The 288,358-nt window shown below is 37.7% G+C and overlaps 1 protein-coding gene across 4 annotated transcripts; it reads right to left on the bottom strand.

Moving 5' to 3' along the window:
- Nucleotides 1-116,140: 116,140 nt before the first annotated feature.
- On the bottom strand, nucleotides 116,141-272,980 carry PCDH17 (protocadherin 17). 4 transcript variants are annotated; one of them, XM_075199792.1, is made up of 6 exons: nucleotides 272,552-272,980; nucleotides 268,868-271,409; nucleotides 214,981-215,039; nucleotides 214,691-214,863; nucleotides 198,390-198,452; nucleotides 116,141-120,385 (listed from the first exon to the last, which is right to left on the bottom strand). In XM_075199792.1, the coding sequence occupies exons 2-6, from the start codon at nucleotides 271,343-271,345 to the stop codon at nucleotides 119,703-119,705; spliced, it is 3,456 nt and encodes a 1,151-aa protein (XP_075055893.1). In that variant the 5' UTR covers nucleotides 271,346-271,409; nucleotides 272,552-272,980; the 3' UTR covers nucleotides 116,141-119,702. The 4 variants fall into 4 exon arrangements, with proteins under 4 accessions (XP_075055893.1, XP_075055892.1, XP_075055896.1 ...); XM_075199791.1 differs by lacking the exons at nucleotides 268,868-271,409; nucleotides 272,552-272,980 and adding an exon at nucleotides 259,334-263,185; XM_075199795.1 differs by lacking the exons at nucleotides 116,141-120,385; nucleotides 268,868-271,409; nucleotides 272,552-272,980 and adding exons at nucleotides 149,867-149,935; nucleotides 259,334-263,185.
- Between the last annotated feature and the right edge of the window lie 15,378 nt (nucleotides 272,981-288,358).

Genomic DNA, 288,358 nt, shown 5'->3' with positions numbered 1-288,358 from the left:
AATTGGCAGACATCTGGAAGAACCTGGATCTTATAGGTTGATTTATTTATTAAATGTTGATTATAAAAGTTTCACTACGATTTTGGCTGATAGCTTTAAGCTAATTTTGCCCACAGTAATTCACAAAGACCACTCTGGTATTGATTAGGGTTAGAATTCTGTCACTAACATACGTAAAATATTGTCAGTCATGTCTTGCTTGGAATCCTCTGGGACTCAGAACCTAATCTGCTTTTATCGTTAGATGCAGAAAAAGCATTTTATTTGGTGACTTGAGTCCATATTTTTTTATCCCTTAGGAGGTTTGTGATTCCTGGATGAATTAGTGTTAATCTTTTAGACTTTATTCTACAATCCTCAAACTCAGATAGTCTCGAATGGACTTATCTCCCTACCCTTTACCATTGAACTGGTCACTCCTCAGGCTGTCCCTTATCCCCTCTCCTATTTGCATTAGCTGTAGACCCACTGGCTATTGCCCTTAGAACTGACATTGATTACTCTGCAATCATAATTGTCAACTGGCCTTGTTTGTGGATGATATGATGTTGATGGTCTCCCACCCCGAGAAATCAATCCGTTATTGATTTGATTTCAGCTTATGGCATCTTTTCGGGATATGAAATTTACTTTCATAAATCTGATGTACTATCTATAGCTGGGAAGGCACTTACTCCAATGCAGGTTCAAGCCTTGTCTCAATTTCAGTGTGTACCCCAGAAGTTAAAATACCTGGGCATTTACATTTCCTTATCTCTTAGTAATGTATACAAATGTAATTACTCTCTAATCATCCAAAAAATTTAGTCTATATTAGAGAATTGGAAGAAACTTCCCCTATCAATATTGGGTAGGAATTCTGGGATAAAATCTGGGATTTTCCCCAAGTTATCATACCCAGTGAAAATGCTCCCCATCTGTCTCACTAGACATGATGCATATAAATGCATGAAACTGTTTTCAACATTTTTGTGGGAAGGCAAATGACAGAGGATTCAAAATAGTAAACTCAGAAATAATAGTAGGTAGGGTGGGATTGGCTTTCTTGATCTATTTGCTTTCATTTTCTCATTGCTTTTTAGATATGCTACTGGCTGGTTGCTGAGACAAGAATACTTTGTTAATCTAGATTTTACCCCCACTCACCCGCTGCTCTTATCCATATCCCAAAAACTCAACTTGCCAATTGGGTTCTGAATAACATCTTTTTTTTACAGATACACATAAAGCTTGGTTGACTATTGCAAAACAATTGGAACACCACTGCTACTAACTATAGTACTATATGGGGTAAGTCTGGATTTGTCCCAGGTTTGAAAAACAAATTATTTTCCTTATGGAGAGCTAAGTATATTGCCCCGATTCAGGATGTATTTTCCTTCCAACAACTAAGGAGAAATTTCACCTTAGTAATGCACACAATTTATGTACCTACAACTAAGTCATTACCTCATGTTAAACATATATGGTAAATTTTCTCTTCCTGCTCCCAGTGCCGTGAATAACTTACTACAGATTTCGAAAAGCCAGAAACTAGGAATTAGATTCCTATGTAATGATTTAATGTGACAGGATGGACTTCCTATGTCACCTTGTCTGTTGATGCTGGGGACCGGCTGGGCTTGCCTTTCCACCGTCTCCATAACCACAGTAGGAGGGGCCTGCGGCCACCACTAGAATCCTTCACCGCCATCTAGTAACGCTTTCTTCCGGGTAACTCTTGCTGCTAGGGTACCGCCCATGCTGAGCAACTGGACTGGATTACCTGATTTCTAGCCTTCAGATCAGGGTTTCTGTGGATGTTTATTCTTGGCCTATCACACTGGCCAGAGCTGCAAGCAATGAGCAAAGAGTTGGCACTGTATGCATGGTTCCAACCTCAAAACAGCTGGATAACAGGTTAGATTGGTCTAATCTGTAGGTCATAGGAATTGCAGCACATGTAAGTAGTCGGTAAAGCAGGATCTTGAAGCAGTGATGTTTTATTAGCTGAAGTAGCCCTTATAAGGACAGTTTTACTCGTTTGTGGTACTAGTGATCTCCAGAAACGTACAGATGGAATAATACTACTACATGGTCAAACAGTGCTCCTTTTATACACATTCTGACACACATGTTAGCAGGCGGTAACACCGCCTCCTGATCCTAGATGGCTCCGGAAAAGACTGAGATATTACATCAGATATTCAGTAGTCAGGATGCAATATGTTCTCCAAACTTGGATTTAGATGCAATACAAAGTTAACAAAATTTACACTAGTGTGCTATTTCTTAAAACTTACTAGTTGCATTTTTCAGACAGGTTCTACGATACAAGATGAAAACTACACATGAAAGGAAGGTAACGACCTCCTGCATTGCATTCAGGCTAAAGCAAATGTTTGTCACTTCACATGAAATAGGTCTAATTAGCCTTAATGAGGATTTCCTCTTGAAGCTACACAACAGATTTCCTCAAACAAATGCCTACTGCATCAGAAATATCAATTCCTCAGAATTCAGTACATTTCTAATACACAGTATAAAAAAATCAGTACATTTGCATTGATATATATTGATACCTGTGCCACTAATTGAAATAAGTTCTACAATAAATTATTTCTATGTGGTCCAGCCACATTCACTTTCCCCAGATATTTCAGCTCTTTGGAAATCCACGAATATTGCCTAGACTAAATATTCTTTATCACTCCCCTCACTGGTTGATTTCATTCAATATCATGACAATATACTGAAATGGTTACACTTAACCAGCTTGCAGGAAGTTCACCTAAAAATACTAAACAGAGCCTTTCCTGGGCCCAGAGGAATGCGTATTATTAGATGGGGATGTGTCCCAAGTGCAAGTACATACTGTCCCTTTTTTCTTTAATATATGGTCATGCAAGAAGATTCAGAAATTCTGGAACATTTTCTAAACCCTTCTTTAGGCATCTCCTTACCTATTAACCTGATTGAGATCCTACTCTGTAATTACAACAACTGGATCTCGATAATTCCCCCAAGAAGGACCCAAGATGTTAAACCATTTATTCCTCTTGTTCTCACCATTGCTACATTAATAATTCTTCATCACTGGTGTAAAGAAACGGGCATGGTGTATAAAACCAGTGTTACAACCCTTTATTCTAATCCATACTTGGACTGCACTTTTTAGCTATGTTGCTATCAGGAAGTATCAGTGATGGAACTGTATTATCTCCTTGGAAAAGTACTTTTGGGGTTAAATTCCAACTCCACAGGGAAAACTCAAAAGTTGAGTGAATTAAGCTACCATTGTTATTTCTGTTTGCTCCCTATTGTCCACTAGTGAGCTTTACAGACAGCCAAAAGCCAGACCCAGCAGGGGTTACCTGAGGGAGGACATCCAGGGAGGTAGGGGAGGGTGCTGTATAGTGTGAGAAGCCCACCAATCAAGACCCTTTGCAACTCCCCTGTGTAGGTAGTTCCTAAGGTGGGATTATGAGGTGATAAAAGAGGCTACCCTGGGATCTGGAGATGTGTGTTACTGACTTTGGCCAAGAGGTGATGCTCTGCCATAGATGTGCTGTGGAACATATCTCACTGGATATATTTGAAATGATTTCCTCACTTGTTGGACCAGTTATTGTTAAGGGGGCTGTGCTGTACATATCTCACTGGATTTATTTGAACTGATTTCCACACTTGTTGGACCTACTATTGTTAAGGGGGCCGTGCTGTACATATCTCACTGGATTTATTTGAACTGATTTCCTCACTTGTTGGACCTACTATTGTTAAGGGGGCCGTGCTGTACATATCTCACTGGATTTATTTGAACTGATTTCCTCACTTGTTGGACCTACTATTGTTAAGGGGGCCATGCTGTACATATCTCACTGGATTTATTTGAACTGATTTCCTCACTTGTTGGACCTACTATCGTTAAGGGGGCCGTGATGTATTTAATACTGTTCTGCAGAATAAATCATCCTTCTATTTTTTCTCTAATACCATGTCTGAGTGATTTGGGAACCACATATCTTCACAATTGGACTACCCCTTCTCCCCCTTTTCTCTCGGAGGGTAAGGCTGAACTTCTGTACACACTTTATTTTGACAGAAGAGAGACCCTTCTGGATATTGAGAAACAGGTAATAAAATTCTATGATAAATGGGACCAATACATAAAATCTTTGCATAGTGATTTAACAAAAGTTTGACATCACTTGGTTTATGTATTGGACCCTAGGGAAAGATTGATTTATATCCTCTTCTCTTCTTTCTATGCCTTTTATTGTGATGCAATTCTGGGGAGGATACCCTGTACTCCCCTCCCACAAGCCTCCCTTAACCATCTCTCCATATTACACTCTTAAGGAAAACCTTGGTTTTTCCAGGTTCTTTCTGGAGCATGCATTGCTGGTCTAGCATGCTTCAGTACCTCTTTTAGCATCGTAGTCGGGTCAATTGCTAGAAAGCCACTTGATATTAGGATATGTATTTTGTTTGATTTTATGATTTGCAGTCTTTATTCCTTTCAATAAAACTGTGCAGCCATATTTTTACAAATACCTATTCCCATATATATTTTTTTCTTCTATATAGATGCTTTGTATGCTGTCATTACATGCATACTGCTTTTTTATCATAACATTCCTGTGATGAGTCTTTCCTGCTGATGTCATATTACTTCAAAAACTGTCTTTTGGACGGTTTACTCCTATCTTATATACAATGCTTTGAAAAATTCAATAAAACAGATGTCCAAGAAAAAAAACCAAGAAAAATTCATATTGAAACACTTGGGATTTTAAAAGCAAGAAATATATTTGGGGGGGGGTGGAGTATGCAGTTCACAGTCAAAGAGCACCTTGTTGTCAGAGATCTGCTGGGATGAATCCATCTTGTATCAGCTGGAATTGGCAGTACTCCACCCAGAGGTACGGAGTCTAGCAAGGCGGAAGGTGAACACCAGGTATTCCCGCAAGTTAATATAGAGAGGAAGTGATGATCTGCGGCAGTTACCAATAATGAGTGGATCAGGTAAACGATGAACTGTGACAGTACACTTGAGGATCTGTAGTAGTTTCCACTACTGAGTGGATCAGGTGAACGATGATCTGTGACAGAACACTTGGAGAGACAGTGAGCGATGATCTGTGGCAGTTACCACTGAAGAGTGGAGCAGGTAAGCGATGATCTGCGGCAGTACCCTTGGAGAAGTAGAGAGCGATGATCTGTGGCAGTTACCAATAATGAGTGGAGCAGGTAAGCGATGATCTGCGGCAGTACACTTGAAGAGATAGAGAGCGATGATCTGCGGCAGTACACTTGGAGAGGTAGAGAGCGATGATCTGAGGCAGTCACCACCAATTAGTGGAGCAGGTAAGTGATGATCTGCGGCAGTACACTTGGAGAGGTAGAGAGCGATGATCTGAGGCAGTTACCACCAATTAGTGGAGCAGGTAAGTGATGATCTGCGGCAGTACACTTGGAGAGGTAGTGTTCCAAACAGAGACACAAGAGCTGCTTTCATGCCAGGAGACTGACGAGAAGAACCAGCACTGAGCACCTTATGAAAGAGAGCATGAAAACCAGACCAACGCAGAGCGCTCTGTCTCATCCAGACAACAACCACCAACCCCAGAAAGGAAGAAGTATCTTCCTCCAAATGATAAAAAGCAGCCTATGCACAAAAGAATGGCCAATCATCCAGATTTTCTTTAGCTAGTCCCGAGCATATACCTGTATAATAGTAACAAGTCAAATCAAAACATTCCCGTGAGGAGACTGGATATCCCATCTCCCCATGCCCAATAAGTTCATCTAAGACCCCTGGACATTACAGATGACAGGGGAGTCAGAAACAGCTATGTGTTGGAAAGCATTCCAAAGGATGGGGCCAACTTGGAGGAGACTATAAGCTCACTAACCCTGAAAGTACCAAAAAAAACATAACAAATGCAGTGCGAAACAACAAACTCTCAAAACCATCATTAGTAACATATTTAAAAGCCCCCAGCCTTGACTCCAGCATAGCATGACTAGTAGGTCTTCTTTGATTCAACTGGACAGGACACATGCAGGACCACCCTTTCAATGCCTCTTAGAAACATCAACCTGGCCATACAACTTGGTAAAAAAGGATATGCCTACCAAGGAAACATACATTGCCACAATATTTAAACAATGAGAGCATGCATAGATGCATCCCTTTACCTTTGCTCGGCATATGCATCCTGAAACAAGAACCACTCCTTCCAGGAAGCTCTATACCTCTTCAACATGTGGGAAATGAGAGGCAGTTCTGTGAGGCCTTCTATGCCACCTTGACAATCTGGCTGACAGAAAAAGGACAAGGTGTGTCAATGAGGGACTAATGCGGTGCCAGGCACCTTGGGACAGAGTGTCAGCTAATACATTGTCAACCCTCTGGGCATTCAGAGCCCGAAAATAAAAATCAAACTGCAGGCAACGTAAAACAAACTGCCACAAGAGGCCGATAGCAGGCAGAAAAGACACACACTGCTTGCTAATGGCCTGCACCACATCCAAGTTTGCACCAAAACTCAGCCAGCTTCCCTTGGAAGCAAAGAGCCCAATGTTCCAATTCCACTACAACAGGAAACAATTTGAGCAGGACTAAGTTAAAGGTCCAACCTGCAGCAACCCACTGCCTCAGCCAAGGTGCTGCTTACCAAACACCATCAAAATACACGCCAAAACCCACTGCACCCATGGTGTCAGTGAAAATCTCTCATTGCTAGACAGAGGGAATTTAGGTCATAAGAGCACGCCATCAAACTTTCGAAGAAAAACCTTGCACACTACCAAGTCCTCATGAATTTCCACAGACATAGAAATACGGCATAGAGGTTTTGGTACAACCAGCGGTAGCCCTTTCAAGCTCCTGAATTTTTTTTACAGAGACCCAAAATCGATTGCGCTTCCACAAATTCACCCTGGTGGATCCCCATACCTCCATAATCAGCATCTGAAGCTTACCAACCTTATCATCAGGGAGCCAACAATATCCCAGACCAGTGTCAATTTTAATGCTGAAATAAGACAAAAAGGAATTAGAACCTATCGCTGGACATGGGAATGCCCAAGGCATGAAAAAGCACAATCATCAAGAAAAGGGCATCAACACAGGAGGCAGACTTGTAGTCCTCGACCATGAGGAAATCATCTAAGTTATGGGCGATTCTTCAAAACACCATTGAAGAAAATAAATAAAACCTTAAAAAATGTGCAGGAAAGAACGCAATACATAGGGAGGTATTTATCCACATACAAATCGTTGACAGAAACCCATGAAAGGAAACAAAGCTGGGTGTAAGGTAAGAAAGAGGAAAGTGGATTCAACATCCACCTTAGGCAAAAACCTTGAAGAATCTCCAATGCCGAATCGACTGATAACCACCCGACACAAATTATCATCGATTGTTAACTAACCCCCCTGGTGGAAAAGAAAGGTGCTGATTTAAATGTACCTTCCCACGTGTCTTCTTATGGACCACCCGGACAGGGGAGATCATTAAATCCACAAACGGAGGCTACACGAATGAGCTAGCTATTCAGCCCAAAAGAACCTGCTTACAGACCTTGTTCTCCAACACATATAGTAAAGGCATCGCCAAGGGCTGAACAGTCCCCATGATAGGCATAACGGAAGCCAAACTAAAAACCTGCTCATAAAATTCAGCCTTGTCCCTAGCAAGATATCGGTCAGCCACCAACACAGGTATTCCAAAACAATCGGGGAATAGGCCATATTTTGAAGCACTAACTCTTAGCCCCAGCACTCGCTGTGTATGGGCAAAACCGCAATGCAGACAGTGTACAAAAAGTGACACACTGCCCCCTAGACACATTTGATGTTGTTGAAAGCATTGCACTTTGTACTGAAAGTGATCAGTAGACAACCTCCCTTCCTTGGAAACATTAAATCACACTTTGACATGTTTAAACCCAAATAGGAAGCTCGGGTGGCTGTCATACTTAGCCCTGAACTCTTAATCCTAAGCCAGCCAAGCACTGGGTTTAGAAGACAGGTACTTGTCATGTGTCATATGCATCATAAACTTACCTGTCCTCGATCCAGCGCTAACCGCTCTCTGCTATCGGAAGCCGCACTTCCGGGTATCGGCAGTCACATTATCGCAAAGCTATTAGCGGGGATTTTGAACTGCTGGTTACTTAAACCTCACTCTGACACTTGGGGGTAAATGTATTAATGTCCGGATTCTTCAACTCCGGCGTGTTCAGCGCCTTCGGCGATTAAATTTAAAGCGGCGCTGCATTGTAAAGGGAAGTTTCCCTTTACAATGCAGCGCCGCTTTAAATTTAATCACCGAAGACGCTGAACACGCCGGAGTTGAAGAATCCGGATATTAATACATTTACCCCTTGGTGAGTGTCAGAGCAACTTGTATGCTTACTGGCTCAGATTCCTCATAGATCCCTGTCTTATTCTGTTCCTGATCTGATTCCCTTGTACAAGTGCTGCCTGGTTGACTTCTCTGATTCCTCTGCGTTTGTGTACCGACCTGACTTGCTGACTATCTGCTGCTGATATCTTGTGCTCTCAACCTGGTGTGTCTGTCTGTGCTTCTGCCTACAGTTTTGCACTTCTGCTGCCCGATCGTGCTGCCCAATCGTGTACCAAACCTAGGAAGTCCCTCACACTGAAACTGCCTTCTGATTCTGTACCCTGCCGCCCAATTGTGTACCACATCTGGTTGTCTGACTACGTGTGCTTACCTTATCTCATCGGCTAGTGCTACATGCAGAGGCAGACCAGAGGACCGCGACCTGCAAGCTCCCGGCAGCTAAGCCCATCCTGCCTTGTGGCGGTTCTTGGTGAACAACGGGGAGTTTGTTAGACTCCGCACCTCTGGTAGACCAGAGGTGCAAAATTAGCACTAAGATCCAACCTAATCCATTTGCTCTGATCAAGCGGACAATCCCTTTCCAAGGGATCTTTTTAGAACATCTAGTAGGAAGGGTGGAGAAGCAAGAAGCAAATCAAGAGCAGCTTCTAAAATTTCTCTATCCATTCGTATGGATGCAATCCAGAATACCTTAGCAGCTTCCGGATCATCACCTGTGGCCTCTGCTCCTGACCCTCCTCCTACAGCTGATGCAACTACCTCCCAGTTGCGTATACCAACCCCCCCTAAGTTTGATGGGGATCCCAAGCTCTGTAGAGGCTTCTTGAATCAATGTTCCATACAGTTCGAACTTCTGCTGGGAAATTTTCTTTCTGAGAAGGCTAAGGTAGCCTATGGGATTTCACTATTGTCGGGTCAAGCCTTGGCCTGGCCTTCACCCTTGGGTAAAAGGAATAATCCCATCTTACACAATTGCGCTATATCCTGCCTACATTCAAAAAGATATACAATGAACCCCAGGGCGGTCTCCAATGCAGCAATCCGGTATTCTACAACTACACCAGGGAACCATGTCTGTGGGTCAGTATACTGTTCAATTTAGAACAATGGCATCAGAACTCCATTGGAATAACGAGGCCCTCGTGGCTAACTTCTGGGGTCTGTCAGACATCTGTCAATATTGATCTACGTTTCAAGGAATGCAATTCTGAGAAAGAGCAGCCCCGTCTGATTTGTCTGTCCCCCAATTTTCAGGTGCCCGTACTCCCTCCTGAAGAACCTATGCATTTTTGCCTGATGGCTGAAGAAAGGGAGAGGAGCTTTCGGAACTGACTGTGTCTATATTGTGGAGAGAGCGATCACATCTTAGGGACCTGTCCTAAGCGTCTGGGAAACTACAAGGCCTAACGAGTTCGGGAGAGGCATCATTGGGCCTTCTTGGTTAGACGCTCTCTACTTACCAAAATAAAGACAGCCTTAGTCTTCCCATTCTTTAGCGGATAGAATCCTCTACTATTTTTCAATAGGCGTTTCTCGATTCTGGAGCAGCGGGTAATTTTATCTCGGCCGCTTTGGTGAAACAATTCGCCATTTCCACCCAACCTCTGGAGCAACCTGTCTCTCTTATGGCTATAGATGGGAGCAAGATTTCTGAGTAACCCATCCTAGTTCGGACAGTTCCCATTACCCTACAGACTGGTGTACTACACCAGGAGGCTATTTCCTTTCTAGTGATCCAGAGGACTACCAACCTGGTCATTCTAGGGCTTCCCTGGTTACGCCTCCACTCCCCCACTTTGGACTGGCAATCTGCCCATTTATTGTCCGGGGGCAACATTGCCATTCTCACTGTCTTCAGAAAATGGTTCCCAGACTCTCAATGCAGCATTCCAGTGTAATTCCCCTTCCTCATCAACCCGCTCCATATCATGCTTTCGCTGATGTCTTTTGTGAACAGGAAGCCACAAGATTTCCTCCTCATAGAATTTGGGATTGCAATATTGACCTCATATCTGGCAAACCCATTCCCCGAGATCGTGTATACCCTCTATTCATTCCTAAATCCAATGCTATGGAGGAGTATATTCAAGAGAACTTAAAGAGGGGCTTTATTCGTAAATCTTCCTCTCCTGCTGGTGCAGGCTTCTTTTTGTGAAAAAGAAAGATGGGGCCTTTGTCCTTGCATAGACTACAGAGGACTCAATGACATCACGGTGAAAAACCAATACCCCCTACCCTTGATTTTCAAATTATTCGACCACATTAAAGGAGCTAGCATCTTCTTCAAGCTTGATCTCAGAGGAGTGTATAATCTCATATGAATAAAGGAGGGGGATGCGTGGAAAACAGCCTTTAACACTCGAGATGGCCATTTTGAGTACCTGGTCATGCCCTTTTTGCTATGTAACGCTCCGGCAGTATTTTAAGGCTGATGAATAAGCTCTTCTGAAAACGTCTTAATCAATTTGTGGTCATTTATTTAGACGATATTCTCATCTTCTTCAAAGACTTGTTAACCCATCGTAAACAGGTGGCAGAGGTTCTGTCTCGTCTTAGGGAGAATCGTTTATTTTGTAAATTGGAGAAATGCATGTGTGAGCAAAAGCAGTAACCTGTTTTGGAGTATATTATTTCTGGGGCCGGACTCCAGATGGACCCAACCAAGTTGAAAGCCATACTTGATTGGCCCCAACCATCAGGTCTTAAAGCCAGTCAACATTTTCTGGGATTCTCCAATTTTTATCGCCAGTTTTTAAAATGATACTCTACTCTGGTAGCACCCATCAAGGCATTAACTCGTAAAACTGCCAGTGCCAAGGTATAGCCCCCTGAGGCTGTTGAGGCTTTCAAGACACTTAAGTCTCTTTTCTCCTCGGCGCCCATTCTCCAACAGTATGATTGTCTACACATTTTCTTCCTTGAAGTGGATGCGTCATCTATTGGTACTGGAGCTGGTCTATCACAATGAGATTCCTCTGGTAAACTCCATATTTGTGGGTTCTTCTCTCGTCGTCTGTTGCCAACCAAAAAGAATTATGGAATAGGTAATAAGGAACTCCTGGCCAATAAATTGTCTCTTTTCTGAATGGAGATATCTCTTGGAGGGTGCACAATTTCTTATAACTATTTATATAGATCATAAAAATCCGTTTTATCTACTTTCAGCCCGTTGTTTAAATCCACCGCAAGCAAGATGGTCCTTATTCTTCTTTGACTTTAACATCACTTTCCATTCTGGATCCAAGGATATCAAGGCGAATGTTCTGTCTTGCTCATTTGATCCAGCTAATTCGGAACCTTCTGAGGATAATAGATCTATTCTGGACCTTAGCCGTATTATAGCGGTTATACACATTGTTAACAGAGGATGCCCTTCAGGCAAGACCTTCATTTCATGTCATCTCCATACCAGGCTTCAACACTGGGCCCATCGTTCTCTCTTTTCCATCCATGCAGGCATTCGTAAAACCTGGGAGTTGTTATCTCGAAATTATTGGTGGCCTTCCTTATGTGATGACGTTAAAAAAAATTGTCTCAGCCTGTCCTGAGTGTGCACAACATAAATCTTCTTGTAGAAAAACTTATGAACATTTAATTCCATTACCAGTTTCTGAGTTGGTCTCAAATTTCTATGGATTTTATCACTGACCTCCCTCCTTCCAGATCTTGTACAGTTATTTGGGTCATCACTGATCGCTTCTCTAGAGCAGCCCATTTTATTCCTCTCAAGAACCTTCCGTCTTCCTCATCATTAGCCAATATTTTGATTAAGGAGATTTTTTCGTCTCTATGGCTGTCCATTACACATTGTTTCCAATCGAGGATCCCAGTTCATATCCCCAAGTTTTAGGGGGCTTTTTGTAGCAAGTCTGGAATTAAACTTGATATTTCCTCCGCATACCACCCTCAGTCCAATGGGTTGACCGAGAGAACAAATCAAGAGTTTGAGAAGATTTTAAGGATGTATGTATTGGCTAATCAAGATAACAGGGTCGATCTTCTTTCATGGACTGAGTTCTCCTACAATAATCATTACCACAAGGTTATTTCCAATTCACCCTTCTTTGTTCTTTATGGCTGTCACCACAGATTACCCACCTTCTCTCAGATACCCTCTTCCAAGGTTCCTACCGTGGATTCTTTGTTTCGCAACTTTTCGCACATCTGGGAACAAGTCAAGATTAATCTGAAGAGATCTGCCAGTCGCTCTAAAGAATCATATGACAAGAGGAGAAGAGCTGGTCCAAAATTGGCTATCGGAGATAAGGTATGGCTATCCACCCAAAACATCCGTTTGAAAGTTTCAAGTAAAAAATTAGCTCCCAGGTTCATTTGGGCCTTTTGTAATCTTGGAGGTTATCAATCCTGTGGCCTTCAGGTTGAGACTTTCCCGCTCCCTGCATGTACCCAATGTTTTTCACATCTCCTTGCTGAAGCCAGTGGTCACTAATAAGTTCTCCACATCCTCCAGAACGCCACCACCAATTGTTGATCAGGATCAGGTGGAATATGAAGTAAAACAGATTCTAGACTCTTGCATATCCAGACGTTCCTTACAATTCCTTGTGGACTGGGTTATGGGCCTGAGGAACGTTCCTGGGTTAGAGCCTCTGATTTTCACGCTCCCCGTCTACTCAAACAATTTCATAAAAAAATTCCCAAAATGCCCTTTTAGGATGCTCGGAGTCCACCCTTATGGCAGGGTGTATTGTCATAAACTTACCTGTCAGCAATCCAGCGCTGTCTGCTCTGTACTTCCGGGTAGTGCTACCTGTTTGACTTCTCTGATTCCTCTGCGGTTGTGTACCGACCCGGCTTGCTGACTATCCGCTGCTGATATCCTGTGCTCTCGACCCAGCTTGTCTGTCCTTGCTTCTGCCTGCTGTTTTGCACTTCTGCTGCCTGATCGTGTATCAAACCTAGGAATTCCCTCACGCTGAGACTGCCTTCCAGTTGTCTGACTACGTGTGCTTATCTGTTCATCTCATCCATTAGTGCTACATCCAGAGGCCGACCAGAGGACTGCGACCTGCTAGCTCCCAGCAGCTAATCCCATCCTGCCTTGCAGTGGTTCTTGGTGAACACCGGGAAGTTTGTTAGACTCTGCATCTCTGATAGACCAGCATCAATCGAGATTAACCTAATCCGTTACAATATGCATGCATTTAAACATGTCAAGGAACTTGTAAGGCCTAGTGTCCAAGTAACAGGCAGCAAAAACATAAATCACCCAATTATGCTAGGTCTTAAAACGATTCGTGATTGTGAACATGTCCACATTACAGCCCTTATTGATCCTGTCCTAGAGAGACAGAAGCACCCCACTAAAAACTGTAGTATTGGTGCAATGCACTATCTGAGCACCTGTAATCCCTGATATGCTACAAGGGACCCCACCTCACTTCCCACCCTCTGGGGTACCCTTACTGACAAAATGCTGGCGCAGAACATTAAGCAGCTTATTCGGGCAAACCTAAGACCCTGAGGAATACCAACTAGAGCTTGCAGAGTCAGAAAATTCAGGCAAAATAACTTCATCAGAAGTCATATCATCCTCACCTAGGACACCACCAGAAATGTCAACCAGAACCAGATCCGTGTCGGTATACTGCTACCAGACAGACACAGCTCTCCAGGTCCTGTAGGCAAGAGGCTTCAGGCACCTGGATCACTGAAGCACCTGCAGTAGAAGGACAAGGGGCCTTGGCCAGAGCCAGTAAGTGAGGGCAGGAATAGGGCTGCTGAAGTCCCGACAGAAGCCAGTGATAGGAATAGGGAAGAAAACACCCAAGCTCAACTGCAGGAGAGTAAAGGGCAACACAGGAATAGGTTTAGCAAGGGTAAGTGGGCAACCAAGTTCCTGCAAGGGTCATGAAGGCAGCCGTGGGGTATTCCCAAGCATTGGCCATGGAACCCTGTGACCCGGCCCCCTATCGGACTGCCAGGAGATGTCCACCCTGGGCCCAGGAGACCCTCTGTATAAAAGAGGTGGGATGCTGAAGCCCAGAAGTGCCGGACTGGAGGATGCCCCACCAGGGCCCATAGGCAGAAGCATAGCGGGAGGCGCACCACAGGCTGAATAAGGACAATAAGGCAGGAAACAGTCAGTGCCAGGGCAGAAGAGGGGGAACTGAAACCCCCCAAACCCCTCCCCCCAACATGCCACTATGCAACAGGGGGGATTAATGGAGTAAGCCAGGTAACACAGGTCCATCAGACTCAAAAGGTCATGCTTTTATAGGAGAAATCGCTGGGGGAGCAGGGATACACAGGCTTTTGCCCCCAGCAGAAATGTCTAAGGTAGCAGGAACAGGGAGGGGGGGGAGGGGAGGGAGTGTTCCGACCACAAAATGTACGCATGCATAGATAGATAAATAGGATCGATACATTTATTCCTTCTTATTTTTTTTATATTTTACCAATTGATAGCTTTTACCTTTGACAGATGCTTTACGTAGACTATGTGTAGGGGGTTCTTTAGTAAATCAGAGAAAACTTGAATTGGTGTTTAACTTTTCTAGCATAGACAGATTATTATGTTACAAGGCGGACCACGGAGGCGCAGAGTCTATTGAGGTGAAGATGTTTGCCATGGACCCCGGCAAGGAGGTTTGGCCACTTCAAACACACAGGCCGTTGTTCTCCAGGTGGGCACCAAGTGAGATCGACTGGAGTAGTTGTTAGAAGCTATAGTACCAGGATACCAGGCAGGATCAGAGATCTGCAGGTACAGGATATTAGGATTACCAGGATTAGCTGAGAAGAAAGAATTGCTGGACACCTGTTACATTTAGAGAACTGCAGGTAGAGAATACCAGAATCTCCAGGCTTAGCTGAGAAGCAGGAGTTTACTTGATACCAGGGACGGTTAAAGAAATGCAGGTGCAGGATACTGGGATCTCCAGGTTTAGCTGAGAAACTGGAGATTCTGAATAGGATAAATGTGGATACAGGATACCAGAATAACCAGGTTTAGCTTGGAAGCTATTTCATGGAAAAAACACTTTTTTTTTCTTTAACTGTTTTATCATTAATTCCTATATTAATAACAGGTGATATTAATTCAATATTATTTTTCTGGTGCATTATTTTGCTAATTCATAATCCACGTGTATTGGATGTATCTTGCAGCATCATCCGATTTCAACAGCACTCATGTCTTGAGATCCATGTCTTGACGAATTCAGGAGTGCACAAAACATAAACGCAGGTTGCCCTCGGTACATGTGCCCTGTTGAATCATGCCTGTAAAGTTCACATACCTTTTGTTTCTAAGGTAATTAATGAGATCCCAACATGTGGCATTATACAACTTCCAGAGATCCGCTGTATATTGTTGGCACCACCCTTAATCAGAGCAGACAAACCCAAGGCTAATCTGTGGGACTATTTACTGTTAACAACATGGGACACAAAAAAAAAACACTTCTAGAAGCAATAGGATAATGCACGGAAAAACATAACGGATCTTCATCCCTACATTGTCACCCATGAGTTGAGTTTGACTAGGATAATTCATTAAAATTCACAGATGTCCAGAACAACTGTTGTGACTCCAGTTTTCTGGAATGTTCCCTATTGGAGCAAATAAATCTATCCAGGATTGCTGTTTCATGGAACAAAGCTCCTGAAGATCTCCTACTCATTACATAGCCAATCCTGCATTAACCAACCTGAGCAGCCTACCATGGCTTTGGGGCAACCCACATCATTATTATTATTATTATCGTTTATTTGTAAGGCGCCGCAAGGTTTCCGCAGCGCCGTACACAGTACAAACAGTAGACCATACAGGGTAAAACAGTACAGAACATTAAACATAAAATACCAATACTTCAGAAACTCCGGGCAGGCAAATACAGTGGAGACGGAGCGGATGAACAGGTATGGAGACAGAAGGAAAGAGGTCCCTGCTCATACGAGCTTACATCCTAAGGGAGGGTGAACAAAATCAGGCACAGAATGGAGCCAGTGAAGCAAGGGGAGAGAAGAAATGGGGCCAGGGGAGAAACAGAAGAGATGAGAGGTTAAGTGGATGGTTGGTAGGCCTTAAGGAACAGGTGAGTTTTAAGTGCCCGTTTGAAGGAGCACAGGTTGGGTGAGAGACGGATGGAGCGAGGGAGGTCGTTCCAGTGAAGTGGGGCAGCGTGGGAGAATTCTTGGATTCTAGAGTGGGAAGAGGTAATCAGAGTGGAGGAGAGTCGGCGATCATTGGCTGAGCGCAGGGAGCGGGCAGGAGTGTGAATGGAGAGGAGGTTAGAGATATAAGGGGCAGTAGAGTTGGAGAGAGCCTTGTAAGTGGTGGTGAGGAGTTTGAAAAGGATTCTGTAGGGGAAGGGGAGCAATCATTGGATTCCTTCCATGATAGTGGGCAGCCCCAAAGCTACTCAGTGCTGGGCAGATTACTTCAAGTAGTGAGGGCCAAACAAAAGAGGGTGGCAACATATATTAATTACAGTTAGCACTGGCACTGTAAAACACACTGTCCATTATTTATTTAATTATTATTTTTTTACACAGTGCACTGAGTATGGGAAGTTTTATTACAGGTGGTGGTGCCTGTAAATTCACTTCTCTGCTGGATTTAAAAATGCTTTTATTACTGTAAAACAACTGCATAAATCAGAACTAGCACTGAGATCAGGGGTGATCATTTTGCTTTTATTCATTCCCTATGACTGTGACTTTTGAGGTAAACTTTGCCCAGAGTTTCTCAGGATTTACAGCAACCATACTTATAACTCACACTTTACTATTCCAAAGTTAATTACATCTCTAAATAGGGGGTTAAAATAAAAGGATTAGTTAAAACTTAACTATATTCAGGCCAGACTGACAATATGGCAATCCTTGCATTTTCCAGATGGGCACTGTGCCTGAGTATATTAGTGGGCTGGCTCAAAACTTCAATGTTCAAATTTTCTGGAGCAAGGAAGGTAACATAAGGATTTATTTAATATTCAGTAAGGGTAATAGATGTTGCCTATAGCAACCAGATTCTACAAAATGACAGCTATAATACGATTGGTTGCTATAGGCAACTTCTCCACTTTGTCAAACCAGCAGTTTAGTAAATATACCCCATAGTGGGGATCCATGCAGTAATAAATTGTAAAATGTTTGAGACAACCATATGGCTATTGTTTTGAGATTAATGAGGGAAGCAAGACAACAAACATCCTAAAAAAACTGACAAAAAAGGGCTGACTAAATAGTGATATCTGTCATAATAATGTGTAACGTATTGGAGCTAAGTTTTTTTTGAGAGAAACACTTCCAAACTTTGCTATGGGGCCCAGCAAGTTCTGTTAAGCACTTGCCCTTGGCCTAAGTCAGTGGTTCCCAAACTTTTGCAGTTCGCGGCACCCTTAGAGTCACCATAATTTTTTCAAGGCACCCCTCCAAAATAATTACTGAGCAGTCCCCTTTTATAAGTAGTTGGGTCAAGAAACGTATTAAGTATTTAGGTCAGGACAGAAATACTTATTTAGTTGTATGCAAAAATATTACAAATAAATCCAAGGGATAACAATATTTTATATATTTTTTTCAATTATATTTCTGTCAAAGAGTAATTTAGACCTAACTCACACTGAGCCCTTCATCCACACACTGTGCCTCCTTCATCCACACACTGTGCCCTCCTTCATCTCCACCCCTCACTCTGTGCCCTCCTTCATCTCCACCTCTCACTCTGTGCCCTCCTTCATCTCCAGTCATCACACTCTGTGCCCGCCATCATCTCCAGTCATCACACTCTGTGCCCACCATCGTCTCCAGTCATCACACTCTGTGCCCGCCATCATCTCCAGTCATCACACTCTGCCCCTGTCATCTTCTGTCATCACATTTTGCCCCTGCCATCTTCTGTCATTACACTCTGCCCCTGCCATCTTCTGTCATCACACTCTGCCCCTGTCATCTTCTGTCATCACACTCTGTGCCTGTCATCTTCTGTCATCACACTCTGCCCCTGCCATCTTCTGTCATTACACTCTGCCCCTGTCATCTTCTGTCATCACACTCTGCCCCTGCCATCTTGTCATTACACTCTGCCCCTGCCATCTTCTGTCATCACACTCTGCCGCTGTCATCTTCTGTCATCACACTCTGCCCCTGCCATCTACTGTCATCACACTCTGCTCCTGCCATCTACTGTCATCACACTCTGCCCCTGCCATCTACTGTCATCACACTCTGTGCCTGTCATCTAATGTCATCACACTCTGCCCCTGTCATCTTCTGTCATCACACTCTGCCCCCCCTGTGTCCCGCGGCCAGGTAGCGAAAAAAAATAATTAAAAAAAAAATACATACCAATCTGGAGGCACCCGGGACCCAGCATCCTCCTCTCTCCTGCTTGTCACAGACTGTTGGGTCGTGATGACGTCATCACGCCCGACGTTCAATGAGAAGTGAGGAGGGAGGATGCCGGGTCCCGGGTGCCTCCTGATTGGTATGTATTTTTTTTTCTTTTCCTTTTTTCGCTACCTGGCCGCGGCACCCCTGGGAGCCGCGGCGCAGTTTGGGAACCGCTGGAAGTGATCTGCTGAGAACAATATATTGTATTTGCTATGTGAGTTCACATTACTCTATCTTGAATTTTCACTATTATCATAATTGACTTTATTTACCCTGGAGAAATTTATAAAAAAAACATTGATACAATTGCAACCTGCTTTATATTTATTCAGATTAAACTATACTAAAAATACAAATAAACATAGCAAATCTGCAGATTAAAATGGCTTTTTAATATAACACGTGAACCCAGGCTATTCAGTGGGTAGTTACAAGTAGCTCCTTAATTTGACAACCAAGAGCTGTCTTTGTATGATTAATGTAAGTTATACGTTCATGAAATTTCTTCAAATGAGATAACCGTTTCCTGCAAGAAGCCTGTCATCATGTACAAAGTCTTTTCTAATATGTGTTAGCATATCCACTTGACAGATTTTGATATATTTTTTATTTTTTTTAAGATTCGAGAAGGAATCATGCTGATTGCTCCAAATATCCTGTTTAGCTTTTTATGACATATTTTTGTTAAAATATAACTGATTATATTATATGCATTTATCATCATTTGGGAGTTAGTATACAGCAAGGCCAAAACAGTAAACACGGTTGCAGTATGTAGTAATTGAACACAACAGTAAATTACATTTTAAGTGATCATCAAGGTGAAAATAGGGCACTCAAATGCCTCCTTTATAGTGCTAGTTAGGAATCTTGGCAACACAGATGAAATAGATATATTTAATTAGCTTTCTCTTAACGTCTATCATCCATCTAGGAGTAATTATTAGTACCAGAAATAAATTGCCCTCTGATTTTAAAAGAAAATTTACATTCTTCTACATTTTGCAATAAAAGCAACAATATACGTGACAAATACAAAAACTGATTTACTGTTTCAACAGAAAGGGTAATGGATATAGTTTATTTGATATAAATTTTAGTGGGAAAATAATTAATTACCTTTATTGAATGATATAGTGTATATCAAAAATAGAGAACTTTGTCCAAAGAAGAATATATTTGTGTGACTTATTTTTCATTATAGAAGCATGTTCATATTCACATTCAGAATCCTATAGCATCTAATTATCTAGCATTTTTGTTTTTGGTGTCGCAGCTGGAGTAGATATTTATAGATATAAGTGTTGAATATTCAGTGAGAGAAAATTCTAAGCTCTGATTTCCTGCTGTGTCAGTTTTAAAATGAATTCCATAGATTATTTGTATAGAGGCAACCTGTGTAGATTTTAAAGAAATGTTAAATCATGTTTATGTAATAAAAACTTGTTTTTTAGTGTCTGATTTAAGGGATAATAGAAGTATCATCAAATGGGATGCCGTACTTGGTTACACGAAGGGATGCATTTGGGCCTAAAGAGAAGCTCTAATCAAATTAGAGTTCCCCCCGTTAGTGAGCTTCCTCCTAGGTAGCAGTGGGGACACCTCCCATAGAATCTCTGGGGGAGGTGCTATCTCCTGAGTTCTGCAGTTGCTGGAGAGGGGGTGTTCTGTAGAGAAAGGCTTCAAATGCTGTCAATAAGGAGTGTTTTCTGAAATTGCTACATCATTTAATCAGAAAACATCCAATTGGAGAGCATTCACTTTGCACAAGTTTTGAATTTCTATTCAGTAGTTCCGTCTCAATAAAAACTGTGCTCACAATATAGAGGCTCTTTCTGCCTCTCATGCAGCAAATGTAAGATAAGGATTCCTCATTAGACATTTACTAGATGAGGCTCCCTACTGGGGGAAGCTAAAGTGGTGGTGGGAAAGGATTCTGATTTATAACACAAGGGTAAGATTGATATTCTTTAAGATGGCAGGAACATACAATATACCTATGGTGACTAAGATGTAATGCAATAGAAGAGCACATAGTGTAATATAGCAAAAAAAACACATGGCAAGATAATTTAAAATTGCCCATTGATAAAGAAAGTGAATTAACCAGAAAACAATAATATAACAATACTAATATATACAAAGAATGATGGGACATGGGGGTATATTTACTAAACTGTGGGTTTGAAAATGTGGAGATATAGCAACCAATAACATTCTAGCTATCATTTTGTAGAATGTACTAAATAAATGATAGCTAGAATCTGATTGGTTGCTATAGGCAACATCTCCACTTTTTCAAACCCGCAGTTTAGTAAATATACCTCATTGTCTGAGAAAGTAAGTTACTATGAAGACATTATACAAATATGGCCCCAATCTAAGATTACATTCTTTATGCTTAATTTCATCCTTTCTTTTATTGCATGTTGCATAGTGTTTATGAAGCAAGAGGGAAAGAAGATGAGTGGACTTAAGGAATACCCACATAGCAGTGCAAAATTGCCAGGGCAAAAATTTCAGGTGCTCTTGCATAGTATTTCATTAAGGGTTCCAATGCATTGGGACATCATTGAATGTCAAAAAATGTTTTTGGTTAGTTCAATTGTACAATTTGGTCCATAATTTTGGAAACATCCTTTTAATATTAGTCCAGTGTCTACACATATGATCTGGGAGTGGTGTGTGGTTGAAAACTTTTTAGTGTATGTGGCCAGTATGGTGGCCATCTTGAAGTTAGGTAACTCTAATTTTTTAAATGGGAAGGTAATCATGTGACATATCAAACAAATGCTAAATTTCATAAGAAAAGCAATGGTGTCTTTTGTTCTAACGTAACTTTATTCATTCTTGAATATTAACTGAGTTTTATTTTGCAGTTAGTGATATTGATGACAATGGCACTAACAAAAAAGAACCTATTGAGATTGTCTTGATTTCTGGAGAATTTAGCACACGTGCTATAGCAAATGATTTCAAATAACATCACCAAAGTTTTCCACCACATCCAGATCATATGTGTAGACAATGAATTAATATTTCCTTACTAATTTCCATTTTAAAGGGGTGTTTTCACACTTATTGACCATCTTATATATTCAGCTCCTGAGTCAAACCAAAGGAAATCTAAACCAATAAAACAATATAGAAAAAAACACTGTTTCCCACCTAATTAACTAAACATATAATGAAACTTGAAAATGTGTATCTGCCACTTTCAAAGAGGGGACTTTAAAAAATTGGAATTTTAATATACTCATTAAATCCCAAAAGAACACTTAAACATTAAGAATGATAATAATTAATCACGTTCCCAGGAAAATTCTTAGAAAATAGACCTCCTATTTATTACATTATGCATTGTCAATGCATAAACCACTATAAAATTTAGATGTTAAAGTCATGACCAAAAACCAGAATACACAAAAGTGATCCCACTTCGGAAATAATTTTTACATTTATTTTATAGTGCTCAATAAACTGGCACTGGTTGAAAATAGTACAGATAGAGACTGGAGAGCAAGATCAGAGTTCTTGAGCTATCTTGCCTGCCACTGTCAGTAGCCCTTGCTACTCAGTACTCCCTGTGGGAGGGTCCGAACAAATGATTGTGCCCCCCACACCTACAGGTGTAGGCCTAATGCTAAGTACCACTGGGCCCCACATTTTACCCCTGGCTGGTGGGCAGCAGGGCAACATTTTTAAATATAGTAGCTATTCTTGTGGCACTGCAAATCTTTTGTCACTTGTAGTAGCACAAGAGTGGTGACTACAAGTGTTGGCCCCATTAGGAGATAAAAAAACTAATTGTGCCACTTTAGTGTATAGAAACTGTTCCCTGAAATTAAAAAGCTATAACTGTACTCCTTTAATTATAGAACAATATAACTTTGTCCCTTCAGTAACTGCAATATGTAATGAAGTTGGCCTATTTATTGTTGATATTAATATTATAACCCATAATATTTTCTGTAGTGCAGTGGGCATACTAAATACTAGATACTTGCCTTGAAACTTCTTCTTGTCTTGAGCCTAGATAATTCATATCGGAAACAAAAGGAAAAACCCTTATACATAAATCACACTGCTCACGATGAGCTCTCAACGAGAAATGAGTTAATGTCCTCTAAGATGGGCAATCAATCAGGATTGACCTCTCATCCATGGGGGAATAATAAGGGAGCACAACTTTAGATTTAATACATGAAGCCCAATACGTTTTTTTTCCTCTTAAGGTGACCAACACTTGCAGTGGCCATCTTTGTGCCACTACAAGTGACAGTATACAGTGTTGTACCAGCATGGGATTTAGGGGTTACCGCCACTCATTGCTAGAGGTATGGATTTTCACACTCCAAACCACAGGTCTGTGGTTTGACTATGACAACCACTGGCAATGTGTGGTGATTTCAATAAAGCACCAAGAAACTCAGTTTTTAGTAATTCTCCCCTAAGACTATACACCACCTGGCAATTGCAATACTTTCTTAATACATTTTTTTTTGTGAACACTTTAAAATGAGACATGTAGTATTTATGAACTCTACACTGTTTAAGCTATTACTTTTTGTAGCTATTTTGAGTGTTGCATGTTGTCTGCATGAATGGTGTAAATGCAAGCCATGTGTTTTGTGTAAATCTTATAAAATATGCATTTTAGCATGCAAATTGCAATTTCAAATTGCATGAAAAAAACAGTCAGTATTTAACTTATGTGCAAAACAGAAAACTAGTTTGCACCCCTTGCATTGTAACATGGTTTTATCCAGGAGACTGAAATAAGATACCTCTTCATTTAAGATCCTTAAAGAATCAGGCCCAACGTTTCTAAATTATAAGTATATTGTGGAGCAGTGCCAAGACTTTAGAATTGTAAGATAACATTCCCTCATTTCCCTATATCATTGGGTGTTCCACTGGCATGGTGGCAGGCAGCTAAAAGTGTAGCTCCAACTTGTTAAAGTACATTACTTCTTTCAACAACCATGGATCCCTGTGCAGATCATGAGCATGCCAGTATTAGTACTGAAAATTGTAGTAGCACTTTTAATGTTACAACCTCTACTAGTAAAAAAGTAATGTGGGAAAACAATTAAAAAGCGTCTTCAAAATCCAAACACTATTTGCCAAATTAAGTCTCAGAGACAACATCAGCTCTTGAAGTAAGAAGCAGGAGAAAGAGAGATGTTTCTGATGAATGTGGTGATTTGTTTCAAAAAAGAAAATATTTAACATTCAATACACCACCCACAGTGGCAAGACAAGGCTCAGACTCTGTTCACTTTTTGTTAGTAGGGGTCCTGTTACTGCTGATACTCATATACGTACTAGAATGGCCATTCCAAAACTTAGTGCCCAACACGTTCTTGCATTTTCCTTAATTTCATATGCACCACCTTGATGCTCAGAGTGTAGGTCTGTCACTGTCACGGCCAAAACAGTAAAATCAGTGCCTGAAAAAAAACACTGAGCATGAAGAACAACTTTGACAGTTACAGAATCCCAAGGAGAGTCTAAGGAGGTTATACATGAGTGTTATATGTGAGTCTGAGGTTTCAGATTCAGACAATATCAGTATAGAGCAACCTTCTTTGAAAAGTCCTCAACCATTTGGAAATGTGAGGCTGTGTAGTAGTATTAGTACTGATGATGATTTACAACTAGAAGTTGAGAAGGTTTCTGTGAAAGTTGCAAATGTGCAAGAGGATGAGGTGGATAATTATGGATATGAAAATAATGTGTTTAACTTGGATGAGATAATTAGGAGGAAGAGGATGATTGTGTTGAACTAAGGCAGTGACCAATATTATCACCAGCTCATGCCCATGATAAGCGTATTATCATGTCAGGACATTAGATGAAAAAAACACCTTTTCTATGTGGAGATATTTTTATCCAAACACAGACAATATTTGTCAAGGCATCTGTAGCCTTTGTCAGATCAAAATAAGTAGAGGTATGGATGTTGGTCATCTAGACACCTCTTCCCTGTTACAGCATTTGCAGTGAGTTCATTCAAGTTGTGTTTCCAAACAAGGCAAATTGAGTACAGTAGCAAGCAGCCCAGCATCAGCTACCAGCCAAATGGATAGAAAGTTGCAATCTTCATCATCTTCAAAACCTTCATCATCAACCTCCTCATTATTAGTATGTAGTCTAGCATCCAATTTACAAATTCCAAATGACTCCTCTAATACATTCCATGATTCCCAAGAGACAGCCTTGCATGTTACAGCTGCTGCTGCTGGTGAGGGATACATCTATAAAGAAGGGGATTAAGATAACTAGGCATATTTTTACACAATTGTATGTAAAGCAAGCGTTTGCAAAAGGAAACAAGAATGACAGTTAGCATCCTGTTGCACAACAAATCACTAAAGCCTTGAAAGCTATGTTAGCATTGAGTGTACATCCAGTTTCCACTATCAATACATCACATTTTAGATGATTAGTTGAGGTCCAAGCTATCAAATACTATCTCAATTCCATTTCTGCAGAACATCAATTAATCAAGTGTACTGTGAGGTTAAGCAAAAAGTCATTCAGTCCCTTGAAAATGCCATTGTACTGACTCTCCACTTAACTACAGATGTGTGGACAAGTAGTCCTGGTCAAAACAAAGACTATATGACCGTGACAGGCCACTGGGTAGGTGTATCGCCAGCAGTAGCAGCAGCATTGGTAGCATCACCATCACCCTCCTAATCCTTTCTACGTAGTAGAGCTAACACTGAAAGCCAGGTCATTCACTCTTTGCATCGCTGGTTTCACATTCTGGTATCAGTCTGTTGGAAAAACTCAGGAATGTCATAGCAAAATGGCTTACCACACTAAGACTCTCCTCAGGATTCCTCATGGCCGATAATGCAGTAAACATGATGTGTACATTATGACTTGAGGAATTTCAGTACGTACCATGCTGTGTACACACAATAAACTTGGTGGTGCAGACTTTCATAAAAAAAATAAAGGTCAGTGCAGGAGATGCTGTTCATGGCCTGTAAAATTTCTCAGCATTTCGAACATTCAGCGACAGCACGTAGAACACTTAACAAGAGGTAGTAAGAGGTAGTAGCAAGATGTAATTCTATACTTTATATGATTCAATAACTAAAGGAACACCAAAAAACCATCAAGACCTACACATCAAACCATGAGATAGAAGGGAGACAGGTTACCTTATTCCAGTACATTGGAGAACCCTTACAGTTTTATGCAAGTTTCTGAAACCCTTTGAAATTGTAATAAATTAATTGATTTCAAACACTGGCAGCCTGTGTCAAGCCATACCACTAATCAAACTACTGGAAAAGCAGCTGGAGAAGCTAAAGGAAGAGATGTGATTCAGCAAATAATGTCAGCCTTGTAGATCAAGTTCTTTATTCACTTCACCAGAACCCAAGGATTTGCAGCATCTTGATTTTGAACTACTATATTTGGCAGCCATGCTTGACCATAGGTTTAAGTCATGATGTAATGACTTTCTTTACAAATGACACAAATCTTCACAGATATTAAATGGAAACAATAATATACCTCACAGCGCTAAGTGGATGAAACCCACATGAATTCGCCAGCACCATGATCACATGGGATACTGTAACAAACAGGTGGGTTTTCTCTTATATATCTCAGGCAGCTTTGGGGAATCCATTAGCGCCCATTCCTGATATTATTTCTGCTTCTAAATCTTCACAGATGTATTCAGCTCCTTGTGAACAAGCTGTCAGCTCAATTCGAATGTGATTCATTCCCTGCTTCAGCTTCTCTGCTAAATGCTACTGCCAGAAAAAAACTTCCCTTTTCTGATAGTCACAATGATTATGAGTCAACAACACAGCAGCACACCAAAGTGATCGGTCATGACATCTGGTAAGGCTTAAAAGAAATGCCCAAATGTATTGATACCTCTACCTTGTATCAATCTGATCACCTTGTCTTAGTAGAATAGTGGAGGTGGGTGGGCTCAAGGACAATTCCATCTTGCACTGGTTTACATTTTGGCCTTGGTCTATCAGTGTAACGATACTGGTGGTATTTTCTGAAGCCCAATAAGTGAGTAGATATCCAGAGAGTAGTCAGACGTTTGCTGGGCCGGTACACAAGTGGGTAGTCAGACGTTTGCCGGGTCAGTACACTAGCAGGTAGTCAGACGTTTGCCGGGTCGGTACACAAGCGGGTAGTCAGATGTTTGCCGGGTCGGTACACTAGAAGTAATCACAGATGCAAGGTGGTGTAAAAGGTAGCAGGAGATGAGCAAGCAGAATACTCAAGCACATGTCTGAACTAGGAAGTGCCATTTATAGGCCGAAACAGGAAACAGGATCCAAGATGGTTCCTCTTCGATGCCAAACTGGCCATCTTGGATAAGGGCAAATCTAAGGGCAAGTTTGCAAATACAGACCACCTCTATTGGTCAGAGGTGCATATGTCAAAGTAATTCCTTACAATCAGTTTGTGTAACAGTAAATGTGTTCAACAGCTAGGCATTCATCTATTCGACATCCATAAAGTCAACAACATTAGTCGACAGTTCAGGTGTCAACAGTATTATTAAGTTGCCAATTAACATGATGGACAGTATGATTAAGTGGATAATTCAAATGTTGACAGGATTAAGGATAGGGCTAGGGATATGGTTAAGGACAGGGTTAGTGTCAGGCTTAGGGGCAGGGTTATGGACAGCGCTAGGGATAGGGGCAGGGCTAAGAATATGCTTAGAGACAGGAATAGGGGCAGGGATAGGGATAAGGTCAGGGTTAGAGACAGGGCTAGGGGCAAGGTTAGGGATAGTGACAGGGCTAAGGATATTGACATGGGTAAGAATAGGGGCAAATGTTAGGGACAAGGACATAGGACATAGCTAGGGATAGGGGCTAGGGTTAAGGATAATACTGTCTACATTTGAATTATCTACCTAATAAATACTGTCTACTTTTCAATTGTCGTCCTAATAATACTAATGATGTCATGACTGTCAACTTTCCTACCTTGTCTATTATTGTGCCCACCATATTTATCCCAATCATTTAGCTGTCAAACAAATAATCACACCCAGTTGGGCTCAAGGACAATGCCATCTTGCATCATTTAGCACCCTTGAACATTTCCTTGGACTATAAACTAATAATTATGAAGAATACAATTTGCTAATAGAACCCAAACTCAGTGAACTCTTCAGTGGTCATGCTCTAATAAAAACAAAATCTTTGCTTTATAAGGACGTTCTTCATTAAAGGTAGGACCCAATGTCAGAACTGTTTATTTAACATCTTTTTAATGACTTTCTCTATTTCTCTGTTATATGCGGTATTAAAACAATAACTTAATATAAGTTTATAAAATGTATTGGACATTTCCACAATAATGTATTATTTGATTTTCTTTTATACAGTGCTATATCTATATCAATATATCATTTTTAAGGATATTTTCTCCCAACTCTGGGAGAGTTGCAGAGTTGGCCACAATTATGCCCCAAAACACAGGCGTAAATTGTACTCACTAAACAAAAAAGGCGCAATTGCGGGCATCTGCAATACTGCAAGACATATGCGTCCGTGTTACTTCCGGCATATAGCACATATACCCATATTTATAATAATTTGTTTAGTTTGCAAATACATATTTGCTATTAGACAAGAAATATAGGTTTTTGAATCAATAATTATTCAAAAACCTCTCTAATACAAGAGAAACAAGTCCCTGTCAATGGCAAGTCAAGACTAGCCCAAGGACGGTAAGGGCATGCTAACATACTTTTGACTCCAGTAGACCTGGATGCAGATACACCTTTTCAGAGATGTATCTCTAGTGGGTGCTGGAGGGTTGCTGCAATAATATCCAATGATGACAATCAGCAGTACTAGCTAGCCCCTTCTAACTGGCTGATTGTGGTTTGAACCCTCTAGCTTACAGTATTTAAATCATTAGTGTGGCTGATATATTAAATTAAATCCTGGTTTCCATTACTTAATTAATATTTCCATTTAGACTGCAAGAGGAAAACAGATTCCCATTTTATTTTTTTAAAGGGGAAAACAAAAGATGTTTGTAGTTAATTAAAATACTTTTGTATTTTGTATTTGTATTTGTATTTAATTAGATTTGACATTGAAAATGCGACTTTCACATTTATTAATAACTATCAAGATACTATTATCTCTTGTGTAGATGACACTTCATTACAGTATTATATTGTGTACAAAGAGGGTAATACAAAGCTTTTACTAACACTGTTAAGCCACATTTATATACCATTGTGGGGCATATGCAGTGGCCAAAGTGGGCCGGTGTGTTAAGTGCGTATTCTCGCTAACCAATAATGATTGTCGAATCTCGATTTTGTGTTTCCAACACACTAAGATTTATTCTCTTAAAGTAGCAGTAGATATTCAAGCGAAAATTATAATAAGTACAGCCGTTACTTATCGCAGGCGCTCTGGATCCAGTGTGCAGTCATTCAATCCTGAAGTCTGGGGACAAGATGTCTGAACACTAGATGAGGAGCTGCTGCTTATATGCACACAGAAATACAGTAAAACAATGTAGATGGTATAGCTTGCTTCTTTTGGTCCAGGTTTCAGAAAGGTCCAAGGGGTTGTCAATCATTGGCTAGTTTAAGCTCAGGAATCCAAAGGAGGGGGTCATCTCTCCAGGGGATGAGCTCTGATCTTCCCGCCAAGATTACTCAGTCATAATAGTCCATAATTCCTTAACATTAATAGCTTGCATATGGACTCTGCGATTCCTTCGCAGAGTGAACCGGACAGTCGCAAATGCGAAGAGGATTAGTATGATACCACACATGACTAGATTCCTTCAACGTGTACCATATGTTTTACTGATATGCATATAATTTATATTATTACATATAAATACTACTATATTTCGACATAAATGACTGTGTTGCAATTACCTTTAATGTGTACTATTTTACAAGTGTGAGTGTTTGTGCGAATGTATGTAAAAGACTAAATACTGTTGTTGCCACGTGTTGCAGCTGCGTACGCCCTTCCACAGCGTAGCGTGCCCTTTTACGCCGTACCGTACGCATCTTTTCAGACAAAGACAACCAAGTTTGCTCGATTTTAATTGAAATGACTTTATCCAATATGCTGACTTCGACAGGTGTCAGGATAACAGGGTGTTAAATCAAGAGCTCACTGGGTAACCCTTTTATCTAGGGGTTCATTATAACATAGGCAAAGAAAAAGAGAGATGATACAACTGTATCTTTATACATACAGATGACAGAAACAACTGTAAACAAAAGCCACAATAAGTTGTCAACATGTACACTTAAGTGACCACCTCACAACTCAACTCATAACAACCCCCAACAGCAATCCAGTTTCTTTATTCCTCAACCACTATATTCCAATTCAGTGTATTATCTAACTAAGCCAAGCTGTATAAATGCATTCTCTAGCCAAACTGAAGTTTTGCTAGTGGTCCTGAGGAAGTTGCTGAGACAATTGCCAGGAGGGTACACCAAAACGCAGGGAGTACTGCGAAACCCAGCCAAACTGTTAGTTGATACAGATTGCTATGAGGACTCACTATATTTTAGTGACTATTAACATTACCAGACCAAGATGTTGCTGCACTGCTTTGATCTTGCAGATTCCGGCTTCTGGACCAAAACTCTCTACCAAGGTGATAGGGACCTGAACTCCAGTCACCCTACTGCTGTAGACAAACCAGTTTGAGCAGCTCCTGATAGAGTAGGGTTTCTCTTTCAGTCAGATGATTCACAGACGATGTGTCTGAGTTGCAGAAGCTCAATTGGGCACGATGATCGAGCTGGTAAGAGGCAACACTTTAACACCAGGCTCAATAGAATCCCCAAAACCTGTGGGTCCTCCATGCAGGCCTTTTTAAACTGTTCAAATTTCCACAACATATGGTTATTTCCAGGTTATATGCATTGGGATTGGTCAGGATGAGTTTAGGCACTGGAGATAGACAGAGATCAGGATCTTCCCAACTTGCAGAGTTGGTGCCTAATGTCTGTCAAAGTCCAGGGTGGAAAAATAGTGGTTTAAACCAGTTAAAGAGATTCTCGATGCCAGGTGATTAAGAGACGTTGCAAGGACTTCAGAGGCTTTAGGATTCCTATTTGTCTGAAGTGAACGGGGATGGATAGCTGGAAATTAAGTCACCATTTTATAAGTCAAAGTAAATAAACTGTAATAAATTTACGTAATATACCTGCTATTATTTAAGAACCAGATGGGATTAAGTCCAAGTAATGTTCCAGGCAGATGGAAACCAGCAACAAGTAGATCAGTCCAGCAATGAAATAATGTCCATTGCTTATAATGAAACAACAGCTCTCCACATACTCCAGATGATGACTAACTGATATCTGGGTGATGCCTTCTCTGAAACCCATTTACTCATAGCTGGTATCCGGTTTTATGCCTTACCACCACTTCTCCCACTGACTTCATTGTAAAACTATCAAATTCCATTTACTTACATTTTCTATACCATCACCTCTAAATTTACACTTTGTGCACGGGGCATGAGTATATACACTTGTTGCTACTAATGTTAATCTGACACAAATTCTACTGATGTACAGCTGGACTCATCTTGAGATGCATCCAACTGAACATATGCATTTCATTTTTTTATGTCTGTATCTTTTTCTGCATATAGTTGGGAAGCAAATGTGTCCAACTCTACATGAGCCTCACTAGTTTTAAATTTACACTAAATCATTTACTTTTAGGAGAAAGTAAACATTATGATTAGTTAATATTGCAGTGATTAATAAAAAAAAATCTATCTCACAACAACGAATCCTCAACAATCTAATTTTATAACACATTTATTTGCTTACTGTATCTCTAACATAATGGTGTACAAATAGGCATAATGGGCCTGACTCATTAAAGAAAGATAAGCAAGAGATTGTTTTCTTGCTTAAGTTTTCTGGACAAAACCATGTAACAATGCAAGGGGTGCAAATTAGTTTATTGTTTTGCACATAAGGAAAATACTGCCGTTTTTTCATGTAACACACAATTACTTGATAGCTTATTTGTACATTGAAATTTAAAATTGATCTAGGAAAAAAGCCAATATTTTATTATGTGCAAAATAATAAACTAATATGCGCCCCTTGCATTGTAACATGGTTTTGCCCAGGAGAAAACTTAAGTAAAAAAAATGAGTACTATCCCTAATGAATCAGGCCCAATATCTTCACATCTTTAAAATATCCATACAGGGAGTTTCACGCCAGATTAATGAGTGTCTTTAACCTGCAGGATGAAAGCTAACATGAATCTAACATGTGAAATATATGTTCCCCATGTGATGCTCTCTTCAGTTACCATGACAACTGGCCAATCACTTTAAATAATGCAGTTCAGCTGGTGGTAGTCATTATGGGTCTGATTCCAATCGGAAAACGCAACTTTCATGAAAGTTGTGGTACAAAAAAGAACATAGAACTTGAGCATATTCAAATCCAAGAGGATGTCAAGATGATTTTCGATTTGAATCTGGGTGTAAGTATGGCTAAACAATATTTGCCTTTGACAGACAGAACAGAGTGGCGAATATGCACAAGCCTATGTGCAAGATAAGGTCACATCAGAAAGCATACAAAAATTGTACAATAAATGAACTCTAAACAGTATATTCAGTAATAAAAAATATTGTTGGTTTACAAAAATATACTGTATATATTTTTATAATTTTGTTTTACATTAAATACAAAACTCAAGATGTTGTTAATAAGTACTGTATATACAATGCATTTTTATTATCTATCTTATTTGCATACACATGCCAGGCCAGTCATCACTATCAGTCAGCACTTACACCTGTCCTGTGGCTGGTGGAAATTATACATCTGACCAGCCTCGGACTGGCCCGCCGGACAGCCGCAGGTCAATCCACCGGTAGGCCCAGCGGGGTTGAAGCTCCGCCCCCTCCGTTGTTAGGGCGGAGCTTGATGTTGAACTTTGTTTAGATGGCGGCGGCGGTCACATCTCCTGTAACCACACTACCGCGCAGATGCAGAGAGCCCAGGCGCGGTAGTGTGTTTTTCAGCAGTTTGAGCAGGGGAGGAGGACGTCCTGATATCAACATACTGATCCAAGGTCAGTTTGGTCATCATAGGTTCATGCAACACTGGACGCAATAGACCACGCCCCCTCTGACGCTGCAGAGTTTCCCCGGGTTATCTGAAGCCCAGCCAGTTTGATCGTGGCTGGGATACAGAAGCTGGATACTGCCGTTTGATCGAGGAAACATATGGACTGAAAGATACCTTTTTAACATACAAAATGTGAGTGTTTTTAACCCCATGTTTTAACTTAATAAATAGAGAACGTAAAACACCATGAGATCTTTCTCTGTTCTCTCCCTGGTCTCCCATATGTGCACTCTGGTGAGGAGAAGAAACAGGTTTAGAGGGGAGTAAAAGTACATCGTGGTGGTGCTTTTTGAAGCAAGAGGACACATTATTCAAATACTGTATGGAATAGAAAAGGTCACATTGATGTAAGTTTACCATCTGGGACATCGGTATAGGTGGAACTAGAAGACCAACATCCTTTAATGACTTTGGGACCGTTTTCCCCTTGACTTATTCATTGACCCAATCCTTGTGTTTCTTTACCCTTCCCCCATTTGCGCCCGTCCTTTGATATTTATATTCTCTTTCATACAACACTGGCAGCATACCAGCATATATGGAATAAATGTGACAGGCTTTGGATGGGCTGTATTCTGTTCATTTTTTTGTTTTTTAAAATTTCCCTTCTCAACAAGCATTCATTGGTGAAGTACGCAACCGTAGTAGCACTGATGCTGTGTGTATGGTCTTTGACGAGTGGCATATTCTGTAAGAGTCCTTAAAAAATAATTATAACAAAGAGTCATTTTAATAATCAGACTGTGTATACAAGATCTGGCAAATGAAGGGTGCTTTTCATGTAGTCTAGTATTCCAATTGCATCCAGTTGAAAATATAATCATTCAGGGTTGTATAATATGTTGGTCTATATTGTATGTTAGTGTAGAAAGGCACATGCATAGGAGAACATAATTATATTTATATATTTTTCCTTTTGCCTATTGTGCATTCTTTTTGATGGTTGTCCTGTTTAGAATTTAGGGGTGATATAGTGAAAGTATTATAGGCATATATCAACCGTATTTAAAATGAAATTAGATGGATTTCACTGAGATTAGTTGAGAATTACAATCACTTGTTTTTTTATGAATTGACTTTTATTCCAGGACATGTCACAGCAACAACAGGTTGGTAACCATTGTACTAAAAAATTAATTGTGCAGTTTATGTCTTCTAATTGATGATGTTATTATTTGGTTTGTGTAGCCCTTGTAATGGCTTTTAATAAGCTCAATACATGATGGGCAATAACAACATATGAGGCGAGGGTTGGAGGTAACCAAATGATGCACTTATCATAAGTAACTGTCTTGGTGTATTAGGAGACGACAGGAGCTGGTACTGGAGTTTCTTCCAAACCACAAGTGTTTTATTAATGGGTCCCATGTAGTTCCCTACCAGTAGAATGGGCAGGGTCTAATGCAAAAGGTGCACATTTAAAATAGTGCTATAAGTTGTCCTCCATAGCCTGACCACACCCCCTTTACTGGCCACACCCACTCCTAAAGTTGGCCACACCCCAATATAGTGGGCCCCTATCACTGAATTCCCCCGGTGGGCCCTTCATGCCCCAGTCCGACACTGCATCTGACACCAAGCGTACTTAAGATAAACCCAATACTTGAATCAGCTGCATCTGTGCCAGCCTACATCTGTCCGCCCCTTTCCACACCCATTCCTCCCATAAAGTCGTAGGCAGTTGTAAATGTCATTTACGTTCGGACTTGAATTGCATGCAATTATGTTCATTAGAATAAGGTCCATTTCTGAACATGAGCAGAGCTATTTCACATATATACACACACAAAAGGACTTACGTCCAAACATGAATCAGGCCCTAATTGTGCATTTGTTTTTCATGCCGGTTGGTTATCTTAGCTCTAGATTATAGCATGTCAATGCAAGCAATACACATGTAGATCAATGGCGTGCATACTTGGTGCCTAGTCCTGCCTTGGGTTTCATTTATAGTGTGAACAAATCGTGCATTTTACACTCAATTGCAATACGACAATAGAACAAACTTGCCTTGCATGGAAAAAAATAATCTTCAAAACAATCACTGTATATTTTTGAAAAACTACTTGATACAATTTTGTTATAAAGCAGCCTCCACGTGACTAATTAAGCATATCCAAGTTTTAGCAATTTGTAGATGATACCACAGAAGTGTCCAAAGATTGTCCCAAGTGGTCGTTTATCACGCAAAGTTAGCAAACCTGAGCTGAGGGTATGTCTTCTACTTATACCAAGTTGCATGAATAAAAGAACTATACAATTTGATTTAGATTTATTCCTATGTCCATGTTGTTAAATGTCTTCATTAATATGCTGTAATTTACATGGTTATAGTGTTCCTTCTTCAAATAGATAAGAAATTGCAAACTGTATTACGATTTTAAATACAGTTGGATTGTTTACATGGCAGCAGAATAGCATTCCAGAAAGGACAGATGTCCCAAGATTGAATGTGAATGTCAAATTAATGGCTTACATGCTTTGCTTTAGTACAGTATGCCTCTATTTTTTACCCCCATATTTACTAGCCTATTCTTGCAAGTATATGGAATGTATGTTCTATACTAAAAGCGGCTTATTAGCATTATACTCAGTCAAAAATTAGTAGACTGTCCCCTGGCCACTGGTGATTACACTATTATATTTCAACTGTATCTCACAAAATACTATTGCATATACCAAGGTAAGCAAAAATAAATAACATTAACTTTTCTTGTGATGTATTACCTTTTAATTTTTATGAAATATAAAATATAAAAATATATATCAAACATAAAAGCACTGACAGTAATAGGTATTTTACCATTTTGCCCTGCTAATGAAGTCGTGGGTAATAACTTCAAACTTTCAATTGCAGGTCACTGACAGGAGCATGGTACATTTGGTGCAATAATTTTGCCCTCAATTAATTAAAACTTAATAAACATTCCATAGTGCCACAGAACATTGTTAATTCTGCCATTTATTTAGGCCAGATTAATTTTATGTCCTTTTCCAATTATGTTAATAAGTGCTAAGTGTCTAATTCCCTCCTCCGTGGCACTCAATATTTGCCCCTGACCTAGCTTAGCTCATTAGGATATTTTCCTCAATATTTTTGTCAATTTTAATTGCTTGGTTTTCCGATAACTCTTAAAGAAAGCCAGATAATTATAATACAGTAGTCAGTTGGTGCTGGCTAATTTATATACTGATTCATGACTGCAGATTCGTCCTGAAAAATTAAGGCAATATCATCATGCAAAGTATTTTGATGGTACTTATGCATAGCTTTTGAATTTTCTCTATTGAAATCTGTCTATATATACGTAGTGCTCAAATATTTTTCAGTCCTACATTTCAATTTTGTTATTGTGCATTCTTCTATGCAGCTAAACGGCATTAAGGAAAATTATTCAGAAAAAAAATATGTTTTTCCCACAGCCATTACTAGGTATGTGACTTAAGTAATTCTATCTTCACAAATATGAAGTCTCTTCTAGGAATATTTTCTCACAAAGCAGAAAATAATGTCTTCTTTTATCCGAAAAAAAATCAACTCAATTATAGTTATTTTATTAATTAATTTTCATGTATAATTCATGAAGTGCATTAATGTAATTAAGTAAAATGTCAGCATTTCACACAAAGTGTATTTGCATCATTATAAAGAAGGTCATGTTTATACTCTCCTCTCTAAATCAGACATTATATTAACACCTTAAATTTAAAGATAAATAAAGCATCAACAAAAAGTAAAACATATTAGTAAAGGTATATATGTGTTGAACTATAAGAATGGAAATTACATTAATGAACAAATAAGTATATTGTATATGTAATGCTATTTATCTGTCATATTTTGTTTGTGGAGAAAGAGAAGGTGCTGGAATATGATGCTGTCAGGAAGATCTATGACAAAACTGAAGTAAGAATCGGCGTTTCAGTCAGGAGGGCTAGCAGTCCGGCAGAGAAGTATGAAGAAAGGAACCGTAGCAACAGTGCTAGTGAATGCAAGCACACTTAAAAGGATGTCATCAACCATTGGTTCATTATCTACATCAAAGGGAAATTTAAGGACAACTCTACATGGTTAAAACTACAAGACAGCTGACACATGCCATATAGATTGAGCTGAAACAGATAAGTGGTAACACATATGCCAAATACCGATGGTAGTCTTCATATCGAAGCAGATTAACCCGACACTGCATACCCAGGCACGATCACACCAATGGTGTGTTCCCCAACAGGCTCTTGACAACGACTGCTTGTAACACACACTACAAAGGATTCCGATGAATCAACATGCTGGGCGCCTAGAATTACGTCTCTTTCATAGGCGAATGTATTAATCTTGCTGTTAAGGTGTTAAGGCGGAGTGCTGGTTGAAGAAATGTGACATATTTGTCTTTGATTAAATTTTATCTCTCTCTCATACATAGATATAATGGAGCACCAGGACCCAAGTATTGGTCCATGATGCTTGTCAGCGCATGGAGCAAAATTTTCGCAAAGTTGTCATGTTTAGAAGTGAATGAAACTTTACACCATTCACCTCACTGATTAGCTCTCATGCCATGTTGGCGTAGCTACATAAGTCGCAGGTCCTTCCCATACCATATCTAAAATGGTGGATTTCTTTTCACATGTCCTTAATGGAGTATCTGTCATTCAATCACAATAGTAGGACACAACAAGGCAAACTAGGGCCATTCCAACGTCTGGGTGTTCTGACACAAACAATGGTGGAAGAATAAATAGGCATAATATAAACCTGGAGAGACAATCATAGTGCCTTGCCATTTTGTGATTCGGGCTTATATATATATATATATATATATATATATATATATACATATATATATATATATATATATATATATATATATTGTCACAAGATCATATTGGGGTAACTATCTCCTGGTGTAGACATTTGAACTTCATACACTTCAGCCAGATATATCACACCAGTCCAGTGTCTTAGTTGAACTAGCCTCAGCTAGATATATTAATCATGCATTAAAATAAAGCAAGCCATAAACAAAACTCGTAGCCTGTCTGGTTTCTAACTAATACACAGTAACACTTTCAAGTGAAGGATCTTGTGTCCCACAACAGAGACACAGGGACACAAGATCTGGCATCTGGCCTACTCCCCAGGCTGAAAGAGTGAGGAAACTGCCTAGCAGATTTTTATCAGCACCTTGTAGGTGCAACCATCAATCAGTCTGCTGTTAAATTGAAAGAACTGAAGACCCGGACTGTGTCTACTGAATGGAGCCTATCCTGTCTCTCCATTCATAACCCTAGGGACCCTTATTATCTTTCCTCACAGCTGAAGACACTCTATTGGAAGTTGTTCCCCAAACACAAGCAATCTTCCTGGGGATTAAAAGCATATAAGAATATAAGACTGACTGCATACCCACCATGGCTGGGCAAAGCCAACCCCCCTTCTTTTCTTCACAAAGCATAGGCAAACTAACTTTGGCCACTGAGAGGTAGAAATTCTTATGTAGCTACTGGTGGACAGGCTGCACCATACCAAACAGCATCTATCTGCCCCAGCAAAGCACTGCATTTGGGCGAACATCATACACCAGGTTATGCCGTGGCTCCTATTTGGAGGTCTGTGACTGAGGTCTAGAAATGGTAAGCAAATGAACATTTTTTAGAATTAAATTGTGCTCTGAATAGATAAATAATATATCCACAATCTTTCAATATTGTCAAACACACAAATGTTGTGCAAAGCATGGGAATACCAAACCCAAAACCTTTTCAAAATATAATAATTTAAATATTTGCAAGCTTACACTGCAACCTGTTTTAAGTTTTAAAAAAAAATTATGGCAGTGTAGCCATCTGTGATTATTCTGTGACCTTTAGGGCCCCAAAAAAATACATTTATGTCTTTATGGTTATCTATATGGTTGTCTGCAGTATTTTTAATTTGTTTTTGCCAGTATACATTGTAACATTTCACTGTGAAAATTTCCCACAGGTGACAGTACTTTAAGGGGTATATTTACTAAGCTGCGGGTTTGAAAAAGTGGAGATGTTGCCTATAGCAACCATTTAGATCAGGCCTGTCCAACCTGCGGCCCTCCAGATGTTGTGAAACTACAAACCCCAGCATGCTTTGCCAGTAGACAACCTGTTGATAGCTGGAAGGGCATGCTGGGACTTGTAGTTTCACAACATCTGAAAGGGCCACAGGTTGGACAGGCCTGATTTAGATTCTAGTTATAATTTATTTAGTACATTCTACAAAATGACAGCTGTAATCTGATTGATTGCTATAGGCAACATTTCCACTTTTTCAAACCCGCAGTTTAGTAAATGTGCCCCTAAGTGTGGTTTAAAACACAAACTTAGAGACCACCACAGTCATGCCAGGGGAACAGGCGGTGGTCCCATGGCATTCTTAGAACTCAGTCGTCTGGACTGCACAGCATTGGCCTGCATAGATGACCAATTTTTGCATGGCATGGGACCCATCTATACTGGTGATAGCGCTCCCCCCAACCGCACAACAATACCCTTCAAGCAAATTTCATGTCAGAATACATACCTTAACTTTTCAAATGACTGTAATGTTGTGACTAAATAAATCTTACCACTCTCACCAGCTATGTAATTATTTCTGTGTTTTATAAATTAATTCCCACTTGCCTTTTTACAAATGAAATTGTCAATTTTTTAATACCACCAAGTGCTAGCTCCCTAGACTGCAACCTAACCAGCCTATGGGATAATCTGGCCATGTAATTAAGATTACTTTGTTTTTTTTGTGATGATCCCTTGAAAAATAATTACGTTATAGATGGATACATAGGTAAAATTGCCATTAAACCAAGGATATAAAGTTTGCACATGCACTATGCACTATGTATATTGTCAAATAATTTGATGTAGTATTTTCTCAGCATGACCCACATATGCACAAATGGGAATAAAAATAAATTTAACATGTGATATTACAAATGTGTGTTATTAAATCTACTGATATGACGCAAAAACTTGGATGTTATGGATAAAACATACATGGTTATGATATGTTATTTTTTCTTCCATTATGTTAGCTGGAGATGCAAAGCAGCCAAATGACTTGGAAAAGGACCCCACAGGTGATGACACTCGTGACGGGGTGTAGGAACAGAAGCCACAGGTAGAACTTTGATCAATCTACCAAGTTTTATGTCAGAAAATGAATGCAAGCAACACATCATTGAAAAAACAAATTGTAAACACAGCATGATCCATACAACCTTGGAGAGATTGACCGATGCCATTATTTATTATATTCAGCATCCACCAGTTTACCCTCCTTCCCTGTGCCACATATTGCAAATCCTTCCCCTGTGCAACATGCTTACCCTGTGGCATCTACTGCTCGGGTGACATGGAGGAAACTAAGAAATAAGATCAAGCAGCAATAGCGAATATTGGGCCAGTGGGCAAGCGAGGAAGCAAATTAATTTGTTTATTTTCATTTGTGTCACTATTTCTGCTGTTTGATCCACTGAACACACAATTTTGTAAAAAAAAAAAAAATTTATTCTTATTTATTTGTGTATTTATTGTAAGCATTACCTTTTAAGCCAAGTCTACATTACATGTAATGTAAGATTAAATCACATATGCCTTGAAGGCCAAACAACTTTGTGAATCTGGAGGACTAGGATGAATTATCTTCCTCCACCAATCGAACCCCACTCCTGGCAATATTATGAGATATCTCACTCAAAGCTATGATGTCGCATACAATATCCAGCGCCTACATAAGTATTCCACCAGACTGGTCAAGGCAATGGAATCCGGCCTATAAAAGTCCAAAAGTCCACACTATAACCGACCTTGCAGATGTATGCACGGAATTGTATGCAACCTCTTGCTCTGTGTGGGAATTTAAAATGGGAGTGAGGAGCTAAGGGAAGCAGGGGCGCACGGAGGATTGTCGGGGGGGGTTCCCCCCCCCGACCCAAAAAAACCCCAAATAACCCAACCCACGCGAGAGCTACTGTGCATGCACCAGCTCCGCTTAGGCAGTATACACTACAGCACCGCCGCAGACGCTTCTTTGACAGCGCCGTGGCTGCTGTATAAGACAGTGCCGCTATAGTGGCCATTTAGTTAGCGCAGGGGGGGGTTTCTGGAGACATGCGTCACTGGGTAGAAAGGATAAGAATTGTCTCGTTTAAAGAGAAAAATATAAAAATATAAGTAATGTTAACCAAATCATACAAACAATTAGGGATGTATTTTTACAGGATATGGTGCTATTATAATGCTACAATTTTCCACAACATAAGTACACCATAATGCAAAGAGTGTTACAATTTTGCAGATACTAGACCTACCATTTATTACGACAATGTATACCAATCTATATATGACAACAAAGGCCTATTTCTTAATAATGATGTGATTGAAAACAGTAGCTAATAGCTATGCATCTCCGTGTGCCTGGCACCTCTTTGCCTCTGCTGTAATCTGCACAACAGTCAAATAATATTGCTCCCTGAATTTCATTATAAAATAGTATTGTCCCCTTAATTTTATTGTAATATAATATTGCCACCTTAGAAACCACTGCGCTTTGGGGTTTGTTGTTAAAATCAATGATTCCAAATAATAAACACTTATGAATCTCAAAGAGTTTACTATAATACCTTCTACTCCTACTGCATAAAACATACAAATACAACTTCTATGTATCTGCATATACAATACAAAACGTTTATTTCACTCATCAAATGCAAAATGCAATAGAGCTAAGACACTCTCAGTATTTTAAAAAATATCAATAATTCTAAAGACAAATTAAAAACAAACTACTGCCAGACTACTGTATATCTTATGTTATGAAAATGGATGTTTACTTCTTCTACAATGAAACCCCTTTGGTAGTTCCATATCATTAATGTGTATCCTTGTGTATTCTAGAGATGGTCACTGACCCCCGTGTTTTGGTTTTGGATTCGGTTTTGGATCTGGATTACCGTCGTGTTTTAGTTTTGGTTTTGGTTTTGTTTGGTTTTGTTTTGCTATTTTTTTGGAAAATCCATGTTTTTGGGCCTAAATTAACCCAATTTAGTGCTCCAACTGTTTTAGAGACAAGTAATCTAATTGTTGAGGTAATAAATCATCCAAAAAAACAGTTTAATTCTTCGTTGGTAGGCCTATTCTACACACAAAACAGATTGTCTTCCTCTCCATCTATGCATATTGGCAATGCAGCCATCGTCTTTGAATGTATATTACACCCTACACTTATAGTTAAATATGTAAAGAAATGGAAAAAGCCAGTTTGGTTTCTGTCTCTCAAGGCCCCCCTCCACTTGTATAAAATACCAAAAAATTCAGCCATTATAGACTGTACAATATTAATTGACATGGAGAAAGCCAGTTTGGTTTCTGTCTCTCTAGGCCCCCCTCCACTTGTATAAAATACTAAAAAATTCAGCCATTATAGACTGTACAATATTAATTGACATGGAGAAAGACAGTTTGGGGTCACTCTGTCTCTCTAGGCCCCCTCCACTTGTATAAAATACCAAAAAATTCAGCCATTATAGACTGTACAATATTAATTGACATGGAAAAAGCCAGTTTGGTTTCTGTCTCTCTAGGCCCCCCTCCACTTGTATAAAATACCCAAAAATTCAGCCATTATAGACTGTACAATATTATGAAAAATGGATAAAGCCAGTTTAGGGTCACTCTGTCTATGACACCCTACCCTTAAGGATAAATTGCCCTAACAGCAGCCTTTCAAGATCGTATGTGATATGGAAATGCCACAAGTCCCTTTCCTCTTTGGGGGTAGATTGCACCCTACACTTACATAGAAAGTTTTAAAAAGATGTTATCGGCATCATCTTCAGCTTAATCCTCACCCTCATCAGTGTGTACGTCATCATCACAGACTATCAATTCATCGCCGCTTGAATCCGCCATTAGAGAACAGTCAGTGCTTGGATGTCTTGGATGGTGAAGGCCTTCCTCGTGGAAGATGTAGTTCATTTTTATAAACATCATTTTCTCCACATTTTTGGGAAGTAACCTTCTACGGAGATCACTGACTAAGTTCCCTGCTGTGCTGAACACTCGTTCAGAGTACACACTGGAGGGTGGGCAGCTTAGGTATTGCAAAGCAAGTTTGTACATGGGTTTCCAAATGGCCTGCTTTTCTTCCCAGTAAGGAAAGGGACTGTCTGACATTTCCATATCAACTACCTCTTGAAAGTAATCCTCCACCATCCTTTGCATGTTTATACTCATATTGGATGGAGTTATGGGCAAAGTGACACATTTTTTTGAAAAATCCTTCAAACCAGCCCAGATGTTAAATTGTTCTGGTCTGCCCCCTGTGTCTTCCCTGCTTCTTTTTTGGAAATTTAATTTTTTACGAGCAACAGCTTGAGAAAGTGAAGGAGGACACGTCGTCAAGCCGAGGCCCAGTTCAGCGGCCAACTTGCTGAGCAATAGCTCCTTGCAAAAGTTCACATCTCGCTCATTTACAAGTAAAGACTCAATGTAGGTTTTAAACCTTGGATCAAGCACAGTGGCCAAAACGTACTGATCCGAGTTCAAGATCTTAATAACTCGAGGATCATTGTGAAGCGAATTAAGTACTTGATCGACAAGGCCAATATACTTTGCTGAATTGCTTGCTTTCAGCTCCTCCTTCATTTTCTCAAGCTGCTTTTCCAATAGTCTAATTAAAGGAATGACTTGGCTCAAACTAGCAGAGTCTGCACTGACCTCACATGTCACAACTTCAAATGGTTTCAGCACCTTGCACAGCACTGAAAGGATTCCCCACTGTGCAACAGTGAAAAACATCCCCCCTCTTTTCCCAATGTCATGACTTGTGCAATATGCTTGGATGGCTTTGCGCTGTTCCTCCATCCTCTGAAGCATGTACAGGGTGGAATTCCACCGAGTTACCACCACTTGCTTAAGTTGGTGGCAGGGCAAGTTAAACTGCTCTTGGAGCTGCTGTAATCTCCTACATGCTGTGGCTGAATGCCTGAAATGGCCTGAAATTTTACGGGCCACCGAAAGCATCTCCTGCACCTCACGGTTATTTCGTAGGAAGCTCTGCACCACCAAGTTGATGGTGTGAGCAAAACAGGGAATATGTTGGAAATCACCCAGCTGTAATGCTCGCACTATATTGTTGGCGTTATCTGAAATGACATACCCTGGGGAGAGTCCGAGTGGTATAAGCCATGCATCAATCACATCTCTCAGTTTGCGTAACAAATTGTCAGCCGTATGCCTGTTAGTGAAGCCGGTGATACAAAGAGTGGCCTGCCTGTGACAAATGTTACGTAGTGGTGTACATGCTGCTGCTGTTCCTGCTGGTGAAGGTGAATGACCAACCCAGTGGGCTGTCACAGTCATATAGTCTTTGGTTTGGCCACTTCCACTTGTCCACATATCTGTGGTTAAGTGAACAGTGGGCAGAATGGCATTTTTCAGCGCAATCTCTACATTTTTACACACTTTTTGGTATAGTTGTGGAATAGCTTTACGGGAGAAATGGTGTCGCGATGGAATTCTGTAACGCGGACACAAAACCTCAATTAACTGTGAAAAACCAGCTGCGTTTATTGTGGAGATTGGACGCAGATCTAACACTAACATTGCAGCCATGGCGTCTGTGATTCGCTTGGCGACTGGGTGACTGCTGTCATATTTGCTTCCCCTCGCAAATGATTGTTTCACAGTTAATTGCTGAAATGTAGGACTGCTCATTTTATTAACCTGCCTCTGGGATGACGATTCACCCCTAGCAGCAGCAACAGCAGCAGCAGGACTAACGCTTTCTTCAGAGGAATCAAATATAGTGCCGGAGTCATCCAGCCTTAAGTGGGATGCCGGGCTAACTCCGAGCGCTACTGAGGATATTGATGAGGATGGTGTGGTGGGTGTATTTTGTAGCCGTCGGTATGTCAGTGAGCGGAGGGTCTTAGCTGATGAGGGAGTGCTTGTATTCTTTTGGGAAGAACTTTCAGCTTTTCCCAACACTTTGCCATGAACTCTCGTTTAATGGCGTAACATAGACGAGGTTCCAAGATGGTTAAGGTCCCTCCCTCGACTGACTGTGGCTTCACATACACTATAAATGGCTATACAATTGTTGTCTGGATTTGGGTAGAAATAATTCCACACATAAGAAGTGGATTTTTTTGTTTTATGCCCAGGCATGACAATGGCCTTTTTCTTGTCACGTGCCAGAACTGCTGCCACTGGTGCAGGACTTACACAAACAACCTCATCCTCATCAACATCTTCATTAGCGCCCTCGTCGCCTACACAAATCTCCCCCTCATCCTCTTCTAATTCCAAAGTGGCATCCTCAATTTGGGTATCAGCGGCTACACTCGGGCTATTAAGGCACACATCAGCAGAATGCTCACGATTAGACATCCCACTGTTGGATAAACTCTCCACAGGGATTGTTGTCATTTGTGAATCAGAGCAAATATTCTCCTGTAATGCCTCACTGTTATCTTGCAGCTCGGCTTTGACGCGTAACAGTAGTTGTGCACCAATTGTAGGCTGGGTAACTTTTTGGGATCTGCCACTAATAGCCAAAGGTGAAGGCCTCATTCTCTCTTTGCCACTGCGTGTGTAGAATGGCATGCTTGCAATTTTTTTTTTATCGTCACTTAACTTTTGCTCAGTTACACTTCTTTTTCGCTTCAATACAGTAAAAATTTTTTTGGTTTTTGTTTTTTGCACTAATTTGAAAACACTCTGTTGTTTGACATCGCCTTGGCCAGATGACGTACTGGGAACACTAACATCAGGACTGGTGACAGAACCTGGTTGCTCATTCAGATCATATGTGGACTGCTTTGAATCCATTCTGAGCGCAAACCACTGGGGAGTGCTAAAAATTATTTAGTAGATACTGCTGACAAATATGACTTTTGACAGCCAGAAATATTAATGCACAATTAGGGAGGACACCCCAAAAGCACTGAGGAGTGCTAAAAATTATTTAGTAGATACTGCTGACAGATATGACTTTTGACAGCCAGAAATATTAATGCACAATTAGGGAGGACACCCAAAAAGCACTGAGGTGTGCTAAAAATTATTTAGTAGATACTGCTGACAGAAATGACTTTTGACAGCCAGAAATATTAATGCACAATTAAGGAGGACACCCCAAAAGCACTGAGGAGTGCTAAAAATTATTTAGTAGATACTGCTGACAGATATGACTTTTGACAGCCAGAAATATTAATGCACAATTAGGGAGGACACCCCAAAAGCACTGAGGAGTGCTAAAAATTATTTAGTAGATACTGCTGACAGATATGACTTTTGACAGCCAGAAATATTAATGCACAATTAGGGAGGACACCCCAAAAGCACTGAGGAGTGCTAAAAATTATTTAGTAGATACTGCTGACAGATATGACTTTTGACAGCCAGAAATATTAATGCACAATTAGGGAGGACACCCCAAAAGCACTGAGGAGTGCTAAAAATTATTTAGTAGATACTGCTGACAGATATGACTTTTGACAGCCAGAAATATTAATGCACAATTAGGGAGGACACCCCAAAAGCACTGAGGAGTGCTAAAAATTATTTAGTAGATATTGCTGACAGATATGACTTTTGACAGCCAGAAATATTAATGCACAATTAGGGAGGACACCCCAAAAGCACTGAGGAGTGCTAAAAATTATTTAGTAGATACTGCTGACAGAAATGACTTTTGACAGCCAGAAATATTAATGCACAATTAGGGAGGACACCCCAAATGCACTGAGGAGTGCTAAAAATTATTTAGTAGATACTGCTGACAGATATGACTTTTGACAGCCAGAAATATTAATGCACAATTAGGGAGGACACCCCAAAAGCACTGAGGAGTGCTAAAAATTATTTAGTAGATACTGCTGACAGAAATGACTTTTGACAGCCAGAAATATTAATGCACAATTAGGGAGGACACCCCAAATGCACTGAGGAGTGCTAAAAATTATTTAGTAGATACTGCTGACAGATATGACTTTTGACAGCCAGAAATATTAATGCACAATTAGGGAGGACACCCCAAAAGCACTGAGGAGTGCTAAAAATTATTTAGTAGATACTGCTGACAGAAATGACTTTTGACAGCCAGAAATATTAATGCACAATTAGGGAGGACACCCCAAATGCACTGAGGAGTGCTAAAAATTATTTAGTAGATACTGCTGACAGATATGACTTTTGACAGCCAGAAATATTAATGCACAATTAGGGAGGACACCCCAAAAGCACTGAGGAGTGCTAAAAATTATTTAGTAGATACTGCTGACAGATATGACTTTTGACAGCCAGAAATATTAATGCACAATTAGGGAGGACACCCCAAAAGCACTGAGGAGTGCTAAAAATTATTTAGTAGATATTGCTGACAGATATGACTTTTGACAGCCAGAAATATTAATGCACAATTAGGGAGGACACCCCAAAAGCACTGAGGAGTGCTAAAAATTATTTAGTAGATACTGCTGACAGAAATGACTTTTGACAGCCAGAAATATTAATGCACAATTAGGGAGGACACCCCAAATGCACTGAGGAGTGCTAAAAATTATTTAGTAGATACTGCTGACAGATATGACTTTTGACAGCCAGAAATATTAATGCACAATTAGGGAGGACACCCCAAAAGCACTGAGGAGTGCTAAAAATTATTTAGTAGATACTGCTGACAGATATGACTTTTGACAGCCAGAAATATTTATGCACAATTATGCGGGACACCCCAAAAGCGCTGGGGAGTGCCAAATATGAAGAAAAAATAATAAACCTCTATCCTCCTCTCTGCACTAGCGATTTTGGTTAGAGCAATTGCAAGAACAATATTGTATTCTCTGTCCCTGCTCTAATTAGCCTATGACTACACCCTGCTCTCTCCCTCTGTCAAATGGCGATGGATTGCTGTGGAGTCGTGTATTTATAAAGTTGAAGTATAGCGAGAACCGAGCCCCGAGATCCGACGACGTCACAATGACGTTCGGCCTCGATTTGGATTCGGAATGGGCGGGAGAGTACCGAGCTGCTCAGCTCGGTACTCAGATACCCAAAGTTCGGGTGGGTTCGGTTCTCGGAGAACCGGACCCGCCCATCTCTAGTGTATTCAGCTTGAATAGGTAAGTAGCAACTTAGGACCTGATACATTAAGGAACATAAATGATGATACATGCCATATTTTGCATAAAGTTGCTCTGCGCATGCTAAGAAACGGACTATACACCATCAAAAACAAGTGTATACAATTCGTCTTCCAACACACTGGACACTTCGGACAGCCTACAATATCAAGGGCAAAAATGATATCACGGAGTCCATGTACAGTAAGTGCCTGCCAAGGTTGAGCACACACACATTTTAATTCACGTTTAATTCAAGCAGAACATGTGTTTACCATTAAGAGAAACTGTAAAAATGCATTTTATAGATACAGCAGGAATTAATAGCATAATGACAAAGGAAGACATGTATGGGGAAGAATGAAAACTAAACAATGGGCTCTTATTAACAGCAATACACTTACCCGTACTTTTCATCAAGTAGTAGCATCCAATGCGATTTCAATGGGTGAGGCAATCCAGTCTTGATATAGGAATTTAGGCAGGAAGTCTTTCCTCTTTCGTTTTGGATTGCCAGATGGTAAAGGTGATTTCACACTCCAGAGAACGCATTTTCACTGCTCCAGAGTCCAATGGCAATGTGCTTTACACCACTTCAGGTGACTTTGACATTGTGCATGGTAATCTGAGGCTTGAGAACAGCTACTTGACCAATGAAACCCAATCAATGAAGCTCCTAACCAACAGTTATTGTGCTGATTGTCACAGACAGTGGGGACTACAGCAGTGGCATGTCCATCCCCACTTCAGACATGCCGCACCTTACTTGTCAGGGCAAGCCTCTTCACACTGCTTGCACGCTGCTGCCTCTCTTCTGTCTTCACCTGTCTTGCTCAGGCTCTCTCTTGAAAGTCACACTCAGCTTACGACATTGCCTAGCAACCTTTGACAGCAATTCTGCGCATGTACAAAACTTCTAATTCATTCTGAAAGTTTCCTGCTGATGTCGTCAAGGTGCACCTGCAGGTACTATAAAAGGGACCCACTGTCATGCAAACATTGGCAAGTAATTGTGTTATATTTGTTATATTCTTCTGTGCATTTACTTATTTTTGGACTTTCTCGACTTGCCATTATTCAACCATTGGAACCCTGCTTACTGACTTTTACTACGCTGTATACTGACTTGGCTCTGGAAAATTGGACTCACTACCATTTAGCCCCCTGGAAACTCTGCTTACTGACTTTTTGCTACAATGTGTACTGACCTGGCTCTGGGCTTCTGGACAGTTTAACTCCTTGGAACTCTGTTTACTTACTTATGTTACACCATGTACCATCTTGGCTCTGGGCTATTGGATCCCCTATCATTTGAAACTCGGCTTACTGACTTTTGCTATACTGTGTACTAGAGATGAGCGGGCTCGGATTTTGCTAATCCGAGCCCACCCGAACAGTGCGGAGCCGACGGGATCCGAGCACTGTTCGTATACTTCCGGCCACCCAAGGACTCGAAAACGAGTCTATGACATCCAAGTCTCGCATCGGATCTCGCGAGTTTTGGATGTCATAAATGCCCCGCTCGCGGCCGCCATCTTCATTCTCCCTGTGGTTAGTGGAAGAGGGAGGTTGTTTCTGATCCTGTGCTCTGTCCTGCTGATTAGTTTATTAGTCAAGTGGTGCTTTGTCCTGCTGAGTCCAGTAGTCCTTTGTCCAGTGCTCTGTCCTGCTGATTACTTTAGTCAAGTGGTGCTCTGTTCTGCTGAGTCCAGTAGTACTTTGTCCAGTGCTCTATCCTGCTGATTCCAGTGGTGCTTTGGCCAGTGTCTGTCCTGCTGAGTCCAGTGGTGCTTTAGTCCTGTATTTTTTTCTGCTAAGTCCATAGTAATTTGATAATTATCCAAAACTCTTAAAAAAAAATTAAAAAAATAAATACCAAATTTTTTTTTTTTAAAAAAACTATAAAAAATATTATAGAGCAATATATTCTTGCAGTCCCAAAAAATAGGAACTGTAATCAATATTACTACATTCACTGTTTCAGCAGTCCAAAAAATAGGAACTGCAATCAATATTACTACGTTCACTGTTTCTGCAGTCCCAAAAAGTAGGAACTGCAATCTATATTACTACGTTCACTGTATCTGCAGTCCAAAAAATAGGAACTGCAATCAATATTACTACGTTCACTGTTTCTGCAGTCCCAAAAAATAGGAACTGCAATCTATATTACTACGTTCACTGTTTCTGCAGTCCAAAAAAATAGGAACTGCAATCTATATTACTACGTTCACTGTTTCTGCAGTCCAAAAAATAGGAATTGCAATCAATATTACTACGTTCACTGTTTCAGCAGTCCAAAAAAATAGGAACTGCAATCAATATTACTACGTTCACTGCTTCTGCAGTCCAAAAAAATAGGAACTGCAATCTATATTACTACGTTCACTGTTTCAGCAGTCCAAAAAATAGGAACTGCAATCAATATTACTACGTTCACTGTTTCTACAGTCCCAAAAAATAGGAACTGCAATCTATATTACTACGTTCACTGTTTCTGCAGTCCAAAAAATAGGAATTGCAATCAATATTACTACGTTCTCTGTTTCAGCAGTCCAAAAAAATAGGAACTGCAATCTATATTACTACGTTTACTGTTTCTGCAGTCCAAAAAATATGAACTGCAATCTATATTACTACGTTCACTGTTTCTGCAGTCCCAACGTGTGTGTGGTTTAGGGGTACGCTCTCTTGTGCTGCATATAATGGAGTACAAAAATTTGGAGGATAAAGTAGGGAAAGATCAAGACCCACTTCCTCCTAATGCTGAAGCTGCTGCCACTAGTCATGACATAGATGATAAAATGCCATCAACGTCATCTGGCAAGGGCAATGCCCAATCTCCTAGTAGAGGGCATGTAAAATCCAAAAACCCAAAGTTCACTAAAATTAGCAAAAAAAGAAAATTGAAAACATCTGAGGAGAAACTTAACTTGCCAATATGCCATTTTCGACACGGAGTGGCAAGGAACTGCTTAGGCCCTGGCCCGTGTTCAGGACTAGTGGTTCAGATTCACCCAAGGATCTAAGCCCTCCTCCTCCCCCCACTCAAAAAAATTTAAAAGAGTTATGCTGTCAGCAACAACACAGCAAACAACTCTGCCTTCTAAACAGATGACATCACAAATCCCCAAGGCGAGTCCAAGGGCGTTGGTGGTTGCGAAGCCTGACCTTCCCATCACTGTACGGGAAGAGGTGGCTCCTTCCACCATTTGCAGCACGCCCTCTGCATATGCTGGAAGGATCATCCACAGTGTAGATTCAGATTTGGATAATCAAGGTGTCAATGTTGTACACCAGGAGGAGGCTATTGATGTAGCTGGCGCTGAGGAGGAACTTGACGAGGAGGATGCTGATGTGGTTATTTTAAATGAGGCACCAGGGGGGGAAAAAGTTGATGTCCATGGGATGCCTGGTCAGAAAACCAAGAAATGCACATCTTCGATCTGGAGTTATTTTTATCCCAATCCGTCAACAAATGTATGGCCATATGTAGCTTATGTAAAGCTCAAATAAGAAGGGGTAAGGATCTTGGCCACCAAGGAACATCCTCCCTAATACGTCACCTGAATAACCTTCATAGTTCAGTGATTAGTTCAGGAACTGGGGCTAGGACCGTCATCAGTCCAGGGACACCTAAATCCCTTGGTCCTGTTGGATACACACCACCAACATCCTCCTCATCAACTTCCTCCACAATCTCCATCAGATTTAGTCCTGAAGGCCATGTCACCAGCCAGACTGAGTCCTCTTCAATCCGGGATTCATCCGAGGAATCCTGCAGCGGTACGCCTACTACTGCCGCTGCTGCTGTTGCTGCTGGTTGTCGGTCATCTTCCCAGAGGGGAAGTCGTAAAAACGCTACGTCTTTCACCTAACAGTTGACCGTCCAACAGTCGTTTGCCATGAGCACAAAGTACGACAGTAGTCACCCTATTGCAAAGCGGATAACTGCGGCTGTAACTGCTATGTTGGTGTTAGACGTGCATCCGGTGTCCGCCATCAGTGGAGTGGGATTTAGACGGTTGATGGAGGTATTGTGTCCCCGGTACCAAATCCCGTTGAGATTCCACTTCACTAGGCAGGCGATACCAAAGATGTACAGAGAAGTACGAACAAGTGTCCTCAGTGCTCTGAAAAATGTGGTTGTACCCACTGTCCACTTAACCACGGACATGTGGACAAGTGGTTCAGGGCAAACGAAGGACTATATGACTATGACAGCCCACTGGGTAGATGCATCGCCTTCCGCAGCAACAGCAGCAGCTGCATAAGTAGCAGCATCTCCACAACGGCTGCTCGTGCCAAGGCAGGCAACATTGTGTATCACAGGTTTTAATAAGAGGCACAACGCTGACAACCTCTTAGAGAAACTGAGGGAAATCATCTCACAGTGGCTTACCCCACTTAGACTCTCCTGGGGATTTGTGGTGTCAGACAACACCAGTAACATTGTGCGGGCATTACATATGGGCAATTTCGAGCACGTTCCATGTTTTGCCCACACCGTTAATTTGGTGGTGCAGCATTACCTGAAGAGTGACAGGGGTGTGCAGGAGATGCTTGCGATCGCCCGCAAAATTGCTGGACACTTTCGGCATTCTGCCAGTGCCTACCGCAGACTCGAGCAACATCAAAAAAGTCTGAACCTTCCCTGCCATCACCTCAAACAAGAGGTTGTGATGTGCTGGAACTCCACCCTCTATATGCTGCAGAGGATGGAGGAGCAGCAAAAGGCCATTCAAGCCTACACAGCCACCTACGACATAAGAAAAGGAGTGGGGATGCGCCTGAGTCAAGCGCACTGGAGACGGATTTCCGTGTTGTGCAAGGTTCTGCAGCCATTTGAACTTGCCACACGAGAAGTCAGTTCCGACACTGCCAGCTTCAGTCAGGTGATTCCCCTGATCAGGCTGTTGCAGAAGCAGCTGGAGAAAGTGAGGGAGGAGCTGGTAAACCATTGCGATTCAACAAAGCATGTAGCGCTTGTGGATGAAGCCCTTCGTACGCTTTGCCAGGATCCAAGGGTGGTCACTCTTTTAAAGTCAGAGGAATACATTCTGGCCACCGTGCTCGATCCTCGGTTTAAAGCGTATGTTGTGTCTCTGTTTCCGGCGGACACAAGTCTACAGCGGTGCAAAGATCTGCTGGTCAGGAGATTGTCCTCTGAAGAGGACTGTGACATGCCAACAGCTCCTCCTTCATTTTCTTCAACACCTGTGGCTGCAAGGAAAAAGCTCAGTTTTCCTAAAAGACCCGCTGGCGGGGATGCTGAGAACATCTGGTCTGGACTGAAGGACCTGCCAACCCTTGCAGACATGTCTACTGCAGCTGCATTGGATGCTGTCACAATTGAAAAAATGGTGGAGGATTACTTTGCTGACACCATCCAAGTAGACATGTCAGACAGTCCATATTCTTACTGGCAGGAAAAAAAGCCAGTTTGGAAGCCCCTGTATAAACTAGCTCTATTTTACCTGAGTTGTCCGCCCTCCAGTGTGTACTCGGAAAGAGTTTTTAGCGCAGCGGGGAACTTGTCAGTGAGCGGCGAAGGAGGTTGCTTCCGCAAAACGTAGAAAAAATGATGTTCATAAAAATGAATTATCAATTCCTCAATCAAGTACAGCACTGGCCTCCAGATACTACAGAGGGACCTGAGGTTGTGGAGTCCAGCGGGGACGAATTGATAATGTGGAAGTACACACTGAAGGGGGCCAGGAATCAGAGGATGAGGATGAGGATGACATCTTGCCTCAGTAGAGCCAGTTTAGTTTGTACAAGGAGAGATGAATAGCTTTTTTTGTGTGGGGGCCCAAACAAATCAATCATTTCAGCCACAGTAGTTTGGTAGGCCCTGTCGCTGAAATGATTGGTTTGTTAAAGTGCGCATGTTTTATTTCAACAACATCAGGGTGGGTGGGAGGGCCCAAGGACAATTCCATCTTGCAACTCTTTTTTTAGCATTATGTGACCGTCCAACAGTCGTTTGCCATGAGCACGAAGTACGACAGTAGTCACCCTATTGCAAAGCGGATAACTGCTGCTGTAACAGCTATGTTGGTGTTAGATGTGCATCCGGTGTCCGCCATCTGTGCAGTGGAATTCAGAACAGTTGGAGGAGGTATTGTGGCCCCGGTACCAAATTGGGTACCGGGGCCACTCCACTACACAGTCCAGATAGCTGCGTCTCAGATATTAAACTACGTTCACTGTTGCTGGCAAATAAAAAAATAATGAAAATGCCCTGTCATCATCGAAAACAAGAGGTAGTGACGCGCTAGAACTCCACCCTCTATTTGCTGCAGAGGATGGAGGAGCAGCAAAAGGCCATTCAAGCCTACACAGCCACCTACCATGGGCCACGTGTTTGTGCCACCCACTTGTGTCGCTTAGCTTAGACATCCAGCTACCTTGGTGCAACATTTTGGACTAAAAACAATATTGTGAGGTGTGAGGTGTTCTGAATAGACTGGAAATTAGTGGAAATGATTGTTATTGAATGTTATTGAGGTTAATAATAGCGTAGGAGTGAAAAAAAAACAAAAACTGTATTTTAGCACTTTTTATGCTTTTTTAGAAATAAATCAGAACCCAAAACCCTAAATCAGAAGCAAAACCTTTTGTCACGTGTTTTGGCAAAACAAATCAAAACCCAAAACCTCAAGCTAATCAGAACACAAAACACAAAACACTAAAAGTGGCCGGTGCACACCCCTACTGTGTACCGACTTTGGCTCTGGACTATTGGACTTGCTACTGCTTAACTCATTGAAACCATGCTTTCTCCATACTGCTACATAGTGTGCCAACCTGGCCGGATACCTGAACTGTATCTCTATAACCATCAAGCTTAATTTTCTTTATTGTCTCCCTATCTGTTATCCGGTGTTCATAAGAAACAACACTTCTGGACCTCCTCATCTTGGCACCATTTCGAACCCATCTTCCCACCCAGTTTCATCAGGAATTACACTTCTGGACCCCTTCTTTCCAACTCATCACCACTCTCCTTTTAGGATCCTCCTGCTACCAGCCATCGGCATCAAACCGCCAAAGACAGGTAACTAAGTTTCTTTTCTTACTGTTACCGTGACACTGATGTTGTTTCCAGAGGCAATTTGGAACTTGGTAGTGAGTGCTGCAACCGAGGACAGACAATTTTTATGCACTATGCACTTCAGCAATAAGTGGTACTGTTTTGTGGCCTAATTCTTCTTAGGTGAGGTGTTGTTGCTCCTACATATTTCCACTTCACATTAACAGCACTTACACTTGACAAAGGCAGCTACAGCATGGCAGAAATTTGATAAACTGACTTGTTGCAAGTGGCATCCTATGGCAAAGCTATGTTGAGTCACTAAGCTCTTTGGTACGACACATTCTTCTGCTAATGTTTGACTATGGAGATTACATGGCTGTATGTGTGATTTTATGCACCTGTTAGCAATGGGTGTGGCTGAAATGACCAAACATACTAGTTACAAACTCACGCTACAGTATTCCCATTATGGCCAATCCTACACATTCTGCATTTTGACATGATAATTTCTATGATTTCTGAGCTGAGCCTAAACTGCATATTATATAAAGGAAAGTACTCTCCAAGCAATAGAAGTTTTAAAACATTTAGGAAATCACAAAGTTGGATGGGAATGGGAGCTCAATAGGGTTTGCTCACAAAACACATTTTTAACAAAAAAAGCTAAAACTTACAAGTATTAAATACCGTAAATGTGAACTGTAAACTTAGTTGTAGCCACATTGTGTAAACCAAAAAACATTCGATCCTCTGCACTCTCCAAAAAAGTATGAAATATGTTGCAAAATCATGCGCAATAATTGTTTCAGCATTTTAAACTTTCCTCAAGGGCTATTATAAGGTCCTCAAATAATCGTTGGGCATGATTTTGTAACATATTTCATACTTTAAAATTCTTTTTTCTAAGTCTATGGCCTATGGTAGTCTGTTCATAACAACTGAACAAATGTTAATTTATACTTATTTAATATGGACCATGCACTGTAATTACTGTCCAGATTGAGTGACTCCACTCTTGAAATTTTGTATATATACATAGATAGATAGATAGATAGATAGATAGATAGATGGATAGATTAATACACAGTGATGAAAGTGGACATTTGGAAGTGTGGTATGGAAAATTTGCTAATACTACAATGAAAACAGGAGAAAAGTAGGATAAATGAGGGTATGGCCTACCACTGTATTATATGTGTGTATATATATATATATATATATATATATATATATCTATCTATATCTTCCCTTTAGCATTTGTGTTGTGAACGCTTGTATTATTCAATGAATGTTTATTATGTTAGGGTGACAGCATTCCTTGCATACATTTTATTTTTCTGATGTTTATATCCAAAGACTTTAGAAAATGTACTTTTATAGACATCACCACAAGAAAACCCAATAAATAATGCTTGCGTGCTTTTTATGAATTTGATTTCACTTTTAAGCACTATGCTAGATGTCATTTAGTTGAACACATTAAAATTCTGTGAAGGAGGTCTGGGAAGGATGGTGGGAGGACGGATAGTCATGTAAGGGGCATGTGGGGAGGTATGAGAACATATAGGGAGGTATGAGTAAGAATGTTACACTTATCGGGTATGCATGGTTCATCAAATCCACCAGGGCCCTCAATGCAGCACATGTGCTTTTGTACCAAGGAGGATGGGGAGCGGCTTATCAGGTGCTGTGTGTCTGGATGCCATTTCTCCTTGCTACACTGCTGCCACCAGTGTAGGACCATTTGAGGAATTGGGGATTCTTGCAGATCCAGCTGCATACTGAATTCAACACCTGCAAATAAACTTAGCATGTTACCTTAGAACCTGAATGTTCAAAATTTTCACAAAAAATCTTTACAAGATAAAAAATACAAATTCTTACATTTTCAATAGGTTTAACTTGTGTTTTAATTTATCTACTTAATCTCCTGGTTTAGTGGTTATGTTCTGCCTCACAGCACTGTGGTCATGAGTTCAGTTCCCGACCATGGCATTATCTGTGTGGAGTTTGTATGTTCTCCCCGTGTTTTTGTGGGTTTCCTCCGGGTGCTCCGGTTATCTCCCATGCTCCAAAAACATACTATTAGGTTCTTGGGCTGCTATTAAATTGATGTGTGTGTGTGTGTGTGTGTGTGTTAGGTAATTTAGACTGTGAGCTTCAGAGACTGATGCAAGTAAGTTTTCTATACAGCGCTGTGAAATTAGTGGCGCTATATAAATAGCTGCTGCTGCTGATGATGATGATGATGAATATATAATGTTTAGTCTTTGGTGCAGTTGTATGTAAAGTTCAGATGGAGAACTGTTAACTGAGGACTGGCACAGCCTGCCACTTTCACATAACACATACCATGTGCTGGGTCCATCCTGGAGCATCTAAGGAACATATAGATTTTACTAATTTTCTATGGCGTTGTGCACCACTTTTCTCCATTGTTTTCAATTAAAAGCACTCCATCCGTTAATATCCTCCTAGCTGACTTAGGGCCTAATTATTTAAGGCACATAAATGCCGAAATGTGCCGTATTTTACGTAAAATCGCACTGAGTATGCCCAGAAGCGAACCATACGCCAGAGAATGCAGCAACATCCAATTCATGTTCAAGTGCAAATGCACATAGTCAATGTACAGTAAGGGTGTGCCAAGCTTAAGTGCATGCAGCAGTGTCTGATTCAAGCTTTGGGCATCTCAAAGGTACGTATTTCTTCAGTCGTAGCACTTGCACTAGCTACTGGTCTGGTGTAAGTGTTGATTACTAGTGATACAATCATGCTAGAACATGTGTTTGCAATCAGAAGCAACTGTTAAAATGCATTCTATGTACAGTAGTCATTCATAACATCATCAGAAATGTTCTTTATGAGGAAAAAATGGGGAAATTTTTATTTTTTTATTTTTAAATGTTTTGTCATTAATAAAAAGTGTAATAGCTTATTTTGTGCTTTTTTTTGTGACTTTATATTCCACATATGTATCGGTCGTATTCTCAAGTGTCTTTTCTGTCAGTTTAGAGCAGACCTAGATCTGTATTCATCAACAGACGTACCTTTATATCTGCTCCTTGCTGAATACGGACATGCAAATGTTTATTGTGAGAGAAGATTTTATTTTCTTTGAAAGAAAGTGACTGTTAAGTCTTAGATACATTATTATTATAAAATATTTATTAGAAAGGGATTTCACAAAGCTTTTACTTAATAACAGTAAAAGTTATTTACACATGGTTCTCAGTTTTCTCCATTTAAATTATTATCATATTTATTATAATAATTAGTTGTTTTTAGTTGCCACAACTTTACATGTTAATTTGTGGAAAAATAGCTAATAATGGCACAAGATGTTTAAAAGTAATTTGCTAGATAATATTTTTTTACTTTTTTTAGTGCTAGCATTCTAAAATTCAAGGACAGATCAAGATTTAGAACGTTGCTCTTAATTTCTCTCATGCTGCCTGGAGTAAAAGAGCAAATTAAATTCAGTGAAACAAAATCAGAGCTAAATTTTTGGCACAAGACTCAGCAAGCTCTTAGAGTGCCAGCGGTGATGCCTAAAGGCAGAAGCCAGTGTTTTTCCCTTAAAACAAAAAGCCATTGTCACCTTGAAGGGGGATTCTTTTGAAAGGAAATGTCAGGGCTGATGCAGGAGTGAATTTAATTGATACATTATTCATTTTCTTTCTTGCCTATTTGAAACAAAAAAAAAAGTTTAGTGGTCCTCTGTTTAAAACACAGTTGTGCTGTAATGTTTTATGTGGAGTAAAGAAATAAACATTAGAGAACATTAAAACTTTTGAGAACACAAGACATAAAGGACCCGCTGTTACCACAAACTATCATAGCAGTGCACAACAAAAATCAAATAAGTACTGGTAAGAATACAGTTAACAGCATATGACAATTTAATAAACACATCTGAACAAATAATTTGCAACTTTTGAGGAAAATGCGCATATTTCTTTCTTTGAAGGTGTATAAATAATAGAAATACAATTACTGAAAATCTATCTGAGAAGCAGGAAGCTCATACTTTTTTTTAGCTTGAACGCTTGTAGCAATGAATTGGTCCTCTACTATGATTGAATTTGTTAGCTGCATACTGAATGCAAGACCTGCAAATAAAGTTGGCATGTTGCCTTAGAACCTGAATGTTCAAAATTTTCACAAAAAATCTTTACAAGATAAAAAATGCCAATTTTTTAATTTTTTGGTTTCCAAATGTAAACCCTGTGAATTCAGGTTTACAGATAGGATTTTCCCATTATGGACCTCATTTAGAGTCGGACGCAATGTCCGTCTAAGAAGTGTAGGAAAGTGAGTGTGCCGCAGCTTGGTAGGGTATTACGAGTGGCATGAAACCCCAGTCGCGTCCCACTTGTAATATCCTACTGAGCTGCGAGCAGTTCCTGCAGCTAGCTAACGCTTGCGCAACCTAATTCCTGCCGTACAGTTTTAGCTCTTTTTTGATGTGTGTTGAGTCTGCGCCTCACTGCAACTAGGATTTACTTACATGGTCACGCCTTCACAGTTCCGCATTCCGCCCATTCTCTCGTAGTGAGCCACAAGGTGTCGCAAGTGTTAATTGCGTCAAAGATGCAGGACGGATATGGTGCCTGCTGCACATGCATGATAGTGATTTTTTGTTCGATGCGCCTAAAACGGACTTTGCGTCTGACTCTAAATGAGGTCCTATATGGAGCAATATTCCTAAACTATACTTTATTACATTTTAAAAGTACTAAAGTACTCCTGTATTTCTATATATTGTCTATGGGCCTGAGTCATTAAGGAGAGCAAAGCATAAAAAAGAAGTAACTTTGCACCTGGGCAATTGGAGGGGGAGGTAAATTTAAAAAGCGGCGACAGATGTATAGTTGAGATAGGGCATGTCCTAGATCAACTTTACATTTCAGTGTAAAAATAAAGCTATCAAGTATTTGTGTGCTAGGTGAAAAAACACCCAGTATTTAACTTATGTGAAAAATAATAAACCAATTGGTACCCCTTGCATGTAACATGGTTTGTCCCGGAGAACATTTACTCCATTTTTTGCCTTACTTTCCTTAATGACTCAGGCCCTATGGCATTAACTTCCTTATTAAATGGTTTAGCAGTGCTCTTCACAATAACAAGGAGGACCAACCGGTTGACCAAATATATGGACAGGACACTAATATCGAAAAGCTACAATAGCGTTTTTCTTTCTGGTTTTTAGAACTTTGGATAATGGGTTTCATGATAACATATCCTATATGTCAGGTCCCTTGTTGATACAGAAGCTGACTTACTGCCCCCAACTGATAAATTCCTATCCAGGACATTTTTATGTTCTGAAGGCCTCACTATAGGCACGCAGGTGCCACATCTGGAAATCATAAATCTTTTTCAAAATGTCATGGTCACTTTGTTACAACAAATACATCTGTCATTCTATGTTATATCAGGCCACAAATGCATTCTACTTCTGCATCTGTGCAGTGTCTGCAAATATGAAGTTCCCTCATTCCCAGGTATAGAAGTAGAATTTCCCTGCATAGTCTGGCCACCAAACATCCCTTATACAGAAGCAGGTTGATCACTAGCAAATCACCAGTTTGTTGAATTGGATTCTCTAGACCAGCGTTCTTGACACTGATTGATTACCCATGTTTGACCCCTTGACTTTGGATAATTTTCACTGAGAGGATCATGACATAAACAAATTGCATATAATGGCATGAAAGAAGAAGGTAAAGCTGGCCCTGCCTTAATCAGCTTACAAGCTAAGAGGTTTCGGGAATACTTCAGGAAAGTGCATGTGGATAAGGCAGCAGCATTATCAGCCACCATTTGTAAGCATTTATTGGTGACTGGCATTTCTGTGCAGCTAATGGTGGTGCTTCATGGCTGGAATGAGGAGAGAAGGTACAAAACATGAACCAGAACTATATAAATCTTAAAAGAGCCAACGCTATCAAATATAATTGTATTTCAACATTTATTTAAACTGAACCTCATCCCTTCCCTGGCTCTGAATGATGCATTTGTGCTGTATTTAAACTCCTGTGGTTATATGCCAGCATTGATTAGCTTTGGGTAGCCTAGATTTAGTATCATGCTCACTGCTGTAAACAGAGCCAGGTCTTATGTTCCCCATGTTTCCCATGATCAGCAGCAGCTGCCACCAAGAAAGAAGCCGAGATCACTAAAGGAGGAATTGAGAAGACAACAGCAATGATTGTTGACTGTAGTGACAGTTGAACTCACCGACTCCAACAGGTGAACTGTGATGATATTCAGTAGACCTAAACAACCTAGCCCTCTCCAATGCTATGTTTCCCTCTCTATTCAAGTTCAAATTCAGAAAACATGATAACCATACCAGCCATCATTGACTTGATGTCTATGGGAAACTTCCTGTACAAATATTGTATTAAACAAAACAAAATTCCCATTGTCTGGAACACCTCTCCTATCTCACTGCTACCATTGATCAGTCCCCCATTGCTTATAGACCTATTAATTTTACTTAATTTTGCTTGTATTGGTCAGGGCGCCCTGACCAATACAAGCCATAAGTATTTCCTGGTTCTCAACCTGGTCCACTCCTCACATTTTCCTGCTGTTTTTTAAATTCGAAGGGCGGCTCTTTATAATCCCAGTATAAATTAGGGAACCATAACAATAAAGTTCTTGCTCAGAACAATGCATGCAGAAGTTCATGCTTCCTGCAAAACTGCCTTTTTTTTCTGCTGTCATTACTCCTGTTACACCAGAGCTTCCAGAGGCATGCCATTTCTTTGTAGACATTTCTTATGTACATCAGGCAGAATAATTACCACCTCACAAGACATATAACAGTCCCATTGACCTCCTACCCCAGCTAAAATTCCATTTGACCTGATTTATTCACTATAAAAACCAGAACAATAAGTATGAGAGAATAACCGGAGGATACCATTAAATGGAGGTTCAAATGGCATGTTGCCTTACCTACTGTGCCCATATCTTTTTCACTGGGAGAAAGGATGGGTCATTGTGTCCTTGCATTGACTACCAGTATGACAAACAACATCTGTCTAACCCCTGCCACCCACAATCAAATGGACAAACAGAGTGAGCCAACCAAACATTAGATTAGTATGTAATAGTAGTAATGTTTGTAGTAGGCTCAATGTCCAAGAGGACAAGATTCTGTCTGTTTCATAACCATATCAAGTAGCATAACAGGTATAACTATCTAGTTAAATCTTTGTCTAGGATGTCCTTAGCATTAATTAGCAGAACAATATATTGGTCCTTTTAAATTATAACCATTGTAAATGGTTGACAAATTCTATGTGATGTATCCATCTGGTATATCACGTGTCCTTATTAAAATCAGCACATTTTTCTCCAAGCCTTCAAAAGATCCTCCTGTTCATGTTCAATAGCATCTAGACTGCATTGTGGAGGATATCTTTGTCACCTGCAAATTAAAAGACAACTTCAATACATTAAATGGAAAGGTTATAGTCTGGCTACATTTTCCTGGGAACCTACATTTGATATTCATACACCATGACATATTAATTCCTTGCAGACTTGTCACTCAGGTAACTGTGAGGCCTGATAGATGTCTTGTCAGAAACCCAACTAATAGTTCTCCAAAGCAATGCTCGCTAATTTTATTCAAGCATCCTGATGTCCTGAAGGCCTCACTATATGCATGCTAGCGCTGCAACTTCACTGCCGTAGATGCATATGTTCTCCTATGTCATAGCAGACCACAGAAGCATTTTACTTCTGCGCCTCCACAGTGTCTCCATTAACAAAGTTCTCAAATTTCCACGTATAAATGCAATTTTTCCCATGCATCTTTCTTCACATACATCATAGACCGGTGACCAAACATTCCCTATAAAAGAGCTGGATGATGCCCAATAGGTCACCAGTTTCCAGCAAAAGATCAGCATTCCTCTACTTTCTAATTCTAATTTATTACCAGTGTGACCACTTGGCTTTGGACAACTATCTCTCCAGGGTAGACAGGGCTCTTGATCCCTCTATACAATTTGAACCATTCTATTGTCTGAGTTTCAATCTCCATTCCTGGGATAATTCTTGCATTTAGAGTGGGCATTGAAGTTATTTATAAATTATTGAGACTGATATTCTCTCCTCCTGCTATTGGAATTTACCAGTTAATAGTTTTATTTCACAAACTTTTCAGTAATTTACACTATACCTGTACAAAATACAGATGCACTTTACATTGATCACATTCTATCATCAACATCAGTCATAAAATAGATATTCTATGGAATAACATGAAGGTACTTCTGAGTTTTTGAAGCCAGTATGGGGATACCAGGGGCGAATGGAGGATTGTCGGGGGGGGGGCTCCGTTTCTTCAGCGCTGTCCTATACAGCAGCCGCGGCGCTGTCTAAGAAGCACCCGCGGCGGTGCTGTATACACTACAGCACCGCCGCGGACGCTTCTTTGACAGCGCCGCGGCTGCTGTATAGGACAGTGCAGCTATAGCGGCCACTTAGTTAGCGCAGGGGGGTTCTGGAGACTCAGAAACCCCCCCTGTGTGCGCCACTGGATACCTAGGGTAGGGAGTTATTGTCTGGAGCCAGGATGTGGAGATTGGGCACTTTTATGCTCTCTACTTTTCTCTTGGCTCTTCAAATATTTCTGTAGTGTAGTGGCAGAGCACCAGCACGCTCTGTGATGTCATCAAACATTGTAATAATTTTTTCAAAAAAATAAGTAAATACCTTTTTCATGCAATATACCGCAATTAGAGAGATCACTGAGAAATATAGTTTTAATAATTTTTACGTTACAGCAAAATGTCCCTCTTAGTAACATATTTCCCATCATTCACCTCTCTCCACACCTCCTTTACTTTATATCCATTCCCACTTGTCAGAATGATGTTTGTCATCTTTAAACAGAAATATAATTCTTTTTCACAGAAAACATTTTACACTGATATATTTTGTGCAATTATTTTACACATTGTTGATTTGCAAAATGTAATAATTTTGTAAATCAACAAAGTGGAGAGTAGAGAGACATATTAGTCAGCAATGTGGAGAGTAGAGAGACATATTAGTCAGCAATGTGGAGAGTAGAGAGACATATTAGTCAGCAATGTGGAGAGTAGAGAGACATTTTAGTCAGCAATGTGGAGAGTAGAGAGACATATTAGTCAGCAATGTGGAGAGTAGAGAGACATATTAGTCAGCAATGTGGAGAGTAGAGAGACATGTTAGTCAACAATGTGGAGAGTAGAGAGACATGTTAGTCAGCAATGTGGAGAGTAGAGAGACATGTTAGTCAACAATGTGGAGAGTAGAGAGACATGTTAGTCAACAATGTGGAGAGTAGAGAGACATGTTAGTCAACTTGCATCACTTTAAAGGAAATATGACATAAACTAGGGATAACAGAGTCCTTGCAAATGCAAAAATGCATATAAAAGGCTAAATAGACAATTAACTGCAGAACAATATCCATGATCCATACATCTACAGAAGCCCTTGTTGCTCATACTTGGTGTCTCTTGCGATGAAGAAGAAACAGTTTTCTAGCTATATTTTAATTATTACAACTTTCCATTTACAAAAAAACTTCTGTTACACAAGAGTAATACCATCTTTCATTTTTACACACATATATAAAAAGTTATAATATTGTAATTTCGTATCTGCTGCAAGGTCTAATCCAAATTAAAAAATGATGAAACTGGTTATGCCATACTCTTAATTTATTCATTGTACCAGTATAATACCAGCCACCTCCTGTTTTCATTATACCAATCTACTGCCAGTCATTTCCTGTTTTCATTAGAGCAATGTAATGCTTTCCTCCTACTGTTTTCATTAGTGCAGGACTGTGTAATGGCAACCACCTCATGTTTTCATTATAGCAGAGCTGTGTGGTGCCAGCTGCCACTTCTCTTACTTTGCAGTATAACATTTGACCACAGAAACGTTTGAGTTCTTGGGGGGAAATTGGAAAGATTTTGAACAGTCTTCTTATTTGTGATGATACATTTTCCTATTTCATCACACGTGCTGAAAATCAAAAAGATATATTATCACAAATTATGGCCAAAACATTTTCAGTCTAGAAAAGAGATTGGTTTCCTGTCAAGAGATTGTGAAATATTGTTCCACATCATATTTTGCTTGAAAAATAATATATTTGCAAAGCATATTTGTTCTGCATTCAAGAATTTGATGGAAAGTTCAGCCTTCCATGAACAATGCAATTCCTTATTATTTTCTAATTAGTAAGTTATTAACATCATTGAACAGGGTAAGTGGCAGATGTGTGTACGTTTTGCAAAAATGATTAAAAGGTATTAAAACTTGAAACATATCACTGTTTTCCAAGAAATAGCAAAGTATATGTTTGTAGGTCTGACACAGAGGCCAAACTCACTTTGAAAATGACAGCTGTCTCTGCCGTAGAAATAAGAAACGAAATCCTCTACATATGTTTGGGATATTTTACTGCAGAAAAATAAGCTTTTTAAATGATGATATTGTATAGCTGGAAGTTATCTTTACCATGGTTTAATAATGACAATATTGTCGTAGACGGCTTGCATAAACAGAGCTTAAGGTAGGTGCATGGTTTAATGCACCACAATGCTATTGAAAGGGCAGGAAAATTGTGCCTCTTTTTTAATAGGAAGAGCTGAATGGACATGGGTGGATCAGAGCTTTCCATGGAGAATACGGGCTATCAACTGCATCTGATTCTGTGCAAAAATGGAAGAATGTTTTTGACCCAGCTTATCTAGTGCGATGAAATATTCTAATTATTCAGAATTCCCATTATGGGGTTCACACCTATAGTTGATGTCTGCAGAGCCTTTTCAGAAGAACAAAACTTTACCTGATTTTACAGAACTTGCTAAGTGGTGGTAATTAGTCTCAGTCACTATTTTATTAATTAATTAAGCAGGTGGTTCAAAATTCATAATCAAACATAGTTTGAAGTAATCATTTTACTTTTGCTAACTTGCTCTTTCCTGTTATGGACTGCAAGGCCGCACAAACAGAGTAAAGTATTTGTGCAGATGAACATTAAAATACAGGAATGAGGACACACACCACTGTAACCATGGGGAGGATACATTGGTCATTAAAATTGCACTACACCTCTGCTTTTTTCAATGTTTAAATAAAGTATGGTAAGTAGACCAGGATGGATAAAACTAACGTACTTTGCACTTATAACATAACTTAAACATCATAAAAGTACAGATTTAACCAATACCAACTAGAAACTGTAAATAGCCTGAATAAAGAGTGGTTATGCTAATATTCCCTATCTGAGTAAATGTTACCATAAGCTGTTGATCCTGAGCAATAAGATGTTACACTAAACATATATGGATATGTGCCTTTGATTTACCTTCAAACTAATCATATATCATTGTTTAATTATCTCTCATAGGGCCCTAATATAATTTTATATATTCAAAAGATATTTTTTTTTACATGACATCAGTGGTGCTGCTGTTAGGACTCTGTACTTATTGTGAATTAGGCCTGTAGTACCTCTGTGCTACTCTCAACATGTGATCTGAATTGTGTTGGCCTTTGGCTGGGCTTTTTAAGACTGTCTTTTCCAACAGACTGGTGCCAGCTTGTTTGTCTTTGCTGCTGTTGGTCTCTCTGTGAAACTCCTGTTTGGATCAGGACTTCTTGGCATTTGATGTCTGCTTTGCTCCTATGTTTGACACCTCCTCTTACAATCCAGACCCTAGCTTTGCTTGAGCTTGCGCCTGCTTACTTCCTGGTATATTGAGGATCTTCCATCTTCTAACCACTGGCTTGTCTGACCCTCTTTTTGCCTGATTCTCCCTTGGATAATCCAGTGCCTTGTGCCTCCTGGCTAACCTAGTAATCCAGTCTCCTTGTGCCTGCACTTCATTTGTCATACCTGGACACCAGTATTTCCTGCTCCTGTGGCTAAACCTGGTAACTCAGTCTCCTTTTTCCTGCACTTCATCTATTATATCTAGGCATCAGTCTTTCCTGCTCCAGCTTCTCAGCTAGCCTGTTATCCTGGCACCTGTATCTGCATGGATAGCTAACATCTGCAGTTTCCTAGCTAACACTGGTAATCCTGCTGTCTTGTAACTGCTGCTTCTATGGATTATGCTTACTGTTAACCATTGACTGCACCTATTTATTATCTGTATGATCCGTGTTCAACAATAAAGACATTCCGTTATCACTAAAAATAACTTTCTGTAGTATTCATACTGGGCATCCCTAATAGCTGCTAATCTGTGTCAGCCGCTTCCTTACATAGGACACCATTTAATAAGCACAGTAAGAGTTATGTGCAAATTTTGGGGAATTTGAAATCATTTTATGCATCCAGGGCAATACTCTTGCACGCTGCACACATATCTCTATTTTTATACTGCATTTTAGTGTTACACTAGGCCTCAACTCTCTACTTACTTAGATCATGCATTCTACTTTCCTTCTTGTAGCATAAAATCTTTTTTCCAGGTGCCAATTTCACAAAAAACTGACATATGACACATATAATGTAGACAGTCCCACTGCTATCTTACTCCCATGATTTATATAACATGGCGTGAATAGTGGAAAAGTTGAAGGCAATGAAGGGGATGCTCTGAAGGTGATAGTGGGCAGGAGTTACTCCTTTTAGAATACACATACCCATTCCTGCTATCAAAAAATAATTGTCAGAATTGCACCAATGTATGTACAAGAAGGACAATCAGGACTCTGTCTGCTTATGGATCATGTGAAATTATCAATTTTTTACTCTTTTTGCTTTAATATTAATAAATTGTACTTTACCTATTTGTAGAAATTTACTTAATTGCTACAAACTAAGGATTATTTACAAAAGTGCAAACTTACAGCGCAAATGAACATTTGTGATATCACATACCTACTTTTGAGACAATGCACACGATTTTACTAAGGACATGGATTTGAACTCTTAAATAGGAGGAGTTTAGCAGATCGGTGTTGTTCCTCATACCACAAAGTGTGGATTAGGCAAATGAGTGCACCTACTCTTGCACCCGCATATAAAAATAAAAATTCTTTTGAAGGAACAGAATTATTTAAAATAGCTAAAATGATGGAAAGGGCATATGCACAAAGGTATTCCCTGCTTTGCGTGAGGGCACAACCCTTTTCTCTCCACTACAAATCTTGATGTTTCCATGATATCTGAAGTGCCTGAGATCTTGGGGTAAATGTATCAAGCTGAGAGTTTTTCGGCGGGTTTGAATCACCAATCAGATTCTAGCTATCATTTCTTTAGTATATTCTACAAAATGCTAGCTAGAATCTGATTGGTTGCTATAGGCAACATCTCCACTTTTCAAACCCGCCAGAAATCTCTCATCTTGATAATATTTACCCCCTTGTCTTATACTTTAGATGAGAAGCATTTGCACCTTCCAGTTCCACTTTCTAGGTGCGCATGGATCAATGCAATAACATAATTTCAGCACACAAAAGTGACACATGTAATCAAGACAGTCTCAAAGACCCCTCGCTTTCATGACTTATTTTTAAGACATAAAATAAGCTAATCAGAGCAGCATTTTAGACAATAAACAGAATAATTCACATGAATTCACATGAATAAAGGGGATGGTGCTAAAGCATTGGTAGATTGACCAATTCATTGTTTTTACCAAGAACAATTTCAGGTAAATCCACAAAGGTAGGTGCAGATTGGCAGTGCAAGGACTGATATGGGGACGTGTGTCTTGAAATGAGCTAGACATAGAAATAGACACACACATACACATAAAGAAAGTTTGCAGGTCTGTCTTTTGCAGTTCATGAGTGAGTCTTATTGATCAACAGTAAAAATGAATGAGAAATTTAGTAATTTACATAATTTATCAGGTTTTTGTTGATGAAGGGTATTTGTGTGGTGGTAGTTTAAAGCAAATTTGTCTAAAAGGCACCAGCACCATTTCTCATTGAAATGCAAATAGCCAACCATGGGCCATTGTTGTCAGTTACTAAGCACATTCACAGTTACTACTATAACGTTAAGATATCAGTCTTGGTATAATTAGTGAATTATCCCAGTTTTGGATTGACGTTAACTAGGATCTCATAAGTTATATGCTTTAGAAAATGAACCCCTTAGTGTTATTGCTTTTTAAAAAAGTTTTTTTTTTTCCATTTTGTTCTTTTAAAGTCTATGTTTTTTATTCTTCACAATGTTATCAGTTGTCTACAACTTATTGTTCCGAGAAAACTGAGTCTACAAAATCAAGTTACTATTTACAAAGAAAAAACCTTTTTTCTTAATTATTTATAGTGATAAACAAGCAATGCACTTTTGACACTCCATTTACTACTGACCTTGATGTTGTTCTGTAGATATCTCATTCAACCTTCTCATTTTCATAGGGCTAAGACCCATAAATGTTTTAGGAAGCCTTTACAGGCATTTACAAGATAAAAGGAGAGTTACAACTAAGAAATATTTCCAGCAACATAATGCTTATTGTAGTGTAAGCAGGCTGTATCATGTATTAAGTTACCTTGCAATTTACCGAATGGAAATAGGTCCTCAGGGTGTATCACTTTACATTTCAAAACGTTCCAGTCAGTATTTAAATATTTTTCTCAGATGGACATTAAATTACCCTTAACCAAAAGATATATAATTAAAAAGTATTATGCATCCATTTATGCTGTGTAGTATTCCGCTTATGTATTTAACAATTTACACAAAAATTAACTTGTTTATTTTTAATATTTTCCATTCCTTTATATTGCTATGGTGGTGGAGAAACCATACACTGAAAATAAAATTAACCTAGATTTACTTCTCTGACAAGGCATGTCACAAATAGTAGTATTTTTCATGAACACAAAGTTTTGTAAAGTTTCAATATAAAAGTAATCAATAAATCATACATAGAAAGAAAACAACAATGAATAAGATTTTAAGGGACCCTTGGGCCTGATTAAGCATCAGCATAAAGCATACTTGCCAACTCTCCCGGAAAGTCCGGGAGACTCACGAAATTTGGGTCAGTCTCCTGGGCTCCCGGGGGAGCTTGCATTTCTCCCGGATCCAAGATTTCACCAAGAATCGCATCATTTGACGCGATTCTCGGTGAATCACGCCATTTTGGAGGGTGGGAGGGGGCGGGGCGAGACAAATCGCGTCATTTTGGCCCCGCCCCCCGCAACGCACAGTACGTTTTTCGCGAGGGCGATTGGTCTCGCCCCGCCCCCTCCCACCCTCCAGTCACGCCCCCAACTCCCGGAAGCAAGTTTCCGGGAGTTGGCAAGTGTGGCATAAAGGGAGCATAACTGGATTAAAATCTCTGTCAGCAGATTCTACTTTGCAGTCCTTGTACTTTTACTCTACTTTTTATTACAATAAGGTCCTGTACCTTATGTATTTAACAAAAAACAGGGTTCCTCAGTACCACTATTCACCTATGTAAGAGAACTTAACATACAGTGCTCTCAATGCGTGAACTAGAAAGTCGACTGAGAGAGAGCATAGTTTATGCTGACAGCTCACCTGAGAATCCATGTTCAGATTGCAACTGAGACTGTTCACTATTAGGTGCTCTCTCCCAGATGAACCCTGTTTAATTCCCTCTTAAAAATATATCAGCAAACATCCACTGTAGAACATTCTGACAGTTATTGCATCATGCAAAGTTTATATGTGAAACTGATTAAGGTGAATTGACTAGAAAGTGATGGATTTAGCCTAGTTCAGCTTTTTAAAGCTAGCATTAATTCAATTTGGTTTTCAAACATACATGTATTTATTTAAGACTCTGGTTTTACAATATTTTAACATGTATCATGTAAAAAGCAGTCACAACAACACAACGTTTGGAAACCACTGGTCTAGTTTGTTTACAATAGCAGGTGTTATTTTTATATAGTATATGTTGTCTACTAAATACATTATCTAAAGACAACATATTGTGGCAGGTAACACAAGTAATTTTATATACTCTCAATTACTTTTGTTAACTGGTTGCACAAAATTTAGAGTTGGGCCACAAATTAAGTTTATAGCACAACATTCATTTTGTTACATAAAGTGATCCAAAAATGTAACTGGCTGTTTTGGCAAGCTGTTTTAACAAAATGATAACACATAATTTGGTAATAAAAAAAATGTAGCTGCAAAATCATTTGTGTCAAATAATATACTACATAAATGAAAAAGAATTATTTTTCTTTTTTCACAAGACAAATTTTCTAAGATAAAATAATCAGTTGTTTTTACAAAGTAAGACATATCCACAAGTTTCTGCCTAACATCTATATATATAAAAGGTTAACGCTGCTCCTCACCTTTATAAATACGCACACACACATAAACAAATTTGGTAAAATGTTTGCAAATGACTCATGCATACTTGACTATTCCTACTGACTAGTTTTTTCTCATTGTGCTTTTTCTGTTTGGTTTATTTAGGATTTTTGTGTGGCAGTTACCATTTATAACAATCTTCGCTATTTCAAATTGACTTGATTTTCTATCCATTCATTTTATTTGCACTTAGTTTTAAATTAATAGGAATATACTAATTAATTTAAGCAACAATGTATAAGATGCGATAACACCTAAAAAGGCAAATGTCTGCTGTGGAAGTAACTGCACAGCAAGAAACAGCGAAAAGACAAAGGGCGGAGCGGGATAAAGCCTGACGACAAACTATGACTGATAACTAAAGAAGACGCACATGTGATCGTCATCACCATGCAAATATCACTCATCAGCAAATTGTCAATCACAAAGAAAACAATCAAAAAACAAACAGGACAGAGGTAATATAATGTCAACGCCTACAAAGTCAGTGAACAAGATGCCACGCCATTCTTGATGTCGGTAACTTTGATTAAATAAATATTAATGCTCATAACTGTGGTCCTATGAACAGTATTTGTGACTTTTGCCACTCTTAGCATTCTGGTCTTAGCCCTGTTTGCACCACTCGGCTGCACCATATTACCATACATCTTTCTCCTGGTCGTATGCAGCATGTTATACTGGGACAAGCATGACTTCTGTCTGCTGCACTGGAGGTTGCCATCTTGGGTGAGACATTTGATAGGCTTCCTGCTGAGTCTGAACACCTGATTCCATTCCCCAGTTGGTTACCTCTGCAGACTATAAGAGTCCCCTCCTACACTCAGCATGTTGCCAGTGCAACACTTTCTAGTTCCTGGTTACAGATCTGCAGTTTCTGTTTTGGCTACTCCAGCCTACCTGCTGTATACAGAGCTCTACCCTTCGTGTGTATTCAGCCACATCCTCATTACTGCTTCTCCTCCTGCTGTGTACAGATCTCCATCATTACCTCTGAGTGTATTCAGCCTCAACCTGCTGTTATGTTATGGACATCTCTCAGTGAGTTCAACTTCATCTGTTTCTATTACATGAACTGCAAACCTTTAACCATTCGTGTGAATTCAACTTCATCTGCTGCCGTTATATGAACTGCAAACATTACCCATTTGTGTGAATTCATCTTCATCTGCTGCCGTTATATGAACTGCAAACATTAACCATTTATATGAATTCAATTTCTTCTGCTGCCATTATATGAGCTGCAAACATTAACCATTTGTGTGAATTCAACTTCATCTGTTGTTTTCTGAATTACAACTATTAACCATTTGTGTGAATTCAGCTTCATTCTACCGCTGAAATAAATACCTTGGTTTGTTATTCCTCATGTGGATTCACCTTCTTTGTACCTGCAAGCAAGCTTTATGAGCAAGAGATTGATCCAGCCCCTCAGTTTCCACTACACTCCTGCCCCAGCTAGTCCCTGGGGTCCCGAGACGGATCCCAGAAAATCTATTGCCATGACACTGAGCACCAATCTAACAAAATATTCAATCAATGCTTCCACAAGGGTAAAGTCAAATTGGCTGCAATAAGGTCTGCCCCTGTTATTGAGCACTTAATGAAAGGACAGAATGAACATCCAAAAAATGTCTTCGACAACATAAGATCGATTAATAGTGCTTTAGCATTTGCGTTTCTGGGTGCTAATATTGCCCCGCCACCTGGCTACGGTCCCTATTGTTTCCAAACTAATGGTCAAATTTTCCATTGAGTAGGAACTTTGCATCCAGCAAATGAGGACCAATGAAAATTTGCTCAACTGTATATATTAGACTCGGATGAGACAGCAAATCAAAGAATGAGGATCACATCAAATGCAATCAGAGTGCAATGCTGATTTGATGCAAGAATTAAGTACTTTCAGGTCTCAATTTAATCCATTTGCTGAGTCATGCAACATGCTTTATGAGGTTGAACAAGAAAGCATCAATAATGCAACACTCCATGGCGTTGAACCAGAAAAGGTGAGCAAGGCAATTGTTCAAGACCGCAAATCGACATAAAGCAGTAGAAGGCTCAAGAGTCTAATAAGGTAGTTGCCATTTTAAAAAATACTGATGGCGTACCACCTTTTGAGAGGGACTTGCTGATCCATTGTCCACCATATGACAATAATCCAAATAACCGAATAACTGAGAGGATTAACATATTAGATGAAAAATATTTATGAAATAGAAATTGTGTTAAGTTCTTCTTTTTTATTTTTGAACCAGTAGTTGATTCCACATTCATGGGTAAATGATGTACGGAATATAACTGTTACCAAAAAAGGGATCAAAATAATCTTACTCTCATTTTTTTCCGTCATTTTGACAGGCATCTAACTAGTCATCACATAATCATTTATGTCAATCTATTTAAGAAGCTAATAAAAAGTTTAATTTGTAGTAGCTTAGAAAGTGTAAATCCCACTGTTTTTCTACCATTAATTCCTGACCATATGTCACAGAACTACTCTTCCAGTCTCTGAGAAATTACATCAGTATATTCACAACATCTTGCTACATTGTTTACTTCTTGTATCAACTGGGGGAAATATATGGAAGTCAACAGAAGAACTAAGTGGAGTTCAGAGTAGTGATATTTAAGAATCCTATAATCACACTCATATAATCCTCTCATAACGCCTTTCGATTTTTCTTTAACTTCATAATGCTAGTTGCAGGTTCAGTTTACAAGTCAAACTGACAGATCAGCCATATAAAACATGACATATGTAATACATAAGTTGCCTGACTTTGTCCATAAATATGCACATATACATATTGTATATATCCAGCATTACCCTAAAGTGATATTTAAGGAAAACCTAGATAAAAGATTGTGAAATAATTTATTAAGCTGCAATATTAGGTTAAATTAGAGTATACAAATATGTTGGAAAAATAATAGCTACATCTGTAAGTAATTGGGTAAAATAATTTCTTTTTTACATAATAATGGCTTCATCGGTATATATTAGTCAGTAGATCAGTCATGTAAATCGGCACTAAAAGTACAAATTGCATGGTTGCTTTGCAACTAGTTTACATGCATGTGTGATTTACAGCTAATCTCTCCAAACATAAGGTGTGCACTTAAAACAATGTATGCACAGCATTCACATTACATGCATTTCAGATTTCAAATACCATATACTGAATAAGTGCCATATAATTTTTTTCACTTATATCATGAAATAATGATTTCTTTATTATTCTGGCAGCCATATAGAAGAAAAAAAGAGGGGTAAACCAATCCGCTCCAAGGTAAGGACAAACCTCACTTCAATGTAATTGATTATGAAATATGATGTGAGGGGGTGCTCTCAGAACTAGATACATCTAGAAAATGGGAAAGTGCAGTTGAGGAGTATCGGCTGAACCTAGTAGTATGTGAGGCACTCCTGTCCATATCATTAGTAAATATAAAATCAACTTTATTAATAATTACGTCTTAAAACAGTTAGATAACCAAGTGTCATTGAGGTCGGCGAATTAAAAAATATAGAAGTGAAAAAGATAGAAATAAAGTGTTAAGAAATAAAAACTTAACCCATAGGGAAACCGGTTGCAATCATTGAGTATTAAATCAATATTAAAGCTTGATGATATGATCAGTGGTCCAGTTTCTAATTGAAATATTTTAATGATTGCTAGGTCATAAGACCAATATTAATAGGTATAATGTGTCTTCACCAAGATAATACTTAATCATATACGCAAACAATGTTGAAGCCATATATGTAGACTTGCTAAAATTTGATGGTTCTTAGAAATTCTATTTTTTATGCAAATTTCAAATCTGCAGTATAAAACCATTATTTTATAAAACGACTTTGATTTTGTGGCAAAAAATTATTTAACCTACACAAGATCAGTTGTGTGATACATAGACAAATTTATAATGCACAAAATTAATGCTGTGGCGCAAATTATTTTTAACTCTTAAAAACTATATTGTGGCATATAATTGCTTTTTCTTTTGCAATATTGCTATTATTGGCACAGTATTTTTTCAGCATGTTTTTAACACAGAGGGCTATATTTACTAAGAATCGAGTTTGGTGATGGTTTAAAAGCACCACCCATCGCTGGCGGCTTAGTGGTCCAAACTGCTGCATTTACTAATGGGGCGGTTTGAGGCTTCCATTTAAAATGAATGGCGATGTGTAGCGGATTGAAAAAGCTAAATCACCAGCAGTTTTGTCCAAACCGCCGACGGTTTGGTTAAAACCGCCATCAGAACCGCCATCCATAAGACAGGACTGGACAGTTTTAATACCTGCTTCAAAATGGCATAATTACTCAAACATGCTTTTTGAACTATTTTGCCATTCAAAACATAAGAGAAAGCATTATTGACATTTAAATTATTTTGGCAATCATTATTTATTGATTAAGGGGCAAAATGAATTTAATAACTTATGAGTGGAAAAAAAAAATCATTATATTAAGGGGACAAAATTATTTAATTATTATATTATTCGGACACTATGTAATTGTAACGGATTTACTGGATAATACTACTAATCTTGATTAGCGCTGGCTTACCTGAGGTGCGGAGTCTAACGATCTCCCCGCTGTTCACCAAGAACCACTGCAAGACGGGATGGGCTTCGCAGCCAGGAGTCACAGGTCCCGGTCCTCAGGTTCTCCTCAAGATGTAGTACAGCGGGAGTAGGAGCAGGAGAAGCGTAGTCAAACAGGCCGGTTCAAAACACAGGAAGGCAATGTAGACAGAATCAGCAGGCAGGCTCAGAGTCAACAGGCCGGGTCGGTACACGGGTCACCAGAATAGAGGAGTAGTCAACAAGCCGGGTTGGTACACAGGGGCTGGAGAGGCAGAATAGTCAAACAGACAGAATCGATATACAGGAAGCAAACAGGAGGCTTGGAAGCACAGGAATCCACAAGGAAAACAGGAGCCAGGAACAGGTAAGGTTGCTCTGACAATCACTGAGTGTCAGAGTGAAAGTTATATACAGACGGGGATTCAAAATCCCCGCCTCCGGGTTGCAGTCATGTGACCGCCGAACCCGGAAGTGCGGCTTCCCGACGGAGCGGGGAACAGGTAAGTTTGTAACAGTAATGACAAATTCTGCAACATAAATAATTATATACACCATTAACAATCAGTTAATAATATTATATATTCACATTTCCCCATAATATAGTGCTATAATAATGTCCCTTAAAAAAAATATTTTTTTAAAAATTCCCTCATATAATATTAAATAATATTAAATTTATTTTGCCCCTTAATCAAAAAATAATGAGTGCCCAAACAATTTAAAATGTCAGTGGTGCTGCCTCTTATTTTCTGAATGGCAAAATAGCTCAAACAGTATGCTGTTTGGTCAATCTCGCCATTTACAACCACCTCTTTTATTTTGGACATTTGAATAGCTGTTTGGCGGCGATTTTGAAAACCCCAGCTTAGTAAACCCGGCTATTTGTATATTCATCATTATTAAAATCGGGATGGTAAGTTGTAAAGTGGTGGTTTTGAAAAATGTCAACTCTGGCCGTTTGAGCAAACCACCCTTTAGTAAATCTAGCCCAATGTCTTCTTTTGGCAGTGCTCAGAAGCTGTTTTGTGACATATAATATTAGTTTTTTTGAAACTTTTTTTTTTAAGGTTTTTCAATTATAATACAGTAAAACAGAGAAAGGGTTATAAACAAGCAAGTATACAATTTGAGTGAGGATAGAAAGTGGTAACAATGCATGTTAAGGACAAGGAAAACAATCAAAGGATCAAAATACCAGTCATAAGTGCTGCTATACCTATATTTAATAAAATAAAGAGAAATATATATAAAAGTTATTTCAATATCCATACATAAAATAAGGATTATTAGAACAATTTCTAACAAGTTACAACCGGTAATGTTTTTACCGGGTGTTGTGGAGGGGGTTAGGTAAGGGAAGGGAATGTAGGACCAGAGAAGGAGGCGCTGCTGTGTATCTGAAATGAAATGTTGAGGAGAGAGTTTCAGATGGTAGTCAATGGGGGATCGGCCAGGGGCTGGTTGGGCTGGGGGGCAGGGGTGCATATGCACCCCGGGCCGGACCAAAAACATCTATTTTGGGCAGGTGTGATCTCTATTACTTGGTGGCTGGCCCCTCCTCCGGGACCAGCCAATTTTTCCCTATAGCCGCAGATCGTCAGCGGACCGCCCTCCTTCCCTCCCTTCCTCTAATTGTAACCGGCTATTGCTGTCACATGGGACGTGCAACACGTGATAGGTGCTGTCCCATGTCAGAAGACTGCAGAGCGGACGGTGCAGATGGAACAAGGTAAGTGCGGGGTGTGGTATATTAATAATGAGTGTGTGTATGTGTGTTTCAGTATAGTGTGTGGGTCTCTCAGTCTAGTGTGTGTGTGTCTTAGTATAGTATGTGTCTCAGTATAGTGTGTGTGTGTCTCAGTTTAGTGTGTGTCTCAGTATAGTGTGTGTGTCTCAGTCTAGTGTATGTCTCAGTATAGTGTGTGTAGCTCAGTATAGTGTGTGCCTCAGTATATTGTGTGTGAGTGAGGTGACAGTATATTGCGTGGGTGAGTGAGAGGCCAATATATTGTGTGTGTGAGTGAGTGAAGGGCCAGTATATTGTGTGTGTGTGTGTGTGTGTGTGTGAGTGAGGGGCCAGTATATTGTGTGTGTGTGTGTGTGTGTGTGTGAGTGAGGGGCCAGTATATTGTGTGTGTGAGTGAGGGGCCAGTATATTGTGTGTGTGAGTGAGGGGCCAGTATATTGTGTGTGTGAGTAAGAGGCCAGTATATTGTGTGTGTGAGTGAGGGGCCAGTATATTGTGTGTGTGAGAAAATGAGGGGCCAGTATATTGAGTGAGCGAGGGGCTAGTATATTGTCTGTGTGAGTGAGTGAGTGAGGGGCCAGTATATTGTGTGTGTGAGTGGGTGAGGGGCCAGTATATCGTGTGTGTGAGTGAGGGGCCCATATATTGAGTGAGTGAGGGGCCAGTATATTGTGTGTGTGAGTGAGGGGCCAGTATATTGTGTGTGTGAGTGAGGGGCCAGTATATTGTGTGTGTGAGTGGGTGAGGGGCCAGTATATCGTGTGTGTGAGTGAGGGGCCCATATATTGAGTGAGTGAGAGGCCAGTATATTTTGTGTGTGTGTATGTGAGTGAGGGGCCAGTATATTGTTTGTGTGTGTGTGTGTGTGTGTGTGTGTGAGTGAGAGTTAGGGGCCAGTATATTGTGTGTGTGTGAGTGAGGGGCCAGTATATTGTGTGTGTGAGTGAGGGGCCAGTAAATTGTGTGAGTGACGGGCCAGTATAATGTGTGCGAGTGAGGAGCCAGTATATTGTGTGCGTGTGAGTGAGGGGCCAGTATATTGTGTGAGTGAGGGGCCAGTATATTGTGTGTTTGTGTGTGTGTGTGTGTGTGTGTGTGTGTGTGTGTGTGTGAGTGAGGGGGCCAGTATATTAATATAAAGTGTATGTGAGGGGGCCAGGATATTAATATAATGTGTGAGGGAAGGGTGTCTTAATTTAATGGAGTGTAGGTGGGGGCTAATTATGGCTGCTGTTTTACTTGTGCGGTGATGGTGGGTCAATTTAATTAGAGATGCTCACTGACCCCCGTGAAGTGGTTTTGGTTTTGGATCTGGATTAGCTCCGTGTTTTGGTTTTGGATTTGGCAAAACCGCCGTTGTGTGTTTTGGGTTTGGTTTTGGATCTGCGTTTTTTTTAGAAAAATTGCTAAAAAATATGCTAAAATTACATATTTTTACTCTTTTTTTTATTCTACATTATTATTAACCTCAATAACACTAATTTCAAGTCATTTGCAGTCAATTTTGACCACTTCACAGGTCACAATATTATTTTCATACACTTTCGGACAAAGACTGCAGCGTCCTGGCTGTATGCTAAGCGACAGAGCAATGACTCAAACACACTGCAGTTCCTTGTACATCTAGGACACATTGGCAAACAGCAGTGGCAGAAAAAAAAGTGATGCAATTAGCAATGGAGCAATGTGACTGCAAATTTATAGTTTTACACCAAGCCTGCCAGCCCAAGTATTTGTATTTCAGCAATGATAATTAGCGATTGAGCAATGGAGCTCTCAAAAATGGCACTGTAGATTTTGTTGAACAATGCTAGCCCCTCCTCTTTCTATTCTATCTAGCTTGCTGCCCAACTGCTCTACAGACTGTGCTACCCCTTCTGTGTCCCTCTGTGAAATGGCGCTAGATCGCTGTGGAGGGCGGTACTTATAGAATTCAAAACTTGCAAGATCCGAGATCCAACGACATAACGATAACATTTTGCCTAATTTTAGATTCCAAAAAAGTGCGAAAGTACAGAGCCAGCTTGGATAATTTCGAATGTGTTCGGTTCTCGGGGAACCGAGCCTGAGCATCTCTAAATATAATTTAATAGTGGGGCCTATGAAGTTAAGATGGGGTGATTGGACCTTTACTTTAATGCTGGGGTGGTTTGGGGCTTATTAATTGAATGTTGTGCTGTTTGGGGAAAATTAGATTAATTTATTAAATATGATTATGAATTATTTAATGCCTGGGTTGGTTGTGTTAAATGGTTATATTTATTAAATGTAAATGCTATTTAGTTTATTGCTGGGGCTAATTGGAGGGAGGGAAAACTAAATTTCATATACCCATTTTTTTTCCAAATAGGGCCCCCAACATTCCAGGATCCAGAAAAGCAGCAAGTGATCTAAAGACCCTAGCAGCCACAGTTGGTGAAAGTGACAAGAACAGGTAGGAGAGAGCAAGGCAGTCTACCAACTGTCCTGAATCTGGTGGGACAGTCCTGAATTTGGTTGACTGTCTCGCTTTGTCAGGATTTGGTCCGACTGCAAGGACAGTTGGGAGGTATGTCCCACTTCACACTGTACTGTTCATGAACACAGAGCTGCGTGCAACTAACAGTAGTGCATACAGTTTTGCCTGTGGATTTGTCTAAAATGATAACCATGTTACATCATAGGGGCCCCTCTGTCTAAAGCCCCCCAGAGCCTTAATCCAGCTCTGGGCCAGGGTGTCAGATTGACACATAGCGCTCTGCTTCTCCTTCCAGTACCATCCCTCATATTATCTGTTTAAGGTTAAACCTAAAACAAATAATAACCTTATTAGTATATAGGACGAAGCAAACAGAAGTCCTTTTGCAGGCAAACACATCAGGTTTTTAAAGAAAAAGGGCTTTTTGCATTTTGATAAATCAGCCCCTGTGTTCAATTCTGTAATAGAACATTATTATATGATTGATTGCTATAAGATGATTTTTTCCACATTATAATCAGCTAGGTATGTGTAAAAAAATAAAAGAGAAAAAAGTGCTGTAGGGAGAAGGAACATACAAAATAAACTGCAATATCAAGTGAGGTTTGTTTTTTGTTGCATTTTTTGTTACCATTATTTAAGATTTTTCATTTATAGTAATAAACTATCTTTGGGTTAAGCAACACTAAAATAGCCTCTTTTTATATTGATAAATATATATTGTACCGAAAGCCACCCTTTAAGGTTGGGCTGCTACTTATGGGCCAGTGCTATGTGCTTGCCCCCCGGGCTAAAGTCTGCAGCCAGCCCCTGGGTTCAGCCTCTAAATACTCAGTCCAGGGAGACCAGGTTTTCATAAAATTAATCAGAGTATTATGTAGTGTTGCCATAATGCATGTCAAAAGGTAAGTCGACCAGATGCCATTGATTGTGGAGGCAAGAGAGAGGGAATCTGTGGATTTTTTTCAGTTTGAAGCAATTAGGCACTTAGCCGTGTTCAAGATATGTCTTGTAAGTTTCTTGATATGATGTGGAGAGTGTGGAAATGACCTGGGCAGGAAATAGTATAGAGAGGAGTCAGGGATTTGAATATTAGCTATGGACTGAATGAGACTATGAACCTTATTCCATATTTTTTCATTTTAGAACAGAATACCAAATTTTCAACAGGGCACCCTTTGGCCGCATGATCTCCAACAAATATCTGTGGGGCTCGGAATAATAGAATGAAGGTCTGTTGTGACCCAATAGCATCTAATGAACAGTTATCATCATCATCATCATCATTTATTTATATAGCGCCACTGATTCCGCAGCACTGTACAGAGAACTCATTCACATCAGGTCCTGCCCCATTGGAGCTTACAGTCTAAATTCCCTAACATACACATACAGACAGAGAGACTAGGGTCAATTTTGATAGCAGCCAATTAACCTACTAGTATGTTTTTTTTGGGATTGTGGGAGGAAACCGGAGCACCCTGAGGAAACCCACGCAAACACAGGGAGAACATACAAATTCCACACAGATAAGGCCATGGTCGGGAATTGAACTCATGAACCCAGTGCTGTGAGGCAAAAGTGCTAACCATTTAGCCACCGTGCTGCCCAGTTTATATACATTTGTTTATATACATTTTGTTTATATATAATGTTTATATACATTTTCTTTCACTGATATTGACCCTTTGGCTAAATTAGCTCTAATCTTAGACCATTCTTTTGGGTCTAGTGTCTCTCCGGTGTGCCTCTCCCAGGAAAGTTCATGCAAGACTTTTTGTTGTTGATTGTGTTTTAGGATTAAATGATAAACTATAGAGATCAAACTTGACACCACAATTTTTTTTATAATACATAATCTATTCTAACAACTGGCAATTGTGACTTTGGAGAACATTTTCTTTTATAAAATACATTTGTAGCATAGAAAAAAAATATATATTTTGTTGCACAAATATTTATTTACCGCAGCAAAAGCCTCAAGAATGTTTGCATTAACTTTTTTAATACATTTTGCATTAAAAAATATACATAGAGATTCTTTTGTTGGCAAAGAAAAACAATAATGTGTGTTCAAGAGAAATATCTCCTTATACCAATGTACCTTTATTGTGAGTATAAAATAAAATTCTGTATAGTATAAGTAAGTGCTAAACATCATACATCTTGGTTACATATTTTTCTGTTAATTAATGTATGCATGACAATCAGTCATACTCTCCAACATAGCATTTGGCTACACATTCGCTTTACAAAGTATTGTAGCTGCCTGGCTTGTCATCTCTTAGTATGTGTTATACATTCTCAAACATATATGTAAAGTATTCATGCTATGAAAAAACATGAGTTATTGTTATTGTATTTTAATTTGTTATGCAACTAAGTGCAAGCTATTATTCATTGTAATCAGGAAGGACTCATGGCATGTGTCTTTTATCTTCTATCAGGATGTCTATCTGTGAAAAAACGTCTTCACATAAGATCAATTTACTTTAACCCCCTTGTGTCCAGGGGTATCTTAGTGTGTAGATCGAACTTTAAAATTTGGTAATATGTAAGTTACACTGAGAAAGAAATAACAAAAATATACTTATTTTCTAATAATATTCTTAAAGGTAATTTTACACAATTAGTTCAACCCCAGTCAGTAACCCCAAAAAAGAAACCAGCTAGTTCACCCAAAAATCTCCAAACCGAAGGTAATCCCTGATTATGCAAATGTTGTGACATAAAATGATTTATTTTATCAATATAGAATTCCAGGTATCCACATTGATCTGTACAATGCACTCATTTGGAACATTTTGTACTGCAATTGTGTTGCCAGATACCTTAAGCAACTGTAAGGGGGTGCTAATGGAGAGAAAGCCACACAGACTACAGTCCCCTCCCCTACACCCCAATGACTCACCCGATCCCGAGGGAACACGATTAAGCATACCGCTCTGTCCGCGACCTGTTCTAGCCGAAGATCAATTCTACGTCCTCTCTCTGGCATGACCGTCCGCACTGAGGTATGGGGGAGAAACCAGAAGTGAGGATCTGCTTGCACCAGGTGACAATATGTCCGAGACCACGACAAAGGGGCAGAGACACTCACTCTACCCCACCTGCCGACACCTTGTTTTACTCTGGGCCAGAAACCGGGGCTACAAATACTTGGGATTAGAAACCGTTCCGCAAAAGTACTCTACTCGCCAGTAGGCAAAAGGGAAGGGAAACCTAGTAGCTATACTCAATGAGTTGCTCCCACTTCTGACTCCTGCTCCCTCTCATTCCCCCGTCACCTGCAACAACAACACACAGCCTCCCACCTACACTAACCATGGGACTATAGTGTACCACCCATAAGATTCTACTAGCTAAACAACAGACGCCCTGATCCTACAACAACTAATGACAAGTCAGCGCAACTCTGCTAGCAGCTGTATGTGGTGTACTGCCTAAGTACCCCACCCTCTTTCTGGGGAAGCTCTAGCCGGTACTTACCCTCTACTTCGAGATATAGACTAAACCCAAATTCCAGGACTTACCAAAGAGACTGTCTCCTCTCTAGGGGCACTTACAGAGTACCAAAGACAAGTTGAAGATGTTGGACAGGGGCCCACTGGAGCAGCGCTCCACCTGGCAAGACACCTCTGCCTGGAACCGTCAGTGGCCACTGCCGGAACTCAGACCTGACCTGCCCTACCCTGTGGTAGCACCGCCTGCACTGGAACCGCAAGGCGGACCTGCCGGAATTCAGAGTCAGTCAGTGAAATTGAAGGAAGAACCCCTAGAACTCAAATGGGCCGTGCTGCACTGCCAAATGGGTACCCTATCACTGACTAGGTAACTCTGCGTGACCAGGGGAACTACGGGTCAGGAAAACTACCATATATCCTACACCTAACTGTATGTGATGCGATTTAACTCTCTTTATTCCCATAAAGGAAAGGATAAACACAAGGGAGAGGATAGGAAACAAGAGCCTACCTTTAATGGCGGCCTGATGTCTTGCACCTGTGAAGAAACTTCCAAACACCATACGCAATGCTATATCACCACACTAGTTCAATAACTCGTTACTAATGTCTGGGAAAGTCTGAGAATGGCAAGCACTTGCGCCGACTAGCTGATAAGCCTAGTGTACACCACAACAATAGGAGCCTTCTACTCAAACTGATGTCCCAGGCCTATTGCCTGACATTAACCCTTCGGTCTCACACTTCCACGTCATCTTCTCTGCCATCTTCGCACGGCAGGGTAGCTCCTAGCCCTTATCAAGGAGCTGGTAAGGGCCCCCGGCTCCTTCCTCTTCTGTACTGGATGCTCCACGACTTCCTCTTCCGTCTGCTCTGCCGGCAAACTAACTGAAAAATGTTGGCGTTCCGCAGCTTAAATAGCCGCCGGCACGCAGTGGTGCCAATAATTCAAACGGCCGGTGGTGAGACAGGATTGACCCACCTATCTGACCGCCGACTGGCCAGCAGGGGAAGGTGAGCCCTGATTTGCTCACTCGCCCTCTGCAGCCGGAACCTGCGGAAGAAGAGGAAGACTTACCAGCACTGAAACGCAGGTCTGGTGAGTTGTCTTCTTTTTTCTGGAGTACCAGCCTCACCCTCTTCCTGGGCACGGCAGCGGGGCACACCTCAATACAACCATTCCTGGTACTTCACCGGAACCTGAAACCTTCATAAATAGCTGAGTTCTAGGTATTGGAAGTAGACATTATATTAAGCAGGCATAATTCAATGTCTAAAAAAAGAAGTAGAAAAGTAACTTCAGAATACGTGTAATTTTTCCTATATATTTTAATCCGCATGTACTCTGTGAAAAGTAGAACATTGAGCTTGTAGTACAGTTCATAAATTCTTTGATCTCAAAACTTTTTGTATTATCTGAGTCGTTAAATTTCTTTTTTACTGAATCAGTGTATTTACAAATATTACAATGCCCACATTTATAAAAGCCAGTACACTTAGTGTCCCATGATACAATATTCTCTTTCCTATTTTCTTTTCTCTGACTCAGTGTACTAGGCGCTACAATTTTCTTCATATTCCTTGCTTTTTAAAAATAACAAGATTTTTCTGGATGAAATTTATCTAAAATGGGATCCATTTTTAGTATGTTCCAATGTTTTCTTAAAATGTTCCTAACTGATCCTTCTGCACTATTAAATTGTGTTTTAAAAGGAATTAGCTCCTTCTTTTCCTTCTTCATATTATATTTCAGAAGTTCTTTTCTGTGTATCGAATTAGTTTTACCAACTTAGCAACATTAATCATTATGTCTAGCAGGGGCTGGCTGGTAGACTTTAGCTCGGGGAGCAAGCACATAGCACTGACCCATAAGTAGTGGCCCAACCTTAAAGGGTGGTTTTCGGTACAATATATATGTATCAATATGAAAAGAGGCTATTTTAGTGTTACTTAACCCAGCGATACTTTATTACTATAAATGATAAATCTTAAATAATGGAAACAAATAATGCAACAAAAAACAAACCTCACTTTATATTGCCTTTTATATTGTATGTTCCCTCTCCATACAGTATTTTTTTTTGTACACATACCTAGCTGATTATAATGGGGCATAAATCATATTATAGCAATCAATCATATATACATATATTACAATATTCATATCAATCATATATACATATATTACAGTATTGAACACAGGGGCTAATTTATCAAAATGCAAAAGGCCCTTTTGTTTTAAAAACCTGATGTGTTTGCCAGCAAAACAGCTTGTATTTGCTTCGCCCTATACACTAATAGGGTTATTATTTGTTTTAGGTGTGGTGGGGGCTTGGGTTATATTTACAAGAGGAGAATATTGTCACATATGTACCCCGCCTTTCTGACTTCACATATGAGGGGGACAAGCAATTCTCTTGCACACAATCCCAAGCCTCTGTTGCTAAAACTAATATATAAGTTACCTTGTATAAGGCAATCATAAGTAATATTCACATGCATGAAAACACTTTAGGAGGAAGAACTGGAAATATTTTTTTTTCATTGAGTTTTAAAATTCCCCTTATGACTATTTAGGCTGTGCAAATGTTCCATCTAGTGATGGATTATTGTGTAAATGTCAGTTTTTATTATAAAGCACATGGATTTCCTAGTCAAAATGGTGGCATATACAGCAAAATGTCAGTTTTAGAAATCAGGATGGGACAGGACCACCTCATGATGGGTCATTATGGGGTTATGAATGTGCCACTATAGACACATGGCCACACCTTCCAGGGGAGTTTCTAGCCCCTCTGAAGAACTAGGCCATTAGGGACTGATGTAAATGATTACATACTCTCTATAGAATGCTGTATAATGTGATTGGCGCTACATATAAACAATAATAATGAATAATAATAATGAATCTTACAATCACTTCTATTTTCAGCTTCAGGGAGCTAGTGCCATCAATGTAGCTAGCACACCATAGCTAGCAGAAATAGTGCCCAAAAGAAAGAGGCACAAGCAATTCACACCATTCACAACAACAATGTGATTCAGGCATGTGTACCTACTCCCAGACACCCTAATGTCCATAAAATAAAAATATATCTATTCCAATATGTAAACCAAAAAAATACAATCTAAAAAAAAAAAAATTTACAATTCTATAGGATAGACTAAGAAGCTTAAACCCAGTGTAAATAATACATTCCTAAAACATGCAAATGTTTGTGGACATTAAGCCACTTTGGAGACGCCTTAAAAAATATTAAAACATTTTGTGCAACAAATACATATTGGCAAATTTTCCAACTATAATTAATTTTAGACATTACCTTACCTGTATTCCATGATTTTGGTATGAGAGATTGATAGTGTTTGAAATAAGAATTTTGAGAAAAAAAATAGTAAATGATGATGTCAGATAAGGATAATAATTATAACAATATTATAATAACATGGTAAAAGCAAGCAGTGAAAGAATTGTATGAAAACAGGTATTATTTTATTTATTATTTATTAACATTTATTTATATAGAGTTGACATATTCCACAGTCTGGAGCTGCTAGGCATGATGATCTTTCTAACACAGCTAAAAGCCAATTCCCTCCACAGCTAATAATGTACCATACTAAAAATACCAATGTTACTTACCTGCACTCCCTCAAATCAGTGAGCAGGTGGGTCAACCCATTAGTCACCAGTATTGCCAAGTCACCTCTACCATTACATTTCCATTCATGAGAATCACAATTAAGAGGGAAGGAGTTTGACACCCATGAACAAAGTTCACTCAAACACCAGAGAGTCACTGGATCGTCAGAGCCCAGGTAATATTTTGCATTTTATTTTATTTTATTTCAATTAATTCCACCTAAAATTTAGCGTTTTACCATTATTCATACAATTTTCAAATTAATGAAAGTCGTTTCCAACTTCTATCATGCATATCCACTTTTATTGCATCTAAATTTTTAATACTAAGATTTGAAGGCCATAAACTCTAGAATAACTCATATAAGCCTAGGAAACTTTCTCAAGTGTAAGACTTTCAGAAAAAATACATTTACGCAATGACAATATAACCATTCAGCTACGCATTACTATCTGTACAATACCAAAAAATGTATTGAAGATAGATAGATAGATAGATAGATAGATAGATAGATAGATAGTTAGCCTTATATGAACATTCAGAACAACTGCCTACATAAATTGCATACAGTATACAAAACAAAAGCTTCACATTATGTAGCCACAATACAAGGAATCACTCATTTTTGAAGGTGTATGTGTTGGAGTCTTTTATCTGTTTCTGATAGACTTGATGACAATAAAATAAGCTCTTGTCTAACAAGGCCTTCAGCAGCATAAGGCACATTCTGGCAACGCATTGGATAGTTGGAATGCAGCCGATAGGACTAGTCTGCAGTTTGAGAATAGATGAAAGCCTAGGGCAGACTGAATGGCCTTGTCTTTTTTTAAGGAAACAATTTCAGCTGAAAAAAAAGGCTTACTTATAATGCATTCACCATGCACATAATATGCAAAAATGTATTAGAAATATTTGCTAACATTATTCTTCCATTATACAAGGGAAAAGAATCAGATATTAAAGTAAAACTATACATACAAAATATGTCATAACCAGAAAAGAAACAGAAATTTGTATTCGTTACAATCTCTTCTTAAAGAGCAATTTTATTCATTTCTTTTTTCAATTGTTCTTGCAGAATGATAATAGGACAATTTACAAATTCTAGTTATGCATGCTGTCTTATAGTGGAAATAAAGCAATATTTAGTGTTATTTAAGTATGTCTACAGATCTGAAACTGGCTCTAACTGAACGCCAAAAGTAAATAACAATGATTTGCAAATCATCTTATTATGAAATGGAGGATACACATTTAGCATAGGATTGCAGATTTCCTTTAAACCTATTATTTATTCATTTATTTATTTATTGTTTATTATTCCCTATTTATGATGTATTTTTATTATTATTATTATTATTAATAATAATAATAAAGCACTGTAAGATGGTGGTGCTATATAAATAAAATAATAATAATAATAATAATAATAATGCTTGTTATAACTTCAATTTGTAAACTTGAAGGTTCTAAAACTGCAAAATGTTTGTTTCCTTAATTGTGCTATGTCACAGGTATTATCTTGACATGGCTGTATGTCAACACTGTGTGTAGTCTATGAGAGCAAACTAATCATCACCATGTATTTATATAGCGCCACTAATTCCGCAGCGTTGTACAGAGAACTCATTCACATCATTTAAAAAGCACATAAATCATAGATTTCAGTTCTATATAAAATACAGAATAGGGGGAATCTAGTAAAGGGTGATTCATTACATCACCACTGACATCTCTAAAAATCAATTCACTGGTCTCAGACACTGAAGATGAAAACCAGGGAGATATGTGAGTATCCCCATGCATCTTAAAGGTTTATGCATTTGAATGGGCACAGAAAATCCATTGAAATGAATGGGAAAGAAACTCTGGTGAATATATATATATATATATATATATATATATATATATATATATATATATATATATATATATATATATATATATATATATATATATATATATATATATATATGTGTGTGTATATGTATATATATATATTTTTATATATATATATATATATATATATATATTTTTTTTTTTTTTTTAAATGAGCATGTCTTCCCCAATCAGCTTCAGGATAGACAGACCGGGCTCGTACCCACTAAGGCAGGAAAGATGGAGTCTCCAAGCCTAAGTGGCAACCAGCCCCTGAATTGAAAGTTTGGGCTAGTCACACTATAACATGATGTGCAGCATGGGGCCCAATATTACAATGTGATCCACACCCAGTCTGTTTAGCACAGGATTGAAGCCTCTAGGGCCCCAAAAACATGAACATACATGCCATTCCTCATAGAGACAACCAGCCTTGTGGTGAATAGCACTAGGACTCCTCTTAGCACACCTTACTTAAGTGCCGAGTTAATAGTTACTAGTAAAATTTTTAGATTACTAACACTTGTGGAGCTACAAGTGCCAGCATATCCATGGCTGGAGGGCTTGCTAGGGCTTGTGGAATTACAAGCTCTTGAATGCCAGGTCCTGCTGGGACATGTAGTTCTGCAATAGCTGTAACAGAAAAAAAACACAGAAGATTATAAAAATGTATTTAAACAACACACCCTCTCGCCTCTTATTTAACTTTCTATTAGACTAATAAATTCATAGAGAATCTTCAAACCTTTAAATCTGATTTGTGCAAACTATGGGTTGGAAAACCAAGTGGAGGTCATAAAATGAGGTCCCATAATTGTCATATATGCAATACATTGTATTAGGAACCACTTCATTTATGACCCCAGAAGATTTGCACATTGACACTTGGGTTCAAGAAAGCTGGCACCATCATACTTGGGGTCCCAGCTAGAAAAGGATGAGCACCACTTGCCTTAGTGAATGTCTAAAAGTTGCACAGATAAAATGCAATTAATAAGGAAGTTCTTATTGCAGTCACATGCCTGCACGACTCACATCTCTCTAGATTCTCAAGAGGTACTGACTTCAATTAGGCCATGTGAAATCCATTGGTTCCTTTGTCATGATCATATACCTGTTTTACCAAATACACTTTGAAAAGCTTTAAAGTTTGAGGGTTTCAGAGGCATTAGCTAAACCTCCAGATCTTCAAAAATCCTAGTAGTCACTTGGAACCAATTTAAAGGGAACCGTCCTGGCACCATTATCCCAACTACTTATCAGGCTTGTTGACATTGACGGAAATGCATCAAGCTGCAGATTTTAAAAATCAACAATTATGGAATGCAGTTTTAAAACCACAGATGTAGGAAACGGCAAACTGATGGAAAACTGATGGAAAATTGTTGTTTTTAAAAGTAGCACTTTACATATCACTGTCCCGACTTGGCCATCATTAGAAAACCAAGCGTGAAATATATAAAGCAGCAGTTTTGTAAACTCTTGTAAAATTGCAGGAACAATTGCCAGACAAATAGAGGTGGTTCAAGATTACCAAAAACTCCAGCCACTAGTCAGAAATGTTATTGCATATGTCTTCTTTTTTATTATTTATTATATGGATTATCAACGGAGGGATTGTCTTGTCTAAATAACTGGAGGTTTAATTGGCTTTTCTGATTTACAGAGCACTTGGGTCTTACTGCTTTGAGTGAGTACGGGCAGCATCCAATCACGGTGCCCGTTGCGTCTGTAAACTTGTGCTTCTATATGCCCCTACAAATAGATGGATATCATGTTGACTTGCTGTCTGCTGCATAATTTGGGTCTTAATCAAAATAAAGCCATAGCAAATGCAGTAGACAGAAAGGATGCAGGGGTGGTCTTACTAGCAGCTGATGTGCAGAATACAGAGAGGAGAGGCAGATCAGAGAAACACTTGTTCAAAATTACTTCACATGTTACCACCTGAGTCATTAAGGAGAGCAAGGCAAAAGAGAGGAGTAAATGTTTTTTGGGACAAACCATGTTACAATGCAAAGGGTGCAAATCGGTTGATTATTTTGTACATATATTTTAATACCGGCTGTTTTTCCATCTAGCACACAAATACTTGATAGCTTTATTTTTACACTGAAATTTAAAGTTGATTTAGGACATGCCCTATCCAAACTATAAACCTGTCTGCACATTTTAAATTTACCTCCCCCCTCCAATGCAACATGGTTTTGCATAGGTGCAAAGTTATTCCTTTTTTATGCTTTGCTCTCCTTAATGACTCAGGGCCTAAGTGTTTAGCTTAAGAAGTGTTAGTAACAGGTTTCTTTATTTTAGAGCAGTGCAGAAGACAAAATAAATGCAGACATGAAAACAAAGGGTGTGAAGGACCCTGCTCAGTAGAGAGCTTACATTCTAAGTGAAAGAGGGTAAAGCTGAAAGAAAAGAAGTGAGTGAGGCTTACAGTGAAGATTGGGACAGCTCTGAGGGTGTATGAGTGTGAATAGTATCATCAGGGATAAGGTAAGCTTGAAAAAAGGGATGGGTTTTTAGTAGAGATGCTCACTGGCCCCCGTGAAGTGGTTTTGGTTTTGGATCTGGATTAGCTTCGTGTTTTGGTTTTGGCAAAACCATCCTCGTGTGTTTAGGTTTTGGCTTTGGATCTATATTTATTTTATTTTTTTTAGAAAAAATGCTAAAATATGCTAAAATCACATCATTTTGCTCATTTTTTGATCCTACATTATTATTAACCTCAATAACACTAATTTCAAGTCATTTTCAGTCAATTTTGACCACCTCACAGGTCACATTATTATTTTCATACACTTTCGGACAAACACTGCAGCGACCTGGCTGGATGCTAAGCGACAGAGAAATGACTCAAACACACAGCAGTTCCTAGCACATCTAGGTCACATTGGCACACAGCAGTGGCAGAATAGAAAAGTGGTGCAAGATGGAATTGTCCTTGGGCCCTCCCAGTCACCCTTATGTTGGATCTTTAAAAGAACATGCGCACTTTAACAAACCAAGCACTTCAGCCACAAAAGTGCCACTCCTTGTGGCTGAAGAGCTTGGTTTGTTTGGGCCCCCACAAAGCAAGGTAACAATGGCCTTAAGGCACCTAAGGTAAAAGTGCTGTTAATGAACTCTACTGTGTCTACTTTTGTTGTCATCATCCTCAGCCTCAACATCTTCATTAGCGCCCTCGTCTGCTACACAAATATCCCCCTCATCCTGTTGCAATTCCAAAGTGGCATCCTCAATTGGTGTATCACCGGCTACACTCGGGCTGTTCAGGCACACATCTGCAGAAAGGCTGAAAGGGGCCTTCTTTATGGGTACACTATCAGAATGGTCATGATTACACATAGCACTCGTGGATGGACTCTACCCAGGGATTTGTGCCATTTCTGAATCTGAACATACAATTTCCTCTAATGCCTTACTGTTTTCTTCCAGCTCGGTTTTTACACGTAAAAGTATTTGTGCACCACTTTTGGAGTCTGAATGACAAGGTCTTGCCTGGTCATGACTGACCTTACAAGAAGATGCCTCAGTAGCAGTTACAGAACTTGCACTCATAGAGAAAGACAAAGGCCTCATTCTTTCTTTGCCACTGCGTGTGTAGAATGGCATGTTGACAATTCTATTTTTTTCTGCAGACAATTTTGCCTGGATTACAGCTCTTTTTTTCTTGACCAAGGTAAAAAAGGTGTTTTTCTACTTTTTTGTTTCCCTGACTTAAAAACACTATGTACTTTTACATAGGCTTTACCAGATAACGTACAGGGATTACTATCATCATGACTGGTGGCAGCAGCTGCTTGGTGCTCCTGGTCTTCTGTGTATTGCTGTGAATCCATTTTGATAACACTGTGCACTTTGACTGCAAATTCAGAAGAAAAGCCTGCAAGGCCTAGTATTTGTATTTCAGCAATGACAATTAGCAATGGAGCTCTTCTTTTTTGTGTGTGTTACCTATATAACACAGTAGAATTTGACTGCAGAATTACACTAACCTTGACAGCACTAGTATTTGTATTTTTCTGCAATGAGAATTAGCAATGAAGCTCTCTTTTTTGTATGTTACCTATATGACACAGTAGAATTTGACCACAGAATTACACCAACCCTGACAGCACTAGTATTTGTATTTTTCTGCAATGAGTAAATAGCAATGAAGCTCTTATTTATGACACTATAGACTTTCTTCAACCCTGCTACCCCCTCCTCTTTCAATTGTATCTATTTGGCTGACCAACTGCTCTACACAGCGTGCTACCCTGTGTCTCTCTTTCAAATGGTGCTAGATCACCGTGGAGGGCGATATTTATAGATTTCAAAACTCGCGATATGCGAGATCCGACGACATAATGATGACATTTTGTCTCATTTTCGATTCAGAAAAGCGCGAAAGTACCGAGCTGGCCCGGCTTGTTACTCGGATCCCCTAAGTTCGGGTGTGATCGTTTCTTGAGGAACCGAGCCTGAGCATCTCTAGTTTTTAGAGAACTTCTAAAGATTTAAAGCCTATGGGAAAGCCTGATTGGGTGTGGTAGGGAATTCCATAATTGGGGACCAGCATGGGAGAAGTTTTGTAGGTGGGAGTGAGAGGTGATTACCAGAGACAAGACAAGGTGCAAGTCAGAGACAGATATAAGAAGGCGAGAGGGAGAGTATTTTGATATTGGAATTGAGATGTATGAAGGGGTGGTGTTGAGGGCTTTGTAGGTAAGGGTGAGAAATTTGAATTGGATTCTAGAGGACACAGGGAGCCAATATAGAAATTTGCAAAGTGGTGCAGAAGATGTGGAGCGGTGAGAGAGGAAGATCAGTCTTGCAGCAGCATTTAGGATGAATTGAAGTGTAGATATATAGGTGTAAGGATTACCAGATACCAGGAGTTTTCAGTAATCAAGATGGGAGATGATGAGAGAATGGATAAGAGTTTTGGTTGCATGTTCATTTATGTTTATTATCTTTGATTTGTAAGGTGCCACATTGCTCTGCAGTGCCATGCAGTGTGGAAAAATTATCATACAAAAAGCAGGGACATACAAGGTAGAAAAAATAAATGAAGATCTGAGAACAAAGAGTAATATGGGTCCTGCTCATGACAAACCTTACAATTTAATTGGAAGAGGGCATAGCTGAATAAGAGGAGTATGGCTCAGAGTGGATATTGGGACAGTTGGGATGGTGCAGTAGTGTGGGTAATACAGGTGTGAGTAGAGTAAGTTCTAATAAACAGATGTATTTTCATAGAGTGTTTAAATATTTGAAATATGAGGCATTGTCTGATAGAGTATGGTAGTGCATAGAAAAGTCTTGTAGGAAGGAGTGAGAGGTGGTTACTAGAGGTGAAGTTCAGGTCAAATTAAGATCTGGGATTTAAAGGAACGATCTAATGTGGCTAACTTTCCTGGTCATTCTGGTCCTGTATCTTGTGTGTTGTTCTCAGAAAGTGGTTACTATTTGGCAACTGCGCCTGATGACTCCAGTGTGAAATTGTGGGATTTGTGGAAACTAAAGAACTAAATCCAATGAGGCTGATGAGATGAGCTTGGAGGTGTATAAAAGAGTGGTGTTGTTGAGGGCTTTCTGAGTGAGGGTGAGTAATTTTAATTGGATTCTGAAATGCACAGTGAACCTGTGTATCTCTAAGTGTTGTAAGTCATAAAGAAACTAAACACTGGTAAAGCTAAATGTCCACATGGAGTAACCTGTGCCTTCTATAGAACACTTCATATATGGGTTATTCATATAGCCTCCACTTGGAATGCTGTGCTCAGTAAAATAATTCTGGAGGGAACTGATCTCACTTCTAGTAATCTTGCCTTCACCAATTTACTACACAAACAGGCAAAGGATTCTTACATCATTGTTCATTTTCGTACAATTACCTAAGATCCCAAGATTTAAAGATAATAGAAGATTGGATTAGTAATCCTATCTACTACCTATTTGTCAATACAACATGGTACTCTGATCCTTAGTTCTTGTGGAATAATATTGTTTAGTTTGATTGCTCCCATGAACATATACTGCAATGCAGACCTAAGATTCTCTGGGCCAGCACTTCCCACTACCTTCTCTGCAACTGTTGGCTCTGAGCAGAGCAGTATTAAACACTAGCTAATCCAACAATTGACACCTTATTTCATGTGATCAAGCAAGAGAAAGCTCCAAACTCAGTTTGATATATTTTCAGAGAGATATTCCTAGTGGAGCGTTTCACCTGATTGGCCGGTGCTGCAAATAAAAGGTCTAAATTATTAAAAGATTTTATTTCCTATCAAGACCTACTAAAGAAGCATCTTTGCAGACTGATTTTTTCAGATACCATGTAAGAGAACATTTTTAAATGAACTGGAATGCCTAATATACAAAACCACAAAGTCCTGGCATCTCCGATAACTGCAATGTATTACCTACATACAATCGTAGTCCTGAGTACAGTGAGAAGAACCTTTTAAGGACATGGCTGTAAAGAAATGTACTTACATTCGGAAACATGTGGTAATAGTTGTAATAGCAATGATTTTAGACAGGAGTATTTTTCAAGTGTTCAGGAAAGTATGTGGTCCAAATACCTAGCATGCCTGCCAGACACAGAAAGTGCAAGCAAGTATAACATCTATGGCACAAGTCACATTGCCAAGTAACAAATACTAAATGAACCTGGACCTCTAGGTCAGTGATGAGCAACAGCCAGACCTCTGAGCCTTCACCTGTGGACTCCAGATTTGTTTGTTATAGTTTGTAACACTTGTTTAAAATGCCTGCTTTAAAATGTATGTTTTTACAGATAGGTGTTCTACTTCTTTGATTAAATGTATTGCTTTAACTTATTACTGAGAATAAGGGTAATGTGAGACCCTTTTGAAGATCAGAGGGCTGCACCATGCAACCTTCAAAGTTTTTCAGGTTGCCCATCACTGCTCTAGGTTATATTTGATTAAAATGAATGTTGAACATCTAATAATGGTTCTGGAAGTACCTAATGGCCGTGAGATTGTTTTTGACGATATCCTAGGTTTACATGTTCAGAAAAGAGCATACCAAAATATGTGACTATATATTTAAAATAAAGGGAATTGCCATCTATAGATCAGCCTCGGAATCAGATATAGAAAATATCTATAAGCTCGTAGCACATAAATTAACAAATGAAATAGCCATATTATTATTTGCTTCCATTACATGACTATGTTGACACATTTGGAAACTTTCCATGCACCAATGCCTAAGGAATACGGACTTACTTGTTGTAGAAATTATGTCAATTAATGGTGTAGTTGGTTTATGCAGGAAAAATAGAAAAGACCTAGAAGTGGTCAGTTTCACTATATTTTAGTGGATACATAATAATGTTTCTTTTCTTAAGTACATAAATTTACTGCCTTTTCTCCTCAGATGATAGACATGCACACCCCAGCTCCACATCACCTGCCTGACATCAGTGGGTTTGAATAAAATATTGAAAATTGAGTTTTTCTTTCTATTAATTTAATGCTGGGCTGGTTAGGGTAAGGAGGTCTAATTATTAAACATGTGTAATATTTATTTAATGTTGGGCTTGTTGGGGGAGGGAGTCCCCCAACCTGTAGTGTTTCTTGGCTCTCCAGGAAGTCAATAATAACTATCTTTATTCCAAACAGAACCCAGCATACAGATATCCAACCACTCAGCCAAGAGCAGAACAGTCTGCCAACTGTTTGAATCCTGATTTTGCTGGACTATACCAAGCTGTTAGGACTTTGCCCCACTTCATGCTGTCCTGCTTGGAAAGGGGGAGCCGCATGCATCTAACAGTGGTGGGCGCTGTATTTCAGTTGTGCGTGAAGGGGAAGACACTCCCTTTCATAGTGACACAAAGATCAATAAGAAGCCCTAATGTGTAAAATAGATAGATTCCAGGAATTGGATTGAACAGCAGGGTAGCTATTTTAAATGTCTAGGCATGACACCACCACCCCATGGAAGCAACATCTATTATAACTCCAACCAAGATGGGGTTGGCATCAGTATTCTCTCTCACCCAGGGCACTAAAATGTCCTGCTATGGCTGTACAGACACATTTATAAAAAAAAACATAAATTTCTTCCTGTGAACTTTCATCCTCTCATCTGATCACTCTGGGTCTGATTCATACTGAGACGTTCGCCTGTTGTGTAGCATATCTTTGCATATTTTCACAGTGCGTATGCTCAAAAGTGAATTATGCAACCATGGTTATTCATAGGCGCGACTTTTTGCCACTTACAACTCCTGACACCTGAAGAGGAATGCTGGGGTAGGATAGGGGTGTTCTAAAGTACTCTTAGTAGAGTAAGGTTATACAGATCCAGATCTCCAGCTTAGAGCAATTGCAATCAGTTTCAGCTGTATCATTTGTACCAGCTACAGGGCTGATGTAAGTGCAAGATGATGATGATGATAATGATGGAGCTACCAATATCCCCACAGCTCCGATTGGGTGATTAATATAATCAGGCACACCTATGTAGGTTGATTGAACACGCACTGGTTTTTGCAATTTTGCTACAATTACAAAACACTATTTTTGCTCTACTGGAGGAATGTTAATATATTTTTGTTTGTTTACATTTTAGTATGCATGTGTCTCATTGAATCCCTTTGAGAACGCATAGAACATTACTGTAATCAACTGTACATTACTATACATTTTATTTGTCTGAACCTTGTATTTATTTGAAAAAAATATGGATTATATGAAGTTTACTCAGTTACTTAAAAATAACATCAGAAATGTTTGGTTAGTTCTCTATTATGTAGAAACATTCACTAGGTGACAATATAGCAATTGAACGTATATGTTTTACAATATCACAGACGCTAATAAAAATATGTCAAATGCACATGTCTTCATTTTTCCCCCTATCCATCAAAATCAACATTCTATTAAATTTTTTGTGCTACATTTTTTATTTACTCATTTTTTTTTATCCCCCTCTACCTCAAATGACCCATAGGAACATTTATCCCATCAAGTTGCTGAAGACCTGCGACTCCCGTAAAACTGGCGTCGCCTATGAAGGAAACCATTTCACACCATCACCAGCATAGGGAGCGTGTCTTAAGGCGTGTCTTAGCACCTATGGAGGTTGAATGTTGAGTTGCTACACCTCTATAGCCTCCCACCTCATGTCATCCTGGACACTCTTGCTATTTTGCTATCTGGAGAAATGGTCAACATACGAAAATCAATCCCACCAGTGACTAAATTGGAGGTGTCACATTTTTGTGCCTCTGGCTCATTCAAAAGCACAGTTGGTGATGCAGGATTGTCCCAGCCACCCTTCAGTGGTGCTGCATATCTTTCTGTCGCCCGTCCCTCAGCTTATTATATCTGCCCAAGCCATGTGGCGTCCCATATGTGAATCAATCAATTTGCACTCAGATATCTCTGGGTGGAACTCCAACAAGAGATATCTGCACATAAATTTGCAAATACAGTCTTACAAAGATACAATATGTATATTATGTGTAACATGTAGTGTTCTCTTTGTAGGGTATAAAATATGAGAAAGAGGTATGTAGTTTACAATACCAGCACACTTCAAGGACACGAGCCAACACATGTTTTGCTATTGGAATGTGTAATTATTAAGCCTACACGTGTAAAGAACCTTTACTGTTAACTTTAATGACGGCAACATTAGGATTGATAATAGTGTCATCTTCTCTGTGTAATCCTTGGGAATTGGTCCTTGAGGGAGATGATAATTGCTTTGATATGTTATACACATGCAGCATGGTAGCACTGGATGTAAACATATATTGAGATCTTAATGTCCTGAAATGTGAATACATAACAGAATAATTGAAAACAAATATTGTGTTGCACAGATATGCTTTTATGTGTTAGCTTAAAAAAAAAATCACTATTTGTCACATTCATTGTTTTTTGGGTTTAATTTATTTACAGCACACAGAACCTGCAATCAACAACATCACTGAGCTCATGAGGTCCCTGTAGAGAAGGCAGCCACACAGGAGGAGGCAGAAGAACAACAACAGGAGGAGGGTACGGAGAAGGATGCCCTGGATGAAGAGGGGGATATGGTGGAGGCCAAAGAGGAAGAAGAGGGGCCTAGTAGCAGGCCAGATCCCACTGCTGAACAATGTACATACATTTCCATTTTTTTAATGTTGTTTGTTTTTCTGCGCTTTTAAGATTTAAAAATGTTTCTCTAGCACTGTATGTATTGTTCTCATTCCATATTGACTTAGTCAAGTGATGGTAGTACGTTGATGTTTGCATTAATAGCATTCAGTGTATAGATATAATCATATACCCACCACCCCACAATCTGTATATGCCAAACATAAATTGAAGAACAAAGGCTTCAATTTAGTAAAATATATTATGATTACTCTAAAATTATATTGAGGCTGCATACTTTGTAGAGGTTGACAGATGTCTACAGCCAAGTTAGTAACTCAGATATCGTAAGCTGTCTTAAAAAGCATGGCTTACCAACCTATGCATCGAACTGTAAGATGTAATGATGTCTTGAGAAGTAATTAGGGTTCTAATTCGTTTTAACTTTATTTACATCTATTGTTGCACAAGAAATGCCTGGAGCCAAGCAACAATATGTATCTTGAATAAAAACAGAAATGTTCTTGATGATGGACTACTTTGTCTAAACATTGACAATTTGCTTTTAGTTATTTTCTGCTAACAATTTTATCTATTTATATTTTCAAAATCCATATAACAAATATAAAGTTGTTCACATAAAAATATTGGGCTTGAGCCATTAAGGAGAGCAAAGCATAAAAAAGGAGTAACTTTGCAACTGGGGAAAACTATGTTGCATATGTTGCATTGGAGGGGGAGGTAAATTTAAAATGTGGGGACAGATTTATAGTTGGGATAGGGCATGGTCTATATCTACTTTCGATTTCAGTGTAAAATAAAGCTATCACGTATTTGTGCGCTAGATGAAAAAACAGCCAGTATTTAACTTATGTGCAAAAGAATAAACTAATCTGCACCCCTTACATTGTAACATGGTTTGTCCAGGAGCAAACTTACTCCTTTTTTGCTTTGCTCTCCTTAATGACTCAGGCCCATTGTGTGTATTTCTTTACATATATTTTATAGTTTTATAATGTTAAGTATTTGGGAGAAATGTGTGATATATTTGGTTACATTTTATAGTAAAAGGTGAAAGGTTTCTGCAGTTAGAGGGTTCAAAAGAGTTAATTGCTAAGAACCATCAGTGAGGATTGACTAATGGTAATTGGCCAGATATGCATATATCCATTCTGCTGTGATTTTAGGGTAAATACGCTGATAGTAAAAGTGATGTATTTACTTTGATTTGGACTTCGGTCTGCATGTGTGTCTGAATATGCCCAGAAGTATGATCTGTTTACACTGAACACAACTTTTGCATATTGCGCCCTTACAGCCAAATGTATGTTCAGATTCGTTGTGGTCTGAATATAAATGGATATAGATATTTTTTATCTGCGTTCTTTTTTTAACGTAAGTTTCATTTTTTTTGCCTTCCATTCTGAATCAGGTCCAATGTCTCCAAGCTGTCTCTTATATGTAACTTAACTTAAGACTGAAATTCTTGAGTCTGTACCTTCCAATTGCAGGGCATATCAGAATCTACACTTAAGTAAATAACTATCTTACCTTTCCACATTACAAGCCCATAGTCTTTGGTCAAATTTGACTCTACCTTGACTTTCACTCCTCATATTCAAGCCCTTGCACAATTATGCCACTTCCACCTCAAAATAACCCTCTCCTTACTACTAACACTACTAAAATACTAAAACATACATTATCATTTTCAGCCTTAATATTAAAGCTTTATTAAACTTATAATCTAGCTAAACTGCCACCATGTCTATCTATTTTAATTCTTGATAACTTTTTTTATCAGCCATTTTAATGATGCCATAAATAGCAGTACATTCATTGCTTGTTTTCTCCAGGATACATTTGAAAATATAGTTCTTACCAACCTGACTTGTGCAGTATCTCTGTTATTTGGTATGCTGTCATACTCAGTAGACAGCTGCTATCAAGCTGATTAGTGGATGGTGCTGGCCATTCACCAATCAGAGTGATAAGAGAAGTGACACTTCAACACTATTGCTATTGTAACATCATCTGATGATATCTTCTCCCCACTGCACTTTACATCAGTGCTTGCAAAAAAAAAGTTTGGCAGGTTCATATAGAAGTATTTATAACTTGACTAACATCTTTCTTGGCAATTTCTATGAGGTTTGTGCCTTTTATTTTAATACCCATATTTCCTATACTGTAAGCCAAAGTGTGCAGGGTCTTTTCATATTTTGTTCTAAAAATTGTTCATCAGTTGTTATAATGGTACTTTATGTTTTATCTGTCTGTCTTAAACATGTTGGCTTTACATAACTAAAGAATTTTAAAAATAATAATAATATGTTTTGTTCACTGTTTATTCTTGCCCTTTTAATATAGGACACATTCCCAAAATGAATCATATCTTTAAATTAGACTGGTCTCATTATTAAAGCATACCTGCCAATTCTTTGGTTTTTTTAAACAAATACCTCATTCACCCTAAGCAAGGATTGGAAAACTAATTAATTTTTTTTAAGAAGGAAAAAGCCACTATTACCTGTTTGTCCACATACTCCCAGGTGGCATATTTCTGCAACATCCCATTTCTTACGTAGCAGGTAGGTGAGTGACCGATGTACAAAATTAACTTTTTGCCATGCATTTATGGCTCTGCCTCCCAGCAGTTAATCTTGCTCAGGTCAGTGACGTAACACGCAGCTTTTCGGCTGTCTCTCAGTAATATTGTGCAGTAAAGGAGCATATTAGCATTATTTATTAACAGATGGGAAAGTCTTCTGAGTAAAGGATGAACGTCATGTCATGCTTTACTCAGTCCAGACTACGCAGAAATACAAAAATTCATGTTTTATCAAAAACTTTAAATAAAAAAATAATGTCTCTTTTGTTACGGTGACAGGTGAATCTAATATAAGCAAGTGAAATATGTGTGGCCCTCTCATTTGTGAAAATACTAAAGTATAAACTGCCTCAATGTTTGCTGGCACTGCCTTTACCCAGTAAATAGGAGTAAAAATATAAAATTTTATTGAATTTTACCTTTGCATCACATACATACTGCTCATAATCATACAGCCTCCCCCCAAAACTTTTGGGCTGAAAAGTATTATGATTTCTGTGTGCAGCATGCATGATTCTAGACTTTATGCTTCCAATATGTGCAGAATTACTTATACAAAAGGAATGCTTGATTTTTTTCCCTGTAAATACTTTAATACTTTGGTGCTCAAAGAGACTGGTGTAGCATGTATTGTGTATAGGAAAATAAATGTTGAAACATCTGGCATATAATTTGCTTAGCTATTATATTTCCAGCAGAAAAATATATTGAATTTATATTTGTGTACTATACATTGTATTTGAGATTAAAGCGAGTGTTGTATTCCACAATAGATCTCAGCTTAACACACATTACTTCCTCTTACTAAACAATTATGTCATTCTGATTCAGCAGGAAGGTAAGCTAATATCCCTTGTGATTATGATGAAATTAAAACCCAACTTTATTAAGTTGTAATATACACGTTTCATGAACAATAGTGGGACAATGCAGCCAAAAGTTGAGCAACAAAACTACTGTAGTTTCATTGCTTTTTATGTTTGTACCATTTCAAAGATCGCTCTAACCCCCTGACCCAGTAAAACCAATCAAGTCATCAACCTGAACTTGGGCAGGGGGCCTAACCCAACTAATCCTGGTGCATAGTCGCCAATTGTCCATAATTTATAGCAACAGTCCCAGGTTTTAACAATTTATCCCTACAAGTTTTTGTTCATGGTAAGGTTGTTATTTTTTAATACTGACTAATCACGAAACAAAATAATTTTTTCCCTTGCATGTTAAATGACATTGTTACCAACTGTCTTCATTCTCTTGGCAGCATAGTGGCACAGTGTTTAGTATTGCTGTCTCACAGCATTTTGGCCATTGGCATCTGCGTATAGTTTGTATGCTTTCTCCATGATTGCATGAGTTTTCTCCAGATGCTCCAATTTCCTACCACAGTCCATAAACCTACTAACAGGTCAATTGATTGCTTCCAAAATGAACCCTAGTGTGTTTGAGTGTGAGGTTGAGGGTGCGTTGCTCATCATTTAGACTGTAAGCTCAAATGGACCAAGGAATGATGTGAATGATTACATAGTCTCTTTAAAGTTCTGCATAATGTGACACTATATAAATAAACAATAATAATAATTCTCTGGACTTTATAAGTAATGATTTGTGGAAGAAGAGTATGCCAAAACTACATTACAAAACACATTCAGTAAATTTGGGATTGGAATGCTCCAAAGTCCACAGAGACAGTTTTCAATCTAATGTGTTTAGATGCAACAGCAAAGTGTCCCAGGAAACTATTTTAGAATGTTAGCTGCTATACTGATGCAGTCTGGTGCTGTTGTAATTATATCATTTTACCCACATCTAGGTTGTTCCAGATACCACCTGCTGCAGTATGAGACCAAGGTAAATAAAACAAACTTACCACTGTTGGGGAAATCTCTCTCTGACCCTGCCAGAAGCTACATGGGGGAGGATTAATGACCTAGCTGCCCTTGGTGTGCTGGAGGCCTGAATAAAATAATAGGCCTCAGCCCTAGACATAATAGTCTATTATTTATGGCTTATGTTTTTGCTAGTGAACATAAAATTAACTGCAGAGTGTAAGTGAGTAACCTTTGACTGTCCAACTGTTGAACTAAATTTCCTAGCATGTTTTATCAGCCACTGGTTGAAAAAAATGTACTGGGAGGTCTAGGTTAACAGTAGCGATGTATCCACCCGTAGCATAAGCCTGAGTCAGTTCTTGCATAAAAAATGTGTGTGCATATGTGTGTATGTATATATATATATATATATATATGAACAGGGATACTCTGCACTCTCCAAACACATGATTACTGCTGTACTAACATATTGCAATATACGTTAAGTTGTCCAAATGGGAAGACTTTGGCGTGAGTTGGTCAGCTTAACATATTTTGCATAATATGTGGGACTAACATTCCCTGCTTTTAATGTAGAGCAGTAGTTAGTATAGCATTAATTATGTGCTTGGAGAGTGCAGAATATACCGGTATTTTGTCTATATAATGTGGCAACCTCCTCTTGCACCCCAGTCTGTACATGGAGAGTGCAGAGGATCAATGTATTATATATATATATATATATATATATATATATATATATTACTTTATCTTCCTACTGTACATTCCTGTGTGATGGGTTGACAATTTATAAATAAAAAATAATGCAGTAATAATAATTTATGCACTTATACACATATGCATGCACTTATTTATTTCTACATGTATTATAATAATGCATTTTTTCATTGACATTGGGTTATGTTTTCAGTTGTAAACATTGATATGTGCAATACCCAACACTTTTAATTTTTTTACTTCAAATATAATATTGATTTCTAAATGCTGTCTTTTTTCCTATAAACTCAATCAATTAAAATTACTGCTTATATAGGGCCTGATTCATCTTCGAAAGTACTGTGAACGTAACTTGAGTTTTTTAAAAATGCACTTAACTTGTACACACATACGTCCATATTCAAATACAAGTAGATCGCAATAAATGTATCCTATTGAATCTGGTACACAACGCAGTGCAATGTAGGCACATGTGCAATACAAAGTGCTTAAGAACGCATGCAAACAAAAAAATTTAGAAAATAAATTTACAACACATAAAATATGTTTTTAATTTTATTTTTTGTAATTACATAATTATATATTTTTTTTACATGAAATACATAAATTAGAATGTTTTTAATGCATACTATACAAAAAATGCATTTTTACTTTTCTTTTACTTGTAATCAAATGTTCTGGCACTAATAAGAGTAGTCATCGCTATCAGTCTGCATTTACACCTGCCTTGTAGCTGGTGCAAGTGATACGGCTAAAAAACACTCCCTTAATATATATTGCCTATGTTATCTGCCCCACTTCACCCTTCAAGTCATAGGCAGTGGGAAGAGTCAGTTACGTGTGCACATGCAATTTCATTCACTGCTTTAAGTCCCATTCTATTGCATGTGCAGAGCAATTTTGCACAAGGTACAGCACATAAATGGACTTGTGTTCGAGGATGAATCAGGCCTATAATGTATACCTACCGGGAGGCAATATGGAACCGTAGGAGGAGATATACATTTGGGTTACCACCAAAAAGCTGAGGTCTGATTTTACTTATGAAACTTTAGGGTCTTTATAGTCAAGCCATCGTAGGTCTTAGTAAAAACCGCAGATATTAGTGGTGCTGCATTATAAAATCAATAGACATTTGGGGGCAGCATTGTGAAGCCGTCAGTGATTTTGGAAACCTTCATTGTAAAACCAACTGAGATTTGAGGGTTTGCTGCCAGAGGTCACTAGAATGAGAAATAATTAACTCATTGTATTTTACAATCCAGCAACCTTTGTTGATACATTACCCAAATTACTTAAATACTTGTACAATGTTCTACTTATCTGTTAGAAAGCATTACCCATATCCGTCAGATACCTCCAAAAGCTCTATCCATCAACTGCTGGTAGTTGGGTTTTAGGGAGACAGATGGGTTCTAGGGGAGGCGACTTAATGGTAAGCTGTCTTGACAAAAGAAGTATGGCTTGGTATTCAGTGTTACCTGTATGTGTGCAACACTCAGAAGCTTATAGGGAACCAGACGTTATATTCAGGTAACAATGATATTGACCTAGTGCCAATGTGGGTATTAATTAAACCTGAAGGTTGATTTGTTCTGACTATGATCCCTGATTTCTAATTTGATACTTGCTTAGCCAGACATAGTGCTCAGGATTTGTTGGAGCCATTTGCAGTTTGCTCTTGCACATAGTAAGGTCAATAGGACTATGTCCAAGTTTGCGTCATACAAAGTGGACGTTTGATTAGGCACATGCAGCTGGAAGGAGTTTTTGCATAACATAGAATTGATAGGATGCATCTCATGAATTGGATTAGATATATGGGATATATTGTGGCATTTAGTATGGAGTGAAGAAAGCAATTTGTTTTACTGTGCAGGAAACCAAAAGAATAATTGGTAAAGGTCGATACTTCTTTTGGCATGACATCAGGGTGCCCTGGCAGTATTACCTGCTCCGAAAAGGTACCCTCCAACTTATCAAGATCAGCAAGCATTCCAACATTTAAGAGGTGGAGACTGGCTGAATTTGAAGGCAAGAATTTGGAAGAGATGAACACTGATCCAGACAGTAGGTTTGAAGTCTCATATGGAATTATTTTTTACCTTCTAAATCAGTCATTTATATATCTGTTCTTCTTTAGAACTGGTCCAGCTACAGAGTGATGAGTCAGACAATGAGTAATCCCCTGAACCAGAGAGACAAGCACACTAACCATCAGTCAACACTTTCCTTTTAAGGGGGGATGATATAAGGATTTGGTAACATGGGGCTAAAGCTAAGCCAAGGCTTCCAAAGGTTGGTGTAGCATACTGTTTTGTTGTTTAAAGCATGTTGTTATCTCTGTGTTTTGCAGATTCAGAGAAAAACCCAGGACAGAGAGGAAGTCAAAGCTGTGGAATAGCACATGGTGAATTTTATTCAGACTTGCAGGGTGGCCAGAAAGCATGATTGCGCTGCATGCATCATGGCTGAGCCATCTGCACTGAGAGATCGAAACTGGTTAGCTATGAAATTCTATATAAAAAACTGCATAACAGCTATAAAGAAAAAGAAAACTAGTTGAATTGATACTCAGTGAATGTGTGAAACTAAGAAAGATAGCAAAAATCAATAACAATATTGCAAAACAACAGAGGGAGTCCAAAGTCCAGTTCAGAGGGTGCCCAAAAGCTTTACTATTTAATTGCGTCCATTTGTCCGATTAGCACATTCATAGGTGAATTCCCTCATCCTAGTCTTGGGAAATGCTGGAAAATACATCTGCATCTATTTTGTGGTATTGTAGGACCACCCTTTAATAAATTTAATCTTTATCAATCTTAAAATACTGCTCTATTTGGCCTGACATGTGTCTTAAATTACTTATAAATGTGAGGCTGTCGAATAGCATGTCTTTTTATAACATTCTTTAAAATAAAAAATTACTGATATTTTTTAAATTGTTCTGTAAAGTATTTGACTACCGAGAATTACTACACAGAATTAACTGACCTAACTCTATTCATTATACAAAATGAGAATTTTCAAAAACTGCTCTGAATGGCAAAGCACGACTCAAAAGGGTAGATGTACTAAAAATTGATTTGTGCAGTGGTTTAAATCCGCCGCAGATTGCATATTTACTGTGCAGCACTTAGGAATTCAATCCGCTGGTAATGTGCAGCAGTTTAAAATCACCTAAATCACATGCGGTTTAAAGCACGGGTCATACTTTGGGGGAAAGGGGATAATAAACATTCAAGCCCCACACCTAGTGATGCATATGGCCAGTGGGTGCCAAGGAAAATGCTGAAAAAAGGTGTCCTCTTTTCCTCTAGCATTAAATATACTGTGCCCTGTTCAAACTAGTTATAAATCTAGTGTGCCCCATTCTTAATTTAAATAATTGTGGTGTGCCCTGCTATTTAAATAAATGTAGTGTACCCCGCTCTTATCTTTACTAAACCTAATTTTTTCTGTTTCCTCCATAAAGAAATAATTATTCACAATGAAAGACTGTTCATAATTGGCTATCCAATTAGCTACTTAGCATTGGCCCAGGCATCCCTTGAGCTATCTTGCCTCTCACAATCACCTCTTTAGTTTGGTGGTTTTCCTGGCGTATTTGAAAAACCCAGCTTAGTAAATCTGACTGTTTGCATTGTGATCATTTTAGAAATCAGGATGGCGGAGGATGTGGCTTGGCAGCTCATTAAGTAGCATGCACTGCTACTTCCTCTTTGGTTTCAAGATCTGTCTCTCTGTAAACAGTGATTTACCTATGTGGGTTTCTCCTGCAGTGCTGGTTTGGTTCTGGTGCCTCTGACAGTGCCCCTTCCAGGTTCCTATGTCAATTCAAAATGACTCCCAAGGCAGATATTTCTTTCTTGTGACCTTGCTGTACTGTGGATCCCACTTACTTATCTTGGTCCTTTGCTGTCTCACTGGGGGGAGGTGTCACATCATAGACCTCGCTGATTTACCATATGTCATCCTGAGTGCTGGATCGGAGGAAGACTGCTGTGCTGCAACGTTCACCTGTCTGACTTCTTGCCTGGGGTCTACAGGACTTCTTTCTGCTGTTAAGGGTTCCAGTTGTCATTTTAGAGCTTGTGGCAGTAATCTCTCTCATCTACTGGATCCCCGGTAAGTGTGTCTTTCATCCTCCATCTTCTCTAGCCGGGAAGTGCTCCTGCACATTCATCCAGTTTGCTCAGTGTTATCTGGAGCAGGCACTGTAACATTATGTGACTTTCTACAGCTACCAGTTACTAACTCTCCACTTGCCTCCTGCATCCAATTTCTAAGGACACCTCTGTCCATACACCTCCTATGGTGTTCATCAGTATCTCATACATATGTATTTTGCTATAGTATCTTGATTCTGGCTGCTGTCCGATATTGTATTCTGACTGAGTACTCCATTACCTAGCTCTCAGTAGCTATCCAGCATAACATAGCTTGTGACCCAGCTTGCTGACAGCTTACCAATCATTATGGGCAAAAATTCCCATGGCACTGCCTCTGTCAAATTGGAACATTTTGCTAGATCATCCTCTGCATCTGAGCCTGCTGAGATGCCGCAGTCTACCACTCAAGGAGCCCACTTGAGGTGGAGTCTCGGACTGTTGATGTTCCTACTATTACTTTTCTGGAGGTGCCACACGCTAATTCCTCTGAAAAGTAGACTTGCCCTTATTATGCCAAGATAAGCAATAAATAAGGGAGAGAGTTGGTGAGGCAGAGATCCACTCTGGAGGATACTACTGTACCTTTGAAAGAGCAACTTAAAAAATTGGAGTCACAAATGGTCCCTTGTAAACAAAAGATATCGGACATTGAAGGGGTTTACACCACAATAATCTTTTTGTAGGCCTTCCTGAAAGGGCAGAGGGGGATCACCAAGAAACCTTCTTGGAGAATTAGCCTATACAACTGTTTGCTAGAGAATACTTCACTACACAATTTACTATTGAAAGAGCACACATTTCTAATCAGAAACCATCGCCAAGTGTACCTTCGCGTACCTTTACTGCAAAAATTTCCCATTTTAAGGACAGAGATGTTATTCTACATCTCACCTGGATCAAAGGTTCACTGATGTACCAAAACCAAAGGGTGGCTGTCTTCCCGGAATTTTTTCAATTGATGTTCAGAAGACTAGTGCTCAGTTCCTACAGGTCAAGAGAAGATTGCAGTATCTTCAATTACCATGCAGTCAAGTCCATAAATATTGGGACATCGACACAATTCTCATATTTTGGGCTCTATACACCACCACAATGGATTTGAAATGAAACAAACAGGATGTGCTTTAACTGCAGACTTTCAGCTTTAATTTGAGGGAATTTACATCCAAATCAGGTGAACAGTGTAGGAATTACAACGGTTTCTATATGTGCCTCCCACTTTTTAAGGGACCAAAAGTAAATGGGACAATCGACTCAAAACCTATTTCATGGACATGTGTGGGCTATTCCCTCATTATTTCATCATCGATTAAGCAGAAAACATGCAATATCAGGATCTTATTGCTTAACATACCTAAACACCAGTGAATGCTTTATTTTGTTATTCAACCCTCTAACATTCCATGATACAATTCAAAAGTCTTTGGTCACAGAGCATTCAGGTACCAAAAATTATTGAGGTGTTATGAGGTCCCCGCTAGGGCAAAGCAGCCGACAGCAGCCAATATACACTAGTGAATATTCACAGATAATAACTGAGATGTGAGAAACAATGTGAGAGAAAAGCACAAATATTTAAACATGGGACATAAGCATATGATACCACCAGTGTCCAGCTATGAAGAAAGAAAATAAGAAATGTCCATATGCAGGAGATTACAAGTTTCACAGTCATGATCAGGCTCAATGAGGAGGTGAATGCCACTTAATACAGCCTTCAGCCAGGTGACCGCAGCCCGTGTAGAGTCAAAGAAGTTGATGTACCATACGCCGCCTCCCGCATCAAGTCATAAATATTGGGACATTTCTGGAGATGCATTTGGAAGGGAGTATTATACTTGCACTTAAAAAGCCCTGGATTGGTCAAGCTTATTATGCCACTCGCATTTCCAACTCCAGAGGCATATCTGTTCTTGAACATCTCACTTATCTAATGGACAGAGTTCAAAATGACTCCAAAGGCAGATCTTTCTTTTCAAAAGATTTAATTAATTCTTCCCCACTTCTGCTTTTAGCTTTATATATACCTCCCCCATATAGTAACGATGTCCTAAAACGCTGTGCTTTTTCCTGACTCCTTTATTATCTACATTGGAAACTTCAATAATGTGAAGACCCTGACAGGTGGTGGAAGGAGCAAACCACTTACCCTACTGGAAATTTGAGCTTTAAAAACCTGATCACTGAGATAGGCCCTGCTGAGATAGGCCTTCTAGATGTGTGGTATTTGAAGCACCTTAGTTCTACCCAATTTTCCTGTTTCTCGCCCTCTCACAATGTGTACCCCAGAATCAATTTAGCACTTATATCTACTTTATTGGTGCCTGCTGAGCGTGAGGTACAATATAGGTATTTGTGATAACTTCCCTCTTTTGCTACATATTCACTATAATATCACCAGGGGTCAAGGCCTCTGGAAATTTAAAACAATTTGGTTTCCTCTAATGGGGGCAAGTTCTGAGTCGGTTGCTCAATGGGAAGGTCTGTTTGTCATATATACTCAAACTGCAGGACTCTTTTAAAGCCTACTTCTGGGGCAGCTTGATAAATAGTCTGGCAGCGCTCAAATTTATTTCTAGAGGTAAAGAACAGGACTTAGAGTAAACTTGTATGGTACTGTAGTCTGTCTATATTGTAACTCATTCTCCCTACACCCCATCTCAGATGGCTTTCTGCACAAAAAGTGTGGCCTGATTACCTGCTAGACAAAGCATTAATTGTTCTTCAGCAAAAATCCACTCTGTGGAGTAGGATAGGGCTGGAAGCTTCTTGACATATTTGGCACACATGGAGAATGACAGTACTGCTGTTTCTGTGATTGTAGATGACATCTAAGTTAAACACTTTCTGGTGCCTATTACAGCTGAGGTTTATCATAATTTCTATTTTTATACAACTCGGGCACATTATAGCGAGAATGACCTTTCTCTGTACTTAGACACGTTCTGTCTTCCCAAACTGTGGACTGACAGTAGACTCTACTTGGACTTTCTGATTACACTGGAAGAGGTGGATGATGCTAATAATATAATAATATCCTTCCCGAATCGTAAGGCCCCAGGTGTAAATGGCATACCCATACAGCTTTACAAGCAACACAGAGTGTTTTATGTTACTAAGTTACTTGAAACCTTTAGTACTCTATTTTAATCTGGTGTCTTATCTGACTCTATGGTTGACACCACAGGCTCCTCTCCACTGATATAAAAAAAAATAGCTAAAATGTTAGCCCTTAACACTTAACAGAGTGATTTTGGAATTGATTTATCAAGATCAAATGGATTTTTATGCCAGAAAAGTCCACCTGCCTGAATTTGAGGTGCTAATTTACTATCATGCAGGTGAGCAGTTTGAGTCCCCTGGAAGCGGTGATCGTTTCCCTTAATGCTACTAGGATATTAAATTCCATTGAGTAGTCATACTTTTGGGAGGTAATGAAAAGATTTAATATGGGTCCCATATATGTTAATTGGGCTAAGGTCCTCTATTCTGTGCCCGTGGTATGACTGAGTATTAAGGCTATGTTTCCTGTTCTTCCTGTTTCCTGTTCTTTCAAACTAGGCAGAGGCACATGGCAAAGGTGTCCTCTCTCACCTATCCTACTTGCTTTGATCATTAAGCCTCTTGCCTGTTTATTCCACAATACTCCAACAATTAGGGGCCTTAGGACTACAAATAGAGAGGACAAGGTGGCCCTTTATGCATATGATATGTAGCTATTTCTATCAGATGCACAGGGCTTTATGGATAACCTTCTCCTGGTAGTGAATGAATTGATTTATATTCCAGTAAAAAAATCAAAATGAAGTATCTTTCCCATAGGGCATCAATGCTCTCCATAACTCTTCATTAGTCTGTTCCACCTTAAATGGACTCTTGCTTTAAATATTTAGGTATATGGATTTCTAATGATGTATGTGAATATATGCCACTGAACATTCAACCCCAAGCTGATTTTCTTAAATCTAAAATTCACACATGACAGAGACTACCTCTTTTAGAATACATCTTATTAAAATGATAATACGGCCCAAGTTCCTTTATGTCTTGCAACAGACGTCGGTTTCCCTACCCTCCTCTCTGTTTTGTAAATTTGACCAGTTCATTTCGGGGTGGGAAAAGGGCAAAAATAAAATTATAAAATTGCAAAAGTGCTTTATGTAATACAAGGAATTCTGGTGGTTTCACTTTGTCAAACCTAACACTCTACTTTTATGCCTCCCAAATGGCTCATTTAAAAATGTGGGTGTCAGATACAGACCACAATAATCTTCATTGGGAATTATTGTGTCATGCAGCCAGCAGTCACAATCCCCTTCAGTTCTTATTGTCTGGGGATTACACCACCTGCTTATACACCTGCTCATACAAGCTGTAAAAAATTGGAATGGTGCTCATGACATGCTACAGTCATGGCCAAAAGTTTTGCAAATGACACAAATATTATTTTTCACAAAGTCTGCTGCCTCAGTTTTTATGATGACAATTTGCATATACTCCAGAATGTCATGAAGAGTGATCAGATGAATTGCAATTAACTTCAAAGTCCCTCTTTGCCATGACAATGAACTTTATCCTAAAAACATTTACACTGCATTTCAGCCCTGCCATATAAGGACCAGCTGACATAAGGCCAGTGATTCTCTCTTTAACACAGATGAAAGTGTTGATGAGGACAAGGCTGGAGATTACTCTGTCATGCTGATTAAGAATAACAGACTGGAAGCTTTAAAAGGAAGGTGGTGCTTGAAATCATTGTTCTTCCTCTGTTAACCATGGTTATCTGCAAGGAAACACATGCAGTTATCATTGCTGCTAGTAAGATTGCACCTAAATCAACCACTTATTGTATCATCAAGAACTTCAAGGAGAGAGTTTCAAAAGTTGTGAAGAAGGCTTCAGGGCGCCCAAGAACATCCAGCAAGCATCAGCATGGTCTCCTAAAGTTGACTCATCTGCGCGATCGGGGCACAACCAGAGAGGTGTGGGCCATAATATTGGGTGCATAACACAGTGTGCAAATGACCTGCGCAGAGATAACAGAAAACTATGTTTAGCATAAGACAGGTCAGGATATATATATATTAGAGGTGCTCAGGCTCGGTTTTCTGAAAACCGAGCCCACCCAAAAATTAGGGTATCAGAGTAGGCACGCGAGCCGTTTCGTTACTTTCGCACGTCCTCGGATCTGAATCGAGGCAAAATGACATAATTGCGTTGTTGGTTTTTGCGGGCTTTGGATTCCATAAGTACCTCCCTCCCCAGGAGATCCAGCGCCATTGCTCACACAGAAACAGGGGTAGCAGTGTTCTTGACACCCTCCAGTCTCCAATGTCATTGCTCAGTGCCATTGCTCATATAGAAATAGCAGTATCAGTGTTATTGTCACTTGACAAAAATTGACTGGGAATGATTGGAAACTAATGTTATTGAGGCTAATAAGAATGTAGTGATAAAAAAAGAGCAAAATTATGTGATTTTAGCAGAATAAAATAGGGATTTTAGAGGGCGGTTTTGCCAAAACCATAACCAAAACACGAAGTTAATCCAGATCCAAAACCAAAACACAGGGGTCAGTGGACATCTCTGACTATATATATATATATATATATATATATATATATATATACACATACATACACACACACACACACACAGGAGCTAGATAGTGCATCAACGGGACCCATTATAAAATTTAGGTAGGGGATCAAAGAAGCCATTCTCGCCTCCAGGTCCCCCTCTCTTTGCTCTCAATAGAGCCATGTGCATTTTCCAGTCAGAAGGAGCCTCTGTTCTACTCTTTCAGAGAAGGGCCTTATGGGGAAAGTGGGGACCTCAGGGGTGGGAAAAACCTGGAATTGCTGGGCCGCCATGTCTTCCCGGCTCTGTAGCCACCAAAACCCCAGCGTCCACTATAGTTCCAATAATTAACATATAACTTACATTATATACGTTTGCTAGAAGAATCAGAAATAAACTTGTCTTACTATTTAAATGTGTCTGATAATGTTATGTAGATAACTTTCCAGATGCTATGAATCTGATTATGATTTTATATTTAGTTTGATCTTAACTGTACCTGGGTCTAATAACCGAATGCATAATAAACATTTCCGGAATTCTGATTTAATACTTACCATCTGGTTGTACACTGATGTTGCCTTTTGACAGCACCTGTAATACTGTAGTTCAATGGTTCTTCAAACCTGGTTTTAGAATGACTGCATCACCTCCTGAAATAGTGCATGGACTTCTGACCAGAAGGGTTCAATGAAATATAATCATGGAGCATTTAATTTCCACAAATCGAGTGATTTCTCCACAAGTGTCAAAAAGATACAAGTGTAGCACTTGTGATATTATACTTACATAAGATAAACATATTGTACAGTGTCTTTTTCTTAGGTTAATTGCTTCTTTTTTTTTTTACACACAATTTTAGCTACAGATTGATTCTGTATATCCATTCCCTGCAATCTGATGATTGTACAATTACATAATCAGTAATATGTGTACTTTCTTTGAATGATGTATTATTTCATAAACAGCAAGAGCACTTTAACATAAAAGTTTTCAAGCAAGCATTAAGCTGTATTTTAAAGCAGCCATTTGTGGTGAAATGGCTGGTACTGAAACTGATGTGCATACACTGAAGACATATAAACAAATGAAAGATTTCATCATTATTACTTTATGCAGAATACTTCCCAAGATGGAAAACATATATATATATATATATATATATATATATATATATATATATATATATAAATATATATATATATATATATATATATATATATATATATATATACTATAAGAGTTATATGTCCTGCAAGATATGTGGAAAGTTCCCCCCACTGAGGTTCCAGATGTGTTCTTCAACTCGGCTGTGATGAGGAGCAGTTGTCGTACTTCTATTCTTAAAGTGGGAAGTCTTTTTTTACAAGTGTTTACGTATAACAGTGTTTTAAATTATTTTACACACTGAACTGTTCTGCAGTTATATTTTACAATGTGAATAAAATGATGTCTATGCACGCTCCCCTCTGTCAGCTACTGTCATGCTACTGGTTTCTATGGTAACGTTACAGCCTAGCCAATCCATTGTATGCTGCTGTGACATTGAGATAGCGGCGTTGTAGTGTCTTGCCAGTTGCTCCTCAGTCAATATTGAACTGTGTACTTCTATCCAATATAAAGCAGATGTGGCCAAATGTGCATTTTGGGCAAATATGGAAGGCAGGAAGGTTATATTGAAACATTTTTTAAAATGTGTATTTGTTTTTGTTTTGTCTTTTAGCATTATTTTAGTTTCTGGTGTGTAAGTCTTAAATACCTTGTACACTGTAGCCCAGTTAGACCTCGGGTTAATGCGGCCCTGCTTTTGGGCTGCGCATGTAATGATATCAGGTCAACTGGGCAATATCAATATTAATTATTATAACTGGTGAAAAATTAAAAAATATTTTTTTTTGTCTTTCCAAAATATCTTACAGATTAAACACATTTGAATGGGACAGTTGGCATATTCTGGGTCCCCCACACTGCTAAAGATAGGTTTATCATCCCTTACTAACTGCACCAACAACAGGTATAACAAATGTTGAGTGTCATAGCTAGAGGTAAACAGTGCTAACGACTCATGTCTACATTATCACTATATAAATACTATAAATATAAACATGTGAAATGTAATAGTGGTAGAAATATGCCATTTTTGCAATGAGATAATCTGCAAGAGTGTCTTACTACAGATAGATTAGTCTTATTGCAGCATTTGGCTCATACTGTGCGCCAATTAGATAGATCAATATCTCATTTTTTACTGAAGTGAGTGGGTGAGGCGTGAAGGTGATATGTTTAGCCTTACTATGGTAATAAAAATGACAAAATTGCCTAACCAACATAAATTAATTGTGGTCCTTTCAAATTAAAGTATTAATATAGTGTTTGGTAATTTAATCAAAATGTCAATGATGAATTGAATGTTAACAAAAAATCACTATCCTTTCATTTAAACTTGTTTTTTAATAGATTATTTATGTTAGACTCTGTTATTAGGATTATTTGATCCATTTTGCTATAGCCATGGATAAGTAAAGCAGTGTTATACCCATTTGAAGCAAACCACAAACGATTTCCAAAATACCATTACATTTTAGTTTCCAGTCAGATAAAATATAAACATACAATGCCAAAAAATACAAAGATGAGTTGTAAACATGACATGGTCTTTCTTAGTATATCTAACTGCTCAGCATGGTTGTGTTGAATAGTTAAACAACTGATTTTGTATAGTTCAGTAGAGACACAGTTTGGAGTATTAAATCCATTGACTTTTAGATTTTCTCAAATCAGCTTATTAAGCATGAAAAACATACTGCAGCTAATTCCATTATCTATCATTGCCTACTGAAATAATTATGTAGAGGCGAGAAATTAATTTAATTTTTCTATGGAGTTTCAGCTATCAAGCAAAATCAAGCTTTACCCTCCTGGCGCATCGGAACATTGCAGAACACAGAGACAACACATTTAGGTACATAAATTGTCAAAAACATGTCGAGCGGTGCAGCATTTGTACACAGTCAGTTGTTTACGGTACTCTTCGTACCATCAAAATGAGAGACAATTAACAATGTGATGCAGCCAGTAGGCCACTGACAATGAACCGCTGTCACAAGACATTTCCTGGAGGAATGAAAAGACATGATATTCTCAACCACAGATCCACAAGTACATGTTTTGACTTTTAATTAGGACAAAGAAATGGTTTGACATAGAACTATGGTAATGCTAGTTTAAACCTGTCTGCAAGCTTATATGGTCACTGTGTCACTTTCTTGTCTTAAGTTTACATTCTGTTTTCTGCCCTGGAGTGATGTTTTACAAAGTATACAGAATTTATGAAGGGGAATGTTTGATCAGCTCAACATGTGTCAGTGCATATCGTTTGTATACATTTTTCTTTATTTTCTATGCCTTTGTTTTTATCTTAGAAAGCTGTATTAAGAAGATACACATGCCCTTATTAAAATGATACCATATATATATATATATATATATATATATATATATATATATATATATATATTATGGCACATATTTGCTAAATGTGGCTTTTTCGTAAGACAGCTTTCAATCCCAAATTATTTCATCCTGAAGTCTTATATATGGAATATGTACTGTTTAATAAACGTGATACTTTGTGACCTTAAGATGTGTGTTTGGGGCAAATCTTGAGCAAAACTACGACTAAAGACTGCCCTATATAGTAAAATATATAACTTAGAGGGGAGGTTCATTTTGTACTACAATAAAAAGAATTTGGAGTATTTTTGGTTAAGTCTTGTTGCGTCCTTTTAAAAAAAAAAAGACTATTTAGTTAAGCATCAACTCCGTATCAAAGACACTTTATTCGATAATGTAAACTGTTTTTCTTTCATGTGTACAGTTGAAACCGTTTTAGACATATTTTATTTGTAGTTTTGTTACTAATGACTTTAAAATTGGTGCTATTAATATAATTGGTCATTGGTGCCAGTTAGGAAGGAAAATATGATTGCTAAGGCTTTATTTTTTTTTTTTTGTTATATATATATATATATACATACATATACATATATATACATACATATACATATATATATATATATATATATATATATATATATATATATATATATATATATATATATATCTTTTTTATTTTATTTGGTCTCCTTATATGGACTTATTTGTAAATGTTTACAATGGCATGGTTAAAGAACATGGATGATTCTTCTTCTTTGCTCTGACAGTCCACTTGAACGCATTTTGAACAGATTATGTACTACTGCAGTTTTAAGACTATACATGTAACAAGAGACTTAGCTCTGAGGCGCAGATTCCCATACTCCACAGGGGAAGAGGGAACAAGAAAACAAAAACTCATAGAGTTCGACAACTACTGAGGCAACACTTGCCATTTACAATATAAGCCCAAATTATTATTTTTTTGCAACACAACTATATATTAATTTAATAAAATACACAATATAGCTCTTATACACTCAACAATTTGGCTCATATGCACTAAAATTGCAAATAAATCATAAAAATATGTCATTTTGATGTAAACACATTTAAATTTTCTTACATTTGCACATTTAAATGGTGATGTTATATTTGCTTTAATGAATAGGACATTTTACTTTCCTGAGCAAATTTTAGTGTCCACAAATTAATAAAAAACATCTTCAATGGTGTTGTTAACTAAGAAATTTTACCTTCAAATGGCAAAAGATTTTAAGAACCCCTTTAATAGAGGTTTAAAAACATAATTTTCTAGATAAGTAAATATCTGGGTGTATATTTTTTTGTAGGACACTAAAATTCTTATTTTTCAACACTTTTCATTTGACATAAAGTGAATTAGCGTATGCTAGTGCAGGACACAATAAATCGACTATATCATTTTTTATATAATACTATGTGTGGCATGGAGATACACTACATGACATTGACATGTTGTACTGAAAATGTTTTGGAATGTTGTTCATTTATATAGAAATGTTTACCACAAATGGGCGTTGATGTTTGGTGCAGCTAGGACTACAGCAAAATTAGTTAGGACTTTAATTAGAAGCTAGTGATACTTGTTTAAAATCCACACAAATTAGTTAACCCTGTTAATCAATGGGTTTTTTCCTCAGCAAATGAAAGTCACATCAACTACAGTCGGAAGTTGTACAACTTCACAAGTAGTTCCAGTTCTGGTTTCTTATACAGATTGTCAAATTTCACTAAAACATGTTTTTTTCTCGATTGTGTCCAAGAGAATTTTTGTCAAAATAAATCCAGTGTAATTTGAGTAACAGAAAAAAAACAGTGACAAGATTTTGGGGGCACTTTAAATGTTCACTTATAGCCACAAAGCAACATCCATCTCCTGTCTCCCCTGCAAATGTGCTGTACCAAGGGAAAACTGTATTTTACTTGAAAAAAAGGCAACAGTAGCCTCTCTGTCCTTTTCACTTTCTTACAGCCACAGGTTCACTTCCTCGACAGTCTTGTAAAAGCTTATCAATTTCTCTCACAACTTCATCGGCATCTACGGACTCTCGACCCAAATCACGATTCGAATGCTCCAGGTGGTCTAAGACAGCGTCCATTTCACTTGAGTCTCGGCTCACTCTGGAATGCACATCAGCAAACACGTGAGCCATTAGGTCTGACGCAATATACTGTGGGTCCTTTGTCTGTTTACTAGGTGATATGTACTGATTATCAGAAGACAGGTATTGATTGGTTGTTTCTGCCAAAATTCCTGATTTTATTTCACAGCCATTCAATGGTCCCTTAGTTGAGGCACAAGGCTCAATGCATGTCTTGGTTGGGCTGCTAGATGCAGAGGGACCCTCTTGCAGCAGAGGACTCAGGGCACGCTTGGCTTTTAAATATGGTTTTACATTGGCAATGAGAATGGTGTGCTCTCTTTTGTCTTTTCCAAATGTACAAAAAGTCTTTTTTCCAGTGGGGTTCACAGTTTCATAAGTCTCAGTCTCAACGTGAGCTTCAACAGTTGGAACAAAGAGATTTGTGCGATAATCAGCATTTTCAACCTGGTTTGCTGTGGGAAATTGTGGCATCCAACACCTGTCAGAATGACCAAGTACTCTGCATTCATCTGTACAATTGACACACTCCTCTTGCTCTGTAAAACAAAACAAAAAAATACTTGTGTCTTTAAAGAGCCAATATATTTCCCTGCACATTGTTGACTTGACAACATAGACTGTAACAGAATACTTAAATAAAAGCCTTGAATCAATGTAATTATAAGTCCACTTTTATGATTTGAATTGAATAAATATGTAATTATGTACAATAGACTGAAAATATCTGTTTTGCAAATATAACCCCTTTTCTATATTTAATTATTGGATAGGTACACTACCAAATAAGTACATAGCGATGAACTTATCCAAAACTTAACACTGTACTTACACATGTTCACTGATTTCCAGTACGCTGTAACATGTGAAATTTATTGTATGCGATTCTAAACACAAATGTGCATTTCTATATGGGTTTTTGTAGATGTCATAACTATTAAAGTTTAGCACCAATATGACCCCCCAAAAATACCTACCTTAAAGCTGTATTACTAACTAGGAAAATATACCTAAGGTGGACCCTAGTTCTAGCCGGAGCCCTGGCGCTGCTCCATGGAGTCGTTTTTTCTGGTGCTCCGCTTTCCTCGAAGCTCTGTCCATAAACCAAAGAGGAAGTGAACAGGAGATTGAGGCTAGAAATTGGTGCTCCTGCTCACATTCATTTCCACAGCCATTTAATGCTGTTAAATAAAATGAATATACTGGTTCTGGCTATGAACTGGAAGACCCCCAGGAAAAAAGCTGCATTACCCCAAAGAAAAACGTCTCCATCCGGGTCTCTGGATGGGGTGAGAGGTCACCTTAGAAAACTATTTTGCAAGGTGGTAATGTAGCTTTAAGAGAGGTATATTAATAATAAAAAGGGATACATAATATTTCACACAGGGATCTTTAAAAGTTTTTCATATTTAAAATAAGTTATTTTAATTGTAAACTTTGTCAGAACATCCATAATATTTAAGCAGTTATATTAAAAAAAATATATAATCCTACTACAGGGCCACCATCAGGTGGGTATGGGGGGTACTACACTAAGTGGGTCGGACACACCAGGAGGTCCGCCAACGCTGATACTGGCAGCACAGAACTGCTCAGTGTTCTGTCTGAATAATAAGGCTGGCTTGGGAAAGCCGCTCCGCGGACAGAGAGAGTTTCATCCAATCAAGCTCTGCCACCTCACCAAACCTACAAACCAATTGGATCTCCCATACACTTCCACCAATCAGCGATTTCTATTCTCTCCTTTCAATTCATCCAGCCAGCTGTGGACGTGTTCAGTTACCAATCTTCTTAACACAAAATATAAACAAATCTCCCTCTATCCAGTGCTCTCCACCGCTCTGTAAGTTATTATGGATAATCTTTCTCCCAGTCTCCCTCATCTCCCGATGTATCCTTATCCCGATGTGCATTTGTTAAAGTCCAATTATGCAGTTCTGCAGTAGTGTGCATATTATGTTTATTTGATGAAGAATTAATTGGGCATGTGATGACGTTTCAGAGGCTGGCATTTTGGGGGCATTTGAAGACTGATGGGCATGTAAATTGCTTGTGGAAATGTATGATGGGCATATAATGGTCATCTGAGTATATATGTAGGGTGGTCTGTTGGCATGTAATGGTCATGTGTGGTGGTCTGAATGGCATATGGGTAGGTCAGATGGTATGTAAAGGACATGTGTGGAGGTTTGGTTGGACTGTGGGCAAGTCCGATGGCCAATGAAGATCATGTGGGGGCTCTGATGGCATATGTGGAGGTCTGACAGGCATGTAAGGGGAATGTGGAAAGACATGAGTGGCATGCAGGAAGGTCATGGCAAGTAAAGGGAGTGTTTAGAGGACAGGTAGGAGTTATGTGGGGAGGTGTGATGGGCATGTAAAGGTTATGTGGGAACAACTGATGAGCAAGTAAAGGGAATGTGGGAGGTCTGTGGGGCATGTGTTAGAGTTTTGGAGTACATGAGGGATCTGAGAGCTTGTGGGAGAATAAGTGCATGTGGCAAGTAGGGTCTTCGGGCATCTGGGGCTCTTTTGGACCATATGGTAGGTCTGAGTGGCATGTGGTATATTTTTGGAGCAAGGCAGGGGCATGTTGGAGCACTTTAGAATGAGTGATGTGCAGGGGCGCATGCAGGGGGGGTTTCTGGGTCTCCAGAAACCCCTCCCCTCCGCTAAAGAAGTGCCCCTACACAGCGGCACTGTACTATACAGCAGCCGCGGCGTTGTCAAAGAAGCGTCTGCGGCGGTGCTGTATTGTATACCGCATGCGCAGCAGCTCGCTTTTTTTTTGGGGGGGTGGGGAGGAAACCCCCTTTAAAATCCTGCGTGCGCCCCTGATGTGGGTGTGCCAAGGTCATATTTTGGGGTTTCCATAACTCATGTACCTATACATTTTTCAAACAGGTCTCAACATTCCTGGGTCCAGACAAGAAACCAGCAGGTTGTGAATGCTGCAATAACAGGTAGAAGATATTAACATAGATAACCAATGTACTATGCACTCTCTGGGGCACTGATCCTTAGGTTTTGGTTTGACTATGTCTGGAAGGCTTTACTATGGAAAGAGGATTCGGTCAAACTAAAAAAAAAATGTTTTAATAAAATGGAACAAGTACACAAACTAGCCTATATATACATCCACTAATTTACATAATGAAATAGCAATGATGGCAATCATTCATCATTGTAGTGTTCTGGAGCATTACAGAGAATATTTCTTTACAATGAAATTAAAATCATAGAATGTTCTAGGATCAGGTAATAACGTTAATTTTTTACAGACTTTAGTTCACATTCTGCGTTGTATCAAACTACTTTTGTCCTAAAATGTAACAGTTACAACACATTTAATGGAAAAGGTGAGATCAAAAAACTCTCTAATTGGTGCTAATTGAGCCAGGTGAGCTAAATGCTTCAATACAGACAGCTTAATTTGTACAATGATTTAATGAATTAGGGACATATGAATAAACAGTATATTGTGACCTGAATTTCTTATCTGCTTGAACAAACAAGATTATCCAGTAATCCCTTTATAAATAAATAAGTAAATAAATGATTTATTATATCCTGAATTCTTTAGAAAGAGAATACTTTTTATTTTGTATTCAACACTAAATAGTAGAACTGGTTTATTTTCTTTATGCATATTATAGGTTAATATAAATATGAATAATATAGAAACTATTACATTTTTAATATAAAAAATAAATTATATATAACATTATACAGTTTTATATTCAATTATCTTCTGTGTACTGTGTGAATAGCACTGTGGAATATATTGCAATGTCTTTAAGCAAAAATAAATGAACGGTACACTATGGTCTGTTTTTCTTCTTGAATATTCCTTGAGCATTGGGTGAGTAATTGGTATGCTTTGCAGTATCACAATCCGCCTTGTTAACATTTTTAAATCACATTGAACACTATACTCCAACGCCATTTATTTTTCACAATTAAATAAATAGCTGCAACTAGCTTTTGTTGAAGAGCTTAGGGAATATCTTAAATTTGCTTCATTATGTATAAGCTATAACCATTCCAACATAAGCCTGCTGAAGTTCAATTCGCTTTTTCGTTCATAATAAAGCACAAAGCAATTTTGAAGGTGTCCACGACCACACCCTGTGTAACATTGTTAATTAGAACATATGTTTGGTAGCACCTCATCAATAGCACTAAGAGATTCTCCATCTAAATTGGTATTTAAAAGCCAACTGGATACAGCTATAAATCAAAAAGACTCGTTATGCTATCATTTGAAAAGCTCTGTCCAAATCTATTTTACATTTACTGAAAGGTGAAACACCTAAATCATTAGAGAAGTCTGCTATTGTATGTCACAGTCTTCTAACTTGGGCTATCCACTCTAATTTTTTTTCACAAAGGCAAGTTAAAGTCTTACTTAAAAACAAACATTGCAAGTTATGTGTAAATCTTTACTTCTTTTAGACATTTTCCTTGGCAATTCCTTTATTAAAAGTAACATAAGAAAAAAACACAGTAATAGATAGTCCCATGATGTGTAAGAACACAGAAAATCTATAAACATCACCACCAGATTACTATTTGTTGCACATAATATGGGGAAGTTCTGTTTATCAAGCTTATTGGATACCTGATATTTGTCCTCATCTTGATCAGTATTGTGTTAATCTTGACGGATATATAAATTACCTTCACTTAATAAAATATCTTCCTCTCCTTAAAATAAAGTCTAAGAAAGTCAATATATTCATTGACTGAATGCCAATTTACTTGTGTATTGGAAGAAATGCCATACTGGTAATATAAACTGGAATAAAAAGACCATATTGCCCTTAAAAATAAGGACAAAAAATTCTCTGAAACATCACCATGCACACCTCAGCCTTCCATGATTTACATAATATATATATATATATATATATATATATATATATATATATATATATATATATATATATATACTATATATATATACAATTATTTTTTTCTTCTTGCTAAAGCTAAAACAAGGTGTACAATAATATACATGGCGTGCCCATATATATATATATATATATATATATATATGCTACATATGTTACGTGGATATATATTTCTAAATATATGTAAATATGTGTGAGAAACAAACAAACAGACACTCAACATTGACAGGTTATATCAAATGTTTTTTCTTTTTATACTCATTTGTATGTTAATTGATGAGAAACATTCTAAAGAAAATCACTGTTGTATAGTAACTCCATGGGAACACTAAACTATGCAAGTATAATGGGATTTATGCATAACAAGCATGCAGGTTATCACTAGGTCACAGATGGCAGCAAAACTTGAAAATGAAAGTGACACGTTAAGCATTACTGATTCTTATTACACCTCCTGTCTACTTTGTTATTCCATCACAAATAACAGAACACACTTTAAATTTATAGAGGGCACATTTCATTAGTATGGAGACATGCAGTGTTACTGGAGGACGCCTTACACATGATACGCATATATGTCACCTTTTAACCCTAATCCCACCCAACCTAGTAGGTGATATAAGTAAACAAAAGGGAAAGGAGTTAGTTTGGTAAGAAGCTAAAATAACCAACTGCTTTGGTACATGAGTTTGAAAGTAATGCTTTTTGTCTACAGTCCTCATCATGACAAGTTAAGTGAAATTTATTATATCATCTGTTTTTTTTTATAACATGCTCCTCTTCAATAAATATCAACTTAACAAGTACATAGAATAAGAGTGCATGGTTACAGGGCACCTTGTGTGAGTTTTGGGAGCAATAAGCAAACAATCTCGTGCTGCACCACCCCACACTTCATCATCATCATCAACATTTATTTTTATATAGCGCCAGCAAATTCTGCGCTTTACAATTGGGAACAAACATTAATAAGACAATACTGGGTAATACATACAGACAGAGAGGTAAGAGAACCCTGCTCGCAAGCTTACAATCTATAGGACAATGGGAGTTTGAAACACAAGAGCACGTGCTACATCATATTGCACAATGGACCAGCTAGAATGCAAAGGTAAAAGTATTGAGTGTGCTGTGTGTGTTGCAATGTTGGTCAGATGGTTGTTGTCTTGCGTTAGCAGTGTAGAGGATGGTAATAGAGTAATCTAGGGAAATTGAGATGGTGGTTGAGGAATATCATAACCTTGTCTGAAGATGTGGGTTTTCAGTGAACGCTTGAAGGTTTGAAGATTAGAGGAAAGTCTTACTGTGCGTGGCAGGGAATTCCACAAAGTGGGTGCAGCCCGGAAAAAAATCCTGTAACCGAGAATGGGAGGATGTGATGAGAGTGGAAGAGAGACGTAGATCTTGTGCAGAACGAAGGTGTCGAGTTGAGAGATAGTTTGAGACAAGTGAGGAAATGTATGTCGGTGCAATTTTGTTGATGGCCTTATATGTTAGTAGAAGAGTTTTATATTGGATTCGTTGAAATACAGGCAGCCAATGTAGAAACTGACAGAGTGGCTCCGCAGAGAAATAATAATAAAAAATCAATCTAGCCGCTGCGTGCAAATTAGATTGTAGGGGTTCAAGTCTGACTTTGGGAAGACCAGTAAGGAGGGAATTGCAATAGTTGATGCGGGAGATGATGAGCGCATGAATTAATGTTTTTGCGGTGTCTTGTGTCAGATATGTGTGTATTATGGAAATGTTCTTTAGGTGTATTTAACATGATTTAGATATAGAGTTGATGTGGGGAATAAACGACAGTTGTGAATCAAGGATTACACCTAGGCAATGAGCTTGCGGGGTGGGATTTATGGACATGTTATCAACAGAAATAGAAATGTCAGGCAGGAAGCTTCTGTTTTTGGGTGGGAATATTATTAATTCAGTTTTTGAAAGATTGAGTTTGAGTTGGCGAGAAGACATCCAAGATGAAATGGCAGAAAGACAGTCAGTAACACGAGACATAACAGATGGTGAAAGATCAGGAGAGGATAGATAGATTTGTGTATCATCCGCATAGAGATGATACTGAAATCCAAAGGAGCTTATTAGTTTTCCAAGAGTGTAGATAGAGAATAGCAGAGGAGCTAGGACTGAGCCTTGTGGTACTCCAACTGATATTGGAAGCGGAGCAGAGGTGGATCCAGAGAAATTAACACTGAAAGAGCGATTAGATAGGTAGGATGAGAACCAGGATAGGATAGTGCCTTCAAGACCTAGGGATTGTAGCGTTTGTATGAGGAGAGAGTGGTCAACAGTCTCAAAGGCAGCAGAGAGATCCAGGAGAATTAGAAGAGAGTAATGGTTATTATTTTTTGCTGTGATCAAATCATTGACAACCTTGGTCAGCGCAGTCTCTGTGGAATGTTGAGAGCGAAAGCCTGACTGAAGAGGATCCAATAGGTTGTTTGCTGTAAGAAAGTGTGTGAGGCGAGTGTAGACAATTCTCTCGAGAAGCTTGGAGGGGCATGGGAGCTGGGCAATGGGGCGGTAATTTAGAAGAGAGTTAGGGTCAGAATTCTGTTTCTTTAAAATGGGAGTAATCACTGCATGCTTGAATAGTGATGGAAAAATACCAGTAGAAAGAGATAGATTACAGATTTTAGTTAGAGGGGGAATGAGCACAGGAGACAGGGACCTACCAATTTGTGAGGGAATGGGATCAAGAGGACAGGAGGTAGAGTAGGAAGATGAGAAGAGAGTAGAAACTTCCTCTTCATTTGTGGGATCAAAAGAAGAGAGAGTGTCAGAGGGTGCTACAAAGGAATTGAGCTGATTGCTTGTCAAGGGAGATGATATCATTTCAAGTCTGATCTTATCAATTTTGTCCTTGAAATAGGAAACACTTCATTCATACCTAGTGTTGAGGGGTGGGTGGCATCTTCTATTCTTGGAGTGTGGTGCTGGGCTGTGACATCATAGCCAAGTCAGCCAATTATATATTATTATTCTATGTAATAGTGTACACAAAGCATATTTGTTCAAGAAATACATAACAGTGCATTGAAAAAGTATAGACATATTTTGTTTATAAATGTCTTGTAAGGCAAAAGCTTCAACTGTTTTGTTAAATGATTGTATCCATGTTATCTGGGAGATAGATATATTCTGTTATGTTAAAAAATTAATTGTAGACAAAGGAATATTAAATGTATTATTACTTTTCTGGACTTGTGATTACATTATCATATTTTTTTATGCACAAATATGTTGACAGACTGAAAAATAATATCAATATTAAAATATGCTCAGTTTTAAATGGACACAGATATAATTATGAGATACTACTTGGTTGCCTATGGAAAATGATAGTACAGGTTTACATAGCCCGAAAGCTATATGTTTGTATATAATGTTTTGGCTGAATCTTTCAAGAATTATTTTAACAAAATTTCTTACTTATGCCATGAAAACATGTAAATTGATTCAATTAGTGACAGATTTTGTGATTGTTATGTGGCTAATTAAACCTAAATAGAATACAGACCAAATTAAATTACTTCAAGAATATGTACAGCCATGGCCAAAAGTTTTGAGAATGATACAAATATTATTTTAGTCTGCTGCCTCAGTTTTTACGATGGCAATTTGCAAATATTCCAGAATGTTATGACAACATTTCCATTACATTTCAGCCCTGCCACAAAATGACTAGCTGACATCAGGTCAGTGATTCTCTCGTTAACACAGGTGAGAGTGTTGACGAGGATAAGGCTGGAGATCACTCTGTCATGCTGATTGAGTTAGAATAACCGACTGGAAGCTTTAAAGGAGGGTGGTGCTTAAAATCATTGTTTTTCCTCTGTTAACCATGATTATCTGCAAGGAAACACGTGCATTGCTTTGCACAAAAAGGGCTTCACAGGACGAGGATATTGCTGCTAGTAAGATTGCACCTAAATCAACCATTTATTGGATCATCAAGAACTTCAAGGTACAATAGTTTTGAAGAAGACTTCAGGGCACCCAAGAACATCCAGCAAGTGCCAGGACCACCTCCTAAAGCTGATTCAGCTGCGGGATCAGGGCACCACCAGTGCAGAGCTTGCTCAGGAATGGCAGCAGGGAGGTGTGAGTGCATCTGCACGCACAGTGAGGTGAAGCCTTTTGGAGGATGGTCTGGTGTTAAGAAGTCCAGCAAAGAAGCCACTTCTCTTCAGGAAAAACATCAGGGACAGACTGATAATCTGCTAAAGGCAGGGGTGCACGCAGTGAGGTTTCTGGTTCTCCAGAAACCCCCACCCTCCACGAACGAATGGGCGCTAAACACTGCCCCTATGAGCAGCACTGTACTGTACAGCAGCCGCGGCGCTGTCAAAGAAGCATTCGCAGCGGTGCAGTATTGTACAGCACTGCCGCGGACGCTTCTTTGACAGCGCCACGGCTGCTGTACAGTACAGCATCACCAAAATGGAGCTTTCTCTCTCTATATATTTTTTTTTGGGAGGAGGAAACCCCACTTAAAAATCTTGCATTTGCCCCTGAATGGTACAGTGATTGGACTGCTGAGGACTGGGGTAAAGTCATTTTCTCTGATGAATCCCCTTTCAGATTGTTTGGGGCATCTGGAAAAAAGTTGTTCGGAGAGGGAAAGGTAAATGCTACCATCAGTCCTGTGTCATGCCAACAGTAAAGCATTCTGAGACCATTCATCCTCAGCCAGGGGAGTGGGCTCACTCACAATTTTGCCTAAGAACACAGCCATGAATAAAGGATGGTACCAAAACATTCTCCAAGAGCAACTTCTCCCAACCATCCAAAAGCAGTTTGTTGATGAACAATGCCTTTTCCAGCATGATGGAGCACCTTGCCATAAGGCAAAAATGATAATTAAGTGGCTCGGGGATCAAAACATCAAAATTTTGGGTCCATGGCAGGAAACTCCCCAGACCTTAATCCCATTCAGAACTTGTGGTCAATCCTTAAGAGGCAGGTAGACAAACAAAAACCCATAAATTCTGACAAACTCCAAGCATTGAATAAGCATATATGGGTGGCCATCAATCAGCATGTGGTCCATAAGTTGATTGACAGCATGCCAGGGCGAATTGCAGAGGTCTTCAAAAAGAAGGGGCAACACTGCAAATGTTGACTATTTGCATAAACTTAATGTAATTGTCAATGCTTGTAATTTTACTTTAGTATACCATAGCAACATCTGACAAAAAGGTGTAAAAACACTGAAGCAGCAAACTTTGTGAAAACCAATACTTGTGTCATTCTCAAAACATTTGGCTGTTGACTGTACTACCTATCTGTATCAGTGATAATTCACGGCTCTAGGGCTGAGATATTAATTCCGGTGAGGCGTTTGTATGTTTTCCCCAAGTCTGTGTGGGTTTCTCTGGGTGCTCCGATTTACTCCCATACTCCAAAGACATACTAATAGGTTAACTGGCTTCTGACAAAATTAACTAGTGTGTGTGCTGTAAACTCCACTGGGGCAGGGACTGGGATTAAATATTCTCTGAAAAGACTCAAAGCTACATGATATGTAGGCTCTGTACAAATAAAGGTTAATAAATAGAGATGAGTGGACATGCTGAAAATGGGTGGTAGGGGCAGATATATATTAATGCCCCTGAATGAGCAGAAAATCCATATAGAAGCACCCATCAATATTCTAAAATGCTAAACACAAACAAAATATTTTGTTTAGCTATTAGGTGATCCAATATACTCATATACTAATTTTATCAACAAAAAGTAAAATAATTAGGGCCTGATTCATTAAGAAATGTAAATGCTGTATTTTGTGTAAAATCATTATGCACATGCCCAGAAATGGACCATACAACCATACACCAGTGAACAGGGACTGGGCATAAGCACGTAATCAATGTACAGTAATGGACTGCCAAGCTTGAGCACACACAGCAACGTCAGATTTAAGCTTTGGCCAAATAAAAGTTATGTGTTTTTCTGTTGAAGTTGAATAACTTGCACCAGCTACAGGTGTAAGTGCCGATTACTAGTGATGACAGTCACATATGCATGCTGGAACATGTGTTTGCAATTAGGAGCAAATGTAAAAATGCATGTTATGTACAGTAGACATTCATAACATCTTAATAAATGTATTTTATAGCAAAAAAGAAAAAAATATTTTTTTAATGTCATTAACAACTATATTATAAACAGGTGACATTAATAGAATAATTTTTTACTGTTGGGACTTTATTTTCTACATATGTATGTTTCCTGCATTGTATTTTCTGTTAAAGAGGAGCACAACTAGACCCTCGTTCATCAACAGATGTATTTTCAGATCCGCTCCTAATTAAATATGAACGTGCGTAAACCCGATTTACATGCATTTTTAAAAAAACGCACAATATGTTCGTTATGCTTGCCGTAATTATTCAAGCCTTTAAACAGCAATAGTTTTAACATGTGACCTAAGACTGAGGTATGTACTGTGAATGTGGGAGTGAAAGCTGACTTACCTACGGACAGTGCAAAATCCCCAAAGTCCCTTATTTTCTGAAGTGGATAGGCTATTTGGGAAAGGGGCATCACCAGATCTGGTTAAGTGGCTTGGACAGAGTAGGGTGTGGTTTGGGCACATCTGGTCCATAATTTTTTGCAGTGGAGTGTTGGGAGGTATGATTCAGGCTCCTGTGCATCCCCACCTTCTCAGGACAATCCTATTTTTTCCAACTAAAAACAATGAACACCATATAGGTATCTTGGTTTTTCATTTCAAAATTATGGGAGCCCTAGGTGTTAAAGTGAAGTGTTAATCCCAATTGGTTCTAATGCCTTTTAATGTCAGATGAGGTTTATACATTGGTAGCTAAAAATATCATGCGCTTGTTGGCTACTGTACCTTAATTAACAGACTGCTCAAATATCACAAAAATATTACTAGTTCTGTTACTGCAGATTGATCAGAAATGGATAGGGAGCACATATTTGAAGGGATTTGATTTTTCAGGCAATGAGAATAAAGCTCTAATCCAGGGTATAAAGTAGAGATGGGCGGGCTCGGTTCCCCGAGATCCGAACCCACCTGAACTTCGCGTATCCGAGTACCGAGCCTGCTCGGCTCGGTACTCTCCCGCCCATTCGGAATCGAAAACGAGGCAAAACGTCATCGTGACGTAGTTGGATCTCGTGGCTCGGTTCTCGCGATATTTAAAATGCAGACATATCTGCCTACACAGCAATCCATCGCCATTTGACAGAGGGAGAGAGCAGGGTTAGGTCACAGGCTGTATTAGAGCAGGGACAGAGCAATAATTGTATACTTTATTCTTATAATTTTTATTGAAATTCTGCTAGCAATTCTATTAGCAATTGTTAGAGGAGGATAGAGGAGGCTTTTTTTTCAATATTTTGCACTACAAGTGCTTTGGGGTGTTCCGTATTCCCCAGTGTGAAACAATAATTTTTCTGGCTGCCAAAAGTCATATTTAGCAGCAGTATCTAATACAATATTTTGCACTACAAGTGGTTTGGGCTCATTAAAATGGATTCAAAGCAGTCCACATATTAGCAGAATCAGCAAGCAGTTGCTGGCACCAGTCCTGATGGTAGTGTTCCCAGTACGTCATCTGGTAAAGCCTATGTAAAAGTACATAGTCTTTTTAAGTCAGGGAAAAAAACGCACAAAAAAAAAATGTAACCGTGTTGAAGAGAAAAAGAACTGTAACTCATGAAAAGTTAAATGGCGAGAAAAATAAAATTGCCAACATGCCATTCTACACACGCAGTGGCAAAGAAAGAATGATGCCTTCGCCTTTCTCTATTACTGCCAGATCTAAAAATGTTACTGAGCCTTCTTCTTGTAAGGTCACTCGTGAGCAAGCAAGACCAAGTAATTTGGAGTCTAATAGTGGTGCACAACTACTGTTATGCGTGAAAGGCGAGCTGCAAGAAAACAGTAAGGCATTAGAGGATAATGTATGCTCAGAATCAGAAATGACACCAATCCCTGTGGAGAGTCCATCCACCAGTTGTATGTGTAATCGTGAACACTCTGTTAGTGTACCCATAAAGAAGGGCCCTTTCAGCAGTTCTGCTGATGTGTGCCTTAACAGCCCGAGTGTAGCCGGTGATACACCAATTGAGGATGCCACTTTGGAATTAGAAGAGGATGAGGGGGAGATTTGTGTAGGCGACGAGGGCGCTAATGATGTTGATGAGGATGATGCAGACAGATACCAAATTGGCTTTCTCAATTTCTATTTATATTCTAATTCTACAGTCTATGCAGGCTGCTTTTTTCTATTTAACTACAAGTGGAGAGCAGGGAGGGGGGGGGGGGTCATAGACAGCCACCAAACTACCTTGGTCCATTTATTTTTTTATATTGTACAGTCTATGCGGGCTGCTTTTTTTCTATTTAACTACAAGTGGAGGGGGGGTATAGAGACTGACACCAAACTGCCTTTGTCCATTTCTATTTATATTCTACAGTCTATAACAGCTGAATAGTTTTCTATTGTATTCCTAGTGGAAAAGGGGCCTGATGCAGACAGATAGCAAACTACCTTTGTCTATTTATTTTTATATTCTAATTCTACAGTCTGTGCAGGCTGCTTTTTTTCTATTTAACTACAAGTGGAGACTGGGGGGGGGGGGGGTGGGGGTCATAGACAGCCACCAAACTACTTTGGTCCATTTATTTTTTATATTGTACAGTCTATGCGGGCTGCTTTTTTTCTATTTAACTACAAGTGGAGGGGGGGGGGTTTAGAGACTGACACCAAACTGCCTTTGTCCATTTCTATTTATATTCTACAGTCTATAATGGCTGAATAGTTTTCTATTTTACTAGTAGTGGAGAGGGGGTCTGATGCAGACAGATACCAAACTGCCTTTGTCCGTTTCTATTTAATGTACGGACAATGCAGGCTAATTTGTTTTCTACTTATCTACAAGTGGAGGGTGTAATATACACCCAAAGACGATGGCTACATTGCCAATAGTCAAAGATGGAGGGGGAAGACAACCAGGTTTGTCTGTATAATTTGCAGGCAAGTGTTAGAAATAAGGACAGCCTACCAGGGATTAAACTGTTTTTTCATAATTTATTAGCTTTAGAATTACTATCACTTATCCAAGAAACTGGTGGAGCACTAAATGAGGTTATTTTAGACCAAAAAAATTGTATTTTTTAAAAAAATAGCAAAACAAAATCAAACAAAACCAAAACCAAAACATGCAAGGACGGTTTTGCCAAAACCAAAACACGAAGGTAATCCAGATCCAAAACCAAAACACTGGGTTCAGTGAGCATCTTTGTATAAAGTCAGTTCATGAAATGGAGACAGCTGATCACAGGAGAGGCTATGTTCCCATTCGCGATTACAGGAATGTTTATGGGCTCACCCGCTCAATGGAATTTCCTCCATCGTGTTTTATTACAGTGTTCGTCCCCAGTTGTAAAGCACTACAGAGTATGCTGGCGCTATATAGAGAAATGTTAATAAATAAATGCTAATAAATAACTGCACCTCACTTCCATAGTGACAACAGGTAATTGGCAGGGATAGTGCAGAATGATCTGACATAGTCTGTCCACTTTAGTATACGCCAGAATGTCTTAAATAAATTGTCTTAAATAATTATAAGTAAATTTGCTCTACCTGTACACAAATTGGTGCATGGTTGCTTAGCTAAGGAGAATTCAATGTTTTAACAGTGATAAATTAAAATTATATAAATTCCACAACATTTTCACAATATAAATAACAGAAGCCAATGCAATCTACATTTTTGTTACATATTTACCAGTAAAACGTATACTACACTTCTTAACTGCCTCAGAGAACAAAGCCTTTAATGTGCCTATTCATTGACTGGCTCAGACAATTTATAGCACAATTGTCTTCCTGCTTTGTATTACATGTGCCCACCTCAAAATGAGCAGAATAAAGATACATGTCAAATCTTCCACCAGAAATGTTTAAATATTTGTCCAAAATAAAATAAAAGACATTAAAATAATTTGCTTCAAAGTCACAACTAATATTTAAGAAATTGAAAATATTGTTTAAAAAAAAAAATAGAATCCCGGTTTGCACAAATTCTAAGATTTTTCTCTACATATTTTCATACTTCACATGTGCATCAAAAATGCTTATACATACAAGCATATATAGATTTTACACATAGTTGTCTTGGATCCCCTTACGTTTATAGAGGCGGAGCAGGAGAGGCAGCGAAGGCTGAGTACAGTAAGGGCGTATTCACAGCCAAGACATAATTAGAGATGGGCATGTCAGCAGACGTGCCTCTTAGGAGGCATAATCGCTTCCGATTGGATGATTGTGGCTTGACCCTCTCACTAATTGTACTTAATTCATTAGTGTGGCTGATATATAATATGATGAGGCTGTTTATTCAAATTACTTAAATTAATTTCCAGCTGGACTGTGGCAGGAATGAAGATTCCCATTTGTTTTCTTTAAGTGAAAAACAGTAGATGTTTGTACTCAATTATACTTAAAATTGAATAAGGGACTTTCATTTTTATTAGTAACACAGTTCAGATACTATTCTCTCTTGTATACGTCACTTAATTACATTGCTATAATGTGTACAAATAGGTTAATGCAACTAGAGCATTTGCAATGAACACTGTAAAGCCACATCTATGCTATCTCTATACTTTCTTTGAGCTACCATACGCTATCATATGCGTGTTAATACATTATTTTTACATGCAACTTTTCCTATGTATGTTAAAAGTGCAAACACATCCAAGGCTAATTGAGCCATATATACTCCAGCAAAGAAAGAAAAAAAAAAGTTCTTATTTTGTGATAAGCTAGTATTTATCATAATTTTCTATAGCACCATTTGAAGATCTTCACTCTTTATTTTAATCTACTCCCTTCTAAAATTTTTACCACTTCACTAATGGTTTCCCATCATTTACCTTGATACCGATAAAATACTTCTCATTAACTTTAAAGCAATCCATTTAGCTGCACCATCCAACATATCATCACTCATATTTTCATAGGACCCAAGACATTTCCTTCTCTCCTTACACCTTTAACATTTCACTCTAACTCCTCTTTATCTCAACAATCCAATGATTTTTAAATTAAATCAAACTTTTGTATGTATACAGGAACAGAAATAGACCTCAAAAATATGATAAGACACTGAAGAATTTATAGCAAAATTAACAATGCAAGAAACTCTTTATGATGCTGAACTTCTCTTTCTGGAAATATAGGGCCTGATTCATTAAATACCAATGTATTCCATATTTTACGTAAAAATCATTCTGCGCATGTCAAGAATCCGACCATACGCCAGTGAACGCAGAAACGTCCAATTCATCTTGGAGTGCAAAGTACACTTACTACAGCCTACGATTTCATGGGTACAATGGGGAGGCAACTGGACATATGCACATAATCATCATCAACATTTATTTATCTAGCGTCAGCAAATTCCGTAGCGCTTTACAATTGGGGTCAAACACAGTAACCAATACTGGGTAAAACAGACAAATTGGTAAGAGGGCCCTGTTCGCAAGATTACAATCTGTAGGTCAACGGGAGTCGGATATATGAGGTTATATCTACAGATTGGCATATTGGATATATGAGGTTATATCTACAGATTGCATATTGGTCGAGCCAGATTGCAATCAATGTACAGTAAGGGCATGCCAAGCTCGAGCGCACGCAGTGATGTCTGATTCAAGTTCTGGTCTTTGCAATCAAGACCAACAGTAGAAATGTAAATGTTTGTTATTAATGAGCATATAAACAACAGGTGACATTAACTGAATAGTTTATTTTATTCTGTTTGTGCATTCTTTTGTGACTTTATGTTTCACATATGTATTTAACTTTTCCTGTAGTGTGTTGTCTCTTAGAGCAGAGCAAACCGAGACCTGCATTCATCAACAGACGTGTCTTTACATCCGCTCCTCATTGAATATAGATGTGTGCATGCCTGATATAAGTGCGCTTTTAAAAGAACGCATGTTTGTTTTCCATGCCTTAATGAATCATGCCTATTATGTCTACCATACTCTTTCCTCTACACATGTCCATTTCTCTTGTTTCTTTTTTAGCTTTTCCTCATGCCCCTACGTGAGTTGCACAAGTATTCAGCTTTCCTCTACCTTGTATATCTCTTTAAGCCTACACACTTTTTCATCAGAGATCTCTTAAACTAGCTTAAACCGCACATCAATAAGCACAAATAAAAGATCATAGATGGGGCTCAATGGTACTACATGATGAAATCTTTGCCTCTGTTTCTTCTAACCTTTTACAAGAGTACAAACTTGCGCAAATAAGACCATTGTCTTCTATTACATCTATGTTCAATTGTATTTTTCATTAACATCCGCCTATATAATTCCCTTTGTACCAACCTAAAATATATGTTGCTTGATATATTTGAATAGAGTACAATAATTGACGAAATAAAGAATAAAGACACGTTATCTGTCACTTTCTTTTTATAATGCTACAAATGCTGTGTGTTGGATATGGCTAATCTAACAAAGACATCTTATGACTGCTATTTTAGCATAAAACATCAGCATACATCTAAAAGCCACATATGGTATTTGTAAAGAAAATAGTGATACTTTAAAATGTTAGTCACAACAATGTATTTTCATGTATGCGAACAATGTAGAAATGCTTAATTGGGTTTTGATGGCAGGATGTGTAGTCTTCCTGCAAAACAGATTTATTTTCCATTTTGCCCTATATACAGATTGTAAACAATAGAGTAACTTTAGCTGCAGCACTCAGGAGGTAAAATTCTCAGGAGCTAAAATTGCAGCAACAATTGGTTTAGCCAGATGGTATCACTGATAGAGCCATTATATTATTCTGTCTCTTACAGACAGGGGAAGTCACAATTTTCAAAATGAATTACTGTACATCTTGCACATTTCTTTCCAGTTACAATTTAAGTGAGTTTATGTGTATATCGAATACATTATGCTCATGCTGATATTTTGTGGATTGATGGCTTTGCCTTTTGCTTATTTTAGTCATACACTATTTTATGCTCTCTACCTCTGAATCTACTAATCCCAAGTACACGCAGATATTTTAAAATGCTTTGGTGTTTGTCAGCACAAGGAGACGTCTTACTACTGTATTCAAATGATATAACGATCCTGTTCATGCCTAATTAATCTGATATTATACAGATTTAAATGTGTAAACAATAATTAAAACACATATTTGGGTTTTCTTATTACATAATGGGGTATTACAATTTATTACCACTATGGAGTCTATTTACAAAACGGCGATGAGCTGAAAATCTAGAGAAAACAGCTGTTCTCTTACCTTATTAATGGAGTCCCTATGCCGCTGGAGAAGCCTCTTTTCGTCCAGCACCAAGTGCAATCACAAAGCGCAGTAGAACGGGGTCAGGTCCTCCATTCGCAAGCAGCGTTAGGCTGCCGCTGAAGGAGGTCTTAGTTAGATTAGATGGAGGAGGAGTTTGCCAGCCTGGCATGGTAAATTCAAGCGGCAGTACACTATGTATTGCTGCAATATGCAGTGGTATTCAAAATGAATATAACTGCTTCCCAGTGAGCACCAATGTTAAATAGACCCCCATGTCTTGGTTACAGAAAAACAGTTAATTGTAAATAAGGGCCCTGCAATGTTGTTTTACAGATTCTGTTCAGTATTCACACTAAACCCAATTTCAATCCACACTGAAAATCATTACACTAGGTGATTCGCCACATTCACCTGAACAGAACTCAGTGTGGGGACTAAATAGTCGCCTGATTTATACCAAATTCTTCAGACTACACTAGAGGGAAAATAGAATAACATAAGTAAAAGCCATTTTGAGGTTCTTTTGACTACAATCTGAGCATATTCATCTCCTTGCTTGTCTAAATGTCCCCAGCTTTGAAGTGGTAGGGAACAGAACCACCTGTAGTGAATGAGACAATCTGGTTTCATTGAAAACATCAAAGAAGGTGAGTTAGGCCTAAGATATAGATTATCATAAATAATAATGACTTCATTTCACCACTAGTTATTCATTTTCATGAGTACATCTACACAGTGAAAAAAAATCAAACCAACACATTTTCCCTAAAAGCAGAAACAATAAAAAATAAATCAGCTATTAACGCTTCCAGACAAGGAAGTGTGAAATGTGAATCAATGTAAAGATAAGTCCACACTTTGAGTGTAGAGAATAAGGTGATGGCAGGATACACACTATTAGATTTTATGACTGCTCTGCACAGAATAATCTTCCCGTTTAGCATTTACCACCAAACATCTTGATTCATAAGGCCAAACAAAAGCTAGAACACAGTTTTAGACAATTACCTTCAGTCTTTGGTAATTTATACCACTAGGTCTATTAAAAAGGCCTTTGCTCAATACCCCTGTATCTCCAGAAAGAAAATAATTTAGAGTTATTTTAAATGCTGGATTAATATTTCACCTACAAATGATCAAATTAGCAAATATAACAGTTATTTTAGAGAAATATGAATATTTAGAAACATAACATATAAAAAGACCAATTTACCCATCTGGTTTGTCAGTTTAAATGTAGTCTATGTGAGCAAACATTTGTTCAACACTGGAGTGAGATTTAAAAGGAATGATTTGGTTTAAAACCAATTTTCCGGTGTGTTACGCAGGGAGTTGTTGCTATTGTATTTATTTTGAGGTCACTGATGCCTGTGTGCCCTTAATTTTGAACTGTACATGCTTAGGGATGTGTGCTTTTCATGCGCAGGACTCCTTTCAAATATTGTTCATTGCATCAGACATGTATATGTGTATTTGAAGAAAGTCCTGCTAAATGCATAAAAAGCAAAGCTGAAAACACATGTGCAGTTTCCATGCTCTTGTCATGCACTAAGCAAGATACATCAGTGTCCGTGTCCAACTCTCTTTACTTTGAACCTAAGGGCTAGATTTACTAAGCTGCGGGTTTGAAAAAGTGGGGATGTTACCTACAGCAACCAATCAGATTCTAGCTTTCATTTTGTAGAAGGTACTAAATAAATGAAAGCTAGAATCTGATTGGTTGCTATAGGCAACATCCCCACTTTTTCAAACCCGCAGCTTAGTAAATCTAGCCCTAAATGTTGTTGCACACACATGAACAGCTGTGCATCACGCCTCTCTCTATATGTAACAAAGTTGTAGCAAAACCTCAAAGGCTACTAGTAGCAAGAAAATTCTAATTACGGTACAATAAATTTTCCAGTTCTCGCTAAAATTCAAAACTTGAGACTTTAAACTGAAATTTGACTTGTTCACTGAAGGAATACACTTTGTATTGAGTCATTATTTCCTATTTTGCAGGCAGAGAAATTTGTATTATAAGACTAAGATGCATGAAGGAAGTGCTCAAAGCTATAAGTAGCACAGACAGCATTATCGAATAATGTGGGAACATTTTCAGATATATTTATGACTGCTACAATATGATCTTTCTTATTGGACCTACAGTTGCTTTTTTCTTTTTTTTTTTTTTTACAAGTTCATGTATTTAATGCCATGCTTTACACTAGAAACATGTTGGTGAGTCACAACTGGCACTAGGAAATGCAAGTTATTTTTTTAAGGCCAAATCAATATGCTAACCTTCACATTAATGTATCATTTTGAAAATGCCACAAATAAATTTGCCAAAATGACAGACAGCCATCTAAAGTCAAGGTTATTATAAACAACATTCTTTCGCAGCAGCGTGAAGTCAAACAGCCGGTAAACCTACACTGATAAATTATTTGGCAGATGGGTCTGGATAATGGACAAGGCTTTTTGTCATAATGAGCGCACTTATGGCTAAATGCATTACAAATAAAATTAGATGGATATATCTAATTTATCAACCACACAAGATAAAATTTGAGTAAAACATTTACAATGCAGCAGATGTCTATTAAAAAGACTTTTGCATTAATGTATTGGGAATCAAAGACTAAAATCACATTATGTGAATATAATATATATATATATATATATATATATATATATATATATATATATATATATATACACATATATATATATATATATATATATATATATATATATATATACACACAAACATACACACACACACTGATCAGCCACAACATTAAAAGTATTGACAAGTGAAGTGAATAGCATTGATTATCTGGTTACGATTACCACCTATTATCAAGGAGTGGGACATATTAGACAGCAAGTGAACAGTCAGTTCTTGAAGTTGAGGTATTGGAAGCAGGAAAAATGGGCAAGCGTAATGATCTGAGTGACTTTCACTAGGCCCAAATTGTGATAGCTAGACAACTGGGTCAGACCATCTCCAAAACGGTAGGTCTTGTGGGATGTTCTCGGTATGCAGCGGTTAGTACTTACCAAAAGTGATCCAAGGAAGGACAACCAGTGAGCCGGTGAAAGGGTCATTTGTGCACATGTGGAACGAAGAGATATGACAGTTGGGGATTTCAGTGAGTGGAAAGAGGAGTGATGGAAGGGAGTTATCTAGGTGGCTGTCTGGAGACCTAGGTATTTGTAAAACAGTGATAGTTTTGGGACTGAGTATTCTGTATGAGAAGGTGTACTAAAGACCAGTCTGCCAATACAATAACCCAGCTGATTCACTATAGAAGACATCCATCTGTGGCACGGTTAAACAACATATATGTCAATATCCCTACTGACAGTTGATCAGGAAATACAGATAAGTAAGACTGTATACTGAGGAGAATATCTGTCCAATAGCATTGACAGAGCAGATCTGTTGTGTTAACGTACAGACATCACATGCAGATAAGTGTAATACTCATTGCTGAAATTATATTAAGCACAAAGAAAAGGGAAGTTGTTTCAAATCCATAGGAAAGTGGGCATATGTATGTCTTATACTGTATTGCAATCCTGCTTGAGTGAAGTTAGGAAGTTATTAATATGCTGAAAGACAATACATTCAGTAATATATTTAGTAGCTGTTCAAAGAATATGTTATTCTATATACCAATAGAAATATCTCTATTTAGACATGAAGTTATTAATCATATCAAATTGCATTAATACCAGAAGATACTTGTGCTGATTACTTATGTTCAATAGTCAGGCTATAGAGACTTGTACTGCTTTGACTAAGGACATTTCTTCATTTAATACAAAGTCATAGAAGACCGCCATAGCATCTATATCCAGCTTTAACTTGATATTGTGGACAATTTTCCTGTTTCAACTACACTAATAATTCTCTGGATCTGATTGCCTTAGTGAAGAAATAAACACATTAAATAGCCAGCTGTATCAATAAATTAAAGCATCTTAGCATTTCAGATAATCAATTCATTTGTTTGGCTATGCAAGACAACTGTCAACTTAATACAGTGGAAGAGGGCATGATAGAAATTTGGTGCATACAAAGTATAAAATGATGGGATAGACCGAGTATATATATTTTCATGTGCAACAGCGATCAATCGGCCGCACCAGTTGTGTTATATACAAACAGTATATTTTCCTTTATGAATTTATACATTTATGGAGGGGAATATTACAGGTGAAAATGTAATAGTTCAGTTTTAGAACTGAAGAAGATACACGGTTCGGAAGGGTGCTAACGGTATTGGTTTATACAGCTATAAGTTAATGTAACTATTTCTGTTATTTTTCCCAACATGTTCTATTACCTTACAAAAAAGGGTAAGAAATTACTCTGAGCAAGTTAGTAGTCTTCTTTAACATGACAAATAGGCATATTATTATGTGACTCACATTGTATTGTTGCATTACTTACTATATTTTGGTATTTATTTAATTTACAAAACCCAAGAATTGTATTCTGGTCTTGAATTATCCTATCCATCCCTGTAATAAATATTTACCATACTTGCCTAAAGATTATCTTAAGTGTTTTGGGATTTGGAGTAAATAGCTATCAGGATAAAGCTTAGTGTCAGGCAGAGGTTTTCTGGGTCAATCTCTGGTATATCAGCTTTAGAACACTCACCCATAAAGACCAAAGATTCTGGTGGAGGCACCAATTCCAATCAGCTGGAGGAAGTATTGCTCCACTCAGTTGAGCAACACCTTAGTTTACTTTGCTCAGTATTAGGGGGCAGCCAAATATACACTTACACATACTGATGTTATCACTTCATCAAATATTGCATTTAAACAATACTACTCCTTTGCTTCATTCCTCACTCCTCCCCTCAGTTCATGCAGTTTACAATGGTATTTGTGAATGTAGCCCACCTGTGGCAAGTTGTTGTTTGGTTTTGCCTTTTTCCCTGCAGGTGTCTGCCCATGGGTCATTTCTGCTAGCAAGAGACATAATGTAGCTAGACTAAGTCTGTTGTGTTCAGGCCCTTGGAGTAAGAAAGTGAATGCATTACTCTGATTCCCAACATAGAAATTGGGCAGGAGGACATCTGTGGAGTGCTTAGGTCAGTAGCCAGCGCAGATCAAAAGATATAATGTGGGCTTTGATGCTAGGTACCTTCATTTGCTATTGGTCTGACCAGAAGATATGAAAGAGCCTATCTTTAATGCCTTTTACCAGCTGTAACTTGGACTTTCTTTCTTTCTACTCTAACACAACAATATTAAATTTTCAACAAAAAACTGTAGATCATTAATGCCCAATCTCTGTTCTCTATTACATAACACCAACACCAAAAGCTAAGAGTTTCTCCACTTGAAGTTGTCTTGAACTGAAAGAGGTAGAAATGACTACAACATTGGTTTGCGAGAATATTTATTTTCTATATAGTGAAAATTTACAAAAAGTTATTCAACACTTATTTATGTCCAGTTAGTACTTTTCTAATTAACTATTGTGATCAGTATCCCTTCTTGTAAATGAAAGATATTAAATGTAAGCTCATCCATTAGGAGAAAAATATCATGTAACATTCTGAAATAGACCGTACAAGAAGAAAGCCTGATGGATAGAGAAAAAATACCTTCTCCATAACTACAGACTTATCTGAGATACTTTCATTTCTGATTCGCGCCTTAGAGATGTACACATATACTTGTGTTTTAGGATTAGTAACCCTTTGAGACTGCAAACTCTCATGTACATCAGAACGCTTTATCAAAAGAGAGGAAGAAGGTGGTGGGGTCTGTGTTTAAATGCCATTGTTTTGCAGATTCTTGCAGCGATACCAGTCTTGGTTGAAAATTGTAAATATCTTACACCATGACAGTTAGGCTGAGAAAACTTTTTCAAAATTTGACTATCAATTAAAAGGGTGGAGATATAAACCAAGTAATTTGGACTCTTGTGCATTCATTGCTATGAATCACACAGTGTATGGTACATCATATTGCAATTCAAATTGCTATATTTAATTGCTATTTACAGTGTATACTATATAATTACTATTTATGGTATGGACAGATAATTACTATTTACACTTATGTATGTATATCTGCTGTTTACATTAGACAAAGCAGACATGTCAGAAAACAGGTACTGTTATGCATTAAAGCAACTTATAATAGTTATTTAATGAAATATGAGCAGTGAAAATCAGATGCAGAACTACAATGTAAAATGTTCTCTCTCTCTCTCAAATTAAGTTTGCCAATTGTAATAAAAAGCACCATTTAGTATGACTACAAAATATTTAACTCTAGATGTGTTTTTATTTAAACATTTCAATTGTTATTTGCCTTTCAGATTTTAGCAGTTATAATTTTTCAAGCTAAATTAGACAATGGAACATAATGCATTAGGTAACTTGATGTGGTTCCGTGGCTTAAAGTGAAAGCTACAAACATTTTGGTTCATTCCAAAGACTTAGGGCCTGATTTAGAGTTGGACACAAGTCCTTCTGTTCAGCGCAAAAAGCACATTTGGCCAAAGATTCGTCTCAGTTTGCACTCTGACTGGGACGGATCTCCCCTTTGCACCCAGAGCCGTAACTTAGAATTCTAGCACCTGGGGCGAGAAAGACACATGCCGCCCCCCTAGCCCTCAATTTTAACCTAATGAACCTAAAATACTCCTAAATTGCACTCCCCCCTTCAGTGTTGCGCCCTGGGCGGCCGCTCCTGTTGCACAGCCCTAGCTACGACCCTGTTTGCACCTGTCTGCACTCAAAGAGGTGGAACGGGGGAGGTAGTGGGCAATGTAAAGGTGTGCTCACACTCTTTACATGCTCTTTTGAGTTGAAAGTAACCACAGAAACGTCTCTAGGAGACGTATCTTATGTGGGTGCAAGATACTTTTATGTATTAAAAAGGAAAAAAAAAAAAGGTGTGCACCCCCTCCCAACCAGCATAACCAACTCTTGTGCTGTTGGGGAGGGGGACAATTTTTTTTTTTTTTTACTTTTTTTAATTGAATTATCTGCTTTACAGGGCACTGTGCATGATACACTTACACGCCGGCCCATAATTCAGATAAAAAGGAGTGTGTGCAATTTGCACAGTATTCTATGGTGCAAGTGCATGGATCTGAAGATCTGTGCCACTCTAAATACTGTGTAAATTACGGGATGCAATTTAAACTTACGATTTCAGTGTAAATTGCATCCGACTCTAAATTGCATCCGACTCTTAGTTGTTAATTATCCAGAAAAACACTCTACACTAAATTATACCTTTGTGTAAAAAGCACTCTGAACTTATTCTTCCATATGCATATTCTATAAACTGTACACTACGCACAATATGGTGTACTTAACATATTTTAATACTAGATATTATAGGATGAGTTAAAAGTTGTGGATAACTTTTGGGGGACAGCTAAGTAATTAAAACCACTTTACTGACTGTACAGTACATATTATAAAGAATTTATACAAATATCATCCAAGGTAACAAAGAATTAGGTTGGTAACAGACTTATTACACCCTTGAAAGAAAGCATGTACTGTTGAACAATATATAGTTTCTCAGTAAAAATAACTTGTTGACCGGACACTTGACATTGACCAGTAGTCCAGCACTATAAGGTGGAGTAGTACTTTACAGCTTTTTTATATTATGTTTTTTAGACAACTGAAGAGTCATTTGTGATTCTTAGCGTCAGCATATTGGGACTGAACAATCTGCCCTTTGTCTTCGATCAATATGTGTCAGCGGGTAGATCATCTGGCATCTTATCAATCCTTTGCCTTCCTGAGTAACTCTGTGTATAACGACTGTGCACCTCCACACTCCCTCTCCCCTTGCTTATAAACAGACTGTAAAACATTTATATTAAGGTGTTGTTTCTAATATGAAAAAAAAAAAATGCCAAAAAAAAGCCATATTGAAAAATGTTCTGGAATGAAAAGTGCATTTATCAGTGGATTTCTAAAATAGACTAAACTAATAGCTTTTCTGCCTTGTTGTAAACATTAGGGGTTATGTGACACCTCTGATGGGAACAATAAACTAAAGCAGTGCTTCTGATTGCAGGTACCTATTTAATTACTATTGATTTGACATAAATAAATCGGGAGTAAATAAATAGTTCTCGGCACTTGTTTGCATTTATTGCACTGAGACATCTGAAATATGCACAGTATTGGCTTGTCTATTTATTGTCTTTAATTCAGTTTGTCAACTCTTTAAATTGCTTGCATTAGCATACTGATTGGCAGTAAAACAAAATGAACCTCTGCATGTTAAGACTTTATATAGGATACATTTCATGTTTGCCTGCCATTGTCATAAACAAAATACTCATAAAACCTTCTATTGGACAAAATCATTCTAAATCATTCTCTGCTCCAAAAGCCTACGATGAATATAGTCAAACTAAGTTACTCATTACTCTGACCTGGCGGCAGTACAGGTTCAAGGTTACACAAAGTGATTTTTTTGTACTTATTTTACTGCCATATCATCTATTTTAATATAATAAAATCTCATGGGCATAAAAGGGCAGTAACATCACTTTCTCTTGGTAAGGTTCTCTCCATATTCCCACAATGGGGGGAGTAACTACTATTGACATTATAACCTTAAGCATAATGAATATATAAAAAAGAAAAGGTTAACTTGCACACATGGGAGCTATATTTCCAGGAATGATATAAATGTTCAAAAATATTGTAGAACATTAAACTGAATGCAAAATGACTAAGTACATTCTAAAACCAGTACACTAAGGACAACATGGTCGTATTCGTGACAATTTGACATTTTTGTAGTTAGAAGGTTGTTTTTGCATTTTACAATTAATTCCTTCTTAACTGTGATACTTGGTTCTTTCTATTCACAGTACTGTATCCAATTTGAACAAAGGGATAAGAAAGAACAGCTTTTTATTTGAACAATGATTTTTTTTTTTCTTTGCCGCTCGGCAGGAAGATAGATCCAAGACAGTTAATTTGTTGTTTCAGAGAGAAAATGTGAAACATAAAAAGATTCACTCCCCAAAGCTTTACATTTTCTACCACCAAGGGAACCAGATGTATTTGTAAAACTAATGCCTTGGGTATGTTTCCAGAGTTACTACTGAATAAATATCTGCCTCTGTTAAACATCCGTAATTGTTCTGGTGCAGAGTTGAATCTCTGTGGTGTGTATATTAACAACATATGAAAAAATGAACCCCATAATATGCCTTTTTAAAAAATCTCTATGAAATTATTTTCTAAAAATGTGATCAGAAAAATATGTTATGTATGCACATTTATTGTTACTCCAAAATAGACATGACAGAGTGAATATAATTATTGTATTTAGAATGTTGCAATATAATGTCAAGCCAAGTATTTACATAAGTATTCATATGAAATACTGAAGGAATAACAAATAATATACTGTAGGAATAACAAACAATAAATAGGAGGCTGGATAACCTCAGGCCTTCTACTGGACATTCATTTTAGGCATTTAACATGTATTCTTAAGCCTGGTAAAATACAGTTTAAATCATATATTGCTAAAAATAATGTAGGGGTATGGCCCTGTACACATACATTTGTGTGTACAACAAATGACACCACTGAGCTCAACTATATCTGTGCTCAATAAATACAATTCAAAAGTATAGCAATATTGTTATTACTTAAAAACACATCACTATAAACAATTAAGACAATTAGATAAATTGGGAATATTTTTGAGAATTGAGCTGAAACTGAGGGCATGAAAATTAATTTAATTCTAAATTGCTTTTCGATCTACATGCCCTTTTATTTATTATTTGTTAACATGTATTTATAGAGCAACAGCTTACTTTATATACTTTATGGGAACAAAGAGCAATAAAACAATACTGGATTAAAAGACAAAGAGCTAAGAAGGACCTGCCCGCAAGCTTAAAATCTATATCTTGTTGTTTGTGATTACATTATGTGATTGATGTATATGACTCAAGTATGTGATAAAATGCTTTTGTCTCTCATCACCTATCTGTTGTCAATTTTCCATTACAATGCTATAAAGTATCCCTTTGGCATCCATAGTTCTATATTATCTTTTGCTGGATATCTTGCAGAATAGTTGAAATGTACTTCCATTGTGACTTTGAGAAGTAGCAGCAAATTGTTATATACCTTCATGTTACAAGTGTTCTGTATCATTTCATTACTGGGGTAAGGACACATGTGTTCATTGCACTTTAATAAGGAAGTGTATTTAGTTATATTCATTCATCTACTTTTCATAGTGTTAGAAGAAGCAATTATAGTGTTAAAAGCAGAGGTACGATAAATACATTATTTCACACATAAAAAAAAAAAAGTTTGGTCCAATTGAGACATAATATAGAAAGTTTTTACTATGCCAAATCTAATTAATATAACTTATGATAAAGTGATAATTGTCATTTAATATTGCTACTTTTAAAATTGTTGGTAGCAGCACTTACTCTCCTGGGAGTCCCCATTTATATGTAAGATAAGATTTTGCCTGGAGGCTTCTCTGTCAAACTCCATCTCTGCACTGGTGCAGAATATTAACAGCTCTAAGTAAAGCATTGCAGCATTTTTGGTTATATACTTTCAAAAAAAGGATGTGTTGTACAGTATACAATGGCTTAGGAAAATCTGCAAATACTTATTTCTTGGGTCTAAAAAATTGTGATTGTAGACATGGTACCAAAAGAGTTTTTAATGTAAATGATATATATATCATATAAACATGTATCATATTATTCCATATACAGTGGCATGGTATTTACACCCCACAAGTGCTATTATTATTGGGTTGGAATGGTAAATGACTTTAGTTATTCAGTTGACATCATTCGGACAAGATTGGATAAGTACTAAACCCCACTGACCAATTGCTCAATGCTTGATATTTCTTCAAATGAAAATCACCATAAAATATTATTTAAGTGACTTGGTTAAAGTCAACATTATCAACATTCCTTACATCTATTTAAATATGAAGACCTAGATTATCAACTATTGATTACTGTAGAATGTAAGCAAAATGTACACTATTTTCCCAGCAATCTGTCTGGTTACTCTTTTGTATAAGAAAACACATTATGTTTATTACTCTACATCTTGTTTACGGCATGTATGGTGTATGATATACTGCAATGTTTATGTGTTTATGACAAAAGCAATACTAAAGCAGAACGTAAGTGAGCCTACTGATACTGCAAAATTACTTACTTTATGACCTTTAAATGCCAGCACATAGTCATGTTTATGTTCATTTATGTTGATACAATCTCTATTTTTAAGCTTTTTGGCACTTAAGGGCGGCATTTTCTATTTTTATGTGTTAAGTCATAACATAATATTGATATATTTGAACAAACAAAAATAGATGCAGTACATGAAATGCACAGACTTTATGACAGAATTTAGACAGGTCTACATTAAAAGTAAAAGACAGGGTAAACATACTGACATAATATAACTGTACATTAAAACATAATGGAAACAAACACATGCTTAATATTGATGGCAATGGGTAAACCCGAATGAGTCATTTCAACGGTTGTAGTTTGTTCACGGACTGTTTAGAATGAAAATTCCTCACTACACATTTTGTTATTTGAAAGAAGAAAATTACAACAATAGAAATGAATCTAAAAAATTGCAGTACATGCTGATAAATAAATGCACATAAACTATAACACTGCTAGCTACTGACACATGTAGGATCTGCCAGGCACAGGTAAAGTATAAAGTAACCGACCTGGAAATTTTGTCCTGTATGATGATCCAGGAAGTAGATCCAGAGAGTAGTATAGCTGAATACACTAGCTGAGGTCAGGACACTGGAGAAATTAGAATAATTGAGATTACAAGCCAAGTTTGAGGGTCACAGAAAGTGATCAGGTGGGCAAAAGTTTAACAACAGAATAATAAGAGGCAGTGGGGTTCTCAAACATAATACCTTACTCAGGCAAGCAGTACAGAGAACAGGCGCTTAAATAAGAGAAATGCATGCACAGGCACTAATGAGCTGTGATGTCATAATCCCATGCACAATATATAAAAAAAAATCTCACTGGAAGTTACAGCAATAAACGTATGACATCACGTACTGAAGTAATGCATACCCGAAACATATATGCTGCGACTAAGCGAAAATGACATGGCTGTGTTCAAGACGGGGGGCATAAATGTGCACCCTCAATACCAGAGTCCATTAAGTTAGATATTGGTACATTAGGATCAATCTCCAGGTGACCTCTAGATGGACTGGCAGCCTTGTGATAAGCCTAAAATTTCTCCAACAGATTTAAGAGTCAAGCATATGCTGAACTTCATACTCCAGATGATATTCCAGTAGAACAGGAGATGGAAAGGTAGTTGTAGGGCAATATAAGGAATTGGTAACGTATGGCTTGAGGATGGACACCTTGAATGTAGGATACATTTTGAATGATGGGAGGAGTTCCTGATATCCCATAAGAGGCGATGTGCCTCTCTAGGACTTTGTAGAGACCAATTATGGTCCTAACCTAACTGATAGAAATTATAATTTGAGTTTACTGGTCTGTAGGTGGTAGGATGAAGATAAGCAAAGGGAGATTTCCTAAAATAGGGGACCTCTGTCAAAAACAACAACAGAAGGGAATACTTGGATGTGAAACAACTTTCTAATAAATATTTTTGTTAACTGTAAAGTTGATTGGACTTTTTTTTAAGGAGAACCAGATGAGAGTGCTTGGAGAATCAATCCAGTCCATCCAGGATAACAGTCAACATTATCAGGGAACAAGCTCAACAATAAAATCTATTGCAATGTAAGACCATGATTTGGGAGGAACAGGTAAGAGCTGCAAAAATCCACAGAGCATGGGATACCTTCCTCCTGACACAATTGTTGCTAAACAGAGACCTTGGAAGAGTCCATTTGAAATTCGTCTTCATTAAGATAACATCACTTTATTAGATTTGGAATTTTCACGTTTAAAAAAATTCAATGTTTCCATTATTTCTGTAGAACGTCTCTGACCTGCTCTTGATATTGTAGCTAATTTTGAGGATATCCTAAATTAGGATACTGTCAAAGTAGGTAAGCCAGGATCTTAAATATGTAAATAAATCCAAAATCATTACACACTTTGGTAATAGAACCTTGGAAAACTGTTGAAGTGTTTGATAGCGCAAGGGGAAATGGCAAGATACTATAATCCAGTGCAGTTCCAAGCCAATTTTAGTTGGTTATGTTGTGTTTCATAACCCAATAGGCATTATAGTATTCTCATGGTACCCACTGCTGATGTTGAAAGCGGTTTCCAGTAATCACTCTCTTTAATTCAGATGATTTCATAAGCTTCCAAAAAAAATCCAGTTTAGAAAAGAGTTTAACTTCTTGTGAAGCATCCATAATAATGAGCAGGGGAGACATGTACAGACATGTTGTCTGTAATCCTTCAATACTTTGTTCTCTGGCACAATGGGTAGGTTATGGAGGAAACACCCTGGCAATACAGCAACAACAATTTCACAATTGTGTGAGGTGATAAAACTTGTTTGTTGGTGAAAACATCAGTTTAGGCCAAATGTTAAGAAGGAAGAATATGGCTGGAAGCAATAGAAGAGGACAGGGACAAGAAAATCTCTGTAAGAACTGTTCCAGGAGGTAATCTTCACACATAAAATAATTGTGCTTGTGGAGCCATGGTTACTGAATGAGGACTCATCTATTATAATCTTCATGTGCACGGTTTTAGATGCCAGGAAGACTGGAACTAAAGGCCTAACACCAATGGCTTTAATGGCTGTAGCTGTTTGGCAAGCTTTCCTAGCTGTGAATCTGCAAATTAGGTAGGTTGTGATGAGGTGGCCACTAGTCCCACAGAATAAACAAAGCCCAAGGGAGTGTCTGTATTGTTTTTCTTCATTAGAAAGGTGCTTGTCTCTTAACTGCTACTATCAGCTTCCTCATCATAGGAAGATGTGGAAATAGGAACTTGGGGACCAAAAGGATATTAGATTTTCTCCCAAGTTTATCTCTAATTTTTGCTCCCTTATGTAAAGACTCAACTTGTTACAAAAAGCAATAAGCTCTCCCAGTTGCATATATATATTTTGGCAGGTTATTAAATCTTTAAGGCTGTCAGAAGGTTCTTGCCAAAAATCAGCCAATAAAGCCTAGTTGTTTAAGTCGGTTTCAGCAGTAAGGGTTCAAAACTCATTAGCATAATTCCCAGCAGTCTGGTCACCTTGAGAGATGCACAGGAGCTGAGCAGAAGCTGAATAGTTGCGGCCTTGAGCAACAAAGTTCAGAAAGACAGATGGGCAGATACAGATTCGGTAAAGTTATTGATCAGAGGTCAGTCTTCCTCCTACAAAGAGGAAGCCAATGCAACTGGTTCCAAGAAGAGGATCAATATTATGTATGCCATGCAGGAATGGTGAGCAGTGATTAAGGATGTGAGAATTAATCTCTTGCAGAAAATCTGTACCAGCTGGAGACAATGCTCTGAGAGGCGTGCCCAATGGATACTGAGTTGTCCTTGGGAAGAGAGAGCCTTTCCTGCCTGTGCAGGACGCATGTGTAGCAAGAGTAACATATAATGCTTTTAATTACAGACAGGAGTAGGGCCTACCAGGCACACGTAGTGAATAAATCAAACTGAGCTGGAAAATATGTCCTGTCCAATGGCAGCAAATAACTGAACACACTACCCAAAGTCAGGAAACTTGAGCAACAGAGTAACAGGTAATAGAGTTCTCTCAGCTAAAGTACAGTACAAGGTGTGCTGATAACAGGTGTCTTAAGTAAGAGAAAGGCAGATGCAGGAAATAATGAGCCATAATGTCATAAACCCATGCCAAATCCACAGAAATCTCAGTGTGATTGTTGCAACTACTGCATTGTTGCAATGTCACCGCATACAAATGTCACACGCACCCAATACGCATGCCAGGATATAGAGATGCTAATGTGACTGTGTTGAAGAGGTTGGCTTCTGATGCAAACGCTGGGGATCCGCTGAGTTAGATATTGTTATGGTAAGATATGTTACATAATGCTTCATGAAGATTTGTTTCCCAAGTACACATATGAGTGGACTTTTCTCTCGTATAGCCTACTGTCATACATGGTGTATTTATTACAAGGACCAGTATGTTCAAATAATAATTTTGATCCTGTATTGTTTTCCATGTTCCTTCCTGAAAGAGATGATTAAGACCAAATGCATGACATTTCAGACAATTAGGAGTCTAATATAATACAGCTCATTTATTTATTAATGTCACTCGTCATCTAATGCATTTCAGTTGTTGTTTCTTTATTGTCATTGCTACTTGCTGTAATTGTAATCTGAAATCTGTACTTTACATTTCATTTTCACCATCTGTCATATTATATTTTTGTCTTGACATTAGGCATGACAAGAAAATTCACCATTAAGGGCTCATGCACTCAAAGAGAAAAAAAGACATTTTGCCTGCAGTCCTTTGCAGTTCTTTTATCTTTGTTAATTTGTAAAACATTTCCTCAGCAATCACTTAGAGCCTGGTGCTGACCTGGATGTACGCTCATTTGTGTAACATAAATGACAAAAAATTGGACTACACATGCTCACAAAGAGCATGCAGAGTTGTGTGCATCTGACACTTATGGCTGTTTACGTTGGGAAAGGGGCTGCATAGAATAGGCCAAGTACATTAAGGACTTGTTCACGTAAATACGGCTGATGCAGACCAGCATGGCTGCATATATACACCTGTAAGTATGTTTTGCACTTGATAGAGGGCAGGTGCAAATAAAAGATGATGATGATGACGTACACCAGCACTAACTAGTTAGCTGCTTTTGGCTGATTGCAAATTCACCTCTGATACTGATCTGCATTGGTCATGTATATGTTTTTTTGGTCTTTTTTTTTTCTTTTAAATAATAATATTTTGCTACTTCCATTTTTACGCTAGAAGGAGTCTTTTATCAGCTGTATTATATCAAGCCTTACAGCAAATGTGTTTTTTGGTCTAAAAATAAATGTCAACAAATTTTTCTTGCACGTATGATCTGGTTGCGTGTATGCATATGTGGGTATGCCTGACAGAAATGCTGCAGGTGCAGAGTTAGATGAGATGCCTACCACTCAGCACATGGGAGTAAATACGCTATGTTTATAGGCAGCTTTTTAAACGTAAATTACACCAAACATGTGTCCGACACGGCATCAGGCCCTTAAGCTCCTGGAACAATAGAACATTTTGAGTTCTAGGTGCATACAGTGCTTGTATAAATACTGAGGAAGTGTTTACCACAGTGATCAATGATCATTATGGTAATAACCATTTCTAGCTCCATTTTCACCATACATACAGATAAGAGCACTGCAAACAAACATGACAATTTGTTCCTACCATGTGTGAGCCCTTTGTTACCAAATTATTTTACAGCTTAAAGTCCAGAAGAACTTGCAAATTTCTGGTTGATCTGGGAATCAATTTGTTTCCAAGCCAACCCAAGTGATCTTAGGTGTGTTATGTCTCATAGCACAACTGTGTTTATTTTTACATGTCTGTGCTTAAGTAAGTCTATGAAGAGATTGAGCAAGCTCATGGTCCATCTGTGCATATATTGTGCTCCATCATTGTGGTATTCAATTGTGAAACATGTATTGTGAAAACATTACTATAAAGCACAGTTTTGGTCTTTCCCCATAATTAAATTAAACTATTCTCTCAATATACTTTTTGGTTTACCATCATTAATATTTCATATAACTGCTAAAAAGAACAGAACATTGGGGCTACGTTTATTCTATGTAACAAATATTTTTATTTTTTTTCTTAAATAAATTGGCTTGAATTTCCACACATTTGTAACGTTCTGATTATTTCAAGTACCTTTTCCATAAATAAACTAAGGAATCCAGGTCTAATCACTTTGAAACATCCACTATTGGCTTAGCCGGCTGTGTGAGACAGTATCCAAAGTCGTGAGACAAGGAGCTATTCCAGGCTACTACAGCAAATGAAAAGAATCAGTTTCCACCTTCCACTTAGAGGTCTACTGAGGACTGTTTGGTTGCTAAATGGCTCTAACGGCTATTGCCAGATGCTTTTTATTGTAAACTTTGGGCTTAACACTTGGCTGATAATTGGATTATTGTGCTGTATGAATTTCCAATAAACCTTATCATTTACTCATGCTTTGGTGCCCGAGTGATTAGGTAACCCACTAGAAGTTACCAATCTTGGTATCTTCATAGCTATATTGTAAAAATAGGCACTGTCAAGAAATATAATTTTTTAATGTCACAACGGCACTTGCAGTTTTATTTGGGAGTATATTAGAATAAATATAAATTTATTTTATTTGGATTATATAGGAAACAAAAACACAATTCTGCTGGTAGGTAACACGCGTCCCTGGTGACCCTGTGATCTTGTGAAAGCAGTTCAGGGCTGCCTCAATCAATCTTTGATAAGGATCAGAGTCCTGTGGCTGAAACAATCTCACCCAGTTGGGAATAGTTAGAGAAGAAGAGTAGTCAATAAACAGTCCGAATTTGGCATACGAGTCAGCAGCCAGTATAATCAGAGCAGAATAGGAGTAAGGCAAAAGTGAAGACAGTAACAAGTCAGATTCAGCACACAGGTCATCAGCACAAGTATAATGTGAGTAAGCCAGCATTCAGATCAGCTAATGAATAAAAGCAAAAGCAAGCTAGATTAGAGGTTAAAACAGGAAGGGGCAAGGCTTCTAAAGAAAATCATAGGATGGAACCTGAGACTTCTAGATAAAAAAACTGGGAAATACAATAAGAACTGGTGAAAGTTGCCAAACAAACTAGTAAAGGACACTAGGTAGCTTAGTGAGAACAGCTGCTAGGTAGTACAGAAAAGCCTGATACACATATTTGTGCGCAGAGGAAAGAGCATAGCAGTGAGTATTATGGTGGGGACACCATCAGTGTTCCCTCTAAGCGGAGCATTCTGGAAATGATAGAGTTAAACCTGTATCTTACTAGGAAACATCCTGCAGATTGTGAATGCAAACCTTTCGGGTGGAGCCCTCATTAGAGTGACTTTTTTAACTCTTTCCATTTCCAGATTGCTCAGCTTAGAGGGAACACTGGACACCATCTGAGCAGGATTATGGATGGGGGAATTGACTGCATGGACTTTCTATCCGTTTGTCACACCCTCTCCTCAAGCATCTCTGGGGACCAAGTTTTTTCTAGAAGACCCTGATGTGCTTTTGAACCATTTTTATAGTAATTGAGCAAGGCAAAGCCCTAAAATAAAAAGCAGCCGCACAAGGGGTCTAAATTCATCTCTATAGGCCTGAATGCACTAGTGAACCATTTTTAGAATAACTGAGTAGAATTGGAGATGCCATAAAACAACTAGCACCAAAGCAGCTATACACTAGTAAAATTCATATTATGCTTAGGAAGCCATGCTATTAAAAAATACTGTTGTACAATATTATTATTAGCAAGAGTAACAGATTATAAAAAGAAAAGTGACTGTAACAGTAACAGTGGTAACAAGTGCTGTGCACCTTGTCAATATAAAATTGTGCAAAATAAAGTAAAGATTGTTACTAATATATTTTGCATTTAAACTGACCTGTAATGGTGCACATGTAAGTGGTGGGAGGTGTAGGATAACTTACTAAAATGTTAGATATAATATCAAATTGTTACTGCCCAATACCACAATCATAAGTACACAAGAAATATTACCTGCAAGGAACTATTGCTCTCTCCCTATAGGGCTTATTTATTAATCTTTTTTTTCTCTAAATTACCCAAAAATGGGAATAGACACAAATCTAACTATCGCTCAAATGTACGAACAGTGCATAGCAGCAGATATCATAGATTTTGCTTTGGAATCCAGAGCAGTCCCCATATATACGTATGGGGACTGCTCTGTAACAAGTTCAGAAAATTTAATATTTTCTGAACTTGTTCACATATGTCTCTGAAGAGCAGAGATATACAGTGCATCTGTGGAGGGATCATATGGAGCACTAGTATTCGGAACTAAAACTAGCCCCCGTGTTGGAGCAAGAGATACAGAGTTTGACTGCCCTATGTAAATCCGCCTAGATTAAGCACTGGTTCCATTTAAAGCATCTCCTACACTCTCCTCTGTTTGCTGTGAATTGTTGGAAGAATAATAAATATAAATAATCTAGTGATCTGGCTTGGATCTGTAGGATTTTTCCTTGTTACCTGGTTGTAGAGGGTACTGTGGGGTAAATGCTTTGACCTAGCTATGGCATGTGGCTCTTTCCAGCTACCCTTGTTATGATGCTGGACCGAGAAATAACAATGCAAAGTTTGCCATGCCATAAAGGTTGGACCTCAACACACACTTCTTATCCTATGCATTTTAAGTTTCCCACATAGCCCAAACGTACTGACAGTATTTAATTGCTATGTTATGAACATTCTTTTGCAGAGCAACACTGTTCATCACATGCCATGTATCACAGGCTATAATTATTTTTACTTTTCACATCACTCTTCAGTAAACTGTTAGAAGTGATGTTGACAATGAACAGCGGTTTGTGATAGTGATATATACTACTCTTTAACAAGAGTACATATGAAAATGATTTGGAATAATTGAAGCAATAGGTGTAGATACTTATTGTGGTGGTGATGTTAATATTTCTTCATTTATCTTATCAGAGACACAAGGGCAGTGTGGCAGGTTTGAAAAATACATACAGAAATATAATCAAATATGTACGGTCTTGATTAGTCTGTTATATCTATTTAATGAAGTCACAGATAATGTGGTCACTGTTGAAATTCATGACAGAATAAATGACAAAACAGAAGAAAAATGCATCCCAGTATGCTTCTCTGAGTACCTTCAGATACGGCGCAGCAAAATCTATGATTTTATGTCTTGTATTGTACTTTCTCCTTTCTAAATTTTGAGGTGTGGGTATGAACAAATTTTGTTCATACAAATGTTGTATTTACTGAAGTTAAAATGAAACAATTTTATTTATTATTATTTATGTAGTAAAGTGCATTTTAACAGGTAATCTGTTTGCCCAGGATGACCTCTGTTTTGAATTGGGCAGAAATAAAACTACCTGTAGCCAATTCGAACATCAGACCATTTACAAAAGTCTAATCAAAAGATGAATGTCTTGATCCTGAAGGAAGTGGCCTGTGATTCCAAAAACATACTGGTAGGTCAATTGGCTGCTAACCAATTGACCCTAGTCTGTGTGTCTGTTAGGGAATTTAGACTGTAAGCCCCAATGGGACAGGGACTGATGTGAGCGAGTTCTCTGTACAGCGCTGCGGAATTAGTGGCGCTATATAAATAAATGGTGATGATGATAATGATGATGATGATTACCTTAGTAAGGACAGAGTTGCTACTGACAGGGACAGTATCACGATGTGAGGAGAGGAATGGAGGAAGCAGGAAGCCAGCGACAGAGTTAGATAATGGAAGTAGCAGGGTTTTTTAAAAGCAACCATCTGTAATTTGATGCTGCTGTCATACTGAAGTGCATGGTGTCAAACCTACCTCTATTGGTTAAATGGATTTAAAGCAAATGAAAAGTGACAAAATATACGGTCTAATAAGATGTCAGAATGCGCTACAGGGAAGTGCCAGCCACTTCAAACAGTGATTACAGATTTAAAAACATTACAATTGTTAATTTTTAAATCTAGTTAATATTAATAAGAGGATTGAAAGTAAACTAGCCCTCACATCTAATACATTTGGATTGTATATTATACAGCTGTGAGCAAGCGACAGAACCGACTGGTTTACACCGAATCAAATAAATTGAGAGGCAGCTGGGTGCTTACATCTTCTTCCAGCAATTCCAGCTATTTAATGCACCTGCACACCTTCAGGGAATGTTTCAGTACCCAGCTGACTCACTGGATAGAATACTAAGACTAATATTAACAGCATGGTGTGAGGAAAGTATTGGCAGCCACTAGAATACCCTGTGGGTGAAAAAACCTAAAGTGAAATTGGACAGAAAACTATAAAATAGAATTCACTGAAGCACAATAACAAAGGCAAAATGGAATTATGCTTGGAAAAGTCATTAAAATACCAAATAAAACAGTGGCTTATTAAATCATTAGGAGCTCTTTGCAGAGAGAATGACTTTTAATTTATTTGAAAACCGACTCTTAAAAATTAAACATGGTGAATGTTCACAGACTATAACATAATATATGTGTGCTTCAAATACAGTCACCCACAAATTTAGTGAAGCCGTCAATCTGTATACTTAATAAAGGAAATACAGAAATAATATGTGCTCTACAGGTACAATGAGTGCCTATTGATTTAATGATGTTAATAAAGTGGTTTTGCTGCTAAATGCAGATACTATAGATTATATACTACCATAAGGTACAAATCTGCAGCAACACCATAACAATCAAAACTAAATGGATTTTACTGGTGGGTACAAGTTAGACAAGCTAACGTGTAATTGCTGGTTATGGTATTAGTGCAGATTTGAACCTATGAACAATGTTAGTTAACAACTCTCGCTGTACCTTAGCACCCACATATCTGTGTCTACATTACAATAGCCAATAATTGGTCATAGTTACGCAGAATATTGGGATTATAAGCAATTTTGGTCACTATACAGTTTAAACATGCATATGCCGCATGATCATCAAATTACTATGCTACATATTCTATGTACACCAACCTGTTTGACCTATATTTTATAATCCACTTACATACATAGATAGGACACATATTTGCTCACAAATAATTTACACGTCTCTAGCACTAACTCTATCTACGCAACAATTATATTCTAAAGATATCTCCAATGGTAGATTAACAATAACTAACAAGATGCTAAATGTGTCCATATTGTTGGACAGATTCTAAGAGCTACACATGTGTATATAAATAAATATGGATATCAAGTTACCTGTTAACATAAAGTAAATATACATAATTAAATTTGCTGCCATAAACTTCCAGCAAAAAAAATCCTGATATCAAATATGTCCCTGCAATGTTATTAACTAGTGCTAACTGGAACAATAGATACCAAAATAATAGCCAGTTATTATTATAATACATATAAACAGAATAGTGAATGAAATATGTAATTTTATAAAGATACAATTGCCTATAATGTTTTACCAAAATTAAGGGAATTAACTTGAAGGGATGACAATTTTCTTGATGCAACATCTCAAATAGTGTTTTTTTACTATCTTAGTAGTTGTAAAAATGCTTACATTTACATTATGAGTCTCTCTATGTGTGTTACTTATTTGTGAACACCACGCCTATAATGGCAATGAATAAATGATGAAAAAGCAGCCATTTCAGTTGCCAACAAAGCTGGCAGAACAGCAAGGCACATGCCTGACACCACCTGTGTATTATATTTAAATATACCTAAAACATATTTGAAATGGAAAAAAAAATAATTGCTCTGAAATAAATGATCCTAGGCTCACATAATTACATGACATAAATATCTTTTATTGAATTACATAAAGCTTCTAACATCCCCAGCCAAACTGTCTGCGTCAGCTTCAAACAAGCAACAAAATGATTTGTCTGGATAGCTGACTAAATGTACTTGCATACATAGTGATGATTCTACAAGCATAACTCATACTTGCCCATTCTGACGGAATGTCTGGGAGACTTCCGAATGCTGGGTAGGTCTCCTGGGAGAGCAGGCAATTCTCCCGTATCCTGCCCTCTTCCTAGTGAGCCTCAATGATGCGATTTGTGATGAACTGCCTCATTTTGGCCTCGCTCCCGCGACAAAATTTACATTTTGTAGTAGGGCCAAAAGACATGATTTGCTGTGACTAGTCCCCTCCTACCCTTCAACCATACCCCCACCCGGAGGACAAAAACTAAATGTTGGCAAGTATGGCATAACTAGGAATATATATATATATCACTTTTTAAGCATTTTAGAAGACACTATACTATTCTCTTTATTATTATATTTCTTAAAACAATCTTTCCTATCACTCACGCTACCTCACCTACACAGCTTCCAGTAATGAAATACTGCTTGTGCACACCTTACACTAAAACTGTGTAAGTTGTGTAAAAGGCTTTCCCTGCCTCCCAAGTGCTAGGAGCTAGAAGTAGTGGAGGTAATTAGTCCAGGAGACTACAGAATGTATCCTAGCTCAACACTGAAGCCTGCATTATTTAAGTTCATTTTCTAAGTCCGTAAAGCTCCCCTCCAGAGGGAAGTAGGACAACGTTAATGTAAATCGAGGCAAATCGCGTCAACAAGTTCCTTGCTTGCCCACTTCACTGGGGAAGTAAGCAGGATCCAGGATTTTGGGAGAAACTTGGGAGTTCCAGGAGAGTAGGCAAGTATGTATGAAGTATGTTGTGCTCTATAAAGTTAAGGTATCTTGAACATACAATTTTGTGGTCCCTTTTCCAAGAGACTGCAGGGAGAGATGGGTGAGGTACTATTATTTTTTTAAAGTTGGGGTAATATTTGAAGCATTTTTTTTCTAGTATTATAACAAATATGTATGTGTACATATAGTTAACTGTAAAAACACATATTTTTTTGTCTTCTGCTTGTTGTGGAACAATTATAAGCATGTCAATAATTAATTTCACTCTCATTAATTTTTGATTGAGTAGCATAACCTCTATACTCTAGTCTAATGAAATAACTATAAAACATTTAACAAAAAAATAAATTGGAAAACCTTGTTTAATAAAAAAAATACCAATAAAGTAGTGTTAATTATACTGATCTCGGTAATACTGTAGAATTTGATATATTATAATTTATTATTTGTTACCGAGAAACAAACAATCTTATTTATTTTTTAAAGAGAACATAACCTTCAAAGTAATCTATGGTTCTTCATTTGATATATGTTTCTGCATTCTGTTTACTACAAAGGAATTGTATGATAAAAAGAAAACAGTAGCTTATCTGCTCAAAGTATTATATCATCTTCTCACAGAATGCAAACAAGCATAGTCAGTTTAATTTTGTTTTAAAATATGGACGTGCCTTATGGCGGTGGCGTTAAAACTGCTGAATAACTTTTCGAAGAAAAAAATATATATACAGTATATATTTTGAGGTGATAAAACTGTTAAAAATAAGCCAATACCTGAAATGATTCAGAATTCACTGCTATTTACAACACTGCATGCTTAATCCTCCAGTTTTCAACAGTAGGGGGTACAGGATATTAAAAGCAGCAACAATTCACATTGGCTCGCTTAGAGAGCCAGTAAACATAAAGACATGTAAATTTAACATTAAAAGTTATTTTGTAAACATTGTGATGTATATATATATATATATATATATATATATATATATATACATACACACACACACATATATGCACACATATATATACATATATGCACACATATATATATGTATATATATATATATATATATATATATATATATATATGTGTATATATAAATAAATATATACAGAACACTAACACAATGAACAGATCTGAAGTGAGAACACATAGTAAATATAACATACTTTATTTTTATTTATATGTGCTACACCTGTATATTTCTTCTAAGTGAACCTTATTATATGTCTGTATTAAGTTAGCTATTTTCCCTGGAGTGTCCTTTAATAGTGTTACTGACAACAATCTAAGCCTGCAAAGAAAAAAATATGTGCACTACAACCAAACCAAGTCAATCAAATTAGACTAATAGCGCAAGCTGCCAACTCTGAATGTAAGGATGATTCCCTAGATTGCATTGCACTAACCCTGCCCATTTCTATAGTGCTGAGGCACATTTAGAGATGAGAGATGGTGCACTTAGTGCATATTTACTCCAATATTTTATTAAAGGAAAGCCCTGTTTGTTCTGGAGGAAAAAAACAAACTGTATAAAGTTAGCTCAAGTCAGTTCTCACTGTTACACAGGGCATTATTGCAAAATATGGCATAGACATGTGCGGGGGGCCAGGAAGGTATCACGTGTTTAGAACCAAATCTCATTACCAAACTTTTAATTACATCACCATGTGATAGTCCTAATTCTGCTATAATGTAGGAATCCCATTTTACAAAATCCTGCACTAGCCTTTAAATTCAGCACAGACCATTGACAGCAAAAGTTTTAAAACTAGGGAAATCTAGCTTCATGTTAAGCTAGGAGACACTTAATTATTGAAAGCAAAATGTTTATTAGGTTTTATGTCCCTGATAAGAAATGATTAAGTGACTCACAGAACAGAATTAATTTTACTATTGCTTTCTTATTCATAATATTTTCTCTCTAATGAAAGTATAATGAGACCTGAAAATGAAATAAGGAAGCAGAACTTTATTGGTTTAACTTTTGTTAAATGTCAGAAAATATCTAGTTAATCAGAAAATTCTTCACTATAACTGCCATATTTTTGCCAAGAGCTATCCTATATCACAAATCATCATCATCATCATCTATTTATTTATATAGCGCCACTAAGTCCGCAGCGCTGTACAGAGAACTCATTCACACCAGTCCCTGCCCCATTGGAGCTTACAATCTAAATCCCCTAACATACACACACACACACACACACACACACACACACAGGCCGAGAGAGACTAAGGGCAATTGAATAGCAGCCAATTAACCTACCAGTATGTTTTTGGAGTGTGGGAGGAAACCGGAGCACCCCCATGCAAAAAAGGGGAGAACATACAAACTGCACACAGATAAGGCCATGGTCGGGAATTGAACTCATGACCCCGGTGCTGTGCGGCACAAGTGCTAACCACTAAGCCACCGTGCTGCTCAGACACAAATCAGTGACATGTAGCAATACATAAATTGCCTTGATACCAGCAATATATGCTATAGTACATTTGTTCATCACTTTTTTTCTGTTTCACATATCCCAAATTAAACAAGTTACAATATTGTCAACTTTATAAGACATCATCCAGACCACATCCAATATGTCCACTTCCACCTGGTACAAAATATACTATTATAGGTAACTGGGAATGTTTAATTAAGTTCATGATAAGGGTGTTTTGAACATCAGTTAATTAATTTATATTATTCATGTAAATGTTATAGTATATTATGTTGGAAGGAACATAGTACTTGTTAGAAAACAGGGTCTGCTCAAACCCAGCATATGAAAAACTGATTGTAGAAAGAAAATTGGTTTCACAATTTAATTTGTTATGTATGTATGGGGTCTATTTATAACCCATTGTTAAGATTAATTGTAATTTCTTATTGCAATGATAGAATGAAATGAAAAAAATTATTGTGGTAATTTATTAAAATTGATTAGCCAGGACAGCAACTCCCATAGGTAAATAATCTATAGTAAAGTGATAGCAAACGCGATCACTTTACTTACAGGTTCTTATGAACTCAGACAGTTAGCGATGGGGAAGCGCACAAAGCTAACCGGAGAGAGATTGGAAGATCCCTCTCTGGCGATCCTCTCCCCATGGGATAGAATGGCTAACGCCATCTTCAGATAATTAGGCCATTTTCGCAGTTCCTGTAGACACCTATAGGGGACTGCATTTGTGATAGAAGAGGCTGGGACCGCAGCATATATCGGAAATATCTGCTGTAATCCTCTAATAACACGTAGCCCCTGTACTTTAAAATGTGGCAATGCCCTGAAAACTGTAGTTTTCAGTGTATTTAAACCTGTTCGGAGGTTCATAAATAGCCCCCTGTAGCTTTATGAATGTTTTATACATGGGCAATTTTTAAGTAAAATAGAAAAGTGGTACAGTTCAAAATCTTCCTGGGACCAGCATTTTTCTGGTTTCCACAACTAGAAAGCATCAAGCTTACATTAACATTTTAATTCACTGCAAGATTTATTTATTTTTAACTAGCAGGATATCTATACAATTATATCTATCCATGCCCACTTCAAAACAAGATATAAGGAGGAGCAGGAGATGACCATTTAAAACAAAAATTCACACCATAATCAAACACACCCAAAAACAACTACCATATGTCATATGGCTGTTAAAAGTAGATAATTCAATGTACAGATTAATAAAAAGAAAATCATAATTATTTTACACATTTTCTAGGTGATTATATTATTTTCTGTTTTTATATTGCAGTTCAGAAATTCCTAGCCTAAGTTTAAAAATGAACCCTTTAGTATACCATAATTAACTATAATCATGCTATACCCCCAATGTTTTTCATTCCAACAGTTACATCATACAGAAGTGGTCACCAGCTCTATATTCCCAACATGACTTATTTTTTGCTTTGTTATAATATAAAACAGAAAATAAGACTGCAGAGTTGAACGCAATTTGTGTTTTTGGCTTATAACATGCTTTTTTTTCCATCTGAGCATATGCACAAACTACAAATGTTGGAACTAGTGCTTGTGCGCTTGCTCAGAAGTAAAAAAGTTTATTATACGCCAAAAACACAAATTGCGTTCAACTCAGCATAAGCCCCTGAATGGGATCATCTGGCTTTCACATCACGTGATCATCTCTCACAACCCAGGGTGGTCACAAAGCACATCCAATCAGAGGAGGAGGAGAGATTTCAGTGTATTCACATGCTCTTCATTTGCAGGCTCGGGCTGTGAATATAAGTATCATTAGATATGTGGGGGAAATGTGAGTGGCATGTGTGGAGATTTGTGTGATATGTAACGGGTATGTGGGGAGAAATAAGTGGCATGTGGGGAGGTCTAAGTAGTATGTGGGTGATATGTGGGGACATCCAACTATCATGTGGGGAGGTCTGAGGCACATGAAGGAAAATCAGAGTATAAATGGAATCTGAGTACCAGTGGGGCTCTAAGGGCACATGGGAGCATTTTGTGTCACGTGGAAATCTGAGGGCATGTGGAGCTTATGTGGAGTATGTGTTAGGTCTGAGAGTCATCCGGTGGAATTTGGAAGCAAGTACAGGGTATGGGGAGATATTTTGGCATAAGTGGTGTGGGGGTGCCAAAGTCATTTTGGGGCTGTTTTTTCATCCTTGAACCTAAGACTAACGTGCAGTGGGCCACACAAGTGGCCATTGAAGTATATTGGGTTGCCCATTACTGTCTTACAGCATAATTTTTAATTGCCTTTTGGCAGAAATTAATCTTACTTGAGCTCTCTGTAGCAGAGGACTGTGCTTGCATTTTACTGTTATGTTAAGAGTTGTGCAATCATGTATCTATTAGCATGCGTCCTGTAGTTTATTATAGTATGTGCTGGTTACCATGGTAGATTTGTAATGGACTTAATTAGAGTTTGAATAGATTGCTCATGTGTGAACATAAAATGTATTTTGCATTTGTGACTCTGTATCTGTAGGCAACATTGTTTTGGAACAAATGAATATTCCCTTCAGAGTCTCGAAACTTTTTATGTATGACAGGGGAACAATCTGTCACTACAATTCTTTTCCCCATACTTAACGCATTCATGGCCCAAATTCTATAAACTCAAGTACGTTTCAGTTATAGTCAATGCCGAATTATTTAGATTTACAACGTACTTAGCCAGGACTGCTGCTAAATCTGCGGCTTGGTCTGTGTAAGCTCAGAATACGTTGGATAGTTGGCTGCAAGATTATGAGCTTTAGTGAAACGAAAATTCTGACTTCAAAGATTTCTGTAACTACAGTTAAGTAACCCAAACAATTTACATAAATCTGTAACTAGACTGTATAATATTGGACAGAACCCTTTTATTGCAAATATCTGTATACAAAATTAAATTATATTTTTCTGCTATCAGTACTGAAACACTTACAGAATAGAACTATATGAATCGTCTACTACTACTTCCAGAGGCATATTTGTTAACAATAATGCAAATATTATGTACATTTTTTCAGTCACATTATTATATAATATTTCATAAAAAAAATAATACAATGAAAGCAAAATAAAAAAATGAATTAATGCAGCAATCCCATATTTTTTTTTTACCATATATCAAAAGCAGGCTATACATAGTAGGCTGGTAATAAAAAGTTTACTTGGTTTATATCTTCATGCTGCTATTAATGATTTACAGTTAGTTCTACACCGTTTGCACAGTGTCATCTGAGAACCACATGACACATGATGTAGCGAGCAGAGAGCTTTGGAATGTCCCTTTGAGCTCAATAGGCTCATACCCTGTAAAAACCTCCTTCTCCTTCTTTGCCATCACACGACCATAGAAGCTTCCTACACAGTACACACCATTGAGAAGCAGTCTGTGTGTGTGGCTGGCAGCCATACTTGTCTCCCCTCCAGTGAGATTTTAAAAAGGAGATAATGATTTGCTGGAGGGAAGCTAGGAAAAATTAAAGGTCTATGTGGGATTACTGCTTGAAGCTTTGATACCTTTAAAATAAAGGACATTTGGTAACTGTTTCTTGTGGCTTAAGTGAAGTGAAGTGTTTTTTTCTTCTACACATGAGTTACAAGGTTAGTGAAAGAGAGCAAAGCAATGAATTGCAGAAGATTTTATTTTGTGGACTGTAAATAAGTATGAAACAATGCAAAACACATAGCACAGATAAATAAATAAAAAGGAACAATTTTATTATATAAAAAATAAATGAAAAATTTAAATTATACTATATATATATATATATATATATATATATATATATATATATATATATATATCATTTTGTTTTAAATAAGACAAGTGTATTCATTTGGTCATGCCTACAGTGCCTTGGTACCTTTTTCTCCTGCAATTTATGAATTTGGTGAATTCCTGTTTCTTTTTGGCTTGCCATACACCGGCCATTGCTTTTAGCTTAAAAGATAGCTACTGTTACATAATTACACAAATCTTATAGAAATATATTGATGTGCTAATGGTTCCTATCCACTGTTTTTTTTTTTTATTCAAAATAATTCCTCCACACTTTTGTAACACATTGCAAACTGTCTGCAATATTATTTAAATAGCATAGAAGTATACACTATATATGATAACGTATATGTCGTTATAATTGTCTGTCCCACAGTGACATATACTGTGATAATGAAATATTGACTACAATAAGCAGCTTCTTGTTCTTCCTACTAGACTACATGTTTTAATATCTTTCCTGATTTGACTACCACCAAAGACTTTAATAAGAACAGTATTGGGTTTTATATACAAAGTTAATGAAATGCTATTACTCAGTCTAAACCACCTTGAATAAATTCTGGCTCACAGGCCCTGAAATATTAATCAGGGACAGCAAACCAGAATATAAATTCTGTCATCCAGCTCCAACCAGTGGATCACAACTTCTCACTGCATGAGGTGCAAATTGAAGTTGTATGTCATAGTGATTGGTAATCACAAGAAAGCATTCCCTGCAAGATTTAAGCTGCTTATAATTATGAAAAATGGTGTTACTTTATAAAATAATTCTTTTTTTCATTTACATATAAGTGCATCTTAAAGTTATTTTTATAGGCACAAAAATGTTCTTTGTTCCATGACTCATGAATAAGAAGAAAATAATGTATGCACTTCTAAGGTTTTTCAGATTATGCTTTTATGAAGAAAATATGAGACCCTGCGAATGATTTCCTATGTATTAGTCACCTTTTCGCAATGTCAAATAAATTATCCTGTACATTAACAACAGATGTTTGTTCCTAGAATACTTATCTTATGAAAATGTGTTAATTGTTACATGAAAGCATTCTAACAGACGGCAACACATTTTTGCCACTGATTAGACTGTACCTGTCATCTATACCAGTGGAGACTTGGGGCTAGATTTACTAAACTGCGGGTTTGAAAAGTGGGGATGTTGCCTATAGCAACCAATCAGATTCTAGCTTTCATTTATTTAGTACATTCTACAAAATGATAGCTAGAATCTGATTGGTTGCTATAGGCAACATCCCCACTTTTTCAAACCCGCAGCTTAGTAAATCTAGTCCTTGGGCTCATCCAATATTCAGTCTATTCACTAGTTCCAAGTGCATTGGTTCGCCCAACAAAATGAATATTTCCACTGTGATCGTTCCACATTAAAAAAAAGAAGGAAATTTATTGTCTAAAGATTAAATACATGTTAACATAATATAATTAGGTGTTGTGCTTCAAACCAAAAATGTTACTTCATTATTAAATAATCTTTCATATGGAAAATTGTTATTTTGGTATTTTTCAAGCACACAAAAATGGGAAAGATAAATGATCCGAGGTATTTTTGTTCTGAGAATAGAAAATTGGCATAAGTGAATGTACACTTTCCTTTACCTTGACGCATCGATCTTTCAAAGAGAAAAGAAAGCAGGAGGCAATCATTTATGTTTGATCATGCAATGATCATTTGTGCTTCTTTGCATAAGATTTCATCTTTCATGTCTTTTTTCATATATAAAATAGCTCGGAAGCTGCTCTACTCTCCATGAAGCAACATCAAGCATGGCATTAAATCAATCTCCACATGTCAAACAGAAAAACACAGAAATAGTGTTTCTAGCTCACTGCATTTTAAAAAGAAAATAAAAGGAAATATAAAAAACAGGCAGATATGGAGAAAATAAAGAACTAGCAAACTGCAAGGATAAAGTGCTGTTGTTTTTTTAATAATAATCAGGAAAAAAAATGATCAATGGTTATAATTGGATGCAAGACATTAGCTTTCATTTGCCCAACTTGAAGTAAATTGAACGCTAGCATCTGGCTTTGATTTAAACTACATTTTTTATATTTGCAGAATATTTCTAAGTACACATTTACAACTTCTAAATCTAGTAAATAAAGCTAAAAGAGGCTCATATAGTCAGTTTAGTGATTTATACTCTGTGGTAAGCATTGCTGTCTCACAACACTGGCACCATGAATTCGATCCTAAACAGGGCAGTATATGTGCACAGTATGCTCTCCCTCTGTCTGCGTGGGTTTCCTCCGAGTTATCTGATTTTCTTCCACAGTCTAAAAACATACTGGTAGTTTAATTAGCTTCTGACAAAATGGTCCATAATGTGTGTATGTTTGTGTGCTAGGAAATTTAGACTGCTAGCATCAAAGCTGCAGAGACTGATGTGAATGATTCACCATTATCTGAAAAGCATTGCAAAATATGGTAGTGCTAAACAAATAAATTAAAATAAATAAATAGTAACTAGTATTTGCTATGGCCAAGTAACATTTTACCGTAATACTTTTTTACTGAAATACTTCTTCAATTTAATGTTTTTGATTATTTAGACCAGAATGTCTCATCCTTCTACTCAGATACCCCACCCCTGCAAAAAAAAAAAAAAACCAGTGCATAGTAGAACACTTTTGTCATGGAAACATGACTTGGCCTAAATGATATAGCTAGCAGTTTCTTAAACATGGAAATACCAAAATCATAAACCTGTTAGGAGAACCACTGATATACTGCTGAGATTTTAGGTTACTTTCTGTTCACTGTTTATTAACACAAGTGATTATCATTATACTCTGTTGTTTGATTTGGTATGATAGTTATAATTATTTATTTATTTTTTTAATATGGGGGCATATCAACATTGCTAGTAATAGTAATCTAAGGCTAGGAGACATGCCATTTGATGCTATATGCAAGGATTCACAGGCCTCATATTGCCAGTATGTGCCCCATACCTCTATTTACGTATTTCCAGGAATAAATTCTCCAATATTTATCATGAGGAGTTTAAGGTTGAATTGTTCTGTGAGATTCAGTAAAATATGGTCACCTTAGCTGGAGCACACATATTCTTCCAATCTGGATAATAGGATTAAAAATAACCCAACACTTGACTTCCTATCTCTAAATCCAAAAATAATTATCTTACATCCTTCATTGGTTGTGTGTGAGAGTTAGGCTCTGGTTTATATAAGGTAACTTACCCACCCAAATTACCCAACCATTGTACTGTGAATAGGCATACCAGATAAAAATCTGATACATTAGGATTTGAGCAGACATGGTGGAAAATTGGATGTGTGGGATAGTAGTTTGACCTGGAACTGCCTTGAACCTTTACAACTGAATCAGTGCAATTGTTGTGTATAACACAATAAAAGCATTGCAAACATCACTAATGTAAAAAAACAACAAAAATAACCCGTCACCTTGATTAGGTCTCCTCTGCACTGTGTTCCCTCAATAAATGCAGTTACCAGTAGCATTGATATCACTGGTTCGATACTGTAATCCAAAATAGAAAGTTCTACTTCTGTATTGACAAACACATTGTAGGCTATGAAGCCTAGGCAATGTCCATTGCAAAACCCTTTGATTTTGCACAAGTGACAATGGATGGTTAACCAAGGATGCCTCACGGTGTTCACCTACCCTACACACTTGGAAAATGCCTCTATACCAATAAATTGTGATCTGTTAGCTTATCTTACAGCTCCTGGTCATCTGTTATCTTATTTTTCCATTTTTCACCTAAAGTACTGCTTATTCCGGCTTATTTATGGCTTTAATTAATCATTGTCTGTTTCATGTGGCAATTGCATGTACTGTACATTGAACTTTTATTACATTGTTCTGAGAGGGCCTAAAATGTGCATCTCTGTCAAAGAATAACATGCTGGCGCAAAACAGGTCTCAATAAAAGTGTAGGTCAGGACCTGAAGACCGACAGCTTGCCAATTTGAGGTGTGCACTGCTATTGCACTGCAAAGAGTCTGCTTTGCACTTTGTAAATGACTCCATTGTTTATTACAATACAATATTTTAGCTATGAACTGCCGAGTCAAACAATTCCTGGGTTAATTTCTTGAAAAAGAGAATGTGACTGACAACCTGCGGAGATGAGCAGACAAGTCCACTGCTTCAATTCTGCAGAATTATTATTAATGTAGATTTGTAACGCACCACAGTGCTCCACAGCACTATACAGTAGGGAAAACTGAACATACATAAGAGGTACATACAAGATAGACAAAGTAATTGCAGACATGAAAACAAAAGGTATAGAGGACCCTGCTCTTTAGGGAGCTTATATTCTAAGTGGAAGAGGGCATAGCTGAAACATGAGGAGCGAGTGTGGTTCAGAGTTGGAGATTGGGACGGTTGTGAGGATGTATTAGTCTGAACAGTATTATCAGGGATAAGGTAAGCTTTAAAAAAGAGATGGGTTTCAGAGAGTGTCTAAAGAATTGAAGGCTGCGGGAAAGTCTGATTGAGCACGGTAGCGAATTCCATAAGTGGGAGAAGTCTTGTACGCACAAGTGAGAGGTGGTTACCAGAGTCGAGACAAGGTGCAGGTCAGAGATAGATATAAGAGGGTGGGAGGGAGAGTATTTTTATATGATATTTGAGATATATGAAGGGGTGGTGTTGTTGAGGGCTTTGTAGGTTGGGGTGAGTAATTTGAATTGGATCCTGGAGGACACAAGGCCTCATTTAGAGTCGGACGCAAAGTCCGTTTTAGGCGCATCGACAACAAAACCACTATCATGCATGAGCAGCAAATACCATATCCGCCTGCATCTCGGACGCAATTTACACTTGCGACAGCTTGCGGCTTAGTAAGAGGGAAAGGGCGGAACACAGAATTGTGAAGGCGTGAACTTGTATAATATAGACACAGGGGGTTTGACACCATACGTAAATCCTGAATGCAGTAAGGCGCAGACGCAACACACGTCAAAAAAGGGCTAAAAATGTGCAGCAGGAATTAGGTGGTGCAAGTAGTTAGCTGCACGAACTGGTCGCAGCTCAGTAGGGTACTACAAGTTGGACGCAACTGGGGTTGCATGCCACTCGTAATACCCTAACAAACTGCAGCACACTCCCACTCCTGCACGTCTTAGACGCACATTAAGTCGGACTCCAAATGAGGCCAAGAATGTTTATCATATATGCTATTAAGCTACAGGCAGCTTAACAATACACCACAAGTATTTTCCTTTTTAGAAATAAGTCCTTTTGTATCTATGTTTATAAAATATCTTCTTTCAAACTAAAAGTCAAATTATAGCGGCCATTGATATTTTGAAAGTGACTGAATGACCCTGAAATAAATTACATGCATTACCTGACACATAGTTGCAAAATAACAATTTAAAGACCTTTGGAGTTTGAGGGGTTAAATCATAAGTGTCAGTTTCATCTCTGATGTATCGGCAATCACAACTAGATACACACGAGTAGCACCTCAGAGAAGCGATTTGCATTACATTATAATGTACAATGAGGTAATTTCTTTTGCTTAGTGCACAATGATGAAAATGTAATTGAATTTAAAAATAAAGAAATAAAATGTCTGACTTTGATTGATATACTTTAAGCTAGTTAATTCTTTAAGTCTGAACAATTTAGACAACCTTGTTATCTGTTTGCGCTTTAAAATGTAATGTTTTTGTAATCATCCCAGAAAAGAAGTCTAAGCAACTGAAACTTTACGTGCGTGTGTGTGTGTGTGTGTGTGTGTTTGTTTATAGTTTGCAGCTAGGTGACACTCAAAGTTTGGATCCTCCCCCACAAGATTGAAAAGGTGTGTGACCACATCCATTAGCATATAAACTTCAACATGCTTCCTGAAAGAGGCAGAAGCTCTGAGAAGACGGCTCAGGGAGATGTTAGACAGTTTCGAGGAGAGTTCACAAAAAGCACAAATGCAAGCATATGTTTTTAAAAGTTTCCCAGATGCATTCACTATTTATTTTGTGATATGTTCTGTTTGCATTAATGTGAAGGAACATTGAAGAGAATAAAAATATACTGAGCGTGTGCTGAGTTTTCACTCCTATATGATCCGCTAGTTCAATAAAGGAAAATCAGAAAGATTTCAACTTCTGCTGCAGGGAAAGTTCTCTCAAGAGGAGAAAGAACTCGCCAGGACAGCCCTATTTCGCCAGCACTGTCCCAATGGGTTCAATTTGATACATTTTTATACCTGTGATAAGCAGCAATAAACATAGTGATTATTGCTGATATCAGGCACATCTTGATAAACAGGCTAATGTGATATCCCCTCGACTAAATGTTTCACAGTTATAACTTGGGACCATAGGAAATTTGAAAATGAGCATCATTCTATACTGGAGAGTCAATTCCAAGTACAACCTGCAAGAACTGTTAAATTACAATAACTGTAGCCATTTAGGAGAATGACTAGAGTTATAGAGTTAAACTGTATATATTTAAGTACTGCATATTTGTAGTTTGCATTTGTAATTTAAACTCCGCTACACACATGTTCTTAGTGTTCCTGCATTCTCAGCTATTGACGGTTCAATTAACTCAACTGAATAGTTCTAAATTACATAACATTCAAGCCAGAAAATACTCACAATTTGTATTTTAAAGAGGTTACGTATAACAACTCAGTTTTGATTACATTGATTATATACTTGTTTATTATAGTTGCTCACATATGTTTGTGCCTTCTGAATCTGTTAATTTACCTGTTTTAATATTATTGGCATGCAGGTTTGCTAATTTCTGTAAATAGGCAAACTCTGGTTTAAAACTAGCCAAAAACTATATTTAAAGAAATAGTGCAAGCATAGAAAATGTTTTAAAAGCACAAATGCTAACAAATCCATATGTATCTATCTTTCTAGAAAGGGATTTAATCAATTTAATCCTCTAGCTACAGTTGTGGCCAAAAATATTGCACTTTTCTCAAATAATTCACAATTTCCCCTACATATCAATTTTTCATGTTAATATTAGAACATCTTTGTTTTTTATTCTAAATTTAAAACTCTACATCCCTTTAAATCAGAAAATAAAAATAAATGGGAAGAAATTATTGACATTCTAGACTAGGGGGTATATTTACTAAACTGCGGGTTTGAAAAAGTGGAGATGTTGCCTATAGCAGCCAATCAGATTCTAGCTGTTATTTATTTAGTACATTCTACAAAATAATAGGAAGAATATGATTGGTTGTTATAGGCAACATCTCCACTTTTTCAAACCCACAGTTTAGTAAATATACCCCCTTAATGTTTAATAGCACAGACCTTTGTCAAAATAACTGCAATCAAACACTTCCTATAACCATGGATAAGCTTACTGCACCTCTCTCTTAGCAGTTTGGCCCACTCTTCTTGTGCAAACTCATTCAGTTCTCCCACACTTGGAGGCTACCTTCTTCCAATTGTTGTTCAGAACTCTCCACAGGTGTTCTATAGGATTCAGACCTAAGGCTAGATTTATTAAACTGCGGGTTTGAAAAAAGTGGAGATGTTGCCTATAGCAACCAATCAGATTCTAGCTATCATTTGTTTAGTAGATTCAAAAAAATTACAGCTATAATTGGATTAGTTGCTATAGGCAACATCTCCACTTTTTCAAACCTGCAGTTTAGTAAATATACCCCCTGGGCTCTTTGTGGACATATAGAACAGTCCAGTGTGCTTTTTGAATTGTATTTAAAGTCACTGTCTTGCTGGAAGACCCATGACCTTCAAGGCATGCAGCGCAAGATGCAGCACATCAGCCCCAAAAACATCACTAAACCTCCTCCATGTTTGACTGTAAGAAAGACATTGTTTTCTTTGAAGGCTTCATTTTGCTTCCTTTATATATAGGGATGGTGTACTTTAACAAAAAGATCCGATTCGGTCTCATCTGTCCAGAGGATAGCCTCCCAGAAAGAATTTAGCTTGTCCATGTTTGCTTGTCTCTCTTTCTCTCTTAGCAATGGGGCCCTCCTTGGCTGCCTACCATATTTTATTGAGTTGGCAATAGATGGTGCGAGATGCAATGATCGTAACTTGTGTCTGAAGGTCAGTTTGAATCTGGCAGTTGATCGAGGTGCTTTCTGCGAACAATTCTGCTCTGCAATCTTTAATCAAGTTTATATTGTGGCCACGTCCAGGGAGGTTGGCTACAGTGTCATGTGCTTTTTAATTTCTAATTACATTATATACAGTCCAAATGGGAACATCATGGTCTCTGGAGATTGTTTTGTAGCCTTGAGATTGTCCATGCTTGACTTTCTTATCTTCATGTTCATTGCAGTACACACAATGACACAAAACAGGAGCCATTTCCTTTATTCAGGCATGTTTAATGAGTATTTTGCATACTTCAGGCACCTGCTACTCACCACAGGTGAGTTCAGCTCCAGAGTGAAGGAAAATCACCTGCTTGAAATTATTTCAAAGTACTTCTTAAAGGTGCAAATTGTTTTGTCAGGCCCATTTAAGGATTTATGTTTGGGATAAACTTTTTTTTTATTCCACTGCACACCAAAGAAATACATATGTGGATACCAAAATATTTTTGTTAATGTAAACAATGTTCTGGAAGCGATGGTGCATTATTAGAAAAACTGCAAGGGTGACAATACTTTTGACTACAACTGTTCTATGCAGTATTCAGAGCTTTTATAAAACAATAACTGCTGTCAAGGTGGTACTCAATAAGATCCCAGTGTTCTGATTTGCTAATATTGTTAGAAAGGAAACTGTATAGATTCCTATCTGAATCTATTTACTACTCAAAATGACCACTGGGAGCTGTATATCCGATTGGAGGTCCAGCTACACACTAACCATCAGATTTTAGGTCCTGCCACTCACAAAAGAAAAAAGAAAATGAACCTACTGTCCCTTAATATTTAAAAGGTATTAATTTATCAAGAAAAACAGCCACAAGCAGTATCAAGGATATTCTACAGTCCCCAGTATTTATCAAATTTGAAACTAATCTGAGTGGCGCTAGACTGATTTCCTAAAGATAAAATTAAATTAAAATAAAATTATTAAGTATAATATCATAAACAATATTAATAAACAATATATTTGTGAATAGATCCAAATATAATAAATCATTTTAAGGAACTGTATAGTCCCACAAAATTGTTCCTACAATAGTAGATAAAAGCTGTGCATAACACTATTATAGTCTGATAGGAAAGTCAGTCCTCTGGAATTAATGCAGTCCCTTTGGTTTTCAACACACTAGATAGTAATATATCTTGTGGCATAGTGAAAGTCTTTAGATAGAGGAGATTGAAATACCTCCATTTTAGCACAGTGTCACCCAAGTTCAGACTTCCAAAATCCATAGATATAATAGGTATGTTGTAGACCAATTTATAAAACACCGGTGTATTTGCTCTGCCGACAGCAACCTCAGCTTGGCGCGTTTCTCCTGCCATTCACAAGCCACCATATTGAAAGACTGAATGAGTAGTAGGCCTATAAATATAGAGATCCTGTCCCCAAAATAAGTTAAGTTTGACTCTCTATGGGGCACATTTACCAACAACATAAAACATAAAATGAAAAATAGTTTTCAATCCTTATCGCATTGATAAGGATTGAACTATTTGTTATATTTATGAAAAACCTTCAGCAGGGACAGCAGTCACGATAAACTGCTGTCCCTGTGAAGTTTAACACTTACCTTTTCACTGCCTGGTCACTGCAAAGAAACTAGCGATGCCGGCATCTTTATTGAACTCCTACTGAGCACGACCGATCAAAAGTATAGGGCATGCACACAGACACTATACTAACGAGGAACTGATCATGTGACAGGAAGGGATCACATGATCCCTCCACACATGCGCTGTGCAGCTCTGCTGCGCTGTACGCCAGCTTCAGCATAGAAGTCTCAAAAGTCAGGAGTATCCCAGACTTATCAGGAGTATGCATCTTATTGATTGAACCAATATTCAGCCTCTCAAATCACTTGATAATAATGACATCATCCTAATATGCCTCACTTATATCACTTGCTCCTAGTTAATTGGTCAATTCCACTCTCATGAATATTGATTGAACCTCAAAATTTATGTCTTTACTCTAAGTAGTTGACAGGTTACAAATATAATTAATATGCTTGGACCTTATTTTGAATCATTTAAAAAGATTTTAGTCTTTTTTGTCTCATCTATTTTGTATTGTTTAAACTACTTGCTCTAAATTAAATATATTTGAAATATCACAAGCTTTAAAAATATGTCATAGTTTAAATTAATTTCACATGGAGTTCACTAACCAACAAAATCAGATATGGTTAACTACAATAATAGAATCCCTAGGTATAGTACATTAATTGTAAGACAATAAAAATTAACAGTGCAAAACTAAGAATCAAAAGACTCAGATAATGCTGTTTTCTCACAGAATGTTTAGAGTGTTCTTTTTTCATACTGTGACCTCTGATTTTATTTCCCCTTTCCAATAATTATTAAAAGTTAAACATTTCTCAGCACTCCCACCGTTGTTCTTACATAGATTTTGGGGAATTTGTGTAAAATGTTTTGCGCAGTACTTTTAATGCAGTGTCTGCGACTGATATAGACACATTATATACAATGATCGTTCTCATCTTACATGTTGGCTATATTACCATCTGCTGGTAATATGTCCTTTTATAGCATTTTCCCAGTAATGTAATTTTTCTGTTAAGAAAATCAATGAACACATTAAGGAACCATATAGGACTAGCTAATAAGTGCACGTTGACAGCCATTATGGTAAGGAATCTCAGCTCATTTTTCCTCGAATCTCTATGGGGTTTGAGCGGAGATTTCAGACCCAACATTGGCACAATGTGTCATCATCATGATCATCAACATTTATTTATATAGCGCCAGCAGATTCCGTAGTGCTTTACAATTGTCTCCGTGGACTGTTCAGGAGATATATTGCGTTGAATTGAATCAATATTTGAAATGTTTAAATTGGGTCAAGGCTACTCCTCTTCAAAAAGGGTATGTGGCTGTGTTAAGTAAACCGTGTAGTTAAATCTGAATGCTATGGAACCCTCAACACCCCTCCAATAAAATTACCACCGCTCCTGTTGCACACTTCAAACTTCCCACAAATCGGGACAAACATGAAGACCACAAAATACTGCCCTTTAATTGTGACTATCCTGCCAAAATCATTTGGGGGTTATCTTCTTACCCAGCCTTCCTGCCCACTATCCTTACCTAATTCAACCCACACTCCTGCCAGTTCAACTTTTTCGCCTCCACCTCCTCTGTATAGATTCCTATCTGAATCTATTTACAATTCAAAATGACCACTGGGAGCTGTACATCCGATGGAGGTCCAGCTACACACTAACCATCAGATTTTAGATCCTGCCACTCACAAAAGAAAAAAAGAAAATGTACCAACTATCACTTAATATTTAAAAGTGATAGTAATATTTAAAAGTATTCATTTTTGCTAACTGTTAATCTTAATTTCCCTTTAGCTCCATTGTCTCTCACTATCCCTTTCCTCTAGAATGTAAGCTTTCAGGGGCAGGGTTCTCTACCATATGTCTGTCCAGTCTCTGTCATCCTTGTTTATCTCTGTCATGTCTTATGCTGAATTGTTTCTCTTATGTAATGTGATTTATTCTGCAAATTGCATCCATGCATTTATTATTCTGCTCTTTACCCATGTACATATTATTATGTCTACTGTTTTCATCTATTGTCATATTTGTACTATAATGTTAGGCGCTATGGCATCTGTGGTGCCAAACAAATAAACGATAATAATAATAATAATATGTTATTGCATTGGAATTTTTGCAGTCCATAAGATTTTACTTTTTATGTAGCCAAAATAGAATAAACTTGATAAAGATGTTTATTATCACTATATGATAATCGGTGCATTAGAAACCGAAATTTTATCAAAAGTTGAACTTGAATATTTTCAATGGCAAAAACTGGGACTGTCCTGGGAAAATACAAGACACAAGGGAGACCTTTCCTCAACTCTTATTTTCACAATGGGGCCCTGGAAATGGTAGTTGCGTGATCACATTGAACTGAAAAGAGAAAGCAGAGCAGGACTTATGTCACCTCACTTCTTCCTGTAATCAGTTATTACAGTGACTTGAATTTCAGGAAAGGGATGAGACGCTGTTTGGGGACAGCAGTTAAGGTTAGAACCTCAAATCTGCATCCTCAAAGATGGTGCCACCTGAGAAGAGGTCCTCAGCTTTTCTTATGAGAGGAACAACCCTGATACTAAATTCTCAAAAAACAAAAGAGAATTTGCTTATTGCTGTGACACTCCACTGCATATCATGAGCCATTGAAGTATCTCTAAAATAAGAATCACAGGGAACACAAATATGAAACAATAATAAATTCAGTTTCTTGTACCCAATACTCAAGGGAGTAACTAGACATTTTTGAACCTTATAAAAATTTTTGGTAAGGACCTCATGTACATTAAGCAGGCAATGTATCCCCTCATCTGGTTCATTAAAACTCCCTCCACTGTAACTACATGTCCTATAGCAACCAATAGGGTGCAGCCCGCACTATTAACCATTCACAGTCTTCCTTTTGGTTACTATGACAGCAGTCACAGATGGATCACTAGAGGGAGCTTCAGCATGCAGAAGCAGAAGATAAATCATCTACTATTCCACTGCAGCATTGTCAATTATACCTAAATTTCATAGAGCAATTAAAGCCAACCACATGTAGGAAGATTAACGTTTTGATTTTTAATAACTGGTGCAAAGGAAAACCCAGATTTACCATTAAGGATATATACACCACAATGGTTTATTTCTTCAATGATATTTACTACCCTATTTCAATAAATATTTACTTTCACCAAAACATATTTATTGATGAAAAAGATAACGCTCTGCAAGGATAGGATCATAAAATACAGAGCTTCTACCTGGGGAAGCTATGATGGACGATTTTTACAGCTGACACAGATAGGGTGTTGTTAGCTCTGCAGCTTTTGATGTATGTCTGGAAAATTGGTTGCCTTGAAAGTAATCCTGCCAGCTTGTAAATTACTGCAAGGATACTGAAGCAAACAGGGTGTAAAATGACAGTATCTTCAATTCAAAAACAGGTTATTTAATCACAAACCAGTATGAATTCAGTATTGTGACACGCGGGTTGAATACACCTGACACATATGTGCAGAATCCTTGAACAAGTAGCTATTGCATTCTGTGTGCGATGCTGTGAGTTATCCCCTGTGCATTACGCTTTAAATAACCTCTTCTGTGTAGCATCTAAACATCTCAAGGTTCAGTATTTCCTTTAGGGAATAATCTAAAGCTAAACAGACTCTACTTCTGGGATTACACACACTTTTAATTTAATTCTCTCCTGACATTTGACCAATTATTTATTATGTTGATCTGAAGAGGGATGTAAATTTAGACCATATTTTCACGCCTCTTAATTCAATACAAAACTGTCAGGTTCATGGTGTTCACATATAATCAGTACACTATAAAAAACAAGAACTTTCTGTAGCACCACAACGAAAGTAGAAAAATAGGTAAAAAAAAATGCAAAACTAAAACTGAATAGATAAGAATTGCCAGTTAAGGCAAATACAAACACTGTATATACTAATGTTTTGTGTATCATCATCATCATTTACTTATATATAAAATTCTGTAGTGCTTTACAATTGAAAATTGTGCATGCTTTTTTACGTTTTATTCATTGTGCATACAATTAAAAAAAAGCATTACAGGAGTAGATGCCAGCTATCATCAACATTATCATCAAAATTCCATATCACTTTATAATTGGGGACAAACACAGTAATAAGCAATACTGGGTAAAACAGACAAAGAGGTAAGAGGGCCCCGCTCGCGAGTTTACAATCTTTAATGGAAATAGGATACATGAGATTAAATCTACATACTGTATAATGGTCCAGCCAAAATTGCAAAGGTAAAAAATGATTTGTATGCTATGTGATCTAGTCATACAGCAATGTTGGTCTGGGTCAGAGGGTTGTTGTCTTGTGTGAAATGTGCAAAGGGTGGTAATAGGGTAACCTAGTGAGGTAAACAGGGTGGTTGAGGAATATTATAAGCTTGCCTGAAGAGGTGGGTTTTCAGAGAACACTTGAAGGTTTTTAGACCAGAGGAAAGTCATATTGTGCGAGGGAGGGAATTCCATATAGTGGGAGCAGCTTGAAAAAAGTTTTGCACACAAGAATGGGAGGATGCCGCAGATCTTGTGCAGAACAGAGTTGTCGACTTGGGAGATATTTTGAGACAAATGAGGAGATGTATGTTGGTGTAGCTTTGTTGATGGCCTTGCATATTAATAGAATAATTTTATATTGTATTCTGTAATAAACAGGCAACCAATGTAGAGACTGACAGAGTGGCTCAGAAGAGAAAGAACAATTTGCAAAGAAAATCAGTCTGGCGGCTGCGCATCCAAAATAGATCAGAGGGGTTTGAGTCTGTTTAGGGAAGACCAGGAAGGAGGGAATTGCAATAGTCAAAGCAGGAGTTGATGAGTGCATTGATGAGTGCATATGTGCGTATCCTGGAAATGTTTTTTAGATGTATGTAACATGATTTAGATATAGAGTCAATGTGGGGAACAAAGAATAGTTGCAAGTCAAGGAAACACAGCCAGCGAGCTTGCGGGGTGGGATTTATGGTCAGGTTGTCAATAGATATAGAAATGTCAGGTAGGTAACTTCTGCTGGTGGGTGGGAATATTATAAACTCTGATTTTATAAGAGTGTTTTTGAGTTTGACTTGGTGAGAAGACATCAAAGATGGAATAACAGAAAGAAAGTCAGTAACGTGGGACAACACAGATGGCGAGAGATCAGGAGAGGATAAATTTGGGTATCATCCGCATAGAGATGATACTGAAATCCATAATAGCTTATTAGTTTTCCAAGAGAAGTGGTATAGAGAACAGCAGAGGACCTAGCACTGAGCCGTGTGGGACTCCTACTGATAAAGGAAACACAGCAGAGAAGGATCCAGAGAAATTAACACTGAAAGAGCAATTAGAAAGGTAGGATAACAACCAGAGGCAGATCTAGAAAACTGTTGTACCCGGGGCGATTTAGGGGGGGGGGGGGTGATTTAGGCCCCGCCCCCTTTCTAACATCTTAGGCTGCCGACGGCTGCACACTATGTGCAGGTCCGTCCAGCCGTGACAGGCAGGGACAGTGTGTTGCCCGGCTGCTCTGATTGTGTTTTAAACACAATCAGAGCAGCCAGGCAGCACACTGTCCCTGCCTGTCACGGCTGGACGGACCTGCACATACTGTGCAGTCATCGGCAGCAAGTGTCTGCTAGGGGGGGCAATTGCCCCGATCGCCCCCCCCCCCCCCCCTACCCTGGATCCGCCACTGATAACAACCAGGATAGGACAGTGTCTTGAAGACCTAGGGATTGTAGCGCTTGTATGAGAAGAGAGTGGTCAACAGTGTTGAATGCATCAGAGAGATCCAGGAGAATTAGAAGAGAGAAATGGCCTTTGTTTTTAGCAGTGATCAAATCATTGACAACTATAATCAACGCAGTCTCTGTGGAGTGTTGAGAACGAAAGTCTGACTGAAAAAGGATCCAATAGGCTGTTTGCGGAAACAATAATGTATGATTACATAATTTAGTAAAATATTTTTCAAATTTAAAACATGAAAAGAAGAAGTGCCACTTTGAAACAAAGATTACCCACATATTGTTTGGGGCAAGATATTTTATTTGTTTAGCTATTGCTATAAGTCACCTACTCATAGCTATTGAGTTATGTGATACAATGATGATCCACATCAAATGCTGCTTAATACAGGAGCCCCCTAGCCAATACACAACTCTTAATTGGTTTAAATGGAAGTCACAAGCTGATGCAACACTGTACCACCAGCTACTAAATGTTTCAGATTGCTATTAAAGTACTTGTTGTACCAGACATAGCACCCTTATGGTTAAGTGAGCACATAAATTAGTCTTTACTTAGCCTTCCATGACATGTTTCCCTGTGACAGCAAGATTATATAGATTCAAGCGTATGATCTTTAAACCTACTTACATTATCTGCTAGTTTGACAATCACATAAAACTAAAACACAGAGATTCCATTAATGTGATTGGTCAAACTGCCCAAGTAAAAGATTCTAGAGCTCATCAGTGAAGGAGCTTTTGGATAATACTATAAAATGATGTATAACATTATATTATATACCTATGGGCCTATTTATTAAAATATGCTTTATCACGACTATAACAGAAATTGTTATTGCTGTGATAAAATTACATATCGCCTCACTCAGTTGCCCTGTTGATACAGCCCATATTGCCCCATATTTGTCTTGCCCATAATTGAGATTCTTCCTTTATTTTAGTCTTGTTATAACTGTCTACCAGAAAGAGAAAATACAGTATTGTCTATTTTCTAATACTAAAACAAAAATAGATGTTCACACTAAGTAAATCAATATGGAACTGTATTGATTCACTACTATCATGTTGTACTTCTACTTCTCTTCACATTCATAATCAAATATATGTTACATATGTCACAAAAGTCTTGCTTCTTAGTCTGTGTTTAGAGATGAAGCAGACATTGATTGATTTGTTACTGGTAAGAATGAGTTAGTTTCATGTTACTAAGAACACATCTGTTTGCATCATTAAAGGAGATGTCCATTATTGTTATGCTTTCTTTTATGGTGGGGGTCCCAATGAATTGCACTTTTATACACTGTCCACAAGTCTCCAGGCAGCATGGATTTGTGTTTAATGGCTAGTGACAACTGACTGGTTTGCAGAACAGAGCCATTCAGCCTGTGTGCGTCCATCCAGCACGGTCTTACCCACTCATCCACTTCATCATCATCATCATCATCATCACCATTTATTTATATAGCGCCACTGATTCCGCAGCGCTGTACAGAGAACTCACTCACATCAGTCCCTGCCCCATTGGAGCTTACAATCTAAATTCCCTAACATATACACAGACACAGACAGACACTAGGGTCAATTTTGATAGCAGACAATTAACCTACTAGTATGTTTTTGGAGTGTGGGGGGAAACCGGGGCAACCAGAGTAAACCCACACAAACACGGGGAGAACATACAAACTCCACACAGATAAGGTCTTGGTCGGGAATTGAACTCATGACCCCAGTGCTATGAGGCAGAAGTACTACCCACTTAGCCACCGTGCTGCCCACTTCTACAGATTTAGGGGCAGATTTATCAAAGGGCGAATAACCATATTGCTGTCGAAAACACACATTTTCACTGGCACGTTTTATGGTTTCACTTTATAAAACAAAGTGTTACCGCCAGTGGTAACACTGCTATTGCTGATGCTATGTCTGATCAGCTGTTAATTCCACTGCCAATTCGCAAGCCGGGTAACTGACACTATATTGGAAAAGACAGCTGAATTTTGCTCAGCTGCCCAGGCAATATATTTTTGGTTAATTGTGACAATAAGAAATACAGGGTCACAATTAACCAAAAATATATTGCCTGGGCAGCTGAGCAAAATTCAGCTGTCTTTTCCAGCGCTCAGTAATCTCCTTACTGAGAACATCTTGTGAGAGTGAGACTCAAAGTCTCACTCTCACGAGATCCCCTCAGTAAGGAGCTTACAGCTCTCCGTGGAAGGACTACAGTGACAGGAGAAGGAGGTAAGCGCTTGGGGGGGGTTGCGGGTGGCTCACAGGGGGGGCCTCACGAGGGAGGGGCAGCTCACATGGGGGGCTTCACAAGGGAGGGGCAGCTCACAGGGGGGGGCCTCATGGGGGGGCTTCACGGGGGGGCCCAGGGGCTTCCATTCCCTTAATCCGGCCCTGTATGCATGTAGTCAATTAACACTAATAACTTGCCAAGCTCGAGCACAGGTAGCAGAATCTGATTCAAGCTTTGGGAATCTCTAAGGTACGTGACTTGCACTTTAAATTTCAGTGTACAAATAAGCTATCAAGTATTTGTGTGCTACATGAAAAAACAGACAGTATTTTCCTTATGTGCAAAATAGAAAACTAATTTGCACCCCTTGCATTTTAACAGGAGACTACTTACTCAATTTTTTACTTATCTTTCCTTAATTATTCAGGCCCTATATTATTAACAGGTGATGTTAATTGAAGGAGTTTTTTTTGTGTTTGTCACTTGCTATTCCACATATGTATTGGACGTATCCTGCAGTGTCTTGTCTGTAAGAGCAGTGTGGACCTATAACCATATGCATCAACTTACGAATCTGAAGATCTGCTCCATGTTTAATAAGGACATGCGTATACAAGTACTTGCTCTTTTTTTTTTTAAAAAACCCATTACGTTTCTTTTGCATTTCTTGATAAAAGAGACCCACAACGTTCCCCACAACATGTTTATATGAAATGTGACAAAAGTGGGCTTGAAATGTGTATGTGACTGATGTATGTGTGATATTGTAGGTGGTGGTACATGGAATGTACCATGGTTTACATTTTGCACCATGGCCTAGGCAATGTTATATAAGCCACTGCATATGCATGTTTATTTATAGATTCAACTCCCACGTTCATAAATATAACATACATATTTTCAAATTGGAACAACTGTAGAGATTTATTCCCACAACACAAAAAAAATATTCTATTTCCTAATACAAATAAAATGCCTACCCAGAGCATGTAATGCTTTAATCTCCAAGATAACATTTCCAACACAGTACAGGACATTAAAAATAATCTAAAATCCGGACATTACCCCGTTTCAAAGAGATAATCATTGGTGTTCAATGGCCTATATGCATAACAGAAACATTCTTATTAATATAAAGTACATGCAGCAGTCTATGGTCGGATTGACAGTGAACAAGAACAAATATAGACTAACCTTTACCAGTTTAATTAGGTTACAAACAAATTGTTTTGATAATTAGGATTCAACTTTGATATCTGCTAAATTCAGTATTATTCAGTGTGCTGTAAACAGAGCTACAATTTTATAATGGCTCACATAGCTTTAGGCACAGATTTAAAGCATTAAAGGATAATGTAAGACTTATTAGATTAGCCTATGCCATGATCATTTAGTGTCCTAGAAAATTATTAGTAGTGATAGAATTTCGCTTTGACTGACTATGCAGAATTGTATTAGGCTATGGCCTCCTGATTAGTATGTTTTATTCAATACAAATATGTCATTTGAATCATGGGTCTTTGTACTCACAGCATGACCTGATTTTCTTAAAATAATGAAATACAGCTATTTAGAAAATACAAGATATTGCTAGAAAGTCTATATTTTCCACATCCTATCATATCAATTAAATATCAGATTATCTAAAAATAACATATGTTTTCTTGATTTTTTTCATATGCTGAGAAAAAATAAAGAACTTTTGTAAAACCAAATAATAACAATGACTGAATGTATAGCAACAATATAATAAATAATAACAATCTTGCAAGGTACCATAACTTATCACTGGGTAAAGTATAACATTTTTGGATCCGTTTTATATTGTTTTTACTGATAATTAACTTTATGCACCTACAAGGTGTAGATGATCAAGATATATCTTACATCTGATTGCTATGGAATTATTTTATACCAGCATCCTTATTATATTTGGAATGGAATGGAAGGGATTGATATACCACTCAGCTGATTATATACTATGGGGATATAAGAAGTAGTGGTTCTCAGTGGGTTGTGTATGAAATGTCGACAATGAACATGTCAACATTCAGAATGTCAACATGTTTATTAGGTTGACAGAGTTAAAATGCCAATATACTGAATGTTGTAAAGTCGGCAGTCACAATGTCGACATAATGCATTATATTGCTATATAGTAAACAAGAGATTTCCCATGGCTTGAACTCAGCACTGAGTTTAAGCCGTGGAAAATCCCAATGTTATAAATATGAGTAGTGCCAAAACACCGGGAGCTCTTCAGAGTCATCTAGCAAGGTGTGTTTTTTGCCAAGTAATAAATATGGTGAATTAGGGATATTTTGAGGTGTTTTTATTTCAATTAAAGTAATGTTAACAACAGTGTGTGTGTTTTATTTACATTTTTCCTTGGTGCGCTACAGGTCCCAGTGGGCCATGTGTGCCAGGGCATGCTGGCACTTGTGGTTTCCCAAGTGCCAGCATACCCTGTTAGCCATGGGTATGCTAGTGCTTTTAATTCTACAAGTGCCAACATGCCCCGACACCTAATGGCAGCCTGGCCATGCTGGGACCTGTAGTGCACCAAGGACACATTTTTTTTTTTACCCACTATATAATCTTTCTTATTACCCAACACCCATCGCCCAGGACCGTGGGAAGAGACCTAGTGCTTTCAGCATAGGGCTGGGTACATCTAGGGAAGGGTGGGGGTCTGCATTTGTTTTGGTGGACATGATCTCCCTAGGGAATCCAGCCCCGTGCTGACCAGCCTGGGGTTACTTTGGCATTATGGCATGGGGACCTCACGTTGTGGGTTTTCCCTGCAGCAGTGTCACCAGTCCCGGCTGGTAAAACCTAGTACTGGTAATAGTAAAATTGGGGGTACCCCAAACTTTTTGCACCCCAATTTTGCTAGTACCAGCCTAGGCTGGCAACACTAGGGTTGGTTAACCTGTTTGGGGGCTGCATTTTTTTTTTTTACATCTATTGCCAGTTTAAATGTAATGCTATATGTCGACACAGTGACTGTTGACCTAACAAAATGTTGACTTTTACAATGTCGACAGTTTAACTTTGTCGGCTTAATGAACATGTCAACATTCTGAAAGTCTACCTTTCAACTGTGTCGGCATTCTGACTGTTGGCATTTTTTAATGTCATGATATTCATTGACGACATCCCAACTGCAACCTGTTCTCAATAGACGAAAAATCATGTAGATATATGTGTGATATAGGACAAAAATATTTAGCTTTTTTATGAACTTTATGTTATGCATTGATTGGTTTATTGCAATATATATGCAGTCATCTACGAGGATTCAATCTTACTTTTTGGTTTGAATTGATTTGGTGGTCAAGCACTATGTATTTAACGTTTTTCATTTTTATATACCTTTGTAGAGGACAATCTCTACCTACACAGCTGCTGATACTTGTTTTTACGCTTTAAGAAAATATAAATGACAGCACCATATATAGCAATGTTCTATTTATATATATATATATATATATATATATATATATATATATATTTATATATTGTGAGTGTGTATTACCGATAAGGCTTACATTATAAGTACTTGTTTTTACTGTTCTTTAATATGTTTATTTATTTATTTTTGAGATGTAATTATAAGTTCAAAATGTATTTGTTAAATTTTGGTAGAGAGATGTTTGATAGTTAGTTTGATGGATAGTTGCTCTACTTATTTACCCAATTTATTACAAGATATTGGGCCCTCATGATTCTACATGGGAGACCTTATTATTTATCAAGCTGTCTGGCAGTAATTTCACTGCTGCGTTACTTGGCTATATTCAGCATTGCCATAACATTTATAGTAAAATGTAAAAAAAATCTTCCCTTCACCCCTTCCGAACTATACAGCCTCTGGCGGCAGGTCACCCATATACAAACCAGCTCTAGAAGCATGCTACGGACAGGTGTAAAATATGCCCATGGGTGGAGTTAGACATGCCCTTCAGCAACACCCCAAAGGTGGCATATACTTATTTATCTCCTGATGAAGTCTTGTTTAAAAGATGAAACACCTTGAGAACTCTTTGTGTACTGTCTAACTACTGTATCTAGGTGTTTGGACAGATTGTAGGACTTTTTGGACCAACTTTCATTGAGAATAGTGATAACGCTGGCCGAGAGGAATGCTTCTGGAGTATCATCTTATTTACAGATAAGCCTACTCTACTCGTTACATTGTGAGTGCAATAATATTGTGTTAATAAAGTGTACTTTTTATGAATATACTACACCATATGCAGCTTCTTTGCTTTGTTTAAAAGTGTCAGAGGAACACCAATGATGATCTAGCAATACTGAAAGACACAGATAAGCCCTTCTTTTATTATATCTCTGATACACACAAGTGGAGTGTGTAGTGTGGTGCTGGGATCCACATTTTAAGTGTTAACTCACTATTATGCCATCTCTGTTTATCTTTCATGAGATGACAACATGTGTTTAGAAGTATATCAGACTGGACCTACGAGATAGACCTACTGTTATGTGCTTGCATCTATATTTATCTGGTACGCATTTATAACAACATGTGGTGTTTTTAACCATACTACACTATCAGGCGCCTACCCCTACCCCTTCCCCTCTCTTTTCCATTGTACTAAATAAATGATAACTAGAATCTGATTGGTTGCCATAGGCAATATCTCCACTCTTTCAAATCCACAGCTTAGTAAATATACCCTTAGGAGGCACAGAGACCCCATGCAGCCAATCAACAGACAACAGAGAGTGGGCACATAATTGAGAAGATATAGAGGACCATGCAAGATCCTCTATGGTTTCAATGTGCAACATTTTTATTGAACAATCCATAATGTGCTGAGATGGATCACACACATTTCACTGTAATCAGAATGATATTTATTTATATTAGGGGCAAAAGAGTATATCTCATTTGCATTAGTACTCTTATTACAAAAATAACAATTTTGCCACTAGATGAGACAACACTACACATATTTACACATTTTTATCCATGCCTATTTAAATAAAGAATGTTGTTAATTAAAAAGATTCCAATTAGCTACCTAGACAGTAATCATTCTTCCTCACTCATTAATTCTTCCAATTCTTAAGGTCCATGAGGCACACAATGGCAGAGTAGGATTCAGAAATAACATAATCGAAACTTCACATGCCGTGGCAGAAACTTATATGTTTGCCACTGTGTATATGTTTAATAGCTCAGTGTGCATTTATTTTAGGCCATGCATGATTCCCTTTTGTGTTCAAGAGATTAAACCATTTTCTTCATAAAAAGCCTGAGGTGTAGATAATCAATCCACACAGTGTTCTCTGCAAAAATAAAGTACAAAATGTGCTTGTGGGTCTCTTCAAAACAGAAAGATCTTTATCCCGACCTCTAGGGCAATAAGACTCCCATGCAATCAATAGACTTCATATCTTCCTTCCCTATTAATCTAAGGCAGGTTCCATGGGATCCATGGTAGCATCACTCAGGGGGGTTAAATATTCAGGTCTCCACAAGAGGGGAGCCTGAACGTGTCAAGGTGGTTATAGCTACATGGCCATACAACCCTCCAGAGCTTGGGCAGAGGCTCATAATTGTCACTTAAGTAACCTCAATTCAAAATGCCAAAAAGGAAAACATGCAAAAGAAAAAAAAGGTGAAAAATAGACAAACAAAATTAAATACATTAAATAATGCCAGGAATTTGGCTAGTATTGTAAAAATGTTACTGCCTAGACAAAGATAGTGAGTGCAGCTAAATACTAAAATGCAGTACAAAGTGCCCTTCTAGAACATGTGTGGTGACCACTCCCAGTGTGTTTAGGGTATCCTTTGGTTGCCATCTTTGGAGCACATAGCCACTCATGCTTTTTGCTGCCTGCCCTCGGGCCAGAGGATGAAGACAGACTTTCCATGCTCCCAGTCCCCAATAGGATAATTATGAACTTAACCTTAGCCAAAATGTTAGCTTTAGAGGGTACAAAGTGGCAACATGTAGTCTTCAAGCATATTTAAATATATGCTATTTCTTATCTGTCATATGTATTTTATGTTGCTTTTATTCAAAACAAATCTACCCAGCTTGCTAACCTACTACATATTGAGCCATTTTACGTGTGAACACATTTTGCAGCAGTTTTATGTTGTGCAAGTAGACAAGTTGTGGTGTATTTTTTGATGGGGAATTTAAGTGTGTTATAAATAACTGCAGGTTGCAATCCCATTTTGTACTAAGTTGTAACAATAAAAATGTTTGAAATATCACTGCTCATGGCATTTACTGTTAATATCTGCCCATATTCTGAAAACAATTGTGTATGAGCAACCATATATACAAAACTGTTGTTCAATTTTAAGGTTGCCATGGAAACAAGAGATTCCTGGAGCTGTGTACTAAAGTTCTCTTGTTACACTGCATCCTCCTAAATCAACAACTGTTTTCTGTATGGATGCACTTAAACGGTCTCTTATGCTTCAAAATTTCCAAACATCTTTTTTCTACACTGTGCCTTTTATTAAAAAAATAAACAAAACTTAGGACATTTTCATTTTTCTCATAATTTATTGCTATACATTTCATATAAAATGTCCACAAGTATCAATGGTTTCCAAAGATCTCTATAACAACCTCAAAAGGTCCTACAGTGTAATTGTAGATCAAATAGAGTAATACCTATAGTTCTTATTTTTTAGGTAGCATATCATGAAAATGTTGATTAACTGGCTCTCCCTAGGTATTTCCAATATGCTTTCCGGACAGTATTGGTAATTTACAAACCACAGAATATGCGCCCACACAGACTATTTAAATATGAGCAAAAGCCCCAATTTGTCCACCTAGTGCTTGTTGGTGCACACCCACCTCCTGGTTTGGGAGCGGTCTCATGTAAACATTCTGAATGACTATTTCTGTATGTGGACTGTTGCTTTATTGTGGTACCCTTAATTAATTTAAACTTTTAAATGGTACTCCTAAAATGCAGCTCAATTGTGCTGTGTACTTGTCATAAGTCCTAGCAGTAAGGGGACAACAAAAATTGATATGGGCTTATGGTGTCTGTGCACATTAAAACGTAGTTTCACGGATATAGTGCTGGACAGTGTGAAAGATGTCCTAATGAAATTATAGGTATTTGTATATATACAATATATTACGCCCTATGTCCACCACGTCCAAATACTTGTTAAAATCAGGTTGTTTTTAGAGGCAAGAAGGCCCTATGGCCACCCATTATCTGTGAATGACCTCCGCCCCTTTATATAGCTCATACCACAACATCTCATTTTTGCTTATGGTGCAAATTCAGGCATTTCCTTGCACCTTGCCCACACTAAGTAAGAACCATCCAAGTCCTTCCAGATCCTCCTTTTAGAAGGAGCAAAATTGAGTGCCCTTGCAGTCATACCATGTTAACACACTAAGCGATGTTCATACGCGTATAAATGAATGAAGCTGTAAAGTTAATCTCTTGAACTCTTATTACTGCCAGTACAGTACACTAGCAATCCTAGGAATGGATAAAAGTTTTCAGAGACATGTGCTCACTGAAGAGCCACATTCAGCTCTATGACTTGGTGTTATGTGTCATTATAATCAGTAAATTAAAGGGTGGGCACATATATTCAATTATAAAAACTATGAACACATGTTCTGTTGCCAAGCGTTAGATCTCATTTGACTGGTATACAGGTATTTATCTAGTATGGAATTTATCACTTTCACCAAAAAAATAAGTTAACAAAAAGTTACACAAAGTCTGGGAACCTTGGTACTCCTACCACCCAGTGCCCATACCTAGGACACAGACATAGGTGGTATTGGCTTCTCTCTGCTCCTTTCTCTTTCTACTCCCTCATCCCCTGATCCCAACTATCTTCAGCTTCCCATACAACTCCCCACTTTATTCTCACTATATCACTTGTGTACTCCCCTTAAATCCTGTAAACTTAATCTGTAACAATCTGGCATTATTTGCAAAATCAATATTATATTTGGCTATATCTATATTATCAAGGTATTGCCTTCAATAAACCAAAGCACACATGACACTGTGACGCTGTATACTTGTTCATGCTGACTTTATTACCAATGATATATCCTATACGTTAATTGTTCATGTACTCAATTTCAACCTGATGTATCATGGTCCCTTGTAAAACAAAGATAAAAAAAAAAACTTTCTTAGAGGGAAACTGATCTGTTTTTCTCCGATCGAGCAGTAGTCGGAGCCGTGTTCAGTTGATCAGTTCCCCTCTGGAGCAACCTGTCAGACAGAGTGAGGAGGAAGTGATCAGGTGGATGGTATAATGATAATGTAGGGGCTATAAAGAATAATAAAGATTGGGTTTATAATTGGATGATGTGGGGTCGAAGGGGGATTAGTTAATGAAGGAGTATTAGGGGTTAATGATGGATAGATGAATGTTCACACTTAAAAGAAAACAAAATCCTCAGGCGCACTCCATAATAAAATAAATATTTGACAGTACTTGAAGATTGTCACAATTATATAAACATATGATGGACTATAAATGTATTGACTATACAGTATAATTAGTACTCTGTAACCACTTAACAGAGCATACGTTTTTGCCTACGCACATAACTGACCCTAAAAGACATGATGCTGATCTGTGAGGACACAGCAGAACAATTCAGATCTGTTTATGGACAGTTTTCTTTTACTGTGTATATTACAAGTAACATCCAAACCTGCTTTAAGTCAAGTCTTTAATCTGTTTATAATAATACATTTCACCCCAGTAAAATGTTCATGGTATTGCAGATAATGCAAATTTAACTACATTTTAATTTTCCTCCAGGCCTACTTATTTTCAATGTTATTCGATAATTATTGTCTTTCCCCTTTAATCTCTTCAGATGTATTATGTAGCAATCATCATTCAAACGCTAAATATACACTAGACAAACAGCCCACTTGGTTTTGTTCTTTATTTATTAATCATAATAAGAACGATTTTCTTCTGATACATCAGCAAGTAGAGTACATATGTAGGACGCACTGTGTGAACTCTGTGACTGATCAGAAGAATTATTCCCAACTCATATACAACCTTTACACAAATAGCTGAATTTACAGCATAGTACCCTATTGTACACTATATTAGCCAGAAGCGAGTAGAGAAAGATTTATCAAACCATGTTCAACTCATAACAATAACAGTCTTCAGATGATGAAATGTTCATTCGGGGTTATTTACTAACAATGTGGAAATGTGCAAAACCGCATTTGCTTTCATTATGTAATGTGCACTAGATCTATCAAAGTTAGTTGCTAATTGTGTGCTAAGGGATACTGTGCAGCTGCAATTTGTTATTGAAAAAGTCCCACTCTCTCACTCTTGCTAGGGATTTATGCAAATCAAAATATTCTTGTACTTCTTTTACTTTGACAATTGTTGGACATATTTAGGTGCTGTCACACAGGTGCTTTTCACTCCACATTTAGGGCCTGAGCCATTAAGGAGAGCAAAGCATAAAAAAGGAGTAACATTTGCACCTGGGCAAAACCATGTTGCATTGGAGGGGAGGTAAATTTAAAATGTGGGGACAGATTTATAGTTGGGGTAGGACATGTCCTAGATCAACTTTAAATTTCAGTGTAAAAATAAAGCTATCACGTATTTGTGTGCTAGATGAAAAAACAGCCGGTATTTAACTTATGTGCAAAATAATAAACTAATTTGCACCCCTTGCATTGTAACATGGTTTGTCCCAGAGAACATTTACTCCTTGTTTGCCTTAATGACTCAGGCACTTAAAGCGCAGCATCTAATGGCACCAAATAGAAACAATTAATTTCTATAAATAAAATGGAGGGGATTTTACATGAGCACTTTAATTGCTTGGATTGTAAAAGGCAGACAGCAGCCTATTGTGTAAGCGTCCAAAGCACTCAATAAAAACATTCTCCTATTGAAATGTATTACATTGAAGCACACTTTGTTACACTGAGAATTTAAAGAAACTTTAAAAATGATCTTTACTTTAATATGCCTATTGCAGGGAAATATTATATCTATTTATGTTATCTCTGTACAGTAGATATTCAAACTTTGGGGTTATGTCTGTTGTTCTATTTAATGGATTCTGTAATTTTCAGTTCATCACAAATATCAGACAACACCAAACCAAACAACATTCTAGGGCAAGGTAAATTCTGCCAGTAACATCTTTATAAAAGTTATAAAAGTTTACAAGGAATATTATTATACAAATAGTAGAAGGTCTCACCGAGGGCCTGATTTAGAGATGGTTGTATGTCCATTTGCATTGTGACATTGACCTATAGATTATAAGCTTATGAGCAGGGCCCTCTTACCTCTTTATCTGTTTTACCCAGTATTGTTTATTACTGTGTTTGCCCCGAACTGTAAAGCGCTACGGAATTTGCTGGCGCTATATAAACAAATGTTGATGATGATTATGTTAAAATACAAATTTCCATACAAAATGTTAATATTTAGAGTTGAACTTGAACTGATCTTACAGTTGCAGCTCCTTGCAGAGGTATGTCAGGGTCATTTATTTGTAACTGCAATACAATAGGTTCAGGAGACCACACCCCTTAGTGACGCATTTAATTTTGACTTATACGTGTTCTTAGGATATATATCTTTGTATGTCTCAAAGGCATAGCGTAATTTTCCAAGTCAATGAAGGACATATCTATATGCTCCTCAAAATAAACACATATGACCACAATTTTGAGGGCCTAGGTGTGTGTTTCTATAAAGCTGCTTAGCTCCACTATTAAAGAAAAAAGTAGTATACCTTGAGAATACTGATAAAAACAGGACCCTTGAAGATCTTGATTATCTTTCACAGAAGAAGTAATTTATTTGATACCAGAATGTTTGCTATGCATTTCACGTTTCAAAGATGACCTGTATGCTCATGTAATCAAAATGTAATGCATCTCAATTTTATGGAAAGAGTTACAAAATGATTGCTATATTCACTAAATGAATTTGCCATTATGACAAAGTTAAAGTACAGTTAATTTGGGAGAACTTAAATGTATTATAATTTTTGTAACTGCATACCGATAAATGTGAATTTTAAAATGCAGTTCTGTCAGAGTTGGTTTGAATTATTATATTAAAAATAGATTAAATTAGTCCGAATGTATTCATATCTGAAGTGTTACAAAATTCTTACTTAAATTGGACCTGCCACCTCTGAGATAGGTCCTCTCTTGTTGAGTATAAGTGCAAAGCTGGCACTGGAAATAAGTTCTTCATTCTCCTCCTGGTTTGGATAGGATAGGTAGGGAACTCAGTTTGCTAACAGCACATCAAGCACCTCTTTATCTCTCCCCTAATAGCTCTCTGCCCCATGTCAGAGCTTCTCAATGATTCTTGAGCTTTAACATAGCCAAGGTGGTGGTAGCGGCTATAACTAACTTGCTGGCTGGGCTATTTAGTATGATAGCCAGCTCAATAAGCATGCTAATCTGAGGCACAGGTGCCATTCCTGAGCCAAAGGGAATGTTTCCACTTGTAATTGAAAGCTGGAAACCAGGGTTCATAAGGTTTAACCATATAACTTTTTGGTCAAGTGATCCCCAATTGAACAAGTGTATTAGCAATACTGGTGCTAGGTATGTAAATATATTGAGTGATTAAAGGAAATAAATGTATTATGGATTGAATGGATATACCATCATTTTATTTTAGGAAAGTAATTTGATATTAATGATGGATGAATTCTAATTAAGAGCAGACAAACTAGTCAGAGTGCCAGAATAAGCCATCAAAATTGTTAAGTGCCCATGAGGTCTTTAATGAGCCACTGAGTGAATATTATAATCAGGGGTAGGCTTAATGAGACAAACAGAAGCCAACACATTGTAGGAGAGCAATGTGAAACATGGATGCACGGTGTTTGTGCTGATCATCCTTTCTCTACTTGTGATAAACAATGAATAAAGTTACATGATTTATTTCCTTAAATGAGCTCTGCATCAAAGCAAAGGCTTGTTTAAGTGACTCGAAAGATGCAATTGCACTTCTCTCATTAGGATGGTTGCACTCTTGTTTATATGTAGAGAAGAGTCAAATGAGCAAAATGATCACTGTTCCTGTGACTTTTTGTGAAACATAGGGGAAGTGTGTGCGATGTCTATAAATTACTGGGACAGCTGTGTATATAGTACAAAAAAAGGAAGTGGTTTAAAAAAAGAAATAAAGTTCTGGCTTGTAAATTAAGATTTACAATAACGCAATAATGCTTTTATCATATCTTACTTGTTTGCAATTTACATACTATTCAGACTCACGTGTATCTTAAAATATGTGCCACTCTGCATACTAATCAAATTGCATACCATTCACGGACAGAAATTACACCTATGCTCTTAAATTAAAATAAATTACAACCAACTCTACATATGCCCCGGTATGTGTCATATCCTGGCCAGGTCTCAAATCCTGCATTTAGGTTTGAACTTTGCTAATTTTGATGTGCGGTTTTGCCTTCAGTAAATTTCACTGCATGGAAACTAGACATCAAACTGCATGAAAAATGCAAACCTCAGTTTAGTAAATCCTCCCAGAAATGTTTATTTTTTTCTACCTGTCTTTCTCCCCTCTGTCTTGCCATCAATAATATGGATGCGACAGATTTGAAACCACACCCACAACTATTGTGTTAGTATAGCACTTAAAACACTCACCATTTAACTGTATACACACCTTTGACACCACTGAAAACATGTTCAGCTCATCAGTAGCACTAGGAGTGAGCGATAATTGCAAGGGTATTCACTGCACAAAGTTATCACAAGGGAGGAATATGTGTTTTAGGGAGTAAATTGCCCTAAGGTAAATTGCAATAATTTATATGAACACATGGACATTGCAGATTAAATTAAGGGTGACTGAGTGGAGTAAGAAGTGAGTATAATTAAAAGTAGTCCACAATATCTTTGCATATATACAGCATTCTAAAATATATGAATTGGTTCTTACCTGTGCATGCAGTCTTGCATACAGACTTTGCATTACACCGATCCAGCGTTTTACAGCAGGGATCTGAAAGTGGAAAAATAGAGTGCTCTGAATAAATACTTACATTTTGCAGTACATTCATTACACAGCTCTGCACCAAGTATTATTACATACTAAATATTAAGCTTGCTAATTATAACTTCTGTTAAATTAAAGGAACATTGTCATTTTAATTTATATAAGCATGGATATGGTTTTTTTTTCATATAAAAAATCAAAATCTATCTAAACCATTTCAATATTTACATTTTAACAACAACCTTAGGTGTTATTTACAAACAACAAAAGTGCAACACAGATCAACAGGTAGATGCCCTATGCCTAACTTTGGGCTGTGCATATGCATGCAAAGATGACAGTTTTTTAAGCAATCACAGAATGTATCTGGACAATGAGAGTTTAGAGGTGTGCCACAGTCAATATGAGATAGTGCCAAATGAAGGGCCTCATATTAATATGAGCAAAAGGAGAGTTGATTGCGAAAACTACTCTTCATATGCGTATTTCTACATCCTTCCGGCTAAAGGTAATGTAATTATGAGTCTGCGGATAGCTATATATGCTCACAGAGCACAACTAGACACAAAAGTGCATTTTCAATGTTTTGCACCACTCAGTTTCTGATAATTGTAAATTACCCCTTTTGTTGCAATTAACTTAAAAATCTTGTTTGCATTTTTTTTGTTCTAAATTAAGATTTGCATTCGTATAATATAATAATAATAATAATAATAATAATAATAATAATGTCAATCAACAATGAAGATCGGTTATGATGATGATGATGATTTCTATTATTATTAATTTTAACATTTGTATTATTATATATTTAACTATTTTTATTATTGTAATTACAATACAAAGCATATTTTGAACATTTCTAAAGAATTGTTGTTAAAGGTCCATTAACCATAGAATTATCAGAAAGAAAAAACAGTAAAATAGACAACTACCTTTTTCAATTCATTTCATCATCACTTTGACAGATAAGTGGGATCATTAAAGAACAAGATAGGTTTATTTTGCAATTTCTCTTTTCTCATAAAAAGTTTGCACCATGTTAGTGCCATTGCCTAACGTACCCTGCAGTCAGAATACATGACAGGCAAATGTATTTTCACTTATTGTGTACACACATTTCAAAAGGGCTTTGTTTAGTGTCTTTATAAATCTAGCACTTTGCAGGAGCAGCTAATTAAGCTAAAAAGGAGAAAATTAAATGTGAGGCAAACTATGCTATGTTTTAACAAATTCTTCCCATATACACTTTAAAGATCTATTTAACTCTGCTTTATTTCATTAAGCATTTTCCTGAATGATTCCTTCAAGCATTCTCTCAAATATGTCTGATTGGATATTGCTACTTATTAGGTGATACTCACATCTTTAGAATACATTTTACCATGCTCCACATATATGGGATCAGATGTAACATGTGTCTAGTCTATATTGTGTATGTGCTAGTGGTTATTCAGTCTCTTCGTTGTAAGTTTTCATGTAAAGAGGGCTTCATTGCAGTACCTGTGAAATAAATGTATTTATTTTGCACACCAGTATAGTAATGTGGAGGAAACACTGCATCATCATCATTCATCATCATTTATTTATATAGCGCCAACATATTCCGTAGCGCTTTACAATTGGGGACAAACATAATAAACTAATAAACAAAACTGGGTAAAACAGACAAAGAGGTGAGAAGGCCCTGCTCGCAAGCTTACAATCTATGGGACAATGGGAGATTGACACATGAGGTTAAGTCTACATTTTGATTTTGGCCCAGCCAGACTGCAAAGGTAAAAGTGACTCATAAGCTAAGTGATCCCGTCACAGAACAATGTTGCTCAGGGGGTAGTTGTATTGAGTGAAATTGTGTAACAGGCCAAAGGTAGCGAGGTTAAGAGGGTGGCTGAGGAATATTATAAGCTTGTCTGAAGAGGTAGGTTTTCAGAGAATGCTTGAAAGTTTGTAGACCAGAAGAGAGTCTTACTGTGCGAGGGAGAGAATTCCATAGAGTGGGTGCAGCCTGAAAAAAGTCCTGTTACCGGGAATGGGAGGATGTAATGAGGGTGGATGAGAGACGCAGATCTTGTGTAAAACAGAGTTGCCGAGTAGGGAGATATTTTGAGACAAGAGAGGAGATGTATGTTGGTGCAGCTTTGTTGATGACCTTGTAGGTTAGTAACATTATTAATTTAAACTGAACTGTGGGTTGCAAAGCTGACTCTATTTAAAGTAATCACAACAGAAAGCACCTTGCACATGAATAGCTTTACTAGAAAACTTTTCACTTCTGCCTGTTGTTTCTCCAGCCACCATTGCACAGAAGGAGGTGCATTAGGTGAGTTGGACGTAAGCCCATATGCAACTGGAGATGTGCTACGGGGAAGGAAGGGGCAGTCTAAAAAAGGTCAGTTTGCATAACATGCAAGCAGATGCGGACCGCACAGAGACACAGATATGCCTGTCAAAGCCATATCAATTTCAGGTGCCTGACAGCTGGTGCAAATACACACTGATGATCATGATGGTCGCCAGCACTAGTTAGCTACTTCTGATTGCAAATTCGCCTCTGAAGCTGATCCTCATTGATTATGCATATATTATAGGATTTTTTGTGCGCATTTTAACATTTTTTGTTTTGCTACTTTAATTCGTACATGAAAAGGAATTTTCTATCTGATGTATCATAGAGTGTTTTTTTTTTTTTTTTCATTTAAATCAAGCCTAATAGCCAATATCAAATATTGGTCTTAAAAAATAACATTCCCAAATTACAACATTTAAGAGTCCGGAGAAACTGTTCAACTGATGAACTGATTAATTAACTAGTGACCCATCTATTCAAATAATTTGTTGAAAAAGGTTACCTACAATCCGTCTATCTTTAAGTTGCACAAATAGATAGAAAATCCCTTCTACAATCTAGAAAATATTCTGATACATTCAAAGAGGATACATCTTTATCCTTTATTTTGAAACATAAATGGTATGCACACAATGTGAAGAATATAATTAATAAAATTATAATAATTAATAAAACTAATTCTCATTATTCAAATAATATGGAGTCCTTAAGCCCATTTTGCCTGACACAACGCCAATAGTTTTTAAAAAAAAACACCCCTTAGAGATTAATTAGTCCTTAGCTTTTGTATTAACAGTTAAATGCCTTAAAAGAACTGATAATTTACAAACAATCATTATCTCATCATGGACGTTAAATAAGCCAAATGTGGTAAAACTAAGTATATAACTTGTAGAAGTATTTAACATAAGTATTCCAAAATTCAATCAAAAAAATCACACATGCAAAATATATAATGGTCAGTTTTATAAACTGCAAGTCTGTTTATGTTATTTATCTCATTAAATGTAATTGTGGTATTCCACATGTACTCGTAACGTTCACTTTTTAGAACATAAATGTAACATTTTAAAGAAAGTACAAACACACAAGTTATCGAGTCATTGTTTATCATCAAGTAAGCACATACACAAAGGGGGAGTGTTCCGGAGAAGGGTCATATTCTCTCCTGTGTGTGTGTGTATGTTAGGGAATTTAGACTGTAAACTCCAATGGGGCAGGGACTGATGTGAGTTCTCTGTACAGCGCTGCGGAATTAGTGGCACTATATAAATAGCTGATGATGATGATCCCATTTATGCTGTCATTACATTTAATCTTTGGTTTAAAGAGCTTCTTTATCATCATGGAATCGTAGATACAAAGGGGACCTCTCTATGTGGAGGTGGTGACATTTTTTAAAAAAAATTATTCACTCATGGTGGTTCATTATAAAAATGTCATCATTTTAAAATAGAGCCTACTACATCATGTTGTGATTTTCCCTTTTATTACATATATATCTGGCACCTATCTCCGGCGGAAAAAGCCTCTTCGTCATCTGCAATTTTGCCAGTTTGAAGCATCATCAGAAACAATCTTAAAACCTCACTTGGAAAGCTGTATGGACATTTTTATATCTCTTGATTTTCATTAACGACATGTATAACAATAGGAACACAGAAAAAGAGAACGAATAAGGTAATCAGTGGTCATCACACTTGAAGATGGTATACAGAGCATTAGGCCTCGGCAAAAATTAGTCAATTCAGGTCTCCAAAACGGTCCAATATTAATTAGTTTGAACATCCTGTATGCTCCCTAGGACCTGATCAATAGTATATTGTAGAAAGGCCGTGTTTCTGACTATCCGGGTTACATGTCGTTGAGTTTTTCTGTTTGAGTGGGAACAGAAAGGTGTGAGGAGAAGGGACAAAAGGAAGGAGGGAAGGGGAATGGGGGAAGAAAAAGGAAGCATAAAGAAGAAGAGAAGAAGAAAGTTTTGTATGGACATTTATATGACTATTTATTGTTAACTATTTGGTCATTATAAATACATTTCGTCTAGTGCCTGTACATGCAGGGCAAACATTTACGTTTAAAATGGCTATGGGGGCAGTGTGTCAGTGGGAGAACCAATCAGAATTTGTAACATCCATGATTGTAGCTTCTGAATGGTTCTCTTGCTCACTTCTAACCCACCTCTGAAGCTTGACACACACACACAAGACAACCCTGGAGATCCCCTGGGGCTCAGGGGAAGGGAAGAGACAGGTCATCCATAGTGTTCATACAGCTTTAAATGGGAGTATTATATTAATATTTTTACATGTAACTTAAATTAATTACATTTTTGCAACAAATTTGCATTCTGTCCTTATAGTGTACAGGCAATAAGTCCTTCCTTCTGTATTCATGATTTCCATCCAGTAAACATTTAAACAGGGAAGGAAACAGCCTATTCATTTTACAGTAGCATTATTCATCCTACAGAACAATAACAAAAGATGTACAACTCTTTATTGACATGTACTATATTCAAACATTCTTCTTTCCTTTCTATGCCTGACAGATGAATACATGTGTATTTTCAAAGTGAGAGTCTTCTATATAATATAGTTTTTTTTTAACATTGTAGCAGAACTATTTAAGCTAAAAGAGCAATCAAAATACAAGTAAGGCAATTTAACCTAATGCTTACATATTTCTGAGCACATATTTATGGTTTTCTATGAGGAATTCACTATTCTTTGGTGACCATAGCTCTAAATATGTTACCAATTAAATATTGATCGATCACAAATTAAATACTTTCCTTAGAAAGAACAGTTACATTTTTCACATTCCTCATCTAAATTATCTTTACAATAACTAGCAAGTACAGTGCCCGTTCCTTCTAGTGTTATCCTCACTTACCTCCAGACAAATTATATACAACAAAATGCACATTGTTAGATAGAAAAAGAAGTAATCACCCCAGTCGAGCTGGAATAGCTTAATGTGCAGCTAGCTGTGCTTGCACAGATGCTGGGTGTGCAAAGACCCAGTGGACATTTTCTGAATTGGAGAGGAAGGGAAGAGTATTCCTATTTACTATATATTGCTGCTTCACAGGGGTAAGCAGGGCTGAGTACTATTATTTCACTATGTACTGCTGGATTGGGGGGGGGGGGGTCAAGCTGGTGGGTGAGGACTACTAATTCACTGTGTACAGCTGAACTACAACGGCAAAAAAAGGTGAGTACGCCTATTACACTATATATTGCTGCTTCACAGGGGTAAGAGAGGCTGAGTACTCCTATATATTACTGCATCACAGGGGCAAGTGAGGATCAATACTAATATTTCTCTATACATTGCTGCCTTGTAGGGGTAAGAGAGGCCGAGTACTACTAATTCACAATGTATAGCTGGATCAAGGGGGAATCTGATGGTGAGTATTTCACTATGTACTGCTGAACTACAATGGCAAGAAGAGGTGAGTACTACTATTCCTCTATGAATTACTGTATTACTAGGGCATGGAGAAGTGAGTATAAACTAGTCCTCTATGTATTATTGTATTACTATGGCATGGAGAGGTGAGTACTACTATTCCTCTATGTATTACTAGGGCATGGAGAAGTGAGTACTACGATTCCTCTATGTATTGCAGTATTACTAGGGCATGGGGAGGTGAGTACTAATATTCCTCTATGTATTACTGTATTACTAGGGCATGGAGAAGTGAGTACTACTATTCATCTATGTATTGCTGTATTACTAGGGCATGGAAAGGTGAGTACTTCTATTCCTCTATGTATTACTAGGGTATGGAGAAGTGAGTACTACTATTCATCTATGTATTACTGTCTTACTAGGGCATGGAGAAGTGAGTATTAACTATTCCTCTATGTATTGCTGTATTACTAGGGCATGGAGAGGTGAGTACTTCTATTCCTCTATGTATTACTAGGGTATGGATAAGTGAGTACTACTATTCATCTATGTATTGCTAGGGTATGGAGAAGTGAGTACTACTATTCATCTATGTATTGCAGTATTACTAGGGCATGGGGAGGTGAGTACTATTATTCCTCTATGTATTACTGTATTACTAGGGCATAGAGAAGTGAGTATAAACTATTCCTCTCTATATTTATGTATTACTAGGGCAAGGAGAAGTGAGTACTCACTATTTCACTATGTAAAGTATACAGTTATTTGTATTGTCTTTGTTGGGAACCTCCTATAGAGTGTATAGATTTCATTGTCACCATCATTATAACCCTCACCATGGATATGTTTTTGTTTTAAGATGGAATTATTAAAATATTTTAATATCTTCATGTAATGAGACCAGCTGCATAGTATCAGACCAGCAGTTTCATTGTTGTCTGTTTATTTACCTGTTAATTTAAATTTCATTGTAGAATTTAAAAATCTTAGCTCTTATTAGGCCAATTTATTGGAGAAAAATGCAAGCAAATGACAGGTATGTAAACAAACTGCTTTTGAAATTCCCAAGGGCCTAGTATTTTACTTCAGATGATATTCTGCATCTTAAGGAATTGATCTCTTAGTGCCCTCTTTTTCATTATAATTTAAAAGTAGTATCTGACGCAACAACTGTTAGCTTAGATAATGATATTGACACAAATGACTCTGACTTATTGAACAGTCTTTCTGCTAGTTTTATTACCACACTGCAGTACAAAAGCCTTGCAAAGCTAAACAACTGCATCTTGGAGTTTGTAGCCTAAACAAAGAACAGTCAATACAACTTGTGTTAAAAATTAGATGTAACTTCTACTAAACCTTTTAAATGATACCTCTGTGCTCTCAAATATTGGTAGCTTCTTTTTAGCCAATAAATTGAGGAACACTTGAAAAGGATGAACCAATCATTATTTTTTCAAACCTATTTCCAGTGGGATTCTGTAGAATGCTATATAAACTGTTTTTATGTTCACTCAATAGATAGAATTAAATGAGGTTTCTCAGTGATGTAAAGGTCATGTGGGAAAGGACACAGCGGAATTATTATATGGAATAGTCTGCTATCGTTAGCAGAGTTTTACACATAGACTAGTTATGTGATTATTTGTGCTTTAATTTGAAACTTTTACAATGCAGCATTTTATTTTGAAATGTCAAACATTTAAATGTGAAAGGTTACATTAAAGTGTAATGCATTTCTCCTTCACGTATGCTACTAAAGACAAAAACATTTGACTTCCGATTTACAGCTACGTTTATGTGTGTGGCAAGATATATTTTAGACTGAACACTGTTGTTTTCGTGATGTGACAGAAGAAATCTCAGTGTGAGATGCTCAGTGATAATGAGTCATCAATTATAGTTTAAACTTAGTTTTGCTTGATAGATCAGCTCCTTGAACTGCATAGCATGACAAGATAACACCTCATGTAAGATATTGATGCCTCAGATTAAGAATTTATGCAGCATCTCACCGAAAGCAAGTGTCACGCTTATGGTTCAATGTGTTACAGTAAATCAGGAGATTTGCGTTTTATAAAACATCTGCAAAATGAGAAACTTACAGCACTGAACATTTTCAGACATGCTGCAAATATAAGTTACTAGCAGTGGCGGATCCAGGGGGGGGGGGGGCGATCGGGACACAATCAGAGTAGCCGGGCAGCACACTGTCCCTGCCTGTCACGGCTGGACAGACCTGCACATAGTGTGCAGCCGTCGGCAGCCTAAGACAGTGTTGGCTAACCTGTGACACTCCAGGTGTTGTGAAACTACAAGCCCCAGCATGCTTTGCTAGCTATCAGCTAGTTATATACTGGCAAAGCATGCTGGGTCTTATAGTTTCACAACACCTGGAATGTCACAGGTTAGCCATCACTGGCCTAAGAGGTTAGAAAGGGGCGGGGCCTAAATCGCCCCCCCCCCCCTAAATCGCCCCGGGTACAGCATTTTTCTAGATCCACCCCTGGTTACTAGTCAGTATTACATGTGACTAATAACTATCTGATCGAAGACATCCAATCCCCTATTACCCTGCCTAGTTCCTACTAGTCAGTCTCTCTTACCTATTATGACTAATCCCTTTGAAGAGAAGCAAATTAGAAATGATAGTGTTAAACATTCATACATCCATCTTGGGACAGTGACAGAAGAATACGAACGAGTATTAGGGCAGAGTTTCAGCAATCACAAAATAAAGAATTAAACGGTTACTTTAATGAGTATTTTACTCTATTCTGAAGGGTTCCATTCACTATATGCAGAATCTTTCCTATCAGATTCATCTTTTAACACTATCAGTTACAGATCACTCAGCTTAGAGGAAACAATGGTAGTTCCATGATTACACAGATGAAAACCTCCAAAAGCCCAGTGAGGCACTAAGCTGTTTTTTTGGCTGGGATTTCACTCACTTTGCCAGAACTCAAGTCATTTTTGGACATAAATATATATTTAAGCCTGTGTATTACTCAGCTTAAACAAATACATGCATTACTGATGTGTTAATGCTTAAAAATATCTGTCCAGCATGCTGTTGATTGTATCTTCTAAAGAATACAGACATTTTGAGTTACATAAAGTGGTAATGTTTCTCTTTTTTGCGTCAACTACATCAGTTCAACCAGAGTTAGTGTCCTAGATAAACATGATACTCTCTCCTCAATGTTCTAAACATCAGAACTATTCTCTATAACACGGTACAATGATGGAGTCATACAAAGTGCTAGAGTTGGGAAAATAAACATAACTGACATACTTTGTTTTATCAATTGAGATTTTTAACCTGTAACAGTACCACTTTATAGATAGCAGGAGGAGGTAATAGTGGTATGAGCTTATCTTTTAAATGATCATGCACAAGTGATTTGAGGTAAGATTAAATAATGTACATTACTTGCTTTTCGTGTCATACATGGAGCATAATTTGGGATTACATGTCCTTGAAAATCACATTGAATAGGTAATTGAAGCACTATATCAGTGATGGGAAAACTACGGCCCGCGGGCCAGATCCAGCCCACTTAGAGGTTCTATCCAGCCCGCCAATATTTTAAAAAATTTCATTAAACTATGCATAAAATTATTAGGGTCGACCCTGTGTGTCAGAACATTCATTTTTATGCCTTCCCAGCTATTTCCTCCATTACACTTCATCCTCCTTCCTAATAGGACACTTCGTATGTCAATCACTCAAACACCTGCCCGCCCCCTAATGGCTGAAAGTCATGTGAGAAGAGATGGGCTGGGCCATATACTAAGGCGGATATCGATTGGCTGCTGTGTTGTCAGTTAGTGGCTCACCAGAAAGACAGATCTACAACAACCTGCTGAAATAAGTGCTGTGCCTGCACTTATAGAGGTAACACTGCTATATAACACCCTCCCGTCCCATTTAAAAAATTTGTATTATATATTTCAATATTTGAGTTTTTTTAATAAATTATATTGGCCCGCCTAAAGTTTTTCTTTTTTATTTGGCCCACTCCTGAAAAAGTTTGCCCATCACTGCACTATATGATACACACACCACTTCAAACGTACTTCCTGTCTTGGGAATAAATGTACTATAAATTATTTGAAGGCTGGCCACCCTTTGTAAAATTGTTGTTTTCTTTTCTAATAAACATATATTGCAGATTATACTACATAGGGGTAATGCACTCCTTATTGTGAATTATATGGATATTAAAAGTCATTAATCAGTACATGAACATACATACACACAATGCTATAGACTGAGTACTTCTACACAGGTCACAGATGTCCTAGGTAATTTCTAATATCCATAACAATTTACAGTGGGGGCTCCATTACTCCTTATAACACAAGTTTACCTAACAAACATTGAACATAAAAGTGGTGACATATGTACTTATTGGTTATAAACACTGTCATTAAAACTCACTGTTTATACAGATATCTTTTACAGGAGTTTAGCCATATATTACTATTACTTTTTTATTATATCTCTATTTTTTATTTCCATCTCTCCTCCTGTTTCCACCACTTCTAACTCTGCTCTCCAGCTACTTAGCCCTCCTCCTCAAAGGTCCTCCACCCCACATCCACTTTCGCTCCCTCCTCCCCCCTGGGGGTCTCCCTGTCTTCCACGCCCCCCTTCTTGGGCCCCGTCATTTTCGGATCCTCCCTCCCCCTTCCCCGCCCTCTCTAGCTGTGCATTGAGCGTACTGAGTTGCTGTGTTTACTGTACTGTGCTGTCTCCCATTGTATTGTGATTTTGTTTGTCTCTGTACGGCGCTGCGGATGCCTTGTAGCGCCTTATAAATAAATATTAATAATAATAATAATATACATATTCGTACCAGTGAGGGTTGTTGTTTGGCTGATTGTGTGTAGATAAATTCAAAAAAGACTATCGTAATGTGCATGACACTGCTTTAAAAGAAACAAGTGTCTTTTTGAGCTTATTTCACATTAGTATATGTATTTCTAGGACTTTAGTATTGCTTTTTTCAAAAAACAAAAACACAAAACCATGAAATCACTTCAAATAACTAGTGGTTATCTTTCTGTTTCCTACAGTATAGTGTTCCTGTGTTTGTCCTTGTATTGAGGAGTAAAAGGTGAGCTGTGTTGGATGACAGTTATAGTCTGCCAGATAAATTATTGTTTCTTGCAAGTAAGGAGCCAGTGGCTCAGATTTACTTGGCATACCATTTAACAGATATGATCCTGTCTCTACAGATCCGAAAGTCCTATTAATGTAAAAAGATAGGTTGCAAACCAAGTCTATGATGATGGGGGTATTTTAATGTATTTTGAAGTGGCCAAATGCACTAAAATCAGCCCTAATTTCCCTCTAATGAGGCTATCAGATGCTTTTAAAATGTTTAATTTCCCACTGAGTGGCACTACACATGATTATGGTGAAATAGCACTCTTTCTGGTACACAGTAGGAAAATCATGATTAAGTGGTTTATTTATTTTCTGTGGCACAGTAGAAGCTATAATGTTCTCCAATCCATTTCAGTGATGATTTTCTTTTTTTTTTTTTTTCCAATGAAGCTTTTCATTTGCAAAAGATAGAATAAGCTGCTGCTTAAAATTAAAGAGGGTGACTCTAGTGTAAAATGTCTTCTATAAAAAGGCCACAACATATTTATACAGATCAATGTCCAATTATAAACTGAGAACCACTATGGTAAAAGGTCAGAAAATAATAATCTTTCTGGCATTTATTACTTGCAAAGCAAGGTCTTGAGCAAGGTCAACCCTCAAAATATACAATATAAATTACACTGCGGTATTTTAAGTATTCCACACAGCACAATTCTGCACTTTCCACAATAATAAAGAAAAGACAAAACAGGAGCATGGATTCGCGGAGATATGCTGAAAGATGAGCTGTTATCTGAATTACTAACTCTTTCTTCGGAAATGTATTCTGCATTTTCCAGTCTCTTTAACTGACACAATTTGTTGCCAGAACCAATGTTGCACATGCTTGTTTCATGCACGTAAATCTGGGTGTATATTAATAAAAATATTAATAATATTTTCTAAAAAAAAAAGGCTCAACTTTTGCTTAACATGGCAGCAAATTCTCACTACAAATTAAAAATCATTCAGTTAATGATTGGACAGTAAAGAAATAACTGCTGACACAACAACAACAAGAAAAAGTTTTTATTGAGAATTGAACCATCTTAGCATAATTAATTTTTTCTCTCTAGTTTTATTGACTTATTTGTCAATAATAGTAACAGTATTAATGAGAGCACTTCCAGAAAATGATGCTCACCAAAATGGGAATAATAATATGTTACAGTGGTTCAGTTAAGAACTGTTCAACACACAAAACTGCCCTTAAACAAATGCAAGGAAAAAGAACTAGAGTGTATGAATGTGAAAATGTTACCAACACATCACTAGTTTATTTAGCTATCCTGGAAAGAGTACCATTTGATCATAAATATTGACTGCATATGCACATTGGACCTGATTCATTGAGACAAGCAAAAGCAAAAATAAAAAGGAGTAAATTTGCACCGTGGCAATACCATGTTGCATTGGAGCAGGAGGTTAATTTAAAATGTTGGGAAAGATTTATAGTTGGGGTAGGACATGTCCTAGACCAAATTTAAATTTTAATGTAAAAATAAAGCCTTATGTGCAAAATAATAATCTAATTTGCACCCCTTGCATTGTAACATGGCTTGCCCAGGAGCAAATTTACTCTCTTTTTTTGCTTTGCTTGCCTTAATGAATCAGGATCATTATTCACATTGCCGTTTAAGCATTTGTGCACTTGTACTATCCTCATTAAATATTAGAACTTCTGAAATTTAACTAAACCTAGAAAAAACATATTTTAATATATTGTAGAGGAGGTTAAAATGAGTCGCTATGGCATTCAATGAATGCTAGAACAGCTCTATTCATTTGCAGCATTATTGCTCAGTTGATTATGTACTCTTACTGTGAAAGTCTATCCCACATCTCAAGTCATTGACTTGGATCAAAAAAATAAATACACTTATATGGCTTTTTAAATGAGTGCTGATTATTTGGGGGGTTATCTAAAATGTAATAATTTCAGAAGCCAATTACGCCTAATCTCATATACACATTTGGTTATTTTCTTTCAAGACACTTGAACACTTAGGATCTGCATAAAACACTATAAATATAATTTCATTTAGCGATTAGCTTTCGTACTTAATGAGTATTACATTATTTATTACTAAAGTACAGACATATCAGGGAATTTAATATGGCTATGGTGAAATTTGTTGCTGCAAGGCTCTCCCTATTACTTGCCTGAGTCGTTTCTTAATACAATAAGGCTGAAATGAGCAGACAGCAGATAAAAACCATATATTTTATATTCTTGCTTTAGGCATTTTTCCCCCACAGTTTCTTGCAGAACTGTAGCTCAGATATATTTGTAGGTCTATTAGCATGAACTGTATGTTTGAGGTCTCCCTACAATAAAATTCAATCTGGGGACTGTGAAGGCCATTCTAAACCATAATAGTTTCACCTTCATGCTTAACACTGGGCAATGTGCTCATTTCATCAAATAATTCACCTATTTTTCTCTAATTGTATCCTTAAGGTTATGGACAAAAGGTTAAATATTTGTTTCATCCGTCCACAGCACTATGTTAGAAAATGTGTGTGACTTATTGAAGTATTGTTTTGCATATTTCAGATGGAAGCTGGATGCAGCTGTAAGAACACCTAAACTTTTGCACATGCCCCCTTTATTTATTTATGTGCATATACATTTTAAAAATATACCTGCTATCATGTCTTAAGTGCACCGGAAGCTGCTGCAAGTTAAATTATTTAGTTTTCTAATTTATTATATAAGTCTACTATGAGCTTCACACTGCTAGGGTCATTGGGTCAACCAAGTGACTAGATGTGTGGAGTTTGTATGTTCTCCCTGTGTATGCCTGGGATTCCTTCATGTGCTCCTGTTTCCTCTTACAATTCAAAGATATACTGGTAGTCCTTTGACAAAATTGGCTCCTGACAAAATTAATCATAGTGTGTGTCTTTGCGGTAGGGAATAATGATTATAAGATCCATGGAGGGAGGACTGATGTGAAGGATTATTCTCTGTTAAGCAATGTGGAATATCCAGGCACTATATAAATAATTTAATAAATAAAGAAATACATATTTTGTAAACTCATATTAAATTAATACATATTTGGCTTGAATGTATGAATTCAAAATACTTAATCTATGTATGGTATAGCTGTAAGCAGAGCTATGAACATAAATAGACTAACATACAATGTAATTTTTTAACGTGCATTATTTGCTACTGTCAATCTTAGAGAAGATGACTATTGAATTGACTATTAATTGACTATTAATTATTTATATCTAAATACACTGATCTGATATATTAGATAAACAATTGCTGTGTTAGTTTGTAGAAAATATAGTTTTTCACATAAAATTATATTAGAATTTTAGTCTATAAACACAGAGCAACTATTACTAGAGATATCATTTCAAACGCCATTAATTTGCAACATATAAAACAGAAATATAAAGCATATAAGTCTATTTATAAATTATGTATTCGGCATACAAGATACCCGTCCTTCTCACGTTTACCACCAAACACAGTACAAAGCATGATGTCTCCGGATAGATTAAAGGGAGAGACATACAAGTCTAGTAACTTTGGGTCTATAAATATCTACAAGCACACCTTGGGCTATGGAATACTCTTGAGCCACAATCATGGGCAACTGTTTTCTTGTGTATTGAGTTTGTTTAATTTGATTTTTTTACATTTCATTACCTACACAAGGGTACTGAAGCTCCATTTGAAATTTATGCTGAAAAGATATTGATCCCTGTATGCTTCTGGGTAACTGAGGTGTGGGTTTTCTTCATAAAACATTATTTGCTAAAACAAACATTGCAAAGGCGAAAATCTCATACACTTGAGTATTGTAAGAACACTAATTCAGACCCAAAATTAGAAACATAGTAAGTTTGCTTTTGTTACTTAACGTAGGGAATAACAACAATATCGCATTGATCTATCCTATATAAACTGTAAAAGAAAAGTCATTTGCTGACCCTTGTTCTATATTGCCAGTGACAGTCTCTGCATAGGCACTGTGCACTTCACTTTACTGTCATGCAGTTTCCCACACAAGTTTACTTAACTAAACTAATAATTCTGAAATCTGCTTATACATGGGTAGATCCTGTTATTTTGATTGGATAATCTGTTCGGCCAATAACTACACACAAAAGCAGATTGCAGTCATCTGGCAGGGCATAGCCTTTAAAAAACAGGTTGATCTCAAGCAGATTTTTATTGAGATTGCTCACTATTTTTGACCCATATCTGAAGCGACTTTAGGACAATTTAATTTAAATTATTCAAATTTACAGAAGATATCACGTGTTCCGCTTACTACTGAGCAGTGATGTATTTATAAAAAATTAACCTGAATCTGTACATAACTTAATAGCTCAAGTTTAAATTTTATTACATTTTAAAAAGAAAAATGGCCACCACTAATGTAGACACCACTATTGTATGCTTTCCATCGCTCCTGAATAAAAATAAAAATTCAGGGCAAACTTTGCTGCAACCCTGGTTTGACTAAGCTACACCTCAATCCACAAGACTGTGTCCCTGATTTAACCAGGTCATACACTAGCTCCTTATAGCCTTGGCCCCTATAAAATAAGCAAGTCCACTTTTTACCAGCAGAAAACAGGACTCTTGATAGGTAGGGTTTGAATAGACATAAAAAGATAAATAGGTAAGTTAATTTCTGCTAAAAGTATAAAAAGAAGTAATTACTGTGTGTATAATCATTCAGAGGTTATATTTTTTTTTATTTCATAACATATAGCTGTCAATGATTCCAACACCGTGTTTGGTGGTCAAATGCTTTCTACTTATAGAAATTGCCAAAGGGACGGCTGAAGGCTAAAATATGCTAATTTTCATGGTGTGAATGCCTAACTTCATGGTAGATCTAATTATGCTTAACAATTACATGATTTGTATTAAGTAAGCGGAAAATGCAAATTTAAAAATGTTTATGGTGGTTTGTATAAATAATGAGTAGGATAGATTGTCAGTTGCTTCATCAGGCAGCAGAGTGCTAGGCAAATCCCTTCCCGATATTTCAATCATTTACTGACCTTCCAGTTGGAATTTAGTTGAAATAAGATATAGTACCAAATATATTGTTTAACCCCTCAGTATTACAAAGGAGTTAGTCACCGTGCTCAGTATTACACAGGAGGAGTTAGTCACCGTGCTCAGTATTACACAGGAGGAGTTAGTCACCGTGCTCAGTATTACACAGGAGGAGTTAGTCACCGTGCTCCAGTGGTTGACATTTAGCCTGCAACAGATACACTGTATAGGAGGATGTTTAACCCTTTACTTAGCATTACAATAGAGCAGTTACTCACCTTGCTCCAGTGGCTGGCATTTAGCTGAAGTGGTTTTCATCTTAAGGGCCTCTCTAACAGACATGTCACAGCAGGAACCTTTGTTAGTGTCTTGATCACTGTCAGCTTGATCACTGTCTCCATGACCACTGTCCCTTAGGCTTGCTCTTTCCGGGTCTTTGAAGGTTGAGCTACTGATTTATTATAAAGAAATAAGTAAATTCAGTTTAAGTGTCCCACAATGAAAAAATGTGATCTGCTACAGTAGAATGGAAATGGTCATGTATAGAGTGTTATTTTAAATGTCTCACCTTTGAACAAATTGTTGTCTGCTTCCTATGTAATTGGACTCTGCAGGGAAATTGTCTGTCTGTGAAAGAGAATAAAGCAAATATATAAACAAGTATATACAGATATGAATGCATGCTGGACAAACAGTCTGCTAAGCAATAGGGCTTTCTGGCACATAGTTGACTAACATTCTCTTGTTAAAATGTACAGTTTAATTACAAACTGGAAGAACATCAAGCACTTTGGAAATCTAAAATAAATAAGTCCAAGCACTACCTGTTAAAATAAACATTAACCCTTTCCCACTGTTCCTATATATTTAGAGGAGCATTTTCATTAGTTGGCAATGATGACGGGATATTTATAGGAATAGAATAAAAACATTACACGGTTCATCATAAAAAGAAGCAAATAATTTACTACTGTTTATCTTTATTGATTAAGGAGCATCATTACTAGATATTCTGGCACAGACATGTATGTAATATGAATTTATGAAACTAAACAAATAATATGAAAATGAAGAGATAGACTTTACACACAATCTCTTGTGGGCATTTTTTTTTTAATTTGAACAAAAGTGAACGCTGCATATATGGATAATTTAATCTTCATAATTAAATCTCATCCATATTAATAGTTGTTGCTGTGTAACGCCATGGCATGCAAACAATAATATTAATGATTACAGTTGCCAAGTGATAAAAAAAAAATGTAATTTAATGGTTCCATTAACGATCTAATGTTATTCACTGGATTCAAAATATATGGGCTTCTGCCAATTACAATCTCTGTTCTCTTTGTATAAAGCATTGAAGCTTCAAGAAGCATAAGCAATGTAATACAGACAAACAAAAAAGGATGATGGGGAATGAGCAAACGCATCAACAATGTATAAGACCACAATCTGATTCCCTTGCAGCTGACATATTGACATTCTTGCCTGTTCTGTATATTATATCATGCCGTGATGCACCATCAACAATTTAAAAAAAAAAAAGAAAACACTTAAGTACCACTGAGAAAGCACTTAATTAATGAAGCATAAAGCCTAAGGTAATGTTTAATGTTGCACAGCGAGTGTTTACATAAATGGCTGATCTTAAGAATTACCCTCTTTTTCTGGGAGTTAATTTTCTTTAATCTTGCTGGTGGCCTTGTGTTATTAAAACTAGTTTCAGTAATGAAGATCTAATGATGTCATTTGTAAGACTGTACTGGAATCCTTTATATTATATGTTCCCTTATGATTATATTCATCTTTTCCATTTTTTTACTTTATCTGGAAATCTTTTACATTCACACATTTTCAAACAACTCCATATTATTTTTCTCCATTGTATCGCATGTAAACATTACCCAATTAGATAGTTAATCTAAAAATGATTCTGGAAAAAAGGAATACATATCAGTATAAACCAGGGTTTCCAAAACCCAGTCCTCAAGGCTCCCCAACAGTGCAGGTTTTCCGGATCACATGTGACATAATTAGAACCACCTGTGAATCTGTTACAATGTGTCAGTCAGTAATGAATACACCTGTGCTCCAGCAAGGAGATATGGAAAACCTGCACTGTTAGTGAGCCCTGAGGACTGGGTTTGGGAAACCCTGGTATAAACAATAGTGTTGATGCAGAATTGGCCACTACTGAAATAACTAAATAACTCTAAAAAATGGAATACAAATAGATGTAGAATGGAACGGAAACATAGCATACTTCCTGCCCATAGGCAGAGCCGTATGCATCTCAAGATGGGTCCACATTGGCACAAACAGCATATGTGCCTGTTTTACGACTCATCGTCATTATCAACAAGTATTTACACCTGTCCTATAGCAGGTGCAAAAGACACACCTCTTTACAGGCTTACACTGTATGTGTGTTTGTGCAGGTCGGCATAAGCCACATTTGTGTGAACATGCCTTTACTGTACTTGACTAATATTAGAACATCTCTCCCCTTGCCATCCCTCCTAACCAGAGGCAGACGGGCGTAAGTGTCAGATATGCTTTGGTCTGCATAGGTGCTTTGTGCTTGCTTCCTTCCTGAACGTGCGCAGAACAATTTCACGTAAAATATGCTACGCATATGTCCCACACTGCATCCACCACAATTTATTAATGACTCTCCCTAATTCTTTACATTCACATGAGGCCATACCCTTTCCTGACCCTATGAAAATCTGGACAGCTCTATGAAAATTGCCACTGTTGGCAGGTATTGGTGTTTTTTAGCTGCTGCAGTACTGTGTAATGTGAACAAGTAGAATGCTGTTAAAAAAAGGAAAATATATTGCATTGCTAAAGTAATGATCATTTTCACTTTTATTTTGTATAAATGTTTAATAAAACATGTAGGTTCAAGTCATTTTGCATACTAAACTAAAAAAAAAATGTAATATAACCTTCAAAATGTTCTCTGGGGGCTTGCATTACATTTTGATATTAGAGGACATTTTCAGATACACATAGATCCAGGGCTATTCTTGATGTTCATATAAGCAAAAGTGTTAAGTAAAATTTACATTAATATTATTTCAGAACAATGATTTTTTTTAAATACTAGTAATTACTGATTCCAGCTCATCTTTCTATGCCTCATACATGCCCTATTGCAACATGTGTTTGATTACGTATTTGCTCCATTTCATATAGCAGCAGTTGATGGTTGTACCATGTTAACAATTGATAAAAAAAACAAATGACCAGGGGGTAAATGTATCAAGCTCCGATTTTGAAAATCCAGCGATTTTCTTGTGAGTGTTTCATATCGCAGATGTATTAAAGGGAGATTTGATGTAAAATCGCCAGAGATGTGTTTCAGTCAAAATCGCTATTTCCAAAATCGATAGAAATCAAAGGTCCGACTGTTTGTGACTCTAGTTATACAAGTCTCAAATGTATGAAGCTGCAATTAAGTAAACTCTCCTGAGTATGCTTTTAAAATCACTAAATACAACACGCTGTATCCCAGCTGTATCCTAGCTGCGTGATTAGTAAACACATCACTGCTACACTGTCTGTCTATACAGCCGGAGGTCTGGCAGCTGTCAAAAGTTTAAAAAAAGTTTAAAAATAGATAAATGTTCAAAAAAAAACAAACCGTGGGGTCCCCTGCCCAACAACTATTAACCCTAGTGCTGCCAGCCTACTGCTGGTTGCGTAAAAATCGGGGAAAAATTTGCATCGGGTCTCCTCGATTTTCATGCAACCAGCACTAGGTAAACCAGCCTGGGTGCCACTATAGCAATGGGTCACACGGCAGGGGTCCCCTGCCATAATGACAACCAGCCCCAGGCTGTTCAGTGCTGGGCTGGATTCTAGGGAGTGGGGTCCGCCGAAAAAAACGAGCGGGCCCCTTCTCTAGGAATAACCAGCCTAGTGCAGAAAGCACTAGGGCTCCTCCTATCCTTGTGGGCTGTGGGTAGTAGGGTAATAACGGCGAAAATTATGTACAAAACCCAAACAGACGGCATTTTTTTTGGGTGGAACTACAAGTCCCAGCCATGCAGGGATCCCCTAAATTATCTGGGCATGCCGATTCCCCAAAACAACACAAAAAACAGCTGTGATCATTGACGGTGTATCATTGAGGGGGGGCGGTATTGTTCCAATAATTGGCCAGCATTTTTTATTTATTTATGGTTAAAGGTTGAAAATGTGAGTGGCGTAGCAAGTCATACTGTTTCATTGAGTCTAGATACATTCACATCAAATGGTATAGAAATTTAAACTGGTAAAGGTAATATTATGAAATGGAACTTAAAAGCTCAAATAAAACGTGATAATCAATGAGACTCATCATAAAAATCATGCCAAAATACATTTGCAACAAGAGAAATAAAAATTATACCTGACTGCCACTGTCTTATCTTTGGCCAGTAGTTCATCATCTTATAAAGGATAAGTATGACTTAGATGAACTATGGCTTCTATATTTGGAACAAATGTCACATTCCATCTTCTATAAAGTGAAGCATAGCATACTGTCACTACAGAACAGAGGGGAGATCTTAGAGACCACATAGAACAAGGCTCATCCTAATACAATATAAATTCATCACAATACTATTTAAAATAGAATTTTGTGAAATATAGCTAAGCATTGAAAAAAACCAACAGACTTTATACGTTGTTTACATGGTTTCTTTAGTTTTTTAGTTTTTTTTTAAATGAACCCTATGACAAAGTAAAATACATTAAAGATTAAAAAGTTCAGCAATATGTTTAGAGCATAACATTAAATATTATTTTATATGTATCTATTTGGAAAAGTAACCCAATTATTTTTGTTGAAATGGGCAATTCCCATAAAATGCAGAAATCATTACGTGAGTCTATGCCCTTTATGTATGAATAGTTCAACGAAGATGTGGAATGAATTACAACAGTCTTTTCATATTTAGCTGATTTTGGGGTTTCCATGGGTTCTGTTATTTCATGTCCCTATTTTAATTAAAGCACATTGACTCACAAAAAGACTAGAGGGCTATTACGTGTATCAGTTGTACTCTGCATTATGTTATAATATATTAAAGATGATTTCCCACCATTTACTTACTTTACTTATTGGCTTGTTTATCATATCCTGCAATTTAACTGGATATAATATACTTTTACTTTTTTATCTACGATATGCCTTTATAGCATCTTTAAGAAAAAAAAGAACAAAAAGAGTTTGGAAATCTAAACAGTAATAAAAATAATTAACTATCCTTGATAATATAAAGCTATGGATGAAAATGAAATGGGAAAACAGAAGGATAAAGAAATGTCTATTGCATAACGCAGATCAAAGCTAATTGCTGCTTGTTTGCCATGCTTATGCCCATTGACAATCTTAGTATATAACTCTCAGAGTCAGATGTATTGTCAAATACAGTTTAAGAGTAGGGCAAGTGTGGTGGTGCGATTCGCGTCATCACGGCCTGCAGTTACGTAATTGCTTCATCGGGACCTGTTTTTATGGGATGCCTATGGATCTGCTTGTCGAGATAGAGGTGTCTGCAAGTGTTGTACATTTTTGCATCTTCTAAAAGGAGGTGCTAAATGAATCAGGGTTTTCCTGATAAAATGTGGATTGGGTACACTTACGCTCCATCAAGGGGTGAGGAGAGTACATTGATTGTGTTCCCTTTTTTGGTGGGTGGCAGCAGAGCCACTTTTCCTCTGTAAAAGTGCTAATTTTCTTTGGGTGCCAGTAATTGGGAGTCATTCTATACCCATACCTCCCAACAATGGCCACCTGGGAAGAGGGATATGTGGCTTGACTCCCCAGGGGAATGTGCAGAATTTTATAAATCTTAGCCCACACCCTGAAATCACTCTTGATTTGCTGCAGGTACACATTTACCATGGTGATGTTTCCACTTAATATAGTGTTTGTGGACATAACTCCTAACTTCCTGGAAATTGGGCAAATGTGCCAACTATCGTGATGGCAAATCAAGACTACCTCTCAAATCAAGACTACCCCAACTAAATTGGGACAGTTGGGAGGTATGCTGCACTTTCAGTGGAAAGGTTTCTTTTTACTATCCAGGTGCATTTCTTGCAGATGAGCACTTTTAAATGTGCACAAATACCTATGTAATAAAAATATTCAAACACACAAAAGTGACATGTTGTAAAGAAAGTTCCAATGTCCCCGTGTTCTCATGATTACTCGAAGACATAAAATTAGGCTGGAACAAGCAGTAAAAAAAACCTAGAAGTTTAATATCATGAATGGAGCGATGCCAAAGTTAAAGTAGCCCGAACCCATAATCAAACAAGCAGACTCAGACCCACAGGGACACATTCAAAATATGCTCTATCGGTGTGTCCTCTCATATCTCATAGGATGAATAAATATTTAAATATTGTACTACACACAGCATACTTCCCAACATTGGTCCCAGTCCAACTGAACATGCTGGCTCACTTACAAAAGGCTTGTGTTAGGCTTATGGTCACTCCATTTGTGGTGTGTCATGTCCCTGGGGGTGTGCCTTGTGCTTTTGTACTACGCCCCCCCCAAACCTGTCCCCTCATCTACTTTAAAATACATTTGTACTGCTGCCTTTAGCACCTTCTTACTATGGTGAGCGGGGATATACATGTCAACTTCCCACATTTGAGACAAAGGGGCCGACTGGTGGAAGTCTTCTAAAATTAAAAATGTCCACTCAAATCTGGACATTTCAGAGGTATGCGCACAATAGCACGGGTGCAGCTATACAGAGCCCAAGTATGCACACATAGCAGGGGTGCAGCTATACGGGGTGCAGGTATGCACACATAGCAGGGGTGCAGATATGTACACAATAGCAAGGGTGCAGCTAATGACAATTATATAAATATATAGTGAAGACCAACATTTTTTGCTGACATACTTTTATGTTATTCAAAAATGTAGAAATGTATAACATTTTTCATGCATGTAAAAAAAGGGAACTCAAAACCAATCCATACAAAAACTACGTGTGTGGTGGGAACTATGTGAAGTTTAGTACAGTCAGAATGGCATGTTGGTTAGGGAATCCCAACTTTTGGATTATTGGATTAGCATATTTTTTGAGGGATCCGATTTGACGGGTCTGTCACTTCGTCCTAACAGTTGGCATCTTTATTGGAATATTAGGAGGTATGAAGCACCAGGCACTTCCCCAAATGTGTGGTCATATCCCATTGTGACACTTTCGCACCCCTTTTTGTGTAGGTACTTTATGACCCAATTAGATGACTAAAAAATGTGTGAGGCATGAGAGAGTACTTACTATCAATACAAAAGGAACCAGCTACATCACTGAGGCACTCTCTAACCAATTGGTTCCTACTGAACTGGTAGAGTACATGAATATTGGTTTAGTCTGCAAAATAGCTGTTTTACTATGTAAAAATGACAGGTGCACAGAGCCATAGCTAGCCCTCTAAACTGGTGCTTTAATGCAGAAGTATGTGTTTAATGGCCCATGTACTACTAGTCTAACAATTACTTTTTTAAAAAAAAGGTGAAACAATTCCCAGGAACAATAAGTAATATGATTGATTGTTTACTGCATTATAACGTGACAATGTAACCGGTAAGATTAGAAAAATGCCACCCAACAAGAAATAAAACAGAAAATATATGTATTGTAATGATACTTGCACTGAGCTATGTTAAATTTTAAGGCGGGTGGGGTTCTTTATTTTAGAAAATTCAGCATAAGTTGGAGGTAGCTGCAATAATTGGCATACAGTATCACACACAATTGCAAGTGTAATATATTTGCATCATTTTCTCTAGATCAAACCTCATGTCACTGATATACTGCCAATAAAATGCATTAAGAGCTGTTTCAAAGAGTCACCTTTTTCTAGTTTTATTGTTAAGTTAATACATTGGATCATATTAACAGTAATTCCTTGTCAATAATGAAGATCAAAAATTCTGTTAATGGAGTTCTGCTGCCAATACAAAGCCTTTCATTCAGATTACCTTCACAATGTGATGAGAATTAAATTGTATATAAAGTCTTATTCTTTGGTCCATCAGTATTTCAGATATTTTTATCCAACATGCTTAAATAATACTTGTAAAACTAATTATTTTCTATTGTAAGCACTCCACATGACAAAACAGCATTCCACTAGCATGTCAGTATTAAATCACACTTACTTATCACAACACATTGTTCATTTAATATAAGTAACTTGCAATTTAAAATGTCAATTTACCTGTGTGTCACACAGTGGCAAAACATGGGGGGAAGCGGATGAAGTGTTCCACCTGTGTGATAGAACAGCTGTGCCAAGCAAAACATGGCTGGCTAAGAGTCAACTTCCTAATACAGTGGAATTGTTTAATACAAAATGCTGCAATTTGTATTCCAAAAGCGTGGAATTCATCAACAGAGCTTATTGTGATCATTTAATTATTGTGGGCCTGATTCATTAAGGATCTTAACTTAAGAAACTTCTTATTTCAGTCTCCTGGACAAAACCATGTTACAATGCAAGGGGTGCAAATTAGTATTCTGTTTTGCACATAAGTTAAATACTGTTTTTTCATGTAGCACACAAATATCAACTTTAAATTTCAGTGTACAAATAAGCTATCAAGTATTTGTCTGCTATATGAAAAAACAGTATTTAACTTATGTGCAAAACAGAATACTAATTTGCACCCTTTGCATTGTAACATGGTTTTGTCCAGTAGACTGAAATAAGAAGTTTCTTAAGTTAAAAACCTTAATGAATCAGGCCCCGTGTTATTATCTCACTTTTTTCTCTGCTATAGTCTGCGCTATGTAACGGGTTTTATCTTGTGGAGGCCTAAATTAATTATGGATCCCCCACGGCACATGGGAAGGGGTTTCCAAGGGAGGGACCTCTACCATTTTGGTTTGGATTTAAAAACTATTTTCAATTAGAAGAACTTTCCTTTAATTTAGGAAATTACAAAGTATTTGTGTAGTCATGGTTTACATGAATGTTGCTCCATCTGTGCTTCCGAAAAACGCATAGTAAAACAACAGGTTTGAACAGACTTCATGAAAGAGAACCTTATCGTGTCAGGGTCTTCTTCTACTATCATGTGATATTTGACCTGGGCCATAATCTGTATATATATATAGGAAAACCCATCTCTAAACCATGTGCGATGATAGCCTGCAAGTAAATGGCACAAGAAAGAACTGATTCTTAAAGTGGAGTAAAAAAAATAAATACAATGTCTTTAAAGCTGCACTTTCACCTAATAAAAAGTAGTAGTGAAGCTCTCTCTCCACCCCATCTAGAGCCCTGGGATCTGCTACATGCAGCAATTTTTCCTGGGGCTACTCCTCACGTATCACAGCCACTGCTGTCATTTTGGTGGCAAATTGGTAAACAAAATTATTTCCCGGTCCTATAATCAGAGTGCCAGGAAAAATGGCTGAATGTAGCAGCTCTGGCTGTTAGTTCACAATAATAATAATAATAATTATTATTATTATTATTATTATTATTATTATTATTATTATTATTAGGTCAGTGAGTTAAAAATATGTAAGCTTACAACAAGGGCAATGAAATCAACAATGAAATCAAAACATAACATATTCAATTTGAAAGTCCATTAGTATTGTTATTATTATTATTATTATTATTATTATTATTATTATATTATACAAAAAAAAATAGTTATTTAAATATGGGATAATATCTCTTCTAACTTAAACATTATTCAGCAGAAAAGTATGTTTCAAAATAAGTTGAGTTTTAAACAAAACAGAATGAAATGACACCTAAAGGTCAATGAATTGAATTCTCAATTATATTTTCTATGAGCAGATGGGTGCACTGAAACTTAATGATCGAATTTGAAACGCTTTAGTGCACCTTTTATCTACATCCCCCACCCTGCTGGCAATACCTTAAAACTACTAATCAGAGATCATGTTTACAAGATTTAGCCAACTGGAATGATATGTAATATCCTATTATGTGTGGCTTATTAAATCACAGGCTGAAAGGAAAGCAGTTTAGTGAAGAACTGATAAAGGAATTGTCCCTTACATTTTCTTATATTGAAATATGACAATTTCTGAATATCATGTTCCATATATGCACAGAAGTATGCATTTCTGTTGTATACTATTGTTCATATATATGTCACTATATCTAGCTTTTCATCAGAATACTTTAAATATAATGTCCTGTCTTTGCATCAGTATATCTAGCTATACGTAATATCTTTTTTATTTTATAAACATATCAATAAAATGTCCTGTAAGAACGTGTTTAATTTTACATAGGTATGAAAAGGGACTGATTACTTTAAAAGCTGAGAGTATTTAACAAATAGAGGTTGTGGACTGTGAAAATGTGTTGTCTCTAGAAAAGTCAGGATGCATCTTTTCCAGCTCACTGACACCTGAAGTCTGGAAGGAGCTATTGCTCTAAAGGAGGTATAATCCCAAGTATGATTCAAACATATAATTCATAATATTAAAAAATGCGGATTATGCTTACCGTTAATTAATTTTTCTCACAATACTCCATGGCACCCATTACAATGGGTAGAATATCTTTAAGTTTAGGTAGAGACAGGTTGAAAAAACACTGTCCATATGGTATGGAGGGCCCCCTCTTCCCTATGTCTTTAAGTGACTTAATATAAACATAATAAGCATGGTTGGTAAACTGTGCTGCAATGGAGTATTTAGAGGGAGAATAATTCACAATTTTCCTCTTCGATCCTCCGTGACAGTCATGTACCCAAGCAATACAGTAGGGAGGAAGACAAAAAGCAAACCAGCCACATATCCCGCGCTATCATAGATTTATTTACTAGCCAGGTGGAGAGCATGTCTCCCAAACTAAGAGTCAGTGAACGATAAGATATTCAAATGATAATGGCTAGTGAAGATGTGGATACGTCATTGATGTCCATCCAGCTGCGTAAAACTGTGTCACTGAAGCCTTTATTGACCAAGAAGTTGCCACTGCCAGTGTTGAGTGGGCCCTCTGAATATCTGTCACCTTAAATCCATTCCTCTTTACACTTGTACAATTATTTCTCTGATAATTCTGTAAACTGCTTTTTTAAGAAGGGGCACAGCCTTACCGAGGCCCTGCAGGAACCTCAAAGAGCTGTTCTGAGTTTCTGAATTCTTCAGTCCTGGATAACTATTTGGATATTGGTCTTACCAAGTAGAATTAGTGAATTTTTCCTTCCTTCTCATCACTGGGCTATGGACAAAAGGATGGCAGTACAACCACCTGATTAATGTGAAATGTAGATATTACTTTATGCAGAGCCAATGAGATGGATCTAAGTACCACCTTATATGCATAGACATTCAGAAAGATCTCCTTGCACCACAGTGCTTGTAAATCTCCAACTCTGCAAGCAGAAGTAATTGCCACTAGGAACACCATTTTAGTTTCATTCATTTCAAAGAAACGTCTTTCAGTAGTTTAAAACAGTGAAGCACCAGAGTGTTGAAAACAAAATTGAGGTCCCATGGAGCCACAAAGCAATTGATAGAAAGACAAACAAACACTCTTCACTGCTTGGAAGAAGCAAATAATAAAATGTTCTGAAGCTCACTTAGTATCTAGGAACACTTTAAAAGCAGACACTTGTAACTTAAGTGCAGATAAAGAAATACCTTAGCTGAGACCATCCTGAAGGAATTGAGGTATTTTTGGAATAGTCGATGCAGCTAGATTGAATCTAGAGTCACAACAAGCAATATAGTTCTTCTAGATTCAGTAATATATTATTGAAGAATTTCTTATTTCATGTCTGTAGCAGTGTGCTTATTACTTAATCTGTGACTGGTTTATTCCTGAGCAGTTCCTGTTCAATATCCATGCCATTAAAGTTAGTCACCATTGATTTGAAAGAAGAATTGGGATTTAGTGTAGGAGATCTGGCCAGGCTACAGGTAACCATGGACAGCAAGTCAAAAATTGAAGGATTGCTATTACTTCTAACTTCTCCTTTTGGATCTTTTCTTAGAGAGCAAATGATAAGGGGTAATGGAGGGAAAACATAACCCAGGTGAAATGTTCAAAAAAGTACCTGAGTCCCTTCATAGTTCTGCTTGTAGCCATAACATCCACTTGTGGAAGCCCAAGTCTTCCTATCAGTAGCCCAAATACGTCCTGGTATAGAGATCCCTCTCCTGGATGAATCTGCTTTCGACTGAGGTGATTATGTTTATGTTCTGTTTGCCTTCCACATGCAATGCTGATAGTGACTTCAGATTTTCCTCTGACTGAGACATGGTTCTTGCTACTTCCAGCATCAAGTTCTGTTCCTGGCACCTCCTTGATGATTTATGAAGGCTACCACTGACTTTTTGTCTGAGAATATTCTGATACTTCCCTTTTAGATGAAGATTAAAGTGCTGAATTGCTTTCGCTACTGCTTTTATTTCAAAGTCATTTGCGTGAAGTCTTTTCATCTTTGTGACTCTGTGACACTGCAGTATGTTGTATTATCTATTCAGGCTCCAAAAGTGACACTCTTGTACTTTTTAACTTTGGGCTTCACCACCACCTGAGATACCTCCTCTGACATTGGTAGGGTGATGGCTTATCATCCCACTGTATTAGAAGTTCCAACTGGAGATTCTTCATGCGACACCTTCACAAGGGATGATCCCTATGGTGGAGGAAAATGCTATCAACAATTGCAGTTCCTTTCTTATTGGCATTTGATAATGAGTCAGGGATTGCTTCTTAAAACCCATTTCTTTTGACAGAAATCCTGGGCCTGATTCATCAAAGGAAGTAAATGCTGATTTTGTACGTATCATACGCAAAATTAATCTGCGCATGGCCAGAACTAGACCACATGCAACTTAACGCAGCAATTGTCAAATCATTTTCGTATGTAAACGACACTTACTACAGCCTATGTTTTCTGGGATGGGGCGGAGAAGGGGCATGCCTCCATAGTCAATATACAGTAAGAGTGTGTCAAACTAGAGCGCACACAGCAACGTCTGATCTTAAAGTTACTTGTTTTTGTGCCGTATCTCTTGCTCCAGCTACAGTCTAAATCCTGATTACTAGTGATCAAAGGCTTGTATGCATGCTATAACATATGTTTGCAATCAGGAACAACAGTAAAAATGTATTTTACACTCAGTGGACATTAAGATCATTCTAATAAAGGAAAGTATGCGTGATTTGATGAATCAAGCCCACTGTGTTTATCTGGACCTCCAGAAACTTTATTTGTTGTGATTCTTTTGTTCACCATCCAGCCATGCTCTTGTAGACAAGCTGTTACCGGAGATATTCTGTAGTTGACAATGTACTCTGAACTCCCCACCACAAGAAAGCCATCCAGAGAGCGCCAAATCATGACTCCCTGTTTCCCCCATTCTGGCACCAGAGAAACTAGCACCTTGGTAAAAGTTCTCTGAGATGTCGCCAACTTGAATGGAAGGCAGGTGAACTAAAGGTGCTGTTCTAATGTCCAAAGCTAAGGAATTCCTGTCATGAATTGGGGTCTTAGCCCTGTTTACACCACTCGGTGGTACCATATCACCGTACATCTCCCTCCTGGTCGAATGCAGCATTTTATTCTGGGACAAGCATGAATTAGGGGCTTAACCCTGTTTACATCCATGAGAGTGCTGCGGCACAGCAGGAAGCCACGGCGCACAGTTTGGGAAATGCTGCTGCACACCATTGATTAGAGCTGGGCCACTGAGTTAAAAGGGATGGGGGTTGATAGATGCTGAAGTATGCTTTTCTCTTCAAACCAGGAAGGTAAGCAGTACTAACCAAAAGCTACCATTTTGCAATACATTTTTTCAAGGCATTGTGATACTCTCCAAGCCTGTAAGCAGAAACATATATGGATTTACTTAAGCTATTTATTTATTTGTTGTTCAGAGGTTTTTGTCCCAGTATTCAAGTATGTTAGTTAATGCTACTGTTCAACCAGAAAACTGAAAATACATCCAAAAATGTCAGATCAGTGGTTTAGACATGACCTATCAGTGCTTCCATATCTGCACATACCCTATATGGACAAAAGTATTCAGAAACTTGACCATTACACCGACAGGGACTGTAATCACATTGTATTAAAATAAGCATAGCATTGTCCAAAATAACTTGGTGTGCTGAAGCATTAAGATTGCCTTTCACTGGAGATAAGGGGCCTAGCCCAAACCCTGAAAAACAGCCCCTTACCATTATCCCTCCTACACCAAACTTCACAGTTAGCATAATGCAGTCAGGCAGTTAACATTCTCCAGGCACCCACCAAACACAGAGTCGCCCATCCGTCTGCCAAACAGAGAAACATGATTCGTCACTCCACAGAAAACTTTTCCACTGCTCCACAGTCTAGTGTTGGTGCGCTTTAAACCACTCCATCCGACGCTTGGTATTGGGTCTTGGTGATGTGAGGCTTGCATGCAGCTGCTCGGCTATGGAAAACCATTGAATTAAGCTCCCACCACACACTTTATGTGCTTTCATTATTGCCAGTGGAAGTTTGGAACTCTTCAGCTATGGAATCAGGAGAGTGTTGGTGACTTTTACGCACCATGCGCCTTAGCAGTTTTTGACCTCGCTCTGTGATTTTACACGGTCTTCCGCTTCGTGGCAAAGTTGCTGTTGTTCCTAAATGCTTCCATTTTCTAATAATATCACTTACAGTTGACCGTGGAATATCCTGCAGAAATGAAATTTCACGAACCGTCTTATTGCAAAGGTAGCATCCTATCACAGTACCACACTTGAAGTCACTGAGCTCTTCAGAACTATCCATTTTGTAGCACAAATATTTTCAAATGGAGACTGCATGGCTAAGGAGCTTGACTTTATACATATCTGGCAAAGGGTCTGATTTAAACACCTCAATTAAATATTTAACAGGTGTGGCCAAATACTTTTGTCCATATAGTGTACATCATTCTCCAATAATGCACTAACATAGGAGGATACTGTTTAGTAGAAAAGGTAGATAACAAAGTCAGCTACATAGGACAATTTCATTTTGTAATTGGGATATAATGGAGAGAGTGGAGCAGTCAGTGTATTCTGAGACAGCAGCTCTAACTAACCAAAATATTGCAGGGAATGTTCAAACATTCAGTATTTATTATTCAATTTAGCTAAAATTCCACTTGATTTCAATACTTCTTTAAAAGACTTTATATTTGCTTTGCTTAAATCATTATATTTTTTTGGGAACTTTGCTTTACTAACACTGTTATTTCATCCAATGTAATCGCTGGGAGTTCAGTGGACAACATATAAGGTTCTCTAGTATTTATCTATGTAATCTTCTCCATGATCACCAAAGCACAACAGCTACCATGATTTTCAAATGTGAATATCAAATTACACAAGAGTTATGCAAAACTATAAAGATGGTATTATATTTTCAGCTGTTAGGACTACCTAAATCGACTGGTATCTACTACCTATTCAGCTCTTTCCTACTAATACCCATTATTCATACAATGAAATCACTGACGTAAAATAAATTGGGATAATTGAGTGCTTTAACACAGTACTTGTGTATAGAAATGCATAACTGAAATAGCTTGCTGTGCAATTCATAAAAAGCCCATGTAACACATTTAAATCCCATAAAAGTCAACATAGTTATATAGAAAGTTGTTAGCAACATAAATAATCTGCTTTGCCATTATTTAAAAAAATCCACTTATGACACATTGTAATACACTTTGGCATAATTTAATTCAATGTTATTGAATAGTTCTTAGAGAGATTCTATTCATAAGTGGTTGCTAAGCAATCAGCAACGATCTGGGTGAAAATATTTTATGGAAAGACATTGATCAGAACTGTGTTTCAATAATAATGTTTACTTACAATAAAAAATACCGTATTAGGCAAAAAAATAAAATGCCAGTTATAACAGTACAAGCATATTATCAAACTGATAAAAAAACAAACAAACATATTTTTACAAATATTTCAGCAATGAACAATGAAGCAATGTGTATAAAAAAAATAAACATTTTTGCAGGCTTGAAATTGATTTTAATGCACATGCTGTCAAGCATTATAAAAGCTGTTTTCAGCTGATAAACACAGTAAACAGGAAACTTTACATTTCCCCTTTAATGATTGTCCCTTTTAATTAAAAAAATGTAATTAAGACACAATGGTACATTTAATTACAAATATCGGTGGTTTAAAGTTGTCTCTCATTATCCTGCATTATATGATTGGTTTGTTGGCTATTAAACATAGTTCTAATTTCACAACTAACTTTTAGTTTGTTTATAGTAAACTAAAATTTTAATAGTTACCCAATATAGGTAAGTTTGTGCCTGCTGCCAAGAATATTAAGTGTTATTTCAATACAATTTTGTGCTCATATACCATATGGTTCATGTGAGACACAATGCATTATACTTCCTTATTTCCTTAGGTGTGAACTAAGGATGATTTTGTTTACACAATCGATAGGCAATGTGAGGGCGCATAGCAGTGTGCTGTCCTTCTACTTAAATGTGACAGTGGCCTGCTTATGGATGTTTTACATGTAATTCATACTTGCCTACTCTCCTGGAATTTCCGGGAGGCTCCCGAATTTTGGGGAGTCCTCCCGGATTCCTGGGAGAGCAGGCATTCTCCTGGGAGTGATAGGGCAGGGCTTAATGACGTGATTACCCTTCATCAAGCCCCGCCCCCTGCTTTGAAATGCCGTTAATCTTTTCGCATTTCTTAGCAAGGGGCAGGGCTACGGTGACACAATAGCATCGCCATGCCCCCTCAACCCCCTGCCACGTGACCTCTGCTCCAGGATCAGAAGTTTAAAAAGTTGGCAAGTATGATATAATCTAAAGTTAAGATACATATGCTTGAAATCCGCTGGTATTGTGCAGCTTCAGCGGCAGAATGGTGAATAATTAGATTCAAATTTCACTAAGATTTGATGTAATAGAAGGAGTGACTGGCTGAATCTACTGACACTGGCAATTCCTTTACATGCACAAAGCACACTTTCCTCCCATCATGATCTTGCAAAGTCCCTCACAAAATTTCCCCTCATTTCTTTTGAGCGGAGTATTCTTATGTGGTGTAAGGGTTGTGAAAAACACTTAGCATACAATGTGATTTTATTAACTTTTCAAACATGTCAGGTCATCTGATAAAGTTCATCCAATACACTGCAACAGTCTTTGGACTTCGCATTGCTCATTGCCACTTATTCCATATTTATTTTTGCTTCAGGATGTATCAGATTTATTTTTTTTCACATTCATTAGAATGTCTAGTAGTCACAGGTGTCAAGCCAAGTCGAGGTGCCTTAGGCAGAGTATTGCTAGACCACCTGCTAATTTTGGCTGCTACATAATGATTTATGCTAGAAATGTAAAGTACCTATATAAATGCAAAAAAAAGTTTGTTTGTTTTTATTTTAAACCATTAAAAACGGGTTCTCTTCTCTCTCTCCCCCTCTACTTTCCGAACCAGATACATATTGATATTTTCAGGCTATAAGATAAACCCAACCAAAACCGGACCCTTGATATCTCCATCCCACATTCTGATAAATCTAATTTAGCTTGTACATTCCCATTCACTTGGCAGTTATAGAAAATTAAATATCTTGGCATCTTCCTGATCAAAAGCATCCACCAAGTCTTCCAGGCCAATTTTCCCCACACTCTGTCCCGAATAAAATCAGATTTAACCAGTTGGTCCCAACAGGTAATCTCTGGGAAAAGGTTGCATTAACACGGTAAAAATGAATACTTTCCCCCGCTTCCCTCCTCTGGCTCCCAAAGGCACATTGCCCTAAAAAAGTTCTGACCCATCCCACGGTTTCCCATTCCTTAGCTATCTGGGATTCAAGTTCCAGACTATATGGTTTCTCCCTGCACCCCTCCCCAGTAATCCCTCTTTTCAACTCTCCTGATTTCCCTCCAGGTTTACAACCTTCCACGTTCTCACTATGGTACGCCCTAGGTGTTCGTTACCTGAATGACATCACCCATGCCTCCTTATTCCCCAAATTCTCCAATATCCAAACAACAATTGTGCTACCCACACAATATTTCTATCAATATTTGCAAATCCGCAATGTCCACTCTACAGCCAAATCCTGCCTTACCTCTCACCACTTAACCACCATTGAGTCTGATAGTGGTCTGATCTCCATTATCTATCATATTGTTTCTGTCGCCACTTGTCAAATCGCTGCTGATTGGAAACACACTGCCCCCCCTCTCTTCCCTCAGTAATTGCCAGGATTTGGAATGTCCATCGCATGGAATTCATGACTAGCATTATTAGCAACACTTATAAAACCTTTAACAAGGTTTGGGACCCCTGGTTGTCCTACCATGAATACCGCTCACCCTTCATTTAAATCAGATAAATCACACACCACTTTCTCCCCCTCTTTTTACTCTTTTCCCTCTTTTCCCTAGGGGGTTTTCACCATGCTGTCCTCGTTTCCCCTCTTTTTTCCTACCCTCTCTACTCTACTCTTTTCTTCGTTCCCCCTTCTCTTTCTCTGCTCTTTTCCTACAATACGAAAAACCTCTGTTCTTTCTGCTATGATACTTATATTGTACCTGAATACTGTATCCTCCTTCCAAGGGAGATTTCTTATACTTGTGCACTTTAATTCTATGTACCATTGTATGCGGTCTGTGTTGTGTTCTGTTTTCTGACCGTTAAAAAACAAAGAAAACAGGCTCCTTTATTGTATTGTATTTGTATATGATCATTTTTATTACATTTATATGCCCATTTCAAAATAAACAAAGGTTATTTCATGTGGGTAATAGTCACATATAAAGCATTCTTGCCAACTATTCTGGAATTTCCCATAGACTACCGAAATAGTGGGTGACCTCTTGGACTCACTGAAGCCGGACTGAAGAATTGAGCAGAACCACCATGAAGGAAACACCAGAAATAATAATTAGTGATGACTATATGTGTGTACTGGTGGCTATTTTATTTTGTAGCATACCTCCTCCTGCTTTCACCTCCTCCTGCTCTTCAGCTTATAGATGAAGTCATTACATATTCTTCTCCCAATGTGAGAAGAAATAAACGGGGGAGCTGGGCTAAGAGATGGAAAGAGGGGACGTGAGGAAAGAAAGGTGAGGCAGCATACAAAAGGTAAGAAAGAGAGGAGGACAGAGAGAGAAAAAAAGGGACAGAGAAAAATGGGAAAGGGGGAGAGAAAGTGGGTGGAAGGTGATAAGAAAAGGTGGGGGAGCGGAGGTGTAATATTATGTGGAATATGGAATATTTGTAAGTGTGTTCCCCTGGTGGTGCTTGTTATACCCCTAGGCCAGGGGTAGGCAACATGCGGCTCTCCAGGTGTTGTGAAACTACAAATCCCAGCATGCTTTGCCACCTATCTGCTGGTTATCTACCTGCAAAGCATGCTGGGACTTGTAGTTTCACAACACCTGGAGAGCCCGGGTTGCCTACCCCTGCCCTAGACGTTACTAGATATGCTTAAGGGTGGAGCTAGGCACATCTTTCTGGAAGAGCAGGGAAAGAACTAGATGCTACTTGCACAATTCCCCTGAAAGTATTTTTCTAAAGTAGGCAACTAATATATAGATTGTTGTACATCAAACTGCAAAGTCCTGTCAGGTCTTTACCAAGTCACTGCACTTCAGTATCTGTCCCTTGTTTGCTAAGCTATTGAACCAGGTACAGTGGCATACCTCTATCTATGCTTTCTTGTTGTAAGAATTGTCTCTTCATTCTGTGCCTGTCTTTTTCACCCTAACCCAGTGGATCCCAAACTTTTTCAGTTCAAAGCACCCTTAGGGTCTCCATAATTTTTTCAAGGCACCCCTAAGCCAATATAATTACCAATTAGTCCGCCACCTTGCTTACCACTGGCCCTGGCCCAGGCACCCTGTGAGATCGTCGAGGCAACCCAGGTAACCTAGGCACACAGTTTGGGAACCACTGCCCTAACCAGTAATAAGTTCCCAGCAACCTTCAGGAGTAAATAAAACATTACAAAACACTGTAACTTGTTAGTGCATTTTTGAGTTTTCAGCTCTATTGTACTTTGTGTCTTGTTCTGAGTTTACTACATCATTGTCCTACTGCATCATTGTCATGAGTCCTTGTCAAAAGTATTTGTCATAGTCTTAATCCCTGCATGTGGTCTTGTCTCTTCTGTTTATGTATTTGTCTGAGTATCCTGTCTTGCCTGCCCCAATGTTTACCCTTTATCTGCCTTGTTTTGTTAATGCTACAACTTTTCCTTGTTTCTCTGTTCTGCTCCTATTCCTGTCAGTGTCAGCTTGACTTGTTACAGTTCAAAAGTTCACTGTTCTATCCAAACACTGGCATTGACACCTGACTAATTCGCTCCCTGTTTCAGGTTTGATCCATGTTGACCATTGTCTGTCCATGCTTTTTCCCACTGTTACTATATCTATCTTGAAATGTCCTTGAGTCTTAATCAATGCGTAATTTCCCAAACATTTATGTGCATTTTATGTTAGTGTCTACCCTGGGATTCCAGTTTCCTTTAGTTATTGTCAAAAAAACTCCTGCTGTACATACAAATCACTAGCTATTCATGGAACCTTTCAAACCAGGGCTAGTGACAAACAAATTAACAAAAATATAGCCAATGTGCTATTTAGCAATCAAAATGGATTTACGTCACCATATATGGGGGTCCCAGAGGACAGAGATTCTCTAGATATGTATGGAATTACTACTCAGCTAACATACAATTTTTATTTTTAATGTATTGTATGTTTCAATTGGCAATTTATTATTGATTCAGGTGATTGATTTATTGTTAAATTATAACACTTGCCCATGCAACGTTTCCCACCAAACCCTTCCCCAAATCTTCTTCTAAGAACCCCAAATAAAAGGCAATGTCTTGAAAGAGAGCTGGTTATTTGAGTTCTAGTTGGGGTTCTGGTTGGGGTCTTGCCCCTTTCTGTCTCAGGGTCAGCTGGTCTCTGAAGATAATACCAGGGTGGCAGCCACAGACCACTTTAAGGACATTATTTTGTTGCAGTGTTCTGCAGTCCCAGACAGTGGGGACATACATAAAAAAAGGCACATACATGTTAAACAGAATAAATGAATATATAAAAATAGTAAAACAGGTAACAGAGCGCTTGCAAGTACAAAACACAGACTTAAATTTGTCTTAAAATTATTATAATATATTCTATTCCTTTTATCAGAACATGGCTTATATATACATACAGATCTGTATTAAATCTTTGATCACAAAGCTAATTAACATAAATGGTTCTTTATTGTCATCTTTTCCTTTCAGACAATTACACAGTTTAGGTGGCCACTTTTAAAATATAAGTGCACATAAAATGCACTGGTCCTATAATTCAGCAGATTTACATCACATTATCAGTGTTTTGAAAGAACCTTTTTAAGATAAGAAAAAATATTTCAAACAACTCCAGAACAAGAAATATAAATAGCAGAAACTATTTTGTTGAAGCAGAAAGCAAATGTAAGTGTATACAGCTGAAGAATGCATGCCTATATTACAAGAAACAATGGTAACCTAAAATAATGATTCTCTGTTAGATAGAAATTGTATAGGAATACTTTCACAGAAATTTCCCCTTGCTCTCAAGAATGAAATTAACAGTAATTTTCCCCTTTCAAGTATACATGGAGCGATGTTAGCTTGTAAAACATGGGATTTATGACACAACAACAATAAGAATGCATAAACATTGTGTGAACATTGCAAAAGTACTGTAACTCAAGGTACCAAATCAGTTAACTTTCATTAACAGAATTATTATTTAATAAAGCAACATTAATATTTGATCGGTTACTATAGGCTACAGAAAAAAATGCTCTGCACCATGACATTATTTATAGTACTCCTTTTGTTTTTAAGGGGTACAGGATCGCACGCAGTATTGACCCAAAAAAAACCTACGCGCTGTCCTATACAGCAGCCGCGGCGCTGTCAAAGAAGCGTCCACGGCGGTGCTGTATACAATACAGCACCGCCGCGGACGCTGCTTTGACAGCGCCACGGCTGCTGTATAAGACAGTGCCGCTATGGTGGCCACTCAGTTAGCACAGGGGGGGGTTTCTGGAGACTCAGAAACCCCCCTGCGTGCGCCACTAGGGTAAGTGTGGGATTCACAAATATGACCCATATGCTATATCTAACCATGGATAAATTACAATCTGTTCTAGAGTGTACCTAACGAGTACATTGTAAACAGGATTTTCCATCTATGTGGGTAAAATGTAAACAGTCCTCTATATATGTTAGCACCCATCGTTCGTCACAAAACTAATGTCATCGGGTTTGAACGGCCTATCAACCTTAGGTTTACAACCTAGTACAGTGTTGGCTAACCTGTGACACTACAGGTGTTGTGAAACTACAAGTCACAGCATACTCTTCCAGCAATAAGCTGCTAACTATTGGCAAAGCATTCTGGGACTTGTAGTTTCACAACAACTGGAGTGTCACACTCACTTTTCCTTTACATCATGATATTGCTCTGTCATATGCAAGCTTGTCCTCACTAACATAAATAGATAAGTGTATAGGTCATTGTCTCACGTAAGATCAGCACACACATCTTATGGAGTAGTCTGTGCCGCTGTAAACATTTAGATGAACTTAATGGCTATCCCTGCTTAGTTCAAAATAGGATACATACCAGTGAACATAATATGATATAAAAAAAAAATTGTGTTTAAATCCTAGTCAAACATACCTCAAAAAGGTGTTCAAACCTTAATCAAACACAATAAAAAGGTCACAAAGGTGTACTGTTTGCAAGTTAGTAGGATGCAGTTACAGTACTTCATACTTGTCCACTCTCATGGAATGTCTACAGACTCACAAATTCCGGGTCAGTCTAGTGAAGTGGGATCATCCATAACGCAATTCGCAAAATTACGTAACTGCTCCCCATGGCCCCTCCACACTCTGCACTCGAACAGTTGGCAAGTATGCAGTGTAGCGAGATCACTGTAAGAGGTAACCTGGTAGTAGTACACTAAGTTCTTACATTATTGTAAAATTTAGCCATTTCGTCTGACATAAAATTTGACAGATCTGTAAATTTGGTATGTATGTGTGTGCTTAAATTGCCTCCATAATTGGTCTGTGTTTGGGATCATTAGTCACAACACGTAATATATGGACGCTAAAGTAGTTCTAACAATCATAAGACATAAATTCATTGGAAACATATTTTATAGAACACTTACAAAACCAACTGTATTTAAATGTTATTCATTTATTTTATCAAATAAACCATTTCCATAAATGTGATGTATTAGCAGTCATTGTGACAGTCATAATGTAGATCACATCAATTCTACTAATAACTCTGCTTTATATGAAGAAACAATGGTATTTATATGTGCCACATGTTTACAAAACCTTTACACCTAAGAGAGAAATAATAAGAGATGAGGTAGGAGATAGGATTTATTAAAAATGATCATCAAGGGACAAATTCACATATGAATAGCAGCTATATTAAAATGTTGAGAGACATTTACTCTGTTTTATGGACTGTAATATCCTGATATGACCCAAATAATAACACTGAACACGGCAAAATCATTTTTAGTGCTATTGTAAACGTTAGCAGATTTGGCACTTTAAAAGCACTGTGAGGAATGAAGTAGTGACATCACTCTAGCTAGATATTGAGATAGCTGGAGAAAATATCTGGTGCAGTTGTACGAATTAGACTTTCTGAATACAATGTCAGTAAATAGAAAAGTGTAGAGTTATAGAACAAACTCGTCACATATATCTCTTGCTAGCTCAGTGGCTACATTTAGTTTATAACTTAATTGGTATAGGAACATGTTTTATTAAACTTACACTTATTGCGGCAACTATTAAATTTTTAATGCTATTAATCACAAGTTAACATTTTATCGCTGTGGCAGCCTGTTGATAGATGCTTTAGAGAAAACCATTCAAAGCAGTAAGAGTTACTCTATGTCTGGAGCCCTCAGTTCTACTGAGGATGGTTGGGTGTCATCGCATTCATGGAAATGGAAGCCTGGTTAAGCTTTAATTGCCACTGCTGTAACAAAGTAAATAAATAACATAGTGGTATGGAATGTCATATCAACCATCTCCTTTTACCATTCATGTAAAAAATATCTCTACTGAAAAAATAATCAATAAATTATTTTTTGTCAGTCCTCATTCTTCTTAACCATCATGAGATGGTATTCACAAGACCGTTATCACGGTGGTACAAGTACAATCTGTGGGGGAGATTCTATTGCCGGCGTGCAGACATCATGCTGCGCGCTTTGCTGGCAATTACAGTAGGAATCTCTTCATTTTTCCTCACACCTCTATGGTGTGCGAGGAAAAAGGAGTGGAGATTCCAGCCATAACATCAGTGTGAGGTGTCTCCGCGGATGTTCCGGAGACACCTTGCACTGAATTGAATCTCCCCCTTTTTGTGTTAATACCATGATGAGAAGGTGGTACAAGTACAACAAATGTTACCTGAAAAAAAGGCTCCCCATGGAGATGCCTTCACCTCCATAAGCATCAAAGCGTAACTCTGATGCAATAACCCTGCATTTATAGGACAAAGGAGAAAAAGCCAAATTTTTCACCAAAAATTGGGCTTTTCACCATTTAATATATCAAAGACTATGGGGTATATTTACTAAACTGCAGGTTTAAAAAAGTGGAATTGTTGCCTATAGCAACCAACCAGATTCTAGTTATCATTTATTCAGTACATTCTACAAAATGACATTTAGGGGTAAATGTATCAAGCTGAGAGTTTTTCAGCGGGACTGAAAGACCAATCAGATTCTAGCTATCATTTATTTAGTACGTTCTACAAAATGACAGCTAGAATCTGATTGGTTGCTATAGGCAACATCTCCACTTTTTCAAACCCGCATTTTAGTAAATCTAGCCCTATGTCCTATGGCAAGGATCTCAAAGGAAGGAGTTAGTTAAAATGTAGCAGTTGGAAATTATTACCACAGTATTTTGCATGCACATTATTAAAGAAACAAGAAAACAACAACGTTTTCATAATAGCAGCGGAGAAAATATGTGACATGAATCTTTATAAAAGAATATTCTGTAACTAAAAGCATTCTCTGGAACATTACTTTAATTAGGCTAAGTTTACTTTAAAATGCGAATACAGTGATTACAGGTATAGCTGCCATATTTTCTAGAGAAAATGACTTTCCTACCTCTATGTTTCTATAAAATCTATCATTAACAATTTACCAGCCAAGTGGCTACCCTCATTGTAGGGATAGGAAAGAGGGCTAAAAATTAAAAATATGAACACAATACTTTCATACTTCCTATGTGGGCATCTTTAAATATGTTAAGCAATAATATATCAGACCTGTAGCTGCTTTAGATAATGCATTTTTAATGGAATGAACACAGAACCTAGTCTGTATGAGGCTTAACACAGTTTTGGTTAGGTGGTAGGCAGTCAGTGTTTAAACAGATGATTTTGGCAGTATTAAAAAAACGAAACCAGAAAAGATGGTACATACATCCCTGCTTTTTAGCAATGTATTCCTGAGTGTTCAGATTAGTGAATAGATACAAAATATTCAAAGTGCTTTAAACATTTAAATATGAACCATAATCACTTAACCCAACATTATCTGTACAAAATCACAGCATGTAAGAGGATCACATATTACCATAGCATAACTACTTAGTATTGCAACCATATGGTACAGGCTTTACAGAGATATATGCAAGTAATAGCATGCCTCTGGCTCATAAATTAAGCTTTTCAAGTTATTTTGTTGACGTTTATAAAGATTTGGAAGATCAGTTAAAATTGCACTGTTTATGTTGAAGTAACAGACATGTCTTGGCACTTTTGTAACATCACAGATAACTTTAAAATGAAAAAAGTTGTAAATTTTGATACAGCAAAACCAAAATACTTGCTTAGGACATGATTTTACAGATAAGGTGGAGCATCATGCATAAAAATATACTAAACTATATTTAAAATTAACTTACACTGGTCTTGCCATTCCTTTCCTGTTTCTACCTGAGAGCAAGCCTGAGTTATACCCCATTCATACTGCACCAAAAACCCGGGCCTTTGCCGGGGCAAGCCCAGGCGACCCAGGTTGAGGTACAATATGAATGGTTCTAGGTCTAATTCCCGGTCATCAGACCCGGGAATTAGACCCATGTCTTTTAGTGGGGTCTGCCCCGGGAAGCCTGCACTATGAATGGTGCGACCCGGGTTTTTCAACTCTGGTCTCACCAGACACAATGTTAAAATAAAATATATATATATATATCACAGGAGGAGTCAATCAGAGCTCCTCTTGTGATGTTGCTATGGAGACCCCATACAGAACCGTGTTCAGTATGAACTCGGTCTCCGGGGGTAGCCTCTGCCCCCCTCTGTCCCTCGACAATATCCCGGGTTCATATAACAGGGAAAGCGGTATTAGAATACAAATACTGTGTTTAATTATATGTGGATAAGTGGATATTGTAGCCATACCTATGTAGGAAACTTTTTCACTATAATTTACTCATTGTAAATATGTATATTGTTTATTGTATATTGTTGATATTGCAGTGAAGCTGTTATTCAATGTTTTTAAAGTGAAGCCAGGTGGTTTAGGATCAGGTTCCAGAATACAGGTGAGGGGTGTGTAGCTCCATGCATTCTCCCCCTCCTTTCTCTACAGGAAACCCTGAACAGCTGAAAGCTAGGTCTGGCTGAAACAAGCTTGTAAGAGAATCATTTCAGAAGGGACTGACTGCTTTCCCATATCTGGAGGTTGGGAAGGTGAATTAGTATCCATTGTCTTCCACAGGACTGGCCAGACATTCTGTGGAAGGACAGCTCATCTCCACTCCCCTCCAACCCTCTGATCCAGCCCCCATCAATGTTTAATAGGGAGAGAGCCAGGGGTTTGTCCGAGGAAGGGAAAGCACTGTGGAAATTTGACCCTGGATAAGGAAGCACTCAAGGAGAGGACGGTTGCTCATTCTGAGAATTGATTCGTGAAAGGTGCCAGGTGGCTGGTGGTGGGTTTTCTTTCTCTACCAGTAGACTACATCTGCAGCTAACAGAAATCCATGGGTATTTAGAATATGCATGTCAGGACAGCCAGGTGACTAACTCCTTAAGCTAGTGGGGTGAGGGACAGATAATGTGGTAAACCTGCCTGGCATTTATTTACTGTGTGTATACAATATTCTAGTGATTGTTTTTATTACAACAAATGTATTGTTGTACTTTCAAACTGCATTTGTCTGAGTGACTATGAGAGAATCTACTGGGTATCCTTCCCTGGCATAGTAAGACACCCCTGGGTGTCAGTGAAATGGGCAGAATTGAGCACAATAAACCCGGTATCCTCACATTGTATATTTAGGTTAGCTAGATAGTCTTGGCCTGTCAAAAAAATGGGAAGGGGTTGGAAAGGACCAGATAGGGTCTAAAATATAGAGATGTGCTAACTGGTGTTGCAGGCAGTGCAGTGTTTTGGCTTCAATCTGTATTATGTCTGTAATATGGTCTTTTATTTGACATCACATAAATAGCCTTAAAAATGTAAATAATATTTAGTTGATGACTAAAACTTTACATTAAACATCCATATAGTCCATTTCCCACCCCTCCCTACATGTCCCCCTCCCACCCATCACACCCCGCCTCTATACCCCACAATTATAAGATATTAAAAACAACATCTTTACAATACTAGATGAATATACAATTGTCTTCCGAATAGAAAAAGCTATTAGAGTGTTCCTGCGTTCTGCTGTATGTAAACACGTGTTATCTATTTTTGATAAACCTCTCGATATTGTGTAATGCCCTCTTTTTACTGAAAAAAAGATGTTTCTAATAAAAAGTTTAAAAAAACCCCCATCCATATAGTCAATGTTAAAGATGGATGCTGCTCATGCACTTTTATTTATACAAAAAAATATGAGAGTTGATGGTCTAATAGTTCATTGTGACTGTAAAGTGCGTATAACACACAGATCTTTGTTAAACTTGAGTGACCAAATATTGTAAATCTCAGAATCTAAACTGAGAAGGATGAGACAGTGTTCTCCTTAAAGCAAAGTATTAAATTTAAAGTAAAATATTATGCTTTCTTTTAACTGCAAGATATTTTTTATTTTATTTTTATTGTATTATTAAATGACTTCCTACCATACACTTCAAAAAGGTTCACTGAGCAATTAAACATGGTTTGATTTCAACTTCTTATCTACAAAGCCATTTTGAAAAAAATAAAAAGTAAAATAATTGCTGTGCTTGGTGATCGTGTCATACATACACATGATCATTGAGTAACTCCTCCTGCAATTCATAGTGGAGTACTACCAAACAATTTAATGATGATGAGAATTCTAGAGGCACTGTGGGGAACAATAGGGATAGCTGTGAGGTATAGAGGAAGCCTGCGGGTACTTTACAGAATCCAATATAAATGACTTCTACTAACATTAGAAAATCTGTACCAACATATATCTCTTCTCGTCTCACAAAATATCTCCTAACTTGATCCCTCAGCTGTGCACAAGATCATCACTTGTTCGCATTCCCGGTTAGAGGTTTTGTTTCAGGCTGCACCCACTCTGTGGAGCTCCTTTCCTCATCCTACATTCCATAATCTCCAAATTCCTCGGAAAGCACACCTCTTTAGGCAAGCTTACCAAATTCAGCTCTTCTTCTTAATGTATTTAGGTTATTCTACCCATCTATTACCTCTCTACTTAGTTCATGCAAAAAAGTGATATTCTATTTATTGGAACAACCTACTGACCCCCAAACCAGAATTGCTGTTTGACATCATCATATACTCGTACTAAAAACTGTTTAGCATTGTAATCTGAATTGGTCAATATCTAATCCATGGTATTTACACCTGTGTTCTCTCTTAGCTATAGGAGTTATTTTTGCTCACCATTTGTAAATGTTGCAAAGGTAGGGTTGAGAGTGGGAGGACAAATCACAAGCTGCAACCCCTGTGATTTCACAGATATTGCAGTTTCTAATTGGCCCTTACACTCACACCCCCATTTCAGCGTCAAATTTTCATCATTTTCATTCATCTGTGGCTGTGTAGTAAACTGTTGAACCCCCAAGAAAAATGACTGCATGTGAATGGTGATCTGGGTAGGGCGAAATGTTCACCTCTGGGGGTTTTGCTATAACCTTATGTATGAAACTTGTATTCAACTATAGATTGTAAACTTGTGAGCAGAACTCTCTTATCTTTTTTTGTCTGTGTGCTAAATATGAGTATTGCATTATTATTGGGTTTGTGTCCATTTGGTAATTGCTGTGGAGTATGCTTGTACTATATAAATAAATATTATTATTATTATTATTATTATTATTAATAAATTTATGCAATATTTAAACACTCATTACACAAACTATGTTAGAGCTATTACACAAATGTTATTAAAAAGTTATGTTCTGTCAGTCATCTAGTATATAACTTTGTGAAATACCTTTGCCTTTACAGAGAATTTACTTTTTTGTTTTGTATATAAATTATATATTGTATCTATTATCAATATTTGATTAATTAATGATAACTTTGTGAGTGGTTTTAAATTGGTTTTAAGAGAATGCTATTTTTCACCAGAAACTTTAGACTAATTAATAAATCTATGAGGAGGATGACTACCCCACTGGACTACTTCATATAAGTAATTAGCTTTGATAAAGTCTGTTAATACAGATCGATGCTTTAGGGGAGAGACAACACAGGTTAGATGTGGGGCGGAATATGAAGGACTTTCTACAAATTGGAGAAGTCCAGAACTACATGAACCAAGCCACAAAAACGGCACACAACAGTATAAAGTACAACACACAGGTATAAATTGAATATTGATCTATTTATGGGGTTCATGGCGGATTCTGTTACATTGATGACTGACAGTTCCTAATTCTGAGCTCAGACATCTTAGAAGAGTTCCTCATTGCATCTTTGGATATAACAATATGCCAATGTTTGTTTTCTGATATTCTAAATTAAGTGCATTCACACCATCTGTTCTCCATATCTACCTATGTTTGTGTATATGTTTTTATTATATTTTATTCTAATGGGATATATTTTTGAATATGTATGATTTATATACTAAAATTAGAGAATATTCAATATCATTTTTTAAATACTAACCTCTAAGCCAATTATTAACAAAGTAAATTATTAAACCATGTTTCTATAGGTTTTGGATTTGAATATTGATGTATTACACTGGTAATGTCATTATTGATACATAAATATATGTGCTTTTATAGGGGTCCAATCTAGAGCTGTTCATTTCCTGCCTCTTTGTTACCCTTGATTGGGAGGGGTAAGCAGCAGTTACCCTCTGAACAGCAGCATATGATTGGTGTCTCTTGATAACCTATATTTAGGTATTCTCTATGTAATTTTAGTTGTAATTTAGCATCTGAAATATGTTCTTTTAGTACTATACAGAGTAGTACTTGCTCAGCCAGCAGAAAAAGAAATACGATCCCATGACTCCAACACTGCCCCAGTGACCCTGTAAAATTGTAGTTTGACTTTAATAATCAATAAGTATTGAATAAAATAGCTCTCAGGTTTGAGAATAACCATGTTTTATTCAACAAGATGAGCTCTTCAGAGCATTTATTGTTTTTAAAATAAGTAATGCTTTGGTTTAAACATCCTCTAATAATACATACCACATTTAACTTCTGTAATGGAGGTTTGTGTTGATATGCACATAATTTGCAGCTCATTGGTTACAGATGGATATTTCTCCAGTAACTACAGTTAAGTCAGAAAATTCTGAAGAAGTTGTATCTCTGTTTTGTCATGAACTTGAAAAACAGTCAAACAGTTGAAATGAACATGAAATGGTCCCATTACAATTGTGAAAGATGAACTGCATTATATATCTTCAGTTAATAGACAATAAATCAAATACGTGTAATAGGAACTATTGCTTTAAATTTTCATTGTTATATGATGCATATATAATACTTCACCATTCCTCTCCCCCTATCATAAATGCAGGATGTGGTAAGCCAGGAACCATTGCTTTTCAGTACTCACTCCGTCACTGCTGCAATATTTCTTTTGACAACAGGGAGATGGAACAGTCATGTTACACTGTTAGTTTATAATACAAGCACTGACTGGACAACACGTCAGTTCCATCTAGTCAGCATTTGTATACCGTGTCTAAAATATACTAAATTCCATTTAAAAATGATACTTCTTTCCAAACACTCTGGCATTCCCCGCCTCAATAACCTGTGTAGCAGTTCTCCTAATTGCAACTGCATAATGTGCCTAAAATATGCACGTTATGCTAATGTATTAATACATTATTGTAGGATTGTAAGCTTGCAAACAGGGTTCTCTTACCTCTCTGTCTGTATGTATTACCCAGTATTGTTTTATTAATGTTTGTTCCCAATTGTAAAGCGCTACGGAATTTGCTGGCGCTATATAAATAAATTATGATGATTTATATAAAATCTGAGTTTTTGTGCTACTGCTCATAATCAGTAGCACCTTTGTCCAGATGGCCGAAATGTTGAGAGGTATGAACCATTCACCGCTGTTCTTCCCAGCATTTGATGAGCATGTGTAATTTTAGGGGAAGGTAGTAGCATTAGGGCGGCCTAGCACCTCAGAGGCAATAGGCATGCCCCTGCAGTGTGTGATCTCATCCCATTGGGCTGTGCCCATTTCCCCTTTCACTGCGTGTACTATGTCCCTATTAGAGATTTTGACTTTGGAAGATTTGCTTGTAAAAAAAGAATTTGGCCTGCGGAAATTATATATTAGAGATGTGTGCTGACCACTGTGTTTTGGTTTTGGATGTGGGTTTGGTTCTAAAACCTCTTCGTGTTTGGTGTTATTGCTGGTTTTGCCCCAAAATCCTGAAAGGTTTAGTTTCCAACATTCATTTCCAGTCATTTACAACATATTTTCTACTGATCTCTTCACAACTGGCCAAAGTCTGCAGCGAGCTGGCTGGCAAGAATTAGTGACAGAGTAACGGCAAAAACACACAGTTTGAGAATTATTTCTTAGCAAACAAAATTTATAATATTTTGGGGGAGTTGTGCTGCTCAGAGTCAAAGAAAAGAGCGCTCTGCTAATTACACTCAAGTCCGCTTAATAAAGTTGTCACTGACTGTCTCTGACAAAATTTGCTTTGAGTACAAAAGCGAAAACACTTCAGATTTTAAAAGAAATAAATATATTGTTTTTTTGAGGGGTGTTGCTGCACTGCTGCTCACACTCAAGCACACCACCCTATTTTTTGCCCCCTTAATAAAGAGGTTCCTGAGATGGCCCCTCAACAAATTTAAAATTTTAATTTGACTAGAAAAGAGAAGATTTTAAAAGAAATAATTGTTTTTTTGTCGATGCTGCTCACAATAAAACCCTGTTTTTTGACTGCTTCATAAAGATGTCAGTAAAACTGACCCTCACAAAATTGCTTCTTTCACTAGAAAAATTTTGGATTTTAAATGACATAAATCTAACTGTTTTTTGGGGTGCACTGCTTACAGTCATACAGCACCCTGTTTTTCTCCACTAAATAGAATTAGAAATAAATACTAGTTAAAAAGGGTGTAGTACCTATTTACGGTATTTACTACCCCAACAGAAGACATGACGACACGAGGACTCCGACTGAAGAGGAGGGCGACCTGCCAAATGAAGTACTTACCGGAATGCAGATGTCTTCTGATGACAACTCGCTGTCTTGCCGGCTCCCGAAAATGACGTCATCCTCAAGCGCGACTGCCCTTTAAGGCGGCGATGGCCGGAGCCGCCTGTCATTTTTGACAGGTAAGTACTATTTTAGGGGTTAGGGGTGTTAGGGATATTAGGATTGATCTTAACCCTAATATCCAGCGAGTCGTTATCTGAAGACATCTGCATTCCGGTAAATACTTCTTTTGGCAGGTCGCCCTCCTCTTCAGTCGGAGTCCTCGGGGTAAATGTATTAATGTCCGGATTCTTCAACTCCGGCGTGTTCAGCGTCTTCGGCGATTAAATTTAAAGCGGCGCTGCATTGTAAAGGGAAGTTTCCCTTTACAATGCAGCGCCGCTTTAAATTTAATCGCCGAAGACGCTGAACACGCCGAAGTTGAAGAATCCGGACATTAATACATTTACCCCCTCGTGTCGTCATGTCTTCTGTCGGGATAGTCAGTATAGAAATACTAGTTCACAACAATGTCTGTATATAATACTATACATACATATATCACAGCTAATGTTTTCTAAGTAAAATTCCTGTCTAATGCTGTAGTCACTCTTTACAAGATATTTCAGGAGCACAGACTGCAAGCCACCTTCCTCTCTACACACTGTCTGTTCTAAAATGGCAGATGAGAATGGGGGGAGGGCTATATACATAGAAGATATTGATCCAAAACTCGCTAGATTTTTTTGGGGAAAAATTCCCGGAAATTACGTTTTGCCTTGTTTTGAGATCCGATTTTGGTGCAAAGAATCAAGTCGTGTTTTTTTACACTTGGATTTACAAATTTTGAATCTGTCGGATTTCTTTGAATCTCAACCACTCATCTCTACTTTATATAAATTTACAATAGGAATTAAATTATCCCATATATAATTTTTTAACTGCAGAGTTGATTATTGTATTACTTTTATGGCCTAAGCAATACACATTTCAAAAGATGGCAGGGTGTGGAAAATGAAAGCAATTTACTAATTCAAGAAAAGGGAAATACTAAATTTATTATTCTTTCAGGTTTTGCTTAGCATATATAAAAGTGTTATTAATTCATTCTACCAGTGGTCAAAGTGGAAATTTGGAAATGGTGGTAGGGGAATTTAAAAGTGGCGATATGGAAAATGTAATTGAATTTGATAATTTTACAATCAAAGCAGTAGGAGAAGTGGCAGCATGGCATATCACTGTATACTGGTCCACTTCAACCACTGCATTTTACAGATCTCATAGTCACTGCAGTTTTATGAAATGATGGGACAGATCCTGAGTGCAGCTGGCTGGATTTGCAAAAACTGCCGTAAGTATTGTGACTTGTTTGTCATAGTGATCTATTCATTACTATTTTGGAAAGTGCTCAAGCTGCATTCACTTTCTGTAAAGCAAACTACAAAATAAGCTAGAAGTGGATACTAAACCATACTTGCCTACTCTCTCAGAATGACTCCTGATTTTCCATGTAGAGTGAGGGTCAGGTCACTCACTTGTCTCTTGGATCTTACTTCCAGGATCTCCGGGAGCATGGCCCAAAAAGTAGGTGAGTATGTACTAAACCATTAGATTGTCAGTGGTTTACCCTTTGACACATATTTCACCTGTTTTCTGATCAAAACGCACGTGTCAATCCTAACGCATGTGTGATAATCTTCTCATAATGCAATACCTTGGGAGCTGGGGGGTTGCCAATTACAGGATGGAGGCATGACATCACTGGGGCACAGGTCCATTTGGAAGAACTGAAAATGACAGGGAGGTATGAATGTGTGGTCTATTGTATATGGCAAGGATATTACAAATTATAAAAGGAATTCTGTGAATACAGAAACATACCTCAGGTGAACTGCATACAAATGCAAGATGACTTTTGCTATATTTAGTCTATTTTTATTTTAAGACAATGAGTAATAACTATCTTGTTATAATTGATTATGTAACAGTTTTACACTTCTTAGGTATGTGAAGAGCTACATATCTTGTGGCATTATTAGTTCATTTATGCATAATGTATTACAGATTATAACAGCAAATTTAATCATGTTTTATAATCTAAAATACATGCTAATAATAGGGCATTTTTGTTCTTAACCTTGCCACCCTCCAAAGCGCTTAGCATTTTCTTTAGTTGTTTCTAAAACTAGAATGTTACTTTAAGATTGAATTTACATGAATCGGTTAATAATCTGTTAGGGCTTATGTTAAACACTGGTTCGTATGAATAAAATTTATCTGAGTGTGAAGTTCACAAAATATAAACAAATATTACAATTAGTAATCCCTCTATCTTCCTAACAGGACACTGGATATGCAGACGTGAAACACCAGTGTCTGCACTAACAGCGCCAGGAACCAACTGACAACTGGGTGGAGGTTAAGTGATTCCTTCTATATAGCCGGGGGCACTAGATCTTCCTGATGTGGTTTTAAATTTCATGACTGCGGTCATTACATGCTTATTCAGGGGCTTATATTAAGTTGAATGCAAATTGTGTTTCTGGTATATAATACGTTTTTTTTTTACATCTGTGCACACACCACTATTTTCAGAATTAGTGCTTTGTGCACTTGCCTAGAAGTAAGACGTATTAGACGGCAGAAACACAATAGTACATGTTATCGTTTCTGTAATATGTATCACATGTAAAGCATCTTGCCAGTTACATTGCAAGTCCAAGACATTTATCTATGTCTTGATAAAGCCAGAATCATGTATTTATGTTAAATTTGCTTGAATGATACAATAATTTACAGAGCATTGATATTTATATTCAAACACATCAATATTTAGCCCAAATTGGTATCTGTTTCATATTTATGTATGTCTCAATAAAACCAGAATCGTATTGTACGGCTGCATTTCACAGAAATTGTAATGAAAAAAATATATAAAATATGCTTTAATAATAGAAGCTGTTCTAGTGTAAAATTAATAGGTAACTATTCTTATCAAATGCATTGGTTTTCAGCTGCTCTTCATATTTCATTACCTTGGTAATATCATATGGTATTCAAGTTAAACATATTTTAGCAAAGTTAATAAATGTGCATAATGTACTATTTTTATTTAGATATGTGTGTTACCTTCAAGTATGTAGGCTTTGAAATTTAAAGCTTAATTCATTATATTTAGATATGGTTATTGTGTTCTTAATTTGCTAGCATACACTACAATGAAATTACTTATCACACATGTATATATTTAGAAACACACTGTAGTTGTTTTTTTCTTTTAGTTGTTTTTTTTAATTATTGTTCTATATCTTCTCGGTGACTCTAAATGATGTCAGTAAGAAGAAGAAACTCATTAACAATGCAGATTTCACCAATAACTACATGGTTAAAATATGTATTTATGTTACGATCAAAATTGTTGATCTGCCCATTAAAAATGAATAGTTGTTGGATTATCTGCCTCATGTAGGTGGTGAAGTGTGAGGGTTTTTATTTATCCTTAATTAAATAGAAGAATTTGGTTCCCACATAAAGAAACTAAATACATCAAAATCCCAGAATTCATTAAAACAGCAAAGTTAAACCATACTTGCATACTTTTGGCAAGTTGTATCCGGGAGAGGGGCATGTCTATATGGCGGGAGGGGGAGGGGCACGGCCAAACTTGTCAGTTTAGCTCCACCCCCAGCTACAAATATGCAGTTTTGTCACAGGGGGTGCGGCCAAAATGCCATGATTCACCGCGAATCGTGTCATTTTAGCGCCGCAATTGCAGAATGCGGGAGACTTGCCAGCTCTCCCGGGAGTCCGTGAGACCGACCCGAAATTCGGGAGTCTCCCGGACATTCCAGGAGAGTTGGCAAGTATGAGTTAAACGTGAATAGACAAATCAAGTGTCACTCACCGTACCGTGAGTGCCTCTTCCCGGACATTTAGGAACCGTGGCCGTCCTCCATCCTGAGGGTCTGCGCATGCGCAGCCCTTTCCTATACTTCTGTGTATGTCCCTTTAACTCAATTGGCAGATCAGGCAACACTCCCCATATTAAGCACCTGTGGTCAACACCACGTTGCCTGATCTTGGAGTCTCATTTCCTATGAGTCTCTGAAGGTGTTCCTGTATTCCTCGTGTTTTCAGCGCTGCTGATTCCTGTGGTTTCCAAACCACTTCTACCTCTGTGGTTTCCAAACCACTTCTATTACTGTGGTTCCCATACCACTTCTACCATCAACTGTATCATCGTGACTGTTAGCTGATTCCTATCCACTGCCTCCGTGCACTACAGTCTTCCAAACCACTTCAACGCTATTACTTATCATTGTGACTGTTTGCTGATTCCTATCCGCTGCCTCCGTGCACTACAGTCCTCTAATCCCCATCACGCTATTATATTTCACTGTGACTGTTTGCTGGTTTCTACCCGCTGCCTCTGTGCACTCCAACCGTTACTTACATCCACTCACCTGTTCCTCATTAAGTCCGTGAGCTGATTCCTATCCGCTGCCTCCGTGCACTACAAGCCTCCAGCCTGCAACTCGCCTGTGTTCATTACCGTGACTGTTAGCTGTTGTCTATCCGCTGCTTCCGTGCACTACAGCCTCCAGGCTACAACTCGCCTGTGTTCATCATCGGGATTGTTAGCTGATGTCTATCCGCTGCTTCCGTGCACTACAGCCTCCAGCCTACAACTCGCCTGTGTTCATCATCGTGACAAGTTAGCTGATTTCCATCCGCTGCTCCTGTGCACTGCAGTCTCTTCTCAGCTCTCCTGTGTTTCCTCGAGACTGCTGCTCTCATTGCCATTTGCTACGCTCCGTGATCAACAGCTCCTGGTCTACTCTGCTCTCCCGTGTTCCATCGCTACTGACAACTATTGGTTGCTACTGGTTACCTCCGTGTACCGCAGAGTCCTGCTGCTGCTGACCGCGCTATCACCCATCTACTGCTGATCCGCTCTCCACGCCTTCACGTGTCCCGCAGGTCTACCCTCCTGTCAGCATTGGATTTATATCTCATCAACTACTCCTCTGCTGGATCATCTCCACTCTCCTGGGTCCTGCTTGAGTCCAGTTCCACGTGTTACTGATCCCTGTAGATTCGTGTCCCTGTTGGTCTACTTATCTGTGCGCTGCACCTATTGACCGCTGCCTCAGCTATCCTGGGACTTCTCATCCAGCCGGCCTCCTGCCGCTCAGGTATCCCTGCACTCCTCTCTGACCGCCTGCTTCTGAACCACGGTATGCATACTTCTCATTGACTGTGCTGGTGTATTGCATATCTTGCTGGACTGTGTTGGTTCTCCTCTGGAGTCTGCTATCCGCTGAGTCTATTGCCATCATTGACTGTGTTAACTTGTGCTGGACTACTTCAAGAGACTTTCTATATTTGCAGACCTGTTCAGTCATTTATATATATATTGTGCATGTTACTGTGGATCGTATATAAGGTGCCTGTGTATATCCTGTGTTGCAGTCTCTCCCCGTGCACCTCCTCACATATATATTCAGTGGTACAACTTGCTGGTAGCAGACCACTGATCTCTGTTTCCAGTATCACCTGTTCCAGTATCCTTTCACATAGCAGTGGTACAACTTGCTATCCGCAGACCGCTGACTCTCATCACCTCCTCGTTTCTGTTGGACATTCCTCATCACTATAGCAGTGGTACAACTTGCTACCGCAGACCACTGACTACCTTCACGTGTCCTTGTCCTACAGTTCCTCGTGTACTATTACCTCCATATTACCAGTGCTGCTAGTCATAGACTTTCCTGAGCATCTCATCATCTGCTGTTTCCTGGTCCGTGATCACCCAGCTACCAGAGTACCCTATTACCATCTACATTGCTCTGGTAAGCCTACCACCTGGTGATCCCTGGGTAAAGACTCCTAGTGCCCGTGACATCAAGTAGATAAAGTATCTAGTTCAGATTTATTTTATATTTGACTTATTGATAAGTCTAATTTTTTTTATTAATCTGGAGTGTTATCTGACTTAATGCCACAAAATTGGTAACAAAAAAATACTGAAAAAACAATATCTCTGCCTTGAGATTATAGACCTTTTAACACAGTAAAAGTTTAGAAGTAACTGGACTACTCGTGAAAACCACTATACTGGTGCACATTTTAGACAGCAGAATATGTTTAGCACACTATAAAATATCATTATTTACCTGTGGGAATTACCATGTTGAGACTGATGCAGCTTAAAATAGTTAAACATGACATAGTCACATATATCATGAGAAACACGTCTGTCCAAAATATAAAAGAACAATATTTAGCTTTAGTTATAGTTTATGATCATTATCTTCTGTTGACAGTTCCATAATTTGCTCACAGAAAACAATATTTATTTTTCTAACTTATACTGTATACTTAAGAATCTTGGAATTCAACTTTAAGAAATGTTTGTAGGTGACATTTAAGTGTAAATGACACTATAAGTTTCCCACTGTCTATATATAATTATATTTCATTGTATCCATTCATTTTTATCAGACTTTCATCTGGTTTGATTTTAATTACACTACTCAACAAATTTTTAAATATTATCTGCATCTGGCTGACAACACAGCAGCCAATCGAAATCCGCCTTAGTATATGGCACAGCCCATCTCTTCTCACATGATTTACAGCCATTAGGGGGCGGGCAGGTGTTTGAGTGATTGACATACGAAGCGTCCTTTTAAGAAGGAGGATGAAGTGTAATGGAGGAAATAGCTGGGAAGGCATAAAAATGAAGGTTCTGACACACAGGGTCGGCCCTAATAATTTTATGCATATTTGAATGAAATTTTTTAAAATATTGGCGGGCCGGATAGAACCTCTAAATGGGCCGGATCTGGCCCGCGGGCCGGAGTTTGCCCATCACTTGTATAGACTATGAAAGGTAAAGAAAAAATAACATACATAGTGTAGTATGTTTTTAAACATACAATGTAATGTACCCAGCATCATGGTGAATTAATAACCTCACTATTTAAGAATATCATAAATCCACATCCATTCTATTCTAACAAGCATAATATAAGAAATAGCCAGTCACCTTCAAAACAAGGTTCCTGATGCTTGAGTTAGGAGCAAACCTAAGAAAAGGAGTAGATTTGCACCTTGGCAAAACCATGTTGCATTGGAGGGAGAGTTAAATTCTAGTTGGGATAGTTCATGTCCTAGATCATGGAATCATGCTACATGGAAAAGCAACCAGTATTTTCTGTGCATGCAAAAGAATAAATCAATTTGCATTCCTTGCCAGGTGCACATTTGCTCCTTTATTTTGCTTTGCTCCTAACTCAGCACCAGGCCCAATATGTCTATTACTTGCCACACTAGGAACGTTGTGTATTTACTTCAATATAAATGTGGGAAGGACGCACCACACGCCCCCTTAAGCCACGTATGTCTGAACATCAGTATAACATTAAGAAAGGTATTCTAACCCATCTACTCTCTAATCACGCTAGGAATACTCACAAATGCTCAGAAAAATGTTTCATACCATTTTGGAAATCACCAAGATTGAATCTGATTGGAAGGATAAGGACATTAACACCAAATTAGCTAAAGCAGAGATGAGTTAGATCCAGATTGAACACTCTCACTCCAAATCGATTAAATGCCAATTTTGAATTACATTGGTTTATATAATGTACTGTAATGATTAAATCATGTTTATAGCCATAAATGTTCTACATTAATTGTATTTTATATCATCGCTCATAATAAGTATCCCCAATGAAGCACATCATTCAAGTTTAACCTTACTATTATAGAATTTTTCAGACAAGCAAGTACACATACATATTATAATATAAATATTATTAATAAACAATAGTACATTCCAAACTCAACAAATATCCAGTGACTTAACATTATACATCACTATATGCATATCTAGCAATAAAATGCAGTTACGTGGTCTTATGAGGAAAGGCTCCAGAATAAAGTCACTGGTGTCAGTTTTCCTTAGCTTTGTCAAACATAGATCTCTTTTAATGGTGACAGAGTCCCCAGTATCCCTCACTTTTTCAATAAGCACAATTTCTAGTCTGTCTTTATTTCGGCGGAATATGACTTGAAGAATTTAGGTGTGTAAGGGGTGTAGTCCTGCAAAGGGGTGTACAAATTATTTTTGGCCCTTCCCACCAAGCCCCTATCTAGCTAATAACAAGATGCCTAATAACAAGTCCCATCAAATAGTAAATAAACAGGGGTTACTCATCCATTTAGATTTAGTTTTCTCATCAGACCTCTCACAGGAAATCTCAGCTGTTTCTCTCACAGGACAGGGTTGACAAGTCTGACTGGGCTCTCCCTCCTGTCAGAGCTGATACTCTTCTGTCCCTCCTGGATGTTTCCTTCTGGGCTGATTTTCTTCAGAGACTCTCAGGGCTTTTTCTGCTGACAACATGACAGGGTTCTTCCCTGACAGACTCACAGGTTTCACCTCTGACCGGGACCAACTGCCACACTGCAACTGCCAGTTTAATGTCATCCCTCTCACCTAACTGTCACTTTTACCTCACTCCCTTGGCTTGGTCTCTGTGATGTCACAATGAGCAGGGCCATCTTAACAACATCGTGGGCAAAGCAGTGCACTGGGGCCCCTATATATATATATATATATATATATATATATATATATACACACACACACACACACACACACACAGGAGCGGCAACTGTGTACTAGCCTAGGGCGGCTGTGACTCTTAGTCAGGCCCTGAGCGGAGGTAAAATATACTGCTCAACCAACGAAGTGTACGTGACATTTTTCTCTCCAGCAACCTTTATCTCTCTGGCCACTTCTTTGTGATATAGTGATTTTTGGTGTCTCTCCCATAAACACAGAAAACAGCAGTACTTTGTGAGTCCACCTTGTAAACCTAAAAGCAGTGCAATTACCTTTAAGTCACAAGAAAGATTCCATCCATGATCCTCATACTTGATTCCCTCCAACAACACAGCCATACTTTCATAAGAGGTGGTAGTCACTATTCCGATACTGATATTGCCGACACTAACTATAGCAACATCAAAATTCCGAAGACTAACAGGGCGACATGTCAGAAACACAGACTTACCATCAGACACACACAGAACATTTCCAATATGGCTTGCAGCTACAAAAAAGGCCGGCAGTTTAAATTGACGCCACATCAAAAGGCGACACTGACATTTCCGGTTTTAAAGTGGTAATTCCAGGATCAGCTGCAGTATAATCTAATCTAAGGGTTAGTTTTAGGGTGAGGATTAGGGTTAACATTAGGGTCAAGTATCGGGTCCTGCAATTATCCTTTAGCATTGATGCTGCTACAGAAGTTACAGACAGTATAAATGGACCTTAGCCATCTTTATATATATATATATATATATATATATATATATATATATATATATATATATATATATATACACACATACATACATACATATACTGGGCACTTTAAAAACACCACATGAGCGTTTGTCTGTTTTACTGTGTGTGAAAAACAGAGAGAAACAAGTTTCTCCCATGAGGTGAGGCATGGCTACCTTACCTCACAAATTTCCATCCAGGTCAACACCAAGACAGCTTTAAGACATTAGTGACCCCAAGGCACACATCACGTGTGGGTCCTCAAACCCCTTTCCAAAACATAAGTAGGTTGAAACTGTATCCCATGAGTAGGATGTAGAGAGTTTCCTTGAGAGCAAAAATGTTTCCTCTGGTACAAATACATGGTAAATACATTTTTAGCATTTAAGGGGCATCATAGAGATATCAGGATATCTTTGTACCTTGAGTTAAACTTATGGATAGACCTAAATTAGGGTTTAGACCACTGATGGGCAACAGATGGCACTCAAAGCTTTCACCTGCAAACCCCAGTACTGCCTTATTGTCAGATCTGTTTGCTATAGCTTACAACATGCCTGCTGATATGATATCACAGATGTCTCTTACTTTGATTAAATGTATTGTTTTATCATATTACTGAGATTATGAGTAATGTGGGTCCCTTTTGAAGTTTACAGGGCCGCCCACATGGCCCCTGAAGGGCATCACATTGCCTATCACTGGTTTAGACTTTAGTATTTGGGCTAATGTCATAAGGGTCAGTATTTAGATTATAAGGTTGAGCCGCGGATTAATTTTTTTATCTTGAAATTTTTTACTTTTTATTTCACTTAAAATATGAGATTGTCCTCTATGAAATAATTGGACTCTTGTCTTCATAGGACACCAGGGAGTAAATGTATTAAACAGCGCTTTTTGCAAGCTAATTTTAAAACGGCAATGTCTTTAAAGGCAAAACTTTAAAGTTTAATACATTTACCCCCAGGAGGATGAGATAGGTCTTCAATCTAGACTCCATTACTAAGACGTGTAAAGGACAATTGCCGCTTACCAGATCACCAGGCTCACTGATTTCTGGAGAGAATGCATCAAGCATTGCATATTAAAGATTACCATAGTATGTGCTATTGCAACCAGTCACTGCTCTGCTAACCCAATGACTATTGGGGAAAATACAGTTGGTCAGTATGTCACTACACTTCTTCCTGGAAACAACTGTATTTATTGGTTTTGTAATTACCTTCCAGCAACTTTTACTAAATACATTATCTTTCAGTTCCTGTTTAATCTTGTCTGTGTTTTACCAGGAACTTTAAATCTACCTGGCAACTGTCAGTTTTTTTACTTTGTAATGATTAACTTCAACTCAACACTGTTCATTGGATAACATTTTATCAACAAATCAGTTCGGAGTCATACCCAAGAACAATGAAAATAAACAACTACACACTAGTGCTGCTCGCTTGCATCATATAATTGGTAAGATCAAAATAAATCAAACTTGTCTGAACTTAGAAATGTTCTTTAAAGTATTTGAGACAAAGGTTTAATTATAGAAAATGACTTTTTCTTAAAACACACCTGTTGAAAAACAGTGGAGGGAACAATGTATAACAGAGAAAGAGAAAGAGAGCTTTCACTCAATTAGGTAACAATGACATAAAAAGCCATCTTAGAGACAATTAAGAAAAACGTATACGTACACATTTGTGAATATTATGTAATGCCTTCTCCTTAACAGTTTTAACTGTTATGTTACATTTAATAAAGGCCTTAACAAATAAAAACATTTTTTAAGTACTCGGCATATCCCATATTTTTTCTAATTTTTAAAATTATTTTTAATTCAAATTTTTGAAATGGCTGAAACCTCAGTTTTAAAAAGTAAACTAAAATGCCACTATTTGACATTATTAGAAAGCTAACTAATACACCTGAAATAAACCTGTCAAGCAACCAGAAATAAGTCTGCCAAACATGATATCTGCCTATCCCCTTTGTTAAATGTAGACATCTTTAAGTATCTGTTTAGAAGATTTAATTTCCCATTACTTAGAAGTATTACACTCTCACAGCTAGCAGAGTGCTACTTAAAGATTAGTAGGAAAATGACCACAGGTGTTACAGGTCGCATTACTACCATATGAACCACTAGTGTCTATTGACTCAATCAATGATGACTTTACATTTGCCCATTGTTTCCTTGTATTTATCATGTGATTATTGCAGCTTTTTACTGAGCTAAAGAGCGTGATAATAGGTCCCTATAGATGCCCCAACTATACTTTTCTTAAACTTCCAATGGTCTAAAAATAAAACAAGCATAATATATTAGTATTTTCAATACATTACCCTTTATGTATCTATTATCACTAATTTTAGCTCATTTCAAGTTGTATTCACCATTTGGTGGATGCATGTAGCGACGTGTTCTATGCAGTTGTGTAAAGAAAAGATGGCTACCGCCACTGAATCGTAAAGAGTAATCAGAAAGTTTCAGCCCTTGCTGGATTTCCAATTAATGTGCGTTATAAAAAAAAAAAAAAAAGGGTAATCAACAATATTATCTATCTCCTAGAAAGCTATAAATGTAACTCTACAGTCTCAGTTCACACACACACACATAGATGATAGACATTGATTTCAGAAAAGCTTACTTCTTTCTGTCTCCTTGACTACCCCTTTAATGGCCTAATTAAATGCAAACAAGAAAAATGAGACATATTGAGCATGCCTACTAGTAGATGAAGAGAAAGATGGCAACTTCATTGTATTTGAGTGGGATGACGTGCACACTAAAAACTAATTAGCAGCCGTATTAGTAATGAGTAGTGATCTAAATTCCATTATTCCTACCTTAGTTAATGGTATCCAGGTAGTGGTATTCTCAGCTGTTGTTTTTACTTGTCCTGTATCATTAGTGTGACTGTGACATCCTACATTCTCTTGAGGCTCAGTCTTAGTGTTGGAAGTAGGAGTAAGGTACATAACTTCTGAATGAGAAGAACTGAGAGGAAGTCTGGATTGACAATCAAAATACATTGGAGATGTGACCAGTAATGGACAGCTCACAACATTCATTGCATTTTTCTCCTCCAATTCACTCTGAACCAACATAATATCATTTTTGTTTATCTTCTTCTTTTTCATTTTCCCAAGCTTGGGCTGAGTGGTGTATGTTGTTCTACTATTGTAAGGTCCAACTTCTTTGGTCTCCTTTTTACACTTAACAACTATTGTAACCATTGCAGCAAAAAGAATTATAGAAATTGCACTTAGAGCAACCAATACAGGTAAATAGATGTCCCAGTCTCGTTGATCACCTATAACATGATCCTCATCTTCAAAACAACCTAAACAGTCTGCATTTGCCTTTATGATAAGTTTTGCCACAGTTGAAAGGGACGGTTTTCCATTATCAGTGACTTTGATAATCAGTTCCACTACAGGAGCAACATCTTCCCAATGCGGATTGATCAGTTTGATTTCTCCAGTCACTGGATCTATTTCAAAGAGGTGTTCTTTACTTTCTTGAATGATTTCATAAGTCATTCGTCCACTTTCTCCAAAATCAATGTCCATAGCTCTTATGGTGCTTATAATGTATCCCATTCCCACATTTCTGGGCACATAGATCTCTGCAGTGTCATTCTGCAAGCTAGGCAGAATAATGACCGGTGCATTGTTATTAACGTCCAATACAGACACTCTGACTGTAGTGTTGCTTTCCAGATGTGGAGAGCCTAAATCTTTTGCGATCACTTTAAATTCAAAATATTTTGTTAATTCATAATAGAAAGTCCTCAGGGCATAAATTGCTCCATTTCGAGGGTTGATGGAGACATAAGTGTAGACTGATACACTATCAATGTATGTTGGAAAGATGGAGTAAGATACAGTGCCATTTTGCCCTAAGTCCGGGTCTTGTGCTAGAACTGAACCCAGGTATTCCCCTGGGATATTATTTGCGGATACCTGCAATGCATACATAGTTTTGGAGAAGCATGGAGGATTGTCATTTTCATCTAAAATCTTCACAGAGAATGAATTTGTGGAATCAAGTGAGGGGTTGCCATTGTCTCTAGCAATGATAGTGATGTTGTATTCATCTTGTATTTCACGATCAAGAGGTCTACTTGTTACAACAGTGAAGAAATTGTCATAATTATCTTCCAGCTTGAATGGAACATTGCCCAAAACCCAACACTGGAACTGCCCATTTTTTCCAGAGTCCTTATCTGTAACGCGAACTAAGGCAATAACGGTACCTGGAGGAGAGGCCTCGCTAATTGCTCCTTGCCGGACTGATACAAAGCTAATTGATGGAAAGTTGTCATTTATGTCAGAAACTAGAACAGTCACTTTGCAATGCACAGGTATCGGGTTAGGACCTTGGTCTTCTGCCTGCACATCAATTTCCAGCATTTCAATTTCTTCATAATCTATACTACCCTTTACTTGTATGATACCAGTTTTTGAGTCAATTGAAAAGAGCTCCCACACATGATCAGATGCATATCCACTGAATGAATACAAAATATCAGCATTAGAGCCTTCATCTGCATCTGTAGCATTGAGATCAATTATCATTTTACCTATAGGTGAATTTTCAGCTATTTCAACGGTATAAGATTTGGCTTCAAAGACAGGACTATTGTCATTGGCATCAATAACTTTAATGTTTATTTGCAGGTTCGCTGATCTTGGGGGGTTACCTCCGTCAAAGGCAGTTAAAATGAGTGTGTGATGGGACTGCTCTTCTCTATCCAGACCTTTCTGAATAACTAACTCAGGAACCTTTGTGCCATCACCTCTGGATTTTATATCTAAGGAAAATAAACCATAATCACCTCTTATCTTATATGTCTTTAAGCCATTATTTCCCAAATCAGGATCTTGTGCTGTTGTTAATGGAAATCTAGTTCCCGGGTAGGCATTTTCTGAAATCTCAATATCAATCTGCTCAGACGCAAACTTAGGGGAGTTGTCATTTATGTCAAGGATTTCAACCTTGATCATACATATTTCTTTGTCATTTGCAAAGACTTCTAGTGAAAGTATACATTTAGGGCTGTTCTTGCACAGAGTCTCCCGGTCAATCCGCTGCTTAGTGTACAGCAGTCCACTATTTTGATCAACATCGAGCAAGTGGGGTGCAGAGTTCTCCAACACTCTAAAAGTAGCTTTTTTTCCTCTTTCTGGCAATTCCAGTTGTGCATCATTAATGTTACCAATGGCATTTCTTGTACCCCCTTCTTCTGAAATTGAATAATTTAAAGTTTTCAAAGCCTGAACAGAAACCCAATAGAAAAAGTAAAAAAAGACAAAACGGTACATCCCAAAGAGTGGCTGTTTATCAGTTTACTAATTGTTTTGTCACTAAAGTCCCAGTCGAATTATAAACAAATACAGAAGATAAGCTTCCAGCAAGATGACACATGAGGGCAGTTATGATAGTATTAGGAGATTGATTTCAATTTCCAAGGAAATCAAGTTTTCCTATCTTGGATAGTTTAAAGCAGATAACTATCGCTACCAAAGAAGATTAGAGAGACTGCAATCTACACATTTATTTTTGCTGCACTGTGAGAACTAAGAGGGGAAAAATGGTTCCTCTTATAGCATTGCACACAAACAGGTTATCTTGCAAACAATATTCAAAATATAAGGAGGTTTAAAATGTAGTTTCAAAGTATAAAAGGTAATAGCTTGGCAGGCTATTTGAGAACAGCATCTGTGCTTAAAATGTAAAGTCAGTTGGTTGCCAGCAGTCCTTTTATTACAAAAAAAAAAAAAACAGTCAGTCAATTTTATGTTGCTTAATATTAACTCTATTTGCAAAGCAGAAATTTATGAATATTAAATAACGCTGGGATTTGCAGACAATCTGGAAAAAATCCAATAATACAAGGACCCATCAAAGTTGATCATCAATTGCAAAGTATTACAATCACAGCTTGGTTTCAGTCGTTTCACACTTGGGTTTTTTTTCTTGTTCTGCAAGGCCAGTAGCCACATCAGCTTACAACTGACAATTGTATTCAGTTAAATTCCAGTTTTCATTCTGCAGTCTGGAACAAATCAACAGGCAAAGCATGGCTGGATGCACAGATTATAAAACGGAAAAAAAAAAAAATCAGTTGTATAGAGAACAGTTACTGAATTCATAGCTAGATTTTCTTTAACTCTTCCTTTCTTGTTTTTTCTGCCGATTGTTGCAGTCTCATCACTTCCTCCCTGCAGTCTTCAACACACAATTAATTATGTTAAAAATCAAAAAAAAATCAAAATGAAAATAAAATCCTCATTTTTACTTGTAGGAACATTCTGCAGTTGTTATTTTGAATGATGGGCATAAGCAATCAGTAGCTGCAAATTCCCAATTGACTCCACATTAAAGCAAGAGCCGCAGTGACTGGTGCTTATTCCGGATGAAGAACACTAAACATCTCATGAATAACACTTTCATTTGTGACGGAAAAACAATAGAGGCTATTGAAATAAGTTATAATATGGAGATAATATGCACATTAGCAGATTGGCTTCTACTAAAATATGCTATAATTTGATTGCCATACAATTAGCTCATAGTTTTAGACATTTTAGCTGTGATCCTGTCTTTTTGCTATTTTGCTGTACAAAACATTATCTACAAAGAGCATATGTATATTTTTGCTGTTTTGATAGTTAAAAAGCTTGAATCGGTTTTACTTACTCCAGCGTCCTTGCAAGAGAGATGCAGTGAGTATACAAAACACCGTTATCCAACCAGTCCCGAGTATTAATTATTCTCTTCAGCTGTTACGCATGTAAATGCCACTGATCTTGTGAGTAAAATAATACATCAGATTTTGAGCAGGAAAAGCACAGAAAATTCTTCGCAAGGCACGGATATGTGTTGATTTTTCCCCATCTGTTATTTTTTTCCCCTAAGTCCTACACAAAACGCTGCTATTTCTGCAATCTGCAGCAGCTCTTGTATTTGCCTCGGCTGGTACTTCAATCGCTCATTCCCAGCGTTCAGGAAGATCTGCACTATGATACATTACATTTGTTGGAAAGGAATACACCAAAAGCTAAGCAACATATTGTACGTTGCTAAAATTCAACAGTTTAGAGGTGTCTTAAATCCTCTGATCCTCCATTTGCCATACGCCAACCTTCACTCTCAGTCCTTCTCTTTGACTGACTTAATTTCTCGTCTCCCTTTCTTGTCTCCCTCGCTTTCTCCCTCTCTGGTTTTTTTTTTTTTTCCATTTTTGAAAGAAATCCTAAGAGTAAAGATCAGCTTATTACTGCCACCTACTGGCTTTTCCTCATCAGTGCCCTTACTTAATATTTCAGCAGTTACACCGCCATATACATATTGCCATAAGGTATTTTCTTCCACTAGGTATCTGGATGAAATCATCTTATATTTCTACTCTCTTGCAAACATTACTAGAAGCATTATATTGTGCCACATCATACAGAACCACGATTGACATACAAGCACACAATATTGAAAATTAAGCTCACAAAGTATACTGCAATTCCACAAAACAACAACAACAATAAAAAAATAGTATGCATAATATATGCTTTAATGAATTCTGGTTAATAATATGAACTACTAGAGTTTATTCATTTCTCTATACAAATAATCATGCTTTCCTTAAAATGTTTACATTTATTAAATTACGCTATGAGAATCACCTCTCATTCTGTTATGATAAATGATTCATTTGCTTACTTAAAGAAAAAACAGTTCCAATTTCTCCCTTTGGCGTTAGCTACCTTTTAAATCTTAATCTGCCTTTCATCAAACACAATTGCACATGTGCCCTTAGCAGGGTTAGATCAATTTCAATTCCAAGGTGTATTAACTGTTTAACCTTTTGAAATCTTAAGGGAGCTGTGATGCAGTGCAGATGAATACTTTACAAAGCCCATCTGACAATGAGATTCATATACGTTTGTAATCAAACCTAGCTTGATGCTGGAAGGTTTAGGATTCTGGGGTTATGAGAGTAAGCAATTAATTTACCTCTTAAAGCCTAATGTACCATGACCAAATCTGACTCTCATTCTAACCACTGTTATTGATGCAGTGATTTTTTTAAACTGCATTCTTCTTGTTTCATAACACAAGTTGCTGAAGGGTATAACAGGTTGATGAAGGGTATCTTTAAATTCAATAGGATATAATTTAATATCCAGCATAATGCATTAGTGGTGGAAAAAAAGTAAAATAATTACAAATGTTGCATTTCGTTAGAATTGTGACTAACGGCATTAGACTGCATAGGGAATTACAAATTATTTAAAGGAAAGCTACTGCAAAATATATATTTATCTTCATTGTCAAGAATAATAAAATAAAGCATATGGTGTGCCAAGTGATATATCTTCCCCTCAACATTCTGTATTATAAATACCTTTAATTTTTGAATGTGTACAACATTTACATATAGATGGATTTTGCAGTAACATATGTTAGGTATCATTTTCATAAAAGATGTTTAATGTTAAAACTTACTGTAAACAGATTTGATTCAACTAGACACTTTTAGTCATCTCTTATATAATAAAATTTTCTTTTGAACAGAAGAACACTCCAGTTCAATTTAAGAGATTCTGGCTGACCAACAAAATGTCATAGGACCAGAGAGAACTATTTAGCATCGGGAGTGGTTGCATGAAACATAGTACATAACTAATAAAAACAAATACTACTGGTGAAGGAAGCCAAATAAATCTCAGAAATCCCATGATGGGTATATGAGCCCCCAAATCTGTTTCTTAGTAGGAGCATTTATAGAAAACTTGTTGAAAAAGTTTATAGTATTTTGGGTTGTGTCTTAGTTTAAAAGGATTATAATAATTTTTGTACATCTTAGCTTTGTATGATGGGGTAGAAAGGAACTTATGCAAGTCAGAGATAGTGATAAGTAAGCATTGTTCCCTCTAAATTGAGCAAGCTGTGGATGATAGTGGTAAAAGCTGAACTTCTCCTTCCACTGTACACTGAACAACAGGTTATCAATTAAACCCATTAGGTGGAGTTCTTATTAAATTATATAATTATTCAATTTATACTCATCATACATATAGTTTAAACCCTTGTATACAAAACAAAGAATTAGAGAGGTAGTTTACATTTAATGTATAAAATGTGGCATTGCCTACTCCAGCCAATTAGATGTTCTCTACTGTTATGTTTGAAACTGTACCAGAATAATAACAGCTTGATTCTGATTGGTTGCTACAGGCAATACCACCTTTGTCTCTTATGCTACTTTTCAGAAATATCCCCTACTGAACGATAAAATGTTTGTCAAAAATTTATGTATGGACACTGTAGATACAGCACATAAAATAATGTGGTGTGAAAAGCATTATCTACTGCATATGGCATTTGTTAGAATAGGATAAAACAGGACAAGCAAAGCCAAAAAAACACTTTTCTGTGTCAGCTATGGGAAACTATACATATAATATGCATAAAAATAAGCAGTGCAAGGGCTAGTTAGTGTAAATTCAATTTCTTTTGAACCACATGCACTTGTGACATTTTATTTTTTTACTTCTAAGACTGTAAGTTGAAAATTGATGCTCAAATTGAAACAGTGTACCACAAGATACACACATAGCTTTATAATAAATGCATCATGTAACAGAAACCTGGGGGAAAAAACCATAAAGTATAATATATGCAGTATAGCACATATTCTTTGGAATACACCAAAATTTAGTAAATTTGTTAGAAATTGTTGAAATGATATAGAAGTTGACGCTGGTCAAACAAGCAGTGGAGCAAACTTTCCATTTTTAAGAGCCAGAAATAGGGTGCAGAACTGAGATCTATTGAAACTACCACAACATTTACGGTCCCAGCACTAAATTCTATGCATTCTGTGTATGGAGTGAGAATTAGCAAAGTGATTGGACTGTATCTGTAGGGAAGACCCATCCTAACAAGTTGTTTTTTTATCCCTAATTGCAACTCAATATAGTTACTAAGTTACTATTGTTGATTTCTGTTGCACAAATAAAGGGATAGAAATTGGTATACCAGAGTTCAAAATAATCATATTTTTGGATAAGAGAAATGAAGATGTACTTGCTAAATTCTAAATAAAATGCATTAATATTCTAAATAATGTTATGATGATAATTACATAAAATGCACTTTTAAAAATAGTTGCATTTTTCTTCCATTGTGATTGGGTTTACTAAAGGGTGAGAATCATATGTGAGCAAGACCCCGAAGCTCTGACATCCTCAGAGAACTATGCCAATTGTCCTTGGAGCATGAAAAAAATAAAATTACCTTACTTTATTTTCTGTTGCAGGGTTTTGCCCCTTAATAGAGCTTATCATAAACATATGATTTGTTTATAATTATGTTTATAAGTAATCAGTTTTCATAAAATATGATACCATCTTACTGTATATTTCTTGCATTAAAAGTGTTACATAGCTGTTGTATTAGTTTAACCATTTGGAACCTCAATGCATGTGAACATGTGGCAGGGCTGAAATCGTTTCAGGAAATATCTACTACAGTACATTTTTTTCACACTAAATAAATAATGTACCTTCCTATTTCTATTGTGTCTGAATAGTTACAATTTACCCAGTGTTTTTACTATTTAGCAAAGCAAAACAAAACAAAACCTTCAATAATAATGGGGGTTTAGGAAAGCATATAACAGCTATTTGCATTGTCCTCCAGTTCTTTGAGCTGGGGAGCAGGGATAGACGAAGTGTACTAAGTAAACACAATGAGTTACAATGTTTATACTTAGTGTACAGGGAAGTACATAAAAGTAATGCATCACTATCCCAGTTGTAACTCTTAAGATTTGAATCAATACCACCAATAAGTCACAAATCCAATGTCAAGGATTAAATTAATAAGAGAGAAGTTTAATTTGTGTTACAAACCTGTTCTGAATGAATTCTAAAAGCATAAGACACATTTCTGAGACCTGCATACAGACATGCTCACAATATGTTGCTATGTCTATTTCTGTCTTAGCAATGCAAAATGGACCCATTGCTAGAATATTTCACAGAAGGAAAATGAATAATTGTATTCCCTCCAAAACAGATAGTACAACAACCTGGCATTGTAGCTCAACATTATATATATATATATATATATATATATATATATATATATATATATATATATATATATATATATATATATACACACACACATACACACAATAATATGAGATGGGTAACATGTCATATTTCCGGATTTAAGTAATTAAGGCATTCTGGATGATTTAAAAAAAGTTGTGTTACTGGTTGTCAAACGCTACCTATTTTCACAAGCAGTATGTTTGTGTAGTTACATACATTTTTCTATGTCTAGATGTATGCTGGAATATGCAGTTAAATACTGTGCCTGTAACAAAACCAGCACATATGTGCCACTACAAAAATATTTACACATGTTGCATACTGAAATGATGCTTTCCCACCAGACAACACTGTGAACTCTGTCATAAAAATCAAATTATTTATAGCACCTACACTAATCCCCAGTTACGCTGCCATTTAAGTGGATATTCAAAGGTTAATGCTGTGTTGCATGCTGTAGAAATACAAGCTCAGCTGACATGCTATCTTACACTGCAGTGTGAAATATAAGCTAAGAGTAAAATAACATTATTTCCATGGCAGATTACAGTCAAGCAATATAAATATTATTTCCTTTAACTTGTCAACAGGACAGTGACATTCAAGCCATATATATATATATATATATATATATATATATATATATATATATATATATATATATATATATAAAAAAAACACTATGATATTTTATGTACAATACTTGCTATTTTCAAGTATGTCAATGGTAGAGTAGGAGTCATTATGAATGTATCAATGCTCAAAGAACCTGCAAGACACTGCTCAACCAAGCCCTGATTATGCTTAAAATACAGGAGATATCCATCTTCAAAGATACATGTATTTTTAGTACAAATAAATAACGATGCATACAGTGTATATTTCAGTGAGGTGCATTTTTCTATAAAACAACACAAAGGAAACATTATATACACATCAGCATATTGTATCATGCTGCTAATTATTCACTATTTTAAAATGCTTTCCATAAACCAAACTTTACGTTTAGGATTTCTGCAAACAAATAAAAAGCTCATTCTATAGTTAGGCTAAAATACTGCTATGTTATATTCATAAAACTCTTTGCAGATATCAGACTTCAATAACTGACTGCAAGCAAAGAATAAACAAACTTGGTCACAGAATACACTAAGCACAGCCTGAACTATTAACCCAAAACAATAGCAAAGTGTATAGAATGGAACATAATGACATATAACTCCCCCTAGTTATGTCCACCAGTGTTGACCCTACCTGAATTATAGACATCCGATTAGATGTAGTCTCAGTTGTGTTGCTCACTGGTCCAGTAAAACTGTTGTGGCAGCCAACATGGCCTTGAGGAACAGTCAGATTGTTAGATGTAGGCTTGAGGTACATTACTTCTGAACGAGGAGAACTGAGAGGGAGCCTGGTCTGGTAATCAAAATACATTGGTGATGTGGCAAGTGAGGGACTGCTTACCACGTTCATGACATTCATAGCATTTCTTTCTTCCACTTCACTCTGAACTAACATAATGTCATTCTTGTTTATTTTTTTCTTCTTACTTTTACCTAGTTGGGGGTGACTGTACTCTGCAATTCTACAGTTATAAGTTCTGATTTCCTTATTTTCCCTTTTACATTTGACAGCAATTGTGATCATGGCAGCCAATAGTATTATGGAAATTGTGCTTAATGTAACAATAAGAGGCAAGGACATATCCCACTGGTGCTGTTTTCCATTGACCCGAGGTTCCCCCTCTGGTAGAGATCCAGTAGTAGATTTAATAATGAGCTTAGCAACAGCTGAAAGTGCTGGTTTTCCATTATCAGTCACCTTGATCACAAGCTCTACAATTGGTGACACTTCTTCCCAATATGGATTGAGGGTTTTGATTTCCCCTGTCACAGGATCAATTTCAAAGAGGTGATCTTCATTGCCATATGCAATTTCATAGGTCAGTCTTCCACTTTCTCCAAAATCATTGTCCATTGCTCTAACTGTGCTCACGACATAGCCCACGCCTACGTTTCGGGGAACATGGATTTCTGCAGTGTCATTTTGCAAGATAGGTAGAGAAATAACAGGGGCGTTGTCATTAACATCCAGTACAGTCACTCTTACAGTAACATTGCTTTCTAGGTGAGGAGAGCCTGAATCTTTTGCAAGGAGTTTAAATTCAAAATATTTTGTTTGCTCATAATTGAAAGACCGTAGGGCATAAACTGCACCATTAGTGGGATTTACAGACACAAAGGTGTAAATTGACACATCCCCAACATAAGACGGTAGAATTGAATACGAAACAGTGCCATTGTGTCCAAGGTCTGGATCATGGGCTACAACAGAACCTAAATATTCTCCAGGAATGTTATTCTCAGAGACTTGCAATACATGCATACCTTTGTTAAAAGTGGGAGGATTGTCATTTTCATCTAAAATCTTAACAGTGAACGACTTTGAGGAATTTAAAGATGGGTTTCCATTATCTCTAGCAATTATAGTAACATTATATTCATCCTGTGTCTCACGGTCAAGAGGTCTGTCTGTTACAACTGTGTAGAAATTGTCATAGTTCTCTTCTAATTTGAAAGGCACATTGCCCAGAACCCGGCATTGCAACTGTCCATTTTTCCCCGAGTCCTTATCAGTGACCCTAACTAAAGCGATAACAGTGCCAGGGAGTGCTGCCTCACTAATTGCTCCCTGCCGAACTGATACAAAGCCAATTGATGGGGCATTGTCATTCTTATCAATCACCTTAACTGTAACTTTGCAGTGTGCAGGGATTGGGTTTGGGCCTTGGTCACGTGCTTGCACATCAATTTCAATCAGGTTGTTTTCCTCATAGTCCAGGTTACCCTTAACTTGGATTACACCTGTGTTGGGGTCAATTGAGAAAAGTTCCCGAACTCTGTCTGGTGCATAACCACTGAAAGAGTATATTACTTCACCATTAGAGCCTTCATCTGCATCTGTAGCATTGAGATCAATTACAACTCTACCCAGTGGTGAGTTTTCAGGGATTTCCACCATATATGAAGGTGCCTCAAAAACAGGACTGTTATCATTGGAATCTATAACTTTGACATTTATTTGCACAGTAGCAGATCTTGGAGGGTTGCCACCATCCAAAGCAGTCAAAATTAAATTATGATGGCTTTGCTCTTCTCTGTCCAGGGGTTTCTCTATAACCAGCTCAGGGAATTTTGTTCCATCACCTCTGGACTTTACATCTAAGGAAAACAATCCATTATGGTTGATAACATAAGTCTTTAAGCCAAACTCCCCAGAATCTGGATCATGGGCACTGGTGAGTGGAAATCTTGTCCCAGGAAAAGCATTTTCTGAAATGTCAATATCAATTTGTTCAGAAGGAAAAAATGGTGAATTGTCGTTAATGTCTGTGATATCCACTTTTATCATATATATTTCTTTATCATTGGCAAAAACCTCCAAGGACACTTGACATTTTAAATTTCTCCGGCATAAGGTTTCCCGGTCAATTCGTTGCTTAGTAGTTACCAGCCCAGTGTCCTGTTCTACATCAATCAAGTTTGGTGCAGAATTCTCTAGTACTCTGAAGTTCGATTTCTTACCCCTCTCCGAAATGCCAAGTTTTACATCATTGCCTAGATTTCCAACAATGGTTCCAGCAATTGCCTCCTCTGGTACAGAAAAATTTAAGTTTTTCAAAGTCAGGGCAGGAGCCCACAAAAAAAATAACAATAAAACTGAAAGGTACATCCCCAAACGTGTGTGCGAAAGATCTTCTCTGCTTCACTCGCCTTCTCTCCTCAGTTCCTTGAACCTGTTGATTTAAAAACACCTACAGTTAGATAAGCACCAAATGGACCATGGCAAAAGAGGCTGGCAGGGTTAAATCAGTGATTGTTTTTGCTGGAAAGACAATTCTTCACAATTCCACCGTAGCTATTCATCTCTTTAAAAATATTAATTGGAAAGGACAGCATAAATACTATAGCACTAAAGCCCAATAAACAACAGCATCAAGCTAACATAAGCTTATCTTCGGAACATTATCCTACAGTTATCATCACAACCCATTTTAAATCTTTATTAAAGGCAGTAATGCACAACACTCTTGCAATCAATATGATTTGTTTGAAAATGCATCCTAGACACATATTTTCAACAACTGTATGCTGAGATTAAACTCTACAGTGTGCACAGACAGCAACATGTTGAATCTAGAATGAAACTGCATTTATCACGTAGCATAGAGTAATTAGTATATCTATTAAAAACACTCACACACACAATAGTGGAGTCTAGTTCAAATGTATCAAATTCACCTTTTCATTTCAGTCTTTTCACAGCACTGGGTTTATTTAAAAAAAAACATGTAACTGAATTGGCTTACAAGCAGTAGTATTCAGTTAATTTTCAGTTCTCATTCCCTACAGTAGATCAAATCAACAGGCAAAGCATGGCTGGATGCACAAATGGAAAACGGGAAAAAACACACTTTGTAGGAAGAGGCAGTTGCTGTGTTCACAGGGATGGTAAATATATATTCACTAAATGCAAACTGAAATATGAACATAATAAAAACAAATGTAAATAACATAAAACCCACTAAAATGAACATTTACAAATAAAAGTCAGGAAACACATATACAACAATTATGTTTGTGGATGCATTTGTAGTCTGCTGATTTTTTTTTAAAGCCTGATTATAAGTCAGTTCTTTACTGAAAGTAATTGCCTAGAAGATTGCATGCATGCGTGAAATTGTTGTCCCTTAATATATGAATGACACATGCAGAATGCAGATGTTTAATAACTGCATGAGTCAGATTCAGAAATAAAAGGTACTAATTATTAGCAAAACCGCCCATACGTCCCAATGATCTGTATTGGGTTTTAGTGCACGCTGGCTATCACAGTGTTTTATTTATTTTTCTGAAAATAATGATAAATTAGTCTTACCTTTCAGAGAGCAGAGTCCCTGGACCTAAAGCACACAGCTATACATGGGCTGTACACTGCTGCTGCTTTTTATCCACAGCCTGTGCACCCAACAGCAATTGTGAAAGCCAAATACAATAGATTTCCCAAAACACAAATGCACCATGGGTAGCTCCAAATCAGTTCCAAAGTGCCCAGCTCATGTCGCGTCCTTATACTAAAAAAAGCAGCACAGATATTAGTAGGATGGGTAAAAGCCTTTGCCTTTTTCTGTGCTGGCTCATCGCAGCTGGGAACACAGATTCTTTCTCCAGACAGTCCTTAGACTACATGAATACAGTAAAAATACATCCATTCGAAATAAAGTAGAGTTTGTACAATTCAACAGTTGATTTAGTAGCTTTAATCCTTTATATCTTGCATTGTCTTACACCCAACCTTAGCTCCAAATGCCTCTTTACTGACTGACTCTATTCACCTCACGCTGCTGCTTAAACATTGACACTGTTCTCTTGCCAGCCAATCAGTGATCGCATAATAAACCCACCCAAATGCAGCGCCTTCCAATAGCAGAGGGAGGGATGGTTTTCTGGGCGTCTTTAGAATGTGAATGCTTTGTGTCATTGATTAGATCAGTTAGGTCTGAGACAGTAACAATGTGAGAAGGGATGCTTGTAAATGCTGCTTTTCATTTCCACAGTGTGTCTTCTAGCACACTGACTGGGAGGATCAACCCCATGACACTTACAAGAGGTCTGAGTTAAATCAATGCATCAATATCTCTATAGAACAAAAATGCATATATTTTAGATAGCGTAGTGAATTCAGATTAGCATATGTTAATACATATAAACAAACAAACACACACGGAAGATACATGCTAAGTAGGCTTGCAAAAGGTCATATAAGTTACTTAACAAAAATAATGTACCACGTAGCCGTCATATAGTTTAATCATGTATAATGCAAGAACATATATATATATATATATATATATATATATATATATATATATATATATATATATATATATATACTAGGAGTTCCATTTGTCCATTTGTGGAATAGTTCACAACAAAATTATCTACAAATAAAACCAGAAGAATTTGTGACCACTACTGTATTTAAAGAAACTGAACTGCAGCCCACTATTCATACATACACACACACAGACACAGACACACACACAGACACACACACACACACACACACACACACATATATATATATGAATACATATATATATATATATATTTATATATATATATATATATATATATAAATACATATATATATATATATATATATATATATATATAGAGAGAGAGAGAGAGAGAGTTTTACATATACTTTCCCTATTTTCAAACAGTTTGTGCAGCCTACCTATAACACCCATAAGGACAGGGTGCAGGGATTATTTGCATGAAAAACAGTCTCTTATCAACTGTTGATGTTCAGAAATATCTCAAGTACGTCAGGTTATAGGCTATTTCAAAGGTGAAGCACTTTGCATTATCGATATGTAACTCAAGTGAGGACAGGATTTGGAATAAGGTGATGTTCTGTAGACCTCTAGAGGACACAGAAAAGATAGAAAACAATTAAACTATACAAAACAAATACTGGCTTGTATGGATGATTACTAAAAATAAACTACCTTCAGAAATGTATAGTTTATGTGTCAAGGTTGGAAGAGGGAGAGAAATGCAGTACTTACTGAATATTTTTCACCTATTCATGCCTATTAATTTCTGATAAAGGAGATAATAAAATAACCTTCAACTATATAACTTGCACAACTAGTTCTTTCATTTATCATCTTTCTTGACAATGCCTGAGGGACAGCAGCACTGGTATTCTCTAGTATCCGTAGCCAATGGAGAGTAAATGCCAAGGGTCCAGATTCCAGGTTTGAATGTGTGCATTGCTTTATACATTAAAAACTTACTCATAGAGCATAAAATGTAAAATTAACACTATAATTCTCTACAGTAAAGCCTCTATTCACATTGGTTAACAGTTGGGTCATTTTGTACACTAAAATTCTATATTTGTGTACCTATATCTGCTGGTGTGTTTTCTTATGTGCTCAGGATGGTCCACCTAAGAGATGTCTAATTATGCCTGATCCAAACTGCCTGGTCCAAGAAGTCATAGTGCTCTCCATATTTGTGTTGCACATTTTCATACAACTACAATTATTCTAATATTTGATTATGTTTTGGATGTGAAATATGAAAGCTTATTAGTATTTTTAAAAAGTGGTTTTAGTGTTACTATTTGTTATAAAATGACAATAAAAATCCATATTTGTGCTAATTCTCAGATATATTAATAATGTGCAAAAATGTAAAATGTACAGTAAATTGTTGAATAATAGATATGATAAGTGCATATAAACAGCAGGTGAATGTTATATTAAAAAGTACAGTGGTACTGTGTGGTTGTTTATTAATAATCTTGAAACTCAACAAAATTAAGAATCTGTTCATAAAAATGTTACTTATTTTAACATACATACTTTACAGACCTTCATTTACAAAATAAAATATTATAATTTAGCCAACACCCCATGCTGATCTCATCTTCAATCTTTTTATCTTTTTTTCTTGATCCACCACAGTGCACAAGGAATAAAAGTTAATCCAATAAATTGTCTAAAAATGTTTCTAAAATCCTCTTTTTTTCTTTAATAAAAACCAATGTGCATATATATTTAGTTTTTATGTGTAATAGAAGGATGTACAGGTTTTCTAGTCTAGTCAACAGAGACGGGGAGGGGGGGGGTTATAATTACCACCTTTGGGGGTCCTACTTCATTATAGGTTTCCATGCATCTGGGGAGCCTGAAAGAACCCCTGTGGTTTATTTCAGTTTGAGATTGATTACTTCTAGCATAAGGGGCAACTCAGGGGCTGATGCTGAGTGCGACGTATGCCAGCTTCAGTAGTGTGTCTTGCATGAAATCGCTGCATGCATTCCCTGAAAGTGGGCCCATGCACATGGCCTATTCAGACTTACACAATTCTTTTACATAGGGAGAGGTGGGACAGTGTAGGGAAGGGGGTGTACAAATGCAGGCAGAGTATAGTACATGTGTATATACACATATCATAGGCAAACCACGGGGGGGCGGGGGTTTTTCCACGCACTAGGAATCCCCACCCCCGTGGTTTGCCTATGATATGTGCTCCAAGCCTGGGGCACTGTTGTGAGGAAACCCCCCTCTACAAATCCTGCGTTTGCCCCTGCATATGCAGCTCATGCAGAATTGCAGAATTCTGCATGTATGCCTGTTAGTAGGAGTATTATTAGGAGCTGCTAATACTTGCTGTTTATAATGACTTGTTTTATGCCGGCCCCGTATTATGCTGATACGAGGTGGACGCATCTTAAGATGTGTTTGGCTCTGCATGGGTGGAAATAGTTATTTTTCTGTGCTTTTTTAGGATAATTTACTCCCATTTTGCAAGCACCTCTGCTTCAGTCCCTCTGGTCTTTGCTTCCTCCTCTACCCCCTCCCCCATTTGCTACATCTATCCTTGTGGTGCCAAATCTAGGTGCTGATTATCAATTTCTTGATTTTTTTGGACTACTTCTTATGCACCTTCATGTCTAAGCCAAATTTCAGATTTTTATGACAAAATGAATTCATTGGGAGTTACTTTATTTTCTTTTTTATGTATATATTTTCTATGTATTCATTTTTTTTATATTCCCAAACGTACCCTTTTTAAGTTCATTATACAGATAAAATAGGAAAAAAATGTAATTATCTTGCTCTTCTGATTATATTGATATCAAATATGTGTTATTTACTTTTGAAATAAAGGAATGAAAAGACTGCAAAGGATACTTTTTATTTATTTATATATTTGTAAATCCACATTGTATATAATAATACTATTATTGTTATTAATAATAATACTACATTTTCCCTGTGACAGCGCTAATAGTTTCTATATAAATAGATTTAATAGTGTTGCTCTATTAGATCCAAGGTGCATACTATTTGCAGCTGTGCCTCAGTCAGGGTCCCCTCTCACCTGCAGGATCTGAAGAACAAGTAGAGAATTTCAATTGCCAGCACCAACTTTTCTGGAAAAATATTAAACACCTTTATTACATCACCTAATTAAGTTTTGGCCTCTGCTCAAAGTGTGACATTTTGTGCAATAACAAACAATATTTCTTCCTTTGTTCTGACATGGAAACTGCTGGGGATGTCCTTGTGATATCACTAAAGAAATGAAAAAAAAGATTTTCTCCCCTTCAAATATGGGGCACTTTGCACTTAGACATAAACCTATATGAAACATACAGCTTTCTGTTTTAAATAAAGCAACGCGGTTTAGGAATCAGTTAAAAGATATATATATATTTAAGCCACACATATGCAATCTCCATAGTCAAACATTAGCGGTAGAATTGGTAATACTGAAGAGCTCAGTGACTTTCAATATGACACTGTCATTGGATGCCACTTTTCCAGTTCATCAAATGTCTTCCCTGCCCTGCTTGGCTGTACTAGTCAATTTTTATTGTGAAGTGGAATGTTGAGGAGCAACAACAGCTCAGCCTCGAAGCGGTAGGGCACACAAGCTTACAGAATGGCACTGCTGAGTGCTGTTTTCGTTAAAATCAGTGGTGGAACTACCATTGGCAGGTACCGTGCACAGGGGCCCATGAAGGTAATGGGGCCCACTGAATGGCAGATGCAGAAGGTTGGGGGCCCCATTTCCCTCTTCCCCACACTGGGGCCCAAAGCTCTTTGTTAAAATCAACCATCCTCGGTTGCAAAACTCACTGACTCTGGAAGCAACATCAACACAAGTACTGTTTGCTGGGAACTTCATGGATTGGGTTTCCATGGCTGGGCAGCCACACACAAGCCTCAGAATACCATGTGCAATACAACACATTGACTGGAGTAGTGGACTCTGGACCAGTGGAAATGCATTCTCTGGAGCATCAAATCATGGTTCACTATCTGGCAGTCTGACTGAAGAATCTGTGTTTGGCAGATGCCAGAACACTTCCTACTCACATGCATGCAGTGAACTGTAAAGTTTCGTGGAGGAGGAATAATGGTGTTTCCATCTTTGTGGCTACAGTTTGGGGAAGGACCTTTCCTGTTTCAGCATGGTAATGCCTCTGTGCACAAAGTGAGGTCCATCAAAAAATGATGTCCTGAGTTTGGAAAGAAAGCACTTGACTGGCATGACCTGACCTCAATCCCATCGAAAACCTTGGAGATAAATTGGAACGTTAACTGCATGCCAGGCCTTAACGCCAAACATCAGTGGCCAACCTCTTTAATGCTCTTGTGGCTGAAATGATGTGAATCCCCACAGTCATGTTCAATCTAGTGGAAAGCCTTCCCAGAATAGTGGGAAGCCTGATCATCCCAGCCTTAACTAACACCTATAATCTCTCTCTCTCTCCACGGGTATCTTTCTCTCACTATTAAAGCATGTGGTAATTACTCCTATGCTGAATATAACAAATTCGGGCCCAAACTCTCACACAGTATGCCAGTCCAACTCTAAAACACAGGTCCTTCCAGGCTTCTTGAGAGTCTCACCTACAATTCCCTCACACTCTTACACAATTCATGTGGCTTAACACACGCATGTGCACCAGGTTTTCATCAGGAGTAACAAATGGGTACACATATGAACAACAATAGTGTAGAGAAAGTTTAGGAAAAGCACAGAGATCTGTTAGTAATAAATGCTAAAGCTGCATTATCCAGTTTGTACACAATATAATAATATAATGAAGTGTCATATACATAAGAAGAGTGTCTGAATAGTGATATTAATAAATGTAAAAGTCTCATTTTCAATATAAAATATAATTAGATACAAGCAAATTAAATTAAATACTATCATCAGGGCCGTCTCTTCCATTGGGCACAATGGGCAAGTGCCCGGGGGCCCTGTAGGCAAGGGGGCCCGTCCGAGGCAGCGCTGAAAAAAAAATCCTGCAAAAAAGAAAAAAAAAGAAAATACTTACCTTGCTGTCACGCGGTCACGTCAGCTGGCGATCCGGCTCCCTCCCTGTTCCCCTCTTCCATGCTCTATATATTTATATTTAGGGGCCCCGGTGCACTGCATTGCTCGGGGCCCCATAATGTACTTAAGGTGGACCTGACTATCATCTGTTGTTTTCCCCTGTAAAAGTGAACTGTGAATCACTATTATGCAATGGAAATAGATTACCGCGACTTTACATAATGTAGCAGTCACAATAATGTATTAAGTACAATCAGTGAGACGGGGCAAAAAACATTCAGCCAATCAGAAGTAACTAGATAGTGCTGCTGATCATCATCATGATCATTGTGACTTGTAGCACTAGCTCTCCAGCATCCACAAGAGATACGCTCCCTGACAGGTGTATTTTCATATACGTCCAGGTTTACCACAGACTCAGTTACATGAAGACAACACAGTTCATCATCCAAAGTACACCATATCTACTATGAAGCATGAGGGCGGCAGCATCTGTTTCTCTTCATCTGGAACAGGGGGTTCTAGTCAGGATAGAGGGCATAATGAATTAATCCAAATATCAAGATATTTTGGCACAAAATCTGCTATCCAAAAATTATGACACCTCATGAAAGTTTATACTGTTGAAAAGTCATGTATGTGCATGGGTGTGTTGGTAAAAGTGTAACTCAATGATGATGTTTTTTTATCACACCAGTGATAGGAAGGTTAATATCTTATTCCAGATAAGGTTTCATCCCTTGTCACAAAGGAAGGTGTTCATCAGCCCTTTATATCTCTATCCTTACTTATGACTGATGATTAAGATATATTATCTGCATAAAGTAAATTAACATGTATGGATTCCCCATTCAAACTCAGGTTTGATGGTATGTACTCTATAAGCCACTTGCAGATTTGTCACCATGAAGTCAATCATTTCAGCTGGCATGTATGTATATATATATATATATATATATATATATATATACATACAGTATATCTATCTATCCATGCAACCCCCACTTTATTTAGTTTTCTCTGGGTGTAAACTTATTTTTTATGGAAGGCAAAAAATAGTTAGTATAGCCATGTTCAAGCAGGTCCACCTGGACAGTATCACTTGTGACGGGATTAGATAATCTGCTCGTCGGCAAACGGCAAATTATTCCTGAAAATGTAGGCAGCAATGTAAATCATACATGCCAACTTTCAAAACTTGGAATCGTCCGTGGAGAAGTCATGTGACGGGATAGGAGGAGGTGTGGTGACGTCGTCGTGTCACCATAGCCCCGCCCAAACTATAAAATGCCTAAATTCATGGCATTGAATAGTAGGGGCGGGGATTAATAACGCGATTAAGCCCCGTCCCCGCGATTCAATGCCGTGAATTTTGGCGAATCCGAGAAGTTTGCCTACCCTGGAAATTCCGGAGACTCCCGGGAATTCCGGGAGAGTAGGCAAGTATGATGTAAATATGAAAAAAAGCTAAAAAATACAGCAGTGAGAGCATAGCAGTGGGAGTTGCCTAGCCCATTACTTGGTATTGTTTATAGGCTTGGTATAAATATTATATATTTTTTTTACTATAAATATATATTTTTGTCTGTTTTTCAGCTATGTAAATATATTTGAGAAAATATGGGAACATGTTCAAAAGTGAAATGTTACTGGAATAATGTCAGACATCTAGGATATCCAAGCTTACTTATGTGCTTTCATAGTCAGTAGATACTCTCCATTTATTAACACATGCAATATCACTGCAGTCTAGACAGCAAGAGGAATCCTTCTTCTGCAGCCCGTGCAACAGACAAGAAAATGAGGATCCATTTTGCGAAGTAAATACTGCTATACTGAATTTTCCCTATTTTAGTAGCCATTTTGATTGTAAATGGAAGCCATACAGACAGTGCTGCATATAGAATATTTATTTTGGACCCTGCTGTTTTGAGATAGCACAGTTGATGTTTGAAGGCACTTATGACTGTGTGTGCTGTAATGAAAGTAGAATTGTATCTGATGTATTTGTAAATATAACTGTATAACACAGCAATTTGTTTTAAGAGTGAAGATGGTTGTAGATATTTATGTCAAATGTAAACACAGGTTTATACCAACAAAAGGAGGAGACGGAACAGGATGTTTTCCACATTGTCTGCTAAGCCCAGAAGCTGAATTTATAACTATCCTTACTGGAACTTCCTGCTGGTTTTCCTCTCTGGCTGACAATAAACCAAATGTATGAAAAAAAAATGCTGGTTTAAAAGTTTTCCAGGGGTCTCTTCTGAGATTGCTATTAATGACATTAAGCAATTTCCTTTGTAATTCAGTTGGCCTCTATTATGAACTATTAACCCTTTCACGTATTCTTTGTTTCTCATGGAACAAGGACATATTGTATATTTTCTATAATTATCACATTTATGCCTATTAATGAATGGGGAAACAAAGTTAGTCACTTATAGAAAGGTTTTTTTTTTTTTTATATCTGTGGGTGTAACTAGAAATGACTGGTCTTCATGGCAGATTTGTAAAGAGGACCCCACCAGCTCATCTCCACCTTTGTAGTAAAACCCATAACTTTCACATAATTGTTGACATGCACAACATGTGCAACAATGTGAAGCTGGTAGCAGTTACAAGCCCAATCTGCAGAATGACACTTGGGCCTGATTTTGAGTTAGTAACAAAGCAAAGAAAAAGAGTAACTTTGCACCTTGGTAAAACCATGTTGCATCAGAGGAGGAGATAAATTTAAATGTAGGGACAGAATTATATTTGGGATACGGCACATCATAGATCAACTTTAATTTCAGTGTAAAAATAAAGCTATCAATTTTATTTATGTGCTACATGAAAAAACAGCCAGTATTTTCCTTGCGTGGGAAAAAAAAAGTCCATTTGTATCACTTGCATTGTAACATGGTTTGTCCAGGTGCAAAGTTGCTCCTTTTCTTTTCTTTGCTCCAACTCAAAATCAGGCCCTTGATGTCTGAGTGTGTTTTGTTGCATGCTCATTATATACAGAATATCATTTGCACATATACAGTATATCATCTCCATTTAACCATTTATCTAGTCTTTCCACTCTAGACAGTTCAAATTAGGTAGCTCTTTTGAATCTGAAAAATACTAATTTGACTGCTTTCTGTTGTTTGCGGTGAGGAGGCAGGAACAAATATACCACATTCCCCCTTGTCCCCTCACGCAAAGAAATTAGCAGAGCTGAGTAATGTACACTATAATAGCACAAGGACTGAAAATAACTCACACAGATATAGATAGAGATATATACTATATATATATATATATATATATATATATATATATATATATATATATATATTTATGTAGTGCAGTGCTGGTGGACATGATGGCCCGCACATGTGCACTACTGTCAGGGATTGATAAAGCTCTGCTCATAGTCAGGGCCGCCTTTCCGACTGGGCACGATGGGCAGGCGCCCAGAGGCCTAGTTGGACAAGTAGACCTGAGGCAGGGACTCCTGTAAAGAAAAAAAAATGAAAAAAAACAAAAACAACTTACCTTTTGCGGTCACCTTGTGGCGATCCGGCTACCTCCCTGGTCCCCTCTTCCGTGCTGCGCTCTCAGTGAGTGTCGGGCTTGATGACCTGACATTCACTGTGAGCACAGCACTGAGCAGCGCAGGACAGTCACAGCGACAGCGACAAAGAAAAGAAGGCAACTGAAAGGTAAGTTAAGGGGGATTTAAAAAAAAAAAAGTGATATATATATATATATATATAAAAGTTAACCTGTGCATGATACTCATGCATTCTAGTCAAATCAAGCTACTTAAGGTCTTAAAAAGGTTCTTGTCATGCATTTGGGCCTAGCCCAGGCCTCCTCAGGGGAAGAGCGTTACTTCCCGACGCAAGCGCCTTTTTTAATGTGTGTTCATGAGGTAAAATTACCTCACGAAAATGAGTTTGACCCCTCAACTCGTAAATTTAGCCTTTACTACCCCTCTCACGGGAGGAAGGGGGGGATGATGGAAGTTAACGGACTTCACTATTATAATTTTTTTGTCAAATAATGTCAGTATACCAAATTTCAGGTCAATTGGATGAGCCCTTTCTGAGAAAATAGTTTTTTCCACACACACACACACACACACACACACACACTAACACACGCCGCTACACATGTGTGTTCATGAGGTAAAATTACCTCACGAAAATGAGTTTGAGCCCTCAACTCGTAAATTTAGCCTTTACCACCCCTCCCACGGGGGGAAGGGGGGATGATGGAAGTTAACTGACTTCACTATTCTAATTTTTTTGTCAAATGATGTCAGTATACCAAATTTCAGGTCAATTGGATGAGCCCTTTCTGAGAAAATAGTTTTTCCCACACACACACTAACACACGCCGCTAGGCTTTTACTTTTATATATTAGATAATGCTAAGAATTTAGTAGGTCAGTGTATAACTCCGCCCAGCAGGTGGTGCTGCAGCTTGTTTTTTTTTCCCACACACAGACTAACACACGCCGCTAGGCTTTTATATTATAGATATAAATATATATATATATATATCACTTTTTTTTTACACACACACAGATATGTATGTATATATATATATATATATATATATATATATCACTTATAAATATATATATATATATAAAGGGGGCCCCGGTGCACTGCTTTTCCCGGGGGCCCATGATGTTGTTAAGATGGCCCTGCTCATAGTGACATCACAGAGACCAAGGAAGTGAGGTAAAAGTGACAGTTAGGTGAGAGGGATGACATTAAACTGACAGTTGCAGTGTGGCAGTTGGTCCCAGTCAGAGGTGAAACCTGCGAGTCTGTCAGGGAAGAACCCTGTCATGTTGTCAGCAGAAAAAGCCCTGAGAGTCTCTGAAGAAAATCAGCCCAGGAGGAAACATCCGGGAGGGACAGAAGAGTATCAGCTCTGACAGGAAGCAGAGCCCAGTCAGACTTGTCAACCCTGTCCTGTGAGAGAAACAGCTGAGATTTCCTGTGAGAGGTTTGATGAGAAAACTAAATCTAAATGGATGAGTAACCCCTGTTTATTTACTATTTGATGGGACTTGTTATTAGGCATCTTGTTATTAGCTAGATAGGGGCTTGATGGGAAGGGCCAAAAATAATTTGTACCCCCCTTTGCAGGACTACACCCCTTACACACCTAAATTCTTCAAGTCATATTCCGCCGAAATAAAGACAGACTAGTGATTGTGCTTATTGAAAAAGTGAGGAATACTGGAGATTGTCACCATTAAAAGAGATCTATGTTTGACAAAGCTAAGGAAAACTGACACCAGTGACTTTATTCTGGAGCCTTTCCTCATAAGACCACTTAACTGCATTTTATTGCTAGATATGCATATAGTGATTAAGTGTTAAGTGTTAAGTGTTAAGTCAGTGGATATGTGTTGAGTTTGGAATGTACTATTGTTTATTTTTTTTTGCCATGACCAGGATCCCTGGATTTGTTACAGATTAAGAGCCTGGATCTAGGTGAGCAGTAAAGAGGGCGAATAAGGCATGTGTTTTAGTGTTTTATTGCAAATAAAATTAAATAAATTGTGTGTGTTCTATTTACATTTTTCCATGGTGCACTACAGGTCCTTGGATACCAATACATGCTAGCATTTGTGGTTCTCTAAGTGCCAACATGCCCTGTCAGCCATGGGTATGCTGGTACTTTAAATACTACAAGCACCAGAATGCCCAAACACTTAATGGCATGCTGGGAACTGTAGTTTACCAGGGAATGTTTTCTTATCAATTAATTATTATGACCCCACACCCACCACCACAGTGGTGTGGGAAGACCCTAGTGCACAGGGGTATAACCAGACCATGTGCTTTTAAGCACAGGTCTGGTTACACCTGGGGCGGGGACTTTTTTTGTTTTGTACAGACATGATCTCGATTGGGGATCCAGCCCCGTGTTGACCAGCCTGGGGTCGGTTTGGCAATATGGCAGGGGGACCCCAAGCATACACTTTTTGTCCCCCCGATTTTGCTTAGGCTGGCATCACTAGGGCTGTTTAAGATTTGTAAGGGGTTGGGGACACGCTGTTTTTTTTTATTATTCTTGTTTATTTAATTATTAAGTTTACCTAGCCGCCCCCCAGCAGTGAACAAATTAAGTAATGTCACTGAGGTGGTGGGAAGTTTAAAATGGATTCTATTACAGCAGTTCTGGCACCGCTCGGACTGATTAAACTTTATAATGAAAGCTGTGCCAGGGCAAATATTAGCAGGGGCAAACGCAGGATTTCTAGAGGTGGGTTACCACATGTTTGATTTTGGAATAAAGCAAAAAAAAATGAATTGCTGCATTAAGCCGACAACAGACTATAACTAAGAAGTTTGGTTGAGTAACAAGGTGTAAGACATAATCTAATAAAAACTGGTACAGAAGCAGATACTGAGAGGTGCCCCTGCCACTGTTTCCTTTTGCCGGATTTATTCCTGATTTTCAGAAAAAATTTGCCCGATCAGGAATTTTTGGTGAAACCCTGGTAATTCTAACTTCATTTAATATTTTAAGATTAACTTAAAAAAAAAATTATTTGTTTTTTTAAAAAAATGGCAGCTGTCAGGAGACTTTTGGCGGTACATATGCAGGTTAAATTGTCCCACAATTTTCTCCCTGAACTCCAGCTCTGACCTACCATTTAGTCTGAGGAGATAAAGGGAAGGGGGTAGTTGCTGATTTAGGACCATGACCTGCCCATGGTAGGAAAAAAGGAAGGAAAGAAAAATCAGAGTTAGATATGGTGTACATTTCATCATCATAAGCTATTTATATGGCACCACTAATTCCGCAGCACGCTACAGAGAATGCAGTCACATCAACCCTGCGCCATTGAAGCTTACAGTCTATATATATTGAGTAAGATATACACACAGAAAGACTAAGGTCAATTTAATATTAGCCTATTAACCTACTAGTATGTTTTTAGAGTATGGGAGGAAAGCCACGGAAACACGGGGAGAACATACAAACTCTTCACTGATAAGGCCATGGTTGGGAACTGAACTCATGACCCCAGTGCTGTCAGGCAGAAGTGCTAACCACTAAGCCACTGTGACTGTGTGCTAGGAGAGAATACAGTATATTATGTGTTCTGTGAATATTTCCATACTGCCTACTACAGGATAAATGTATGAATATTTTCTATTATAAAATAACCATGTGGTAACTGGTAGGTAGTAATGTAGGAGGTACTACACTAGGTAAGTGCACACCAGTTATTGAACAATTTGCAGACTGAAAGTGGAATGGAAATAACACAGGGAAGTTAGATTGTCAGCTTTCATGTTACATTTATAATCTTATGTATATGTCCTGGAGTTTTAACTAAATATTTAGGAAATATTATCAGGCAATGTAAGGTTTTGACAAGGGGCCCAGATGATCCTAACCCACACAAGTATCTTGTCCAGACTTGCCAACTCTCCCGAAATATCCGGGAGACTCCCGCATTTTGCGAGAGTCTCCCGGGCTCCCAGGCGAGTGTGGCAATCCCCCGCATCTGGATAATTCTGCCCACTTCCTAGTGAAGTGGGCAGAATTAAGTCCCAAACGCCGCGATTCCCGGTGAATCGCGGCGTTTGGCCCCGCCCCCCGCTGTCAAATGACGCATTTTGCGTCATCACGTCATGGGGGCAGGTCCAAAATGATGCCACTTGGAGCCCCGCCCCCCTGTTACGCCCACCTCCTCTGCAGGCTCCCGGATTTCACCAACAGAAAGTTGGTAAGTATGATCTTGTCTAGGGCCCCATGGAATCTTAATCCGGCTCTGGTCAGAGCATGAAACAAGTGGCAGTTTTGCATTCTAAATTGTAGAAACAGACAATTTTACAGTAGGCCCAGGACAAATATAAACATGGAGCTCACATAATGCTGCTTAGAAATACATAAAGAGAAGTGGTACTGTGCAGTGTCCAAATGTACATCATGAGAATGACATAAAGAGAAGTGATGCTGTGCAGTGTTCAGATGGAAATATCATAAGGCATAAAATAAGCTTTACATTAATGTAAACACTGCTTTCCATAAATCTAACAATCTAAGCAAATTAAGACTACTCTACAAAACTAAGATTAATCTCTTCTCATACCCAATTAAAATAAAAGCTATTAAAATAAGTGTTATAGGGCCTGATTCATTAAGGATCTTAAATGAAGAGGATTCTCATTTCAGTCTCCTGGACAAAACCATGTTACATTGCAAGGGGTGCAAATGAGTGTTCTGTTTTGCACATAAGTTAAATACTGCGTGTTTTTTCATGTAGCACACAAATACTTGATAGCTTGTTTGTACACTAAAATTTAAAGTTGATATGTGTGTGCTACATGAAAAACAGGCAGTATTTAACTTATGTGCAAAACAGAACACTCATTTGCACCCCTTGCAATGTAACATGGTTTTGTCCAGGAGGCTGAAATGAGAATCCTCTTCATTTAAGATCCTTAATGAATCAGGCCCATAGTTACTCACCCAGTGCATCACTTCAGACTGCATTTGAGAACAGGTCATTTACTTTCTGTATTATCTGTATGTCAGACAAACGCTAGAGCACTATTTCCAAAACTGTAAAACTAATACACTAGAGATAAAAGTAATGTCAGACATTTTGTTGAGGCCAATGTTCATTAAAACAAAGGCAGATGCTCGGGGAAATGTTTCCTAGGCTGCAGACAATGTTTTATAGTTTATTCTATATACATACTAACTGTGAGGTTCCCTGATTGCAGAAAGAAGGTTTTCTGGGTAATTAGAAACCTCCAGTAAGTGCACCCCTGATTAGTACATTCTGTCCCCAACCAGACCCCAGAACAACAACCAGCCCCCCTGTGGCTGGCAAATATGTCTTATACACTCCATCGCAGAGAAGAACATTTTTATACAGAGTAGTCAGGCATATTTTTACTCGCAAGTGAAGCCACTCTGAGTATATCCAGCACACACCTCTATTTGACATGCACAACGCTATGAACTCACTATCTTTAAAATGGGGCATATGTTACCAAATTGAAAAAAAACTAAACATTTTTCAAAAATGTCACCGCTCAAAGGAACTCCACTGTCACAATAGCTTTCTAGCAAAACAACTCCCTAGTCTTAAAACACTGTATAGAGTAACGCTCTCCCCAAAAAAGCAGAAAAACTGTGACTGTTTGCAAAATAGGAAGTGGTAAAAAAATCCTGATTTTCAACTTTAGTCTATTACAAATTTGTCATGTTTTATTCTTTTATTTCCATGTCAAATTTCAGCTCAATAGCTCTAATACTTTTTAAGATGTAGCCCCTCAAATATCATTAACATGGAGGAATGTGATTTATTAGAGTCAACCTTAATAACAGGTGCCCTTATAATATTAATATGTATGAATTCACTTAAAATAAAAATACATTATATATTTTAATTTATTGCTGCATAGTTTCTAAAATATACTAAATATAATTTATAATAATAACAAATCATAGGGATCAAACTATTGTGTTATAAATATGGAGGTAATAAATATGATTGTATTGAACACAGATAGATCATCATAAACTATGTGATAAAATCATCATTATCATTTATTTAGATAACACCAGCATATTTCGTAGCGCTTTACAATTGGAGACACAGTAACAAACAATACTGGGTAAAATAGACAAAGAAGTAAGAGGGAAATAAAAAAACACATTTTAATCTCCTAGGTGCTAAATTGGGATGCTAATACTTTTATATTTAATTATCTTTATCATATTATTTCTACTTTTATTTTTTATTATTAGTTTTTGTTTTATATTTTTGACGCTCCCCGTTGAA

The sequence above is a fragment of the Mixophyes fleayi genome, chromosome 2 (assembly GCF_038048845.1).
Source record: "Mixophyes fleayi isolate aMixFle1 chromosome 2, aMixFle1.hap1, whole genome shotgun sequence".
Lineage (NCBI taxonomy): Eukaryota > Metazoa > Chordata > Amphibia > Anura > Limnodynastidae > Mixophyes > Mixophyes fleayi.
This window is presented reverse-complemented; position numbering and strand designations above follow the sequence as displayed.

What these genes read in the sequence shown, in the direction of transcription:
- PCDH17 (XM_075199791.1), bottom strand. Translation starts at nt 261,814, where the DNA reads ATGTACCGTTTTGTCTTTTTTTACTTTTTCTATTGGGTTTCTGTTCAG. An exon ending in ATGCCAGCCACTGGAGCAAG is followed by an intron (nt 198,453 to 214,690) that starts GTGAGTAACTGC and finishes TTCCACTTTCAG; the next exon opens with ATCCCTGCTGTAAAACGCTG. An exon ending in ATGCAAGACTGCATGCACAG is followed by an intron (nt 120,386 to 198,389) that starts GTAAGAACCAAT and finishes TTTGTTTTACAG; the next exon opens with AGCAAGAGGAGTGTGTCAAT.